Source organism: Phyllostomus hastatus, unplaced genomic scaffold (assembly GCF_019186645.2).
Source record: "Phyllostomus hastatus isolate PE091 unplaced genomic scaffold, TTU_PhHast_1.1 phas_scaffold_501, whole genome shotgun sequence".
Lineage (NCBI taxonomy): Eukaryota > Metazoa > Chordata > Mammalia > Chiroptera > Phyllostomidae > Phyllostomus > Phyllostomus hastatus.
In genome coordinates this window covers 206,888-458,988 of record NW_025334033.1, presented here as the reverse complement: position 1 = coordinate 458,988, position 252,101 = coordinate 206,888, and the positions used below count along the sequence as shown (strand labels likewise).

The following is a 252,101-nucleotide window of genomic DNA, read 5'->3' as shown; positions in this document are numbered from 1 at the left end:
CTGGCCATTGCAGCTCAGTTGGTTGAAGCATTGTCCCACAGACTGAAAGGTCAGGGGTTCGAGTCCCAGTCGGGGCTCCAACCTAGGTTGCAGGTTTGATCCCCAGTCAGTCAGTGTGCACTTATCAGAGGGCAAACAATCAATGCCTCTCTCTCACATCGATGTTTGTGTCTCTCTCTTTCTTTCTTCCTTTCTCTCTAAAAACAATGAAAAAAAATATCCTTGGATGAAAATAAAAAAGAATAACAATAATGTAAGAAAAAAAGAAATAAAAAGCTAAAGAAATTTAAAAATTAAAATAATAAATACCAATCCTCCGTGGTTGTTTTTAGATTTTCACTATTGTCTTTTATTTTTAAGATTTTATTTATTTGTTTTCAGAGAGAGTAAGAAAAGGACAAAGAGAGGGAGAGAAACATCAATGTGTGTTTGCCACTCACGTGCCCCACGCCGGGGATCCAGCCTGCAACCCAGGTATGTTCCCTGACTGGTAATCAAACCAGTGACCCTTTGATTCATAGGCCCACACTCAATCCACTGAGCTACACCAGCCAGGGTTTCACTATTGTCTTATTAAAGAGAAAACCACAGCCATTTCACAAACAACACATACATTTTGTACAACACCTAAGAACACTTTTCTGATTACTAGATGGGATGTTTCCCAATTAATGAAAACATTCAATAAAACCAATTGGATCTTTAAAAATAAAACAAAATATAATAAAAATAAAATAATAAAATAAAATAGAAAACCACAAAGACCCAAAATGATGTCACTTGTGCTAAAAGCCCATGATACTAAAACTAGAATTAATACTTGATCTAAATGCAATTTCAACCTCTCCAAGAAACATAATCTTACTCATCCAGTATGGACTATCCTGTTGACGTACGAGTAAAGTAATCTGTCACAGGGTTCCTCTCCATCCCCATAAAAAGAAGAGGCTATCTGCATGATAAAAAGCCTTCTGGGTTTCTTTTCCCAAAGAAAAGATGTCCCAGCTCACATATTATCCGTTCTTTTCTTTTGGTTAATAGCTTCCTTGCCCCAGCCTTTCTCCTATAAAAACTTCCATTTTGTACACCCCTTCCATAAGCCCTTCTAGTTGATAGGTGGGAGGCACTGCCTCATTTGTGAATTGTTTAACAAAGCCAATTAGATATTACTCAGTTGAATTTTGCTTTTTAATCTCAGTGACTTTTAAGTGAAAATGCAAACTCCTATCTGGGAGTATTAAATATTTCTATCAATTGATATTTTGGAAGACAGTGATTTATACAGGGCCTCTATAACTGTACCTATGAATGCTAAAAATTAACTACATGTTATCAGAATTTCTCTGAAAATTGATATCCTTCAATGAGACAGAAGAACTGTGAACAATATTAGCATTCATCTCTTTTTCTTAATGACCAGAACTCTGAGCTTAAAAACAAAAGCTTGCCCTGACAGCTATGGCTCAGTGGGTTGGACATTGCACCCCAAACCAAAAGGTCATAGGTTCAATTCCCAGTTTGGGCACATACCTGGGTTTCAGACCAGGTCCCTGGTTGGGGGGCAACAGATCAATGTTTCTCTCCTGTATAAATATGTCTTTCCTTCCCTTCCCTTTTCTCTAAAAATAAATATGTAAAATATTTTTTACAAAGAACTAAAAATTAAACAAACAAACAAGTCTTTATTTATGAAGCTTAAAAAATTAGAATGTTTAAAAAAATCTGAATCAGGACATCCATTTAGTGGTTTTGAGGTTGAGTAGTATTTGATTATAAGTATTACTGACCACCTCATATTAATAATAATAAAGATAATGGATACCTTTCATTGAGGAAATATCATGTGTTAAGCACTTTTCTAAGTATTTGACATAAATTAGTTTATTTGGTAATTTTATCATCCCCATTTTATTAAAAAAAATTTTATTGTTGTTCAATTAAAATTGTCCCATTTTTCCCTCATTGTTCTCCCTTGCCCCATCCAGTCCCCATCCCACATTGAATTCTTCTTTTCTTCACCTCACTGGTCCCCTCCCCGTTGTCCTTCTTCATGGGTCCTTTATACATGTTCTTTGACTTGACCCTTCCCCTTCTTCCCCCCCCCCCCCCCGCTCCCTTCTGGTCACTGTCTGTTTGTTCTTTATTTCTGATCCTCTGGTTCTATTTTGCTTGCTTGTTTGTTTTGATGATTAGGTTACACTTATAGGTGAGATCATAAGGTATTTATTTGTCTTTTACCACCTGGCTTATTTCACTTAGCACAATGCTCTCCAGTTCCATACATGCTGCTGCAAAACATAGGAGCTCCTTGTTTCTTTCTGCTGTGTAGTATTCCATTGTGTAAATGTACCACATTTTTTGATCCACTCATTTACTTAATGGGCACTAAGGCTATTTCCAGCACTTTCCTATTGTAAATAACACTACTATGAACATTGGGGTGCATAGGTTCTTTTGAATTGGTGTTTCGGGATTTTTAGGGTGTAATCCCAGCAGTGGAATTGTTGGGTCCAAAGGCAGTTCCATTTTTAGTTTTCTGAGGAAATTCCATACTGTTTTCCATAATGGCTGCACCAGTCTACATTCCCACCAACAGTGCACTAGGGTTCCCTCTTCTCCACAACTTTGCCAGCAGGTGTCGTTTGTTGATTTATTAATGATGGCCATTTTGGCAAGTATGTGGTAATATCTCATCATGGTTTTAATTTGCATTTTTCTGATGGCTAGTAATGTTGAACATTTTTTTATATGTCTATGGGCCCTCTGTATGTCATCCTTGGAGAGGTGTCTATTCAGGTCCTTTGCCCATTTTTTAATTGTTTTTTTTTTGTCTTCCTGGTGTGGAGTTATAGGAGTTCTTTATATATTTTGAAGATCAAATCCTTGTCTGAGGCATCATTGGCAAATATATTTCCCATATAGTTGGTTCTCTTTTTATTTTGCTAATGTTTTCTTTATCTGTGCAGAGCTTTTTAATTTGATGAAGTCCCATTTATTTATTTATTTATTTTATATCCCTTGCTTTAGGGGACATACCAGTGAAAATATTGTTGCATGGAATACCTGAAATTTTACTGCCTATGTTCTCCTCCAGGACTTTTATGGTGTCATGACTTATTTTTTTAATTTTATTTATTTATTTATGTATTTATTTACTTATTTATTAAGAAGGAGAAAGAGAGAGAGAGAAATATCAATGTGTGGTTTCCCCTCACATGTCCCCAACTGGGGCCTGGCCTGCAACCCAGGCATGTGCCCTGATTGGGAATTGAACCGGCAACCCTTTGGTTCACAGGCCCGTGCTCAATCCACTAAGCTACACCAGCCAGGGTGTCATGAGTTATAATTAATTCTTATTATCCCCATTTTAAAGATGAGGAAACTAAAGCACAGTGAACTAATTTGCATAAGGTCAGTGCATCTAGTGGGGCTAAATAGTCTAACACTAGGAGGTCTAATTTTAGAGTGCATACATGTAACCATTACACAGTTATTAATAAATATAAGGTTTTCCTAAGTGGAAAATCCTAATTATTTTTCTTCCCGTGGTTAAAAATCTTTTCTTATTTCACAATCATTTACATATACAATGTTTTCTGGCACAAGCAAATAGGTGTATTCAGGATAGATAACAACAAAATGTTTTCAATTGCTTAGTTAAAAACTAATGGAAAAATCAAGTGTATTTTTTACTTATGTGTTTGACTGGGTCAGAGTTTCACCAGCAGCAAAATGTATGTGAAACAAACTATTGTAAAAAATGCCCTCCAACCTGGCTGGTTTGGTTCAGTGCTGAGTGTCAGCCTATGAACCAAAAGGTTGCCAGTTTGATTCCTGGTCAGGGCAGATGCCTGGATTGTGGGCCAGGTCCCCAGTTGGGGGTATGCGAGAGGCAACTGATAGATGTTTTGCTTGCACTTCTACGTTTCCTTCCCTCTTCTTTCCTCCCTTCCCCTCTCTGTAAAAAATAAATAAATAAAGCCCTGGCTAGTGTGGCTCAGTGGATTGAGTGCAACCTGCGGACCAGATGGGCACTGGTTCAATTTCTAGTCAGGGCACATGCCTGGGTTGTGGGTTGGGTCCCTGGTTGGAGACATGCGAGAGGTGACTACATATTGATGTTTCTCTCCCTTTCTCCCTCCCTTCCCCATCTCTAAAAATAAATAAATAAAATCTTTTTAAAAAATGTGTTCCTTAATCAGCAGTGAAGCAACTATAATGTAACATCCATATTACATTATGTTCAGTGTTACATAGTATACATATGTATGTATTAAATTTACATGTATATGTATTAACTTTAGCTATTGGCTCTTGCTAATCTTCCTCCTGTCTATTTGATTATTAGACCAGCCAGAAGAACCTTGAGGGTAGATGAAATTTTGTTCCTCCCTCGGTGCCTTGAGACATGTAATATAGGCCCCTGTCCCTTCAAAGAGATATTATAAAAATAAGTCACTTAAAAAGACTTTCTATTTCTTTATTTCCTCAATTTCTTTTTACCCCTTCCTACTGTGGATGAAAAAGGGGCCACATACTAAATCTGACAAGCTCAGAAGAGGCCTGCATGGCAGGCCTTACAAACTCAGGGACCGAAAGTAGCAACAGAGAATGGTCTGAAATTGAAACTTCTTAATAAAAGCAGGTCCTGTCAGGTAGTTAGTCCTAGGTATCTATCTTTTTTGTTGACAATGGTTAATCTTTACCTTAACTGAGCTTGTCTATTGTCTTTTGCATCTAACATAGCATACCTTTAGACTGTCAAAGTAATCCCCTTTTCCAGATCCCTCAAGGCACAATCTCCCACCAGAACCAGAGACCACAGAACCCCTTCCTGTTATCTTGTTCTCCCTCATCCTATTTTATGTGTGGTAAATTTTCAAAAATATTTTTTACTTATTGATTTGAGAGAGAGAGGAAGGGAGAAACATCCATTGGTTGTTTCACTTATTTATGCATTCAGTGGTTGATTCTTTTTTAAAAAAAGATTTTATTTTATTTTTTAGAGAGAGGGGAAGGGAAGGAGAAAGAGAGGGAGAGAAACATTGATCATTTGTCCTGACCAGGAATTGAACTGGCAACCTTTCAGTTTACAGGCCAGCACTCAGTACACTGAACCACACCAGCGAGAGCTCACTGGTTGATTTTTATATATGACTAACCAGAGATTGAACCTGCAACCCTGGCATATCAGGACCACACTCTAACCAACTGAGCTACCTGGTGAAGGCTATGTGCTATAAATATTCATTGTTACCTGTCCTATATCCACCATTGTAAAAAGGGTACGTGTCTATTAACTTTTTATCCAATCTTATAAATTTCCCTGCTCTGCTTTCTCCTGCCTCTCTGATGTATCATCAATGAATTTCATCTAACCCCCTTACAGACTACCATCTGATTCTGATGTATAAAATAAATGGTAAAACTGCCATTTTCAAAATCTGTTAAGATATTGCTTCCCAGAAAATGTTGTCAGTTGGGCTCAAAGAAACTCATGAAAATTCTTACAGGTTTGGACGTTCTTATGTCAACACTACTAGTGTTTTTCTCCATTTTTTCCTTTGTCTCTTTGTTCACCTTTTAATTTTCATCCTAGTAATGACCTAAATCTGGTTTCTTATAGGTTAAGCCTTCTTAAACACACTTGCCATCTGGTCTCCTCCTGGCTTTGAAGCATAAGATTTTATCCTGGGGTCATTTTTCATTATGCTAATCTTTCTACAGGCTACAAACTGCTTTTCAGTTGATAAGTCTTACATTTCATAATTAGTGCTTATTTTACTATTATGGAATAAATTGATCTTTTGAGTAAATATCTAAATGTTATAAAAATAATATATAAATTATCTGGCCCGGATTCTTTCTACTACAAAATTACATTTCATATAGTAATTATCTTTCACATGACCGATCATTATACAATTTACACAGGGACTTTTATATACATTGTTTTGGAGACCCATCTTAATATTTGAGAAATATTTCCAATAGAATAACTTATCTTTTGTTACTACCTATTCCACAATTCCACCCAGAATACTGCCTTTTTGTCATCTCAGTGTGTATACAGATGCCTAAAACCTCAGAACTTACTCTCTTGCTCACTACCTCAGGTCCAAAGAACCCTGACTACCATTCCCTTCTGGTATAGCAAAAGGTCAAAGGGTGGTAAACTTTGGGAATGTATAGAAATGCAGAATTTGGGACAATAATATCACAAAGAAAGGTAAACCACATGGTAGCCTGCATTTCAACTGGCAGATTCAAACAATAAGAAGAGACCATTAAGTCCCTTTCCTTCTAACAAATGCTAAAGAGCAAAAGAAAGCCTTATTAAGCTTCTGTGAGTAAAGGTTTCCAATAACTGAATCAAGTATTAGTATTAAAATTTAAATTTTTAAAATAATGCAATGGTAGAAAGGTTTTATTCTTTAACATTTTTATTGAATTTATTGGGGTGACATTGATTAATAAAATTATATAGGTTTCAAGTGTACCATTCTATAATACATCATCTGCGTATTGTATTGTGCGTTTACCACCTAAAGTCAAGACTCCTTCAGTCACTATTTATCCTCCTTTTACCCTCTCCTATCACCCCACCCCCCTCCTTTAAAATTTAAGTTTAAAGCAAATAAAATTGGGGATGAAAATGTCTGAAAACTGAATTATGGTGATGGTTGCATTAGCCAGTGAGGTTACTAAAAAAAATCATTGTATTTTACACTTGAAATGGGTATGTGTAAAATATACCTCAGTAAAGTTGTCTTTTAAAACTGCAAGAAAAAATGAAAAGGAAATAATATGAAGAATGCAGTCCCTTAGTCACACTAGCTACATATTGAGAGTCTAAAAACCACATGTGGCTAATGGCTACTGTGTTGAACAGCATAGATTTATGATATAAAATTTTCCATGCTGTTTTAAAATACTTACAATATATAGCCCTGGACAGTGTGGTACAGTTGGTTGGAGCATTGTCCCCTAACTGAAAGGTTGCAGGTTTGATCCCCAGTCAGGGCAAATAGCTAAGTTGCAGGTTCAATCCCTAGTCTAGGCATGGGCAGGAGGCAACCAATTGATGCTTCCCTCTCAGTGTTTCTTGCTCTCCCTTCTTTAATCCCTTCCTTTCTCTCTAAAAGCAATGAAAAAAAAAGGTCTTCAGGTGAGGAAATAAATAAATAAATAAAATACAACATATATAAAAACTGAAATAGAAATCATGCAGGGCATCTGGCCAAGACGGAGGCATAGGTAGATGCACTTTGCCTCCTTGCACAACCAAAACAAGGACAACAACAAATTTAAAAACAAAAAATAACTAGAACTGTCAGAAAATTGAACTATATGGAAGTCTGACAACCAAGGAGTTAAAGAAGAAATATTCATCCAGACCAGTAGGAGGGGTCGAGAGGGGCAGCTGGGGCAGAGAGTATGCACAGCAAGGTAGCTGCTAGAGGCCCAGGGCAGGTGAGGCAGTGGCTGGCAGACTGGGTGGTCCCACATTTGTGTGTGGATAAACTGGGAGGAAAAACTGGGGAGTGAGACAGACCACACAACCCAGGGTTCCAGCATGGGAAACTAAAGCCTCAGAACCTCTGCCTGCAAAACCTGTGGGGGTTGTGACAGTGGGAGAAACTCCCAGTCTCACAGGAGAGTCCTTTGGATGGACCCATGGTGTCTTAGAATGTACACAAAACCCAACAATCCCGATCTGGTGCTGATCGGGGAATCCGTACCAGAAGGGCCCAATTCGCTTGTGGAGGTGACTAAAATCGAGACAAGAACCAAGCAAGTGGTATTGTTCCCTCTCTGACCCCTTTCCCACATATGACAGCACAACACTGCACAGTGGGTTGCCCTGCCCTGGCTCATACCTAAGGCTCCACCCCTTACAACATAACAGTCGTACCAAGACAAAGAAATATGGCCCAAATGAGAGAACAGGTTAAAACTCCTATAAAAGAACTAAGCAATAAGGAGATAGCCAACCTATCAGATGCAAAGTTCAAAACGCTGGTAATCAGGATGCTCATAGAAGTGATTGAGTATGGAAGTCAAGGCTATATAAAGCAAAATAAGAAAAAAATATATAGGGAACCAATAGTGAAGGGAAGGAAACCAGAACTCAGATCAATAATTTGGAACAGAAGGAAGAAATAAACATTCAACTGGAACAGAAGAAAGAAACATGAATTCAAAAAGATGAGGAGAGGCTTAGGAACCTCTGGGACAACTTTAAGCATTCCAACATACAAATCATAGAAGTGCCAGAAGGAGAAAAGGAAGGGCAAGAATTTGAATACTTATTTGAACAAATAATGAAGGAGAACTTCCCTAATCTGGCAAAGGAAATAGACTTCCAGGAAGTCCGGGAAGCTCAGAGAGTATCAAAGAAGTTGGATCCAAGGAGGAACACACCAAGACACATCATAATTACATTACCCAAGATTAAAGATAAGGAGAGAATCTTAAAAGCAGCAAGAGAAAAGGGGACAGTTACCTACAAAGGAGTTCCCATAAGGCTACCAGCTGATTTCTCAAAAGAAACCTTACAGGCAAGAAGGGGTTAGAAACAAGTATTCCAAGTGATGAAAGACAAGGACCTACATCCAAGATTACTCTATCCGGCAAAGCTATCATTTAGAATGGAAGGGCAGATAAAGTGCTTCTCAGATAAGGTCAAGTTAAAGAGTTCATCATCACAAAGCCCTTATTGCATGAAATGTTAAAGGGATTTACCTAAGAAAAAAAAGATCAAAAGTATGAACAATAAAATGACAACAAACTCACAGTTATTAACAACCACACCAAAAACAAAAACAAAAACAAATTAAGCAAACAAATAGAATAGGAACAGTGTTGCGTGGGTCACCGGCCAGCAGTGACCACAGAACGCTGCAGATGGCTCGCCGAAAAACACGTGAGAAAAAACACATGCACAGAGACAGACTAGTTTCTGTGGGGAACTAGGGACGAAATGGCCACCCCCCCTAGTGGGGAGCATGCTGATTTACCATCCATACCTGCTTTTATTGGGCTCATTTTGCATAATAATTCAGGTAAAGTACAGTACTCATTAGGGGGGAGTAAGGAACTATAGAAAACAAAGAACTCTGCCGGTCTATTTTGAGTTGGGGTCAAAGAGCTGTAAGACTTTGAGGAACAAACTAACTTCCTCCTAAGACCCTTCTCATTCAACTGAGAGCATTCTAAACAAAGAAGGTTTCACAGTAATTTACATGTTCTTTCTTAGGCCTGATAACCTGGGGAATCCGCCCTTTTCAGCACAGAGCTGCACCACCCTGTCATTGTTTTAGGCTTAGGTGGAGCACGGGAACTAAGGCAACCAAAAGATAAGGGGATTTTCTCCCAGACGATGAGAACTCAGGCTATGTCAAAGCCGAGGAGCGAGGGTCCATCACCCCCTTTTGCTGCAGCGCCCCAAGTCCTTCTTTTGGGGGGCCTCCCAAAGTGATCATGCCTGTCCTAGGTCGTTCCCCCCTTGGGGTATCTTACCCGTCTTTGGCTAACCGACCAAGCTTTTTGGGGTTCAGTTATGAATAAAGCAGCAGAAGCAACATTCCTGCCAGGGAGATAAGCTTTTGTCTCCTTGCTGGTTTACGGTTCCAAGGGCGTTCCCTTAGCCTTAGCCTAGGCAGGGGTTTCAGCTTCTGATACCAGTCAGGGCGGTTCCCAACAGAACAGAATCACAGAAATGGAGATCATGTGGAGGGTTATCAGTGGGGAGGAGGAGTAGAGAGAATGGTGGAAAACGTACATGGAATAAGAAGCATAAATAGTAGGTACAAAATAGACAGGGAGAAGTTAAGAATAGTATAGGAAATGTAGAAGCCAAAGAACTTGTATGTACAACCCATGGACATGAACCAAAACAGGGGGATGCTGGAAGGAGGGTGGTGCATGGCAGAAGGGGATGAAGGGGAGAAAAAAATAGGAAAACTGTAATAGCATAATCAATGAAATATACTAAAAACATAACAGAAAAGTTAATAAAATTTAAAAAATTGAACATAAAATAAAAAATAAAATAAAATAATTCTCATTCCAGAGAGATACATTTCAATGTGGCAAATTTTGCTTCTCTATAAAGTACATTAAGCCCAGTGGAAAAAATATGAAATATTCTCCACTCACTCTAAGATGTAATGACAAAGTCAAGGATAAAATAGGAAGTAACTGGTTGCCTGTAAGGGGTAAAAGGAAATGTTTAAAAAATAAACAAAAATCATAGATTCAGAAAAGAAAGAGCAAGATTACCAAGCACAAACTTGGCCTACTTCATAATTTTGGGCAGCACTATTATAATGGTGTTCAGAGAATATTCCCCATAAACCTGGTTTAGGGGATGGGAGAAGTGGACCACAGGGATTGGGAGATTTTGCATATCTATGGCAACCTGGCTAGCTTCATAGTTATGTTAAATAGTGGTGCTGGGGGCCAGGGAGATGGGCATGACTTTAATCTATGATGTAGCTAGGGACTTGCTGCACCTGCACCAGAGCTTGGAGGCAGTTTGCTCTGCTTTATGGGGCCATGCCAGTGAAGACTAATAATGGCAGCCAGAAAAAGGCAGAAGATATAGGGTATGGGCAGATGTAGCCCATTGTGGAAGGAGTTGGAAATGGGGTTGTGTTTGAAGCTCGGGGCTGGGATTTGAACTAGGCAGGGCAGCCATTTGCTCTGTTGACCACAAGAAGAATAGTAGTGAGGGAGGAGGCATGCTATCTATAGTAAGGGATATATGCCATGTGGCTTGAAGGGGAGTAGAAGAGCCATGAAGGAGGGATGATATAACAGCCATGAAGCTTTCTCCCTCTCTCACTTTCTTTTGCTCTGTCACATGGCTTGGGAAGGAGAAGGGGAGTTAACCATGCCATTTGAAAGAGAGAAGTGAGAAGGGGCTTGCTTAAACTATGTAAGCAAGCAGCTATATAGTTCATAGTGAGGAAGGAAGCCATGTGGCCTGGACTAATAAGAAAAGTGATGCTGCTGCTGTGATCATTCTTGCTTTAGCTGACTCTGAAGCTCCGAAGGGCTTCCTTGCAAGATCTTGACCTGTTACACCTGGATTTTACCTGGACTCTTGGGACTTGTGCCTTTTGTGGACTATTACATGGAGGCTGATGACCACATACCTCAGATCCTGAAGGAGAGAGCTACTCTATGAGGATGGTGATTTTGGTTTCTCCCAGAAGGACTGGAGAACTGTTTGTGCAGCTAGATTAAGATCAGATAAGAACATGGTACACTTTTGGGGATGTTTTCGGTTAGTAGGCTGGTGGAGATCTTGGGAAGTGCTGGGTCTAGTGGGAAAGGAGGGCTCCAAGCTGAGGTGCTCTAAGCTCTCCCAAGGTTGGAATATTGTAAATGAAGATTTGCTCCTTCCAGCATTAATTGTTCGGCCTTACACCAAGGCAGCCTATGAATGGGCCCCAGTCTGCTCCATAACATTATCTCTGCTTAGATCATCCAATAAACCTTATTGGAAAGAAGACCCAAGACTCATTGTAAAGTAGCTTGGGCAAGAGGCAATCTTGGGTGCAAAAAAGGCCAGTTTTGCCCTAACTGGTGTGGCTCAGTGGGTTGGGCATTGTTTCACAAACCAATAGTTTGCTAATTGAATTCCCAGTCAGGGCACATGCCTGGGTTGTGAGCGAGGTCCCCGGTTGTGGGTGTGCAAATGACAACTGATCAATGTTTCTCTCACACATCGATGTTTCACTCCCTCTCTCTCCCTCCCTTCCCTTCTTTCTAAAAATAAATAAATAATTTTTTTTTTAAATGCCAGTTTTTATAACTCTGTCACTTTGACTTGGGAAAATAGTATGTTGAGTTTTCATGCTTTCTCTGGGAAATTTGTATTCTGGATGATTTCTATACTTTCTAATAATCTCCTCCATTTAAAAAAAATGTTTTATTTATTTTTAGAGAGAGGGGAAGGGAGAGAGAAAGAGGGGGAGAGAAACCTCAATGTGTGGTTGCCTCTCACGCTCTCCCTACTGGAGACCTGACTCCAATACCCAGGCATGTGCCCTGACTGGGAATCCATCAGGCAATGCTCAATCCAGTGAGCTATACCAGCCAGGGTGGTGTCCTTCACTTAAAATAAAAGGTTTTATTTACTTATTTTTAGACAGAGGGAAAGGAGGGAGAAAGAGAGGGAGAGAAACACCTATGTGCAATTGGTTGCCTCTCACATGCCCCCAGCTGGGGACCTGGCCCATAACCCTGGCATGTGCCCTGACTGGAAATGGAACTGGTGACATTTTGGTTCATAGGCTGGCACTGAGTTCACTGAGCCACACCAGCCATGGCATTTCCTCCACTTCTATTTTATTTCATTATTTGACATGGTGTAGGGAAGTCAAACAAGGACCATTAAATAATTTTTCACTCTCCTGGGAAACCCTGGATCTCATGTCAGTAAGCAGAATGGGAACTTTCCCTATGCACACAACGAATCCATGAAAGAGAGAATTTCATATAACAGTTGAGAGCATTTTCCACTTAATGTATAATATGAATTCAGTGACTAGCCATGCAGGATTTTAAAGGACATCTAATTTTCAAATATCAAGTCCTGTTGTGGTATATAATTACACCCCAATGTTGGGTTTAGAAACTATAGTTGCAGTAAAATGGGACATACACATTCTTTTACTTGAGAGGGTTCTGGCACATGTGGATTCAAACAAACCAATGGGTTTGTTCCCTCCAGGGAGATCTCAGGGCTCCAGAAAATTTCCTCCTGTTGTTACCCTTCAGGGATTGATTTAAAGATCATTCTCCTGCCTTGCCCAGGTTGCTCAGTTGGTTGAAGCATCCTCCCACATGCCAAACGGTTGTGGGTTTGATTCCCTGTCAGGGCACATCCCCAGGTCATGGAGTCCCCAGGTCATGGAGTCCCCAGGTCGTGGAGTCCCAGTCAGGATGCATGCGGGAGGCAACTGATCAATGTTTCTCTCTTTCTCTCCCTTCATCTCTCTCTAAAATCAATAAACATATCCTTAGGTGAGGTTAAAAAATAGTAAAGATCATTTGTCCAATACCAACAAATTTTTATTAATCTCAAATGAACCAAATCTATTTTCAGCTTTAGTTTTAGTTGAGAAGTTGGTATGTTAAGGAATCTTTTAGCTGTTTTCTCCAACAACAACATGCGTGGAGAAAAAGCAGAGCCTTCAAGCCCTGATCTATAAAGAGTTAACATCTTAAGAGCTAAAGAGAACTGTATTAACCTCTCTCTTAACAAGCCAGGCAGACAAGAGGATTCTATAGTACTAGAGGACACCACAAAAGTCAGAGAAAAGAATTACAGAGAGCTCTCTGGGAGCAGCAAAAAACTGTAAGTCTATATCTAATACATATTTATGGTCTCTCATTTCTTTCCATGGTGTGCTTTTGAGAACAGTGAAATAAGTGTATTCATTTTGTATTGCACCACCAGTAACCCAGGCATCAGGCACATTACTAGGTCATCTTTAATCCTGTCACTGTCTTTACTCCATTCTACATCCAACTAACTGTAAAGTCTTTTGATTTTCCTTCCTCAGGGTCTCTGTGATCCATCCCACTCTGCCATCCCCCAGCCACTATCCTTTCTAGTTCAAAGACTCTGGCCTGAATCATGGCAATATCCCCTGAATACTCCTCCTCTGTGCCAGTATTTCTAACTCATTAATCACAGATGAATCTTCCTGAAGCTCTTCCAAAGCTCTAATTTTAGTGTTCTTGTGCTCAAAATGTATACATTTGCTGGCCATTTGACAGAATAAATAAAACATCTCAAATATAAATGCAAGGTCTTCCAAAACATGCACTTAAATTTTCACAACTCTTTCTCAAACTCATCATGCCTACTTGCTATTATGCAAGACCACCCTGCTTTTCACCCATCCTTGACTCTGTTCCAACTGTCCTCTTTGTACAGAACACTTGGTATCTCCATATGCCACAGTCTTTCCCGGACTACAACAACCGTCCCTCCATAATGTTTCATTTGATCCTTCAAGTGAATATGAACCTCAGTCTTCCTGACCACTCACACTTCGTTTTGTTCTTTTCTGATTGACTTTATATATATTTACCTTACAGTTAAACATGTGCTTTTCTCGTTTTTTCTCTTAATTATTCACTTCCTAGAACAAGGCCTCTATTTTTCTTCCTGCAGCAACTGAACAAAATAGACACACAGTAATATTTGTCAAATTAAGTTCAATCCAAATTCCAGGAGTTCTTATCATCCTTCTGGAGCATTCATACAATGCATGCTGCAATTACAGAGCCTACTCTACTCTCCAAAGCTTCTCTTCAGCTCTACTCTAAGTTTCTTCCTCAGTGCTTACCTCTTATTTGACTCTAAACTCTTATGTAAGGTCAGCTTTGCCTGAGTTCCCTAGCTCACTGGAAAACCATGTTCTTTAAGGGTCTCTTCCTAATCTCTTTCTTCCCCCAGAACTTTGACTAGGAAGACCCCAACTGCAGTCTCCCTTTCAGAGACTTGAGTATTTATTGGGACTTTTAGCATTAATTCCTTATACAAGAAGACTTGATTTCCTAGTTCACAGTAAACTGAAATGCTAAAAGTGTACTTCTATATTTTGTCACACAGGCCAACTTAGTCCTCAAATTTTTAAAGGATAGAAATATTTTTGGCAGCATTATTTCCTATACTCTAAAATGCTACTGACATTTCTTTAATCAGATTTATCACCTGATTTTTTTTCTTCTCCTCTCTCCTACTTAAATCTGCGTTCTTGTGGGGTGGAGGGATTGCTTAAAAACTTTGTAAAGTAATTAAAACTAGTTGTAAAAAGAAAAATAATTTCTATCACAATTCAATGTTACTATATCTGCTGAAAATTATTATATACCTACAAGTGTGAGGTACTGTACTGGGTACTATCTATACAAAGATATCCTCAAAGGGGCTTATAGACTAGTAAAGAGACCACATGATGTGTCAGCACTATAAGGAACTGACTCATATTTAACCAATGCACACAAAAAACATATAGTATATAATAATACACACCATTAACTTATACTGATACATACAACATAGAATTATCAATTCACCAGAGACTAATTCAATGGAAACAACAAAATTAGCTAGCATTTAGCTAGTATGGAGCCTCTATGAAGTGCCAAGCATTATGCTCAGCTTTTTATAGGCATTATCTCAGTTGATCCTCCTCATGATTATATAAAGGGAGTATTTTCCCTATTTAATAGCTAAAAAACTAAACAGGTGGTTAAGTAACTTGTCCATTGTCACACAGCAAAGAAAGGATATGAATCCATGTCTTTCTTACTCCTAGGCTCTTGGTCACAGTCACTATTTACAATTCATCCTCTTCACATTTAAATAGAAGTGAGTATAAAATCAGAGTAAGGCTATATAATTTTAATTGCTGGTGTCATCAAGCTGGCTTTATGCCTGTATCAATAGTAAAGGGTTACTCTCCACCCTCACTCACCTACCCTTGTCCCAGGGCACTGCAATTTTGAGTATCAATTCTGCAAGGGAATTCTTTTAGCCTTTCATTCCACTGAGTTAACATAACTGATGAATCCTTCTTTCTTACATCTACTATCCACTCCTTTTTTTCCTGAGAGACTAAATCTGGCTGTTGATGGATTTTGGATGTTTCTTCAACACACCTTCATGGACAGTCTCTCCTGGGCTTCCTTTTATGATATTCTTCTAACCTCCATCTACTTCATTCTTAGAACTTATTTGACTTCAGTGTTAGTGGTATGCTTCAGCTTCTCCACAGTGGTATACAGATTTGGTGGTATATTTTGGAAGGGCTATAACTAAAACAGTCTTCTCTGGGCCTGGATATTAAAGAACTACAGCATCTCTTCTCCCACTAACACTCCATTTTTTAAAACAGCTTCAGATCCAGAGAGCCACACCTGCAGTGCAGTTACCTCTCCTTTCTCCTTCATGATACTTCTCTACAGAAGGAGGCTGGGAAGACAAGAGTAACTTAGCAAAATTGCAAAAGCTACCTTAAATGTGAGATTTCCTTGAAAATAAAATGGTTTCCTTGGTTGCTTCCATTCCATTTTAATTCTAGGATTATTGTCTAACATGTGAAAGTACATCAACTTTTGGATAATTGTTCAGCTTCCTTAAAATAGACATGCTATGAAATCTGTATAGACCCATTTAAAATCACATCACTGGAAAGATGTTCTCCACTTACTGGGATTTTAAAAAATGAAACATTACAGAACAGAATATGAATGACCCAATTCAAGTTAAATTATTTGGAAAGTAGATCAACAAAATGTTAATGTTTTCTCCCTGTGATAGAATATCATGTTTTTTACTTTCTTTTTTATATTTCTCTGTTTGTTTAAAACAAGCTTGTGAACAATCTTCTCAGTTCACAAGTCAAGCTAGTTTCAGAAAAAAAAAGGGGGAATTGGTTGCATAGGATACAGGACCCTCCTATAGAACCTAAGGACAGGAGCAGAGACAGGTTACGGGAAAAACTGAAATCCAAAACAGAAAGCTTTCAACACTTTTGGACTCATCTCGGGCACTCAATGTCATTATTTCTTGATTTGTTTATTTATTAATTTATTCATGTATTCAATATATATTTGCTGGGTGCCTAATATGTTCTAGGAGCTGTTTAGGTACTGGGAAATAGAGGTAAACAGTGTAAACCAATTTTCTCCTCCAAAGTCCTTATGTTTTAGTGAGAGCAGACAGACAATAAACGTGTAAAAAATGAAGATAGTTTCTGAGTATGGTAAATGTTACAAGGGAAATAAATAAGGCAACATGAGAGTAGGACTGAGGAAAATCTCACTTTAGTCATGAAGGTCAGAGAAAGTCCTTTTGTTCGCAGTCCACACTCAATCTGCTGAGCCACACAAGCCAGGGCCTAGATTGTATTTTAAATGTAAAGAAAAGCTGCTGGACAATTTTAAGCAGGAAGTACAGTGACTTAGTTGTTTTATAAAGATCAATCTGTTATTTCAGGGAGAATCAATGGGAAAGGTACAGAGAGCGGAAAATGGGAAGAGCATTAGGAAAACATGGTATTGAAGTTGAAGTAAGAGATAGAGATGGCTTGAATTATAGTGATAGCTGTGGAGACAAGGTGATATTTTTTAGAAAGTACCTGGAGGATTTGGTAACAAATGACAGAAGGGAGAAATCAAGGCTTTGGTAACTGGTAGGATAGTAATGCCATTTATAAAGATAATGAAAGACTGGGAGGTCATGTTTGAGAGAGAAAGCAAAATTCCTGTGTGAAACAGGTAAGTTTGAAATACCTAGTGGTCATGCAAGAGGAAATATTTAAAAGAGAGGAAAACCAACAAATTTGAAAGACAGGGCTGGAGATAAAAAGTTTGGAAACAACAGCATACACACAGCATTTAAAGCCAGGAAATTAGACACTGTAATCCAGAAAAAAAGAGTGTTGACCAAGGTGTAAGGTGACTCTACAAATAGGATATCCCTGGTAAGTCAGGCTATAAAGCTGAATATTACCATCCTAGATCTCCCAATTTTACATAATAGTTCTAGTCATCTGCTGAGGCCCCATTCTAACCAACTGAGAAATAGAATCTGATTGGCCTAGCTTGGGTCACTTGTCTACCTCTGGTCCAATGAACAATGACTGTGGGGACTGGATTATAGAGTATAAACTGGAGATTTAGTCCCTGTAAATAGAGTGTGGATGAGAGGGCAGAGGCTTATTTCCCAGAGAAAGGGGATGGTCATTGGCTTCCAGGCTGAGCAGACATTTAACGAATGATCCAAATTGAAATACATCAATTCTATAATCAGAAAAAAACTGATTTCATTTTAAAAAGTGATGTCATTATTACTATAGGCTTGGTCTTGCCCTTTGGTATAGAGTGTAGTCTCATACCACCACTGAAATATTATGAGTGTCATATACTATCATGAAAGTGTTGAGAAATTTCTGCTACAACTTAAGTATAGCCTTAAGTATAGCAGAAGGTATATGAAAATTGCATGTAATTGGCTGGACTTTTGTTTTTTTATTTCAGTGTCCTCTGGGATCTCTTACAGATTGTGAACAGAGATGACATCACATCTCTTGATGAACAATACAGTAAAGAACCTGTTAAGGGCATAGATTCAATACCTCCCAATGGTACTACCATCAAAAGGTAAATAGAATGCCTCAAGGTGGATGCCTTTTAAAATTAAAACAGCTCACACTCTGTTGCTGTGAGACATATTGAACATGCAACTTTACTTCTGGGAATAAAATCTGCAGAAATTTAAAGACTATTTATTTTTAGAAAGAGGAGAAGGGAGGGAACAGAGAGGGAGAGAAACACCCTTGTGAGAGAGAAACAATGATTGATTGCCTCTTGCACACACCCTGACTGCTGGACAGAACCTGCAACCCAGGCATGTGCTCTGACCAGGAATCTAACTGGCAATTTTTCGCTTTGCAGGATGATGCCCAATCAACTGAGTCATACCAGTCAGGACAAAACTTGTAGAAATTTAAAAAAAAATTTAATTGATTTTAGAGAGACAGAGGAAGGAGGGAGGGAGGGAGAGAGAGAGGGAGGGAGGGAGGGAGAGAGAGAGAGAGAGAGAAACATTGATTTGTAGTTCTACTAATTTATGTATTCATTGGTTAATCCTTGTATGTTCCCTGACTGGCGTGTGAACCCACAACTTTGGCTTATGAAGGGAATGACATTCTAACCAACTGAGCTACCTGTCCAGGGCAGAAATTTTTGCATATGTGTACCAGGAGACATATACCAGAATGTTCACAGCAGCATCATTTATAGTAGTAAAAGATAAAAATAACATATATGTCCATTGATCAGAAACAGAATATACATTGATATATATTCATAAAATATAATAAATTTACTTTCTTTATAATAATTTTAATTTTTTACTAAGTTATAAACAGTACAAAGCAGTTATTAATACAACATTCAAAATGGTGGTCACCTCTGGGGGGAAAAGGGAATATGTGGGTGAAGAACTTAGAGAGTTCTTAGTGTACTAGCAATGTTCTTGTTTCTTAAGCTGGCATTTGTTTGTGTACATTTTATTCTTTCTTTAAAATATTTTATTTATTTTTACAAAGGGAAGGGAGGGAGAAAGAGAGAGAGAGAGAGAGAAACATCAATGTGCGGTTGCTGGGGGCAGTGGCCTGCAACCCAGGCATGTGCCCTGACTGGGAATCGAACCTGCAACACTTTGATTCGCAGCCCGAGCTCAATCCACTGAGCTACACCAGCCAGGGCTTACGTTTTATTCTTCATATATTTTATTTCCTCATCTATATGTGTGAAATAAATATAATAACATATAAAGGAGTATGATTATATTAAACATATATAATTTATGTTGTACGTAATACAGAAAATATCCAGCCATGTAATAAGAAAAATAGGAACATTTATTGAAAAAGATACAAGATACAAGAAACATTGTACATGGGATGATAACAACTCAGTCCCCTTCAAAGTAAACATCATGAGACCTCACACAGTTCTCCTATCTTTGTTGATTGCAGCCCCGTACATGTTCAACATTCTCAGGTGTCCTGCTTGTTGCAGGTCTTCCAGAATGTGGGTCACTTTTAACAGATTCTCCACCATCTTTGCAGCATTTGTGCCACACTTTCATTTGCGCTGTAGTCATTGCATCATCCCTGAAAGATTTCTGAATCATCTGAATAGTTTCCATGGAGAAATGTTCAAGCTTAACACAAAATTTAATGCAGATTCGTTGCTCTACTCATTCAGTCATTCTGAATGTGACAGCCACACAGTACACAAGCTCACTCAATGATGCGTACTGCCCACATTGACTAGTACAGTGTAATCATCATTGCTCATGCATGTGCATTCCAGTCCACTCTCCTTGCCTGCCAGGTTACATCGATGTCACCTGAATTCTTCATGTTATATTAACAATGGCTGGACTTTTCTGGACATACCTCATATATTATAAATAACTGTTTTGTTAGGAATAATTTACATACCATAATATTCACTCATTAAATGTATAAAATTCAGTGTTTTTTACTATATTACAGAGTTGTGCACTTATCCCTCCTAATTTTAGATCATTTAATTACCCCAGAAAGAAACTCTATAGCAGACATTCACAGTGTCTCCATGCCCTGCCTCTGATAATTTCTAGTCTGCTTGCACTCTCTATAGACTTGCTTATTCTGGATATTTCATGTAAGTAAAATCATATAATATATAGTCTTTTTTTGGTCTGGCTTCTTTCATTTAGCATACTGTTTTCAAAGTTCATCCGTGTTGTAGCATTTACCTTCCATTTCATTGCTGAATAAAATATCATTGTATGGTCATGCCACATTTTGTCCATACACTGATCAATTGATGGACATTTGGGTTGTTTTCAATTTTTTAATAATGCTGCTACAAACATCTATGTATAAGTATTTGTATGGACATGATTTCATTTCTCTTAGATGTATACCTACAAGTGAAATTCCTGAGTCATATGGTAGCTCTATGTTTATATTTTTTTTATTTTTTAATTATATATTTTTGATTATGCTGTTACAGTTGTCCCAATTTTCCCCCCTTTGCTCCCCTCCACTGAGCACCTTCTTCCACCTCAGGCAATTCCCTCACCATTGTTCATGTCCATAGGTCATGCGTAGTTTCTTTGGCTTCTTCATTTCTTATACTGTATTTTATATCCCCATGACTATTCTGTAACTACCTGGTCTGCAACCCAGGCAAGTACCCTGACTGGGAATTGAACTGACAGCCTTTTAGTTTGAGGGCTAGTGCTTAATCCACTGAGCCATTCGAGCCAGGGCATTATTTGTAATTCTTTCTTTTTCTTTGTTTTTTTTTAAAGATTTTTATTTATTTATTTTTAGAGAGGGGAAGGGAGGGAGAAAGAGAGGGAAAGGAGCATCAATGTGTGGTTGCCTCTCCACCACTCCCCACAACTCAAACATGTGCCATGACTGGGAATCCAACAGGCAATGCTTTGGTTCTCAGGCCAGTGCTCAATCCACTGAGCTACACCAGCCAAGACCCTATTTGTACTTCTTAATACCTTCACCTCTTCACCCATTCCTCCATAGCCCCCTCACATCTGGCAATCACCAAAATGCTCTCAGTATCCATGATTCTGTTCATGTTCTTCTTGTTTGCTTAGTTTGATTTTAAAATTCAATTGTTGATAGATATGTATTTGTTGCCATTTTATGTTCAAAATTTTGATCTTCTTTTTCTTAAATAAGTTCCTTTAACATTTCATACAATAATGATTTGGTGATGGTGAACTCCTTTAGATTTTTCTTGTCTGGGAAGCTCTTTATCTGCCCTTCATTTCTAAATGATATGTTTGCTGGATAGGGCAACATTGGCTGTAGATAACTCTTCCAAAAAATAAAAGACAGAACACTTCCCAATTTATTACATGAGGTCAAAACCAAAGACATCACAAGAAAACAAACTACAGATCAATGTTCTTCATTAGCTTAGGCACAAAATCTTCAACAAAATAATAGCAAACTGAATCCAACAACATATAAAAGAATTATGTACCATAACCAAATGAAACTTACTCCAAGAATGCAAGTTTGGTTTAACATATGAAAATCAATCAATGTAATATACCATACTGATAGAATAAAGGACAAAAAACGCATGATCATATCAATGTGCTCAGAAAAATACATTTGATATACCCTATATTCTTTCGTGATAAAATTACTCAACCAACTACTAATAGAAGAAATTTTACTCAATCTGATAAGTGTTACCTACAAAAGCTGTAGCTAAAATTATGCTTAATAGTAAAAGACTGAAAGCTTTCCCTCCAAGATCCAGAAAAAGACAAGGGTGTCCACTCTTGCCACTGCTATTGGCAAGATTATTTTTCATATAGGGTCCCTTTAAAATGTTGATTTTAAAGAGGGTTCTATCCTTGGAAGTTAGGCATGAAAAAGAAATAAAAGGATCCAAATTAGTAGGCAAAAAAGTAGAACTATCTCTATTCACAGATTACATGATTTTGTATACAGAAAATCCTAAGGAATGCATTAAAAATTATTAGAACTAATAAATAAATTCAGTAAGGTTTAAGAAGCAAAGGTATTCCTATATGTTATCAATAAATGAACTAAAAATAAAATTAAGATAATTCCACTTACAGTATCATCAAAAAGAATAAAATGCATAGAAATAAATTTAACAAAGAAGTATACAACTTATACACTGAAAACTATAAAATATCATGGAAAGATTTTAAAGAATATTTAAATATATACAGTGGATTGAGCGCGGGCTGGGAACCAAAGTGTCCCAGGTTCGATTCCCAGCCAGGATACATTCCTGGGTTGCAAGCCAGAACCCCCAGCAACCGCACATTGATGTTTCTCTCTCTCTCTCTCTCTCTCTCTCTCTCTCTCTCTCTCTATCTATCTATCTTTATCTCTATCTCCCTCCCTTCCCTCTCTAAAAAAAATAAATAGATAAAAAATAAAGTCTTTAAAAAAATACTCCCTTTAAAAAAAAAAGAATATTTAAATATATAGAAAGACATCACATGCTCATGGATTTGAAGACTTAACATTGATAAAATACCAATACTGACAAAATTCATGTACGGATTCAATGTAAACCCTATCAAAATTTCAGTTGGCTTTTTTTGCAGACATTGACAAGATGATTCTAAGTTTATATGTAAACACATGGGACCCTATATGAAAAATAATCTTGAAAAAGAACAAAGTTGGAGGACTCACACATCCTGATTTCAAAACATACTACAGAGTTATAGTAATCAAGACAGCATGGTAGTGGCATAGGATAGACATGCAGATCAACAGAATAGAACTGAAAGTCCAGAAATGAACCCTTACATTTACGGCTAATTTATGTTTGACAAACATGCCAAGAAAACTCAATGGAAAAAGACTAGTATTTTCAACAAATGGTGCTGGGACAACTGATTGGATAGATACATGCAAAATAATGATGCTGGATCCTTACCTCACACCATATTAAAAATTAACTAAAAATGAATCATAGATCAAATACAATAACTTAAAACTATTAAATTATTATTACACTATAAGATTAGACATGAAATCAAAAGTACAAGTGATGACAAAAAACAGGTAAACTGGATTTCATCAAAATTTTTTTAAAATTTTGTGCATCAAAGGACAAAATGAATAAAGGGAAAAGACAAGCCACAAACTGGAAAAAATATTTGCAGAGTATGTATCTGATAAAAGATTTGCATTCAAAATACATTAAAAAACTCTTACAACGAACAATATAGAAACAAATAACCCAATTTGAAAATGGGTAAAGGAGCTGAGAAGATGTTTTCCCAAGGAAGATATACAAATGGATGACAAATACATGAAAGGTGGTCATTGTGATTATTCATTAGGGAAGTGCAAATCAAAACCACAAAGAGAAAGAATAAATTTTAAAAACCCCCACAAGATACCACTTCAATAACAATAACAAATATGGGTGAGAATATGAAGAAACTAGAACTTTTATACATTTCTGGTAAGAATGTAAAAGGGTGCACCTGCATTAAAAAATAGTTTGACAGTTCCTTATAATGTTAAACACAGAGCTACCATTCATCGGGCAAAACACAGATAGGGACTGACCTTGGCCTGTACCACCTGGGAAACTCCAGAGCCTACATATCCAGGGAACAGCTGCAGACCACCTTGCCCTTGCAAAGCTGATCCTCCACAGAGGACGGAGGCTGGTGGTCAGTAGTCACAGCCAGTCCTTGAAGCTGACTGACCTGGGTAAATATCCCCCAGTTGACCTGCCAACAGCAATTAAAGGGTCACTACAAGTGGAAGTTTACTCAGCCCACACAAATGGCATGACTCGATTATCCAGCTTGTGTGATAGGGGAGGCTGTGCCACTTGATCCTACAGGACACCTACTACATTAGGCCACACTAAAAGACATGCAGTCAAAGCAGATCTACCTAATAGATAGAAATAAACCGAGGGAGGCTGCCAAAGCAAAGAGATAAACAAGGCCCAAATGAAAGAACAGATCAAAACTCCAGAAAAAAAAAGCTAAATGAAATGGAGATAAGCAAGCTATCAGACGAAGAGTTCAAAACAATGGTTATAAAGATGTTCAGAGAAGTCAGTGAGGGTTTAAAAATGTTCAGAAAACTCAGTGAGGACCTCAACAGCATAAAAAATGATCCAGTCGGAAATGGGGGATATGCTAACTGAAATAAAGAACAATTTATAGGGAAACCAGTAGAGTAGACAAAGCCAAGAATCAAATTAATGCTTTGGAAGATAAGGAAGCAAAAAACAACCATTCACATCATAGGGGTACCAGAAGGAGAAGAGAAAGAGCAAGAAATTGGAAATCTATGTGAAAAAATAGTGAAAGAAAACTTCCCTAATTTTGTGAAGGAAATAAACAAGCAAGTTCAGGAAGCACAGAGTCCCAAACAAGATGGATACAAAGAGGCCCACTCCAAGGCACATCATAATTAAAATGCCAAAGGTTAAAGATAGATACTCGGCCCTGGCTGGCATGGCTCAGTGGACTGAGCGCCAGCCTCTGAACCAAAGTGTCACCTGTTGGATTCCCTGTCAGGGCACATGCCTGGGTTGCAGGCCAGGTCCCCAGTAGGAGGCACAGAAGAAGCAGCCACACATTGATGTTTCTCTCACTCTTTCTCCCTTCCCTTCCTCTGTCTCTAAAAATAAATAAATAACATATATTTTTTAAAAAGATAAAGAGATAATCTTAAGAACAGCAAGAGAAAAAGCAGTTAGTTACCTATAGAGGAATTCCCATAAGATTGTCAAATGATTTCTCAAAAGAAACTGCAGACTAGAAGGGATTGACAAGAAATATTCAAAGTCACAAGAAGCAGGGACCTACAACCAAGACTGCTCTACCCAGCAAACATATCATTTAGAATTGAAGGGCAGATAAAGAGCTTCCCAGACAAGAAAAAGCTAAAGGAGTTCATCATCACCAAATCATTATTACATAAAATGTTAAAGGGACTTATTTAAGAAAAAGAAGGTCAAAACTATAAAGAATAAAATGGCAATAAATGTGTATCTATCAACAATTGAATCCAAAAATCAAACTAAGCAAACGAGAAGAACAGAGACAGAATCATGGATATGGAGAGCATTTTGACGGTTCCGCAATGGGAAGGGGGTGTGGGGGAATGGGGGAAGAAGTGAGGGGATTAAGAAGTACAAATAGATAATCTCAGAATGATCATGGTGATGTAAAGTACAGTATTCGAAATGGAGTAGCCAAAGAACATATATGCATGATGCATGGACATGAACAATGGTGGGGGGATTGCCTAAGAGAGTGGGAGGTGCTGGGTGAAGGGGGCTCAAGGGGGGAAAATCAGGACAACTGTAATAGCATAACCAATAAAAAAATATTAAACAAAAACAGAACCCATGGAAGGACCTAGTCAAGCTGAGAGGTATAACCAAATCCATGTAATGTCTAGAGCTTATTCAATTTCTGATGCTAATGAGTTAATAATATTTTAATAGTGAAAAACCTATACTGTCTTTGATGCTTTTTAGCAAAGCAGATTTGGGAATTTTAGATTTCTCAAAGTTTTAACTCTTTCACAAAGCACATGAAAATAAATTGGCTGAGATAATTTTCAAAGTTGTGAAAGTCATAGAACTGACCTAATTGTACAGAACCTAACCACCTAGAGAATTTACTTAGTTTGGAAGGCATCCAAACAACCACAAATGTAAGAGACTCAATATTTCTTCAGCACAATTAAAGAGTTGTAGGACATGGTAGCAAAGTGAAGGATTTACACATTTACTCTGTGAAAAAGAAAACTTTTGTAGGTTTTATTACAAACTGTGTCCAATTTCCCTTCTGTTAATTATGAAATAGCTAAAAGTAAATGAAGAAAAGTGCTTGTAAATAAAGACTTTTATAAATGTCGATGGTCATGTTACAAATTTTCTTCTTAGTGACCAATCTTTCTTGTTAAGCTAAGTGTGTCTAGCAATTAGCTACATCATTTTGTAAGTTGATTGGTTTAAAAGTTGTATCTTTTTTGTTTATCTTCTAAGTAATCTTAAATTTATCTTAGAAACTTTATTTAAGAGAAGAAAATCTTTTGATGCCATAAAGAGATATGACCACATTAAGGGAATATTTTTGGCACATTTTCAAAAATTACATCTTTTTTAATTTCACCAATTCCAAAGGGAAATAATCATGTTTGTAGTAACAATTTTATTAGATTTATCTGTACTACTAAAAATGTTGCCATTATGAAGTTAAAAAAACAAAGAAAGAGAAAGAACATAACACAATATAATGTGGAAAAAAAAGAGCCTTTGGCAGTTGCACTACCAGGGCTTCTGGGGTACTTCTCTGCCATTGGAGACAAGTGTGACTCAGTAGGCCACTTGGTTGGGGGCTGGGGGTGGGGGCAGTGTGTAACTTATTTTATACAGGCCAGAGTGACTCAACAGTGTCCTAGATAAGAAGATAGTTCACATAGCTGAGAGACTAGTTTCATTCAAAGAGATTGAACAAATAAGTAAATATATTGAGGATGGTGGAATCTGGCTTCTCACTGAGGAAAGAGATGCAATTATGGAAAGGGAAAAGGCTAGAATAAACCATATGACTTTGGATGTTAAATGGAGGTATCACAGTGAACTTGTGATTTCCCCACGTGGCAATAGATATAGAGGCATGTGTGTCTTTATGTTAATTGTAATGGTTTCGCAGTTATATACATATGCAAAAACTAATCAAATTTTAATATGTTCAGTATATTACTTGTCAAGTATATCTCAATAAAATTGTTTAGAAAAAACTTAATAGTCATCATTTCCAAAGTACAGATTAGAGAGGTCGTAGTGGTGGCTGAAGTGGTTCTGAGATTGAAGTTCTAAGCTCTCTTTCTTCTAGAGAAGGAGCTGTATTTTGAGTTCTGTGGTTTCAGAATGGTTCCCATGAGATCAGAGCTGACCCTGGGCCAATGAAAACTCACACACTGAAAAGTATGTTCTAGTTTCCTTTGCTTAGAGCAAAAAGAGGCTCTATTCCAAGGAGGCAGTTAATGGGAACAGTTTCTCCAGATCACAGAAACAAATGAGATTACTCTTGGTAATTAAAAAACTGTTTCTCCATTGATCTAGAACAAATACTCCAAAAATTTATACAGAACCGGAAACAATCCAAATAGCCATAGCAATCTTGAGAAAAAAGAATAAAGTTGGAGGGATCACAATACCTGATATAAAACTATACTACTACAAGGCCACTGTAATCAAAATAGCCTGGTACTGGCATAAGAACAGATACATAGATCAGTGAAACAGAAGAGAGAGCCCAGAAGTAAACCCATGTCTCCATGGGCAATTAATATTTGACAAGAGGGCATGAACATATAATGGAGTAAAAATAGCCTCTTTAATAAATGCTGTTGGGAGAACTAGACAGGTAAAGGCAAAAAAAAAAAAAAAATGAAGCTAGACCACCAACTGACACCATATACCAGAACAAACTCAAAATGTAGAAAAGACTTAAATGTAAGTCATGACACTATAAAAGTCCTAGTGGAAAACATAGGCAGTAAAATTTCAGATATCCCACGCAGCAATATTTTTGCTGATATATCTCCTAGGGCAAGGGAAATAAAAGAAAAATAGACAAATGGGGCTACATCAAATTAAAAAGCTTCTGCACAGCTAAAGAAAACATCAGCAAAATGAAAGGGGAACCAAACATATCAGAGAACATATTTACCAATAATACATTGAACAAGGGTTTAATCTCCAAAAGAACTCATATGTAAAGAACTCATATGACTTAATACTAGGAAGATAAAAAATCCAATTAAAAAATGGGCAAAGGTTCTGAATAGATACTTCTCCAAGGACGACATACAGACGGCCCAGAGACATATGAAAGGCTTCTCAGCATCTCTAGGCATCAGAGACATGCAAATTAAAACCACAATCAGATACCACCTCACTCTTGTCAAAATAGCTGTCATTAATAAACCAACAAATAAGTGCTGGTGAGGAGAAAAGGGAACCTTAGTGCACTGTTGATGAGAAAGTAAACTGGTGCAGCCACTGTGGAAAACAGTATGGAATTTCTTCAAAAATTGAAAATGGATCTACTTTTGACCCAATGATTCCACTGCTGGGAATATACCATTAGGATCCTAAAACACCAATTCAAAAGAACTCATGCACGCCTGTGTTCCTAAAAGCACTATTTATAATTGCCAAGAGTTGGAAACAGCTTAAGTGCCTATCAGTAAATGATTGGATAAAAAACTGGTACATTTTCACACTGCAATACTACCTAACAGAAAGAAAGAAATCCTACTTTGTGTGACAGCATGGATGACACTGGAGAATATTGTGCTAAGTGAAATAAGCCAGTCAGTGAAAGACAAATGCCATGTGATCTCACTTACAAGAGGAATCTAATGAACAAAATAAACTAACAAGCAAAATAGAACCAGAGACATGGAAACATGGACAGAATGATAGAAACCAGAGGGGAGGGAAGAGGGAGATAATGGTGGAAAGAAAGGGAAAGGACTAGTCAAAAAACATATATGAATGACCCATGGACATAAACAATGGTGTGGGGATTGACTGTGGGAGCAGGGTGTGGGCTGGGCAGAGGAGGGCAAAGGGGGAAAATTGGGACAACTGTAATAGAATAACAATAAAAAAAGAAATGTTTCTATGCTTTTTCTTATGGGAGATTTAAAGACAACTGTGGTCACAATCCTTGTCTAGGTCCAAATTACCTAATAAAGAGAAAAAAAGAAGTTAAATTAAAAACACAAATTAGGTACACTAAGAGCTGTATTTGATATTTTTTGAGAATGTTCTTTCTAGACAGGAAGTTGAGTCATACCTCATGTTAGAATGATATGGAATGATATTCCTCATCTAAGAGTGACATGGAATGATAAAGAGGTCCATTAGTACACATTTCATATAGTTCTTCATTTCTTCTTAAATACTTTCCTCAAGAAAAACTTAAGCACTCTGGGCAAAATGTGATAAGGGACCTGATGGGTTTTTTAAATTACATGTAGAATTAATCTCCATTTACTCTTGCCTGGGACTTTAGGTAAGAAGATTAAAATTCAACCAACTTTGAGCAAGATGAGCCAGAAAGAATTAGAGGACAATTTGTTTCGTCTTCGTGAAGAGCACATGCTGCTGAAGAAGCTTTCTTGGAAGCAACAGGATGAGATCAAAAGGTACCTCGAGTTCCTACATCTTTAAAAGCTGTATCTACATCAGGCCTCTACCACACTAAACCAAAAAGAATACATTTTCCTGAGTTGTCTTCACCAGAAAATAATTCAAATGTCAAAAATGGTTAACTTCAAAAATATTTTTTGAAAGCTATATCACTTTATTTGGCTTTCTTGCCAAACAGGTCAAGAGACTGTGACCATAGGCCACAAAGCATCATCAAGAGCTATTTTAACTCAGAGAGCAAGATCCTGGACAGGATCCTGCCCTAGCCACCAAAGAGGGGGTAGGGACAGGGGGAATAGCCAAAAATCTCAGGGAACAAAGACTGTAGGATTAAGTAAGAGAAGGGTTTTTTTTTAATTTATAAAACAAACCAAAAATTAAATTGATCATGTATTATACGGAGGTATGTTGTAAGTGCTTTATATCTATTAACTAACCAAGAGGCTAAGTAACTTGCCCAAAGTCACAGCCAGTGAGTGGCAGAGCTGAAAGCTCTTAACTCAGAAATCTATATACAGTGACCTTGTAGTGCTGGCTTTCAAAAATGCACCAGGGACCTGGAGAGGAATCTGAGATGGAGAATGAGTAGATAAACTGATGGAAAGAGTGAAACTTCCAGGATTATCTCTAGGACATATTTTGAAGATACTGGTGTCAGTGCTTTCCAGGCAAAGACCGACAGGAGCACACCTATAGTTGAACAAGTTGAGTTTGTCACTCATTGCAGCTAGAAAAAATGCATACCATGGGGAACTAAAGGCATCTCAGTAGGAATGTTTTAGAAAGAGCCTATTATAGGATTTGAGCTTCAGTTGAATGATTTGGAGAAGAGTCCAAGGTAACAGGAGTTTGCTCCAGATTTGGAAATTTCAGAAAGCAGAGACAATTTTGTGTTTGCATATCTTAAAAATCTCATCTACACGAAGGTAAGGCTACAGGGAGGTAAGGCTACGGGGAGGTAAGAGAGTGAGGCTATATCTCTAATAGGTAAAGAAGTAGTGGTCACTCATATTAGCCAGGAAAGAGGGATGATGCAGATACCGGCCAGCAGTATCCATGACTCTGTGGATGGACGAGACTCAAGAGAAATTCACACGGACTACCGAGTCCTGTGGAGGAAAAGGGACAACATGGCTACCCTCTCAAGTGGAGAGTGCCTTGGAGTGGCCTGGCAACTCTCTCAAGAGGAGAGTGCCCCGCTGCCCTGCCTGAACAGGTTTTTATTAGTTTTTGGGGGTAGGAATACAGATACAGCTTATTAATCATTGTCTGGCAGTGAGGATCAAACGAATAGATAACGTTCAAAGAACTAATAGGGCTCACTCTGAGTTGGGGTCTTATCACCTAAAAAGGCTACAGAATTTAAGGGACTAAACTCATTTCCTGCCCGGGCCTTTATAATCTAATTAAGAGCATCCTCAGCAAAGCAGGCTTCACAGGATTTTACATATCCTTCCTCAGGGCCTGATTACCCAGGGATCCCACCGTTTCCAGCACAGGGTTGCACCACCTCTTGTCATTGTTACAGGCTTAAGTCAAGCAGAGGAGAGGAGGCAGCTGAGAGATAGGAGACTTCTCACAGGCAGAGTGAGGACTCAGGCTTTGTCAAAGCCGAGGGGCAAGGGTCAATCACCCCACAGCCCCCCAAGTCCTTCCCTGAGGGCCTTCCCACGTGATTGTGCCTGGCTTAGGTGGCCCCTCCCATGAGGGCCAGGCAATGGGGGCCAGGCAAGGAGCAGAAACAGGGCTCCTGCCAGAGAGATAATCTTGGCTCCTTAGTGGCTTTTGGTCCAGAAGTCTCTCACTCAGCCTTAGCCATGGGGGGTTACAGCTCTTGAAACCAGGCAGGGTGGATCCCAACAGAGGGATGTTGGGTATTTTGTGGTGGCACAGTGACCTTGCTTTTTGTCTGTGCTTAGACAAGATTATACAGTGGACTTATTTTGTATCATTCTTCCTTGGTCTCAAATGGCCTTGTCTGATATTCATATTCTGTGAGGTTGTGTCCAACAGGACAATAACAGGGCCTAGTTTTAAGCACCAGGAAAACTTCAAACAACACTGAGGACTAGCTATGTCAGACCAATTCCCCAATGTCAAGAGTAGCTTTTTGCTTTTTTATGGTAACGCCCAACGGTAGTTTGGAACTTCATTTAGAATCTACAAGATTGCAGGCTTTCACTGTAAACCAGTGCTATTCAGAGCTGGAGATTCTTTTATATTGTGGAGAACTCAAGAATCTGAAGCCAGAATGTTGCATGGGTCAAAAAATCTTGCTTCTTGGATGATAACCAAAAAGTATTTGAGATTATAGATATTAAGTGGCTAAATTGGGTTCTATCCTCCCTCCCTGGCTTTAGGCAAGTTACCTAGCTATTCTATGCCTTGATTTCTTTATCTGAATATAAACATATGTAATAATAGCTAACTCATACAGTGCTTACAGTGCACCATCACTATCCTAAGCACTCCACATATATTAACTTATTTAATCCTCCTGACAATCTAATGGAGCAGGTAGTGTTTTTATCTGTATTCATAGATTAGGAAATTGAGCACAAAATTTAATGACATGCCCAAGGACACATGGGCAATAAATGTCAGGACTGCTAGGCAGTGGGACCATGGAATCTGATGGTAATGGTAAAAAGTATGATTTTAGGTCAAGACAATAAAGAGTGATGACTATCTGCTATCCATAAGGCCCTGTGTATGCCAGGGGCTGTAGAAGACTAATCCTCAGAGTTGGGCACATATGCACGGGAGTGCAGACAATCGGGATGGGAGAAGTAAATGTTAAAATTTCTACTTATATTTAATTATCCCCCTTTAAAAATTAGTATGTTGTTTATGTTGTACAACAGCCATAATTTATTAGTACAGAAGTAAACGCATATAATTTAAAAACAAATATACACACAAGTATATTGTGATTGCTGCAACAGAATGGGCAAAATGAAACGGAACCCTATGTCCCTGCCCTCAAAGTGTTACAGTGTACTGGGGACAGAATTCTTTTTTTAGAAAATAAAATTTTTAAGTGTAAATAGTGGAAAACAGTAGATAAATTTATATCACAGATCAATTCAGATTATTTGCCACCAAATAAACTGTAGAAATAACCGTTATAGAGATCACATACATCAATTCTATTTTTGTGCATAGGATGAGGACAGCCTTGCTACGATTGACGACTGTGGGCCACGACCGGAGGGCAGAGGTGGTGACCCTGGAGCAGCCCTCAGAGCCCGCTAGGCGGCGGCGGAGCACGGGGTGGCGGCAGCGTCCTCTGACGCTTGGGTTGCAGCAGCAGTTCCAGCGCGAGGGCCCCTCTGTTTCCCGCCGCACCCAGCCTCGATCCCACGTGGGACAGAGACAGCTCCACAGCGCCGGCGCACCAGTGATGCAGAAACCCAAGAGGGGTGAGGCGTAGGCAGGACCGTGTCCCCGACAGGGCTGGAACACTGGGGAAAGGTTGATTTGCCAGCCACATTTTCCTCCTCACTGCTTCATTCCGCCCGCCACCCATTTGGTTATTTGTTCTCTTATTTGCATTCCTTTCTTCTTCCCTGAAAGGTTGGGGTTTTATTTTCCACCCTGAGTGGGATGTCAGGTTCAAAATTCTCAGTTCACCCTGAAATACTGCTCAGAGGACAATCAGACAACTGGAGGGGCAATTCGCTAGTGAAGTCCTGCAGTAGGGCTAGAAAACAGCCATAGCGATAACGTTGATGTCCCTCCCACTCAGGTGTAAGCCACAGTGATCTTAAGATAGATCCGTCTACTGGGACTCTGGAACTCTGGGACTGTGCTTCTAAAACTGGAGTTCTTAGCCTTTTGGGGGGAAGTGGACTCCTTTGAAAACATAATCGATCAAAGCGAGGCCTCCTCCCAAGAAAAATGCACCACAAGTAAACAAAACTTTGCATACAATTCCGTGGGTTCAGAGATTCCCAAAGCCTATTCCTGAAGTCCAGGCCAAAAGTCAGGCTGTGAGTGAGGAGCTGCAATTTCTCCTCTTCCTGTATTCCAAGCCGCTAAGAGTCTCTGGCTGCTGTGAAACACAACATTGGATTAAGTAAAATTTTGTGTGTAAATTTCCTCTTCCTAGCCTACTCAGCTCTGAGTTAGACCCATAGGAATGGAGTGTCTTTACCTTGGGATCCAGTGTTAGGTTTTGTTTAGCATGCCCCTCTATTTCTAAGCTCCCTACTTGAGCTAACCAAATCTTTGCAAAAAACAGCTAAGAGTAGAAAAACTAAGTAAATTTAAATTTCAGTTCCATTTAACTTCAGCAATATTGAGTGCCAATTATACACCAGGCACTAGAAATAAATATGCATTTGAGTTAGACATACAGTCTCTGCCCTGGACAAGCTTGTACTTTCTTGCCTTTTGTATTCACTTACTTGAGAGTCTGTAGTCCTGTTGACTGAAAAACCTGTAGTTGCATGTGTGTGCAGGGGTAAGGACTGAGAACCTGTCCTCTGGTTTCAGTGGTCTTATAAAGATTTCTCCAGTCTCATGGCTCCCTGCTTCCAGCATTTGAGGTTCCAGTGCTAGCATTTGGTATTCTAGAGAAATCTGTTGCCAGAGTCTGCATCTTCTGTCTAAACTTTCAGAGCCAAGGGACAGGCTGAGCTACACAGCCCCTCCCGCCTTCAAGGAGCACATGACAAATGAAAAAACCAGAGGTGAAATATCCAGTGAACCCAGAAAGCTGTGAGTTCTTTTCATTTATCCCATGTGGTTATTCTTTCATCTTTAAATGAAAATACATCATTTAGGAAGCAAGCAAATGTTGGTATTTTCAAGTCTTTTCAGCATACTCAGGATGAAAGTCAACCATAGGTCAAATTCTAACTTCATTGTTTAAAAATGGAAAGTAAGCATCTCTCTTCTTCCAAGGAAAGAAAAATAAAAGCTTTTCCTTAACTGAAGGTACTGCCTCTTTTTCTCTTTACATTCTTGTCCCTTAGGTCATAATTCATTTATATTTGTTTGACACTTAAAAGCTATATTTAGTCAGATTATCTTCCACACACACCAAGATTACTAACTACTCTTTTTTTAGTCTATGTGAGAGCCTAATTCTCATTCTTTGTACAGCAAATTCTTTCTTCTTTTTGTGTTTAATGTTCCTAATTCTAAAAGTATAATTTATTTCAGCAAAGTCATAACTATGATTAAACTCATTGGTTTATGCATGCCCAACAGTGCCCACATTATGACCAGCAATGCTATGCAAGTGGAAGAAACACCCAAGTCTCCTGAGAAAATATGGTCCAAAGATGAAGATTTTGAACAAAGAGGCTCTTTGGAGTGTGCTCAGAAGGCCACAGAGCTTAGGTACAAGTATAGCCTTCCATGTCTCAAGCCATAATGAACTGAAAAAGCAAGAGATTCTTTTTTATTTATTTATTTTTAGAGAGAGGGAAAGGGAGGAAGAAAAGTGGGGAAATAAACATCAGTTGCTTCTCACACATGCCCCAGCCATTTGTTTTGTGGGACTATGCCCAACCAACTGAGTCACAATGGTCAGGGCAAGAGATTCTTATTTGCATTTTCCCTCAGTCTCAGAGGAAAAGACAATACTTGAGATTAAAATCAATTTTAAAAGTAGATGTGGACTCCCAAGTGGGTTAAGAAATGGATTAACCTCAAAAGGATGCTTAGGTACAATAGAAGATTTGCGGCTCCACTTCACTGAAGAAAAGTTTTTCATTCTCATCACTGTGCATCAATTACTGGATAACTTTTTTTTTAAATAAATAGACTTAAAAAAACATTTTATTTATTTTTAAAGAGAGGGGAAGGGAGGGAGAAAGAGAGGGAAAGAAACATCAATGTGTGGTTGTCTCTCATGTGCCCCCTACAGGGGACCTGGCCTGCAACCCAGACTTGTGCTCTGACTGGAAATGGAACCTGTGGCCTATTGGTTCGCAGGCCAGGGCTCAATCCACTGAACTACACCAGCCAAAACTAGACTTTATTTTTTAGAGTAGTTTAGGTTCACAACAAAATTGAGCAGAAAGTACAGATATTTCCCATTAACGCCCCTGTCACCTACACACAGCCTCCCCCACTGTCAACATCCACACCAGCACAGTACATTTGATATAATGGATGAACTTACACTGACATATCACTATTACTGAAAGGCCACAGTTTACCTTAGGGTTCACTCTTCATGTTGCACATTCTTTGTAACAAATTCATAATGACATATATCTGCCATTATAGTATACAGACTAGTTTCACTGCCCTAAAAATCCTCTATGCTCTGCCTGTTCATTCCTTCCTACCACCTTACACCTGGCACCACAGATCTTTTTACTGTCTATGATTTTGTCATTGTCAGAATGTCACATAGTTGGAAACATATAGCATGTAGTGTTTTCAGATTGGCTCCTTCCATTTAGCAATATGCATTTAAGTTTCCTTCATGTCTTTTCATGGCTTGATAGCTCATTTCTTTATTTTTATTATTATTTTCATTACATGTATTGGGGTGACATTGGTTGATAATTCATTTCTATTTAGCACCAAGTAACACTCCATTGTCTGGATGTACCACAATTTATTTACTCATTCACTTTCTGAAGTACAAGTTGGTTATTTCCAAGTTTTTGGCAATTATGAATGAAATTGCCGTAAACATCTATGTGCGGGTTTTTGTGTGGCCATAAATTTTCAACTAGAGACTTTTTAAGGTGCCTAGGCCCCATCTCAGAGACTCCCTTTCAGTTATTTGGGGGTGGATTACCAGCGGTCCCCAGCCTTTTTGACACGGGGGACCAGTTTCGTGGAAGACAATTTTTCCACAGACTGGGGTCAGTGTTGGGAGGAGACAGGAGGTGGAGCTCAGGCGGTAATACATCTCCCTCTGTTGACAGAAAGGAGGGAGGTGGGGGCTCCTGGCTATAGGCAGTGTAATTTAAAAATTTTTCCAAATGATTCTAATAAGCAGCTAGAACTGCAAATCACTGAGATGGAGTCTAGTGAGCCCAAATCCTCCCAATACTTTCCAAATGGTCAACAAAACATGATCTCTTAGGTTCAGAAAGTATAATCTTTTCTTGTGTCTCCCATCTATAACCACACTTTTTGAGTTTCTCCAAGGAAACACAGCTCAGACTTGGTAGCTCTTTGCAAAGTTTATGGGAAACTGTGAGCACCATAATTTTTAAAAACAGCTGTTATGTTTTCTCAGAACATAGAATTTAAGGTTGGTGGTCTCTCAAGTCTCAGCTGCCATGAGGGGAAATGAGAGAGGAGATTATTACAGGAGTGTGTACACACTTCCTATTTCTGGTGCATTGTGGGGGAAATAGGCACGAAGCAAGAGGAAGGGATTCTTATTGGTGCAAAATCAGGAGGAAAGATGCTTAATTTCATCCATTCTTAGACAGAATAGTTTAGCACTATCTTCTTTCTCTAGAACTTCCATTAAGGAGAACATAGAGCTGATTCGGCTTAAGAAGCTCTTACATGAAAGGAATATCACATTGGTAGCAACAAAAGCACAATTAACAGAAGTTCAGAAGGTGAGTTGCCATCATCATCTCTGCTTTCTGAGGGGAAAAACAGTTAGTTAAATGGTGAGTATTGTCCTGGCCAGCTGGCTCAGTTGGTTGGATCATCGTCCTGTACACCATAAGGTCAAGGGTTTGATTACTGGTCAGGGCACATACCTGAGTTTTGGGTTCAATCCCCAGTTTTGGTGTATAAGGGAAACAACCGATAGATGTTTCTGTCTCTCCATTTCTCTCTCTCTAAAATCAATTTTAAAAAATACATATCCTTGGCTGAGGGTTAAGAGAGAGAGATGAATATTGTTGTCTCCATTTTATACACAGGAGACCACAACTGAGAGAAACCAAATCACTCGTCTAAGCTCACAAAACTTATAGGTGATACTCAAACCCAAGACTTGCAACTCAGAGTCCATTCTTTTTCCACTACTTCCCATTATCTCTCTATTAGGAAGAAGGTCCAAGCCCTACCCAATAAGGTGCAATTAAATGGTGTTAATTTGTTTCAGGGTTAAGGTTGCAGCCAAGAGCCACAAGCAGAATGTAATTAAGTTAGGAAGCCAAGAACAGTGACAGAGGAAGAGAAGGAGAGCAGCTTTAACTGAGCACTCTATATGCGGGACTCTGTACTAGATACTTATAGGCATAATCTCATTTAAGCCTGGCAATCCTTAAGGTAAATACATTTACTGAATGAAGGAACTGATGAAAGAACTGAGCCTAAAAGAAGTTAAGTAACTTGCTCAATTCATGTAGATGGTAAGGGACAGAACAGACTTTGAGTCCAGGTTTATCTGGCACAATCGCTTTATACTCTTTTCTCATTACCATGCAATAGAAACTCCTATCTGAATGGGTGGAAGTCGGGCATTGAGGGTCTAAGTGATAGATTGGCACCATTCTTTAATTGAAAAATATTGAGTACCAGGATCTGTGCAAAGTACTGGGATACAAAGATTACAAAGATAAGTGACACCTCTGGCCTTCAAGAAACTTACAGGAGCCAGAGAACAAGAAGTAAATGAGTATAATTATCCACATCCAGGGGATGGAGGGAGATGCAAAAGAAAGAGTAGTCAGATTTATCAGAAGATGGGGTGCGGGATCTGAAAAGGATTCATAAAGCAGTATATTCGTGAGTCAAACACCGGGATACTGAAAGATTAGCAGGTGTTAATGAGTGTGCAAGAGAGGGGAGGGCTTTCCAGAGCAGGAGAGGGGGAGGCCAAGGCATGGAGGTGAGAGGTGTCAGGCACTGGGTCTTGGAGGCTCTATAAGGAATGTAGACTTTGGAAAGCTGCAGAAAGGTTTTAAGCAAGTTGATAACATGACCAATATTTTTCTCCAAAGAAATCACTTTACCTTTTTTATAATGTCTGAAATATCTTTGAAATAAATTTTAATAAAGAAATAATACTTTTGAAAAATAGAAAAATAATACCTTTGAAAAACTACTACAAAGCACTAATAATTATTAATTCTGGGTAGTAAGATTATAGATGACTGTTTTTATAGTCTTTATACTGTTCTGAAATTTTCAACTTCTCAAAAATTACAGAACTACAGGAAAAGATAATCTGATAGCACCATGAATGATAGGCTGGCTGGTATTAAGATGGGAAGTGAAGAAATCAGGTAAAACAGGAGTGCAATGGTCCAAGGAAGAAAAGAAAAGGGTCCCAACCAAGGTGGTGACAGAGGCTTGCAGAAAATGGACTGTATTGGGAGAAGTCCAGGAAGTAGAATAATGGGCTTTATCACCCAAGGGGAGTGGATAAGGAAACAGGATAAAAGAAATGTGATGCCTGGGTGTCTGGCTTGGGTGATTAGACGATGGTGGTGTCCTTGATCAAGAGTGATGGCAGTTAGGACTGCCCTGGTATGTCTGTTCTGGTGGAGACGAAAAGCATCTTTACAAGGCCAGCCTCCAAACCTATGTTTGTAGAGAATAATACAGACATATGTTTGTATTCTTTTGATTTGGTTAATTTTGGTAGCACTCAAAGGATGAGGAAATATGGGAGGGAAGGTCATTTAGAATTGTATGGGTAAATAGCTGTGTAGGCTCCCTGGCTGTCTGAAAGTAGAGCGTTCTTATAAGGCTTTTATAAGCTGAAATGGCCTAAAGCAAAGAGGCAATTACCATAAATTTATATAGAAAAATTTGTGAGAGTTCCAAGACCCCCAAAATAACCTACCACTTCATACCCAATAACACTAACAGCCCAGCTTGCATTAGTATAGTCCCCGAAATCCAAGATGAATTGTATTAATACAAGGCATCTGTATGCTGAATCTATACACTACTCATTGTTGCTTTCTGGGATTTGTGCCCTTCAAATAAATATTGATACCTTGTACAAAAATAAAGTAAAATAAAATAACATTAACATGTAAATGCAAGAATGATATGATATACACCACATTTTACACACCTATCAATCGACTCAAGCAAGTCTTCCCATTTTATCTTTAACTGGATACTGACTAAAAGACCACTCTACTACTGGCAGAGCAAATAGTAACTTTTGCAGCTTTCAAGATTTTTCCTCTCTGTCTGTAAATAGTATGAATGCAGGTACGTTCAAAGCACGCACAGTATCTTTATTTTATTCACCACCATTGAAATGTTTAAATTACACCCAGTTTTATGCTGTGTAACACCCTGATGAGCTACCTTGGGCCTTTCTGATACCTTAGGACACATCTTGCTGATGGAAGCACAAAATAAATCAAGGTAAAGTACAGATGCTCACAGACACAGTTCAGACTCTGGCAGCTGGTGCTGAGATGCTGAGCACCGTTCTGGGGAAGGAGCCTGGACGTGCCACTCCTGCTGCTGTGCTCCGGCATGCACTGCTTCTGTAAAGGCTCATCCAAAACAAACACTGAATGCCATTTTTACTTTTCACTTTTCTTTGTAAAAGCAAAAATCCTCTTTGGATCTCTATCAGTTAGTGAAAACAGGTACGGGTATATAATAGCTCTTTTGTAAGAGCTAAGTGGCAGAATGAGAACATTCAAAAAGCAGGGGATACCTGTATTTGTGAGCTTAGGTTTTAATAACATCTAAGCATTCCTCCATCACATTAAAGGAGAAGAGGAAGAAAGCCATTCTAAACTGAACGAACTTACCTATGTCAGTGGTAGTAGTAGAAGTGACCTAAATGGTGAATAATCATCCACAATTTTTAAAATGTAGGTCTTATAATTTGTTTTTCTTTAGCAATTTTCCTTTTAATGACGCCTTCATACACATGTACTAAAACAAGTTTGCATTCTCTTAATCACTTACCAGTGAAATATGATCATCAATAGCATAGACCCTGGAGTCTGCACAAAGTGATTTGGCTCTCTGAACTTGGGTTTCTCATTTTTCAAGTTTAGGCAATACCACCTACCTCTCAGATTTGCTGTAAGGATTAAATGAGATAATATATGTGAAACAATTATAATGATCATAATGTAACATATAATGAAGCACATAGTAACATGCTCAACCAATAGGAGCTGTTAGTTTGGTTATTATTGTTCTTTTCTACTTCTAAAACTGGAAAGAGACCTGAGGCATGCTAAGTAATAGCGCCTAGTTTGAAAATAAATATTTTTCTTGGATAACCCACCAAGTGCAAGACAAATTTGAATAAAAGACCCTTCATTTTTAAAAAGGAAGTGGTGTGGTCTATTACATTCACAGACTGTCTGGCAAGCTGGCACAAAGGAATAGCAGCAGCAATTAATTAGTAAATAGGTATTCAGATTGAGTTGATTTGTGGGTATTTTTAATAATGTGTTTTAAAATAAATATTTAGCCCTTGCCAGGTTGCTCAGTTGGTTGGAATATCATCCCATATACCCAAAAGTTGTGGGTTTGATTCCCAGTCAGGGTCTGTATGGGAGGCAACTGATCAATATTTCTCTCTCACATCAATGTTTCTCTCTCTCTCCCTGACTCTCTCTATAAAACCAATAAACATATTTTTGGGTGAGGATTATGAAAAAAATAAAGTAAATATTTAAACATTTGTATTATAAACATCAAAATAATATTCAAGTTGCTATATCAATACAGTAATGTTTATTTTTTTCTTTCAGGCATATGAAACTCTGCTCCAGAAGGTACTTAATAAAGAATCTCTCTTTTTGATTAATTAGAGTAATGAAATCCCCAAAATTCAGGTTCATCTTAATGTAATATGACACCAGAACTTAGCCAACTAAATCCAAGTTATTGTGTCATGTAATTTCTATTAAGACAAATGATACTACTACTGTTATCAGAAGCTACTTGTTATGGTGTTTTCATAAAAATTGAAATATTAGATCTGAGTTGTGAAATATTTAGTATAGTATTTTTCAACCCATTGCTAGAGAGAATTACAGCATTGGCTCAAAATTCCTAAGAACGTTCTTCTAGCATGTGTGAGATGATGAGATATAATGATGTCATTGCAGATCTTCTCTGGTGTCGTTAAATATTTGGCCCTATTCACCCCTGCAAGTGGGGTGCTGGTGAAGCTGGATGAATGTCTGTGATTAAGAGTCGCTATGGCAGAGTTCAGTCACTATAGTTCCTCACCATAGGTGTCCTCCAGAAAAGTGCCACTTAACTTCTACAGTTAACATGTCATTTTGCTGGGTGCAAAGAGAGGAGGATGTCATCATAAAAAGCATTCAAATAAAGACAACTGTGAAAGGTGGCACTTCCCCTAGAGCCACGGTTTAATTTGAACCTTGGGAAAATTGAGACTCCGATTATAAATTAGAGTTTCTCAGAGTGGGAAATCCTCACTAGCAGGGAAGCAATGCACTCTGAGAAATTCTAGGGTGAAAAACAAGGTCAATTTATAATGCAAATGCAACTTACTATTAATCAAGGCCATTCTTTGTAACATCGACCAGCGAATGCAAGTGTGGCTGGTATCTTGAGTCCACTCCTGGTAATATGTGACCATTCCCAGAACAATTTCCTTTTGCCTCAGAAACAGGGAATCCAGAGTGCAGCCCATGATGACCTCCTCAGCCAAGTGAATGAACTCAGGGCAGAGCTGAAAAAGGAGAGCAAGAAGGCTGTGAGCTTGAAGAGCCAGCTGGAGGATGTGTCCATTCTGCAGACAATGCTGAAGGAGGTAAATAATAATAACTAAAAGATGCCATCAATTGTAAGTTACTTTCTAATTTTAGGGTTGTTAAAAAAAAAGTATATCTTAGCAACACTATGGGTGTTTTATTTTTTTCAAGTGAGAAAAATGAGGCTCCAGGTCGTTAAGTAATTTGCTCAAGATTATACTATTATGAGAAAAACTGAGATTTATACTTACATCTGTTCTCCAAAGTCTTTGCTCCTCATTAATTCCAAGAAAAGTTTCTATCCCACCTTTAACTGGTTTAAGTCTTTAGAGTTGAGCGACTCCTTGCAGACATGGGAGATGGATGTAGAAAACCCCCACCCAAGCCCCACCCTCCAACAGAAAAGGGAAATCTTGTGCAAGACAATAGATTTTAAAATTTTATCTTAGTCACTCTCTTATTCCTAGTTTCAGGAAAGAGTTGAAGATTTGGAAAAAGAACGAAAATTGCTCAGTGACAATTATGACAAACTCTTAGAAAAGTGAGTACCAAGTTTGCATCCCAGAGTACTGTTTGTTATAAAGGGTGATTAGAGAAAAACGCCTTTCCATTTTTTAAAATAATATATATTGTTGATAAGGATGTGAGGAAATTGCTATTCAACACTGCTATATAGAATATAAATTAGCACAGTCTTTTTGGAAGAGAATTTGACACTATCTATCAAAATGTTAAACCTTTGTGTATCTTTTGTGCCAGCAATTCCGTTTCTTGGAATAAAAACTAAAGAAATCTTACTTATATATATATGCAAAGATATTATAAATTAAGAATGTTAATTGCTGCATTGTTAGTAATAGTAGAAAGTAGTTAGCATCCACATTTTTTTTGGTAGAGATTGACTAAATAGATCATGTTGTGTTCCCACAATAAAATATGATGAAGCTGTTGAAAATGAGATAGATCTGTATGCCCATTGTTAAACAAAAAATGAAGTTGCAACAGAATTTATTAACTCTGACTTAAAAGGATTTACTCTAATCCTTTTAAAGAGGCACCTTTAGTTTTATTTTACATACTTCCATATCATTTTACTTTTTATAACATACATATATTCATGTATTAACTTTGAAATTAAAAATACCCAGAATTTAAATAAAAATTGAATGTGCCTTCTTACGCAGTTGAAGGCAGCAGAGGGTAGATTGAGGAGGTTGCATGGGAGCATCCTAGAAGCAGCTGATGTCTTTCAACTCAATGAAATGAACTAGTCTGGGGGTTACCCACCCCAAAGCTTCCCTGTTACAAACACTATTATTGGCCTCTTGCCTCTATCATTCAGAACATTATCTTCTTGGATCATCATGGAATGTATGACCCAGGTGTGCCAAGAAATCTTGATATTAGCCTAAGCAAATTGTTTTTAGACCGTATTTCTTAAAATGATGAAAAAAAAGACATAAGCAGAAATAATAGTTGGATTATCAATATCACTTCACTTGTGTGAACAATCAAGGGCTGCCTTTGTGTGTTTTAACTCTCAAAATGGGTCTGCCCTGATAGCTAGGTATAGTGTGTGCAGGATACAGCCACTGAAAAGTTGAAACTTTTGCTTCCTGCCCTTTCGTGTAGTGATCTAGAATGTAGTTCAAAGGCGAGTATTCTCTAAACCAGCCATTGGTGATGGTAGGTAGAGGAATGAAGTAAGGAAAAGAGGAACATTGCCTTCCCAATGTCTAACCTAGCAGACCTGAGAATGTCTTGGTATGCAGTTCCCTGACTGAAGAAAGCCACCATGCTGGAGAAAGTCCTTGGGAATAGATGTGACTTGGTTGTTTGCACAGTGGGATATTTGAGACCTAAATAGAAGTGATGCTAAAGAACTTAATGGGACCCCAAAATTCCAAGGCAGTTGGTAAATGACAGTTAGAGTTAAAGAAGGGGCAGAAAAACATGTAGGGGAATGAATGATGAACTAGGCCCAAGAGATGCAGAAACTGTATAATAAAGACATTTTATCAAACACCTTTGAGTGTCCATCTGACAAGACCACCTCCCTCACCTGCTTCCCATGGTCAGCATGCTGGACAGCAGTAATCAGCCTCACTGGAGCAACGAGCTTGTAGGAGAACAGCTACAGCAGAAAGTCTCCCAGTTGCAGGATCAGCTGGATGCTGAGCTGGATGAGAAGAGAAAAGTCTTACTTCAGCTGTCCAGAGAGAAAGGTAGGTCGGGTCTTGAAGAGCTGTCTCTAATGAGGCATCCCCTACATCTGGTGTGGGAGAAGGGAACGTGGACCAGCATTTCTCCAGTCCCCCACTTGGTCATGGATAACTAAAATACACACATTGGCAACCAGATCAGGTTTACAGTCTAGAAAGCATAATTTCATACCTCACATGCACACTTGTTTTACATAAGGACTTTCTGTTTTAAAAGGATGCCAATTGTTAATTTACTATGTTTTTAAACATTTACTTTATTGAAAGTATGGAAAATGAAGCTCTCTGCCTTTTATTCTTATTTTAGAGGTGACTGACAGCCTTTTTTTTTTTAAAGCATCTGATACCTGAAATTGAGAAGCAAATTACTGCTCTTTGTTACCACTACCATTTCTCCCTATCCTAACTCTTGGATCACAGTAGATAGTTATGCCACAGATTTTTAGGGGCTTACCACACTGAGAACAGCAAGTTCTGTGTTTGCTGGCTGAGAACGCATTTGGCAGGCAGGGTAGTGGCTCAGCATCCTGTCCTCTTGGCTGAGTTGCTTTAGTTGCTTAGTTTGTATAAGCTGCATCAGAGGCCACATGTCAAAATATTAGAGCCAAAAAACCAAAGCTGATTAATCCCCAAGACTCGCATGGAAAAGAACCTCTTGATCCATATTGGACTTCTGGAGCACACACTTTAATTTTGTTGTGGTAAGCCATGGAGATGTAGCACATACTTGTTACTGCAGCATGCACATATCATTTTCTCTTAAAAGTGAAACAAACATAAAGTTTGAAAAAAAGACCCAATGATTTTCGAATACTATCAAAAAGACTTTTGCTTCATTTCTTTTTGCTAACCTATACCTTGATAGTTAGTCTTATCAAACTTCTTTTTCATCATATCCTAGTATATTCACATAGAAGAGTGAAGGAAGAGAACTACGATATCAAAAAAATAGAGACAGTGATGGGGATTTAAAGTACATCATAGGGAATTAGCCAATAATACTGTAATAGCTGTATATGGTGCCATTTGGTTACTGGAAATATCAAGGGGATCACTTTGTAAAGTGTACAATTGTCTAACCACTATGCTGTACACCTGAAACTAATACAAAATAATATTGAATGTAAACTGTGACTGAAAAAAAATTGAAAAAAAATCGAGACAGGAACCATAAAAGGATAAAGTTAGGAGAATGTGTTGAGGATCTTGTAGTAGGTAGGTATGAAGTACAAGTGAAGTCTTGTAAAGACGTTAGAGTAATCTAATCTAACTCCCTGTTTAATGCATGCATGATAATGGAATGATCACACTAAACAAGGAAGACCTTTCTTCCCTAAAGCACACCCCCCCACACACACACAGATGCCGGAATGCCCACTCTTCCTCTAGATTAGGGAGGGTGTAGAGTGGGTGCCACAGAGAGTCAATAACACGGAACTCAGAATGGATTCAGAGAGAAGTTGTTGCAATACTGAGTTGGATGGTGCTGTCAGAAAAGTTTGGACTGTCGCAGTCAGTCAAGTGGTTTTGTTTTTGTTTGTTGTAGTTCTCCCTTTCACCCTACAGTTCTGCAGGTGTTTTTTATTTTGTTTTTGGAGCCCAAAGGTCAACTCCGTGTACTGGGTTAATGAGCTAGAAAACTCCTTTGTAGAAATAGAAGAGAACTGCTTCTCTAAGGGCAAATTTATAAAATAAATTAAACATTAGAGGGAAAATTTTATTTATACCGGTCCAGCTTTAACCATGGTTACTGATAACTACAGTTTCAACTTTCTGGATTGCCTTTCCTCCAGCTCAAAACAAGGATCTGAAGCTTGAAGTCACCAACCTGCTTCAGAAACATAAACAGGAAGTAGAGAGCCTCCAAAATGAAGACACAATTTCCCAGTCTCCTGACAGGCCATCTGAACCCACCACACACTCAGCTCCATTCCAAGAGGCCACTCAGGCAGAGGTATGTGCATTTTAAATCAAGCAAGCCACCTCTACAGAGGGATCTCTGGAAAATATCCCTAGAAAAGATAAAGGGATCAGAACACTGAGTAGTATTTTGTCCTAATTGAGGACAGTATTTGGAAGAATATGAGAAGATCGGAAATGGAGATAGCTTCATGAACCCCACACATTTTCCCCTACACTTTACAGCTTAAATGTTTTTAATCTTTTCCAGATGAGGACTTGAAATCAGATGCTGAAGAGCAAACAGCCATTAGAGACCGTATACCTTCCTCACTGCTGCTACTGAGCGTGAGGAACTAGGAGAGAGAGCACTTGTGAACTTACACAAGTCCTCTTTTACATTTCGGAGTAGATTCTGCTGCTAGTATTTTACTATTACCAACAACTGCTTTATGGAGAATAGTTATTGTTGTACCTATTATATTTATGTTGTTTTTCCCTCTATAGCTCTGTGAACCAAAAAACCAAGAAGAAAAGAAACTGTCCCAGATGTTAAGTGAACTGCAAGTATCGCATGCAGAAACCACATTGGAATTAGAAAAGACCAGAGAAATGCTTATTCTGCAGCACAAAATCAACATGTGTTATCAGGTACAAGAAAAGATGGTGCAGGACGGGGATAGATAAATAGGCACATGGGAACCACTTACAGATTGGGGATGAAGCAAGACCTGAGTTTCCAGGGCTAATGCAAGGTGATACATTGTCCTGTGCAGACACAGAAAGTGCTGTCCTTTGAAAAACTTGAGGTCTCACACATGCCTATGGTACCTGGCAACAGAAGCCAGTGAAGGGGCCAGCTCATGAAAATGGCAGGTATGAACCTCCTGGATTTAAATTTTGCCAGTTCCAGGAAAATGCTACCCTATGGTACTAAGAGCACTACTGGTCCTGGAGGGGTCTGTGAGCCATCCAAGTTTTTTCCTAATGAATGAATTTGCTCTGCTAAGGAGACAGTGGAGTCTCCTCTACTCAGCAAGTACCAGCTTTTATCTAGATTCCTTAGGTCTGGGCCACTGAGACAGAAAATTTCAGACATTATTTTGTTTCAGGAAGAACTGGAGGCAATGATGACAAAAGTTGATAATGACAACAAAGATCACAAAGAAAAACTGGGGAGGTTGAATCAACTGCTAGATCTCAAGAACAATCGTATCAAGCAGCTGGAAGGTATTTTAAGAAGCCATGGCCTCCCACTCACCGGCAAGTCTTAGTATTTTGTTTTCCTCACCCTGGGACCTGTCACACCGCTAATGCCTGTGCTCGCCTCTGTGTATCTGTCTAGAAGGCCACTTCTTAAGTCCTTGATGTATAACTTACCCTTCCTGTTCTTTGTCCTACCGTCTTTGTTGTTTTAATACATGGTTAGCAGCTCCTTTTGCTCCATCACATCAGCCTCTTTCTGATTCCTCTGGAGAGTTTCCACAGGGCCCAGCAATTGCTGAATCCATTTTGAGAATGAGAGCAGATTACCGTTGGCCCTCAGGGAGGCATAAACACTACCTCTGTCCAGGCTGTTCCCTCACCCCAGGCCTGTGAAGCAGTTCTTGTCAGATTATAGAGCTTCATCACTCATCTCTCATCATCCTTTCACATGATTTCTCTCTGAAAGCCTCTAAAATTGTTGTTGTAGCTTGAGGATGTCGGCGTAACAGGGCAGCAGGCTGGCACTTACGCAAATCTCATAATGTGAAACTTCCTATATTCAGTACAGCCACTACTGACCAGGATCTGGTCTCAGCATCCCATGTCAAGAAAATTGGTTTTGTTATTATATCCAGTGGTGAAAGACCTGACTAAGGAAAATTCAGCAAAGACTGATATTGAAGCCAGAACGTTCATTTGCTGTCTTAGGGACGGTGGCTGTGCCATTGATGCCATGAGCATATTTGGAACCACTGTTCAGGGCAGCCCTCTCCCTGGCACGCAGAGTTCGTGAGCAGGTTACTTAGTGAGGCTAGAACTAGAGGAAAGGGAGGTGGGACATACTGGGGCATGATTTATCCATACTGGGGTAAGTCTGTTACAAGGCCATTGTCACATAACAAAGGAAATCCTGCCTTGGATTGAAATTCTCGTGTCTTTCAGATTCAGGGTCTTTCTCCTGGGACAGGGCAGGATAAATACCCTTATCTACTTGTGAAGATTAATTTGCTTTAACTTTATAGTTCTTTCATTATTGGTAAGGCTTAAAGAGTTTTTCACATGTTTACCAGTTATTTGTATTATTTCTTTTTAAAATTTTAAAACATTTTTACATTATTTTTATTGTATTTTTTGTATTTCTTTTGAGAATTGCCTGTTTCTGTCCTTTATCTGTTTCTTAATAGTATTTTATTGATTTGTAGAATTTCTTTATTATGCTAAGATTATTAACCCTCTTTCATGTAATGTAAAATTTAAAACGTATTTTATTGAATTGCATTAATCTTATCAATTGAGAAACCAGTGTCAATTTCTGTATTCCACTTATTTGGTACTGGAAGAAATCCTAATGTATCCAAAATATTTTTATTTTACCACTTTAACTCTTTAAATAGAAACTGCACCATCGACACACTAAAGACTCAAATACTCCCCAATATAAGAGTTTCTGATTGGTTGAACATGGGAGGTAATGCCCTGATTTGGTGGACTGTCTCACATATCTTTGCATTCCATTGCCAATATTTTCAACCCCTTTCCAATGTGTCCTCCCCCACATTTTAACTCCGTTGCCCTTTAACTTAAAGCGATTTTTTTTTGTCTTTTATAATGAAACCGAATTCTTAACAGAATAAAGACTCTCAGGACTGACCTGGCTGAAGAAGGGGAATCATTCCTTGGTGGGGTCCAATGTAATGTAATAGCCACTGTGACTGTAAATTCTATTCTTTCCATGGCCAGTATCCCAAACCTTTGGAAATATATTTTCTGCTTCTCTGATGGAATTAGCAATTAATCCATAGGACCTTTCTGTAAGCCAAAATCTCATTTATAGAAGAAATCGTGCCTCCAGTGTTTTCCTGAGCTTAGTGGTTACTTTCCAGTTGCTCACTTTGAATCATATCTCTAAAGGAGACAGTGGATTATTTAGCAATCAGAATTGAAAGCTCCTGGTTGTCATTCTGCTGCTTTTGCTTTTGAATCACATGGTTTCTTAAATAATTACAACTTGGACTTCCAGCATGGTTCCTATTCTCCTTCTGTCCACCTTCCTTTATTCTGGGAGAGCTCCCTGCCCTTTAATGGAAAGGCAGTTTTCTTTCCCTTCTAGAACAGCTCAAAGATGTGGCTTATGGTACCCGACAGATGCCACTATGTCTGGAAACACTGCCAGCCCATAGAGATGAGGATAAAGTGGACATTCCTCTGCGGCATCAGAGTGAGAATCTTTTTGAGCTGCACATCCACCAGGCCTTCCTGACATCTGCCGCTTTGGCTCAGGCTGAAGACCCTCAACCTACCACTTTCTGCACCTATTCCTTCTATGACTTTGAAACCCACTGTACCCCACTAGCTGTGGGGCCACAGCCACTCTATGACTTCACCTCCCAGTATGTGGTAGAGACAGATTCCTTTTTCTTGCACTACCTTCAAGGGGCTTCAGCCCAGCTTGATCTTTACCAGGCGCTAGCCAGTGAGCACCACACCCTTGCAGCTGGATGGATTTGCTTTGACAGGGTGCTGGAGACTGTGGAGAGAGTCCATGGCTCTGCCACACTTACTGGTAAGTGCTGTCGGCTTCCCACAGCTCCTGGGACTAATGCAGAATTTCCCAAAGTTTATAGTTGCTTTTCTAGTGCTTTCCCATTTCCTCTGCCTTTATTCTTGATCTTCGCCACACCATCTGTATCTTCCATGCCTTTCATACTTTCTGCTACCCAGGAGCTGGTGGAGAAGACTTTGGGGTGCTAGAATACTGGATGAGGCTGCACTTCCCCATAAGATCCAGCCTACAGGCATGCACTAAGCGAAAGAAAGCCCAGGCCTACCTGTCAGCCAATGTGTGTGGAGCCTGGAGGGCCCAGGAGGATGAGGTGAGAAAAGGGATGAGCCCATGCATCTCAAAGGAGCCTCAGCCATGCAGCTCATAAGAATGCTCATTCTCCCATTCTCACATTGAATGTGAATGAAAGAGAAAAACTTTCACATCACAACTAGTTCAGATTCTTTCCTTGGTCAAGCCTGAGTTTGAAATAAAACCATGCCCTTGAAGCTAGCTACCTCTCCCTGCTGTGAACAAAATAGCTTCTCTGTTCCATTCTCCAAGATAAGGCCTGAGTGCCAGCATCTCCCTCAGATAACCATCTGCCAGGGCCAGTTCCCAGGCAGGTGAAAGTCATTAGGTTTCACTGTGACCCAGTCAGGACTGACAGTTCTCTAGGTCATAGCTCTTGCTCGTCGGGGTACTGGGTTTCACCTACAACAACTCTCCCAGGCTGCCCTTTTCCTCTATCCAAGACCCCCATCTCTCCAGTCCAGATCAGAGACTCAGAAGCATCAGAATGAGCTGCGGGTGGAAATCACCAGATGCTGTGGCCTCCAGAGTAGATGGCTGGGAAGCCAACCCAGTCCGTACGCCATGTACCGCTTTTTCACCTTTTCTGACCATGACACTGCCATCATTCCAGCCAGTAACAATCCCTACTTCCGAGACCAGGCTCAATTTCCAGTGCTTGTGACCTCTGACCTGGATCAGTATCTGAGGTGGGAGGCCCTGTCTATTTACGTTTTTGATGATGAAGACTCAGAGCCTGGCTCGTACCTTGGCAAAGTTCAAGTGCCCTTGCTGCCTCTTGCACAAAACAAATCCATTAAAGGTGGGAGTTCAGGATTGCTGCATTTTTATGGTCTCTGCCCACTATTATCTTCCTGTCCTAATTCTACTTTTCTTTGATTACTTGCTTGGAACAGTCTCTCTTAAAACCTGCTGAAAGGATTTTAGCATATTGTCAAGAGCAACAGAGCAGACCTAGAACCTCCCTAATCACATGAAAACATTGGCTTCTTCTGCTTCTTTTCAAAAACTGAAGTAAGATTCCCGAGTGGGTAGAATCTCAACCTGAAGTCTATACCTTTATCTCTGAACAAACATTTTCAAATTGTGTAGTGCTTCCTAATGTTGGTCTTTACTTAAGGCCTATTGTTTCTTAGCACACAACTAGATATCAGATTATGAACTGTGTCCCTAACACTCCCCCATCATTCTCTTGCATCCTTTATATTAGACACAAGTTAGCAAGATTTCCATGCCATACCATGAAAATTTCTTGAAAATTTTTCCCCCAGCATGAAGCTTAACTTCCTACAACCTTAATTTACTTTCATACCCAGGGTTGTGAGGTGCACCTAGGAAGGGTAAACTCTCTAGAAGGGTGATGCAAGGGTATCCAGTGGCTGGGGACAGCCAGTATACCAACCATGTTTAACAAGCATCTGGATGTTCCAGGAAGTGTGTGAGGCCTCTCCTCACAATACCACAGTGCTTAAAAAAAAAAAAAAGCTGACACTTCTGCTCACAACTCATCTTTTGCCAAAGAGGAGAGACGATGTGAGTCATCTGTTATATTAATCGGAGTTACAAATCAAAAGTCTGGCATTTGGGGAAAGCCATTTGCTTAAGTTTTCCTGGCTTTTGTTATTTCAGAAATAGGGACCACTTGAGTGAAGACAATGGTTTTCTTGGTATGCCTAAGGCATAGCAAGTATTGGTAATAGTAATAATAATGTGATCTTGCTTATTGACTGGGTGACTGATGACAAGCAAGCTGTACCTCTCCATATATCCTTCGACTATCCCTTCCTGAAACCTGGAGATACACATCTTTTCTTACAAATATTTTACAGGAATAATAGAAGTAAATATTCTATGGGGTTATAAATATGCAAGGCCATTCTATGTTAATTCTGAATGTATTATCATCATGATTATTTGACAAAGGTTAATTACAAACAAAATATGGTTAATTACAAACAAAATATGGTGAAATTCAAAAACGGGAATAGATAAGGTGCTAATAAATGCTCATTTGCCTATTTTATTTGATCAGATCTTATTAATGTCTGTGTGTCTCTCAGGTGATTTTAACCTCACTGACCCTGTGGGGAAACCCAATGGATCTATTCAGTTACAACTGGATTGGAAATCTTGCTACCTATCTCCAGAAAACTTCCTGAAACCAGAAGCTCAGACTGAGGAGAATGGCGTGGACAAGAGTTTAGATATCTCGTCTGATGAGGAAAAGGCTTCCTTTCCTACCCAGGTAGCAGACCTTCCCCAATCCTGTGGAACATATTTGAAGAAAACAGCATTAAAACTGGAGGAAAAGAAATTCCTTCTGTGAAAGTGTCATGTTGTGAAGACTTAATCAGCATCCCTCATAATGCTGAGAGGCTTTTGATGGAACCAATCTCTGGGGGCGGGGGGGGGGTTGTGGGCAGAAGAGAGAGATGGCATCTCTCAGCTCTATGGTAGGAGAGAAATGAAGTGGAATGCTAGCCTACAAATTCCTTTCTGAAGTATCAAGGCTGTTAAACTGTCATCTTACAAGACTGTCTCTAATCCTTGTATTTAGGACCAGGTGGCATCTGCTGAGATTCCCATTGAAGCTGACCAGTATCCAGCTAAGAGAAAACTTCCTCATGTGGGAGAAAGAAAAGAAAGGGAACACCAGGTTGCAAGCTACTCAAGAAGAAAACATGGCAGAAGAACAGATCTCCAAGGAAAAAATAGGATGGAGTATCTCAGTCGTAACATCTTAAATGGAAATACACTACAGGTAAGACCTTAGAAACCCTGGGGAACTAAAATGCAGGTTGTAGTATCCCCAAATATTTACTCTCAGAAGAAGAAGCAGAAGCAGACACAGAAGATAAGCAATAATCATGGCTTTCTGTGACTACTGCATGTTTCCACAAACACAAGTAGTTAAATAAACCTCTGGACTGTTCATTTCAATGTAATTTAATTCAAGAGATTATGTAATATGCAACTTATCCTTAGAACTTTAGTGCCACAGTTTTAACCAGTCCACTTCAACTGTAATCAAAATAAACAAAAGAATGAGTATTTATTGAACACCTACTACACACTTGAGACCGCTTTTTCTTCATAGGAAATTGGAGTAAAGTTACTATGTAGCACCTAGAAGTATGTATGTATGATATTATAAACATGTACTATATGATTATATAATTATATATTACATTATTGTGTTATCATCATTTATATTATATTAATTATATATTGATGTGTAATTTTATGTTATTAGTAATTTTATTAAATTATTATACACCATAATTACATGTAATTTTATTTGTTGTTTTTATTCTGAAGCAGGTGAGCTACACTGAATGGAAGTTCTCAGGGCTTATGATCTCCACAGATGATGATTTAAAAAGCCAGCAAAAGGAAGAGGAAATGACATCATCCCCTTCAGCACTGATACAAAATGAAGCCCTACATCCCATAAATGGTATTGTCTTTTTAAAATCTTATTTAATCATTGAATTATTTTATCAAGACATTTACTTTATTAATTCATCTTCATTGCTAAACTTTTAATGGAAAATTAGTGCCGAAGACCCTAGACTCAGTGTGCTGATTAGGCCAATTAAAGCTGGAATTCTCAAAAAAAAAAGTAGATTTTTATGTATATAAAGCTAGCTATAGTAAGTTTAGTTACCTAGCAATTATAAGATGTGAATTCACTCCAGGGTCTTTGTGAATTATGACTACAAAGAAATAGGAGTGTGATTGACTCATTTGTGATGTTCTTGCAAATTAAGGCAAGATTTTTGTGTTACAATGAGAAGTAGACATGACTTCAGGTTATAGTATTACAGACTAGGTCATTCAGACCAACTCTCCCTCTGAAGACAACTAAAAAGCTAAAGTTAGTATATTTTTTACAAATCTTAATATTTCTTAAAAGCATTAAAGAGCCAATAAGAGAGGGAAGAATTACCAAACCTAGATCAAGGAATGATTGGAACTCAGAGAGGGTGAGCTGGAACTGCTTCAGCCCTGGGACATTGCTGGTGTGGAAGAAGTTAGGGAGAGAGAAAACCATGCTTTTGGTGGACTTAGGGTTAGGGAAATGGGATGTAGATTGACTCTGGTGTCTTCTCCAGGCAGAATTTCCCACCCTGGTCTAGGACCTCAGGAGGCAGCCCCCTTCTGAGCTGCTTCTGCTCTGACAAGCAGAACTGTGCTAGGGACACTTGCATGATGAGAGGGACAAGGACTGACTCAGTGTGACTGGGACACCAGATACAGGATTGTCAGACAAACCTGCATAACAACTGTGTTTATCAGCTTCATGGAGACAAAACTGAGCTTTAAAATTTCAGCAAGGAACTGGAACTATGAAAATTGACATTGTAAGTTTTAAAAAACATTTTGGTTTAAAAGAATTTAAACCAATTGAATAGGATAGAAAATATCTGTATTCAGAAAACTATAAAACAGTGAAGAAAGAAACTGAGGAAGATACAAATAAATAGAAGCATATACCATGTTCATGGACTGGAAGAATTAACATTATTAAAATGTCCATACTACCCAAAGCAATCTATAGATTCAACATAATTCCTATTAAAATACCAATGGCATTTTTCAGAGATCTAGAACAAATACTACAAAAATTTATATGGAATTCCCCCAAAATAATAAAACCCCAAATAGCCTCAGCAATCTTGAGAAAGAAGAACAAAGTTGGAGGGATCACAATACCTGATATAAAACTATGCTACAAGGCCACTGTAATCAAAACGGTCTAGTACTGGCATAAGAACAGACATGCAGATCAATGGGACAGAATAAAGAGCACAGAAATAAACCCATGTCTCTATGGTCAATTAATATTTGACAAAAAAAAGTACAAACACACAATGGAGTAAAGATAGTCTCTTCAATAAATGGTGTTGAGAGAACTGGACTGGTACATGTAAAAAAAGAAAAGAAACTAGACCACCAACTCATATCATACAGCAGAATAAACTCAAAATGGGAAAGGACTTTATAAATATAGTCATGATACCATAAAAAACCTAGCAGAAAACATAGACTATAAAAATCTCAGATATCTACATAGCAATATTTTTGCTGATATATCTCCTAGGGCAAGGGAATTAAAGGGAAAAAAACTGGGACTAACAAATGGGACTACATCAATTAAAAAGTTTCTGCATAGCTAAAGAAACCTCATCAAAAGGAAAAGGGAACTGACCGTGTAGGAGAACATATTTGCCAATGATACATTGGACAAGAGTTTAATCTTCAAGGCTTATAAAGAACTCATATGACTCAACACCAGGAAGACAAACAATACAATTAAAAAATAGGCAAAGGACCTGAATACATACTTCTACAAGGACATATCAATGGCCCATAGACATATGAAAAAATGCTCAATATCACTAGCCATCAGAAAAATGCAAATTAAAACCACAATGAGATACCACTTCACACCAGTCAGAATGGCCATCATAAACAAATCAACAAACAAGTACTGGTGAAGTTGTGGAGAAAAGGGAACCCTAGTGTATTGTTGGTGGGAATGCAGACTGGTGCAGCCACTGTGGAAAATGGTATGGAATTTCCTCAAAAAATGAAAAACAGAACTACCTTTTGACCCAAAGATTCCACTGCTGGGAATATACCCTAAGAATCCTGAAACACCAGTTCAAAAGGACTTATGCACCCCAACGTTCATAGCAGCACTATTTATAATAGCCAAGAGTTGGGAACAGTGTAAGTGCCCATCAGTACATGAGTGGATCAAAAAACTGATACATTTAAACACTGGAATACTACACAGCAGAAAGAAAGAAGGAACTCCTACCTTGTGTGCCAGCATGGATGGAACTGGAGACTATCATGCTAAGTGAAATAAGCCAGTCAGTGAAAGACAAATACCATATGATCTCATTAATAAGAAGACTCTAATGAACAAAACAAACTAATCATCAATATACTATCAGAGGCATAGAATCACAGAATAGACTGACAGTCCTAAGAGGGGAGGAAGGAGGAAGGATTGTTTGAAAGAAGGTGAAGGGCCCCTGGCTGGTGTGGCTCAGTGAATTGAGTGCTGGCCTTCAAACAGAAATGTCATTGATTTGACATTGGTTTGATTCCTGGTCAGGGCATATTCCTGAGTTGTGGGCCAGGTCCCTAGTTGGGGACTTGCGAGAGGCAACTGGTTGATGTTTCTCTCACACATATATGTTTCTTTCCCTCTCTTTCTCCGTCCCTTCCCCTTTCTCTGAAAATAAATATGTAAAATTTAAAAAATAAAAATAAAAGGGCTTTTTCCTGTATCTTCCACCCTCTTCCATTTCCATTAAAATAAGGCCTTTAAGCCAATAATTCATGTATGCACGGTTAAGTTGGTAATGTCAACAGCTCTCACAAAAATGAGGAGCAACCCTACCGAAACCTGGGCTCAAACCAGGAACGCTTAGATCTCCTGTCTAACACTCTTTCAACTAAGCTGTTTCAGTCAGGGCCACTGCTGATGTCCTTGTCAATTACTTTTAAATAGTCTTTTTTAGCTTCTTAGTTTCCCTTTTGGAAGTCATATCTCAGATTAAAAATTAAGATTATTTTTGTCTTGTTTCCTGAAAAAATATCACCTTTCCTATTTAAAAAATAAGTGTATCAATGTAACATCAAGCTGGGGAAACCCAGTCAAAGTTTCCTGAGTGTGATGGGAAGAATGAAAAAACAGAGTAATAAAAGGACACTGCATTATGGTTCCGCAGGGTACCTACTGGCTGGCTGCAGGGCTGTGGAGGTTCAGAGATTTCTGCTGGAGTGGATGCCCCTTAGAATTGAAAACACCACCATTTGGGATCATGTCTATTTCTGCTCTCAAATATATTTTATTCTTTTAAATGTTTCCATCCCTTTCCTTTCTGTTCTGTTAAGATATAAGTCACATCTGGTAAAGTACCCAAGCTGTAAGTATACAGCTTGGTGAACTTTACAAGTTTATTCCTGTGTAACCACCACCAGCTCCCAGCTGATACCCTCCAAAATGAGCCATTGTTTCAAGCTTGTTTGCTAGTTGGAATGTCACTTGTTTTAACTTCACATACAAGTGAAGTTAACTTACACTGAATCAACTAGAATCTGCACTGCGACGTCTGGTTTCTTTCACTCAATATTGTCTTTGAGATACATCTATGTTTTTATGTGTAAAAGTAGTTTATTCCTGTTCACCGACTTCCATTTAACAGACATACCACAGTGGACTTATTCATTCCATGTTGATGGGCATTTGGATAGTGTTCAATTTGGGGTTATTATAAAAAAACACTGAGCTGCTCTGGCTGGTGTGGCTCAGTAGCTCGAATGCCGGCCTGAGACCCGAAGGGTCACCGGTTAGATTCCCAGTCAGGGCACATGCTAGTTGTGGTTTGCGGGCCAGGTCCCCAGTTTGGGACACACAAAAGGCAACCACACATTGATGTTTTCCTCCCTTTCTCTCTCCCTCCCTTTCCCTTCTCTAAAAATAAATAAATGAAACCTTTAAAAAAAACCACTGAGCTTTCTTGTGCATGGCTTTAGGTGAACATAAACACTCATTTATCAGATACATAGATGATAGATAGATAGACAGACAGACAGATAGATAGATAGATAGATAGACAGACAGATAGATGGAATTGCTAGGTCATGTTTAACAGTATTAGATGCTGCTAAACAGTTTTCAGAAATAAATGTACCAGTTTATACCACTAACAACAATGTATGGGGCTGCTGATGGCTTCACAGCCTAGTCAATACTGGGTATTGTCAATCGTTTTAATTTAGGTATTTGACTAGGATGTAGTGATATTGCTTTAGGATTTTAAATTGTATTTTTTTGATGACTAATAATATTTTATACATTTTCATATGCTTTTTTCCATTAAAATTTAGGCTGGTTGCCAGGTTTTTAAAAATATAGATTTATATTTCATTAAATATTGTGAATAGAGTCCTTTGTCAAATATATGTATTACAAATATCTCCTCCCAGTCTGTGGCATGTTTTCAGTGCTCTTAATTTTGTATTTTGAAGTTTTAAATTTTAATAAGTCCAATTTATCAATCTTAATGGTCACTGATTTTGTTCTATTTCACAAAAAGTTGCCTACACAAATGTTGTGAAGCTATTTTTCTGTTTTCTTCTAGTTTTACTTTTAATCAAGTTTAATTTCATCTTGAATTTATATATGGAGTAAGGATTGAATTTGTTTTTTCCTAAATGATTTCAGTTGATCCAAAATTATTTATTGAACAGTCAATCCTGTACCCATTGAACTGCAATGTCTCCTAGTTGTAAAACAGGGAACTGTAAAAAAAAATTCAGACTGGTTGATTTTGGGGGAGGAGGAGAGATCAGCTCACTGATGACTTGTGGCAGAACAATATACCTACCTGAGATAGTGCTGATTACATTTTGGGTGTCTGAAGACCTCATACAGTGGAGAAAGTATATAATTTTGATAGTCTTCTTGAAGAGCCAGACGTGTTGGAGTCTCATGGCCACCAAAAATGAGGCAGAAATTCTGATAAGCATCAGCTGGAGAAATATTTTTGAGGACTATTTTCTGTAGATTACAGGTAGCAGAGCCCATTTTTTCCACAAAGAATCCTCATTGATGAGGTACTAAGGAAGCTCTGACCAGTTTCCAGAAATATTAGATTGTTGTTTGAGCCAAACATGGAACAAAGATCCACCCAGAAAGGAAGCAATTTTTGGGACCTGTTACCCTGAGCAACTGATTCTGATGCAGTATCACTCTCCAGGAGTATCCCCTTTTCTACTTGCAGCAACATTTTCTGCAAGTTTTGACAATGTATGAGGCAGAACAAGTGCATGATATTCATTCCATTTTTCAAATGGGAAATTTCTTTGACCTAGGCCACTGCATCTTGCACAAGCTGCTCTTTCTGTGATTTGTAAAGACAGTGAAAAACCACATTCATGTCCATCACCGAGTAGAATTGTTTATGCTCATTGGACTGTGCTTTGTTTGAATTTGAGTAAGTCCCTTTTGATCTCCATTGACATTTGGCAGTCACAACCTCTTGGCTTTTTTTTCCATTTGAGAGACTGAAGAAGAAATACCCAACTTTAGTCTTTCTTCCTTGGATAGCAGTTTCTGCACATCACCAATGTTCCACTGGAGGCTGTCTCTGCTTTTTTGCTCCTCGTTCTCCAAAGCAGAGAACATAATACCAATAAAGTGCTAAACTCCGAAGTGGATAAAGGAATAGCAGCCCTCACAGTCTTTGCCCTTCTGGAGGATATTTTCATCCAGGAAAGGAGGGAGATCAGATTCCTTTGACCCAAGTCTCCTCAGGTCTTCTCCATCAAACACAGATGTCTGTGTCCTCATGCCCTCAGCAGCTAGGTGACACAGAGCCCTCACTGGATGTTGGAGGTATTGATTAAGACAGCTGCTGGGTGCCTGCGTGAACTGGCTGCAGAGGAAACATAGGGAGAGCAATGTGGTGGTTTGGCAAGTCAGGGCAGGATCCTTCCCACTTCTCCACGTGCAGCTTTAGACGGGTGCTTTAGATGGGTGATCCAGCATGTGGAGGGAGTCAGACCTATACGGAACAAGGATGCACTGCTCCTCATCATGTTGAAAACTCAGAGTGCTTGATCCTCATCTTTAAAGTATTTCAAGAAATATGACTGCCTGTCCAAGCCTAAGAACCCCTTCATTTCTATGAAGAGGAGCTGTTTAACCAAGAGTCGGGGATCTCTGACTCATGGTCACATGGCGATCAGTAAAATGGTGTTGGGTAACAATTGTGTCTTCAGAAAACTATGCAAGAGAATAGGCACCAGCTTCTGCTTCTTCTGTTCACCACATATATCATGGATAAGTGTCCCCAAGGGGACTCTCAGCCCATTGAAACCATCAATAATGAATGGGATTTTCTGTACTTGGGCTAGGATCTCTGGAATAACATCCTGAAATTCAGGCTAGTTCTTAGAGAACCACTCTACAAAAGTGCATGACCCACTGAGGCCAAGTTCTTTGCAGCTGAGATAGAAGGCAGAATTGAATGTCTTTATGAGATTGTCCTGTAGCCAGTCCAGCACCAACTTCTTGGCCAGGGTGATTTTCTCAGTGCCTGCAGGACTGTACAACACCACCATGTGTGGAAATTGCCCTGCAAACATTTTAGGATTTTATAGAGTGGGATCCTGGGTGACAGTATTCCTGGGTGACAGTATGGACATTTTCACTGGCTCCAGGGCAAAAATTTCTTGTAAATTTCTATTGTTTTAACCCACCAAATTTGTGGTATTTTGTAATAGCAGCCATGGAAAAGTAATTCAGGAAATAAGTAATATTTCATAATTAACCAATATGCTTCTAAATAACACTTGCACCAAAGAAGAACTGCTAAGGAAAATTAGAAGATATATTAACTGAATAAAAATGAAAACACAATGTAGCACAACTTATGAAATGCAGCCAAAAGAGTGCTTGTGAGGCGATTTTTATAGCTTGAAATGTTTATAAAAATAGAAAAGAATGAAGATCTAAAGTCAATAACCTAGCTTCTACTTCAAGAAACTAGGGGTAAAAATAAAGTCAAACCCAAAGAAGAAAACAATGAAGATCAGAACAGAGATCAGTGAAATAGAAAACAGAAAAAAAAGAGACAGAAAATCAATGAAGCCAAAGTTGTTTGGGAACATCAACAAACTTGACATGTCTTTATCTAGAATGACCACACTAATTTTGATCCAACCATGAGACAGAAACTACATAGTAATTTGAACAAGAGTTTAATATAAAGAATTTTAAACCACAACAGGGGATTGAACTGGAAGGATGAGGACTGACTAATAAGAAGTAAAGAGAACTCTAAAGAATACCCAAACAGCCAATGTAAAGAGCATCCACAAATCCCTGATTCTCCTTGGGAGCTGAAATAGAGCATCAAATAACATATGAATCTGGTAGAAAACCTCCTTCAGGGCTGAAATCCAAATCTTGCGGGAGGGAATGAAGTCATGGGAAGTTTGCTGTGGCTACACATCAGAACTCAGAAGAACTGTCAAGTTCCCTCTGGAAAGTTGGCAGTAAACCACTCACAGATGGGTGCCAAGCCAGTGGCATCTCACTGTGAACCCCATGTGCTACTGGCCACTGGGAACTGCTGGAACTGGATATTGCAGAAGCTATGTGCTACTAGAATTGCGTTCTCCAGGAAACCATGTGTGCTGCTGGAGCCAGGCCCTAAGTTGCAGGAGCCTGGTCTGCTGAGTCCACACCTGCTGCAGGAACCTGCCTAAGTGAGCACAATAGAACCAGGAAGAGAAATCTTTCTCTTCTTCAGTGATCTTCCAATGCCCTCTACTGACAAAACTTAACACAGTGCCAGCTGGCAAAGAAGAAATATTTACAGGGTTCACCTCCATTATTGCAGAGCAGACAGTGAAGTTTTTATTTTGAGCTGAAAAGCAACAAATTGATAACTGGTGTGTTCATCAAGAAAAAAAGAGGTAAGACAGTAGTTAGCAAAGTCAGGAATGAATGTACAGTTGCTAAAGATCCTACAACTAAAAGGATTGTAAAATTATATTATGAACACCTTTTTGCAATTTAGATGGAAAAGAAAAATTCATAGAAAGATGCAAATTACCAAAATTGAATCGAGAAGAAATAGAAGATCAATATTGACCTATAAAAAAATAAGGATTATGGCCTGGCTGGTGTGGCTCACTCGGTTGGGTACTGTTGCTGGTTTGGTTCCTGCAACCTTTTGATATATGGCATGACGCTCCAATTAACTGAGCCACACCAGCCATGGCCAACTCCCAATCTTGATAAGAGCTCTCAGCAAACTAGGAATAGAAGGAAATTGCTTTAGACTAATAAAGGACAAAAAAGGCTGTAGCTAACCTCCTACGTAGTGGTAAAAGACTGAATGTTTTTCCCTTGAGACTGAGAACAAAGAAAGGGTGTCTCCTTTCACTGCTCCTGTTGAACACTGTAATGAAAGTTTTAATCATTGCAATAAGGTTGCAATGACTAATCGTACAGATTGGAAATAAAGTAGTGCTGTCTTTATTTGCAATTGACATCATCCTATATTTAGAAAATCATAAGAAATCTACAAAAATTGGAAAAAAAATCCTTGAACCAAAAGCAAGTGAACGAGATGCAGGTTGTAAATCAATTATTTCAAGATCAATTGTTTTTCCATATGCTGTCAATGAACAATCTAAAAATGAAATCAAGAAAACAATTTTATTCACAATATTATCCAAAAGAATAAAATATTTAATAGGAATAAATTTAATAAAAGGCCTATATACTGAACACTGCAACAGAAAAATTAAGAAAGATTCAAACAAATGGAGAAATATACCATGTGTATGAATTGGAAAACTCAGAATTTATATAGAAATGCAAAGTACCTGGAATAGCCAAAACAATTGTGTAAAAGAAGAACAAAGTTGATGTTTTTGTATTAACTGATTTTATTTTATTTTTAAAACATTTATTTATTTAGTTTTAGAGAAAGGGAAAGGGAGGGAGAAAGAGAGGGAGAGAAACACCAAAATGTGAGAGAAATACCTGGCCCACAACCCAGGTATGTGCCTTGATTGGGAATTGAGCCAGTGACCTTTTGCTTTGTGGAATGACACCCAGCCCACTGAGCCACACTGATGAAGGCCATACTAACTGATTTAAAACTTACTATAAAGCTACAGTAATTCAGACAGTGTGGTATTAACATAAATCAAGACATAGATCAGTGAAACAGAATTGCAATACTAGAAATAAACCCTTATATTTATTTTTTAAAATATTTTACTTACTTATTTTTTAGAGAGAGCAGAAGGGAAGGAGAAAGACAGGAAGAGAAACATCAGTGTGTGATTGCCTTTCATGAGACCACCAACTGGGACCTGGCCTGCAACCCAGGCATGTGGCCTGACTGGGAATCAAACCTGCAACCTTTTGGTTTGCAAGCCCTCACTCAATCCATTGAGCTACACCAGCCAGGGTAAACCCTTATATTTATGGTCAAATTATTTTCCACGAAGATTCCAAGGCAATTCAATGAGGAAATCTATTCTTTCCAATAAATGATACTGAAATCATATATCCACATATAGAAAGAAAACAAAAACTTAGACTCTTACCTCACATTATACACAAAATTAACAAAAATAAATCATAAGTCTAAATATTAGAACCAAAACTATAATGTTACTAAAAGAAAACACAGGATAGAATATTTGACCTTAGATTAGATAAAGATTTCTTAGACATGACAGCACAATCATGATCCACAAGATAAAAATTGATAGACTGGACTTCAGCAAAGTAAAAATGTATGTTTGATCTTCAATGGACACCTTTAATAAAATGAAAAGATAAGTTACAGACAAGGAATATATATTTGCAAATCACATTTCTGATAAAGAACTTAAATTTATCATCTATAAAGCACTCTTACAACTCAATAATAAGATAATATAATTTTAAATGGTCAACAGATTTGAATAGACTCTCACTAGAGAAGATAGATGAATCACTAATAAGCATACAAAAAGATGCTCAGCAACATTAGTCATTAGGAAAAATATAAAATAATACCACAACAAGACACGAGTACAAACCAACCAGAACTGATATGTTCCAGAAGCTGATTGTACAAGTGTTAGTGAAGATGTGAAAAAATTGGAATCTCACATTACTGGTGGGAATAGTACTGGTAAAATAGTACAACCACTTTAAAAAATATTTGGCTGTTCCTTGAAAAGTTAAACAGAGTTTTTTGGAGGGGAAGATTTTTAAAGAACTTTTACCAGCTTGGGCTATTTGGGAGATTAAAGAAGACCACACTCCACAGTGGGCTATATCACTAAACATATAGTTCACTACTATTTTGTAGCCTAGATTACCTAGAAAACAGAAAAAGAAAAAAATGTGAACGAAGAGTTTGCAACCCAGCAGCTCTACTCTTAGGTATCTACTCAAGAGAAATGAAAACATTTCTGCACTCAAAGACTTGTACATAAATACTCTTAATAGCATTATTCATCATTCAGAATAAGGAAAGTTTAAATTAGAAACAAAATAGACGAATCATAAAGAAAAACATTGAGCCCTGGCTGGTGTGGCTCGGCGGATTGAGCACTGGCCTGCAAACCAAAGGGTCACCAGTTCAATTCCCAGTCAGGGCACATACCTGGGCTGCGGCAGGTCAGGTTGCCCAGCTGGGGGCATGTGAGAGGCAATGAACTGATGTATATCTTGCACATTGATGTGTCTTTCCCTCTCTTTCTCCCTCCCTTCCTCTCTCTCTAATAAAAAGTAAATAAATAAAATCTTCTAAAAAAAGAAAAGGAAAATATTGATAAGGTTGACTACTTTAAGAGTAAGAATTTGTGGGACTTCTGGCCAAGATGGAGGCATAGCTAAATACATTGTGCCTCCTCACACAACCAAAAGAATGACAATAACAAATTTAAAAACAAAAAAATAAACAAAACTGCCAGAAAAATGGAGCTGTATGGAAGTTCGACAACCAAGGAGTTAAAGAAGAAACATTCATCCAGATCGGTAGGAAGGGTGGAGATGGGCAGCAGGGACAGAGAGGCCTCATGGCAAGGCAGTGGCTGGAGGACCTAGAAGACCTAGGGAGGTGAAGTGGTGGCTGGCAGAGTGGGTGGTCCCATATTTGCATGCAGATAAACTGAGGGGAACAACTGGGGAGCGAGACAGACCACACAACCCAGGCTTTCAGTGCAGGGAAATAAAGCCTCAAACCTCTGACTGAAAAAACCTGTGGTGGTTACCACAGCAGAAGAAACTATCAGCCTCACAGGAGAGTTCTTTGGAGAGAACCACAGGGTCTTGGAATGTAAACAAACCCACTTACCCAGGAATCAGCACCAGAAGGGCCCAATTTGCTTGTGGGTAGTGGCAGAAGTGACTGAAAGCCAGCTGAGAGCCAAGCAAGTGGAATTGTTCCCTCTCAGATCCCTCTCCCACTGACAGCATCATGATACAGCCAAGTGGGTTGCTCCACCCTGGCAAATATCTAAGGCTCCGCCCCTTACTATGTAACAGGCACACTGAGACAAAGAAATATGGCTCAAAAGAAAGAATAGATCAGAGCTCCAGAAAAAAATATAACTAAGTGATAGCCAGCCTATCAGATGCAGAGTTCAAAACACTGGTAATCAGGATGCTCACAGAAATGGCTGGGTATGGTAGGAAAATAGAGGAAAAAGTGAAGGCTATGCAAAGTGAAATAAAGGAAAATGTACAGGAAACCAACAGTGATGGAAAGGAAATCTTGACTCAAATCAATGATTTTGAGCAGAAGTAAGAAATAAACATTCAACCAGAACAGAAGGAAGAAATAAGAATCCAAAAAAATGAGGAGAGGCTTAGGAACCTCTGGGACAACTTTAAATGTTCCAACATCTGAATCTTAGGGATGCCAAAAGAAGAGGAAGAGCAAGAAATTGAAAACTTATTTGAACAAATAATGAAGGAGAACTTCCCTTATATGGCAAAGGAAATAGACTTCCAGGAAATCCAGGAAGCTCAGAGAGTCCCAAAGAAGTTGGACCCAAGTAAGCACACACCAAGGTACATCATAATTACATTACTCAAGATAAAAGAGGAGAGAATCTTAAAAACAGCAAGAAGAAAGGAGAGAGTTATCTACAAAGGAGTTCCAATAAGACTATCAGCTGATTTCTCAAAACAGACCTTACAGGCAAGAAGGGGCTGGAAAGAAGTATTCCAAGTCATGAAAAGCAAGGACCTACATCCAAGATTACTCTATCCAGCAAAGCTATCATTTAGAAGGAAGGGCAGATAAAATGCTTCCCAGATAAGGTCAAGTTAAAGGAGTTCATCATCACCAAGCCCTTATTATATGAAATGTTAAAGGGACTTATCTAAGAAAAAGAAGATCAAAAATATGAACAGTAAAATGACAACAAAGTCACAACTATAAATAACTGAACCTAAAAAAACAAAAATGAAAGCAAAAACAAACTAAGCAAACAACGAGAACAGGAACAGAATCACAGAAATGGAGATCACATGGAGGGTTATCAGTGGGGAGGGGACAGGAGAAGGATGGGGAAAAGGTGCAAGGAAGAAGAAGCATAATTGGTAGGTATAAAATAGACAGAGGGAGGTTAAGAATAGTATAGGAAATGGAGAAGCCAAAGTACTTATATATATCACCATGGACATGAACTAAAGTGGGGGAAGTGCTGGAGAGGGGGTGTGCAGGGCAGAGGGGAATAAGGGGGAGAAAAAAATGGGACAACTGTAATAGCATTCTCAATAAAATATATTTAAAAATTAAAAAAAGAATTTTCATTCAGTGAGCGATTAAATAGGCAAGCTACAGAGTGAAAAAGACATTTGCAACACATGTAACTATCGAAGCGCTCCAATTCAGAAAATATACAGAACTCCTACAAATCAATGAGAAAAAAGACAAGCTACTAGAAAAATGAGCAAAAGATTTGAAATGCTCTCTACAAAGAGAAAATTCAAATGTCCCACCAAATATATCAAGAGTCACATTGTAAAGAGACCATGTGGGACAGGAGGTATTGTTTGAAGCTGTCTTTAGAAAAATGCAATCTTCCACACCCTGATTGCTCTTCTTTACCTTGGCTTGGTCATTTTCTTCAGTTTCTACAAAAGGATGCATTAACTTCCTTCTCCCTTCCTTTTTCCCTTCCTTTTTTTCCTTCCGTCCTTCCTTCCTTCTATTCTTTCTTCCTTCTTTCCTTCCTTCTATCCTTCCTTCCTTCTTTCCACTCTTCCTTCTTTCCCTTTTTTTCAAGTGAACACTGAGTTTTCAGCAAGCTTTAGAATAAGTGAATCTTTGAAAAGGAGAGTTTGATTCTTGATAAATGCAGCCAAAATCTAAGTACTCAGAACTAGTGACCAGACAGTAGATTGAGGATGTAGGTCCTGGGTTTTTTCTTGGACTAGACAAACCCAGGTGCTCTGAAACAGTTCTGTAACTCCAGCCTCTTCTTGAGCAGATAAAGAATCCTGTGAACAGGCTTCTGAAGTCAGTGAAGCACAAACCACAGACAGTGACGACATAGTGATACCAGCATCTCAGAAATGTCCTAAGGCAGTAAGTACACCGGAGTGATTATTAAGCTTGTGACAAGATTGTAAAAAATAACAGTGTGCTTAATGACCGTGTATGTGAAGTTCAAATCCAAATTTAATGAACCTGATGGGAAATTCAAACTAATTTAGTTAAATATACATTGAGAGTGAATAGAACTCTGTTGATGCAGTCAGATGAAAGGATCATTTTTCTTGATGTGGTGTAAGTGAGGACTTGCTTCAACACTTCTCTCTCCTGTTTTAATTCCTTACTTGCCTACTTCATTGTGTAAGGAGAGGTTTACTTGAAGAGGTAGAGGCTGGAAGAGAGGAAAGGATTCTTTCTGGGAAGGCTCAGAGGAAGCATTCAGTTTCTGAAGTTTTTGACCCAACATTTAAAACATGCCTTTACAATTATTTATTAAACATTTCACCCTCAGCTCTTTTTTGAAACTAATAGGGGATACATACACAAATATATATGAATAAGTATCCACAGGTATATTCAACAATCATTGTATTAGATCTTGTGCGGTTATAAATGCTGTAGAAAACCATCACTCTCTCAAGCCACTAAAATGCTCTCTGCCTGTTTGTAGGTGCTCAGTAAATATTTGTTGAGTGAGCAACTGAATGGAAGGTTAAAATATAATTGAGAATTATGAACTTTATTAGAAACAATAAAGAAATGCATAGGTGACCTAGAATCACGTGGATAGGTTATGTGATATAAACTCTAAGATTTTTAATAATTCAGAAAAGGAAAATTACTATTGCTTTTGTAGAGGTCAGAAAATTCTTTGAAAGTCAGAATCTGTACTGAGGATTTGCAGGAAAATGAAGGATATTGGAGTGGGAAACAACTTGAAATCAGTAGACTTATACAGTTAATATGGCAAATAGTTAATTTGATCATTTTTTGAAATTTTACCTGTCATATCTTTTTTAGACATTATATAAGTAATGTCAAGAAATGTTTATAAGACAGAGCAGAACCACTGAATGTAAGAACTAGACAATAACACCTTAGATATCATAAAGGTTATAAAGATTAAATGATGCATCCAGGATTACAGAGCTAGTTAGTGAAGGAGCCGGAACTCTAATCAAAGTTTTTAAACCATGCTACCTCAGACCAACCCAAAAAGCAGCTAGCTGGTCAGCAAATTTTTCAACTAGAAGGTAGACAGATTATATTAAAAATATTACTCTAAATTAAAGGCAGCTAACTAAGATCTCATTTTAGAAAACCTATGTGTACCCAAAAATGTTACTTGAGAAACTAAATATGAAAACTAAGCCTACTTAGCAAAAAATTAGTGTTATTATTACCAAATTAAACGTATAAGACAGACATGTTAAAATGGAGACAACTGTATTCAAACATCAATAAAAAAAGTAAAAAAAAAAGAAAAAGACAGACATGTACATACTCAATCATGATTGTATTTCAAAATAGCTAGGCATAAAAGGTTGAAGGAGTTGATGGCCCAGATACAACATTTGAGCTCTGTTACTCTTCTGCCTGGAGTCAGCCTGGATAACAGAGGAGGCAAAGAAGGGTAGTGTTTAAGAGCATGGAGATTTGGTTCAGGCAGAAGTGGTTTTGATCCAGCTCTGCTACTTACTATCTCTTAGGCTTTGTTTCCTCATCTGTGAAGCACTAAAGTTAAGTATGCCTATCTTACAGTGATGAGGCAAGATTTAAATAAGGTAATGCTTGGTAAGGGTTCAGTACAATGCCAGAGACAAAGTAAGCCCTAAATGATAGTGATGACAATGTTGATGACGGCAATATTCTATCCTCTCTGAAATATTCTAGTTCTCAAGGTCAAGCTTTTATAATCTGGTGGTGATCCCTACAAAGAAGGACCAGGCCCTAAGGGGAGGGGATTGAAACCCAGGGGTGCTTCATTTCTTTTTTGCCTACCAGGCCAGTTGAATATGTTGAACAGTACATATGTTGAAAAGACCCTTCAAAAATGCTTTTCTCTTATACTGATAGTAAAGTTACCCAATGACAATACATATCAATCTTTAACAGTCTTTCTTTGAGTCCTTATTTAGGACAGTTCCTGTGTTCATAGGATGTGTGTAGGACCATTCTGGAGGCCCTGTTCATCAGCACAGGGTTCCTAAAGACCCTGTGTACTTATCTTCCCTCTAAGAATCTCCAAGAAATTCTCTCAGTCCAAACATGGTTTCCTCCAGATGAAGTCCCATTCCTGGTCCCAGGAATCAATCTCCCATTCTGAGTGGGCCATAGAAAATATTTCCCTCCCCTTATTAACAGCTACTAATAATAAGGGAGCAATCATTTCCATTTGCTCTACAGTCTCAGGTTACTGTCTTTTAGCTATAGTATGTATCAAGCACCTTGAAGTTTATTCTCTTTTCTTATACTCTTAATTTCACATATGAAGGATGTCCTGACCCCATATATATGCTAGTTAATTAATTTTAGCAACTCCACCCCCCCAGGCAAATTAGCTAGCATCCTGAACTAATAAGCTGAAGGGAGCTGTCTGTCTGGCAGTAATGCTGCATAACTAACTGCTGTTAGAGTTTCTGCCATCAAGTTCAAATTAGTTAGTATATACAGTAGTTAGTGTGATTTAATATTACTAATTGTATACTTTTTTTTTGCTGTTCAGTTCCAATAAAATTACATAATGGAACTAGCTCATGCAAAGGATTCTGGATCAAACTGAAACATCAGACTAGATCTTAGCTAACTTGTGCTGTTACAGTGAAGTGCTAGAGTCTGGGTTGCTTATTTTAAAAAAAAAACACAGTAATTTATTTCTCGTAGTTCTCAAGGTTTGAAGTCCAAAACCTGGGTGCCAGCATGGTCAGATTCTGGTGAGAACCCTCTTCCAGGCTGCAGACTGTCAACTTTTCACTGTACCTTCACATGGCAGAAAGAGAACAAGCCAGCTTTGACCTCTTCTTGTAAGGGCACTGATCTCATTCATGGGGGCTCTACTCTCATGATCTAGTTACTTCCCAAAGGCTCCACCTCCAAATAGTCTACAAAGTGCTTTCCAACAGAATTATGAGAGCTGCAAAATGTAATTAAAATTTTTCTAGTGGCCACATTAAAAGTGTAAAAAGAAATAAAAATTTTAAATATATAAAGTTAAAAACATATTTTATATAACCTAAATATCTAAGGTATTGTCATTTCAACATAAAATCAATAGGAAAAATTATTGATATATCTCACATTAGTTTTTTTTTCATGCAAAGTCTTCAAAATCCTGAGTGAATTTCACACTGACAGCCAATCGCAATTCAGATTAGCTACATTTCAAGTGCTCAATAGCCACATGTGGCAAATGACTATAGTGTTATATCCCATAACTCTGGTGCAATGTTTTTCAACTGTGAACCGGCATCTATTAACAGGAAATGTAATCAAAACAAGGGGGATCCTAGCCAGCACTAAAGAAAAACAAAACCCAGATATATAGATTAGAATACAGAAGAACAGTTTGCATCACACACAGTAAGGTTAAGAATTATTTCAGGATACTTTTATTTCAGTGATTTTTATACACACACATGCAGATACATGTACACTGAAACTTAAAGTCTGGTGGTTGTTCATAATTAGCTAGAGGGAAAATGTTCATCCCTATTAATTATGGAAGGGGCATTTTTTTTGTAAGATAGAGATCACAGAACGATTCATTTGTAAAATACCTATTCCTGTATTCCAAGGTATTCCGAGACACACCTTGAGAAATTCTGCTTAACTTTTCTTGAGACTACAGCACAAGATTCACATCTTAAAAATAATTGCAACACTTAACAAATGGGAGAAATTTGACCCTGAGTCCCTCAAGAAAAAAAAAAGGCTAATCTTTTGCAACACAGCCTGGCCCCAGTATAAATTGGGCAATGGGGGAACTAAAAAGTAGATTTGGAGCTCTTAATGAATGTCATAGTTCATTAGAAGTGTGTCTTTTGAAAGTGTGACAAGCCCTACTCGTACTCTGGAAATACTGCCTGTTGCCCACTTTAGACATCCTGGTGACTTCCTTTTGTGTCCAGGCCTCATTGTCCCTGTGACAGAGAGCAAGGATCACTGGCTCTGAAGGAAATCTCTGACTCTCTTCAGCAGGAAGCAGGCACAGAAGAGACCCTACGCCCCTCTCCCTTAAAGAATTCAGAGCCAAAAATCCTAGGTGCAACACTGTAGGAGGAGAGGATTTACATTGGCCACAGCTTACTTCCTGAAACTAGAGAGATGTCAGCCCTCCTCCTGGCATCTCTAATGTGAAAATAGACACAGGGATCATTAAAAGAGAGGATAGGACGGTGGTGGTGGTTGTGACTCTGAAGTGGAACTGAAAGTACTAGAGTTGCTGTGGGAGGGCAGTGTGGTCTGATATCCTCCTCTGTGGCCTGCACTTTGGTGGGTGCAGGAAGCACTGGGCAGCACTTTGCTATAGTGGCTAAAACAGCTATTAAATCTCTAGTATCAGCCAGCAGGTCTCGTAGGAGCTAATCTCGGGAGAATGCTGGATTGGTCTTCATTAGGACCAATGAAGGAAATGAAGGAAAGCTATCTGCTTAGAAAGTTTCTTGATTCTATCTGTGGAGATGGCTGAGAAAGGCTGGTCTGAGGACATGAGTCACTGGACTAGGAGATAGAATGACACATTAGGGGACAATTCAGTCAAGTTTGTCTTGGTTCAAGTTTTACCTATAAATTAATTCTCAAAGAGTAATAGAGTAGATGGAGTATGCCTGTGATTGATAGAGAGTAATGTGTTAATTAAGTTGAATATATATCCCTGGAGCATCACTAACCTATGGGAAATAAATGTCTTCTTATCAGGGTTCAGAGAAAATGTGCATTGAAATTGTCAGCCTGGCCTTCTACTCAGAAGCTGAGGTGATGTCTGATGAGAATGTAAAACAGGTGTATGTGGAGTACAAGTTCTACGATCTACCCTTGTCAGAGACAGAGACTCCAGTATCCCTGAGGAAACCAAGGGCAGGAGAAGAGATCTACTTCCACTTTAGCAAGGGTGAGGCATCCCCTGTGGTCTTCAGAAAGTGGGGGTTGATAGACATTGAGATCAAGGGGTCAGAACTATTTTGGACTTCTGATGGGGTAGATCCAACCCTTTTTTGTTAATCAAAATAGTATTTGCATATATTTAAACATATCAAGTGGATTTAAAAATATTTTAAATTAAAAGTAAACAGGTCTAGCTGGTGTGGCTCAGTGGACTGAGTATGTCCTGTGAACAGAAAGGTTGCTGGTTCAATTCCCGGTCAGGGCACCTGGCTGGGATGTAGGCCAGGTCCCCACTTGGGTGAGTGCAAAAGGCAACCTATTGATGTTTCTCTCTTTCTCCCTTCCTTCTCCTGTCTCTAAAAATAAATAAATAAATAAATCTTTTTAAAAAAAGTAAACAGTCCATTGCCACACTCCTTCTCTAAAAATAACTACTTTGCCCTTCCCCTCAGCCCTCAGTCCACCATACCACTTTTCACTTTTTCTGTTATTTCTTCTGTTATTTAACTCCATATTTCTGAATAATGTTTCCATTTTAATTTCCTGATTCACCAACTTTAGAGATTATTTCCTGGCTTCCTATCTTGGAACATAACATTTCTCTCATATCACACCTATGTCCCCTCCCTCCCATATAATTGGATCATATTTTTTATTTAATTAAATCTTAAGTGTCTCCATTGTTACAGATATGTAAATATTAGTTCTTGCAGAGCCAAGGAGTACACCATGATTATATTTCCTTTCTTGTTTATTGTTTTTACTTGCCTCCACTTTTCATTTGCTTTGTTTTTATTATAACTATTATAATTCTTTTTATACCCTCCATCAGCCTTTCCAAATGTTGCAATAATTAAACCTGTCAAATAATTTATCTATTTTTTTTCCAGAAGACTTCTCTTCACTCTCCTATTCCTTTCTAGGCTACAGTTTAGCTACTATCACTGCTGCCATTTAGAACATTTATTCAGTTCTCTCCTATGTTGGATTTCCTATGCCCTGTCTCCTTTGTCATCTTATCTGATTTAATTTCTTTTTTAAAGGATCATACTTTCCAGTAAATATTCTGAGACAGTCATGCTTGAAATCTCTTTATTTTACCTATATATTCAGTTGATAATTAGACCAATATAAATATCTATATTGAAAACATTTTTATTAAGAATTTCAAAGCAGCTGGTCCATGGTTTTCTAGCCATGCAATCTTTATATGAAAACTATCCCATTCCTCCCCAAAAGATTTTAACATTTTATCTTTATTGCAAGTGTTCTTAAATTTCAGAGTAATGTGCATATATTTTTTTAATTGTTCTGGCCATTCTGTGCACTCTTTTAATCTGGAAGCTCACGGTTTTTAGTTCTGGGAAGTATTATTGCATTTCTTTGATAATTTTGTCTCTAACATTTTCTCATTTTCTTAGAATTTGGATCTTCCAAATCGATCCTCTAATTTTATCATTTTCATCCTATAATTCTACCTCTGTTTTTCCTTTCTTTCAATTTTTGAGAAATTTCCTTAATTTTATCTTCTAGTCATTGACTGGATATTTTAAATTTATAACAGCTGTTTCTTGTTCTCTACACCTTTTTTTTTTTTAAAGTATATCCTCTCCTTAATACCAGATAGAAGTTTATTTCACACTTGTGTCAAATGAGTTCAGATGTGGGCAGTTCAGGGCTGAGCCTCTGTGCTACCATCAGGGGTCCAAACTTCTCTCTTGCCTTCCTACCGTCCAGGTGCCTGTCCTCCATCCTTTTAGTTACTCAGTTTCTCCATGGTCCTTAATGGCTGCTATTGAAAGGAAGAATGCCTCCCAGCTGAACCTATTAGGCAGTTTTCACACAACATAATGGCTGAACTTAATCATGCGGCCAAACCTAGCTGAAGAAGAGGCTGGAATACATATGCCAGTTTATTGGAGGCTGTAACATTCCCATATAAAAATGAGGAGGAAAGGGAGGAATGGATGTTCAGACAAGCACCTTAAGTTGAACTGCTGCAAAACCCAGATCTCTAGGTGGTTTAAAGAAAATGTCTCCCAGAATAATTCTGCCAGTGAGGTGGTGGGGGCACATCTGTCTTGGTTTTCAATGCAGATTGTATGGCTTCTTTATATCAAAGGTTGACAAACTATTTCTTAAAAGGACAGATAGTAAACACTTTAGGCTTTGTAGGCCAAACTGTCTCTGTCACAACTATTCAACTCTATCATTGCAGTTAGAAAGCAGCCACAGATAATATATAAATAAATAGGCATGGCTGTGTTCAATGAAACTGCATTTATGAAAATGGGTGGCCCTAGTTTTCCAACTTTTGTTTTACATATATTAATTATGAAAGTCTTAGTGCCTAAATAGCAAAAGTGTGCGATTCTTTGCTTTTTTTCCTCTTACACTAACACAGTGATAGATCTGGACCCAGTGGAGCAAAAAGGCCGAAGGCAGTTTCTGTTTGCCATGCTGAATAGAAAAGGTCCTCAGCAAGGACGGTGAGCATTTACTTTCCACTTTGAAAGGAGATATTCTCGTGGGAATCCAAGTGTTTGCTTGGTTTTGTGCTGATACTGAATATTTTAAACAACTTTTTATGTTAATTTGCTCTTAGTGAATTTCTCATCTACTTGAGTCTAATTTGTGTTTGTGGCTAACTATTTGATGAAGTATAAAATCTCATAGGTTTAGTTCATTTCTTTCCTGTACCAGAGCCTAAGTACTTTTTTTTAAATTTAAAGATTTTTATTTATTTATATTTAGAGAGGGGAAGAGGGAGAAAGAAAGGGAGAGAAACATCAATGTGTGGTTGCCTCTCACGTGGCCCCACTGGAGACATGGCTGGCAACCCAGGCATGTGCCCTGACTGGGAATTGAACCTGCGACCTTTTGGTGAGCAGCCCACGCTCAATCCACTGAGCTATGCCAGCCAGGGTTAAGTACTTTTTTTTGAGGCAGCAATTTACTTAAACACTGACAGTGTACTATATGGAGTGGACAAACTGCTTCAGCATTTTAAGATAATTTGATTCATTTCTCACAAACACAGAACCATTGCCAGCTTATCAAATATTATGCATTTATAATATTAATTTTGTATTTTGGTTTTAAATATTATTTCTTTACAGGAAATATTTTGGTATAACTGAAGGAAATTCTAGGTCTACTATAAATTTTAGGAAGTCAGTTGTCATTATTCCTGTAATCTGAAGAGGCCTCCTTTGAGAGATTGCAACTGAAACACATGGGATATACTTATACCTAAAAAATTATTCATTGCTTAGCTAAAATTTGAAGTTAAAATTTAAGTAAGCATCTGTTTTGGGTTTCTTCCACCTTCCCTCCTTCCTTCCTTCCTTTCCAAAATCTGGCAAACCTGCCTCCTTTCCATGTGTGTGTCTTGAGTCTTACAGTCCCTTCTTCTCAAGCCAGTTGTTACTTTAAATTAGACCAAGTCCTCCCTCTTTGCTGTGGTATTTTGTAAAATGCAGGCAAAGAAAAAATGATTCAAGGAAGACATTGTCTAAGTTTTTATTACTTTTAGCTTTACTTTTCTTTAGGCCTAAAGGTATCAGCTGTGCTAAGTTAAATGTAATTTCTGTTCCCCTGCTCCTTAGTTTAAAGTTTACAGTGGTAAGTGATCCTATGGATGACGAGAAGAAAGAATGTCAAGAAGTAGGATATGCATATCTGGAACTGTGGCAGATCATGGAATCAGGAAGAGACAGTCTAGAGCAAGAGCTAGACAGTGAGTAATACATTTTTTGTGTGTTCCTCAGTTCCATTTATTTCTAAGGAAATCATCCTAATGAATACTTCTCATGTTTTTCTTCCATCCTATTTCCATCTACTACAGTGTTTCTATACATTTGATCACCACATGCTTCTCAAATGTTTTTAAGACTGTTTGCTATAAGACCAACATGTTTTAAAAATATTTGCATTTGAATGCCTTTAGGTGGGCCTGCTCTGTCCAGTCCTCACTGCTCCATTACCTTATACACCTGGTACTTCACACACTTACCTTAGCTGCTAGGCTGTAGGAGGCATGCATTTAAGACTATCCACTAGATCAGTGATTTTCAAACTGCCAGTCATTAACCCTTTAGTGGATAGTTTAATTAAATTAAGTCAGTCAGAATTTGAAGGGAAAAAAAACAAACCCAAATATCAAAGTACATTAAATATTCTGTGAAACTTATGTACATGCTTGAGACATAAAATTATTACTAATTATACTGAATATCAAGGGCAACTCTTCTTAGTCTAAGGGCTACAAAGTTCAAGCTTTCACCAATACACAAGATTCTTCATTAAATCTCCCTAGTTAACTGTGATATTGGGCCAGTTACCTACCCACTCTGTGCCTGTTTCCTCAACTATGAGAATAATAGTGGCTCCTGTCTCAAAACAGGTGCCATGAGGATTAAGGGACCACTTCAGTGAGGGGTTAAGGAAAGAAAAAATGAAGTGCTTATGAACATGCTTGGCACATGGCAGGTCTGTTAGTTTTCCAACTCTTACTCCCAATTTCTATTCCTGTCCCCATTTCCTAAATGTGCCATGCTCTTCCTGGTCTCCATGCCCTTTGTACACAAGGGAAATATTCTTAAGCCTTCCCTAGTGACCTCACAATCCCTAGAGCCAATGAATGCTGCTCAATTTTCCTTTTAATCAAAAGAAAATTTTATAGTAATTTCCTTGTTATGGCTTCCCTTCCCTTCAGGCTTCCACTCTTCTAGCTCTGCAACTAGATTTTCTTATCCCTTCAAAACTCAGCTACTTGAAATGCTTGTCAACTTGTCAGTCCACAATACTATTTTGGTATCTCCTATGTTCTTCAATTAAGATTAAGTTTCCATCCAAACATTTTGGACTCCGTTCTTACCAATTTACCTTACTGCCAAATCCAATTGGCTTTCTAGTCATCCTACTTGAAATTTCGCATTCTTTAAACTCTTCTCCCTTGGTTTTTAGAACATTTTAATGGTTCCTATCACTCCCTGGAGATATTGCCCTTGCAGGGTCTTCCTGGGTTTGTACATTCGATTCCCCTGGGTCAAGTCTTGGCTTTTTATTCTCCATATACCCTTTTCCTAGGTGTTCGTATCCACTCTCAGGATTTTAATTTCAACCTAGAAATGATCTCGATACTACGTTTGTAGACCAGGTTTTTAATACAATTTAGACTTAACAGCAAGTAGTCACTACTTAAAATGCCCTTAGGACTTCCCCACCCCCCACTACAACCCTGTCCCTTAATGTTCCCTCTTACCCACCATTCACCTTGTTACCCTAACTCTAATTAAAATGTCATTGATTCCAACCTTCCCCTCACTCCCCAACATTCAATCACAAAATTCTATATGTTACCTCTTTAAATATTCTGAATCCATCCCTACCTCACTACCGTTATACTTCAGACCCCTTAATTCTCTCCTGAATTACCACAACAGCATCCTAACTACCCTTCCTGATCTATTTGTGCTCTTTTGAATATACTACCCAAATAATGGAGCCATTTTTCTAGAACTGAAAATAAAACTCATTACTAATACCTTCAGTTAAAACCAAATTCCTTGGAAGATAAACCAGACCCTTTATAATCTGGCCCTTGCTTATCTGCGTAGCTTCATTGATGTCACTACTTGCAATTTTCAACTTGCCATATTCTCATGTCTTGGCACGTTTAAAATCTTTCACATTTTAAAGACTGTTCAGGGGTTTTCTCTACAAAGCCTTTTCAAATCCCTCCATTCTGGGTTACGTGCTGCTTCTGAGTTCCCAAAGCACCTTGAGTTTTCATCACAGCACTTACCATACTGTAATAACTATGTTTTCCTCTGTCTTCCACTAGACTGAGTCCCCCTAAAAAATGAAGTAAACTCTTAAGTGTTCCTAGCATGTAACATGTGACTTTCATTGAATGATGGTGCGGCCTGCCTGACAGTTCTTTTTCCTTTCCCAACAGTTGTTAGTCCTGCAGACCAGGCTACCCCAATAGGAAGTCTGAAGGTGTCCCTTCAAGCTGCTGCTGCATTCCATGCTATTTATGAAGAGATGACTGCAGATCTGTTTTCGCAATAGAATGAGTGCTATTCCATTCTAAATTCTGTGAGGGAACCACAGTAAAGAGTCTCTTATAAAGTAACTTGTTATACCATGAATTTGGTTTACTGTGATCTCTCAATCTAATCATGAAAGCTTAGATATGCAAGTTTGTTTTTGTGACACTAGATGAATAAAGGCATTATCTTCTAATGCCTTAGCAGGAACTACAAAAGAACTGTCACAAAAGTTTAATTTACAAAAACAAAACAACAACAACAAAAAAAACCACAGTTTATTTATCTTTTAGTTTTTCCAAAATTGAAAATATCAAGTCCTACTGCTAAGGAGAAAAAAACAAACAAACAAACAAACAAAATCTGAGTCCCCTCCTCCCTCCTCTCTTAAAGTCACAGAACACAGAATGAACTGCAGCGGAACAGGTGGATGCAGAGAACCAGGAGGGGGAGGATGGCAAGATAAACTCCCCAAATACTTAAAAAGCTGTTCAACAGAAACTGTGATAAATACAGGACAATGCAAGAAAATAAAATAAGAAGCAGCAGTGAAGAGAGGTCATGTTGTGGGTGTGGCCTCCCTTCTTTTTTTTCTTTTCTCATTAGGGTGTTCTAGGCCCAAGGCATGACTCTTGCCCCTTCCAGATCTGCATGTTGACTCTTTGGAGCCTCCTTCTATATTTTACTAGAAGCAGTATACACCATCTTACTCAGGTATATCAGAAAACAAAAAATAATTTTGTTTCTACCAATGTACCATGTGGGAATTTGAAAGGAGGATGAAATCAATCCAGAAGTGTCACTGCTTCTTATGTCTTCCAAGGCAGCAGAAATACCCCAGAATCTGCATGTGACAAGAAAGCAGGAAAACCCAGAGGTACCACCTGACCTCCCTCACTAACTCAAGTTGATGGTTTATCACAATCATTAGCAAATTCTAAGAACCTGCTCTTGAGTACTGAAAAGATGGAACTTAAAGAGATGTGAGGAAGGTCATAGCAGTATCGTAGGATGGAGGATGGAATCTGCTGGTCAAGAACCATGGTACAATTAGTTAAGAGTCACCTTGTACCAACATCTTGGAAATATAGCTTTGAGACATCAAGGAATAAGATGTCAGAAGCCACTGATGTCCTGACAGAAGGTGACAGGAAGAGAGAGGAATGAAATGGTATTTATTAACAGCGGAAGCCTCTGCCCTTCTTCAAGAACATCTCCTGCCTTGCCAGCTGGATGGGGCCATTGGCACGTGTCCTGGTGGGCCTGGAATTCCCCGAGTAAATTGGTCCACACAAATGGCCCCTAAACCCATAAACACAAATGGCAAAACTTCAAAAGAAAATAAAGGAAAAATACAGTTTCTGTCATGTAAAATTTTCAGGGATTGGCTGGAGGAAGAATGGAACTGAGGGCCAAAGTTCAGAAGTTACTTCCTCTTTTTCTTGGGGGGTGCAGAGCTGTGTCTGGAACCACGGTTAGAGCCACGGCCTGAACTATGCACAGATGCCTTCCTCTTCCGGCTCATACTTCGACTCTGTTCTTCTTCTTCCTCATAACGACTTTCACGGTCCGCTAAACAGAAGAGGTATTCCTAGTTAGATATGTTAGCTTTAGGTAGCTAAATGCTACTAGATAGCATGGAATAGAACACGGTTTGGAGTCAGACCAAGGTTTTAATCTTTACTTAGTCACTCACCAGTTGTGTGACCTTGGGTGAGTACTTAACATTTCCGAGCCTTGTTTTTTTTTTTTTTTTATAAAATGGAAAATCGTTTTAGGATTAAATAAGGTAATCTATGCAAAGTACTTATTTTAATGCTTAGAATACAGTAGACAGTATTTCCTTTCATCCTTACCTTATATTTGGCATTTGGTTTCTGAGTAATTAAACTAGTGCTATAAAAACTTTCCTAACTTTGAAGAGGCCTAGAAAGTTAGACTATTATAGGACTTCGATTTAGAAACTGAGTGGCCTAATTCTGGAGCCTTATAAGACTTGTGGCAATCATGGCGATGGGCCCACTGGGGGCTTGAGGAGATTAAAAAAGCATTCAATTAGGCAGTCATGCCTCTTGGACAATATACATACATTCCAGACCTTGTTTTTTCTGATGGGTAAGGACTAAAATGTTAGAAATTTGTGCCTCAAAAATTTAAAATGAATGAATGAATGAATGAATGAGTAAATAAATAATTTACCTTTTCGGGCTTCTTCCTCTAGTTCATCCCAATCCTTTCCACTCTCTTCTTCACTGCCCAATGATTCCTTGGAATAGTCTGGAATAAAATTTATTAAGCATTAGTCACTAGACTAAAATGGAATGAAATGATAGAATACTTCCCTTCTAAAAAAGTAGTTTCTAGAAATGACATTAGATTAGGAAGCCATGGAAACTTTTCTCTGTGAAGACGAACCTGATTCTTCAGCTTCTGATGAATAATCTTCATCACTGTCCTCTTCTTCTTCTTCATAGTCATCCTCTGAAGGATTAAAAGTCTCATCTTCGATTTCAGACTCTGAATCCCCTTCCTCAGCATCACTACCCTGGTGAATTAGAAAAATAATATTATTTCCTGTTTTATCAGATACCCTAAATATCTAATTCATAATTAGTATTTTTTTTTTTAAGATTTTACTTATTTACTTTTAGAGAAAGGGGAAGGGAGAGAAACATCAATGTGCAAAAGATACATGGATTGACTGTCTACTCTCACCCCCAATTGGGAACCCAGCCAGCAACCCAGGAATGTGCCCCTGGGAATTGAACTCGCAACCTCTTGGTTCACAGGCCCGCAACTCAAATCTACTGAGCCACACCAGCCGGGGCTAATTCATAATTAATATTTCTTAGAGATTCACTTCATTCTTCATAGCCCAGGAATATTAACTGCAGGGATACTCTTAGTAATAATGCATTACACAGAGGTGGGAGGAACATTTTTTGGAAAACAATATTCATAAAATTTTCTTAAGGATTTTTCTCCAAATACTAAGAAATTCACTGAAAGAACAGTTTTTGTAATTTCAAGGAAATCTTGTCAATGGCTACTGATACCCAATTAATTTATCATTTACATGTAAATCTAATTTGGATAAACAATAATACCAAGATGTGTTCAGAGATTTTCCCACTTGTTCTGGTCCCTTAGGTATTACTTATATGGCATTATTCTAACTGCCCAAATAATAATGGGCAACTATACAGCAGAAGAGAAACCCCACACTCACGCACCTCACCCTCAGGTTCCAGGAAAGACCAGCCACCTTGTTCGAAGAAGCCCTCAGGGTCATCAACAATAGTCTTCATGATTTTAGTCCAGTTGAGGGACTGTACGCCTTCTGTGTACTTTATGTCACAAGAACTGGGAGTAATGACATTACAAAGTCAAAATCAATCCTCTATATTTTCTGAGAAGGATCAGTGTCAAACTGGTAGTTAGATCTCTGAAGAGCAAATAACCTTGTCTTAAATGTATGGGAACAGGTATTCTTTGCACTGTGCCACCAGACTATGCCCCAGAAAGCTGATATTTGGACTCCCAGAGCACTAGACCCCACATCAAAGCAGCATTCCAACTGAAGCAAGCTCTGTCTCTCAAGTAAGTAAGTCTGAGTTCATCTCCCTCTTTTCCATTTTCTTCAGGGAGGAAGAACCCAACTAGAACCTGGTAAGCTACTGGAGTTGAGAGAGAGACAGGAGGGTTTGGGGAAGCTGACAGCTAGAATTTGTGGGACAGAGTACTAGAGTTCAGAGTGATAGGGAAAGCTCTGGAGATTTGCTGAGGGATTCCCTCAATTCTATAGCTGAGGAGTGATGTACACAAGCATGAGAGGAAACTAATCAGAACTAGGCAAAGAAGCACTGGAAAGCAGTAGGCCATACAATTCCCAGATCTCACACAGAGGTGGAGAGAAGATGGAGGAATAGGTGGACGCACCGTACCTCCTCGCACAACCAAGATTAGAACAACAATAAAATACAGTCAGCATAACACCCAGAACCGACAGGGGATTCATTTGAATGGAAGTCAGACAGCCAAGAAGTTGAAGTAGACCCGTACATCCAGACTGGTAGGAGACAAGGAGCCGAGCGGGCGCGGGGCTGGCGCGGGTCGGCAGCGCACGGAGGTCGGGGGAAATTTGGCGCGAAATCAGCGCGACAGCCATCGGGGCGCAGGAACGCAGCGGTGGACCCTGAGTATGCAAGCTGCGGCTGCCGGACCCAGTGGGGCAGCGATTGTGGACCAGGGCAGAGCTCGCAGCCCAGGAGCCCCGGGAAAGGTCTGGGCCCAGGAGAATTGAACTGCTGCCATTGATTCCCTCCTGCCCCCGCCCCCACATATAACGTCACAATCTAGCGACTGGGGCGCCCAGCCCCGGTGAACACCTAAGGCTCCGCCCCCCACCTTAACAAGAGCGACCAGTCCGAAAAAGGAGAGAGACAGGGAAAGACATAAGACGTGTGCAACAGAGCAGATCAGTCCCCCAGGACTCATCCTTTTGAGCGACCAAGAAATAGCCAATCTATCAGATGCACAGTTCAAAACGCTGGTGATTAGAAAGCTCACGGAATTGGTTGATTTTGGGTGCAATTTAGATGAAAGGATGCAGGTTACCATAAAAGAGATGCAGGAAGATACGCGGAGGAGAGCCAATAGAGAAAGGAAGGAATCTGAGTCTCAAAACAATACAGTGGACCAGAAGGAAGATAGAATCAACCAAGCAGGAAAGCATGATGAAATAAGAATTAAAAAAAATCGAGGAGAGCCTTGGGAACATCCAGGACACCTTTAAACGTTCCAACATTCGAATTATAGGGGGTACCAGAAGGGGAGGAGCAACAAGTGGAAAAGTTATTTGAACAAATAATAAAGGAGAACTTCCCCAATCTGGCAAAGGAAACAGTCTTCCAAGAAATCCAAGAAGCTCAGAGATCCCCAAAGAAGTTGGACCCAAGAAGAAACACACCAAGGCACATCATAATTACATTAGCCAAGGTAAAAACGAAGGAGAGAATCCTAGAAGCAGCAAGAGATAAGGGGACAGTAACCTACAAAGGAGTTCCCATCAGACTGTCAGCTGATTTCTCCAAAGAGACCTTACAGGCAAGAAGGGGCTGGAAAGAAATATTCCAAGTCATGAAAGACAAGGACCTACATCTCAGATTGCTCTATCCAGCAAAGCTGTCGTTTAGAATGGAAGGGAAGATAAAGTGCTTTTCAGATAAGGTCAAATTAAAGGAGTTCATCATCACCAAGCCTTTATTTTATGAAATGCTAAAGGGACTTATCTAAGAAAAGAAGATAAAGAAAAAGACATGTATAGTAAAAGGACAGCAAACTCACAATTATTAACAATTACACCTAAAGCAAAACCAAAAGAAACTAAGTAAACAACTAGAACAGGAACAGAACCACAGAAATGGAGGGCACATGGAGGGCTAGCAACAGGGGGGGGTGGGAGGAGGGGAGGGGGGAAAGGTATAGAGAATAAGTAGCATAGAATGTAGGTTGAAAATAGATAGGGGGAGGGCAAGAATAGTACGGGAAAGGTAGAAGCTAAAGAACTCATAAGAATTGCACATGGAAGTGAACTAAAGGGGGGGGAACGTGGGTGGGAGAGGGGGGTACAGGGTGGAGGGGAGGGAAGGGGGGAAAGGGACAAATGTAATAGCATAATCAATAAATTAAAAAAAAAAAAAAAAAAGAGGTGGAGAAAATTCTTGCTCCCATCAGCTTCAGTGCAAAGACCTCAGAACACACCGGGAACCCAGTCAAGTCCTCACAAGACATGTTACCTCAGCGATGGGACCAATTAGCCCCAGACTCAAGGCTGTTCTGGTCTAGCAATCATGATATTTGAGAACAACTCTTGAAAGAGCAAATGGAATCCAAGTAACAACTGTACCTTAGAATAGAGTGTAAAAAAAAATTGAAATAACAAAATTTAGCACCCCAAAACATAGTCACAATGTCTGGCAACCAATCACAAAGTACCAGGCATAAAAAGGAGCAGGAGAAAATCCAACTAACAAAAACAGATCCAAAAAGCACAAAGATGATGGATGAAGTAGCAAATAAAGATGTTAAAAAGCAATTATAAATATATTCCATATGTTCAAGAAAGAAGAGGGAAATTGAAGATAAGTTAAAAATGTGTGTACTTACTCTCTGAAAAAAAAAAAAAAAAAAGAGGGGGGACTGAAGAAAGCAAAAATATTTGAGCCAGAACATTTCCAAATATGATGAAAACAATAAAGCCCACAGACCTAAAAAGCCCAATGCACACCAAGCAGAGTAATCATAAAGAAAACCACGCAAAAAAAAACCCCCTACTCATCAAACTGCTGAAAATCAATGACAAAGAAAATCTTAAAGCTGCCTGAGAAAAAAAGACAGAAGGACAAAGAATGACAGCAAGTATCTCCTCAGAAATCCCGAAAGCTGAAAGACAAGAAGCAACATTTTAAATATTCAAAGAAAAGACGGCCAACTTAGAATTCTGTATCCAGTTGAAAATACCTTCGGAATGAAAGCAAAATACTTTCAAGAAATAAGCTGAGGCAATTTGCACAGAAAACCTAGGCCTCAAATGCTAAAGGTTTATGAGGCAAAGGAAAATTATAGAAGGCTACGGATAGAAGGTTGGAACTACACAATGGAATGGAGGCCACCAGGAATGATAAGTATGAGTCACACAAAAGACTCACCCTTATTTTGTAAATTACAAGATAACTGTTTTAAAGCTAAAACAATGACAACAAATTGTGGCATTCATAGAACATTAGATGTATAATGTATGACAATAGTGGAAATGACAGAAGAAAGGAAACAAGCATAAGAACTTTCCAACAGCAGTGATGTATTATTTGAAAGCAGATTGTAATAAGACATATATGTAAACCTAGAACAAATATTATAAAAGTAAAACAAAGAGGTGTAGTTAATCACCAACTATGAAGATAATACAGTCATAAAATGAATCCAAAACAAATCATAAAGAGGAGAAAAGCAACATAACACAGACAAGAAAACAAATAGCAAAATGGTAGATTTAAACCCACCCATATTGATAATTACATTAAATATAAACATTTTCAGAATGGATTTAAAAAAGTGAGACCCAAATGTATGCTCTCTACAAGTAAGCCACTTTGATATAAAGTAATGTAAGTTAAAAGTAAAAGGACAGAAAAAAGACAGGCCATGCTAACCAAAGCTAGAAGTCTATAGTAATATCACACCAAGCTGGTTGCAAAATAAGGAATATTTCTAGGATAAGGAAGGACATTTCATAATGATAAAAACGATCAATAAAATCCACACTCCTCTAGTCAGACTGACCAATACAAAAAGAAAACAAACGATCAATACTAGGAATGAAAGGGGACATCATTACAGATTATACAGATACTAAATTTGGTAAACTCAGATTACTAACAGACCAACAATGAAAGACACAATTCTAAAATTTATATGGAACAGCTAAAATAGTAATAGCCAACTTTGAAATGAACAAAACTGGAGGACTGCCTACTTAATTTCAACACCCACCTGTAAAGCTACAATAAACAAGCCAGTAATGGTATCAGTATAAGGACACACACACATCAGAGGAACAGAATACAGTTCAGAAATAGACCCTCTCCTACATGGTCATTTTTAAAAATATTTTGGACAAGGATGTCAAGGTAATTCAATGGGTAAGGGATAATTTCAACAATTCACACTGAAATTGGAGAGATATGTTCCATATGTTCACACACACAAAGTAATAAATGCTTATACCACATTAAAATATTAACGTGGATCACAAACCTAAATATAAGGTCTAAACCTATAAAACTCTAGAAGAAAACATAGAAAAAATTTTTATGGTCTTAGGTTAGGAAAATGTATTAGATAAGATTTAAAGGCACAGTTACAATAAAAAAGTTGACAACATTTCATGAAAATTTTACACTTTTAGTTTTTACAAGATACGTAAGAAAATGAAAAGGCAAAGAAACTACTGGAAGAAAATATATGCAAAATCTGTATTTGATGAAGGACTTCTATCCAGCCTAAAGAATTCTTCCAACTCAAGATGATGTACATGCTTCGCCTCCATGTACAACTATAGCAAAAATTACAACTAGACTACAAAACAAATTAACACCCAGATTCATCAGAAAACTGAGCTGTATGGAAGTCCAACAGCCAAGGATTTAGAGAGCCACATTCAAGACAGGTAGGAGGGGCAGAGATGCAGAGGCGTGGAGAGGCGGCGCAATGGGTGGTGGATAAAAACTGGGAGAAATACCTTGGGAGCAAGAGATCCAAGCCCTAGCCCAGACCACACAGCCCAGGATTACAGTGCCAGGAAGATAAATCCCCATAACTTCTGGCTATAAAAAACAGTTGAGGTTGGGGCAGAAGAAACTGCCAGATTTTCAGGAGATTCCTCTTAAAGGGCCCACACAGATTTAGAACTTATACAGACTCTCTCTCTCTGAGATTTGGCACTAGGGCAACAGCTGGAAGGGCACGAGCAGCATATGGGGGAGAAAGTAAAATGACTGGCAAGTAGGTAAGTGCCACGAGAACTTCCTCTAAGGCAATCTTCAGAGGTGAGGAAGTGGCACTGTCTCCTCTCTGAGCCCTCCTCTACATAGATCCACAAAGTGGTGAAATGGGAAATTACCTAAGGCTCCGCCCCACACAATTTACAGGTGCCTTTTCTACAATAGGCCACACTACTAAAGATGGAGTCAAAGCAGCTGTACCTAACACAGGAAAAAACAGGAAGGCTGCCAAATTAAGGAGACAAAGAAATATGTCCCAAATTCAAGAACAGAACAAAATTCCAGGAAAAGAACGAAATGAAATGGAGATAAGCAGAGTTCAAAACACTGGTTATCAGGATGCTCCAGGAACTCATTGGGTACTGCAATAGCATAAAAGGACCTGGGCAGAAATGAAGGTTGCAGTAAGTAAAATAAAAATCTACAAGGAACCAACAATAGAGGGGATGAAGCCAAGATTCAAATCAACAATTTGGAACATAAGGAAGAAAAAAGCATTAAATGAGAACAGCATGAAGAAAAAGAATTTAAAATACTGAGAACAGAATAAGCAGCTTCTGGGACATCTACAAACGTACCAACATCAGAATCATAGGTGTGCCAGAAGCAGCTCCTTCTTGGGAGGGAGGGAGGGAGGGAGGGAGGGAGGGAGGGAGGGAGGGAGGGAGGGAGGCTTCCCTAATTTGGTAAAGGAAATAGACACACAAGCCCAGGAAGCACAGAGTATCCCAAACAAGCCCGTTCTAAGGCACATCATAATTAATATGCTAAAGGTTAAAGATAAAGAGAGAATCTTTTTTTTTTTTAAATATTTTATTTATTTATTTTTAGAGAGGGAAGGGAGGGAGATAGAGAGAGAGAAACATCAATGTTCGGTTGCTGGGGGTTATGGCCTGCAACCCAGGAATGTACCCTGGCTGGGAATCAAAGAGAGAATCTTAAAAGCATCAAGAAAAAAGCAGAGAGTTACCTACAAAGGAGTTCCCCTAAGGCCTTCAGCTGATTTCTCAAAAGATACTTTGCAGACTAGAAGGAACAGACAAGCAGCATTCAAAGTGATGAAAAACAAGGTCCTATAACTTAGATTACTCTATCCAGCAAAGCTATCATTTAGAAAGGAAGGGCAGATAAAGTGCTTCCCAGGCAAGGTAAAACTAAAGGAGTTTATCATCACCAAGCCATTATTGTATGAAATGTTAAAGGGAACTATACAAAAAAAAAGAAGACCAGAACTATGAACATTAAAATGGCAACAAATGCAGAACTAACAATGAATCTGATACAAAATAGACAGGGGGGTGTTAAGAACAATATAGGAAATGGAATAGCCAAAAAACTTACATGCATGACCCATGGACGTGAACTAAGGAAGGGACTGCTGGAGGGAATGGAGGTGTCAAGTGGAGGGGGACAAAGAGGAGAAAATTGTGACAACTGTAATAGCATAATCAATAAAATATATTTAAAAATAAACAAAAAAAGACTTAAGTATCCAATTTGTTTCAGGATCTCGTATTCTTATGGAGCCCTGTATATACATACACGTATATACAGAATCAATTTGGCAATTTTCTCCTGTTAATCTGTCTCAGGTCAATTTGATTTAGACCAGCCAAAAAAACTTAGAAGGGTAGAAGGAAATTTATTTTTCCTTCCTCACAGATGCATCTACAAGCCAAAGAATGCCAAGAATTTCCTATAACCACCAGAAGTTAGGACAACATCATGGAACAGATTCTCTTTCAAATCCTCTAGAAGGAACACACCCTGATGACACCATGACTTTAGACTTCCAGTCTCCAGAACTGTGAAATAATACATTTCTATTGTTTTGAAGCCCCCACCCTGCCCCCAAAATCTTCCAACTCAGTAACTGATTTTCAACAGGGGCAAAAAATATGAAGATACTCCATCAAAGGTATAGAATGACACATAAGCATATGAAAAGTGCTCAACATCATTAGTCATGGAAATGCAAAGTGAAACCACAATGAGAGAAAGCACTACACACACACTGTAATAGCTAATATTAGAAAGACTGTCAACAAGTGCTGGTGAGGATGTGGAACAATTACAGTCCTCACACACTGCAGGATTTCTAGCACTCTAAAAAATTATTTTATAATTTTTATAAAATTAAACATACATTTAAACTGTATTACCAGCAATCCCAATCTTAGGTGATTTACCCAAGAGAAATGAAACATATGTCTACACAAAGACATATTATTACAGTAGCTATTCGTAACAGTCCCCAAATGGAAACAACCCAAATGTCTATTAACTGGTAATGGGTTAAATACGGAATATGCACAGTGAAATACTCCTTAGTAATAAAATAGGAATATAGTAGTGTTGCACAATAACTTGGATAAATTTAAAAGCATTATGCTAAGAGAAGAATGCAAGATACAAAAGATTACATACTGTGTATTTTCATTTACGTAGAATTATAGATTCTTCTACAAAATGTATAGTAACAGAAACCAGGAATGGGGTTAATGGACTGACTATAACAATGTATGAACACTTTTTAGGAGTGAAGGAAATGTTCTGTATCCTGATTATGATGGCAGATATGAGACTGTATATGTTTATTAGAATTCATCAAATCAGCCCTGGCTTGTGTGGCTCAGTGGATTGAGAGCCTGCCTGCGAACCAAAAGGTTGCCAGTCATGGCATGTGCCATGACTGGGTTGTGGGTCAGGTCTCTAGTTAGGGGTGTGAGAGAGGCAACAGATCAATGTCTCTCTCATGCACAACGATGTTTCTCTCCCTCTTCCTCCCTCCCTACCCTGTCTCTAAAAAAATAATAAAATCTTAAAAACCATCAAGTCATATACTTATATTGCTAAATTTTATTACAACTTATACCTCAATAAAGCCAATTTGAAAAAGTCATATACACTTGCACATAATATTTGTGATCCTGTATCACCTACCTCCACATGTTTCTCAGGAAAATCCTTTTGAAATCATAAACCCCTATTTTTCTCAGTTTATTTCTAAGCTCTCAACATATTTCTTAAGAGGAAACTACATTTATGGCACCTCCCTTTCCAGGAGAATAAGGGGGGGGCAAGTTTGGGGGCAGAGTAAACTATATTCATGGCTACTCAAGTCTCACCCTTTACCTAGGGAGTGACAGACATCTCATTTATCAGAGTTCTGGTACTTCCATTAGAAATACTTTTAGCTAATGTGTGAGTACATGGTGTCACCAGCTAAAATTTCATTTTATTTTTATTTTAAAGATGTTATTTATTTTTAGGCAGAGGGGAAGGGAGAGAGTAAGAGAGGGAGAGAAACATTAATGTGTGAGAGATACATCGATCAGTTGCCTCCCGCATGCCCCAAATGGGGACCTGGCCTACAACCCAGGTATGTGCCCTGATTGAGAATCAAACCAGCAACCTTTGGGTTCAGAGACCGGCACTCTATCCTTTGAGCAACACCAGTCAGGGCATTAGCTAAAATTTTTTAAAAAAATTTTATCTGTCATCTCAGTAAAAAGAGAGAAGAAACACTCCCCACTTTTTATAAATATTATTATAAATGTGTATAGATCGTTGTATGTATGCATGCATGCATGCATGTGTGTATATCTCACACAGGGTCAGAAAGGATCTGAAAGTCCGTAGCTCTGATCCCAAATTTTTCAAGTTCCAGTCTATAACCCAACCCAATGACAGTGTCATCTTTAGTATATCAGATTCTTATGTATAAGAAACCGTACTTATAAAGGGCTCATGGGGTAAATGGGACGTTGCTGGCAGATTTACTTACTTCAACCATTCTTTGATGGGGTCAAGAGAGGCTACAGGAATGGCGTTGATCATTGTCACTTTCTTGCTATAGTCCTTGTAGACAATTACCATATCAAAGTTCTTCAGGTGAAACTGAACCCGCTCAAAGTGAATCAGCTCCACTTCATCCAGTGTCACCACAAATGGTGGCTGTCAAGGAAGAACTGGATCATTATCATATAAATACTTTTTCTAAATATTAGCATTTTCAAATACTTTCAGACTCCAAATCACTACATAAAAAATAATTAAACTGTTTTTTTGGAAAGACCAATAGCAGTAAAACATACAATAAATTCCAGTAAAAGAATATGCAAGATCAAAACCTGCTCTTAAGAGCATAAATTTAAGGAAACATGTAAAGAAACTATGAAAAAAAAACTATTTAAAAAGGCTTTTAAAGAATCGTTTGTTCATTAAGTTTTATATCTAAGATAAGTGAGTATCAAAAGTGAAAATCATAAGAAATAACAAGGATCTAGTTCTCAGAATATCCACCTCCCTTTTTCTCTAATAATTTTCTCACTAAAAGGAGGTAAGAAATGCTTACCCATTCTGTAGTATTTACTAGTGCACTACTAGTGGGCTGAAGGAGGCAGGTACTCCTATAGGGAGCGCCATTAAATCTGAAAGAGAGAAGAAAAGAAACTCAAGACTAAATTCAATGCAAGAGAAACTGCTACTGTCACAATAAACATACTTCCTTTTCCCACTCCCAACAACTCCAGCATACTCTATAGACTTATTTCTAGAGGATGCCCCTCAGTCTTAGCCACCCACCCCAGCTCTTAAAGTTTTAAGAGGAAACAAATGTTATCAGTTACATGAAAAAGGAAGAATAACCATTCTTCTAAAAGTGAAACTTCAGGCAAAAAAAAAAAAAAGTTGGAATATGTTACCCCAAGTCCCTAAAAGGCACTTCAAATTCCAGTTCTTCCTTAGTTAGAGCCTCTACTTTCTCAATGAAATTTTTAAAGGCAGTTTTTAGTTTGTGCCTCATTTCTCGTTCCATCTGCAGAAGAAAAGAATTCCAGTTAATTACAGCCATCACTTTACTTGTTAACAGTATATCCTTTCAAAAAATCTGAAGTGCTTTGGTAGTGATACCTGTGATACTAATGGGTACACCTAATTAAAGGCCACCATACCATTAACTGTAGAGCTGAGTCTGCAACCTAGTCTAATCCATAGATCACTGGACCACACCAGCTCAGCAGATATCTGAGTTATTCTGTAGACAGATTCAGGGATTGCTTACAAAATAAAACAACTACTGAGCTCAGATTTGGACCACATCCTACCTCACTACCCCACAAATAAAATACTAAATTTCACTGACCTGCTCAGCATAGAGGTCATCTCGGTCATGCATATGCTGATGTTTCCCCAAGTCCGTGGTGATCTCTCCCACTTCTGTGTAAAACTGTACATCTGTGTGCCGCTTCTTCCCAAACATGATGGCATTCTGAGAGTATAAGGTAGAAAGAACAAGGAAAAAGTCAGAAGACTTAGTCTACACTACAGACAAGGCGGCCAGATAACAACAAACAAAATGTGAAAATATATAAACAGCATTTATGTAAAAATAGTTAAACCATTCCTGCAACCACTATAAATTAATGACATTTGGGAATGTGAAAGAGATAAGTTACAAAAAGTACCCCTACATATTAGAATGACCTTTGGAGTTTATGTTGGTAAAAAATTGTCTGTAAAGCAAAAACTTTCTATTTCAGAAAGAGGAATTTGGAGACCTTATTTTTTTGTGGTCTTTATATATCACACCATGCTTAGCACCTTCTAGGTATTAGGCACCATGAACTTTATAAACATTATTTTATTCAATCTTCTTAATGACCTTATGTGATCAGTGACAATTTCATCACTACTTTACAGGACAGAGGCTGACAGAAAGACCCTGCCCAGGATCACACATCTGGTAAGTAGAAAAGTATACCTTGAGGTGAAAGTGCAAGACAATAATCATTTCTCCATCACAGGGCTGAAACAAAGCATGCTTGATGTTATTGTACAAAATATCCACTTTGTCTCCTCGAACAGATGTGAAGCGGAAGCCTGGGGGGAGGAGTGGAGGAAGCAGCTAATTACCAAGCAGCACCAACAGTTTGGCCAAAAGTCACTGAACCTTTCCTGACTAATTTGAACAGGGTCAAAGGAAATACCAACAACTGTACAGAGAGAGCTTTCCTTTCATTTTGCCCATACAGCAATGTAAGTAGATTCCTCCCAGCCTCTCATACTGGATTGTCTGATCTGTCATTCTTACAAATGTGTCCCTGATGCCCCAGGCATGTGAGAGATCATCCGTACCATTGACATGGGCCTCCAGTGAACCTTGCATCCTTTTCTGGGCAATGTTAGGACGAATGTATAAATCTTTCAGTTTGGGGTTACTCCGATTTAGATTGATCACGAGGGAGTCTTGTTTCACAATGCCCTAAGCAGAATGAAAATCAATGCGAATATTCAGTATCTTTACATGTCCCCTAAATCTAAATCAGCACCCTTTTGCAGAAAGGTGCTTATTCTACGTCCAGGCTCACCTCCTTCTCTTTCTCTTCTGCTTCCCGTGTCTTATAACGCTTCTGTACTTCTTTTATAATTCGGAAAGCATTCTGAAGGTTCAAGGCTGGTACTGTCTGTTCTCCAGGTGCCTTCATATTTGAAGCTCGGTATGTACTGTAGACAGGGGGAAGCATTTATGTAAGTTTCTTCACTGGGCTAGGTAACCTGCACTCATTATGTATTTTATAATTGGCTTAATGTTTTTATAGAAGAAAACAGTACTACTGAATGGTGGGTGGGACAATGTCTGGGAAGCTAAATACATAACAACTCTCCCTTTCTTCTCATTTTTCAGTATTTTTCAATATACAATATTAAATTACTTTCAGGTGTATACCCTAGTGATTAGCCATTAAATAACTTACTAAGTGATCATCTAGATAAATCTTGTACCCATCTCAAGAGGATTCTAAATTATGTACCATTCTCAAAATAGTACAAAGCAAGGTGATCCTAAACAAGTGCCACTGAGGGACGCTTTGCCATTTAGTAGAAGGGGAGGACACGGCACAGAGAATGAAATGTTTCTGAGAGAGCCACCCCAGCCAGGAGGAATTTAGGGATGGTTGTTTTCCTGGGGACTCACATTTCCTTGACAAAAGTGGCTTCTGGGTTAGGAAAAATGTTGCCCTCATTCCTGCCCAGAGCACTGCCTGGGCAATAGAAGTTAATTCGCAAGTAAGTATAATCTCCCTCCACCGACATACTTATATTCTGTTGAAGAAAAGAGAAAGCATTGAAATAAACAAACAGGATTATTTTCTTGATAAAAATTAGATGCTAAAATTAAGTTAGGAGTTACAAGCTGACTGCTAAACCTAGCCTGTAAACCTTAACCTAAATGTAATAAACACGTGAAACCTATGTGGTTTTGTGAACCAGTGTTACCCCAATAAATTCAATCAATCAATCAAATAAACTACATATTTAGCATATCTTCTCACATGACAAAATGTGCTTCCAAAAGAACAACAAGTTCTCCAAGTATCTTATGCTATGTGTAAAACCACAGGTTAAAAAATGCTTTAATAATGTTCAAGGAAAGAGAAAAATTATGTTTCTAGAATACATCATTTAACTTTCTACAAAGATGAAAACTGGAAAGGAAGGAAAGTGAGAGCAAGAGATAAGTGAGAAGGGCAAAGTCTGTAGGAGAAGAGTGGAACAGGTCATTTAGACAGAACAATAATCTACTTTAAGGAGCAGGGTGTAGAAAACCTATTTCAATGTTAGTACCTTGATTGTGGCAATGTGAAAAGGTGTTGCTATGCCAAACACAGGCATTATTACAGTCTCATACTTCTTATCAATATAGATCTTCATTTCCCGAATATGTGGTTCCTTAGGCATCAAAGATGGGTTTTTATAGGACACGTTAGATTTGCGAGCTCTAGAGTAGAGATAAAATTTTATGAGAAATTTCAATCACATATAATCCTGAGACAACCTCACTGCTCAATGCAAACTCTTACTTCTGAATCTGCTGTTCTCCTTTCTGTTCAGTCAATCGCCTCTTTGCTTCCTCATTGAGTTGAGCTGCTAGTTCTTTCTGATGTGCTCTTCGCTTCTCTTCTGCAGTCATCTCATTCTAGAGAAGAAAACCCCAAACTGTCAGAACATGTGAACCACATGACAGACATAAGATCAATGTAGTTTAAAACAGTAAACTCACTCGCGTTCTTTCTGTAAGTAATGCTGCCCGAGAACCTCTTCCCAACAGGTCTTCAGCCTCGTCTTTCTCCTCTTCCTCTTCTTCTTCATCCTCATTCTATGGGGGAAAAGTCATAATCAGAAATTTGGGTTTTCATTTTTCAGCCATTATTGTTTATCTTCATCAGTGTACCCAAACTTCCTATGCCACCTACCTTTAGAAAAATGCCCACATTCTTTACTTTTTTCTTCACAGAAGTGAGAACAGTGGCTGGGCCATCCTAGAGTAATAGGGAGAAGTCAGATATCTATAAGAACTCTTAAATGAAACACTTCCAGCTTTTAACCGAGTATGTACCTGGGCAATGCTTTGGACCTCTGGATACTATTATCTTTGATTAAGGATAAATCCAGTTCTTGGCTGGATACACTTCCAGCCAAGATGGAGGCATAGGTAGACACACTGTGCCTCCTTGCACAAACAAAATAAGGACGACAATGAAGAAACAAAAAACAACCACTATTGATAGAAAATTGAACTGTATGGAAGTCTGACAACCAAGGAGTTAAAGTAGACACATTCATCCAGACTGGTAGGAGAGGCAGAGTCAGGCGGCTGAGACAGAGAGGGCTCAAGGCAAAGCAGCGGCTGGCCTGGACCGCAGGCTTGTAAAGCAGTGGCTAGCTGACTCAGCGAGGCAGCAGATTGTGGAGCGGGATGCAGTGCGCATGGCGGCTGGTGGACTGGGTGGTCCCACATTCACTTGCAGATAAACCAGGTGAAACTGGGGAATGAGACAGACCACACTACCCAGGGTCTCAGCGCAGGGAAATAAAGCCTCAAAGCTCCGACTAAAAACACCTGTGCAGGATGAGGTGCCTAGAGAAACTCCCAGCCTCACAGGAGAGTTCGTTGGAGACCCACAGGGTCCTAGAATGTACACAAACCCACCCACATGGGAATCAGCACCACAGGGGCCCAATTTGCTGGTGGGAAGTAGGGGAAGTGACTGAAATCCGGCCGAGAGCAGAGCAAATGCCACTGTTCCCTCTCAGACCACTGCCCCACATACAGCGTCACAACCTGGTAACTGTGTTGCCCCGCCCCAGTGAACACCTAAGGCTCTGCCCCTCACTACCTAACAGGCACATCAAGACCAAAAAAAATGGCCCAAACGAAAGAACAGATCAAAGCTCCAGAAAAAAATACAACTAAGCGATGAAGAGATAGCCAACCTATCAGATGCACAATTTAAAACACTAGTAATCAGGATGCTCACAGAATTGGTTGAATATGGTTGTAAATTAGATGAAAAAATGAGGGCTACGCTAAATGAAATAAAGGAAAATGTACAGGGAACCAATAGTGATGGAAAGGAAACTGGGACTCAAATCAATGGTTTGGAGCCGAAGGAAGAAAGAAACAACTAAACAGAAAGAATGAAGAAACAAGAATTCAAAAAAAAAAATGAGGAAAGGCTTAGGAATCTCCAGGATATCTTTAAATGTTCCAACATCCGAATCATAGGGGTGCCAGAAGGAGAAGAGTAAGAGTAAGAAATGGACAACTTATTTAAACAAATAACGAAGGAGAACTTCCCCAAATCTGGCAAAGGAAGTAGACTTCCAGGAAGTCCAGGAAGCTCCGAGAGTTGCAAAGAAGTTGGACCTGAGGAAGCGCACACCAAGGCTCATCATAATTACATTACCCAAGATTAAGGAGAAGGAGAGAATCTTAAAAGCAGCAAGAGAAGAGAATTACCTACAAAGGAGTTCTGATAAGACTGTCAGCTGATTTCTTAAAAGAAAACTTGCAGGCAAGAAGGGGCTGGAAAGAAGTATTCCAAGTCATGAAAGGCAAGGACCTACATCCAAGATTGCTCTATCCAGCAAAGCTATCATTTAGAATGGCAGGACAGATGAAGTGCTTCTCAGATAAGGTCAAGTTAAAGGGGTTTATCATCACCAAGCCCTTATTATATGAAATGTTAAAGGGACTTATCTAAGAAAAAGAAGATAAAAAACATGTACAGTAAAATGACAGCAAACTCACAATAATTAACAACCACACCTAAAACAAAAACAAACTAAGCAATCAACTAGAACCAGAACAGAACCACAGAAATGGAGATTACATGGAGGGTTAGCAACAGGGCAATCGGAGGAGAGGGCGAGAAAGGTACAGAAAATAAGTAGCATAGATGGTAGGTAGAAAACAGACAGGGGGAGGGTAAGAATAGTATGGGAAATAGTAGAAGCCAAAGAACTTACATGTATGACACAAGGACATGAACTTAAAGTGGGGGAATGTGGGTGGGAGGAGGTGTGGAGGGGAGTGAAGGGGGGAAAATGGAACACCTGTAATAGAATAATCAATAATATATATATTTAAAAAAAAAAGAATAAATACAGTTCTTAGGTCCCAACCTTTCAATAGGAACTATAATTTGGGAGGCAACATTGGAATGATTAAGAATACAGGATTGATTTGAAACCTGGCACCATCACTATCTAGCAGTGTTAACATCTGGCAAGTTACTTAAACTTCTCTCTGCCTCAGTTTACTGTTCTGTATGTGAGGATAAGAATATCTACTTAATAGGGTTACTGTCAGGATAACCCTATTAATGCACCAATAAATTAATGCATCAAAGTGCTTAGCTTATAAGAAAAACGAAATTTTTGTTATCATCATCATCACCATTACCACCACCATCATCAAGAATCACTTCCAGCTAAGTAAAAAACAAACAAACAAACAAAAACAGTCACAGAAGACCACAAATATTCAGAACAGGGAAATCCTTCAAGGCAGAAATTAGTTTAGTCATTGTCTAGGCCTAGAGGACTTGGGAGGGAATATAGGGAATGACTGCTAATGGGTACAGAGTTTCTTTCTGAGGTGAAAATGTTCTTAAATTAGATTGTGGTGATGACTGAACAACTGTGTCCTGTGTCCTGAATATAACAAAAATCACTAGATTGTACACTTAAAAAAAAAAAAGATTTTATTTATTTATTTTTAGACAGAAGAGAAGGGAAGGAGAAAGAGAGGGAGAGAAACATTAATGTGTAGTTGCCTCTCACACGCTCCTCATTGGGGACTGGCCCACAACCCAGGCATGTGCCCTGACTGGGAATCGAACCAGTGACCCTTTGGTTCACAGGCTGGCACTCAATCCACTCAGTCAAACCAGCCAGGGCTAGACTGTACACTTTAAGTGGGTGGATTACATGGCACATAGATTGAAACTCAGTAAAGCCATTATTTAAAAAAAAAAAAAAAATCAGTTCCATTATTAGAATTAGCTGATACTGTCAAGGTTCAAGCCACAATGTGTAAATTAGGTTAAATCATTCCCTGTACTTGAAGTACAATCTCTGTGTCTTTATTCCTAGCTGTGTTAGGTCATGCTATCCCATGGATTTGTTCCCTTGGCTAGGTCATCTCCCCTCAAAGACCTTTAAGAAGTACAAAATGTCCCTGAAAAGTCAATTCACAAGCACTCAAAAGTTTAAGAAGCATACATACCTCATCCACAAGCACTGTGTCACCAATGAACAGGGCATAGGTTTTCTCTTCTGGTTTCTTCCCTTCCTTGTTAGTCAGGTCTGAGAATCCCAAATTGATGCTGAAAACCATCCCTAAAATAGCAAAACAGGAATCAGACCATGGTTGAAAAAGGACAGAGAAATGCAGATTTTATGTAGAGAAGAGGGAGAGACAAAGCTAAAGGAAATTATTCAAAACAGTATTTTCCTGCCCTGGCTCGCGTGGCTAAGAGGATTGAGTGCAGGCCTGTGAACCAGAGGGTCACTGGTTCGATTCCCAGTCGGGGCACATGCCTCAGTTGCAGGCTGGGTCCCCACTAGGGGGCACATGGGAGGCAACTACACATTGATGTTCTTCTCCCTCTCTCCTTCCCTTCCCCTGTCTAAAAATAAAATAAATAAAATTTTAAAAATTAAAACAAAACAGTATTTTCCTATTGCATGAATGTAAAACTTACCTTTCTTCAGTTTGTACTGATTCTTACTATTAATTACTAAAGAGCCTTCACGGAATTCAATTCCCATTCCAAACCTAAAAAAGAAGAGACACTTCAGCAATAGGCTATAACATCTTGCACAGAGGTCACGTGCAATATATGCTATTTCTTTCTGAGTTTAAAGTGAAAGCGTTTACTAGTGAAGCAGTAGGACAAGGAAGAGGCTACTCCATAGACAGAGCAACCTATTTTTTTTTCCAGTAAGAGTTTACTTGAGCCAAACTGACAACAAATGCCAGGGAGCAAGATCTCAAATGCTCCCACAATATATCCTATTTTAAGTTCAAAGATAAGGCAGGCAAACATGTTGAGTGATTTCTGCTGCTCATTAGTCAGTTAAGGAAGATTACAGAAGTCTCTGCACTTTTGGTAAGTTGAAAATAATATCCTAATAAGTACTCCACTTAACATTTATTATATCAAGTGTTATTTATTTTAGCTTATACACCCACATTTAAATTTTTATCTCTACCCTGAAATCAAGTTAGGAATTTTTTTTCCTATAAGCTTAGCAGAGACTATTAAGGGGCACATTATTAAGACAGTTATAACTGGATAACGAGAGGTGATTTTTAGTGGAATGCTGGTAACTAGACTCCTTAAGTCGCCTGGGCCAAGACTTGGTATCAAATCTATATATTTCCTCTTGCCCATTAGAGAAATCCAGAAAGTAACCATATACTCCACACTAATTTTCATCTAAGGAGACTGCTTAGAGCTTTTGTTTCCCAAAATGTCTTTGGTTCTGTAAGATGTTATCAGTTATCTCTAGGTATTTAATGGTCAAATACATTTGCAAAACATTGGATTAAACAAAAATTCAAACATGTACAGCACAGTAGTTAGACAATCACATACTTTACAAAGTGTTCCCTCTATTTCCAGTACCTGACACTATACACAGTTATTACAACATTACTAATTATATTTCATATTTCCTATGCTGTACTTTATATCCCCATGATTATTTTTTAACTATCACCTGCACTTTTCAATTCCTTCACTGCCCCTCCACTCTGGCAACCATTAGTCTATTCTCTGTATCTATGAGTCTGTTTCTGTTTTGTTTGTTCATTAGATTCCATATATGAGTAAAATTACATGGTATTTGTCTTTCTCTAACTCACTCATTTCACTTAGCATAATACCCTCCAGGTCCATCCATGCCATGGCAAATGGTAAGATTTTCTTCTTTTATATGAACAAGTAATATTCCATTATATGTATTGACCATAGCTTTTTAATCCACTTGTACAGTGATGGGCACTTGGGCTGCTTTCATAGCTTGGCTATTGTAACTAACGCTTCAGTGAACATAGGGGTACGTATATTCCTTCAAACTAGTGTTTTGGGTTTCTTCAGATATATACCCAGAAGAGCAATCATGGGGTTATAAGGCTCACAGTATTTAATCTTCAAATGTGAGATGAGGTGCTCCAAGAGAAAATATAGCATGTAATGTTTCCTAACATTTGTAATTTAAGCCGAAAACACCTACTGGCATCTACTGTATCAGTCTAGAAAAATCTTCACCCTATTCTTCGGAGCAGAACTTAAATCTTTCTCACATTTTCAGGTAACACTGTGTGCCTGGCACACAGTGAAGTTTACTAGTCCATAATGGTCCATAAATGTTGGTTGAATCAATCTAAGAATATTCTGCCTGACCACGACCAGTCATGAAAAATGACTCAGAGCAACAATGTACATCCGTAGCATCTTACCCTAGGTTTTTGGTAATTTTGTTCAGCAGTTCGGGCTTCTGCTTTTTAACCACATCCATGACAGCATTATACACATCACATATCTTCACACCTAATGACAAGCCAGAAAAAGAACATGAAGTATCTTCCAGAAAATTAAAAAACAAAACTGTATTTTTAAATCAACATTTCCGCTGTAGTTATTCTATTTCCTAAAGCAGTCTCTCAAGGTGTAAACTAAGGAATACAGTTCCTTTCAGAAATGTGAAGGCTTAGAAATTAGTATTCTTTAAAACAATCCACCGTGTATTCTTAACTACAGTATTTGAGAATCACTGACCTGGAAGACTATGGAACACCAGGTGGTCTCAGTGAAAGCTTTTATGGGAGAATGGTGAAAATGTACAGGGAATAAGAAGCATAAATTATAGGTACAAAATAGATGGGGGAGGTTAAGAATAGTGTAGGAAATGGAGAAGCCAAAGAAGTTGTATGTATGACCCATGGACATAAAATAAGGGGGGAGGGGGAATGCTGTTGGGAGTGGGGTTGCAGGGTGGAGGGGAATAAAGGGGAGGAAAAAAGTGGGACAATATAATAGCATAGTCAATAAAATATATTTTTTAAAAAAGAAAGCTTTTAGCCTTGGCTGGCGTAGCTCAGTGGAATGAGCGTGGGTTGCGATCCAAAGTGTCGCAGGTTCGATTCCCAGTCAGGGCACATGCCTGGGTTGCAGGCCATAGCCCCCAGCAACCGCACATTGATGTTTCTCCCTCTCCTACCCTTCCCTCTCTAAAAATAAATAAATAAAATCTTAAAAAAAGAGAGAAGTTATAACTAAGTTCCTTAATCTTAAAAAAAAAAAAAAAAAAGAAAGCTTTTATAAGTGTTGATAAATGGCAACACATTCAAGTTACTATACATTTTAAAAAACAGGACTACAGAAGGACTGTGGCCTTGATTTTTCAGAATTTAGGTATAAACAGATATTTCAAGTCAGAGTAGCCCAGATATTATAGCCTCAGAGGTATCTTTATCCTCATTAAACAACCTATGACCATGATTTCCAGTAGGATTTCTCAAAACTGACTTGAGATATCATGGAGAAATGATGTCTGGAAGCTCTGGGCAACATGAGTGGGCCTACAAAGTGGGTTAATGGTGGTAAATATAAAGTTCTATGTAGCCAGTTACCAAGAGGTGGATCCTTGTTTAACAGGGTTGCTCTTATACTAATATTATTTCTATCCATTCAATGTAGAATTAACACCATACATTTTTTGTTGGTAGAGATACTATTTCTCAGAACATTCTAAGATTCTTCCAAATTGAAAACTACATTAAAAGGATCATACACTAAAGTTAAGCTGGATTTATTCCAGGAATGCGAGGATAATTCAACACACATAATTCAATCAATGATACACCACATTAACAAAATAAAAGACAAAAATCATATAATCACCTCAATAGATGTAGGAAAAGTATTTGACAAAATTGAACACCTACCCTGGCTGGGTGGCTCAGTTGGTTGGACCATCATCCAGTACATCAAAAGGCTGTGGGTTTGAGCCCCAGTCAGAGCACATAGCTAGATTGTGAGTAGTCGAGGCACATAGGGGAGGCAACAGATTGATGTTTCTCTTTCACATCCATGTTTCTCTCACTCTCCCCACTCCCCAAAATCAATAACATATCCTCAGGTGAGGATTTAAAAAAAATCAACACTCATTTACCAAAACCTCTAAGAAAGTGGGTATAGAAGAAATGTACCTCAATATAATAAAGGTCATATATGACAAGCCCACACCTAACATCATATTTAGTGGTGAAAAGCTGAAAGCTTTTCCTCTAAGATCAGGAAGAAGATGAGGATACCCTCTCTCCCACTTTCATTCAACATACTATTGGAAGTCTTAGCCAAAGCAATTAGGCAAGAAAAAGAAATAAAAGGCATCCAAACTGGAAAGAAAAAAGTAAAACTACCACTATTTGAAGATGGCATATTATATATAGAAAATCCAAAAACCTGTTAGAATAAATAAAGTCAGTAAAGTTGCAGGATATAAAATTAATATACAGAATACTAATAACAAACTATCAGAATTAAGAAAACAGTCCCATCTTACAACTGCATCAAGAAGAGTAAAATATCCAGGAAGAAATTTAACCAAGGACGTGAAAGATCTGTACACTGAAAACGATAAGACACTGATGAAGAAATTGAAGACACAAAGAAATGGAAAGATATTCCATGCTCATAGATTGCAAGAATATCCATACAACCAAAGCAATCTACAAATTCAACGTAATCCCTATCAAAGTTCCAATACTCTTACAGAGAATTAGAACAAACAATTGTAAAATTTGTATGTAACTACAAAAGAACAGCTAAAGCAATCTTGAGAAAAAAGAACAAACCTGAAGATGTCATGCTCCTTGATTTCAAACTGTATTACAAAGCTACAGTAATCAAAACAGCAAGGCATTTTCATTAAAAACAGACACAAAGATCAATGTAACAGAAAGCTGAGAAATTCACACATATATGATCAATTATTTTCTGATAATTGAGCCAAAAATAGAAAATGGAGACAGAACCTCTGTTTAATAAATGGTGATGGGAAAACTGGGCTATAACATTCAGAAAAATAAACCTGGACCACTATCTTACACCACACACAAAAAATTAATTCAAAATGGATTACAGACTTGAATGTAAAACCTGAAACCACAGAACCCTGGTGTACCAGGATGACACTCTCACCAACCAAGCACCCCAGCCAGGGATGGCGGTGAGCTTCTTGGCATCAGACTTGGCAGTGACTATTTAGATTTGACACTAAGAGCAGAAATCAGTAAGTGGGACTATGTCACAATAAAAAGCTTCTGCATATATAAGGAAACCACTGACAAAATGAAGAGGTGACCAACCAAATAGGAGAAAATATTTGCATATCATGTATCTAATAAGAGTTAATATTGCAAATACACAAAGAACTCACAAAACTCAATAGTAATAAAACAATCCTATTAAAAAATGAGAAGAAAATCTGAACATTTTCCCAATGAAAACATACAGATGGCCAACAGGTGCATGAAAAGATGCTCAGCATCCCTAATCATCAAGGAAATGCAAACTAAAACCATAATAAGGTATCATCCCATACCTGTGAGAATAGCCATTAACAAAAAGACAAGAAATAACAAGTGTTGGCAAAGATATGGGGAAAAGGAAGCCCTTGAGTATTGTTGGTGGGACTGTAAGTTGGTGCAGCCACTATGAAAAACAATATGGATGGTCCACAAAAAATTAAAAATATAGCTGCCATATGATTCAGCAAGTCCACTTCTGGGTATTTACTAAAACCAACCAAACAACCAACCATGAAAACACTAAGGGGAAAAGATATATGCACTCCCAGGTTCACTGCAGCATTATTTACAATAGTCAAGATGTGGAAACAGCCTAAGTGTCCACCAGCAGATGAGTGGATAAAAAAGTAAATGCGGTCAGTTGACCTTTGAACAACACCAGTTTGAACTGTATGGGTCCACTTGTATGTGAATTTTTCAATAAATACTACTACAAATGTACTTTCATTATGATTTTCTACATAACACTCTCCTTTCTCTAGCTTTAATTTATTGTAAAAATACAGTATATAACATATAAAATGTGTTTATGTTATTGGTAAGGTTTCTGGTCAACAGTAATCTATCAGTAAAATTTTGGGGAGCCCAAAGTTATATGCGGATTTTTGACTTTGAATGAAGTCAATGTACCTAAAACCTGAGTTGTTCAAGGGTCAAAAGGATAAAAGAACAAAATCTTGCCATCTGCAACAACATGGATGGACCTTAGGGCATTATACTAAGTGACACAGAGAGACAAATACTATATAATCCCTCTTATATGTGAAATCTATTTTTAAAAAAGATTTTATTTATTTACTTTTTTAGAGGAAGAGAGGAGAGAGAGGAAGGGAGGGGCAGGGGATAAAGAGAGGGAAGGAAACATCAATTGTTTGCCTCTCGAACACCCTCAATTAGGGCCCTGGCCTGCAACCGAGGCATGTACCCTAACTGGGAATTGAACTGGTGACCTTTCAGTTCTCAGGCCAGAGCTCAATCCACTGAGCCATCCCTAGCAAATCAATCAACTAGCCAAGCTCACAGAGAAAACAGATTGGAGGATGACACAGGCAGGGGTGGGAGGTGGGTGAAATGGGTGAAGGGAGTCAAAAGGCACAAACTTCTAGTTATAAAGGAAATCAGTTATAGAGATGTAATATACAGTGTGGCAACCATAGTTAATAATACTGTATTGCATATTTGAAAGTTGCTGAGAATAATCCTTAGAAGTTTGCCCTTATCACAAGAAAAAAAACTCTTTGTATGGTAACAAACGTTAACTAAACTTGCTGTGATGAGCACTTGCAATATACACGAATATTAAATCATTATGTTGTCACCTGAAACTAATATAATTTTGTATGTCAATTATACCTCAATTAAAAAAAACTTCCTAAAGTTCTAAAGAGTAATAAGGCCACAATATTTTATGAAGATCTGGACACAGAGGTATAACCAGTTAAAGGGTATTTTGTAAACATCAGTGTAAAAACATAATAACCACTCATGTCTAAAAGAAAAGTAGATTCAAGAACTAAATGCTAGGATAATTAGATGTTAGTGAAATCTAATTCTATTTTTAGTATGAGAGCCTCAGGGATATAAGCTCACATAAACCTAATAACATTCTTATTACATGATTTCTAACCTTCTTTTATAAGGTACCTCACCATGTCTTAATTCCTTCAGCAGCTCCTCCTGAAGCTGGAGCAAAAAGTTGTAATTTTCTTGAACTTCCTGAGAAGGGTCAACCATCAAAGTGCGAACAAGGTTGGAGCAGTAAGATTTGAAACGAATACCCATGGCACAGGTGATGGCGCCAAAATGCATGTGATTCTTGTCGCTAGAGACCAAGGGAAGAAAACATTTCATTCATTATCTAAACTAGGAAAGTCCTTAGCATCACTGACACAGAACATTTGTAATCACTGACTTTCCCTGCTATATCCCAAAGCTGAACCAGAAGGACAAACTTTAAAATAATAAATAAATTGGTTTATAAAGGCTCTGAAGTAAAATTAGACACTCAAATTTTTAGCATAAAAATTCAGTGAAAAGTTGAGTTGTGTCCTAAATATGCAAAGGATATACTAAATTTTATTGATATTCTAACAGTAAGGTAGTGAGAAGTCACTTATCCACCAGTGCACTATGAACTGCAGTATTCACTCTGAATTAGTCCCTTCAGACTAACTAAGAAAAAAAAGCCTTTTTTACAGTATTTTTAAAAATTAGAAGGGGAATTAGATTTTAAAACACCTACTAAGATTTTTATTTTTTGGACGGTGGTGTGTTTTACAATTTTCTGCCAGGCCCTTTTAATCACCTGGAAAATGCTTACTATCAGATACTCAAATAAGTACTATGTGAAATAAAATAGAAATATGCATGGAGTAAGACAAGAAGACAATGCACAAGGAAGACTAATAGTTATTGTTTCCTCCAACTTTTCTGAATTCCAGGATGAGTCAAAGGAAAAATAAGATAAAGGCTGAAATACGCTGGCTGTTGTTTTGAGGTTCTCATACTTACCTCACCACACTGAACTTGAGATTATAGTTGCCTCCACTCTGAATGATAGGAGGATAACACATTTCCACAGTAGAGGGGTCTGCCCCAGCTAGGTATTTTTTCTCTTCGATGGCCTTTTCCACAGACTCAGCCAGTTTACTGTGTCGAACTTTCTGTAAGTATACCCAGAAATGAAACAACACTTACTAGAGAGTGGCAAAAAGGGGTGCTTCGATTCATCCTAGTATCATTTAAGATGCTATAAACGTCTTATGAAATGACTTATGCACCAGAGAATATACTGGTATACATCTAAAGCAAATTTAGAGAATAGCATGTGGAATTCACAGCTATTTAAGCAATTAATTCTCAAGTAAAATACCAGGCAACCTCAAGAGATTGTAGCACTGGCTTATAGTTATTTTAAAAGAGAAGCTGTGGTACAATGACACACTACCAACTTAATTGTCAAAGGCTTAATTAATTTCAAAGGAAGCTGAACACATACCAAAACACTGCGTGGTAGGGACTCATTTCTGCTTCATTAAAATAGTAAACTTTTCCCTCTCCATTTACCTCATCTGCATCAACTATTTCCATGACTCTTTCCTTGAAGAATTTGTTGAAGACCTCAGAGGTGATGCTGGCTGCTTTCTTCATTAGGTTGAGCTCCCCGTCTTCCTTCACAGCAATGGTATAGGCCACCACTGCACTGATATCTATCTGCAAAGTGATAAGAGCTTCTAACATGCAAATATAGACTTGAGAAAGAAATGCCTCTCCCAGTGTGAATGTTGTAAGTAATATTAAGTTACTTAGCAAACAATTAATCAGTAGTTTGCAGAACAACTAAATATTCTTTTCCTGGATTGAATAAACATCAGATGTAGCTCTTTACCAGGTCATTGTGAATATTTTAAGAGGCATTAAACTAATGTACCATCTTTAATGTAAATATTCCTCTCTAGAGGTTTTTATAAAGGCCGAAGAAAGGCAGGAGATTGAGGAAAAAATAACATTTTTCGGGACAAAAGACTTTTCCAAGTAGCTGAACCATCTCCTGAATGCCTCACTCCTGACTGAGAAGTACAACTGGCTTACTGCTCAGCTAAAAGGAGTGAAAAATGGAAATGTGAATGGATGTAGTTTTCCCATATTCTCTGCACTATCTGTTAATGGAAGCCCATCACGCTTTCGCCTTCTCAACTGTCAATTTGCTTGTTTCCAGGAGTGTTCTTACTTTGTCAAAGCCCTCTTTGTTGAGGCAGTCATTCCAGCTCTTCATGAACTCTCCAGGGAATTTGTCTTTGCTGAACACTCCAATCTTCTTGCCATTCTTGCTTTCTTTAATGGCTTCAATCATTTTGTCAAAGCTGCTCTTATTGCTTTCATTCTATCAATGTCAGGGGGAAGAAGAGGGGTTTGTCAATTGGTTTTAGAATTAGACATCTATGTTCTGCCAATAACAAACAGGCAAAAACACATATTCTAACCCTATAAAGAATAAATTCTACCCATATGCCCTACCTACTTTTTCGGGGTAGACGGTAACAAACAAAATGTCTTTGGATATTTTAATATGCTTAAGGCAGTGCCACAAGCCGACAACATTCCGTGCCCCCAAGAGCAGCTAAGAAACCCAAACACATAGATAAACAATATTCTGAGAAAATAATCTTCTGTCAGGTGAGCAGTATGACAAAAAAAAAAAAAAAAAGATCACATTTAGTAAAAACTGGGACTGAGTTATGTCTAAATTTCCTTACAGACATTTAGTTATTTGTTCCAATTAAGGTACTCAAATGGAAACAAATATTACGCTGACAGTGTCCTTGATAATGGACAGATTAAGTTAGTATGCACCAGAATTTCATAATCTATTTGTTTCGCCACAAAATTGATAGGGTTATTGAACTGTTTTCTTCCTAACAATGAAGATGCAACAAAACTTTGTAATTACAGCCACCATCAGCTAAAATCTTCCCCTCAGATTCTTTTAAATTCCTAGAAGGCACTTCTGTTTATCACTTTTAAACATTTCTTCACATTTACAACATTCTTTATCAGTTCTAACCTTTTCTCGAATCAGCAGTGTGATGGCAGGGGCTCCGTTAGCATTCTCATTGCCCTTGGTGTTGGCAATCTGTTTTAAGAACTCCACTTTTTTCTTGCTGGCCATAAAAATGATTTTGTCATCACAGAAGACCATGATAGTATCTGTTAGTTCATAACCAAAGAGCCATGTCTATGGGGAAAGACAATGACAACAGTATTTACAGAAAAAAATATAATGTACTCATACAGAAATATTTCTAAGACTATGTGGAATTAACTTCAAAATAATTTGGGGTGGGGGCACCTGGATGTGGACGAGATTACCCAGCTAACAATTTATTGAAATTAAATGATGGGTAAATGGGAGTTAAATATTATTGTTTTATCAACTTTCATGTGTTTGAATTATTTCATAACATAGACCATCAAATCACTTAGACAATGTGTTTACAGAAACTGTCTTGCTGTCCAGAACAGAATAGCAGCCTAGAGAACTGTGCATTCTACCTCTGCCAAAAATTGTAGTTGTGCACTAGTTATTCATTTCTTCTCTCTCAGAAAGATGGGATTTTTAGCTGGATATATTGCTCAGCATGAAGACTTATTTCCCATCCTTTCTTATGACTAAGTATGGTCGACAGATAAAATTTTGACCAGTAAAGTTATAAGCGGAAGTATTCTGTGGCTCTTTTCAAGCAAGTCTCCTTAAAAAGGGAATGATTCTAATTTTCTTCCCTTTCTCCATTCTTTTTGCTGGGAATGCAAATGTAATGACTGGAGCTCTAGCAATTTTTGTACCATGAGCACAATGGCTAAACTCTATGAATATTAGAGAGACATGGAAAATATAATTAGATCCCTGAAGATTATCAAAGAGAAAAAGAAAAAATTTGTGTAACCCACTGTTTAGATTCTTTTGGTATTCAGTTAAATCCATCCCAGTTTATGTACTACTTTTCCTTATGTTCTAAATCAGTACTGTCTACTGAACTTTTTGTGAAGATGAAAATATCCTGTATCTGCTCTAATATGGTAACCAATACAGAGTACTTGAAACTTGGGACTGAGAAATTAACTTTTGAATATGGTTAGCAGCTACTCTACTGAACAGTGCAATTGAGGATTCAAAGGCTGTCAGGGCTAAGAATTGTTGTAACCCCTCACCTGTAAGGCAGTTGACTTGGCATAAACAATTTCTTCATCAACACCCACAGATACAACAATGGCATCAACATTAGCATACTCATCTTCTCCTTTCTGAAAAATAAAGAGTTAGGTAATTTGATCACTTTCTTTTTACACTAGCAAAATAGGAAGAGACTTCAGTTTTCCTAAAAGAAATTCCAAGTTTAAGGTACATGTTTACTTGATAACCTCACAATCATTAATTACTCTATGCAACTATCGCCACAACCTAGAACATTTTCCCCCTCCCCAAACAAACAAATTGAAATCATTATCCATCTCCCCTAGCCCTAGGCAACAACTAATTTGTCTCTATGGTCCTGTCTATTCTGGACACTTCATATAAATGGAATAAAAAAACATGCTGCCTTTGTGTCTGGATTCTTTTACTTAACATGCTCTCACGGTTCATTCATGTTGTAGCAAGTTTCAGCACTTCCTATTTATTACCAAAACATTTTATTTTATGTACATACCACATTGTATCCATTCATCAACAGCTGCACATTTAGGTTATTTCCATTTTTTGGCGATTATAAATAATGCTTCTGTGAACACTCATGTAAGTTTCTATATGGACTTATTTCTCATGAGTATATGCCTAAGTGAGGAATTGCTGGGTTTCATGGCAACTCTATGTTTAACTTTTTTGTAAATTTTTATTTATTTAGGGAGGGAGAGAAACATCTGTTGCCTCTCACATGCCCCCAACCAAGGACCTGGCCTGAAGTCCAGGCATGTGCCCTGACTGGGAATCAAACTGACGAATTTTTACTTGCAGGACAATGCCCAACCAACTGAGCTACACCAGTCAGGGTTCTATGTTTAACTTTTTAAGGAATCACCAGATTGTTTTCCAAACTGACTACACCATTTTGCATTCCCAACAGCAACCTTTGATATTTCCAGCTTCTCCACATGCTAACATTATTGCCTTTTTTATTATTGCTATCCAATAGGGTGAAGTATTATAGTATCTCACTGTAGTTTTGAGCTGCATTTCCCTGATGGATAATGATGTTTGGCACCTTTTCACGTGCTTACTGATCACTGTATACTTTTTTGGAAAGGTGCCTATTCAGATCTTTTGCCCATTCTGTAACTTGGTTATTACTTTATTATTCAGTTGCAAGAGTTCTTCTTATATTCTAAATACATCTCTTATCAGATAGTTTTCACTTTCTTAATGATGTCCTTTGAAGCAAAAGTTTTAATTTTGAAGAAATCCAAATTACTTTCTTAAGCTTTTGCTGTCACATCTAGGGCTTTACCCAACCCAAAGACATAAAGATTTACATATATTATACTTTATTCTATAATAGTTTTACAGTTTTAACTCTTATACTCAGATTTATGATTCATCTTGAGTTAATTTTGTGTATGATGTGAGGAGGGGGCTTAACTTCATTCTGTTGCATGTGGATAAGTAGTTTTTTCAGCACCTTAAGTTGAATAGACTATTCTCTCCCCACTGAACTGTCTTGGCACCACAATCAAAAATCAAATGATGTAAAATGTGAGGGTTTATTTCTGGATTCTCATTCTGTTCTAGAGATCTACATGTCTATTCTTATAGTAGTACCATGTTGTTCTGCTGACTGCAGCTTTGTATAAGTTTTGAAATTGGAGTTTAAATGTGAGTCCTCTAACCATTAACTACTTTTGAACAGCAATATAAGACCAAAGGACTAGTCATCATTTGTTGGTTATAAAGTCAAATCTCCGACCTCTATGAAGTCAAGAAAAACATTTCCATAAGACTCCTCTCCACATTTAAAAATTCTCATATATATTTATTTTTTAGAGAGAAGGGGAGGAAGGAGAAAAAGGAGAGAAACATCAATGTGTAGTTGCCTCTTGAGTGCTTCCTATTGGGGACCTGGCCTGCAACCCAAGCATGTGCCCTAAGTGGGAATCAAACTGGCGACCCTTTGGTTCTCAGGCTGGCACTCAATCCACTGAGCCACACCAACCAGGGCTCCTCTCCACATATTGAGTTCTGGTTGCCAAAGAATCCAAATAATAGCAACTAAGGGTTCCACTGAATTTCTCTACATTGTAACATATAACCCAAAGAAGTTACTACATAGAAACTGTATGTATCTCACCATTACCAGTGAGAAAATGTCTTTCTTCATGTAGGTAAAATTTTATCATCTGTTTAAATATTACTAGTAGTTTAGTACTATTTAGTTATTAACTAGTAGTTAAAACTGGTAGTTCCTTATCATGAATCAAGGCAGTGGCACCAAAGTAATTTTTCACTAAAACATGCTCATGGAAAGAAAGGGAAAAAAGCCAATTTCACTAAAGAACATCCTTGATGCAGTAAAAATGATTAATATCCTGAAATTCCAACTGTTGAGTATATGCATTTTTTTTTTTTTTTTTTTTTTACAAATGTTCTGTATAAAGATGTGGAAAGTACAAAGCACTGCTCTATGCACACTGAAGTACGACAGTTTCTCAAGGAAGAGCACTTATACAATTATTTGAGTAAAAAGCTGAACTAGCCATTTAATAGACCTGGGTATCTGGCATACATTTTCTTGAAAGTAAACCAAGTGAGCCTGTTACTTCAAGGAAAATAAATGACATATGTGTCTGTCAATGATAAAATTTGAGCTTTCAAGCAAATATTAAAAATTTGTACCCACCACTGTGAACTTGACAGCTTCCTTACTTGACTTTTCTGATGAGACCAGTAGTGATATTAACATGTGTGATTCTTCTATACTATAAATGAGATGTATAACATTTAGAAGATCTGTACAACTAAGGAAACCAATACTTTCCAAATAAGCACTACCTGATGTCACAAAGTCATCATCCTTGGGTAAAGAATCCAAGGTGCAATACAGACCAAAAACTTAAGTATGAAAAAAGCATTGCTGTGGTTTCAGATTCCACACTACAACTATCTTTTAAGAGGTTACCACTTCGTGAGTTTTAGTGGAGTAATAAAGAATACTGATAATCATTTCAAAGGCTATTAAATATCCCTCCCTTTCTAATTGCATGTATATAAGAGCAGACTTTCTCTACATACTTGATATAACCTATGCAAAGAAAGGCTCTTTGGGGTCTTGAATTTAAGAATAACAATGTAAAGGGTCCAGATATCCAAGAGTTTGAGAACCACTGTGCTATATGATTCCCATGACATATTTTTATCCACATTAACTTTGGCATCAAAATTCTCTCCTCCCCCAATTTTTGCTATGTACACTCCAATGCTTTAATAAACATGGATTTTATGTCAGTAGTATTATTGTTACCTTGATAATGTCTCAAAATTAATAACAGACACTCCCTAATATTTAATGCTTGTGTGTTCTAGATATAAAAATATATCTATGCTTATGTGTTCTAGATACCAACTCTAACCAAAAGGTCTCTTTTACTATTTTTTGACACTTATAATCTTGGTTGGGTCAAAATTTTTCAACAAAGTCAAAATACACAGTAATACATTTTTGAAAAATACACAGAGTACAATCATGTAACTTAATCATTAATAATATGGGACAATCATCCAAAGTAATCTTAAAGCAATTAAAAATAGGGAGAGAAAAAAAAAAGACACACATATTCAGCTTTTTTATGACAGGGAAAACAAACCCAGTAAGTCTCAATGATTTCAACTCAAAAAATTCCTAGTTTTTCAATGCTGGTCAAAAAGGTAAGAGGATGAATTCTAATTCCTCTTGAAACCCAGCTGCTCCGACCATTTCATAGAATATTTTTGGTTGATTCTTTACAAAAACTGATGTACTCTAACCCTAAAATAAAGAAATATAATAACACCAGAATTTAGGGTATCTAAAGATAATGATTAGATACATTTTTTCTTAAAATATAAGTCAATGTAAAAGATTACAATAAAACCAAATATTTTGACAACAAAATCAGGAATAGTATTGTCTTTTTTTAAAATTTTTTATTTATTGAGTTGAGAGAGAAGAAACAGGGAAAGACAGAAACACTGATTTGTTGTTCTGTTCATATATGCACTGGTAATATTTTGTATTTTCAAACCTTCTGCAGTGTATAAATGCCTTATACAGATTACATTTAAAAAGTCTTCTTAAACTCTGGAAGATTTTAAATAATCTGTTTATGAAACTTACATATTACTACCATATTGTGATTAAATATCTACAATTTGTTTTGAAATGCTGGAGTGGAGGGGACCAGTTTAAAAAATGAAGTGCCAAGGCTAGCACAGCAGCCTTTTGTCCCAGGACCAGCTCTACAGCCATCTTCAAATGCCAGCCTGGCTCTTCAAAGAGGTTGGGGCTTAACTCTGATGCCCCAGATTCCTATCTGACCTCTTCCGCTTAGGCTGGTCTTTAGGACTCAGACTGGAGCCCTTATCAAATCTGGACTTGCAGCTCCTGTAATCCCCTCTCTAGATGAGTTACCTTATAGTAGTGACCCCTGGTATGCACAGACTCTCAACATCCACCAATTCCTTTCTGTCTCCAAATTCTGCCACCTTCCAGGCTGTCCAGCCCACCTGACACTCAAGTCTGACTGAAACAGGTGTTTCAGATGGGAATAACAGTATTAACTGAGCAGCTATTTTCTGTATGTACCTTCTTGCAATGATGATGTTATTCTCACAATAAAACTTTAGGTGTAGTATGCATCATCATATTCAAAACACCAAAATACCAAAAGTCCCACAAAAATATATAGGCGGACCTCTCACTGATTTAGGCTGAAAAAAACAAAAGGTGCTCTAATTAAAATGAACATATTACATTTAAAATAGGTATTTTTCATTAGACTACAATTATAGAATAACAGGTAAAGTTATACTTTTTCTATCATTTCTAAGTCTATCAGTTAACAAATCAGACAAGGGAATGCTTTCATTAACGTCCTAAAGATAAAAGTAAATTCCTTTGGAAGGTTGATTTTTATCTGTAAGGAGACTTAGGGTCATTTGACAAACTTTTTAGGTAAGATATTAGTATGGATGACTTCTTAAATTTACCAGAATTTTTTTTCAGCAACTGTAAGCAAAAGGTATCAAGACATTCTGTATTTAGAGACAGTAATACCTATCAAGTAAGGGCTCACTCTGAAGCCAGACTGCCTGGTTTTGAATCCTTGCCCCACCACGAACCTCTCTGTGTTTGTCTCCTTGACCATAAGTGTGTATAAAGTGCTAATGTGTAAACAGTGCTCAGGACAGTGCTAATTTCATAGTAACTGCTGCGTTTGCCAATATTACTGAAGACTGAAATGGCCACTTGTTAAAAATTTACTGTGTAGCACACCACTGTTACGTCAAAGATTAGCTATTGATTATACGTAATCAGTACAGAATATGTACAGTAGAACAGACTTTCTGAAAGTGTACAACCCACACAGGAGATGATTTTAGGTGATTCCAGATATGGCTTTAAATATTCAATCACAGAGCAAAAAAGTTACATACTTTTTAATTCTCTTTTGTCACACTTGATTACGTGAAGAATGTAATGTAATGATAATCCTTAACACCTGCTACAATTTAATGATGCAGTTGTGCTTACATTATTTCTTAACAGCTATGTTTTATTTTTGAAAAGTGACAAAATTTTCCATTTACAGTGAAGTATCCTCTCTGAATATATTTAGGTTTAAAGAGTTGAACAGTTTTGGAAAAGGAAAAGGAGAGAGTGGTAAGTAACTAAGCAGAGTTGGGGTAGCAACATCCTAAGTGCTTGACAAGTCTTCTCACTGGCAAGGTACAATGGGCTCAGAATCCAGGAAGCACCAAGTAACAAGGAAGGGGGATGGGGTTTACTGTACATGAATGAGTTCAGGGATAAAAAGAGAAGATCTGGTCGGAAAGCTTAAGAGATGGATCCTGCCAATTCTTGGAAAACGAAAGACAACTAATCTCGTCACAAAGGACTTGCTTTATTCTCTGGAGAACAGAACTCAGAAAGGCTCTAGGTTCAGATATTAGGCTCAGCAAAAGGCAATTGCTAAATGTTGGGGAATTAAATAAAAGTCTGTATTTTGAATGACATTTGGGAACAAAAGACCCAAAGAAAAGAATTAGAGGATTTTTCTCTGTGTACCTTCGCTGAATTCAGAGAAAAACACTTCAGATACTGACACTCAGGGGTCCTCAATAGAGTAAGCCAGCCTATTCACTCTAGACTGAACCCTACTAGTTGAGGTCCCATTCATGCAGAGCTTCCAACCAGCTTCTTAATGCCTTTTTCTTTATGAGTATAAGGAAGCTTCATTTTGAATTGTTAGGTATCCAACAGGTAAGAAAGAAAGCTAATAAACCCAAGGAAACAGACACAGCAGAGGAAAATAAAAATTACACAAATAACCCCATGAGACAAATAAATGAAGTACACCCATGAAACAAGAAAACAGGGAGTAAGAAAGAAGTCTTAGAAATTTAAAATAGTTGATATACATTTCCAGCCAAGATGGAGGCGTAGGTAGATACACTTTGTCTCTTTGCACAACCAAAAGAAAAAGGAAGGACAACAAATTTAAAAACAAAAAACAACCAGAACTGCCAAAAAATTGAACTGTATGGAAGTCCAACCAAGGAGTTAAAGAAAGATTCATCCAGACTGGCAGGAGAGGCAGAGACCAGCAGTGAGGGTGCAGGGGATGCTTGGCAAGGTGGTGGCTGGTGGAGCAGGCAGTCCCACATTTGAGTGCAGATAAACTGGGAGGGACAACTGGGGAGCAAGACAAACTGTGCCACCCAGGTTTCCAGCATGGAGAAATAAAGCCTCAAAGCCTCTGACTGAAAAAATCTGTGGGGGCTGTGGCAGCAGGAGAAACTCTCACCATCACAGTAGAGTTCATTGGAGAGATCCACAGGGTCCTAGAACAGGGGTGTCAAACTCATTTTCACCAGGGGCCACATAAGCCTCATGGGTGCATTCAAAGGGCCGAATGTAATTTTAAGACTATATAAATATAACTACTCTTTAACCAGGGGCAAGGAGCTCAGCGGCCGGGTAGAAACAAGGTCTTAGGCTGAAAAAAACAAGGTGGAGGACCAGATTGGGCCTGTGGGCCTTGTGTTTTCCACCTGTGTCTTAAAACTTACAAAGCCCACGCACCTGGGAATCAGCACCAGAAGAAACCAATTTGCTTGTGGGTAGCAGAGGAAGTGACTGAGTGAAAACCTGCAGAGAGCTGAGCAGGCGGCATTTTTCCCTCTCAGACCCCTACAGTGACATATGAGTTGTCCTGCCCTGGCCAATAACTAAGGCTCTGCCCCCTACTATGTAACAGGACAAGACAAAAAAATATGGCTCAAATGAAAGAACAGATAGATCAAAGCTCCAGAAAAAATACAACAAAGCGATGAAGAGATAGTCAACAGATGCAAAGTTCCAAACATTGGTCACAGAAATGGTTGAATATGGTAACAAAATAAGAGGAAAAAGTGAAGGCTATGCAAAGTGAAATGAAGAGAAATGTACAGGGAACCAACAGTGAAGGGAAGGAAACTGGGACTCAAATCAACAATTTGGAACCAAAGAAAGAAATAAACATTCAACCGGAACAGAATGAAGAAACAAGAATTCAAAAAAAATGAGGAGAGGCTTAGGAACCTCCAGGACAACTCTAAACATTCCAACATCCAAATCAAAGGGGTGCCAGAAAGAGAAGAGGAAGAGCAAGAAACTGAAGTTATTTGAAAACATAAATAAGTAGAACTTCCCTAACCTTCAAAGGAAATAGACTTCCAGCAAGTCCAGGAAGCTCAGAGTCCAAAAACAGTTGGACCCAAGGAAGTACACACCAAGGCACATCATAATACATCGCTCAAGATTAAAGATAAGGAGAGAATCTTAAAAGCAGCAAGAGAAAAGGAGACAGTTACCTACAAGACTATCAGCTGATTTCTCAAAAGAAACCTTGCAGGCAGGAAGGAGCTGGAAAGAAGTATTCAAAGTCATGAAAGACAAGGACCTACATCCAGGATTACTCTATCCAGCAAAGCTCTCATTTAGAATAGAAGGGCAGATAAAGTGCTTCCCAGATAAAATCAAGTTAAAGTTCATCATCACCAAGCCCTTACTGTATGAGATGTTAAAGGGACTTACCTAAGAAAAAGATCAAAACTACAAACAGTAAAATGACAACAAACTCACAACTATCAACAACCAAACCTAAAAAAACAAAAACGAACTAAGCAAACAACCAGAACAGGAACAGATTCATAGAAATGGAGATCACATGGAGGGTTAGCAGTCAGGAGGGGGGAGAACGGGAGAAAAGGTAGAGGGAATAAGAAGCATAATTGGTAGGTACAAAATAGAGGGAGGTTAAGAGAAGTATAGGAAATCGAGAAGCCAAAGAACTTATATGTACTACTCATGGACATATACAAAGGGTGAAGGAATGATAGTGGGGGGGGGGGTGGGTAGTATGGGGTGGAGGGAAATGAAAGAGAAAAAAAATGGGACAACTGTAATAGCATAATCAATAAGATATATTTAAAAAATAAAACAGTTGATACACTAAAAATCAACAAAAAGTTGTAAAATAAAGCTAAGTAACAGTAACTGAAGTTAAAGACAAAAGGCTAGAAAATAAAAGCAAAAATATAACAAATTTAAGCCAAGAGGTTTAAACTTTGCTAAACAGGCATTTCAGATTTAGAGAGAGAGAGAGAGAGAACACACTCAGGAAATGAAGGGGAAAAATCATCCAAGAAAGATTCCAGCACCACAGGATCCAAGTCAAGAGTAAAAGGACCCTCTACTTCTAAACTCAATCTAGTGAAATTTCAAAATATAAAGAAATAAAGAGATGATTCTAAATGTATCAGAGAGAACAGGCCATATACAGTAGAACAGGAAATAGAATCTTATCAGCCTTCACAAGAGTAATACTGTAAGCTTGAAGACTGACAAACAGCTTCAATTCTGAGCAGAATTCTGAGTGATTTTCACCCTGGAATTTCATACTTACTGAACTGTATTATTAACTAAAAGCAATGATGAATAAAAGTTTCCAAGAAACACAAGGGATCAAGAAATACATATCTGTATCCCTCCTTAAGAATCTCTTAAAAGAAAATGCTCTAACAAAACAAAAAAATCAAGACATGGGCTGTAGTATGTAGGGGACTCAACATTGGAAAATCCCAAGGTTCAAGGGACCTGGAGTACAACCTATACAGATAGAGCAATATAATGTAAAGTTGAGAGGGTGGAGGAGGTGGTGGTGGTGCTTTTTAAAAAACAAACACATAATCAATAAAATATAGGGAGATGTGAGAATTTCAGAATAAAAGATTGATGAGATTATGACAAACCTACAGAAAAAAAAATGGGGCTAGCAGTGTTTAAAAAGGGAGAAAAATTGAGGCAATTATTAATGCCAGGAAAAATAAAAACTACAGAAGGAAAAAAGTCATTGTTCTGTTACTTTACCCACCAGTGAAACTATTTACATGAGTATTAATAATGTAAACTGACTACTGATTTTACTAAAAATTGTGAAAAAAATCTTATCAAGAGGGGTAGATGTGTGATAAAGCAAGTATAATAAAATACTAATTGTATAATCTAAGTGGTAGGTACATGGGTATTCACTGTAAAATTCTTTCACCTTTCTGTATGTTTGAAATCTTTCATAACAATGTGTCGACAAGAAATTTTAAAAGTATCAGGAGATAAGAAAGTTAAAATAGGTGTGATGGCATAAAAAAGTTCAATTTAAATCCTCATTTACCAAAAACAGTTAACATAATAAACCAACAAATTAAGAACTAGCAGTATATACAGTAGATATTACTTCAAAATATGAAAGAGAAGAACTAAAAGTGGTTGTTTCTGGGGGAGGTGACTTTTTCTTTAAGGCGTTCAAAACTATTTGGTTTTTTAAAACTTATGTATTACTTGATAAAAATAATTTTTTAAGTGCAAGGTAAATTATATAGGTGGTTAAGGAATCAGCAAAAATTTTGAAGGTAATATATGAGTGATAAAAGTTGGGGAAATACTGTAGCACACATTTTCCCTTGAAGTACCCAACTGGGTACTGCATTAAAAGAAGAAACATTCTGAAGTCTGGTTATAGCTAGAATACCCACATAGCTTATCAGCCAAACTGAGGCAATTCTGAGAATAAAAGGGTGTGCCATTAATAATTACATAAGGACAAAAGGTGAAGTTTCAGGAAAGGGAATATTTATGGTCATCATAAATACAGCCTGGGTAAAAATCCTTTCAATCCAAGAAAGGGGGCATGAAAGCTCAGAAATCATCACCATCATTCACTAGATGCCTACAACATGCCAGGCACTGACTATACTTGGTAATAGGGATACAAAATAAATATAAAAAAGTTGGTAACTAGACTGTAAAAGGTGAGTAAGCAAGAATAAATGAATCCCAACCTGTCAAAGCATTTTACTTCCATCTTTACTCCTCTGTACTCAAGAGACCAAAGCATTCTTTAAACCTTTCCCTATCTCCCTCCAAAGATAAAGGAGCTGCAAAGAACTGAGATGAACATTATCTTGCTGAAAGTAGTATGGGAATTGCCTGTATTTCCTAATCCACCAGAGGTAACTGTCTAGTTTTGGAAATCAATCCAGAGCAAAAAATTTGTCCCTGACAAAAATCAGCAAACAGCCAGAGAGTGGCGCTCAAGGAAAGCACTGACACTATAGCTTAGTTTTCTCCAAGGACATACGTTTTTTTAAAGGTTGCAGCCACCTACTACCTCGGTCCTGACAGGTAGAGCTACATGAATGAATGCACTGGATCAGCATTCCTTTTGAAAACAGCAGATGACAGAAGTCAAAATTCACTCATAGCTGGATATCCTAATAGGTACTTGTAGATCTCAAAAGAGTTATAGTTGTGCCCGGATATTGTATCCCTCAGCTTTCAAAGTGACTAAGACCCCAGAATGGTGGAACCTCCCTACTGGTACCCCATGCAGTACCAATCCCATTACTTGGTTAAAAGTAATCACAGCCCTGGCCAGGTAGCTTAGCTGGTTACAGTGTCATCCCTTACACCAAAAGGTTGCAGGTTCTGTTGGATTCCAGGGCACATACCTAGGTTGTGGGTTCAATGCCTAGGTCGGGACACACATGAGAGGCAACTGATTGATGTCTCTCTCTCTCCTCTTCCCTCTCTAAAATCAATAAACACATCTCCAGGTGAGGATTTGAAAGAAAAAGATCAAAAAGGCCATGAAAAGGTTTGGAAGCCCTGAATTAAGAACCAGTAAGTGTAAGAGGACAGCAGAGAAGCCCATAGCCCCTCTCATGACCCACCACTACCACCTAGGGTTTCCTGATGCAGAAATAAAGATGCTGCAAACACTTTCTGCTCACAGCAGTTCTAATTTAAAAATAAGAGGCAGGACTGGACTAGACTCAAACATCCAGGAAGAGTCATAAAACAATAAATTCTAGTTACTATGAGGTCTCCTGTTTGATTTTTTGTTGAGTCTATTTTCTCAGGTATGAGATTTGTTTTAGAAATTTCTACTCAAACAATTGAAACTGTGTGATAATGCAATTGTTTTTAGGCTATGTTATGAAAATTTTATGAGATAATATATCTTATTTGCAGTAGCCCCACAAAAATATGTACCTAACCCAAACTCAATTAGCAGACAGGATGAGATTAGGAGCCGCATTAGCTTCCAGTCTTATTTTTAAAAGATGGAGAGAATGGTAGTAGCTTTTTGGTTTTCTACAATTCTATGTAGATGAAGAGTATGACCTACCTTGTGTTAGCCTGTGCAACTACAGAGTTCTGAAACACTTACGCTTAAAGGTATCTAAGACTATAAAGTGATGTAAAGCCCAAACAAATTTTTTAGTTAGTCAACTTTTGTCCTAACAGAGACTTATATAGTTAACTTCAAGTTCTCTTCAATGCTACTTTTCTTATTAAAGGAAAAAGTGTAAAAAACAAAACAAAACAGTATAGCACATACTTATATATATCACTCTCTTTCTAAACAGTTAAGAGGACAATCAACCAGAAATTACCCCAGAAAACTACAATCTCTACTTAAGCGGATCAGAATGAAAGTACTCTACTGGAAAGATGGTACATACAGAAAGTAATTCTACAGATCAGTTCTGGGCATAGTTATTAAAATTTAATTATTAAAAGAAGTCCATTCAAGTAAGATTTTTGTAATTAGACACAACTTTTGCTAATTTTATGACTTGGCTCAATTTTATAATGCCAGGGTCTTAACCAACATCTAATATACCCCCTTCAAATGTCATTAATTAAATGGGAGAGCCAACATAAATTTTAATGATTTTTGAGAAATAAAATATGAGGGCTAATAAATGAGTTTTCATGCATTTAAAGACTTATTTGAGATTAAGTTTGCCAATTTGTCTTCAGGCCCCTAAGTTTTCCCTAGTTTCACGCTTTATATTTAATTATCACGTAGGGGAACACTGAGCTCTAAATCTTAGCTTTCATTAATAGTTTCAAGAGGATGAATAATTTGATAAACTCTGAATCACCGAAACTAGAAGTAACCTCCACATCAAAGGTATATAATTGCAGGGTCTATGGGTGGAAGAGAAGACTTCTGATTATTTCCCGTACATCAGCATGAATTACTCTTTAAAAAATGTCAGAACTTTTAACATGGATCATGTTTAAACTTTAAAATGTGATAGTAAAAGAAACTATACAAACATTTGGTAAAAATTAACCAGTAAAATTTTTTGAAAATAAAACTTATGTTCAGCACTTGTGTAGCATAGAGTCCTTATTTTTGCTTTTCATGAAACAGTACTTAGAATCCACTTTATTTTCAATTATCTAATGCATTTACACTCAAAAGAAGAAACATGCACAGGTAACTTTAATGTAAATGGCAGGGAAATGACCAATTTTAATAGCTTGGTTTTTAGTAGATCAATTTGAAGGGCAACTTACAATGCTGAAATCAGAATTGAACATTTTTGTCGGGACGTTTTTCAGGTTTTAAAGAGTCTTTATTCGCTTATCTTCCCTAGATGACAGAGTTCAGAGGCCAGACTTAAGCCAGACAGCTCTCAGGCTGCATCGCAAAATGCAACCAAATGTCTCAACCGACAAATTATTATCCTAAGAAATTTTAACAGCGGACATTTTTCAAGCAACAAAACTGCCCAATCTTTAAAAGACTGGCAACTGCAACAGCTTTTTTTGTACTCGCGCCCCAGACACTACCACGCAGGAAAACTAATCACGTTTCATGCATCACATCGTTTTTTTGCACTATTAATGCCTGCAGGTTTTCAGCGTTAGGTTTCTGTTACCCAAGGCAGGGCCTAGAACATGAGGCAGTTGCGCGTGAACAGTATTCTTTAAATCTAGCAAAAGCCCCGCAAGGAATTAATGCGAAGAGCCCAATTTACAGTCTCCAAGCCCCTCCGTCCATCCTTTACGAAGATGGTTGTAATTTTGGCGGGACCTGGTTGGAATACTCAGGTCCTGGAAGGGGACAGCGAGTGCGTGGGTGTGTGCGAACTGCAGGAGCGGGCAGCAAGACGTGATCACGAAGTGGGAGGGAATGATGATGCCTCTTCTAGGGCGGGAAGAGACTACGAAAGGTGGCTGCGATGCATGACGGCGGCCGGCACGCGGGTAAGATGGTGGTGGCCGCAGGGCAGGGGGACTCCCTGTTACAGGCAGCACTCCGGGCCGCCTGCGGTGAGTGATCCTGGAGCAACTAAAGGGGCGCGACACTGAAACCGGGAATTCTCGAAGGAAAAGGAATGTGGGGCGCCGAGAAACGAGGTTATTATGGGATGTAAGAGAGAGGCTCCCTTGGGAAAATTACGGGATCTGTCTCACCCGCCAGTTGCTGTACAGTCTCTTCACTCTCCGGTAATAAGCATCTTTATCCAGAGTCACAGCCATAGCCACAGACGCCGCTCCGCCTCGGGTCCCGAGAATCACGCGAGGTCCCGGCTCCACCACCCGCTCTGGGCCCCGGAATCCCGCACTCGCTCAGTGACCCGGAAGTATCGACCTCAAAGGCGCCCTTTCCGCTTCCGGGTCCCGACAGCGCTGGGTTTTGCTATTTTTTTTTTTAACTCCTCCCTCGGAAGGTTAGGAGGAAGAAAAAGCGGGGAAATCAACAAAACGTGCAGTCTATATTTTCGCGGGGTTTTCTTGTTAACTTAGTAACAACCGCACGCAAGTCGACGTCATCACGTGACGCTCTGCCTCCGCCCATACTCGCCACAGGGCTGCAGTTTCCAGCTCAGTTTTTACCCAGGCTGCAGGGGCCAGGCAATCTTCAGGCGGGAGTCCCGACGTGCCGGCTCCGCCCCTCACAAGCTACCGTACGCGGGTGTAACGGCCCCACCCACTGGCAAAGGAAAAGGAAGCCCAAAGAGCAGGATCTGGCGTAGGATGGAAGTGGGAAGACAACAGCGTAAGTGGGCACGTTCCCCTCCTCGAGAAAGTTAAGCAAAAGAGCCGAAAGAGCCCTCCAGGGGCTCTGCGCAGCGTGTTCAAACCAGGGAGAGGGAACCCATCCTCCCGATAAACCTACCACCCAAACCATGGGGGAAGGACTTCGCCTTGGAAAGGTAGATAAAATGCCCAGGCTTCATCTGATCGCTGGAATGTTAGGGGAAGGGTCATAAGAAACAAATGGCTTAAAATGATTCACTGGACCCCGCTTCCGGGGCCCAAGTCGACATCGTCGTCAGTCCCCTTGCCACAGTTCATTAAGTAACACCAGTAAAGCATGGTTACTTCAGTTAATCCGGAACAAAATGTTCGTGGTCCCTGCCGACATTCTTCCTTCTCATCTAAGAACCTGGAGTCTGAACGGAGCATTTTGCCTATTTGGCTTAAATCCCTAGCTTTTAGCAAACTGGACACCCTGTACTTAATAGTGTGCAAATGACTTGCCTGCCCTATCCAAGTTAACTTTGCATGAACAGTAATGAACTTTAGGAGAGTGATGTTGAAATTACCCATCTTGAATAGCAACTCTTAAAATTAATACTTATATTGGGTTTGAGCAAATGTAGAACAGGTAAGAATGGAAAAGGATTAACTTAAATTTATTAATGCCAAGGGAAGGAAAGTAACAGTTCCTGACCCTCCCGCTGTATCCACAGTTCGGCCAGGAACAGGCTCTGCCAGAGGCTAGGGCCAGCGCTATGTAGTCTGTGGTTAGTGGAGGTGTCTAGGGAGGGGTGAGCGCCTCAGTTGCTCTAGTCTCCTTTCCTTCCCCAGAAATGAGGAAGTGGTCATGTATTATTTTAGGAGTTCCCCTGCCCACCCAATCCACTCAAATTTGGAAGCAGTCAGGTGCAAGATTTCTTTTTCCTTTTCACCTCCTGGAGTGGGAGTACTGGGTCTCCCCACATCTCCCCTGCCCCTCCCACTTTTCCATAGTCCAAGGGCCAGAGTAAATGAAAATATAGCAGCCACCCAAGCAATGGGGACCAAGCTGAGGCTTCAGTCATCCGCATCTTCACTGGAGTCTGAGTTGGCTGGCATCATAGGATCATCAATGAGTGAGAAGTCCCTTTCTGAGCTATCATAGCCCTGAGATAAATCATCATCATCATCTTCATCCTCATCGTCCTCGTCCTCCTCAGGTTGCAGTTGTGGCAACCTCAAGGCAGTACCAGAGGTGGTAGTGGCTGGTGAAGAAGGGTAACCAGTGGCTCTCAGGCCTGGATGGTGATGGTGATGATGGTGGGGGTGGGGGTGGTGGTGGTGGTGATGAAGCATGGTGCTGGAGTCTACATGAGGGGATGATGCTGCACCACCCATCATAAATGGCATAAAAGGCAAAGATGCAGAAGTGGCGCTGCTATGACCCAGAGATGACACAGACTGCAGGGCACTATTGCTGTGCTGGAAGCTATTATGCAGAGATAGGGACCCAGTGCCTCCACCCTGCATCAGGGCCATCATCTTAGAAAGGTCTGGTCGCATCCTACGGGCTCGCTTCTTACTGTTGTCTGGTGCAATAGGCCCTGGCAAAACCCGGTTGAACACAGTTTCAGCAGGGTGACCCTGGGAGGAAGGAACAGAAAAAAAACAATAAAAAGAAAGGAAAAAAATGAAACAAGTAAACAGAGTCCTAGCTTGCAAAAGCTTTTTCATTGAAACTATCTTTAGGAGGGGCAAAATGAGGAGAGTCACAGCAGGCTTAATGGTAATGGGGAGATGCTGGACATAGCTGGTTGGAGAATTCTGAGCTAAGATCAGGGAGTTGATAGTGATACTCATATGAACCAGAGTTTTGCTTTTTCCATGACTACATTATACTTTTACTCTAGCCAAGCACTTCACAAATGCTTACCTTTGTTAATGAGGTGCCTAAGTAAGACACTGAATGAATCGGTACTTGCACAGTAAACTTTACTGACAGCAGGTTGTTCACATGATCTTATCATGTGAAAGTGCCTCACAACTGTATTGATATTCACGATACTGTCCTTCATTATCGAGTCATAGTGGGTAAACTGAAGAGAGGTCAGATTACACTTTTGGATGTCTGGAACACCAAAAAGATTGTGGCTAGCTCCTCACCAAATTTAACAGAATTAAGTTTTCACAATGATAAAAACCTTATATATCTGCTGAATTTTTAATTGCTTCTTCTGGATGTTCTGACTGTAAATTTTGGTTAAGTTCACTGATGCTAGAAATTACTACTTTTAGTGCCTCTGCTTTGCTAGACATAAGTTTATAATGCTGAGTAAGTTGGCATTAAACTCAGATAATTGGTTCCTGTGTTTCTGGACATTGCCCAATCTAAGCCTAGCACCTAACATGAGAATGTACCTTTATATCTTGCAAAAACGAAACATCTTGAAACTCTATTTGTAAAGACTTATAAAATATTATAATAGCACTTAAACTCCTGTAGGTCTCAGTAATAAAGTATGTAGTGCTAGATACAATATCAATTCTGCATTAAGAATTTTGTACTAGTCATAATTTTCTGTGATTTCCTGACTCTTTCTTAGAATTATCAACTGACTATAAAGTAGCAGCAAAAGTACTTGAGGTAAAAGCAGGTAATACTAGTTTTAGGATTAAAAGTAGTTATAGAGCAGCCTTTTTTACAGGCTGCTCTATAATGACAAATTCAAGACAGAGAAGGTACCAGCCTTCTAGTCATCAGCTTCCCATATCAGTCACTCTGCTTATTACCCATTTGGTCCCATAGAAGCTAAGAGGGGAAATTAAAACATTTTTCTATGGTAACAAAATTTACATGAAAACACTTTCACCAATATAAAATAAACCTCATAGATTCATGTCACAAATAAACACATATTATGTGCAAAATATTGTTCTCAGAATTTAAGTACAAAAGATAGTTATTATTCATTTGGAAATCAATTTTGTTAGAAGAGAAATCATGTAAAAAGATGGATATAAAAGATCAAATGAGGAATGATTAGATAAAATAAGTATACAAAAGTGCTAATCCATTACAAATGATTGCTTACCAAACCAAACCATGATTTATATGTTTAAAAATACAACTATTGCTTGAAGTGAGGCAAACATAACTAAGAGAAACTTCTGCATTGTATTTTGGTGGAAAGGATTATGAATACTTAACCTACCAGATTATCTATGACCATGATAAAACATAGGTATGCCTGCAAATAATAAAGTAACTTACTGACCAAAATTGTTATGATTAACTGTAAAACATGATTTCCTGCCTTTTTCCATTACTGGCGTATTATCAGTGATTCTCAACCTCATATGCTGTGAAATGCCATGACTGTTTTCCATAGTAGGCCTCCAAATCACTTCTAAAATAGAGAATCACGGAACTTTTAGCTCTGGGTGGTGTGGCTCAGTAGATTGGGTGCCAGCCTGTGAACCAAGAGGTTGCTGGTTTGTTTCCTAGTCAGGGCACATGCCTGGGTTGCAGGCTAGGTCTCTGGGGGCATGTGAGAGGCAACTGATGGATGTGTCTCAAACACATCGATGTTTCTCTCCCTCTCTTCCTTCCTCCCTTGCCCTCTCTCTAAAAATAAATAAATAAAATCTTTAAAAACACAAAAAGACTTTTAGACATTATCTGCTCCAAACCCCTCACTTTTCAGGATTTGTAAACTGAGGGTAAAGGATTTGCTAAAAAAACCTCAGTCAGTAGAAGAGTAGGCAAAGCCTTGAATGTTCTAACACATCATACAAATTCTTACATTTCTTACATTTTAATGTTTCAAGTGCTAAAATTAATTTTTAGAATTTAATTCTCTTCAGATGATGATGCTATAAAATATAAAAATACTACAAAAATACCAATAAAAGTACTCTGGCTTCCTTATTTGTTTGTGAACTGATACATTTTCTCAAACATACATTGGAAAAAAGATAAATACATTAAATAATTTCTTCGGTCACATCAAGTGTGGGAACAGAGCGGTAATACCTCAGTTTCACTCACCTTTTTTCCATTCCTAGAGTTGGCAGTCTGTACTGGTTCCATTCCCAAACAGTTCAATTCTACCTTGTTATTTTTTTTACATCTCTGCCATTTCTGTTTTCTACGATCCTCCATGTACTGCAATAGAAAAGTATCAATTATCCCAGAGGAATAAAAATGTTCTATGGAATAATTACCAAGGTATTTGTGTCTAGTTTAATAAGCACTTATTTCATTGGTAAACAAAAGATTAGTCCTAGTGAAAAACTGCCATTAAGCGTATCTCTCCAAAATTTTGGGTGGTTGTATAATAGTTTAGTAGTAAATATCTGCCTAGCAATTTAACAAGTGCTTTAACATTATTTTACTCTGATCCTCACAATTCTGTGAGGTAGGATGACTGGAGGTACTACTACTACCATTTTGCAGATGTAGAAACAATGACATAATATGGCATGCTTCCTCCCTCTCACACAGCTCAAAAATTAAAGGGAATGACTTTTAAATTTTGCTGGGTTGAACTGCCACTCACCGCTAGAAATCGGGGATCAACAGCAAACTCTGGATGACCCTGTAACCACATCTCCAGTTCAGCCCGGCGAGGAGCATCCTCACCCACCAGCAAAGTACCATCCACCTTATTGATGACAGGGATCCGAGTCTCCAGGTCCACATCAAGGTGATTAGGCTCTTCCATGCATTCCTCCTCCAGCTGCAAACCCAGAATCCACCCCCATGAGCAGATACTCTTCTTTGGGGCAGGAAGGGAGGGGGAGCAGAGCCAATGGTAGCCATAAAGTAACTATAAAACCTTCTAGACCCTCAATCCCAACTGCCGTCATCAATTACTGAGAATAAAAAGCTCTTACCTAATCATTACATTAAAGACTTTCTCTACCACTCACCTCGACTAGCTTCTTTCTGTTCCCCTTCTTCTTATGAAACAGAGGATGTCCATCTCCCATTACTCCATTAGCCATCAACTTGTGCTTCTGGAATGTTAGTTTCAATCCTTCCTCCTAGGAAGACAACCCACCCACCCAAGATGTCATATGGCACAACATAGCACATGTTTTTAAAGTAAAAATTAAGCTTTGGGGGACCTGGGGTAAGAATTATCTTCTGGCTCAATGATGGTGAGAAGGCCACTGAACTAAAGGGTAGAAATTAGAAACATAACAAAAGATATACACTTTCTCTTTAGAATTGGTTCACTTCTTGACCTAGTGTCCCTTAGGTGGCTTTAAGAGAAGCAGAATGTATCTCAGCAACACTGGATGCAGGGTAAAATCCCGCTACCTGGTATTTCAGTATTAGCATGGAAACTCATTACAGGGGCAAAATCCTGTTATTCCTGTCACATACTACTGGGTTGACCAAAAGTCTGTTACATTTTTCCTGTAAAATAAAAGACACATTTTTTTCATTTTAACCAGTAACTTTATTGATTTGGATTTCTTAAGTATGCCAGCTATATCCTGCTATTGGCTTCTAGTAGGTAGTGGCCAGGAGTGCTGCTAAACATCTTCTAATACATTAAGAGCTCCACAGCAAAGCATTATTTGGCCAAAATGTCAATAGTACCAAGAAAGTTTGCAAACCACTTTTGACAAGTCTGATCAGTCACAGCACCTTCTGCATATACTGCACAAATCTTTTTTTTTGCATTTCAGCTGCATTTTTACCTTTCTTGAAATAATAAAGCATAATACACCAAAAATATTGCACATTTTCTTTCATCTTCAATATTAAACTGGCTGCACAAAAATTCACCAATTTTGATGTTTTTTAAAAAAATGTATGCGGATATGACAGCTGTCATAATATAATCTAACAAAATTATTTCATATGAAGTTAAAGACACCTAACCACTACTAGAACCATTATACAGAAAAAAAATGTAACAGACTTTTTGACCAACCCGATAATTAAAGAAATTTTTCTTGTTGCATACTTAAAAACCAGCTAAGAGTTCAGTAATGGAAGAGGATCAGGAAAAATAAAAATTTCCATCTACAGAGTAACACTTTTAATTTCAGTACAGATGAGTCCTTTTTAACTTAGTAGGCCCATAATACTTAAGTGTCATTTTATCAGCTTTCCCACAATTTAAATTGTTAAAATTTAAAAATTTTACTAGGTTTCTAAGATCTAGAAACAAGCCACTCAATAGAAGCCTCTGCCAATTAAACTTCTTTAAAAAGTACAGTTTCTTTTAATCTAGTCCTCAGGACTAGGAGATACAAGCCATAAAGGGAGATCCCTTCCTTTACTGCAATGACTTTTCCTACATGGATCTTTGAGAACTCTTATTTTTTTCTCTCCTCTCATTTTTAAAAATAGGTAACCAAATGAGTTTAGTGAAACTAGTTAGCAAGAACTGTAGCCTCCTTTCCCACTTCCCAATACCTAAATGCTAAGCTTACATCTTTGATCTGAACTGTAAACTCCTTCTCATCCATGCCTCGGCGCAGTTTGGTGAACTGAGCTGCAGCTGTGGTGGTAACTGCAGACACTTCCTCCTCTGCCATGGAAGCTGCACTGCTACTTCGTGGTGTGGGGACTGGAGAATCACCATATTCTCCTGGAGTCAATAAGGGACTGTCTAGCAAGTGGTTGCCTGGCTCCAAAATTCCTCCTGTCATCATTTCCTGGCTCCGGCGGCTAGAAGGCCACTTCCCTGAGAGTACAGCCTGGCAGACGAGGTCAATGCGGTTTATCAGGACACGATCCTGAGTGGGAAAAAGAAATCAATACCAGTGTTAGGGCCCAAGTGCTAGCTATGTAATTCTGTGACAGACAATAATGCCATCATTATCAGGATGGGTAAAATCATAAGGCAGAAAGGAGGGAGGTTAACAGTATCAGATTCCTAAATCAACTGGAAAGAATTTCATAAAAAAAACTTGTAGCACTAAAACACAACCAGAGAAACCAGAGACAGCTGTTCCTTGTTCCCTGTGAGTTACACGGTATTTCTAAACTCTACATTTCAAGGAATGAGGTTGTTACCTTGGGCCACTCAGAGGCTCTTTGTCTTTCTTGTAGCAGCAGAAGCTCAGGGGTCATTTGTTCTCCGTCTTCATTTGGGAATCCATCTTGGGACATAGTAAGGGACAGGAGACTCTCTTCATCATAAAGCTTTGAGTGGGACCGGTCAGCAGCTAGAGATCACACAGAATATGTGAGCAAACATAAAAAAACAGTTATATAGGAATGGTACTATATAGGCTTTAAATAAACACCCAAAGAATTTTGATATTCTATCAAATCAAAATCCAAATCTCCCTCAGAGGATGCATTTAGAAAAGAAGGGAAAAAGTGGAGAGGAATAATAGGGAAGAACTCCCAAAAGACTGTCACATATACTCACTTAGCTTTTCTTCCTTCTCATCCTCACTCTCATCAGTGCTGGAGCTGGAGCTGGATGAAGATGAGGAAGAAGAGGATGATGGTGAGAGCTTACTCAAGTCTAGCTCAGAGTCTGAATCATCCTCATCCTCCAGTTTGACTGGTGGGACACTCCGGGAAACCAGAGGGGTAGTATCAGAGGGGGATACTCGCATCTCATAGACTTGAGGGGTTGCTCGGTTCCTGGCCACCACTTCATGCTCTAGCTTTAAAGTTAGACTGTCCAGACTAGGGTCCTGTGCAGCCATCTCCTCGGGTGGCTTTTCAGCAGGAGCTTCTGGGCGCAGGGGCAATGGTGAGGCAGTACGCGAAGTATACTGCTGGTGTAGCAGTGGCGTAGAGCAGCGTGATAGGGAGGGAGCTGGTGCTCCTGCCTGATGGTTCTGCATGTAATTCATTCGGGCAGCCAGAAAAGAGAAGTCTGGGTCCTGCATAATGTTGCAGTCTGTTTGGCTCACCCCATGGCGGGCTGCCCCTCTTAGAAGCTCCCCATCATGTCGAACAGGCTCCCACCACTTGGGCAATTCAGGACCTGGAGGCTGACATAACGCCAACCGGTCTTCTAAAAGGGGGTGGCATAAAACTTGTTCCCGTAGGCGCCGAAGCAATTCAATACGGTAGAGAGTCCGTGAAGCCCTCTCCTCAGTGATGGGCTCAATAAACAGATTAGGGTCCGGAGGCTCTGTAAGAGATAGCAGGGGAAGGAGAAGTGAACCAAGAGCTGGTTCTGTCACCATCCATCACCATTTGTCCCCAAATCACTAATCTTGCTTACCATCTCCAGCTGCTGGGGGAAGGCGGCACACTTGGCGGCACATGGCCACAAAGCCATGGAAATACTTGGTAAGGCTTTCATCTGTCTTTTTGTCCAGTCGAGCAAAAGTGCGGAAGCGATCCCAATGGAACTGCATGGTGTCAGGGTCATACTCCACACCAAAGGTAGACACTACTCGATAGAAATCAGTCTGTTCACGCCTTGTCCATCTACAAAGGGAAGAGGAATCAGACAATAGTGATTAGAAGAACACATGGAAACTGGTTACTCCTTAGTGCAATTTAAAGTATTTTGCTGTGTATAATACACACCCACATTTTTGGTACAAACTTTCAGGAAAAAGTATCTTTCATTTTAATTTTTAAATTCAATTATTTTATACTTAGATACCTGGGTTTTTTTGTATTATAAAGGAATTTCAGCATTTATTTTTGAACATATTATGGTACAAGAGATTTTATGTAACAATTACAAAATAAGAACATACAAGGTATTTTGGGTACTACCCATGTATAAATGCACATCCTTATTTTTCCCTCAAAAATTTCAGCAAAAAAGTGTGCACTATATACAGCAAATTATGGTATTTGAACACACAAAAATTGAAAGTAGAGGCCCAGGAGACAGCAGAAGAGGTAGTGAGAGGTACTATGTAACATGGAAGCATAAGCAAGCAAAGGGGAAAAATGATGTGGGCAAATAATGAGAATGACTATACAGGAGATCTTCCTGGGAGTTACGATTATGCAGAAAGTGAAGTTTTTGTCACAGAGGTGTAACAATTATGGGGAAAGAAGATGGTCCCTCTTAGTCAATTCCAAATAGTTTCTTCCTAAGATAGTTTTCAATATAGGGCTTATAGTTGAAGACAAGCTTACAGTTCAGCCCAAATTCCCAGCCATATTTTACCGCTGCTGTTTTTCCCGCCGTGCAATTTCTTTCAGCTTGAATGCTGCCTCACAACGCCTCCTTCTCCGGTCCCCACGTTCTGCAGCCTCTATCTTCATCTGTTCTCTCTTGTAGCTACGCTGATAGGCTGTAACTAGGCGCCGAAGCCTAGCTGTCAGAGCAGAGCCTGGAGGCCAGAATAGATGGCCTGGCTGTTGGGTTACCTGGGCTGTGGGAACCAAAGTTAAATGAACAAGAAGTACAGGAAAAATAGTAGAGATAATGGTTATACTTCAACCCACCCAAAGGCAAAGCTCTTACAAATCCCAGGATAGGACAGAATTTAATCAATAATACCCCAAACCCACCACCCCACACAAATTGTACTAGTTCATCTAGAAGTTTACCTTCATCTCCATCAATCACTGAGATCTCCTCATCCATCATCATCAAGGGATCACCCTAGAGAAGGAGATCCACCCCACAGGATGGAGGGGGAGGGGAAGGGGGGGAAGTTGGTACTCTGAAATCACTCTCTCATGTGCATCCTTCTATGGTACCAAGGGATCAAGAAAAATCTGAGGAACCCTCACAAAAAATTGGAAGCAACCAAGTCAAAGAATAAGAAAGTCCTTATTAATGGCTTAAAGAAAACAGGACTAAGGAATTTATTTAAAAAATATCTTCCAATGACCAGCTTGAGTCCCACCTCTTCCACAAAGTCATCCCTGATCTCCCCTAGTTGGCATTATAATCCTCTCCATTAATATTTTATACTCTCAAATGACAATTATATTTTGTACTATAAATTAATAAGCATACTTCAAGGGTTTAAAGAATGGGAGAATGTTTAACTATTTAGTCATAGAGAAAATAGACTTAAATGAGAATCCTCACCTCATCATCTTGGTCCTTAGGGGGACCCTGGAGTGGTTTATATTCAGGATCTTCACAATCCTTATCAAAGTCAACCCTAAAATTATCCAGAGGCATTAGCAAATGTTAGCAATGTATCTTCTTTCACTAAGAGGAACCTAGGATGAAGAGCTAGACAAATATACACTCCACCATGGAACAGTTTTTTCTTTTGTGCTGGAAGGAATGGCAGGTCAGATCCTAAGGTCGGAGTAAGTTGGGTATAGCATCAACAGAATAAAGACTAGGAAAAATTGATGAAGTGCACTCTAACTTGCTTTAATTTGAAACGAGACACTGACCAACACACTTGCTGTCTTTTCATAGCCCTTTTTATTACTTAACCCATTTCCCACCTCCTTCTCAACTTTTTATTTTTATTTCACTTGAATGGCCCACACTTATTTCTATTACTTTGCTCTACTGAGCAGAAGGGTGATATGATAAATGATTTGCAATGAATAAATGGCCCACTTTCCTTTGCAGGTCCTTCATTAAGCAAACTGAGTTTGTGATCATCAAAGAGAAAGCTCTCAATCATGAAGGTGTGTGGGTTTTAAGCCAAGTCTTTCACATGCCCCTCAGGTCTCCATATGAGAAGTTTTGTTAAACTCACTGGCACCCAAACCAGGGCAAGAATGCCCTACCTGGTGGCTCAGTATTAGCATGGCAACTCATCACTGAGGCATGTACAGGCAGAGTATTGCTTTATGGGTCAACCCTTGATAGACGATGAACCAGAGCTAAAATTTCCTGAATCTTTACCACATAAGAGTCACGAAAGAAGACCTGCTATCCTCTCAACTACTCTGGCTTTACAGAAAAGCATTGCAAAGAAAAATGGACAGAACAACTAATAAGCCATTTATGAGTAACATTAATTTTCACCTTAGTTTCATCTTATGGCAATGCATGGTTTTAGACCAGTTTATGGAGTCCTTTCTGCTGGTCTCACTCTTTGTTAAGAATTTATCATTCATAAGTATAACCACCACTAAGAATCCCAATGGGTTCAGTCAAGGCTAGTGTCATCTCTTAGCACAAGCAACCAATAGCCTTTATAGGGCAGACTCAGCACTTTAAGAGAACGGAACACCAGTGCTCACCCTTCTACTATGTCAGAGAAATTATCCAACACTCGATGTTCTGCTGCAATAGCTTTGTCATCTGGTCGGCCAGCCTTTTCCAGGAAGCATAAAGCTGGGTCTGCCCTCATGGTGTTATATTTTTCATAGCCTAGAAGAAAAAAGGCCATAAACTGAAGAAAATTATAGATTTGTTTTGCCTTTATGCTTATTTTATATGCAGCTGGAATAAGTAAGAGCATATGGGCTACTTTGCTCACAATGCAAAATACAATTTAAGTGTTAACTTGGACAGCTGGTGGGTTATATTACTATATTTAACGTTTCTATATGAATTTAGAGTTATAAAGTGCTTGAATACCAATTATTGAAGATAGGAATTTAATGACTGTGTAAAATGGTAATAGATTTACAAGCCATTTAACTGATAGTCTTTCTACTATTCTTACTACATAGATGAAAAACTAAAAAACAAACAATTTAAGGAATAGCCATGAACTGTCAAATAAAGGATAAAAAACTTGTACTTACAGACACTGAACTTTTGATTAATGGTAAATGAATGAACACACTTCAGGATGTTTGTACTCTTCTAAACTTCTGTGTCTCATAAGTAAATCTAAGACCACAAATGCTAATGCTTTTTCTTATCCCATTAAATTTTTCAAAAACACGTGGATCAGTGCCATTACTTTTACCTTACAGAGGTAAACAGAAAACTATCTTTTTTTAGAAATCCTCACCCAATGACACTTTTAATTGCTTTTAGAGAGGAAGGGGGAGAGAGAGAAATATTGATATGAGAGAGAGAGAGAAGCCATCAACTGATTGCCTCCCGTACATGCCCAGACCAGAGATTGAACCTGCAGCCTGTTGTCTGCACCTACATCAAAGTGACTGCTACACATTTAAACAAATGAGATGTTATACAAATAGAACACCTTCAGCAAGCCGCAGCAAAGTCATATAAATTAACCACAGTCAATGACAGTGAGCGCATTATTACCTCCCCTGATTTGTGGAGCCTTAACCTAGATGCTACAATATACAGATTGGTAATACTTATTAGAGAACAGATGGAAGACTCCCTGAATGTGGATTTAACTATCCATCTGGTCTTTCTTGAACATCTATTTATAGAGATGAATTGCTCTGCTCTGGATATTTAAGAAGTAGATTCCCACTCAAATATAAGTTTATTGAAGATCAATCACAGAACTCAATTAGTGGTCATGAGCATTTTTCTAAATATTCCATCTGTGGACATAAATCTACAACAGGAAAGAAATACTCAGAGAAGGAACCTACCATGCTTAAACACGCCAATGAGCAGGGACTTGTCAGCCTCACTGTCCCACCACGTTGTTGGAACCTCCAGCTGATCCACTACTGGGAACCATATGTCAATCTCACTAAAGGTATAAGAGGGTAACACCAAAAAAATCAAAAAGGAAACTGAAAAATAAAATGCCACATTTCTATCCAAGAAGACAGACAACTAACATTATACTTGGGGGAAGGAAGATTATAAATATTACCTAGATGTTGGTAAAGTTAAAGGGTGTATTAAAAATGTTAACGATAATAATCCTAACTTGGAGGGAATCTATTAATGTTACCATAGGCAAGAAAAGGGATGGAAGGTGTAAATAAAAAGCCTAGAAAACAAGATGGCAGAATTAAATAGAAAAAAATGCAAAAGTTGAACTCTTATCAAGAGAAGGATATTTAATTTTATCATTAATCATCATGTGAATCTTGAATTTGTAATTAAACATTTTTCCTTTAGAGGGAAAAAAGGTATAACAGGGCAGAGTGAGCACAGCAATATAGGAAATTAAAATGATAATCCTTGGAGAGATTACTACAAGTATCATCTTTTATTGTTAATTTAAATGCTCATGCAGCCATTTCCTTCTACTGGTATCAGGTACAGAATTAAAGACCCAGTATATAAATTTTAATTATCAGGTAATCCCAAGATATTGGGTTGGACAAAAAGTCCATTACATTTTTTCCATATGATGGCTCTAGTAGTGCTTAGCTGTCTTTAACTTCATTTGAAACAATTTTGCTAGACTGTATTTTGACAGCTGTCATATCAGCATATAGTTTAAAAAACGTATCAAAATTAGTAAATTGTTCTGCCTTTTTAATATTGAAGATGGAAGAAAATGTGCAACATTTTTGGCATATTATGCTTTATTACTTCAAGAAAGGTAAAAATGCAACTGAAATGCAAAAAAAAGATTTGTGTAGTATATAGAGAAGGTGCTGTGACTGCTTGAACTTTTCAAAAGTGTTTTTGCAAACTTTCTTGGTACTAATGACATTTGGCCAAATAATGCTTTGCTATGAAGCTGTCTTATGCATTAGAAGATATTTACCAGCACCCTGGCCTCTACCCACTAGAAGCCAACAGCAGGAGATAGCCAGTATACTCAAAATATCCAAATCAATAAGGTTACTGGTTAAAATGAAAAAATGTGTCTTTTATTTTATAGAAAAAATGTAATGGGCTTTTTGGCCAACCCAACAGTAGAAAAATATAAGCAAAGCAATCTTTTCTTCAATAAGGCATGGCATGAAGAAAAATATACCAGAACTTTACCTTGCAATGGCACCCCCTAACACCTTCTCTGCCTGGTCTCCAATCACCTCCTGCCTCAGATAATATAGCATTCGTACCCGTAATAGCACCCTATAAAGGAGAAACGAAGAGCTGGCTCAATAAGGGTGGAGAAAATTCGAGGTGAAAAATGCTTTAGTCTTTGCTAAATTCTATTCTTACTTATTACACTGATGTTTCAAGTGCTTCTTATAACTTTCATCTTGGAACAGAGTATCAGGGTTATATTTCCGGATCCAATCTGCCTTATGGATATCAAAAGTGCTTTGTGACTTTACTTTTTTCCCCTTGCGTCCACGGGGCACAGGGATAGATAGACCTGGGGAAGGGGAGACATTGAAGACTTGGATTGAGAAAACCCTTTGGACCTGAAAAGGATTAGATAACCTACAGAAAAATTAAAAGTAAAGAATTGATAATTACCTGAATGATTCTGCAATTCTTTTGTCTTGCCATTTTCAGCAGGGCTAATCAAGTCCCAAATGAAGCCTTTGATATTTTCATCACCACGGTAGTGTAGAAGACAGTACACTAGGATGGCTCGGCAAATTGTCTCCACATCTCGTTCAGTCATACGTCGCTTGAAGCGTCCATGAGACAAGATATCTCGCCATCGTCCCCAACTAGAAAAACAGAAAGGAAATTGTATCAATATATTCCATGAGACTCTAATTCAATGACGTTCCCCAGTCACCCAGAATCACATCTCCCCAAAGGTGGAAGACAAAAAGATCTTGGGAAAATATGGTAACAAAATAATGGAATAAAGTTTTTCCATTATCCCCCTCTTTGAAAGCTCCAATCTGAAAGGCCAACAGTGTGTCTATCAGAGAGGATGAAGATGCACAACCTCTAATGGCAAGGTGGGTTCTTACCCATATACCAGTAGGTGTTTTTCCACCCGAAAGCAGTCAGTTCGCCCATAGGTATGATGACGGTCATGCCGGCGAGAGCGTGGCCGTTCATCGTCATCACTTTCCAAATCAGAGAATTCCACCAAGTCGTCATCTTTCAGAGTGCTGAAGTGGCGAGTCTGTTTTCGTACTCTAGGTGTGTCAATCACCAAGTTATTCTATGCAAAGAACAGAAGAAGTAACTCTATGATATGATCATGCGAAAAGCATGAAGACAATCATAGATTGAAATAGCCTTGCATATAATATTTGTAGATACTCAAAGAGATATATATATTTTTAGGACATACAAATTAATATAAGAACTCAGGAAGCAAAATTAAGTAGTAGGTATCTAAGCAGTTTTCTGGGGCCTACTAGGTAAAGTTTTTACAATGGCCCTTACATATAATACACCATCATAAATCAAGGTCAGCATCTAAGAATCAGGGCAGCTATAAAGGTTCCTGAGAGTACTGTGCCTTCTGCATTATTTCCTCCCTATAGGAAAAGGAAGCTCACCTTGCTATTGAGTAGGTCCATATCAAGGTCAGCCTTTTTGGCCCACTTTTGCCAAAAGTTGGGGTCATCCAGAGAAATATCTGTCCTATTTTCAGAAGCAACAAAGCTTGCCTAGTGAAGAACAAAGGAACAGAGTAAAGTTGACTATATTACTGTTTTGAACAAGGGAAAACAATTATTACTTAAAAAAAAAGAAACCTATTTAGCTCTTCCCAAAAGCAGTGTGTGGTGACCTCTTGAAAATGGTTCACTCGACCCAGAAAACCCCACAAAATCATGCAAATCCAGAGGTTCAAATCTTCACATTCACTTTAAAGACCACTCATCAAACTGCCAAGGATATGCATATCTGAAAAGCCACCAGGTATCTGGTAGATGTCACTTTACAGAAGCAATGTCTGCCATGCCTTTGTTACAATGGTGGAGTTGGTAGGCGTGCCCAGGCAAAACAAAAGGGCTGGACACAGGGTTGGGGGCCCAAAAGGAGTGCTGAATTTTTGCTGCGCATGCTTAAAAATGCAGAGTAATGTCGAACTTAAGGGTCTACATACAGATTAGCTGGTCATTAGCACATGCAGGTGAACAGCGGCGCAGAACTTAAAGAGAGCTCATGGGTGGACTAACCCATACACAAGCTCTCTCTGTCATATTATGATGATCCTTACTGAAGAAGAGCAGATTGTTCCTAAACCAGAAGAGGAGGTTGTACAGAAGAAAAAGATATCCCAGAAGAAACAAAAACTTGTTGCTCAGGGCTAAGTTCAGCATAAAATAAATGCTAATAAAAGTTTTTTTTTAAATTTATGTATATATAAATGTTTTAGAGATTCCTGTGTGTGTCTCTGCTTCTCTAGCCTCTGACAGACACACAGAGAGAACATACCTTGGCAAAAGTAGAACCCTTTCCTTCAGACTCAATGGTGATAGTTGTGGTTCGTCTTAACAAGATCTGGTCAATGTCTTCTTCACAAAATTTGGACCCCTCATCATCTTCCTCCATTATGGCTGCATATGCTCCTTTTCGTAAGAGATCTTCAATTTCCTTCTTGGAGAACTGCTGGATCTACAAAATCCAATAGCAAGATGAAAAGACTACCAAAATAATATAATCTAACCATATCACATTTTAGTTTCTTGTATTTTAAGAGGTAAAAATCGAGACTCAAAATATGGCAGTCAGATTCTAGTACAAAAATAGGTTTTGTCTCCATCTGTCTCTGACCTGCTACAAACATTAGCAACAGACTAAGAGGACTCACTCCAGTAATGTTGCCATCCCGACCACTCATGGACTGAAGCACGGCTTTATCCAATCCCAGCTTGAGGCTAGCTTTATCAAACATCTCTCTCTCATAAGAATTCCGAGTAATGAGACGGTAAACTTTCACAGCTTTGCTCTGCCCAATTCGATGACAACGTGCCTGGGCCTGGTTATAAAACAATGGAAGGAAAGGACAAAAATAACATAAAATTGGGGTGATGAGGAGGGAGGGGGGAATCTCAAAATACCAATTTCACATCTATAAAGCTTCCATGAGATCAACTCAAAAGTGAAAATCAATTTCAAGATAAAATTATTACCCCATCACGTAAACCGGGGTTAGCGAACTATGGTCTTCATGACCACCCATTTCTGTAAGTAAAGTTTTAGTGCAGCATAGCCTTACCCATTCATTTGTATTCATTTATATATTGTCTATGGCTGCTTTTGTGCTTTAAGAGCAGAGATGAGTAGTGACAACAGACAATGTATGTTCCATAAAGCCTAAAACATTTAGTATCCGGTCCTTGCAAGAAAGCTTGCTGACCTCGGACCTAGACTGCCACCTTTAACTAAGTAAACTCTCTAAAGGACAAGTCTTTTCAAAGATATCCTGATCCTGTTGAAAAACCTCCCAAGTTAGGTAGTTAGTCCCTAAGACAATGATTTCTTTTACCTGCAGGTCATTTTGTGGATTCCAGTCTGAATCAAAGATGATGCAGGTATCAGCAGCTGTGAGATTAATGCCAAGTCCACCAGCTCGGGTGCACAGCAAGAAGACAAAGCGGTCTGAGTCAGGCTTGCTGAAGCGGTCAATAGCTGCCTGTCGAAGGTTACCTCTAACTCGACCATCAATACGCTCATATAAGTACCTATATGAGAGTCACAGAAAAAAATTTTAACTAAGCAGAAACATAGAGCAGAGTAGGATCAACACCAGTACCTCCCTATCTTTATTTGACCAAAACATTAACAGAAAGTTGACAATGAGAGTCTTAAATACTTCTCTTGTTCCAGTATTGATCAAAATTAAATGTTCCTACTTTTTTGCAGCCTTGTGTGGATACAGTAAACAGAAAGCAAGGGATGACTCTTTGCTTACCTCCTCTGGATTAGATAATCCTCTAGAATATCTAGGCAGCGTACCATCTGAGAGAAGATCAGAACCTTATGGCCACCAGCTTTAAGTTTTGGAAGTAACTTGTCAATAAGAACCAATTTGCCAGCTGAACGAACCATGGCCTGCAAGTGGAAGTCATGAGGTATAATATGGCAAGCTTCTCGAAATTCTGTTAGGATTTTTTCTTCTGCACCTGTCAAAAGAAAAATCAAACTTGATGGTGAGATCCAGAAAAACATACTAAGGCTATATGTTATTTAACTAGGATAAGGAAGCAAAGCAAAGAGAAATCTGACTTGAGATCAACATACCACACATAGAATTCAGCACCCAAAAAATCCTAAATCATCTTCAATTGTGTTATACAAAATATTTCAAATAAGTAAGGATTAAAATTATTAATAGGGTAAAAAAATGTAAATGTGTGGATGAAGACATGCAAACCACTATTACTACCCCACTGTCATCCAAAACAGAAACAGCAAAATGGGAGTACCAGTAAGGACATTTATCCAGAGAACAAAATGACTTGAGTGGTTATTCATGAAATTCCAAACAGCAAATCCTATTTAATTTTGGAGATTATGCAGGATCAAGAGGGTAGAAAGAACTAGAGAAAAATATTTCACATAAGAGTTGTTTCAAATGGAAAACTCCCCTCTACTCCCAAATTAGACTGAATCCATCAATGCATCCATTGTTCCTGGGAAATATAATTTAGAAAGTAAAGAGCTAATATAGAAATGGGAGGTATTTTCCAGAAATTTCCTTACCATTGATGAGATATGGGTGGTTGCAGCATTTCCGCAACTCCATCATTGTATTGAGTAGATTAGGCATGTTAGTATGACCTGCCCCTTTGGAAAGAAAGGAGAAATTCTTCTCCAAAATAGCCCGGTAGTATTTCTTCTGGATGTTGGTCAGTTCTACTTCAATAATAGTTTCCTGTTTGGGTGCCAGGTTTTTTTCAACATCCTCTTTCAGTCTTCTCAGCATCATTGGCTTGAGAATGGCCTGTAGCTTCTGAACCTAAAACAGGAAGAAAAGAAATCAATAACACGAGGATAAACATTCTAACGTTATGTGGAAACACTGAGAAATACGAGTTTTCCACTGTCTGAAAAATACAGATTTTGGACAATGCCACAAATGATGTAGGCAGGTTATAAGAAGATCAGAAAAGCCCTTGATGCCTACGACAACAGACACCCATCTTGTACAAAAGTACCTTTTTTGTCTGGGGTTAGCACTTCATCAGATACAGGTTTTCCTACCTGTTCCTCTGTCTTGAGATCCCCAAAGTCCTTGAGGAACTCTGATTCTGAGGGAAACTGTGATGGTTCCAAGAAATGAAGCAAACTGAACAGCTCCTCCACAGTATTTTGCAGTGGTGTTCCTGTGAGTAGCACTTTGTGTTCCTAGAAATGGAGAAAATAGAAGACCGTGAAGACTCAAAAATCACAAAGGACTTTTCGGGTTTTCTTTACCGGTAAAATTATGGGAATGGACCAAATTATTGTCTTAACTTTTCTTTAGCTTGCTTTTTCTTTCAATAAACATAAAACATTCAAGAGAACCTTTGATGTTATTTAACATACTGACTTAACTTAAATATTATAAATTATAAACAAATAAAGACATATTCAGAATATGAGGCTATGTCTTTTTTCAACTACATATGCCTCTCCACACTCAACTCCTCACAGATATACTAATGTTCCCCTCTAGGAAAGGTACCTGTGCTGGATTAAATACGCCATTAATTCTTGTAGCTCCTCCTATCAAGGTTCCCCCTCGAATCTGGGCTTGCCTTGTAACTTGCTCTGTGTAGCAGAGTGATGGATGATACTGTGTAAGTTTTAGAGCCTACACCTCAAAGGCACTGCAGCTTCTGCCTTTGCCCTCTTGGAACATTACCCTGATTCTACCATTTAAAACAGTAAAGCCTGGCCAACTGGGTGATAACAGGCCATGTGGAAAATCACCCAGGCACTCCAGCCAACAACCAGCACCAACTGCTAGCTGCAGCTGCATTACTGACTCCAGGCAAGACTACCAAAATGATGACCTAGTTGAGCCCAGCCCAGGTTGCTGAGCTACAGTATCATGAAAAACATTGTTGTTGTTGTAATAGTAACTAAAACAGTATCCCACCTTTCCACCTGCTTGAGAACCACTAACCTACAGTTGCCTTCCAATCCTAAAATTGTCGTGACTTTCAGGCTACCATTCCCATAAACCATACCCACCACCCAATATCAATTTCTCATTCCTTTCTATTTTCTGCTGAATTAGGGGAAATAGTAATTTCACAGAAAATTAGGCTTATTTTCATTCCAGGCATTTCTACCCACAAGCCAGTCTGAGGAACTCACCAGGTCCATGTGCTTGAGACTATCAAGCAGCTTGCAATTGCGGTTCTTTAGTCGATGGGCTTCATCAATGATAACACAGCGCCATTCAATCTCACGAAGTTCCGGACAGTCTGACAATATCATCTCAAAAGTGGTGATCAGAGCATCAAACTTGTATGCGCCTGGGATGAGGCGCCCCTATGCATGAAGGTAGTAAAGTCAGAAAATGACTAAAATGTACCTAAATAAGCAGCTTTTCTGTTTCTATTAAACTTGAACTAAACATTAAAAAAAGAAAAGAAAAAAAGAAGCTCTTCTGAATTATATATTCCCTATAAACTCAGGAAGGTTTACTAGGAAATACAAATTGCACCACCACCCTCTTCTGCTGCTGTTTATTTTCCTGAAAACAGTGCCAAATCACTCAATGTAAGACATATTGACTCACTCAATGTAAGACATATTCAGCTTATTGGAAAAATGATAGAACTCAATGAATGAAGTTGGTTGGACATTTTCAACTATGGCATGTCCAGCTCTTGTACCTCAGCCCTAGATCTTTTGTTGTTTAACTGTGAATTCCACAAATGCTAGGGATCGATAAAACATCAAGGCAAAACTCAAAGTGAAAAATCACTGACATAGTATGTGATAGCACTGATTACAGTCTAAAAGTAGACAGAAGAATTTAATCATCTCAACAAAATGAAGGGCTGCAAAATATAACTTGAATAAATTCAGATCAGCAGAACCAAAAATCACAGAAAACTAATGGCAGAAAAACAATTTGTAAAATCTGATGTTAAAAAGGATGATTAAAAATTATTTTCAGATTTACATAAAAAAGGAACTGATCTTGATAAAAAATATTATTAAACTTTCAAAAAAAAAGAAAGGAAAGGGTTTAAGTTCATCACTGTATGAATCAAGGAATTAAAGTGGCTAAATAAATTTCATTCTGGAAAATACTTTTTGATGAAATTGTATCAATTCCGGTAAAATTCTACTTAAAATGTATATATTCATAAAGTCAAAACTTCCACTGATTCAAAATGTCCACTGGATCAAAATAGCGAAGTAAAAAAAAAAATGCCCTGCAGAATCTAGACAAAAATGCCTTATATGAGAGAGCCACAACAAGTCTTTTTTTTATATTAAAGCCTCTACAATACTAGGTACTTTGGCCTGCTATCTCTAAACTGTAACATTTCTATGAAGTACAACTCACCCGTGAATCTTTGCAGTACATTTCATATTGTTGAATCATCTGCCGGCTGGCCAGACTGCCATGGTACACAATAGTGTTCATCTCTGTCCATGTATTGAATTCCCGCTCCCAGTTAGTAATTGTGGACAGTGGGGCAATGACAAGGAAGGGACCATGAATGCCTACATTATATACCTCCTGCAAGAAGGCAATGGACTGAATAGTTTTGCCCAATCCCATCTCATCAGCCAGGATGCAATTCTGCCTGCAAATTCAATGTGAAAAATGAAAAGCATGTCAAAAGCTATCTTTTTAAAAGTATGATTAAAAAAAAAAAACCCAACCTATTTAAAGAGAAACTAAAATAACCCCAGACTAAGCCTCCATCTATAGGCCCACTCTTTTCTTTACCTGTTATACCAATTAAAGAGCAGCCAATTGACCCCTTCCAACTGATATTCCCGTAACTGGTTTCTGTTTTTATATTCATGTGACAGCTCCAACTTCTTCCAGGCACTTGCCTGCGGACGATTCTTAAAAATAGGAAATTTGAATAAATGGGGTGGAGACGTTAACAAAATTACACAAACTTACTAGGTAGTTCTAGTAGTTGAATTCAAAATCATTATTTCTTGGACTACATGTTAAATATATTCAAATTCATGAGTTCATAATGCACTTTTTTAAAAAAAGGAAAAGCCCACTGGTCACTTTTGGAAGATACTAGGAAAATACTTCATTATTTTGAAAACTAGGAAAAAAGAGAAGAATGAAATATTTTTCTCCTTTCCTATACAATCTATACCTTAGGATAACCAACAGTAGCTGCAACATCTTTCTTTTTATAGAAGATTTTGGCTAATAAATGAAGGATGATAGAATTAAAATATCACCATTTAAAAGCCCTCACATAGATCTAGGCAATGATGATAAATGGCTGATAATATCACAAAAGACAACTTAGAAGATGAAGCAGATTTAGTGGCTTCCCTCTCCCATCTGATCAAGCCTGTAGAACAGTGATATCTAATGGAATTGTCTACAATAAATGTTTTACTACTAGCCACATGTAACTGTTGTGCATTTGAAATGTAGCTAGTGGCAGATGTAGCTCGTCACTACAATGGACAGCAGAGCTCTACGATGTTCTAAAGAACAGGGCTGCCCTACATGTAACCATCATATGAAATACAAGGAACAGAGAATGTGTTAAGTGGTTCCAAGAGGAATGCAAATTGGCAAACTTCAGACTACGGAAAACCCTAGAAAACAAATGACCTGGTTTCTTCCAAAGAAAAATGGTAAAGGAGAGAAAGGAAACCAGAGAAAACTATAATTAAAAGAAATTTGAGACATATTAACAAACAATATATGGGTCTGATCTAGAATCCAACTCAAACACTATACCTTCAGGGACCATTTCTATAGCTTGTTACTAGAATCCAACTCAAATAATTTAAGGAAAATTAGAAAAGAATCATGGAAATATATACAGTAAATTGTTTTTTTATGATATTTAGGAATGCCAAGTTTTTTTCAGGTATAATAATGGTATTAATAATCTTTAGGTATAAACACCGAAATATTTATCAATAAAATAAAGAAAGCTGGTATTTGTTTTAAAATAATTACGGAAATAAAAGTGAGTGGGTAGAGAAATACATAAAACAAGATTGGCTATGTACACAGACAAAAATGCGGTAATAGCAGGGGGAGGGAGTGGGTGGAAGTTCCAGAGGGTATAGTGGGAATAAATGGTAATGGAAAAAATACAATTAAAAAAAAGACTGGCTATTTGTTATTACTGAGGTTAGGTGATGGGTACATTATACTATTTTTTCAACTTTTGTATATGTTTGAAAATTCCATAATAAAAAGCTAAAACAACATAAACTTCTATAGGGGAAAAATTAAGTCACTGCCTACATGGACTTTACACTCTAAATGCAAATGTACTTACCACTCTTTTGAGTTCTGGGTGCCTCGACTGGATCCGTTTAAATTCTCGAATCTTGCCCTCATCAACATCCTCTTTCAGTTCCCATGTACTATCCTCATACGGCAGAGAGCACCATTTCACCAGGTAGTAAATTACAGGCTAGGAGAGAAGAAGCCAAAGCCTTTACACACTGATTCTGTGTTATCTCCTGTTCTAAAAGGATAAGAATTTGACTCCAGAATCAGATCACAAAATGTCAACACCTAATAAAAAAGGTGCATAAAAGTCAGGCTGAAAACACCAACCATAGGCTTACCTGCTGATGCAATATGGCTTTTATCATTCTTCCAGGCAATTTATTAAATTTGTTCTAAAAGTAAAATTTCTGCCCAGTAGTTTCTAGAATAGTAAGCACTGAAACATGCTCATCAATCAAACATATGAGAAAATAATTATTTTCCTAATTGTGTTGAATTAAGTTGAAATTAAAAGGTATTACTCTGTTCCATTCTATTCCTCTAGCACTAAATTTGTAGAAACCACACTACTTTTAGAAGCAGGGAACAAGTTAAACTCGTAGGATCAGAGAAGGGTGCAATCACTGAGCTTCTGGGTTCTTAGAGCTCTAAGTGCAGATGCTACTTTAAAGAGCAGTCATAGGGATGGCAGATTTCCTTGAGAGCCTCAGAAAGCCAGGAGATAACTATGAGAGGTTTAACTGAAGAGAGATAATAAGAGTGAAGAAAAAGGAGAAATGCTGAAGCTCCAACTACAGTATTATGCTCTACATAAGCAAGCCACTGCAAGGGAGAGGGCAGTGACCATGGTAAATGGCTCCTATTCTTACTACTCATAGTGACCACTTCATAAGCTGCATTTCCATTTTTGGCTGATATGAATCAAGAGGGATTAGATTGAGCCTAGTGTAATCAACAGAAGCCTCTGATTATAAATTTATAGAACAGCCAGCAGGAAGTTGTCACAATCAGATCAAGGATCCCTAGGATTAATTGAACTGCACCTGCACATTTTTCTTTATTGTAGTAACACGTCATTTTCTATGTAAAGCCATTTATCTAGGTCACACATTTCCAACATCATAACTTACTTTTCCATGACCTTTAATATTTATTATAATAATTATTTCCACTATCAGATGTTAAAAAGGATGATAAATTAAATTTGGAGGAGAAAGGGCACACACATGTTATTATTCAATGTTGGGAGCATAAATTTCAGTGTCTGCATATTAAAACATTTTTATGTCATGCCCATTGCAATACTTTACTCAGGGACCTAATCAAAAGCCCATGGTGGCAGAGAACAAGGCCAAGAAGGCTGAAATCCTTAAAATAATAACACTAACTAACCTGTTCTGACTGATAACTGGTCCATTGCCCACTGACCTCTGACAAATAAAAATAAACGATAACTCCCAAACCCCTAACCCAAAAAGTAGAATATATGATATCTGAGGCATGCTCATTAGTATCTGAAGACATGCTGAATTGTAACAGGCTTTGGACATCTAAGGTTCTGAGTGATCCTGCAGGCTTTTAAATAAACTTTGGATTTTACAGAGGGAAGACTTTGACTCTTAAGTCCTATCAGGATGGTGTATGTGGGCAACTCACTTAGCTCTTGAGTGAGCCCAGTTCACCACTTAGCACTGACATCTTAAGATTCTGTTGTTTTCTGCTCGTCACTGTTTAAGTAGTAAATGTCAGAACTGACTAAAAATTTTTATGAAATATGACCCTGCAAAGCTAAACCAACAACTACTTAAAGTGAAAAGAATACAAAGAGCTATAAAAAATGGTTAGTCTAACCATTTCTTTAACTCACAGCCTAAGTGAATTTGAAGTAAATTTACCAAAGGAGAGAATATTGAATTCACTGGTGGCTTAGATCTATATCATGGCTGCTACTTGGAAAGCAAAAAAAGTGATTTAAGAAACTATATTAACAAGTGTTTTAGAATATTTAAAATCTGCTCCACAATCTAAGAAAGCTTTAATGCAGTGATTCCCAAATCAAGCTATATTTAAGAACCCATTGGCAAACCAACTTAAAAATACAGATCTCTACATCCCATGCTAGACCTAGTGACTCTGAAATCTATGGTACTGAGACCTCACTATCTGTTTAAAAGAACAGATTTAAATGCAGTAGATCTATTTTAATAATAAATGAAAATGCTTTTAACTGATATTAAGTTCAGGAAATAAATAACTCTCAACATAGAGAAAGCTATGTGTTGGTACAAGTATTTTTATATTCATAAATTTAGATATTTGTGAAGTACTGCCCCCCACCCCATTTCTCACCTCCAAGTGAATGTCAAGGTTTCCCATATAAAATCTGAGAGAAAATGAGACCAAGATGAATGAGTGCTTGCAAATATAACTCCCAATGCTCATAAACATATAGCTCCCATACATTTAATTTTATGGGAATCTTTCTGTTTGACACTCTCCTTACTCCTTTACCTTCCCAGTGTCACTCTAAGAATAACCTCAGAAAAATTTAAAAATACCTTTTCCATCCTAGGGATTTTTCAGCCATATCTGAAAAATAAAGGAAGGGCAAGCAGACCAAGAGAAATCTATAAAGGCCTTTCATGTTTCTCCACGACCCAACTCACCTCCCCATTGTCCTTGTCAATACTGTGTGACTCATCCAATATCCTATCCACCTCTACGTAGTCTGGGTTGAAGGGCTCTTCATCCTACAGGAGTTATGAAACCCAACAATAAGATCAAAAGACCACTGTTTGATGACCCTATCTATCAAGAAATCAGAAACCATCAGAAGAAAGCTCCACATTTTCATAATATCAAATCCTACAAACTAGCTGCATCTGCAGACATCTTGCCTGTTACCAGAGAAAGTGTCCCTTCTCCCTAACATAGACCATTATCTCCATATATGCTCTGGATACCATCCCCTCTCACCTTTTAGGAATCCCTTTCTACCGTATCATTCCCATAAATGTACAAATATGCTCTATTTCACCTTTTAAAAAGACTACTCTTGATTCTATACCCCACCTCCCACAACTATTTTTTGTTCTGTTTCACACTCAAACTTTCCTAAGAGTTGTAAATACACACTATCTCCATTTCATTGCCTCCTTCATTTCCTGGCAATTATCACAATTTGAATTATTTTTTAATCACCCTCTGTAGACAGTAAGGTACATGCAAACACAGACCTTACCTAGTTTGTCAACCACAGTGACTAGCACATAATACATAATGAGTAAATGAATAATTTAGTTAAATGTCTATTTATAAAGGCAGATTTAAATGACATGAGAGTCCCTGGTCAGCTGGCTCAGTTGCTTGGAACATTATCACATACACCAAAACACTGTGGAACAGATTCCCAGTCAGGCTATATGCTTAGGTTGCGGATTCAATCCCCTGTGGGAGCAGGTACAAGAAGCAACTTATCAATGTTTCCATTTCTCTCTCTGTCTCTGCCCACCCCCCCAGCCCCCCGCTAAGATCAACAAACATACCCTCAGGTGAGGATTAAAAATAAATTAATTTAAAAGGTAGTGGTTTCCCCAGTCTTTTAAAAAAATAGATGACATATGAGTTAGTAGAGATTAGTTCAATGATCACAAATTGTACACCTAACAACAGCAGGAATGTAATTACAGTTTCATGGTGCATTTCACAAATTAGGCATTAAAAGAACATGGATGAAAAAATGCAACCCAACTGTCATTACTTTCATAGGAATGAAATTATAAAGTCTACATGGTCCTACTTGCTTTCTCCAGGAAATGTGGAAAATAATTTATTTATGGGCAAACCTGGTAGTATAAAGGTAACTTTATCAGGTGTTTTCAGCCAGAACTGTTATTTTGCAGAAGTTACACATTATATCTCTCATTTTTTACTAGACCTTTTCCCTTTGCCTCTAAGAAGCCTTGAAAAATAATCCTTATTCTCTAGGCACATAGTACTCATAAAGTACATGAAGGTGAAAGCTTTCAAAGCAAAATGGAGCGCTAAACATGACTCAAGAGACCATTATGCATGCACTAGTGTTTAATAGTAACACTAGATATAAGAAATAAAAGTTCCTTTAACACCATTTCTAGTTATGCTGGGTTAGAAATTTGAGAAAATAAATGCTGTCTCTTAATGATATGGTTGCTTATGGTTATAGATACCATCACAACTGCTAAAAAACGGCATTACAAGAAGAATGCCCCAAGTGGACCAGAGGCTGGGTTGTCATCCATTGTGAAAACACTTCATGAATACTGAGCAAGTCAGTATCAAAATACACTATAATTTACTGTAAAAAGACTGTATTTAGACCCGGCAAAACTAAGCATAGGGCAATTAAGAAAAGTCCAATGTCCAATGTATATACCCATGTATACAAACAACTGTAAGTCTTTTGAAGAATCAGACAAGGCTGATAACTCCAGTAATTTATGTTTTTATGAAATATGACAGGCAATAGCTATTCCTAATTACCTCATGGAAGAAGTGTCTCATCTGAGCCATTTTAGTTTTGAAGCGCTTTAGTTTTTGATGGATCCTCTTATCTTTCTCTAGTTGGGAGATGGTAGCCCATTCACAGTGCAGATAGGAGCTGAAAGGGATGAAAACAGTCAACCATGGTGTACGGAAGGGGACTGGGGGGCTAGTGTTTGAGGTATGGGGATTAGCCAGAAGCAGACACAATCACTACATGCTTAAATGGGGACATAATCTTTTCAATTAGTGATTCTTAAACTTGAATTTGCACATACAACACCTGGTCTAGGGTGGGCTTAAGGCCACTATTTCATTTCTGGGTCAGAGTACAGGCCTGGGTCACCAGAGAGGTCCTCAGCTGGAGGTGTGCAAGAGGCAACCCAACCAATATTTCTCTAGCACATTGGTGTTTCTCTCCCTCTGTCTCCCTCCTTTCCCCTCTCTCTCTAAAAAAATAATAAAATCTTTTTTTTTTAAGTTCACATTAGCACCCAAATGATGTTAATTCTGCTGGCCCATTGATAACACTTTGAGTATCAAGTTCTTAATGTTAGGCTAATAATGTATAGAGGATCACAAGGGATGTTAACAGAAACCACCCTCATCCCACTTTCCTGCAGGAAACAGTAATGGCCATGTCAATTCCTGAACCTCTCTGAATAGACATTTTCCTCACTGAAAACAACAATTTAGGCTTAAACTATAAAAAGGACACATTCCCACCCAGGATAAACTATACAGGAGAACTTTTTACAACCCTGTGGAGTTTGGGGTGAAAAGCTTTTTGCACAGATCACATACTAGTTCTTGTACTTGACAAAGAATTCTTCTGCTTCAGTATATTGTCCAGATGGAAGCTAAGAAGAAAAGAATTATAGTTACTAACAATTTATTTGTCAAAGAAAGAATCTTTCATTTTAACCACACACAGAGTTTCATACCAATGCTCCCAGAATATATTATTGACTGAGGGATTAAAAAACTAACCTGACACTTCAATAATAAAGACCTGAAAGGAGAAAATAAATCTTTACCCATTTTTAATAGATAAGCAAAATAAGAGGAAATGAGACAGTCCCTATTTTCTAGTTAGCCTTCCTCCATCATCTCTCGTAACTTCTGTAGCAATTATCCTGATATCCAAAGGTGCTCATTAAATAAAGCCAGTGAATGTAGCATTATGGGCTGACATAAAGATAGAGGCTTCCATATGCAACAACATGGACGGATCTTGAGGATATCACACAAAGCAAAATAAGTCAGATGGAAAAGGGCAAAAAGCACATAATTTCCCTCGTATGTGGGATATGAAACAGAAAGCAACAAACAAAGTCATAGACACAGTATGGTAGTTATCAGAGAAGAGGTGGGGGGAGGTTGAAGAGGGTGAAGGGGATCAAATACATGGTGACAGAAGGCGACTAGACTTTGGGTAGAGTATAAAATGCAATATACAAATGATATAGAACTCCACACCTGAAATTTACACAATGTCATTAACCAACATCATTCTAATAAATTTAATTTTTAAAAAAGAAGATAAAGGTCTTACCTCCTTCTTCACAATCCGCATAGAAAGCACTTTGTCCACAATGGCTGCATCTTCTTCACTGGGATTCTCCTGTAGCAGGAGATGCAGTCAATCAATAGAGATTGTGAGCAGATTGTGAGCAAAACCTATCAAACTGTTTAAGTTCTCAGCTTACCACAAAGAACTGCATGGAAGGCAAAGTTTCGCCATCTGGTTCCTGCACTGGTTCAGGAAGGATAGGCTCAGTTTTTATTGGACCAGTTACATCCACTTCTTCTTCTTCCTCATCATCTGTGATTTTTATATCCAAATCCTCTGTATATTTTTTTCGTTTAACTTGACGGTTTGAGCGTCTCTTCTGTAAGGGCAGAAACTGTTAAAATAACTGCCTACTTTATAACTATTTGCCTATTCCAGGTCCCCACTTAGGGGCATGCAAAAGCCAACTGATCAATGTTTCTCTTGTCCCTTCTCCTTTCTAAAAATAAGTAAATAAAATCATTAAAAAAAGAACTATTTGCCTATTGTCATATACTTAATTTTACTTTAAAATCCCTATGAAAAAAAAAATCAAACCAAACCAGGATAAAAAGCTCACTTATCACCCTGACTGGTGTGGCTCAGTGGATTGAGCACAAGACTGCAAACTGAAAGGTTACCAATTCAATTCCCGGTCAGAACACATGCCTGGATTTCAGGCCAAGTTCATAGTTGGGGTCCTGCAAAAGGCAACCAATCTATATGTCTCTCAACATTGATGCTTTTCTCTCTCTCTACCTCCCTTCCCCTCTCTAAAAGTAAATAAATAAAATCTTGTAAAAAAAGCTTGGAATAAAAAAAAGCTTATGTATCAACTACATCATGTCAAACCATGTAATTTATTCTATGTATTGAATATACAGGGTGGGGCAAAAGTAGGCTTATAGTTTTGAGCATGTGAAGCACAGCTTATTCTTATATTATTATTTATTTGTTATGGTATTCTTTTCCATATAAATAACTGTAAACCTACTTTTGTCCCAACCTGTATATTATTTTGCTGAATTGTTTTATCAAAGAACTATAATCCATCTGAAAGAAACCTGGATACTACTGGCAAGAAGCTATGGGAAATGAAACAAGACTGTTGGCCTGCAGGGTATGTGATTACTTCACACCAGGAGCAACCCTAAAGTGCAAAGGTGCAAGAAGAATATTTTGTTTCTATGTTTTAGTTTTAAAGTTTTTTTGTTTTAGCAAATAGAATCAGACTATATGTATTGTTCTTCTGCTTATTTTTTTTAGTTAATATTTCTTGGATATGTTTTCCATATTGATATATTTTAGGATCTACAGCATTCTTTTATGTAGTGGATATAATTTTTTAATTTAAGTAACATTTGGAGATCATAAGAAATTAGAAAGGATGGAGAAATAAAATTATTATTTTTAATCATTATTTTATCACTGGAAAAAATGAAGTGAGTTATTATAAGCAGAACTACTAAAATCAAGCAAAGTTGCATGGGATAAAATAAATTTTAATAAATTAAGAGTATTGCTATATAGACTCAACCAGAAAATATGAGTCTATGAAAACAGATTATCTAAAGGATTAAATTTAGTAAAAAAAATATATATATACATATATAAAATCTATGTGATGAAAACTTTAAAACACTATCCACAGACACAGAGAAGACTTGAATAAATAGTAATACATACTGTTCTGGAATAAGCAGACTTAATTTTCCCTAGTTACGTACATTTAATAAGACAAGATTAATAAAATTTTTATTTAAAAAAGCTGTTTCTGAAATTTAAATGGAGAAATAAACATCTAAGGATAACCAGGAAAAATATGAGAAAAAAATATGAGCCTTAGCAGATATTAAAAACAATATAAAGCTATACTTACTAATTAACACAGCTTGTTACCTCTCCAAAGAGAGAGAAACAGGTCAATAAAATAGTGCCCAAATATAGACTAAAATATTTATGTGGATTTAAAACATGATAAAAAATAGCACCTCTAATCAGTGAGAAAAAAGTAGACATTCTATAAACAGGATTGAAAACAAATGGTTAGTCATCTAGAGGATGAAAGAAAAAAATTACAAAAGGATCAAAGATTTAAAAGTAAAACAGAGACATAGGACATAGGACACAACCCTTCTTTCTTTTTTTTTTTTAAATCTTCACCTGAGGATATGCTTATTGATTTTTTTTGGAGAGAGAAATATCAATCAGTTGTCTGCTGTACACACCCAGACCCAGGATTGAACCCACAATCTAGGTATGTGCCCGACTGGGAATCAAACCCACAACCTTTTGATGTGCAGGGCAATACTCCAACAAACTGAGCAACCCAGCCAGGAACAAAGACATATTTCTAAAGGAAAACGTGGAAGCATTTTTTATAATCCTGGAGTAGAAAATGTGTTTCTAATAAACTGATCAACTTCACCTTTAAAAAAATTAAGGTAGCTGTATAATCCATTATGAACAAGGTTGAGACAAATAATAAAATTGATGCAGAAAATGCTATCAATACATTTCCTACAAATAAAGAATTCTTTTGACTAAGAAAAAGATCAATAATACCATAGAAGTATGGGCAAATAACATGAATAGATAGAGCACAGAAAAAAACACAAATGGCTTTTAAATGTAAAATGATGCTCATAATAAAACAGCTGCACTCATAATAAAATAATTACAACTGCACACTAAACTGAAACCAACTGTTTTACACTTAACAGACTAGCAATAATTAGAAAGTTTTGATCAAATATTTGAACAGGAACTCATACACAACTGGTGAGAGTATACATGAGCATGACCTTTATAGAAGAAAATTTTACATCACCCTTTGATCCAGCAATTCCACTTCAAAAATATTATCCTACAGATAAATATGTACAAGTATACAAGTCTCTGTAACATTACTTGTAGAAGACCAGAGAAAATCTAAATGTCCAGAAACAGAGAATTGTTTAAACAAATTATGATATAGTCAAAATTGGAATACTATCAAACTATTAAAAAAAGAATGGAGTATGCCCTGGCTGGTGTGGCTCAGTGGATTAAGTGCCTGCCTGAGAACCAAAGGGTCACCAGTTCGATTCCCAGTATAGGGCACATGAATGGGCTGCAGGTCAGGTCCCTGGTAGGGAGCACATGAGAGGCAACCACACATTGATGTTTCTCTCCCTCTTTCCTTCCCTTCCCCTCTAAAAATAAATAAATAAAATACTAAAAAAAAAAGAGAGAGAAGAATGGAGTAACCCTAAGTGGGCTCAGTGGGTTGGGCATCATCCCGCACACTGAAACACTGGAGGTTCAATTCCATGTCAGGGCACATGCCTGAGTTACGGGTCACATCCCTGGTTGGGAACATACAAGAGGCAACCAACTGATGTATCTCTCCCTATCTTCCTCTCTAAAAATAATCAATCAAATCTTTTAAAAAATAAAAATAAAAAGAATGGGGTATGTTGACACCAAATGTTGATGTGGAACTGGAACTCGTACCATTATTGGCAGAAGTTTAAAACTACATAAGCTTTGGAGGGTGGCAGATTCTTATAAAGTCTTATGTTCATATATTTAACTACCCTACAATCTACCAATTCCATTCCTGGGTATTTAACTATGGATATGTAAACCTATATCCACAAAATACTTACACTAAGACTGTTCATGGAAGCCTTATTTGTAATACCTCCAAACTGGAAACAACCCAAATGTCCATCAGTAGGAGAATGGATAAACACTGTGGTATATTCATAAACTAAAATATTTCTCAAGGAAAAAAAACACTGACACATTCAACAACATTAATGGATCTCGAAAACATTATGCTGAAACAAGTGACTCAGTGGCAAATACTATAGATTCCATTTACATAAAGTTAAAAAACAGGTTGTTAATTTATGTTAATAGAAATCAGAACACTGGTTGCCTATGGCGGGAGGTATGGACTGACTGCAAGCGTGTACTAGGGAACTTTCTGGGGTGATGGAACACAAAGCTTCATTAAATAACCTCTCCATTTTTGTGTATGTTTCAAAAGTTACATTATAAAATGATGGTGGAGGGAAGAATAGGCTAGATCTACTTTTTCTAATAAAGATCAACCTCTAAGATGCATTGTTGGGGAAAAAATCCCAGTACAGCAAAGTAGGTACAGAATATTCATATTGAGTGGAAGTAGAAGTAGAGTGCTCATGAAAGTGAAGAATATTTCTGAAAGTACACAAACACAAAATGGTAAAAGAAACTACCTCTAGCCCTGGCTGGTGTAGCTCAGTGGATTGAGCGCGGGCTGCGAACCAAAGTGTCACAGGTTCGATTCCCAGTCAGGGTACATGCCTGGGTTGCAGGTCATGATCCCCAGCAACCGCACACTGATGTTCCTCTCTTTCTCCCTCCTTTCCCTCTCTAAAAATAAATTAAAAATCTTAAAAAAAAAAAAAAAAAAAAAGAAACTACCTCTGGGGAAGAGAATTGTGAGGTTGGTATCTAGATGGGGAGACTTTTCAGTGTCTGCTTTTTTACACTGTTGTCATTTTTCTCACATGTATGTATATATTTTTTAACCTAAAGAACAAAATGATAAATGGTCAAGGAGTTTACAAAAACCCTCATGATTCCAAAAAACAAAAATGAAACTACAGCCCTGGCTGTGTGGGTCAGTTGCCTGGAGTGCTGTCCCATAAAAAGGTTGCGAGTTTGATTCCCAGACAGGATACATAACTACGTTGTGGCTCCATTTGCCACTAGGGCGCATTTGGGAAGTAATCGATGTTTCTCTCACACTGATGTTTCTTTGTCTCTCTTAATTCAATAAGCATATCCTTGGGTAAGGATTAAAATTAAATTGAAAAAGAAACTACAGTAATCATGACCCACTTACTCTTTAACCCTTCCCCTCAAAGATAGGCACTCTTGTGTATCCTCCCAGGAAAAAAATATGGATGTATATATGTACACAGTCTAACTGCAATAGCATTATGTCTTAAAACAAAAACAAAAACAAAGTAGACTTCCTTAATTTAAAATAATGCCTTATTGCTAAAAAACCTAACTATCACCCAAGCTTTCAGTAAGTCATGATCTTTTTGCTGGTGGAGGGACTTAGCTCCAATTTGTAAAATACGCAATATATGTGGAGTACAAAAGAGCAAGGTGCATTAAAACTAGGTATGCTGCCCTGACTGGTTTGGCTCAGGGGACTGAGCGCTGGCCTGAGTCAGGGCACATGCCTAGGGTGCACAGGCCAGGTCCCCAGTAGGGGGCATGTCAGAGGCAACCAGATTGATGTTTCTCTCCCTCTCTTTCTCCCTCTTAAAAATAAATAAAATCTTCAAAAAACAAAACAAAACAAGGTATGCCTATATTACACACACTATTCTACTATACCTAGCTTTTTTCATTTAATGTGGAGTGTTTTCCAGATTAGCATACTTAACTCTACTTCACTGTTTTTAATTGTCATGTAGTTGTCTATTACAAGGATTTTCACAATTTTATTTAACTATTTCTCCACAAATGGACATTTATTTTTTGCATATTTTTGTTACTGCAAATATTGCTGGAATACACACATCACTGCATACTTTTGAGAATATATTCATAAAGTAGTTTCCTAGGTTTAGACTTAATGAGTCGAAGGGTAATATTTTAAATTTTGATACATACTGATTTGCCAAAAATATTGTGTCAACACTTCCAATAACTATATAAAGTGTCTGTTCCTTAAAACCATTGCCAACACTGGCAATACCATTTGTTATGGCTGAAGTGTATCCCCCTCCCCAGAATCTTATACTGAAGCCCTAACCCCTAGCATCTTAGAAGGCAACTGTATTTGGAGACAGGGCTTTTGTTTATTTTTTATTTTTTTGCTGAATAGCTTTAATTTCTTTCACTAAAAATTTTAATACTAGCTTTTTATAAAAAATTATTTTTCATTTACAGTTTTAAATTATTATTATTCAGTATTTAGTTTCGGGTATACTGCATACCAGTTAGACCATCATATATATTGTTCTTTACAAAGTGATTCCCCTCCATATTTCCAGTACCCATCTGGCACCATACAGAGTCAATATTTCTATTCATAATCAATATTATTCATAGTCAATATTATTGACTATGTTCCCTATGCTGTGATTTATGACCCCGTTGAGTATTCTATAGTGACCAATTTGTACTTATTAATCCTGTCACCTTTTCTACCCAGTCCCCCAACCTCCCTCCCCTCTGGTAACGATCAGTCTATTCTCTGTATCTATGAGTGTTTCAAACTTTATTTATTTTTTGCTTTTGATTCCACATATAATGAAACCATATAGTATTTGTCTTTACCTGACTTATTTCACTTAGCATAATACCCTCTATGCTCTAGGTCCATCCACACTGTTGCAAATGGTAATATTTCATTCTTTTTTTTAAGTCCTCACTGGAGGATATCCAGAGAGAAGACAGGACAGGAAGGGGAGGAGGGAGAAGGAGGGAGAGAAAGAGAAACACAGAGAGACATGGGTGTGAGAGAAACATGGCTTGTTTGCTTCCAGAAAGTGTCCCAACAAGGGACCAAAGCCTCAACCTAGCCCTGACCAGCAACTGAACCCATGACTTTTCAGACCAACTGAGACACAAAGGCCAGGACAGATGTCAATCTTTTTTAAGGCTGAAGACAGAGAGGGCTTTAAAAATGCAATTAAGCCCTGGCTGGGTGGCTCAAGTTAGTTGGAGCAATGACCCATGCACCAAAAGGTCGCAGGTTTGATTCACAGTCAGGGCACATACCTAACTTGGGGTTCGGTCTCCAGTTGGGGCATATACGGGAGGCAACCAATCGATGTTTCTGTCTTTCTCCCTCTCTCAACTTCTGAAATCAATAAACATATCCTTGGGTGAGAATTAAATAATAATAATAAAAATAAAGAGGTAATTAAAATGAGGCTGTTAGAGTAGGCCCTAATTCAATTTGATTGGTGTCATTATAAGAGGAAATTTGGGCACACAGAAAGACACCGGGATATATACACTGAGGAAAGACCATCTGGGGACAGAGCAAGAAGGTGGCCACCTGCAACTTAAGGAAAGAAGTCTCAGAGGTAACTCAACTGCTGACTTCTTGATCTTTTTTCACAGTTCTTGATCAGAACTGTGAAAAAAATAATTTGTTTAAGCCACCCAATCTGCAGTATTTTGCTATGGCAGTCTTAATAAACATACACCATTTAAAAATGTTACTAATCTTTGTATTTCCTATATTACAAAGATTTGCCTTCAATTTTGTTGTGATAATTTAACACTTCATTTAATCTTGTATTTATTTACTTACTCTCTTGGCATGAGCTAAATATTGTTCTATCTATGTGCTTTATAAATTTTTACATTTAATATTCCTAATAACCCTACTGGATAGGTATTACGATCTGCTTTTCAGAGATGAGGAAATTGTGGCACCAAAAAGGTTAAGTAAATTTGCCTGAAGTGACAATGTTAGCAAACAGCAGAGTTAAGATGAGAACCTAAGGAATCTTGATCTAGAGCCTGGGCTTTGAACCACTATTCTGTTTATGAATTTTTTGTTATACATGCCTAATTTTTATAGCCAAATGAATCGTTTCCCTTTATGACTTCTAAATTTAAATCCTTTCTTATAAGGATCTACCCCACTTGATAATTTTTAAAGAAATTTGTCCATGTCTTATTTCAATTTTTATTTTTAAATCTTTAAACAAAAACATTATAGTTTTTATGGAAGAAAAAATCTAGTTTTATTTATTTTTCCTAAATGGTAGCCAGCTTTTCTGAGATAATTTATTAATCATCTTTGTCTCCATTACTTTAAAATTATACCTTAATTCACAAACTAAATTCTTATAACTATATGTGTATTTCTAGACTCTATTACCTTTTATTACTGTTATATTTTCTCTAATTACAAACTCTCAGTAATTATTATTTCATAATATAATCTCTATTTAATCTAGTTTTTGCCTCATTTTCCTTTTAAAAAATGTCTTGGCTATTCTTACATGTTAATTTCCCTCAGAAGAACTCAACCATCAGTTTTGTCAATATACTGAATGCATATTAAGAAAGAGGGGAAGCATTTATATTAATAGCTGAAGAGGTACTTAAGGTTTTAGTCCAAACCTCCATTTATAGGTGAGCAATTCAGACACAGCAAAGTTAAGTAAATGGACTAGGCCCATGGAGCTACTTAGAAGTACCACGAGTCTCTTGAATCTTTATACCAGGTTGTACCTATAGTTGGAAACTGGAGCCAAAGATGGTATCCTAAGGCAACAATCTGAGACAGAGAACTGAAGTTGTTCTGGTCTGGCTTCTTTTATTCTCTTCCAGTGTCTCTCATCTTCAAAAGGTAAGAAAAAACACTGTGCTTAAGTACCCCAATTCAGAATCAGAACCCTGAAGTGTAGGCCAAAGGGACAGCTGGATAGTTCTAAGGGAAACCAAAGTACTAACATTGCCATGACAATAATCGTGCAGCATAATTTCACTTTTGTTTAGTGTTTGAATCACTAGAACTTAGGAAAATGAATACTGCTGTTTTTACAGTAATACGCTTTTTGCCTAAAAAGGCAAAGATTTAAAAGACATGGCCATGACCAGGTCCTACCTCTTTTACCTTTTAGGCCGACCTCTAAATTCGAAAAACTGCTGAAATATGCATCAGCTTATAGCCTTCTTAGTCTCTCCTCCTGGTTTGTCTCTCAGAATTTAACATGATTTTTCTATTAAATTCTTTACAGGTTCTTTTACCTGAATGCTGCTTTCTTCATCTTCCCGGGGTGATTGTGCAGGCATGATTTCCACATCTGAATTATCAGATGAGGTATTACGCTTTCTCTTCTTACCCACCACAGGAGTGATGGTGCTAAAATGGAAAAAAAACAAAATCATTTTCAATGAATGAAAGGAAAATTTAGGAGTAAGAAAATGTAATTAATCTAAAGCATTATAGATGAAGCTTCCAGGCAGACAGAAGTATCTAGACTTCAGCCTGTAGAACATACAGCTATTGAGGAGGATGTTTGAAAAAAAGTTACTGAGGTTTCTAAACCACTGGGTGACCTTGACATCAGATTTGTCGAAATCTTACTACCACTGGATTCACAAGGACCTGCAAGAAGGTAACTTAAAAAAGCAGAATGAACACTAGACTAAGAATTACTAGAACTTATCTTAGTCCCAGTTCTGTCACTAGCTGGGCAGTAGTTTCTTTTTTTATAAACACTGAAGATACTTGGCCTGACAGTTGTTAAGGATCAAATAAGATAACTGATATGAAATTTGTTTTTAGAAAGCTAAAAAATCCTGTACCAATATAAAGCATTATTATAATTATACCACAAATGCTGAGAAGTCCTAGGGAACAAAAGCTAGAGAGAAAGGAGTGAAGCTGTAAGACATGAAAGGGAAAGAGAGAACACTCAGTTGTGACAAGAATTACATGGCAAGCCATGGTTCTGTCAGCCCTGCTTAAGACTGACAGTGGTTGCTGAAATCTCTAGTTCACAGATGAGATGCAAGAACAGGGCAGCGATGTCTCCAGCAGCTCTTTTACTAGGGTGGGTGGTAGGAAGTAATGAGAAACCCTTCACACTACAGTGATGCCAAATTAGGAAGAATATATAAAAACACAGTCATAGCTTTTAAATTTAACCCCCAACACAATGATCTTTTCCTGTGCCTTAGGAATTCTTTCAAAATATGCAATGTTGCAAATTTTTATTTAACAAATAAAGTAAGCACTGACACAGAAAGGCCTTATCATCATCTCCGACAGATCACTTTGAACTATATTGCTGCTGAGTACAAGTATTTCCTCTCAACACTAATTTAAAAATGAATACACTACCCTCTAATGTCCCATCAGAACAGCAAAGGGTAGTACTTACTTCAGCTTACTCTTCCCCTTGGTTTTGGAGGTACCTGATGTTTTGCTCTTCTTTGGCTTTTCTTCCTTGAGCCTCTCCCCGCTGCTCTTTTTCCTGCGTTTCTTTTCACCTTCCTCCTCAGGCCGAACACTGGGCAACTCATCCTCATTCAGGACTCGAGGTATGTTCTGCTCACCCCGAGCACGGGCTCTAGCAATGGCCTCTGCTACAATCCGATTTGCTTTCTCTTGTTTCTTCTGGTGCTCCAGCCTGCGGTTTTCCTCCATTCCTGTCTTGCCCCCCGTATGAGGAGCAGAGCTTGCTGGTGAGGACAGAGCTGCCACTTCACTGGCACTTAGGACCTTAACTACGGAAAGTCCAGAAGAGGCCCCTTGGGAAGAGCCAGCCTATAGAAATGAAAACACTAACTTGTCAATATGTGATAGGTAACTGGCCTAAATAAAACCCAGCTCTGAAGCAGGTTGGCTTGAAACTTTATTTCATTAATTCCTTAAGAATCAGGCCCAAATCTCACTAAACATGGACACATTTTTTTTAAAGCAAGATTTTAAGGGGTATTTTTGGTGGGAAGGGGTAAAAAAAGGCAGTTATTGTGCCAAATTAAACTTCAATATTCTTTAACCATGCTCCTAATGTCAATACCCATCCTCATCACTCCAGAAAAATTCCAAATATAATGAATACAATGCTGCTCTCTGGACTGAAAATAAAAAAAACTCACATTCTCCTCTTAGCTTACCTTTACCTCCCTGGGGATGGGGGGGTGGGGGTGGGAGGAGTGATAATCACTTGACTTCTTTAAGACTAGTTATCTTGCAAATGAAGATATTTAGAACCATTTTTATTTCACAAGATTATAAATGAGATAGTTCAAAGACAAATACCAGATAAATTACCTCTTATTTCAAACCAATAAAAACCCTTACTTAAATCTTTTCATGATATAATTAAAACAAGATTTCCATAGGGGAAACAGTAAGTTTATATCCCAGTTGAGAGGTATAAATCTAAACAGGCCCCACATTCAACGATGAGTGGTTGCTGAGGGCAGTAACAGGGAACCGAGGTCTATTTTCCCTCCTGTGTAGGTCTCACCTGTGGCTGTAGTACCACCTTGAGTGGTACCGAAAGTCTTTGTCCTGGGCTCTGCCCTGGCCCCATTATCTGAGCCTGCTGCACGGAGGAGAGTGTCACTGGCTGTGTTGAGGGTGACTGCTGGGGTTGCGGCTGTGATGACGGAGGCTGTGGTACAATCTGGATTTTCTGCTGTGGCTGCTGCACCTGCAGCTGGATAGTTACTACTTTGGCAGGCTGCCCCTGGGCATTCTTGGCTTGAGTAAGGGCTGCTAGTTGGTTGCCCTGTAACACTATCTTCCCTGGTAGACTTCCTAGCACAACACGATGTCCTTGGGGACCTCCAGACTGTGGCTGCTGGAGGACCAGGGTGATGCGTTTTGATTCACCCTAAAGAAAGGAAATTGCAAGAGGTACATTAAAGGGTGGTATACACCTTAAATATTTACACCAGTTTTCCTCATCCTTGAAAAATAAAAACTGAGGGGGATAATTCGTTTTGTTCATCCTTCTCTCTGTCTTGATAGAATCTTTTCTGCAACACCTCTGCCCCATGGGTATCAAGCCTACTCTGAAAAAATTCCTAATGGGAAGGTACCTTCTAAGACAGTCATTCCATTTTTTGTAATTCTATTAGAACAAAAGTATTTTTACTAAACTGAAATCCACCTCTTTATTTCTACTAATTCTACTTATCTTGATACTGCTGTCATCACTCCCAAACTCTTTATTCAGAGGTGAGTACCTCTATTTTCTTAAAATAGAAACTGGCCTTTTCATTGAGCAAAGCAGGACAATAATCTCAGTAATAAGAACAGGGGAAAGGTACACATAGCTTCTCTTAGTCTTATAAATATTTTTTTTCCAAAAATGATTCTTTGTTCCCATAACATCCTATGTTTCTCATAAAACTTTGTAGCATACATTATTGTGAATTCTTGTCTATCCTGCCTGGCAGACTGAAGCTCTATAAGTAGAGGGGCTGTGGCTGTCCAGATCAGCATCAGCAAGAATTCAAAAAACTATGTTAACACTAACTGCTTCCACCTGGTAAGCAGTAGGTATGTGGCTGTCAACATCAACTGTTAAATAGCAAAGATAGAATTTAAACAGGATTTCCTAGAGCTAGCGCTCATATGTTCTCTCTCAGAGTTGCTAGGTCCTCTACTAAACCAAAATTCACCTCCCCCTTTCACTCAAGTCACCTGAGTAGGTGTAGAGGTCAGTGTAACTGCAGGCTTCAGTGGGGGCCCTGTGGCCCCAGGGTTTCCAGCAGGAGCTGAACCCTTAACTGGCTGTAGGACCAGCTGCTTTACTGGTCGGCTGGGCTGGACAATGCGCTGAACAGTAGTAGCCTGGTTCCCAGGGACCTTGGCGGCCAACACTGTATTACCAGAGACAATGGAAACACCTGGTCGAAGGGGAGTGCCGGTCAGCACTTTGGTAAAAGTGACTTTTCCACCATTGGCTGTGCCAGCCACCAAGGGCTGAGCTGTGCTGGTGATACCTTGGGCCTGAATTTGTGCCACATGGGCGCCAGTGACTGAGGAGCTTGGTGGGGCTTTAAGGATAACAATCTTAGGGGCTGACTGAGGTGGTTGCCCTCCAGCACTACTGGAAGACACAGCTGTGGCAGAGACACCCATGAAAGGATTCCCTTGGCTCAGAATCTCCTGGTTCTTGGAGACCTGCAAAAGTCCTGACGTTGGCGTTGGTGTCTGTAAGACAGGTTGGGCTGGCTGCTCCTGGCTGATAGGCTGAGTGGTATAATCATGCAAAGTTAAAGATTCTGGAGCTGGAGCTGTTGATTCCTTGGGGAGTTCTGTGGAGGCTGTTTCCTCCGGTGGGGGGACCAGGTCACTTGCTGATGTATTCCCCACATCACCACCTCCACCATCTTGGTTCATCTGATCCAAGGAGTCCAGAGAGCTTGGCAGTCCAAGGGCTTCCTCAATGGGGTCTTGTGTGACCTGGTTGAAGCTGTCATCAGTCAGAGAGTCCAGGCCAAATAAATTTGGGTCATCAAACAGATCCATGATGGGGTCTGCCATCTTGGGACAGCAATGGAGGGTACTTCCCCAAGGTCTGGGAAGGGAAGGGGAGGGGGGGTACTGGCTCTCCCCTCCCCTCCCCTATTAAGAAAAAATGTACACAATGGAAGACTACTCTTCAGGTAAAGAGGCAAGAAACAAGTGCATGTCAGATTGTCCTGACCTTCATGGAGCAAGATGGCTAGGTCTTCAGAGGAAGATGGTGGAACTCCTGTTGTGGGAAGACAAATGAAAAATAAGCAAAGTAGGTGAGCTCAGGAAAAATTCCTCCTTCTTAGGTGCTACCCTTATTATCAAGTCATGTCAAAATAATAAAAGAAGAGGAAAATATGAAGTAATCTGAGGACAGAGACAAAGAAGAAAATACCCACATTTCTGCTTCAAAACTGAAACTAAAAGAGTAGTAATAAAATAAACCAACCCCCTTTTGGGATTCTTACACCTCTACACTTTGAAGCTTCTATCTGTCAACATCATTCAGCTCTCTTTGTCCATTTCTTTTTACAGTTATCATTCTTAGGTAGAGATCAGGTAATTTTATGGTCATTCACCTTCTATTCTATTTCGATTTCTTAAGCTGGCAGAACTAAGTTTGTCAGCAGCATTTCAGTGACTGTAGATAAAGGTTTCTGAATATATTGTATTTTATAAATTTCCCTTGTATCTTTAATCAAGGTCATAGTACAATCTTCCTAAGCTTATAATATAACTACCCAGGAAGTTTTTGTAAATTTTATTCTAGTTAACATATTAATCTATATATAGTATTTCTGTTTTGAATCTCGTCCCCACTCTCATATTTAAGATGAAAAAACTTCCTTTGCAAGGGATCCAAAGAATTCTATATTTTAGTTCCAGTTTAAAGTTGGGAATATAAACTTTTTATTAAGACTTTATTTATTTTTAGAGAGGGAAGGGAGGGAGGGGGAGAGAGAGATAGAGAAACATCAATGTGCGGTTGCTGGGGGTCATGGCCTGCAACCCAGGCATGTACCCTGACTGGGAATTGAACCTGTAACACTTTGGTTCACAGCCCGTGCTCAATCCACTGAGCTACGCCAGCCACGGCGGAATATAAACTTTCTCATCACTTCCTACATATACACTCTGTATTTCAGTCTAACTAAACAACACAGTTCCCTTAACATGATTGTTATCTGTATGTCTTTCCCTTTTATGCTATGGCTTCTGTCTGAACACCTCCACCATACCCCAACATCTCTCCCAGGTGAATTCTTTCCCACCCTCAAAGGTCTTCTCCTCTACAAGGTGAGGCCCTTTAACAGTGCAATTTGTGATGACTTGGTCCCTTCACCTTCTTTAAATAGCACAGCACTGTTTGCACCTTATCAAGAGCACTTGTATTTATATTATACTAACATAAGTGTCTTGTCCATAACCTCTGAAGGCCCTAATGGTTCCTTCATGCAAATTTTAAAAAGCTCATTAAGATGCTTGTCTGCCCTCTGCTGGAAATTTGTCATATTATCGATGATGATAATGAATATGTTCAATGCACATACTGCACAATCCTATATGGTGGCCCAGCTCCTCCTTCCCAAAGAGACAAAAAAAGTTCCTGATCATAGGGGACAATGTATTATTTATCTGTGGATCCCTAAAGAACCAGGATATCATATATAGTAGCTGCTTAAAAAAATACTTAATGAGTTAATATATTTGCTTGCAGTATCTGGATTGAACCATGCAGGCCTTACCCACACACTAATTAGGGGTGTCTAACCTGCAGCCCACATATGGCCCAGGAAGGCTGTGAATGTGACCCAACACAAAATTATAAATTTACTTAAAACCTTTTTTTTTCTTTTTGCTCATCAGTTTTTGTTAGTGTTCACATACTTAATGTGTGGCCCAAGACAACTCTTCTTCTTCCAGTGTGGCCCAGAGATGTCAAAAGGTTAGACACCCCTGCATGGTATTCCCTGATTCTAAGATGAGACAGTAGAAAGCTTCCCATCTTGAAAACCTGTTCTACAATAATTGCAAGCATGTTTACTAAATCCACATCTGGGGTTTCAAGTTCATGAAAATGTTGGAAAAAGGAAAAACCAATAAAAGGAATTATAATAGCAATAAACTATATAAAAACGGTTTATCTGTTCTTTGTAATATGTCAGAATGACAATCCATGAAAGCCTTGCTTGATAAAACCACTTCTCCTAACTTTTAGAAGAAACTTGTAAGTGACACAGTACAAACTTGACTCAAGAAAGTTTTCCACACAACCCCCAAACTTCTTTTCTTCCTTAACCCACTCCAGTTATCCTTATAAAACAATATAGCAATGTGGACAAATATCTTGGAAACTCAGAAATAGATAAAAAGAACAGACTCATCAGTAGCTGGCACATCAGTCAAAATTACAAAGCATGCATGTTATCTCCACCAGTGTTAAACAAGATCTCCCTTGCTTCAGTAATTGTGTTCCCTTCACATGTTATGCCAGATCCCTATCACTTCCCTCTCCTGGGTAAACTATTCCACCAGCTCATTTCAGCCTCTCCTATCTAATTCCCTGCCCCAGCTACTCAAAATGATCATCAGAAAAGTTATCAATGTTTCTTCATTAAGTAACAATTGACTCAATAATTTTATAAACTTCCTCAACACTACCATCAACTGTTTTCTAGTTATGCCCTTGCTCTGCTACTTAGTATCTTTCACCTCCTATTCAGTGCCAGAGAAGCTACACTATCCGAAAGAAGCTACACTAAATATCCAAGTTAGGTGTCATATAAAAACTACAATGCAAGTTTCCACTAACTAGAAGTTTATGCTGACAATAGTGTATAACTTGCTTTTTCTTCCATGGGGTATTTTGCCCTTTCCATGGATATTTATTCATCCAAATGCTCTTTCTTTCCTCAACAGCCCGATCGCAGTCAGAGAAAGAACTTTTTTTTAATCCTCACCAGAGGACTTTAGAGATGGGGGGGGGGGGATGAGAGGATGAGAGAAACATCAATGTGAAAGAGAACCATCATCCATCAATTGCCTCCTGCACAGACCAGGGATCAACTGGGGATGAAACCCACAATCTTTTGATGTACGGGATGACACCAACCAACCAACCGAGCCACCCAGCCAGGTTGAAAGAGCTGTGTTTCTCCACTAAAAAGTGAGATAACAGTTTCTGAAATATTTCCTTATTTCCCCCCTACTCCCAATGTGACTAAAGCACTATACGTTTCTAAAGATCAATGCAATTATCATTTTTCTCCCTTTCCAGTTTTTGGGTCAAATTTCTGCTTCTCCTGGTTCAGTCTGGGCCCAATAATCTAAAAAACCTCACCACTGACTTAAAGCCCCACCACCAAGTTTTACAGCTTTTCAATCTCACCCCATCAACACACTTCTACTGACCTAATTCATCTTGTACATGTTTTTCAAATTGTAGTCTCCTGCTCCTTTCTAACTCCCACCTTGAAATTGTCCTTGCCTCTCTAAAGATTAAATCTCTCCCAACATACCTCCAATTTTCTTCATTCCTCCTCCTATTCTTACTTATGGGTCACCTTAGCTGTATCCATCCACATCTGACCTATCCTACCATACTCTTCTATCCCATGCTTCAAACCTTCGTAGTAAAAATAGAGTTTAAGCATTCAAATATATGAAGCACTTAGATACCCCAAAGTGCCTAGGTAAAGAAGTCATATCACTGCCCAAAAGAGAAACACATGTATATGCTCAAAAGGAAAAGGAGTTAATGATTGCAATTAATCACTTTCACTAATTCTAAACTAATGACAGAAACCTTGAGGGTTAGGAGTTAGGGAGAAGTGGAACAAACTAGTCAGTTAAGGTTAAAATTCAAAACCTTACCTATATTCTCCAAATAACAAGCAAGCTAAAACTAAGAAATACTTTATATAATCGCCCCTCATCTCACCTCCTTCTTAAAGGGGTAATTACTCTTTCCCTTCCATGTAAGTCTAAACTGCTATTCTAGTTTATTCACCTTTATATAGTTCTTGGTTTTTTTTTTTAATCTAGAGTTCCAATTCTCCCTTTCTTATTTTACATGTCTCCTCACCCTTCCTGATTTCAATAACTTTTCTGTCTAATCATGAAAGACTTTATTATACTCTATATACTTTTCCATCTCAATCTTCCCATACTTGTCAACAAAGCAATGACTCTCAACTGGAGGATGAGAGGAATGGCAGTTTGAAATGTGTATTCAGTATCATAATTTTATATTTATCAAATGGAAAGGGAAAACATACCTCCTTGTTTAGGTTATTTATAGTCAGTAAAACTGGACAAAATTTTCTTGGCTAGTGAGGATGTATAAAAGACAAGGGGCATGGGGGGAGCAGAGAAAGAAGCAGCATGCCTGGCTTGGAAGGATTATCAACAGCTCTGTGGTGGGATACGACTTCTTATGGGCTCTCAGAAGGGAATGTAGCAGTTATTGTTTATGATGGATGAGAAGCACTGCAACAGAGATTAATCCAGTTGTCTAATAGGTAAATCTATATAAACTGAACTACAGACATCCATCCTCCACTTAGAGATTTCTCTGTACTGCCCACCCTGTTAGAAGATAAAGAACAAATGCCATATTGACAAATGCAGGCCTTTTTTGGTAATATGTACTTTTTCAAAGTACCACCCATGACCATTTAACCTCTATCTGCTCAAAGATTCAGAAAATAACAAACTATTTTACTTCAAAGTATAAATCATTACTGGAAACTGTATCCTTTCAAGAGAATCAGCTGCAGATAGACATAAACACGTTACTGAAACACAAGATGCTCAGAAGCAGCTTAAATAAGAAATCCCTTAAAAATAATCAAAAAGTCTAAAATGAAAATCACCAACATATTTTCAAAAGAGGATTTAAAAACTGTACTGTGGAGACATTTGAGACCCAAAGGGTCCCATATCTTATAAAGAAATGGAAACAAACACCCAAGGAGAATGTAATCACAATTTAGGGTCAGGTAGGGATCAGGATGGAAGGACACATATCATTAGAGATGGAGCTTTTAACTTGGAGCCACTCAGAAGATTTTCCCCAAGACTGAGCTCTCAGGCTATTTTCTCTATCTTCACCATTCTCACGCTAAATGTGGCTACTCTGTTTTTGTTTTCCCAAATACTTATGGAAAAAATGCACCTCAATCAGGGGTATGGACATTTGGGGGCAAACATGGCTGATAAAGTAAACCCTTCTGAATAAACAAGAAAAGCAAAATAGGCAATTATGAAAACTAAAAGCATGTACGTATGTTCAGGGGGTAAAGAAGAAACTACAGAAATTATGTACTTATGTGAAATAAGGGAAGGGGCAAGGTAAGGAAGTCAGGGGTTTTGAACAGAGAAACGCGACTGGGGGGTGGGGGTGGCGGGGACCTGGGTACATTACCTGCTCATACTGCCGGGGTTGGTGCCAGTAAGGCCCATACAGCAGAGATGGATAATTTCTGGCAACTGGCGCCCCAAAATGGAGATGAGGTACATGCACTTGAAGGAGGGAGCTAGAGGGGTGCCCTCCACAGTGGGGATGGCCAAGACGGGAAGATGCGGGGGGGGGGGGGGGGGTGTGGATGCCCGGGTGGGAGCAATGTTAGGGCGGAAGCTACAGACTGGAAGGCCAACAAGCCCAGAAGGAGAAAAGGAGCTGTGCCTCACCCCCATGGGGGAAGAGAGGTGCCTTTACCTGCAGCGGCGTGGGGGGGGGGGGGCCCGGTTCGCCCCTCTCGCTGTCTCTCCAGCACCAGTTCCCCCTCCTCCTGCGCAACCTACCATGCTGCGCCAGCCCGCCCCGCACCCTGATTGGCTAAACTACACTGCCAATCACCAGAAAAGCACAAACGCAAAACAGCGCAAAGGGTGGGACTTGAGAAAGCTTCCCCCTCCCCCGCCACCGCGAGTTAGTTTGAGAGCGCACGGAGAGGCCTATCCGGTTTCTAGGGCCGAGGCAAGCCTGCAGCTTGCTTGAAGGAAAAAAAAAAAAAAGGGGGGGGGCCTGGCCAGAGGAACGGTCTCTTGCTGTAAGAAACTAGTCCTAGGGATTAAATCCCCTACAACCTACACTGTATTCTGCACACCGAAGAGTATAAACTCAGGAAGGAGGGTTGCACACTAGGCCAACTCTGCCTCCCCCTGAATTCCGTGCCTTCTAGCAGCCCTGTCAAACCCTCTGCTGTAGTGACTACACCTTAGCCCATCCATTGAAAGGGGCCACATCTTCCCTTCATCATGGGAGTGAGGCTGCCCAGTTGACGAACACAGGGCCTTTTTACTCTTAAAACATAAAACACTCCTTCTGCCACAACTCCAAATACTGGTTTGCATTCTTGACACTCCAAGCCGGGGGGGGCGGGCAGCAGTTACCTCTTTCCAGGAGCCCTCTAACAATTCCCAGCCACCACCCCTCCAAAACGCACACCCAACTCTTCACCTCAAAACCTGGTGGTCTACCCCCACCTCATTTCCATTGAAACTCAGCTTCTTTGACATACTAGCTAGTGTCCACTTTGCAATGCCACTTGACACCACTCATTCCCAATGAGACTAGTCAACTCCAGAATGATGCATGCTTAAATCCCCCAAAGTAAACTGTTATTAAAAACAGTTGCTGACTTCCCCACCATGTTTCCCCTGAAATGTAACCATTCTCAACATTGAAATCCTATATTCTGTACTCTGGAACACCAATGAGGAAGTGGATCAACTTGGCTGTAAATCTATTTTTAAACATCCTAGCATTACCACTATTGCTAGGAACACTCCATTACCATGCCTGTAAACAGCAATATTGTTTTCCTATTCTCTCAGGCTCAAAACGTCAAAGGTGTCTCTGAAACCTTCTCCTATATCCACCATCCAGTCATCTGTCAAGTCCCATTGATGCCTGCAATATATCAGGGCCAAACTCTGGAGCTGGCACAGACTTCAGCAATCATAAGAAGTATGCCCTCTTGTACAGATGAGAAAACTGATGCTTAGAGAGTAGAATGATTCAACTATGAAATTAAGTGGCAAAGTTAGGATTCATATATTCTGACTCTTCTGTTTCTGCTGCCTCCTCATTTATTTAGTTCCTCGTGTAAGCGCCTCATAACTAATCCATTCTGTTACCAGATTAATTCCCTAAAATACAGTAGGGCCAAATCAGTTTCTGGCTTAAAAACTTTCAAAGGTTCCCTGTCACTTAACACATAAATCTTAAGAACACCTTTTGCCTTTCTAGTCTTATTTTCCACTATTCTTCCAGATATATACTTATAAACTAGGAAAAAAGACAACTTATTCTTTATTATTTTATCACGTACTGAGCATATGATATACCAAGTAATGAGGTAGTATTAGAAAACCAAAGATGAACAGACATGATCTCTACCCTCAAAGAACTCACAATATGTAGTTTATTTGAGTATATGTGGGGAGAGGGTAAAGCTCCCTCTCCCCCACATATTAGGGATTATGACAGTAGTGACAAATGTAAACAATTACAATACATGGTGATACATGATGCAATGTAATAAGCAGGGGCTATTACAGAAACAGATGAAAGGAACTTAATAACTTAATAAGATAAGGTATCAAGGAAGTAGTTTCTTAATGGACGAGGAGTTAACTAGGGAAGGTAAGCCAGCTACAGGAAAGGGTATTCAGGCAGCAAAAATGGTAAAAGGAAAGACAAAACAAAGCACAGCAATGAGAATCAACATGAAACATGTAGCAGACACTCTAATATAGTTCAGTCTTGCAAAATATAGATCACAAAGAAGAAATTAGAGAGAGATGAGACTGAAAGGATGGGTGATGGCCAGACTCTGCAATGAGGGTCTTGAATACCATGTTAAAGCATTTTTTTCTGCCCTGGCTGGTGTAGCTCAGTGGATTGAGCACGGGCTGTGAACCAAAGCATCGCAGGTTCGATTCCCAGTCAGGGTACATGCCTTGGTTGCAGGTCATGGCCCCCAGCAAGTGCACATTGATGTTTCTCTCTCTCTCTTTCTCCCTCCCTTCTCTCTCTAAAAATAAATAAAATCTTAAAAAAAGCATTTTTTCTTAAAAAAAACTTTATTTATTTTAGACAGAGGGGAAGGGAGGGAGGAAGTGCAGGAGATAAACAGTGATTGGCCCCCAACTGGAGACTGGCCAGCAACCCAAGCATGTGCCATGACTTGGGACTTGACTTGCAACCATTCAACAACCATCCTGTTTGCAGGACGATGCCCAACCCACTGAGCCACACCAGTCAGGGCAAAGGATTTTCTTAAAAGTAGATGAGGAGCCACTGAAACAGGGAATGATGTGATTGGAAATGCATTTTGGTTAGCTAACTCTGACTGTTAGATACAGAATAGATTTGGAGGATGAGGGGACAGAGGACACAGAAGTAGTTAGGAGGCTGCTATGGTAGTCCCAAGAAGGGTTATACACTAGATATTTGCTGATTTTCTTTCTGCCCAGCAACCAAAAACACCCTTCCTATACTGGGGGAATAGGCTCGTTAAGAGTCTTCAATGGGAGGCCAGATATTACCTCCCACTGTACAGCCAGGGGGTTGGGGGATGGGAAGTCCCACCTTCTCTTCCTGGCAGAGACAAAGTATACACGAGACCTAGGCTACTTAAACTGGACACTTCTTAGGGGAATTTTGACTTTGAAGAGGTAATGCAAAGACCCAGAACCAAGGAGTTAGACAACATTCAGCTTCTTAAACAGAATGTTCAGTGGTGTGACCTTGACTATGTTCTTCGTTTCTCTAATCTCTCTTGGTTTTAGATCATTTTCTAAACCAGGTGCTCTAGCATTCCTGTTGATTTTGTGAACCATACAATATCCTTCTAATAAATTCCCTTTCTGCTTGAGTTAGCCAAAAGATGATTTTTGAGGTTTGCAAACAAGGATCCTAACAAGATGATTAGGGCCTGAATCATAGCAATGTGGTTCAAAAAAGTATTGATGGGAAGGAAGGGACAGAGCCAAGTATATTTATGGGATAAAAATTAGTAGAATTTGGAGTGTAGAGGCAAAGATGACTTCAACCATGTCGAGTTTGAGTTACCTATATTATGCCAAGTAGTGATATTCAATAGGAGGTTGGATGTACAACTGTAATCGTTGGCTTGATGACAGGTTTAGAGTCACCAGTATCTAAATGGTAGTTTTGAGAGTAAAGATCACTCACCCAGGGAGTGTGAAGACCAAAGAAAGTATACAAAAAACTGCATGAATACTGTTGGGGAGACAACAGAGAATGCTGGGGTCTGTGAAGAACTGGAGAACCCATGTCCATTCCAAGAAGTTGCTGCTGTCAGCTAGAGTTAAGTGCTGCCATATGGAAATACACATCCAAGGTTGAGCAAGAACTTCAGATTTTTCAAAAGCCAGAAATAAGAGTTTTATGTAAATATTCTACGTTTTAAATGTACACTGCACAATAAAAAAATGAAAAAAATGTTTTAAATGCTATAAAGACTACACAAAACACTTAGCTGGAACCCCAATTCTTGAGATTTTTTTCATGTGGAGTGAGAAAAGCTAAGGAAGAACCCAGGAGAAGATCAGGATTTAAGAATCAGAATAAGATACACCTACCAAGCAGCTAGAGAAGGAAAAGCTAGGGAAACAGAGAGGGCAATGTCACAGAGGCAGAGAGCAGAGCTTTGCAGGGGGAAAGAGTGATCAATTATAATGAACAAAGCAAAATGTCCAATAATATAAGAACTTTAAATATCTACTGGATTTATTTTTTTCCTTTTTTTCATTGTATTTAATGGTTGAAAACCTTCTTAATCCTACTTTTCATTGTCAAGCCAAACGTTATCAGTCTGATATGAGCTTTCATAGCATTTTAAAGAACTTTTTAAGAATAATTAGACTTCCAGCCAAGATGGCAGCATAGATGGATATACTTTGCCTCCTCGTACAATGAAAAGGACAACAACAAATTTAAAAACAAAAAATAACCATAACTGCTAGAAAATTGAACTGTATGGAAGTCCAACAACGAAAGCTTTAAAAAAGAAACATTCATCCAGACCGGTAGGAGGGTCAGAGACTGGCAGCCAGGTAGAGAGGACTTGAGGCAAGGTGGTGACTGGAGGACCGAGCAGGTGAGGCAGCAGGTGGCAGACCAGATGAGGCTGCAGTTAGCAGACCTGGCTGTCCCACACTTGCATGCGGACGAACCAGGAGGAGCAACTGGGGAGTGAGACAGACCACGAAAACCAGGGTTCCAGTGCCGGGAAATATAGCCTCAAAACCTCTGACTAAAAAAACCTGTGGGGGTTGCAGCAGCGGGAGAGAAACTGCTCAGGAAAGCGGCACTGGTTTCTCTCGGACCCCTCCCCCACATACAGTGCCACAGCACAGCCTCAGAGGTTGCCCCAACCTGACAAATACCTAAGGCTCTGCCTCTTACTATGTAACAGGACTGCCAAGACAAAAAAAAATATGGCCCAAATGAAAGAACAGATCAAAGCAACAAAAATAGAACTAAGTGATGAAGAGAGAGCCAACATGTCAGACGCACAGTTCAAAACACTGGTAATCACAATGTTCACAGAAATGGCTGAGTATGGTAGCAAAATAGAGGAAAAAGTGAAGGCTATGAAAAGTGAAATAAAGGAAAATGTACAGGGAACCAACAGTGATGGGAAGGAAACTGGGACTCAAATCAACAGTTCAAAGCAGAAGGAAGAAAGAACATTTAACCAGAACGGAATGAAGAAACAAGAATTTAAAAAAATGAGGAGAGGCTTAGGAACTTCTGGGACAACTTCAAACATCCCAACATCCGAATCATAGGGGTGTCAGAAGGAGAAGAGTTAGAGCAAGAAATTGAAAACTTATTTAAAAAAATAATGAAGGAGACTTTCCCAATCTGGTAAAGGAAATAGATTTCCAGAAAGTTCAGGAAGCTGAGAGAGTCCCAAAAAAGTTGGACCCAAGGAAGCACACACCAAGGCACATCATAATTACATTACTCAAGATTATAGATAAGGAAGAATCTTAAAAGCAGTAAGAGAAAAGGAGACAGTTACCTACAAAGGAGTTCCCCAAAGACTGTCAGCTGATTTCTCAAAAGAAACCTTACAGCCAAGAAAGGGGTGGAAAGAAGTATTCAAAGTTATGAAAAGCAAGGACTTATACCCAAGATTACTCTATCCAGCACAGCTATCACTTAGAATGGGAGGGCAGATAAAGTGCTTCCCATATAAGGTCAATTCAAAGGAGTTCATCGTCACCAAGCCCTTACTGTATGAAATGTTAAAGGGACTTATCTAAGAAAAAGATGATCAAAACTATGAACAATAAAATGACAACAAACTCACAACTATCAACAACTGAACCTAAATAAACAAACTAAGCAAACAACTAGAACAGGAACAGAATCACAGAAATGGAGATCACATGGAGGGTTATCAGTGGGGAGAGGGAAGGGGGAGAGTGAGGGAAATGGTACAGGGAATAAGAAGCATAAATGGTAGGTACAAAATAGAGAGTGGAGGTTAAGAATAGTATAGGAAACGGAGAAGTCAAAGAACTTATATGTACAACCCACGAACATGAACTAAGGTGGGGAGCACGGGTGGGAGTGGAGGGAGGGGAATAAAGGGGAGGAAAAAATGGGACAACCATAATAGTACAATTAACAAAAGATATTAAAAATAAAAAATATGAAAAGGCAAAAAGAAATTGTAATATTCTGGGTATATTGGGTTAAATAAACAATAGTTATCTTTGCCCTGACTGGTGTGGCTCAGTGGGCTGGGCATCGTGCTTATAAACTAAAAGGTTGCTGGTCCGATTCCTGGTCAGGGCATGTGCCTGGGTTACAGGCTGGGCCCCCAACTGGGGGCTTACAAGAGGCAACCATATCAATGTGTCCCTTTTATGTCCATGTTTCTCTCCCTCTCTCCATCCCTCCTTCTCTCTCTAAAAATAAATAAATAAAACCTTTGTTTAAAAAATTAATTATCTTCTATTTTGTATTTTATATATATTTGCATATGGAGGTACTAAGGACTTTCAAGTCAGAGGGATGTATGTTCAGATCTTTATCCCACCAAGTATACTAACTTTTTTGATTCCTGTTCAATCCCCTCAACAAAGGAGGGTTATGTTACAGGGCCACTAATTAGTATTAACGAAACACCTAACACAGTATTTGGCATATAATTACTATGCACTAGGAAGTACTCAACAAATGTTGCTAGATAGACAGTTGGGGAAAAATTTTTGCCAGTGTGTCTGCCTAATCAGTTTTATTGGGGATCACCTCTCAGATTAATGGTCTCCAAAATAATCTGTTAATTTCATCAGGCTAATTCCTACAAGCTTGAATATATACTCTATCTCTTCCTTTATATTAAATCTAACTTAAGGCACACAGGAAAACTACACTTTAGATTCTAGAGTCTAAAGATCATGTTCAATAATTGGCTTTGATCAGTCTAAACCTGCTATAGATGTTCTAAATCACTAGTATACAACTTTGAATGGTAAGAGACCTAAATTAAGACTCTCAGGGGTCCAAGGAAGGGCTATAAAGATTTTAGAAAAAGCAGCCACACCCTCAAATACTTTTTCTGGGTGGCTTCCAGGACATGATACTTTTCTGGTTTCTACCTCTGTGGTCACTTCTCCTTTGCTATTCTTTTCCTCTACCAGCCTTTAACTGTTGAAATTCACAAAGCTTTCCTCCTAGAGCCCTCTTTATTTCTCATTCTATACTTTTCAAGAATGTCTAATTCAGACTCATGACCTCAATTATTATTATTTTTTCCACCAAAGTATCTATATACTTATATCTCTCATTTCTATCTCTAGACCTGTATATCCATTTACTTACTCAACAGCTCTTCTTGGTAGTCTGTCCAATCTCCTCAGCTGACCTACTTGTCCAGCTTTCCCCTGTATAAGGGACCTATGACCTTAGGAAGTTTGGTTCCTTGGTAGTCTCTCTCGCTTCCTCCATCCCCACTACCATGCACACACATACACAAAGATGGTAATCACCCTCCAGCATCTCCTATTCAGTCATGGCTGCAGGGACCAGAGACCCTCTTCCTTACCACCTATATCTAACACCTGTAAATCCTACCTTTACTTCCTAAATATCCCTCCAATCTATCCACTTCTGCCTCTATTGCCATTCTGGATCAATTTACCATCCTCATTTCCCTGAACTAGTGCAACTACCTTCTAACTGGTTCCCTTCCATTCCTGCCTATTTAATTTTTGCTTATCCTTCAAAGCTCATTTCAACATTTCAAAAAAAGCTTTCCCTGATTTCCCATACAAAATAAAACCAAATTTATGCAGTCTGCATTACATATCAGGTATTCTTCTACTCTTCTAAACAATACAAATAACAGAGTCCAGCAGAAGTAATGCCTGCTTGAGTGTGGGTTGGTAGGGTAATGAAATGGGTGTCATAATTTACAGTTTTAATTTGACCACTTCACCTAAAATGCCAAATGGTGTACTGGTGATATTGTTATGTGACAGAAGTACATGCTTATGATTTTGTAATGAAAGATTTTGTGCCCTGGCTGGTGTGGTTCAGTGGACTGAGTGCTGGCCTGTGAACTGGGGGGTCACTGGATTGATTCCTAGTCAGGGCACATGCCTGGGTTGCATTCCAGGTCTCCAGTTGCAGGCATGCAAGAGGCAACCACACATTGATGTTTCTCTCTCTCCCTTCTCCTCTCTCTAAAAATAAATAAAATTTAAAAATAAAAATATAAAAGATTTTATAATTAAAAAGGGCGTTATTTGTGACAGACTCTGTAGATAAACCTATTTCATTTTCTTAAGCCTGAAATAACTATGTTATTTTATTGATGAGGAAACTGAGGCATAGAAAGATAAGTAATTTGCCCAACATCCCACAGCTAGTGAAAAGTGGTGCCAGATTCAAATTTAGGCAGTGTGGCTTCAGAAGTCACAATCTTAACCTCTCTACTATACTATGCTATAGGTTACATGCCCCTATTATAAATTGTCTTGCACATCCATAACTTTTTTGTAGTAGAGATTGATTATGGAGTAATTAATTGTTTGATGCCCCCCCCGCACAGTATAACAGAATGCAAGTTCCACATGAGCAAGAGCTGTGTGTGACTGGTTCATTACAACATGCCCTTTGTTTATGAGGTGGTAATGGACTTTCAGTGTACATTTGTTGAAGGGATGCATTTTCAACTTCCAACCAAAGGTTTGTGGGAGTGAGGCTGTGGAGAGATAATGGGGAGGTTTCTGAGCAAAAGTAAGGGCTTCCCCCAGACTGCAGAGATAGTAACAAAGGGCAGTGGCACATTTCCCACCAGGGACACTGAGAAGAGGCATTAAAAAATTATCAGCATCTTCACATTTTAGAACCTGCAGCAGACACAGCTTTTACATTTAGCAAAAGGGGCTACAGGTAACACACTTAAACAACTATTTTCTATAGTGTGATAATCACTGTTGGAAGCAATGAAATTTCAGTCATCTCCTTTAGGCTTGGGCCCATAAAGCCTCAGTGGTGGCCAATTTAAAGCTGTGGCAAGAAGCAAATGGATTACACTATATCCACATGACTTGAAAATAGAGCATGCATTTATTTTTAAGTCAGACTCGTTATTGATTTTTTTCCCCCCAGTAAAACCTCAGAGTTTTGGTCTAAGTCTGAAACAGAAAATAAGAGCTAATCCTTATACCCTTAGGCCACGTTACACTGGATCTGGAGAGGTTCCTCTTCTCTGCCCGTGGTCACCAAGGTGATGCTAATACTCTGGGTTCTGGATGAGGAACATCTAACTGGATCAATATATCCTTGTATTTGATGATGCTTTTGGTCATCCAACACAAGTCCTGGTCCTCGTTATGCTCTCACACACCACTCTCACAAGCTCTCCTTTAACTGGGCCATTACATACATTTGTTCAGTCTAACAGAAAAATATAAATATTTTATTCAGGAGGGATTGTTTTCCTTGCAACATTTATGTTACAAAGGTGTGTGTGGCTGCAGAAGGAGAAACATTATAAAGCACTGTTACCACACCTGTGCCTCAAGGCACAAAAATGACCCTAGTGACTTGGGACTAATGAAAATTTAGTGTGCCAGTTTGATGTGCATTGGTTAAAAAATAGTTATTTGCAAGACTGACCAAGTGATTTTCCTCTGTGGAGCTTAAAGTATTTCACATAATCTTGTCTTCAAGATAACTAAGTTAAGAGAAACAAATTATTATTTTTGCCTTTTAACAGAGATACAAAGACAAAAAGAAATTTTACATTCTCAAGGTTCTACAACTGCCACAGGTACGGCCTTTAACAGGCTACTCGATGCCTACTTGTCTCATGTTGTGGACAAAGACACTTCTGCACAGGAGTCAGCACTGAACTTTTAAATAGGGGGAGGATGGATAATGGATGGAGCTTAGAGTCCAACAGACCAGAGTCCTATTCCTAGTTAAGTTACCTGCCCTCACTGTCTTATTTTCTTCTCTTCCATAAAATGAAGCTAATATCACATACATTTCAGGATTATTCTGAAGATTAAAAGATAATGTACAATGTTTGGCACACAGTAGGCAAATAAAAAGGAGTTTATTCTCCAATAATTTAAAAGTTTACCAATAAAGTTTTCTCTCAAAGCAAAATTACTCCCTCGAGACTTGGCTGAGCTGATCTGCTAAACAGAATGGTGAGATACTGAAACAGATGTAAAAGTTGCACAATTACAAGTGCAGCACTGCTGGGCAGGATGAAAGGACTCCAGCAATACTGTGTTGAGTAGTACAGCCCTTTAGCCTCAAAACCATGGAAAAGATTTCAACCAACACGGGTGTCTAGGGCAACATCCAGGTAATTCAGTTAGTCATTTTTCATCTTTGCAGGAATGATGCTGGTGTCTAGCTCACACTACTCCAATTACTTCACAATACCTACTTGTGGGAACCTAGTTTCCCAACTAACCAGGCTGCCCCTTGGTAGTTCGATTCGGCTGCCTCAACTTTCGGCTCCCATGGCTTTCAGGAGAACAGTGAGTGGAAGTGACCATTACCTACATGTAAGGCCTCATGAAAAAGATTGCCCCTATAGGAGACATACCAGAAAAACAGGCAAAAGCACTACATTTTACAGGAGAATTGACGCGTTAATAAACAGCAGTCTCATGTGCCCCACTCCCCAGACAAGGGGTAAAAAAAGAGAATAACTGAGTACTGAGTAGAAGCAATGAAGAAGAAAACACTGAGTAAAAAGTTCAGTATTCATGTAACTTGGTAGCCCCTATTCAAAAATCCAGAAAAATGTTCCCAGTCATTCAGTTTATTTAGGCAGATATATATCTGATAAAAACATTCTATTATAAAATCTTGCTATGATTTGGGCTCTCAATAGGCAACCCAACTACTGAAATCACTGGTTTCTTCTAGAACTTACCAAAAAGAAATTCCCGTATCATTAAGGGGACAATGTAGTTCTGAAAACTATGTCCCAAAGGAATAATTCCCAAAGAGGTAGTGGACTCCCAAAGTATGTAATGGGGGAAAAAAAAAAACCTTTGGATATCCCAAAGGTTTCTATAATGACAGTGAAAGACAATTTAAGAAACCTGAGACTTTATAGCTCTTGAAATTCTTTCTCTCACATAAAATTAAGAATTAAGCCCTAGCTGGTGTGGCTCAGTGGGTTGAGTGCTGACCTGAGAACCAAAGGGTCACCAGTTTGATTCCCAGTCACCACACATGCCTGAGGTGAGGGCCAGGCCCCCAGTAGGGGGCACCAAGAGGCAACCACACATCGATGTTTCTCTCTCTTTCTCCCTTTCCCTCTCTCTAAAAATAAATTAAAAGAAAAAAATCTGCCCTGGCTGGTATGGCTTAGTGAATTGAGCACTAGCCTGTGAACCAAAGGTTCAATTCCCAGTCAGGGCACATGCCTGGGTTGTGGGCCAGGTCCCCAGTAGGGGGTGTGTGAGAGGCAACCACACATTGATGTTTCTCTCCCTCTCTTTCTCCCTCACTTCCCCTCTCTATAAGTAAATAAAATCGTAAAATAAAAAGAATTACGTTAATATACTTCCTTTCTCAGAAAAGTACTGACATAGTTTTAGGAGAATTACAGACTCTCAAAACAAAAAGTGTTATTACAGAATTGCTAATTAATGGCATACTGGGACATTATCAAAAGAATTAGAACTATCACACTTACTGTACTGACATACAGGGGAGAAAAGAAGCACAGTCCTATTATTACCTAGTAATTTGAGTAGCATGCCACTTAATTACCTTTTTTAAATGAAATAATGTTGGAAAATGCCAAATAAAATGAAGGCATACACAATGAACTTCTCTGGAAATATACAGAGGAAATAAAACCAGGGATGTTTCATTCTTTCAATGACAAACCCAGTAATTTCTTAATAATTATGCTCAAGAGTAAACACTTTTAGAAAAATCCTTGATTTTCTTTGAAAATTTTTTGTGTATTTTTATTTGAATAGGAGTGAGTATGATGTTCTGGGAACTCTTTGAAAACAAACTAAGAATATATTTAGATAGTCTGACATTAAAGAGGCTAGTGTGGTTGCACTCTTTAGAAGATATTCTTGGATGCATCCCTGCTGAAAGTGAATGTACAGCAATTATCTATGCCAGTCTAGTTTCTGTTTATGCCTGCTGGATTTTGATTATCATGTAACATACATTAGGGGTAGAAAATTAAGTATTTTATTTTTAAAAGTCACCTGCTGTAATGTGAAGGCAAGAATTAAGATATTTTAAAATTGACCATTTCGTTTAATTAAACAACCAAGAATGTGGTGAAGGACAGAAAGTAATGGATAATAAAAGGGATACACACACACACACACACACACACACTACAGAATAGTGTAAATGAGAAATCTCAGAGACTAACATACTTTGTGGTTTGAATTTAAAACATCCAGTAACTATAGAGGCAGACTTATTGTGCAATATAAATACAACAAACATCTTAAAGACAATAGAAACAAGTTATAAAACACAAAAGAAGAGCTAAATTACAACTTCATACATATGCACACATAACAAAACTGAGAGGTTAAAAGAGGAAAAGATTTATTCAGGATAAAATTTAGAATGTAATAACTACTTAAATAAATGCTTCGGCAACAGTAAACAGTTCATTCAACAGCTTTATATAGAAATACAACCATCACTTGAGTACTAAGTACCAAAGGAACATAGTATTTCTTAATATCAGTATTTCTTTTTTTTTTTTAAGATTATTTATTTATTTATTTTTAGAGAGGGAAGGGAGGGAGATAGAGAGAAACATCAATGTGCGGTTGCTGGGGGTTATGGCCTGCAACCCAGGCATGTACCCTGGTGGGAATCAAACCTGTGACACTTTGGTTCACAGCCCACGCTCAATCCACTGAGCTACGCCAGCCAGGTATTTCTTTACATTCCTTAAAAGGCCTCATCAAGACAGAAGCAAAAAGGCACAAAGTCAGTGCATAGAAATAAGTGAAGTGAGCAAAATCATAATGGGAGGATGAAAGAAAGACCACCAACTCTGTGAGGAAAAGAATATAAAATTAATTAAAGAGGAGACCTATAAAGTTAAAATGAGTAAGATATGAAACATTAGCCTGTCAAAGAATCCAATGTTAGAGGTAAAATAGCAAGTACAGTACTTACAGGTAGGTCACAGTAGTGTAAGGGTACGCTATGCAAAGGCCTGCAGACCAGGGATTTGCTCAAATGCAACTCCAGAAGAGGACTGACTTCTAGGGGTGAGGGTGAAAGGTCCAGAAATATACTTGTATTCTGTTTATCCCTGACGTATTAGGCTCCATGTAAGCTCAGAAGATAGCTTAACTCTTGCAGGGCTTTGGACAAACTGTACCTTCAAAACATCTGGCATCTATCTGAAAGCTCTGAAAATGTTACTCTTTAAGGAGATGAGAATATCAAATCTTACTCTTTCAGTAAGCAAGCACAGTTCTTGGCAACTACAAATTAATCTTAAGTGATAGTTTTGCTTAGAAAAATCTCACCTTTAAAAAAATTATTGATTTGGGAGAGAGAGACAGACAGATATGTGGATTTGTTGTTTCACTTATTTCTGCATTCGTTGGTTGATTCTATGTGCCCTGCCAGGGGATCAAACACACAGCCTTGGCATATGGAGATAATGCTCTAACCATTAGAGCTAAACAGCCAAGGCAAAAATCTCACCCTTTTGAAAGGAAATGGGCAATGGTTTCCTTTAAACACTGATCCCCCTCACCATCCTACTTTACCTATTAGAAGCTCACCTTTCATGTAAAATGTGAAAATTTCCTTTAACAACTAAAACTCTGCAGTGGTGGTTAATACCATGCCAAGATTCTTCCACCCTAACATCCAGCGGTGCTGCAGAGAAGGCTGTCTTAAGAAATATAAGATGTTTTCCAGTGATTCACAACCAACTCAGAAGGTTTCTATCATTTTCTATCCATGTCTAAATGAATTGTCAATTTGAGAACTGACAAAAGACCAGATGTACAGGATAGATCAAACACCAGGGAAGTGTGAATTGTGTAAGTTGCTTCATCAAATCCATTATCCCAAACTATTACTGCTTTGCTAGTTCAGTTTTAAACTTCCCATCAAGCCTGTCTCTTCACACACGCCTACCCTGTTGTTGACCAGTGTCCTTCATCCTGCCTTGCAGACACACTGGGATGCCTCTCTTGCAACCCAGGTCTTCTTAAATGGAAAATGTTGTTTTCCTTATCATAACTCTTCTTTTCTTTTACAGGGTGGGACAATTCCAAAATACTTGGAAGAGAAGCTTCTCATGTTCTGGTCCTAAGAGATTGACAATTTGTTCTGAAACCTATTCGGTGACCAATACAAAAGAAATTCTTCAGTAGAAGGCATTATCTAATTAACTAACAGAGGACATTATTCACACCACAAACTCATCTCCTAGTATCGAAAGTGTCCCACACCAGATGGGCCCTCAGCTGGTAAGAAGAATAACCCAGTCTGAGAATCCGACTGAACTGACAGGCTGAGAACAGAAAACTAAATAATCTGTGCTGTTGTTGTGATGGTAGGATGCAGTAGTCACCAATTATGCAGCTCCTCTGACTTGGGTTTGAGACATTCTTTAAAAGAAAAACACATCGAGTTCTAAGTCTTTCACTTTTAACCCAGCTATGCTCAGTTATTGAAAAGAATGGTCCACTAAACATTTGTACACCTATATACCTCCACTACACACCTTTTCTTTGAAGACTCACTTCAGGGCTGCCACTTGAAGGGTAGGAGCTGCTGCATTTGCACAGCTGCTGCAATGACAGGAAAATTCCCTGCGACACTAGAGACAGGTAAATAAATTGTATTCGCTCCGAGATAGAAGGAAAGGGTTCTTCTACCAGTGAAGAGTTTACATAATGCAACTGAAAACCAGAAAGCTCTGCAGGCCTGCCAATGGAGATGCAGGGCTTGAGCTCCTCTTTTCCCACCACCTCTAAATACTCTCCAAAAGCCTTCTCTACCTTCCCAAAAATCAACACCTAATCACAGAAATCAACACCTAATGATGTATAACAGTCTACACACGGTTACCCCAAACGTTCCTACTCAACTTTATTATTAAAATACAAAAACACGGGCCAAAAATGAAAAAAAAAAAAAAACAAAAACCAAAAAACCCTAACCTCCCGCTTCTGAGTCCAAAGTACGGAGTAACCAAAAGGAGCCGGGGAGTTTTCCCTCCTTGGAAGGAACTAGGAGAACAAGGAGCTGCCCCCAAACCTACGCCACGCCCAGGAATGCAGTGACAAGCCCTAAAACTCCACAGCCGTCGGGGCAGATCCCTTCGCGGCTCGGCGTAGCTCGGGCCCCGCGGCCAGCGGCCGGCCTCTTCCCCCAGCCTCTCACAAAGGAGAGTGGTTCAGTCCAGAGCATCACCCTGCACCTGATCCCTCAACAACTGGCGGACGGGCAGGGGACGGTGGATCGGGGAGGAGGAGGAGTTACTGAGACCAAAAACTAAGAGGCTTAGTTTTATGCAAACACCCTTGAACTAGCACTGCGGAAGAGGCAGGAAGGGGAAACCTACCTGAACTAGTCCCAATGCTTCCTTTCCAGCCAGCGTTTCCCAATGCCTCCCTTCCAGCCAGCGTTTCCACTCACCCTTTTGGAGAACAAGGGGCCTTCCGGCGGAGCATGGCCAGCCCTCACCTCAATCAAGCTTGCTAGTAGTCCGTTCTTGCTAGGCTCCGCCCATCGACTCTCCCACCCACCAATAGCAGGGCCGACGCCTGGTCTCTTCCAACAGGGTTGTGTGAGTGCCATCCAGGAAGTCTCTCGAGGGTGGGAGGTCCTAAAAGGCTCGGAAGTATACGTAGGTAACCTCAGATATGCCTGATTGAAAATAAAATCTGGCGGTACCTCGCCTCTGAAGGCTCAGTTCACAGGCGTTCAGGCTTCTTGGCATTTCTTTTAACCCCCGCCCTTGGGGGCGCTCTAAGTTAAATCATTTAGTTACCTGTTTCTGGGAAGCCATCTTGGATTGAGCTGGTGCCTTGGGGACAGGGAGGAGGGAATGCTTTAAGAAATTGGAGCTGTTTTTGGCGTTCTGTCGACCTGCTTAGGCCCAGCTCCAACATAATCTTCTTTATATAAGCAGATGGAGAGAAACTCTAGATAATGCTGAATGCGGTTACCAGCAACCATCACCCCCTCTCATAGGAGTGAAGTGATCTTACCAAATAAAAGCAAAAGTGAGTTCTTAGAAAGATAGTAGGTTTTCCCAGTTCCTGGAATAATCCGTTGTAGTAACCTTACTCCTCAGGATATCAGCATAAGATGAACATAAGTTATTCATCTATTCTGCATACTTCTAACCCAGTGTTCTGACTTAGTACAGAGGACTGGGAATCAATAGGAAGTGAACAAACAGGATTCAGGATAGAATTTCATTTTTCTTTAAAGGCCTAAGTTCATCAATAGACACAAACTATCTGTATGGTGAATACAGATAGAGCAAATGATGGAAGCCAATTATGAGGCAGCCTTAAAAATATTGGCTGCAGAGTAATTTTCTAATAACTGCATTTAAATTGGAAAGGAAATAATTTTATAGTGGCTGAAATCTTCTTGTGCTCAATGAGATTTTCCTTTGTTTCCTAGTCTAAACTACTTGCTACAAGTTTTTGTTTTTTGAACTGGGGAGTGAAAGTAGTTGTTCCAAATCATGAGTGGGATTTCTCAAGGAATAATGTATTTGCATTGTCACACACAGACTTTAAAAAGTCAGTCAATATTTCATCACAGGAGTGGTAAGACATGGCTGCATACATTTCCCTGTATATTGAACAAAGTCTGTTGGCAAATGTTTCCCCTATCATTATATCCAATTTGGGGTATTAGGATTTACCGGAACAATGTGATTGTCTGTAAGGCAGATATAATCTTAATTATTACTAGTTTTTAGAATGAGAACCCATTTTATTTCTGCTTATTTAATGCAAAATAAACTTGCTGTCCTGACTGGTATGGCTCAGTGCATTGGGCATCATCCCAGAACCTGAAAGGGAGCTGTTACGATTCTGGTCAGAGCACATGCCTGGGTTGCCCGCCAGGTCCTCAGTAGCGGGTGTGCCAGAAGCAACCACACACTGATATTTCTCTTCCTCTCTTTCTCCCTCAATTCCACCCTCTCTCTAAAAATAAATAAAATCTCTTTAAAAAGTAAATGAATTTGCTATCAAAGGAACAGGTTATAGGCATTATAGAAAGAAGTATGGATGTGTCTGATCTAATAATTTCTGCTGTCTGCAATGATCTATAATAGTATGATTTAGACTGCTTTCAATTATATGATTTCCAACAGTCTTGGCCTTCAACAACAAACCAACATTCATATTATCTCATAACTACTATACTTCATCAAGGGTGAGAGATCCATTTTCTATAATTTGTGACCATTTCATTCAGAATATCAGCAATAATCAACACAGATCATGAATTTGTCCAGATACTTTTGTTTCTCATGTTTATCTTACAGTTGGTCAAATATTCAAGTATAGAAGGTTATGAATGGTTTGGAGAATAGAACTGGATGTAGGAATTCTTGAATTAAAGAGAGAGGCCCCAAAATACCAAAATGATATACTTTAATAGCTCTGAAAGCAGCAGCTCTAAATAGAATGTTCTTTGATCAATGCTGTGATGCCTATAATCACTCAAGATTTTTTTTGGTTGGTAAAGAAAAACTGTACAGAAACTGTAGGGTTATATTTACTGTTGTCCCAGCTGTGAGGGTATACACTAACCCCAAATTCAACAGTTTCAAATAAATCCCTTTTGGAATGAAGTAGTATTTTAAAAAAAAATAAAACATAATCAAAGCAATACTCAAAATATCTTCCAACTTCCTGTGGTGCAGGGTTAACTGTTACTACTACTAGTGGGGGCAGAATCCAGTACAGAATGGATGTATCTCAAGGAGTACTTCTTCCAATACCTTTGATATAATTCCCTACAAGGAAAGTATCTACTTATGTTTGGGATACAATCAGAAATGACACATGAAATATGAGCGGCTTGGATACATGCATATATTTAATAATGAAACAATTCTCCACCACCAACAAAAAAATTAGAAAAATTCATGAGACCTCAGTACTGTGTAGTAGAATGGGACATCACAGCAAAAAGATTCAGCAATTGACCCAGAAGACTGAATGATGAGGGAAGCCAAGGCAAATTTGGCTAGGATAGTATTATATATGCTCTTGAAAAGGAGAATGGCTGGAGAAGTACCCACTCACTAGACTGCTTAGAAGCAGGCAGCTTTACTGTACACTGCATGAAATGGAAGCAAAGAGCTAGGGAAGGGAAAGAGAGGAGAGGGAAAAGAGCAATATAGAATAACCCAGGGTATGCAGATGGAAGATAGAGAGACTGAGATAGAGTTACAAATAGATGACTTCTGTTTCCTCTGAAGTTTAAAATAGACTTGTCCAAGTCTTTAAGTATGTCAGTTAAATTCAATGACCACATAAATAGCACTAGGCACTGTGAAGGAATGGTGGAGGGAGTGGTTTACAAAAGTATAGGGATAACATGGTCCCTTCTCTCAAGGAGCTTACAACTTACGTGAGGAGACAAATTCCACACACAAAACAACTATAAAACATATTTACAAAGCAACATAAATACAAATAAATATACATATGAATAAACAACATATGAAAGCTAAGGGGTGCTGTGTCAATAATTGTTTAGAAGTTCTTAGGTCAAAGACTTTGAAGGAAAAAGGTTTGGACTTTGAGTATAATGTTAGCAGAGAGTAAGGCATGTGCAAGGACAGAGAAGTGGAAGTAAATATGATGTCCAGTATGTAAGCAGATTAGCTTGATTGGAATAAAAAGTCTCAACAAGTCCCATTAAGAAGTGAGTGTGATGAGACAATAGGGGTCTATTCAGTGAGAGACACTACAACGTTAGGTCTGGACCCTAAAACCAAATAAACAGGGAAAGATGTTTTCTTTAGGTAATGATCGTAAGTGGCCACAGGTTCAGGAGCAACTCCACTGTTCTCAAAAGTTTCATAGTTACTCTTAGACAGGGCAACTAGTAATAGAATGGCAGAGAAGTATTCAGCATCCTTGAGCAGTTCAAGTAGAAGGAATTGCCCTCTGCAAGAACTCTTACAAAATGGCATGTGGAAAAAGTAAGATTTCTAGACTGAGGAGCTAGCCAGATCCCAGTTATCTCAAGTGCTCACGCAGAATGTCCCAGACTCTTGTTACTAAGTCCTGGTGGGGAGCAAATTATGTATACTTCTAAAGTAATTTATTTTGAATTGCCATGACAATCAACTTTTATCCTAAAATTTTAGAAATTAAAACAGGAGGCTAAGAAGAGCCCTAATCTATAGGTAATGCTCACGTCCCTGAAGAAGGGACAGTTCAGTAAGGGCCCAAATTCTCCCCTGGTCGTTAAGTGGAAAGGCAAAACATCACACCTTGAAAAAGGCTTTTCTCAGCCAAAGTAAGACCTCTTTCTTTAAGCCTATTGATCTGAAGCTCTTCCAGGAAGGAAAAAAAAAGAGTCCAGGCCAGGTGTTCAGCAGCAGCCAGAGTTGGACTCTATGTCACCAGAGTTCCGCTGGGCGGTGCTGGGTCCCACTGATGTTGAAATACACTGTTGAGGACCGATCTTGATGCCATTTGCCTGTAAAAGAAAAGAAGCAACAGTTCCCACCTCAAGTGCTAAAGTAAATGGGAGAAAGAAGGGAGATAAAAGGAATAAGCATTAATTACACTTTCTAAAAGCAGATGTGACCTTGGCAAGCACCCATGTGCCCTAATCACACTTGTGGAACAAGAGTCTGTGACGGTGAAGATCAGATGACTGGCTGTAGTATAAGTATTATAGATGACTAGAAATGGGTTTTGTGCCCTTTTTAAGATGACTATTGTAATTAACGTTCATAGCTATGTACGGAATCAGGATGTGATTAAGAAAGGGGAGGAGCAGGCAAAAAAGTAGAAGTCGTATATTAGCATACAATTCTTTTTTGTTTTGCCCCAGAATTTGCCCTGCTAAGCAATTAAGAATTACACCTCTCCCAAGCTCTGGAATGGTAAAGAACTGAAATTGAGAAGAAAACCTCCCATACTGTATAAGCCTTTTAGATCACCAAGTAATAATCACGTTAAGCATTCCAGGTATCAGACTTGAGAAAAAAAAAACAGAAAATAAGGGCAGGTTTCTGTGCACCCACATGAAAAAACCAACTCTGAACCTACATGGTCTCAAATAGTATACTGTTAGGGGATGCTTACATTCTAGGGAGCTTCCCATCCTCTTTAAGACAAAGCAAAGTTAATTGCCAGCCCCACCCTTTCTCACCTCATTGTGGACATCAAATAAACCCTGCTGGATCTTCCTATATATTTCTTTTGCTGTATTAATGAAAGCCTAAAGGAGACATAAATTAGACTCAAGTTTAGGTACATAAATTAGGAAAAGAGAATACAAATGTTATCCCTATTTGAATTTTTAAAGTGAATTGGGAACAATTAGGAGAACTAAGTGAAAATGCAAAAGGTCCCACAAAGTCCTTGTAAAAGCCATGAAGCGTAGGTTCAAAAAGGAAAAAGGAATTACATGGCATTTTAATTCTGCCCAGTATGTTCCTAGATGGGCACCCTCTACATATAAAACAGACAGGCTTTCTTCTTAATCAGTTACTGAAGATACAGTCAACACCAGGCTAAGGAATGACTACAGCAGAACCCATTAGACTCTCCAACCAAAGTAATTTACAAATAACAGTGGTATCTAATCAAAACTTACAATTAATGTTACCCAAAACAAAAGTATAACCTTAGAAATCAAAGTAGAAAAATGGGACAATTCCTTTAAAGGCAGACATATGGTCACTCTGACCGTAAGACGTCCTTTGCTTACCCACGTCTCTGAATAAAAGAACAAAGATAAATGATGTAACCTCTGAAAAGCTTTCCCTACTTTTTTTTTTTTCCAAATAGTACCTCTTCAACATTGCAGGCTGTTTTCGCTGAAGTTTCCATGAATATAAGTCCATGTTCACGAGCAAAGGCCTCTCCTTCTTCTCTCTTCACATCCCTGCGGGACTCTAAGTCACTGCAAGAGATTAATTGGAGAGAAAACTAAAGTAAGATTCAAGTGAAAGAAGAAACTCTTCTAAAAGAGTCCCATTGCTATTTCAACTGTCAGTTAATCCATACAGAATGTAGATACTACATGATATTCTCTTATGTAAGGTTACTGATTTCTATAGTCTCTTGGAAAGTATCCTTCAGATCCTTGAAAGATGCTGCAGGGTTGAGGATAACACCTTATTCTATTACATAGAACAAGATTTATAAAGGGTTAGGCAATCCCCATAGTGGCTCAAGGCTTATGCCCTGTGATTTTTTTTCAAATGAGATACAGTGAGAGCAAAGGAAAGAAGATTAAAGGGAAATTCCAGTTGTTAGAAAAGGAAAAAAGTCGCAGATGTCCCATCCCATTGTGATGAGTCTTCCTCCTCTACTGGAATTAGTCCACAAGGAGAGAAGGGCAGTTGCCTTCACTTTCACTAGTTTCATTTATAGTATGTATAATACTATAATACTATATTATACTATATTATACTATATATTATTATATATTATTATTATATATTATTATATTATTATATTATATATTATATTAAATATATATTATTATTATATATTATATTATATTATATTATATATATATTATTATATATATTACTATAATATTATACTATAATACTATAATAGCAGCTTGCCATCAGGTAAATGAAGGATTCAGAAAAAAAATATAAAGTCAGGTGATACGGGATGGGAGAACAGAGCCAAGGACCGAGGAAGGGAATAAAGAGGGGCATGGGAAAATTATCCTTGTCTCTCTCTCTCCAGCATCATCAGTGTAGTCCAAGCCACCGTTCTCTCCCTTGCAGTACTGCAACTGGGACCCCACTTCAACCTTTACTCCCCTCCAGAAACACCTTTTAAAATCTGATCAAGCCACTGCTCTGCTTGACTTTTAAATGCTTCCCACTGTGCTTAGAATATCCAAACTCCTTACTAAGACCTGTAAGTGCTAAGCGATCTGGCTCCTGTCTACTCGGCAACCCCACCTAGCACCATCCCCCCTTGATTCACTCCAACCATACCAGGTTTCTCTCTGTACCATAACTTCCTTAGCTTCTTCCAGTTGGAGGCTTTCACAGTTTGTTCTCCATATCTAATATCTGGGTGTTGTTGTTTTTTTAAGCCTTTGCCCACCAAACTGTTATCCATCCTTCAGATTCCAGCTTAAATATCACTCTTAATCAAAAATGGGTATCTTGTTACTCTTTCATGGCAGTCTTTTTCCTTTCACTGCATTTACCATAATTTATAATTAGATACAAATAATGTATACTTAATATCTGTTGTCCTCACTAAACTCCATAGGAGCAGGGACATGAATTATTTTTGTTTCACCTTGTACACTTGAGGTCTGGCATAGTGTCTAGGACACAGGTTTTGCATAAAACTGACTAACCCAACACATGAGTACAGTTAGTCTGTGGCCACTTCTCAAATGGTACAACCTAGGGACTACTATGAACTCCCAACGGTTCCACAGGACACTTCAAATTTTCCAGGGAAACACAGCAACATTCAACATTAGAACATGACATTAACTACAAGCTTAAGATACTTCACAGTATCAACATTAGATCACAACAGATGCCATTTCCTATCTTCATATCTTTGGAAGCTAAGTTTTTGGCAGCTGCTGTGATAAAAAGCAAGTACCATGCAAAATCAATTTGGAACAAGAAGTGAGAGTGACAGTGTCCAATCTTGATTCCAAGGTCTGAGAAGCTATGCAGTGCCCAACAGACACATACAGGTTATCAATAAATAATTATGGCTATTTAAGAATGAAAATTTTATTAAACATTGTTTTCTTTTAGCCCTGGTCCAGAAGCTTCAGTTGGTTAGAGCACCATTACACACCACAGTTGCACCCCTGGTCAGGCCTCATACAAGGAGCAACCAATAAATGCACAAATGGGTGGAACAAGTTGATGTTTCTCTGTTCCTCGCTTTCCCTCCCACTCTAAAGTCAATAAATTAAAAATGTTTTATAAATTGTTTTAGCTTGGCTGGGGTAGCTTAGTGGATTGAGCATGGGCTACAAACCAAGGGATTGCCAGTTTGATTCCGTCAGGGCATGTGCCTGGGTTGTGTGCCTGATCCCCAATTTGGGGGTGCGTGACAGGCAACCACACATTGGTGTTTCTCTCTTTCTCTCTGTCTCTCCCTTCCCCTCTCTCTAAAAATAACTAAAATCTTTTAAAAATTGTTTTAGTTTATATTTTTCTTTATTTTTATGTTTTTGTTTAGCTGTGACTCCAGATAGGATCCAAAAAGGATTTTTACCATCTCTTCTCTGGGTTTTATGGAGACTTACTCAACCCTTCTATGTTGGCCTCTTTAGGTACCATGTATGTTTTTCATTCCTCAGTTACTAGGTTATAACAAAAACACTTACATTGTTTAGATCCAAGTATTTAATAACAAAATAGGCCTTTCTTTTGGCTTATGGGTACCATAGAAAATTTACTGAGAGTAACAAGTTTTGGGGAAGATGTGGAGAAATCAGAACACTTGTACATTGCTGGTAGAAATGTAAAATGGTATAGCCATTATGGAACAAAGTATGGAAGTACCTCAAAAAATTAAACACAGAATTACCATGAGATCCAGCAATTCCACTTCCGAGTATGCCCAAAAGAATCAAAAGCAGGGACCCACACAGATATTTGTATGCCCATGCTGACAGCAGTATTATTCGCAAGAACCAAAAGGTGGAAACAACCCAAGGATCCATCAGTGGATGGATAAACAAATGTAGTAAATACATCCAATGGAAAACTATTCAGCCTTAAAAAGGAATGAAATTCTGACACATGCTACAATATGGATGCACCTGGAGGACACTATGTTAAATGAAATAAGCCACCATCACAAAAGGACAAACACTGTAGATTTCACTTATACGAGGTGCCTAGAGTAGTCAGACTCACAGAGACAGAAAGCAGAACAGCAGTTGCTGGGGCTGGTGGGATGGAGAATGTGGAGTTAGTGTTTTATGGGAACAGAGCTTCAGTTTGGGAAGATAAAAAGTTCTGGAGATGGATGGTGGTGATGGTTGCAGAACAATATAAACATACTTAATGCCACAGAACTGTACATTTAAGAATAATTAAAAGCATAAAATTTATGTTATACATATTTCACCACAATAATTTTTTTACTGAGATATTAAGAGCAGCATAAACTAAAAAAGTCTGGGGACCAAGTGATTCGATGTCCACAGAGTACCCAGATGACTGTTAGTACTTATTATTTATTCAAATAAAATTTTACCTCTTATTCCCAATCAGCATGATAACCATGTTGGAGCTAGAGTGTTGCCTGGCATCCTCTAACCATGAGGTCAGGTGGTTGAAGGTTTCACGCCTACAGCAGAAAAATTTAGAAAGTGGGTCTGAGGCCCATTTCAAAATGCCAAAGAAATTGCAAATGTATGGGAAAAGGAGAAAAGCTACACGTGCAAATCAAAAATAAGACGCCATTCTTCTTTAGCTTTCTGATTTTGAGAACACAGAGAAGAGTCTCCCTCCCACCCACTAGCTCTGACTCACCTTGTGATGTCGTACACCAGCAGGGCTCCAGCTGCTCCCCTGTAGTAGGAACGGGTGATAGAACGGAAGGATTCTTGCCCAGCCTTTCCCACCAACATGGCAACAAAAAATATCCCAACAAAACCAGGTTATTTTCAGAGAACTGACTTGATCACATGCCATAATTTTTTTTCTTAATTTCTATAAGAAAAAGGAATTATCGAAAGGAAACATGACGGCCCAGGGAGAAACCCAGGAGGGAAATCAATAGGACTTAATTTTTTAAATAATTTCTATTAAGAAAAGAGAATTTGGAAAGGAAGTATGATTGCCCAGGGAGAAACCCAGGTGGGAAATCAATACTTTTTAAAGGGAATGCAATTGATATTTTGGGTGGGTCAACTCTTCCTGTGAGACCACCTATTAAATTGCTGACTGTCATCCCTGGTCAATGTGACACATTTCCATACATTTCCCAGTATCTCCTAGGAGAGAACTAGACATAGGAGTAGAAACTCAGTGCATGTTGTACGGTCAGTGCAAAAGTGATGTCAAACACATCACTTTAACCTTTCTGGTTTCCATTCCTTTATCTGTAAAAAGGAAAATTATCTTAGAATGCCAATACCCTGTCTAATGGATGTTTAATTTCAATGAATCAATGCAGAAAATTAGTCAGATACAAAGCACTTAAATTGGGCATATGCTGATGACCTTTAGTATTTTACTAACAAAGGCAGGATTACCAAAATGTCCCTTGCTGGGTGGGATCTTGTCATGGCAAATAGGAATAAGGCACAGGGAAAGAAGCCCAGGGTCCAGAACAGAGTTTTCCTTAAAAAAAAAAATTCAACTGTTCGCACTCTAATCTCATTTCCAGTTGAGGTCAAGATATTAAGTTTTATTTATAACTAAGTAAATTACCAATGCCCCCACACAATGGGTACTTTTGCTTTCTTGATGGAGCAGTTCTCCCCACCTCTCTGTACCTTAGGGGAAGCAAAAGCATCTTTTAAATAATAGTATTCTGAATATGTGAATACCCTGGACATTGAATCTATCCTATTAGGAAAGTTTCCACCTTCTTGAAATCAACTAATCTCATATCCCTACATTTGGATTGGGAAGGAAGGTTGTTATTTATATTTTAAAGATGGCAAAACTAAAATGTGAATGTGGGAAAATGGCTTTCTCATAGTATAATAACAATAATAGTTATTACACTAATACCACAAATGGAAAAAATGAGGTTCAAACCAGTAAGTTCAGTAACTGGCCAAAAGTTACGAAGTTTATGAATTCTAGATCTATATCTTAAACTTAGGATCCTCACACAAAAGTTTGTTTTCTTGGTCATTATGTCATATACTCTAAACCTGGGTTTGAAGATGAGAATTCGAGTACCCAATTCTAAGGTTACTCTTCCAACACAAGAATCTCTTCCCAAAAGAATCATGCAAATGTTCTGAGTTGCCTACCTGTTAGAACATCAGAGTCCAAAGATAATTCTAAAGAACTTGTTGGTAATACTAGTAATACTTTAAGATTTAAAATGTATGTTTTCCCTCCAAGAACTCACTTAAAGTTTTATTTATTCCCTAATAGTTTTATGTCTTAAATTGATACATTTTGCTTTTATCTCTTATTTACTTTTTTCTATTGTTTTTTTAATGTATGGAGTTTTCCATTTTTAATAATTTGGTTAAACAAAATACACCTTTTGTAAACAATAGCCAACAAAGCACAAAGCCAACACAAAAAGAGGTGGTGGGAAACAAAAGCAAGAAAAACAAAAAGCTTAGAGTCATCCCTTACTAGGCATCAGGGTCAGACCTGCCCCCTTCCTGAAAGAAAATGGGGCTTTTTGCCCTTGGGCATCAGCATGAGTCATCGTTCCTAACCACCAGAATTGGACATGAACAGAGAAACCAGGCCTGAAATTGTTTAAGTGTCTTTGCATATCCCATTGGCTTATGGACTCCAAGTACACATGGGGACTCCTTTGAACTGCCATTTGCACAGGCCCAACCAGATTAGAGAAGAGTTTCCTCCTCTTCCCAAGAGATGGCTTACTATCTATCACTAGCAGTGCCAATGGGCCCAAAGTACTTGTGACAATCAGCAAGGATGGCTGTAACTTCTGACTGGTAGTAGTTGGAATGACATTTTGCAGGGATAAGGTAAAGAGCTCTCTGTGGTGCCAAGGAGGTCTGATGTAGAAAATAGTGCAAAAGAGACTGCAGTCAGTTGCTTAGATGGTGTAATGCAGTAGCCGCTTGGTGGCCTCTGTTACTCAGTATAAAAAATGGCCTTGTTGGATTGAAGATACATGTGCAGAAAAAAGTGCTGAAGTAAACATGTGCTCCAGTCACAGTGGGGAGGAGAAAGCCTCAGCTTCATCCATTTAGCTTGCCTAAGTTTGACATGCAAACCCCAAACTGACTTTGCTGCTGAAGAGAAGTCTGGCCAGCCGGGCAGCTCTCAGGCCTGCCATGACCACTGACCTATAAGGGCTAAACAGGCCATTTGTGCCTACCTGCCTTCAGGCAACTACAATGACTTAGGTAACACACAGTGTGGTATAACACATACTTCCCCCACTTCTCTCTGTATTCTAAAGCTAGAGGAGAAAAGTGGCCTACAACTATTTAAAGAGGAATAGGGTAGTCAATTACCAATTGATTTGAAAAAGAAACTACAAAAAGATAACAATCCTAGTCCCTCTAACATAATGCACATAACCACCCAACTCGAGGACTCTGCTTGTCACTATAGTGACTCCAAGCCTAGAGCTTCTGATTCTACCTATTCTTTTCACAATACTTTCCTCCCCCAACTCTGTCTTAAACTAGTGGAATCTGATGTCGAAGGCAGGCTTAATTTTTTCTTGACTTTGTCAGAGGGGGTCAACTGGGAAAACTGCCCTTTGCTTATCTTGTGCCCCAGAGAATCCTAAATTAATGTAAGTTGGCAGGGACAATGCTGGAGTAAGACAGCACTGACTGTTGCCTGTGGCTTTGGCCATATCTTCTTAGGTATCTAGCTCACCCTGTCATGCTGGAATGTTACAGGATTCAACCATTTGGTATGAAATATCAGAGAACATGTCATTATAAAACTCCAAGGATGGCCATAAACTTCCCTTAAAAATAGGGTGAGGGGTGGCATTCAGCATTGGAGATGGCATGCTGTACTGCTGCTGGAGTTTTGGAGACAGTATCCTGAGAGGCCCTTTTTACTCTGGGTCCTTCAAACCAGTCACATGGGCTTTGCATGTACTATGTCTTCAGACCACTAGTTGCCAGGAAAGGGGAAATGGAGGCAGCATCTCCAGGTAAATCAGAGCAGCAGTGAAATCCAGAACCTCTGTCAAGTCCTCAGAGGAAAGGGAGAAATAAGCTAGGACCCACCTTTTTTCCCCTTCTCTTCAAATGAAACAAGGGTCTTCCACTGCTTGCCCTAAGCACAGAGCTCCTACCTTCCTTCCCCAGGAACAAGTAACCCTGGTTGGTTCTTTTAACATTTCACATATATATCCTATTGACCTGTCAAAGCTGAGAAGAAAAACCCCATGAGATATCTAGGGAAGTGACAAGGGCATACCCACTGTACAGGGCACAGGACATCACAGAGGATTTAGGAGATGGAGCTGAGGGAAGGTTGGGCCGAACTGCTACACATCAGCCCTCCAGCTCTGATGGGTCTCCACCTCTTCTGGTACCACCAGCAGGAGTTCACAGTTCTTTCCTTGCAAATGATGTTTTAGAAATTTCCTGAGCTCACTCTCACCTCCAATCCACTTGGTCATCTTCAGTTTGGAGTCAAGGTTGTAGCAGGCACTGCCAACTTCTTAAACACAGATCCAGTGCTGCCTTTTGAGAGGCAGCTTCAATAGACCCCAGCAAAGGCTGGAGGACAGATTCATGATGAAGCTCATGACATTAGTGAGAGCAATGGTACTAACATGCCTGCATTTGTCCCACCAAACAGCTTCACAGCCTTTGGTCTGAAGTGCTGCCATAGTGGCATTCATGTCATAGTTCCCATTTCCCAGCATGCTCTTCTTGTGAGGAGTAACCATGGCGTTTAGAGACAATCTCTGGAAAATCTCTTGCAGCATTTCCCAGGTGAATGCATTGCTCTATTGGAAGATGTTATTGAGGGCATGCAGGGCACAAAGTTCCTTATGTGGTTTTTCATGGTAGATTTGTAGGAGTGCAGCCTGGGGCAGCTCCAATGCAGATTTGGCCTTGTCGCCTTTCCATGGCACGCCAACTCATGTTTTTCATTTTAGTTTTCCAGAGAGGGCTAAAAATACCCCACCTTTCCCTTCTAAGGGAAAATGTAAGCTTCTTAGTCTGTTCAGGATTCCTGAGGTCCACCTTATTTTCTGGTGTCCATGATTTATGCTTTGTCAAGGAAAGATTGGAATCAAAAGGGAAAAAATCCACCTCTTCTCAATAGAAAAATAACCTTTGGATTAGTGTATTTCACTACACTGTGAAAATGTAGAATTTGGAAAACCTAATAAAACCAAAGACCATGTTCCCTTTTACCACCCTCCAAAAAAGCCCCACGATTTTCTTGCTGCATTTTCCTCTCTGGAAAAGCCAATCAGGCCTCAATGCAGGAGAACCAAACAGAATTGGCCACATTGCTCCTTTTCTTTCATTTCTTTCAAACCACAACACCACTGGCTCAGAAGACAAGGCCTAGGTGGTGGATAAAAATGCAAAATTTGAGCAGCTAGCTAGGGCTGGCAGCGTGGGATTGCAGGCAGTGCTGGAGCCTCCAATGCAGCTCTACATTCATTCTGTTGCGGTGGGGCCTGGCAGGGCATGGACACAGGCCACAGGTGCAGCTCCTTCAGAAAGCATGGACTCTCACCTCCTTGCTGTGGCCTACTGCAGGCTGCCACCTGGAGCTGTGGGCCACCATCTTGGTGGCACTTCTCCACTCTATCATTTAAAGACCTTCCTTTCCTGTGACCCAGTGAGAACAGGGAAAGTTTGAGGAAGACCCACATGATGGTTGAATTACATGGTAGCATTTAACTTTAGCAGCTGAAAATACTTCCAGTGGGTCATCAGAAAAGGCCTTTTTTAAAAAGATTTTTTAAAATATTTTATTTATTTATTTTCAGACAGAGGGGAAGGGAGGGAGAAAGAGAGGGAGAGAAACATTAATGTGTGGCTGCCTCTCGCATACCTCCTACTGGGGACCTGGCCCACAACCCAGGCATGTGCCCTGACTGGGAATTGAACTGATGACCCTTTGGTTCACAGGCTGGCACTCAATCCACTGTGTCACATCAGTCAGAGTGCCTTTTAAAATCAAATCACTTTACCTATTCATCTCAGTCCATTTCATGAACCACAGTTTGTGAGCCAATATGCTAGAAAGAGTGACTGGTTGGATTTGGGCTAGTCTGTCATCGGTGAGAGGTACCTCTGTGCATCCCCAATAAAAAAAATCTGAAGCAGCAAAGACTAAGATGGAGGCGTGATAAGGAGAATTAATAGTTTTCTAATTTCTCCCAAGTGGAAGGATCATACTGTAATTTCAAAATATAAACTTAGAAGTATTAATCCCTAAAAAGTCTGATACACTCATTTTCTAAGAGTCAAAATGCATTCCAAAATAAAATACAAATGAATTTGAGATTACTTAATCAATATTTTATATTAGCTACAGTACAATGCCTCTTCAGTTAGCGCAGTTATTTGGGGAACTATAGATACAGAATGAAGAAAGATAAAAAGTAATATGGCTCTCTAAATCCTTATCAATAACCAGAACAGTGACAACAAATCACTTTGGATAACTTGTTCTCTTTAAAAATACCTTCCTGGTAATCCCTAAACTGTTTGCATGTAGGATGGCTTTGGGAGTGAAGGAATGGGGTCAACAAAGTGGGAAGCCAAGGGAGGGGATGAACAATGGACAGGAAATCAGGGGCAACAGGGGAGAAATATCAGGCTTACCTGGAGAGTGGCAGAGGAGACAGATACCACATTAGAAGTAGGAACATTCTTTTAAATTATACATATAACTATATATATATAATTGTACACACACACACACATGGTCCAGCAGAAGTAATGCCTGCTTGAGTGTGGTTAGTAGAGTAATAATATGGTTAATAATTTATAGTTTTAATTTGAACATTTCACTTAAAATGTCATATGGTGTGCTTGAGTGTGATATTGTTATGTTACAGAATTACATGCTTATGATTCTGTAATAAAAGATTTTGCGATAAAAAGCAGGTGTTATTTGTGTTGGACCCTGTGTGTGTGTGTATTCATTTATTATTTTTTATTTTTATTTATAGGGGAAGGGAGGGAGAAAAAAAAAGAGAGAAACTTTGATGTAAAAGAGAAACATTGATTGGTTGCCTCTCATATGGGCCTCAACCAGGGGCTAAACCTGTGACTCAGACATGTGCCCTGACTGGGAATCAAACTGGAGACTTCGCTTTGTAGGACCATGTCCAACCAACTGAGCCATACTGGTGAGGGTAGTAGGAATCTCTTAAAAATTTCAAAATAAATAGGAAACTCCAGTATTCTGAAACCTAGTATCTTTTAATAATTCAACAAAGATTAGTCTAATCTCAAAACAATTACTAAAAGGAAGCAGAGCCTTGGCTGGGTGTCTTGGTTGAAGCATCATCCTATACACCAAAAGGCTGCAAGTTTGATCCCCTGTCAGAGCACATACCTAAGTCTCAAGTTCAATCCCTTGTTGGGGGTGCATGTGGGAGACAACCAATTGACGTTCCTCTCTCACTCTCTCTCTCCCTTCCTCTCTCTCTAAAATCAATAAACATGTCCTTGGGTAAGGATTTAAAAAAGGGGGTGGGAGGGGAGCAGACAAGAACTTGGCCAGCTGCATCACAAGTGACTATCAGGCCATGTAGTTCTGAGGATCCTGTCAACAGAGCAGTGGCTCTCAACTTTCTAAGGAAAAAAGGAAAATGCCAGCAAGCCAACACTAAGACATTCTTGCGACCACAACCATGACACTAACTGGCAGCTATTGGGTGTTTTGGCATCAAAAGACCCAGTTTTGGAAATTATAGAGGTTTAAGTTGAAAATGTAGAGTCTAGCTAATACCAGTCCTGACACCTATAGATTTTTCATTCTTTGTCACCTCCACAGAACTTTTCCGGTGTACTCTTTAGGTGGGCAACTCTATCTTTGTGGGAAATACAAAAACCAGGAATAATAACAGGGAAGTTGCAATACTTACTTGGATTAATAGTGAAAAAGAGCCCCTACAATAAAAAGAGAAGGGAACAACTGGCAGCTGTCTAAGAAATATATGAACTTAAATTTGACAGCAGATATAGAGTAACACCTTTCAGACTTTATTGAGAGAAAAGGGCTAGAGACAAAACTGTTCAAAGAAGCTGGAAGTTTTAGAGGTTATCTAGCTAGTGCTACCACTATCACAGATGTGAAGTGATTCTTATTCCTACAATAAGGGCAAGCCAATAGAGTAAAATGAAAAATCTAATCAGAAGGGCAAAAGGTTAATAAAATGTTTGCGAATACAACCATCAACTGTAACAGAAGAGTATCATCACAGTTTTGGATGCACATTAATCAGTGTATCCAAAAAGTGGTAACAACCTTGGAAACCACCAGAGAAGGGCTCAGGGCAAAAAGGGCCCAGAGCATCAAGTAACTATTTTTAAGACAGACATCTGCCCTGTCCAGGTAGCTCAGCTGGTTAGAGCATCATCCCAATATACCAAGGCCACAGGTTTGATCTCCGGCCAGGGCACATACAAGAATCAACCAGTGAATACGCAACTAAGTGGAACAACAGTTTTTTTCTCTTTCTCTCTCCCTTCTCCTCTCTCTTTCTTAAAAAAATCATCAATTAAAAAGAAAAAAAAAGACATCTGTTGGGGGATGTTGGGTAGAGAAAAAGGAGAAAAAAGGAACAGACTTGTGAACTGCTTCAGCCCTCAGTTCTGAAAAAATATAGAATCAGATAATAAGTAAATAAAAACAAAAATTTTAGCTGAATGTTAGGAACTATGTGCCTGTTCCCTTTAACTTAAAAAGAGAGACTAGAATATTATTTTTCTTAGGGAAAACAAAAGTACAAACCAAATGAGATAATGCACATGAAAGCAATTTTATCGAGATAAAATCACACTAAGTCAAGCTAAATTTTGGCAGTACTACATTTGTCAAATTTCAAAATATGTATAACCCTTGACCCAGAATTCCACTTCTGGGCAGGCATTCCACAGAAATCTTCAAACATCTGCATAAAGATGTGGTAAATAAGAAAGATCAGACCTGGCTAGTGTGGCTCAGTGGATTGAGCACCAGACTGCAAAGCAGGGGGTCACCAGTTCGATTCCCAGTCAGGGCACATGCCTGGGTTGCCAGCCAAGTCCCTGGTGGGGGGCACATGAGAGGCAATCACTCAACTGATGTTTCTCTCCCTCTCTTTCTCCCTCCCTTCCCCTCTCTCTAAACATAAATAAAATTAATCAGAATAAAAAACTTTTTAAAAAGGAAGAATAATCAATGAAACTGCAGTGGTAAAAAACTGGAAACCACCTAAATTTCCATCAACAGGCAGATGGTTAAATTATTATGGTACAGACATTATATGATTCTATGCAGTGGCTGAAACAGATGAGGCAGATCTATTTGTATTGACATTGAAGTCTGCACAACATAGAGATTGTTAAAAACACCTAAGTCACAAAGCTAGGTCTACTTTGTTCCAACTCTAAAAACAAAAAACAAAACCACTACCATACATTTGCTTATGTTTTTATTTCTGAATCTAAATACAGAGCAAAAGTCTGAATTATTAATAGTGGTTTACTCTGGCAAAGTAGAAACCAACATTGGGAGGGACAGAGGTTTATGGGTATAAAAAGTAACAATCACTTTTTATTCTACACACATTGTTGGCTTTCATTTACTAGAACAAATTACGTGAGTTATTTAAAACAAAAATTTGAAAATATGGCATTCTGAACTTGTAACTGTGACAGAAGGAAATGAAAGCTCCCTATCTCTTTGATTTCACTCTTCCCCTAGTTTCATCTCCACCATCAGCCCCACCCAAAGAGCCCTTTTCTCCTGCATCAGCCTTTAGTGTTATATTTGGATCTTAGTTATGGAGTAAACTATTTTGTCCTCTCTCACCGTATCCCAGATTTGCAGTTTGATTTGTTTTCCATCAATGTTGACCATACGAGCCCCAAACTCCACACCTGTCAGTGAAGACCAAGAGAAAGAATGTGATTCTCATGAACAGCCATGCTGAGTGATAGGTTCCTGTTTTTCTTCACTATGCTAATGACTTACCCTCCATCTGCCCTCAGTGCCACTAAGTCCATTATCACTGCCTATTTGCTACAATTAATTTTGTGTTCCTTGAAGTTTCATTTCTTTTCTAAAATTAAAAGCTGTGTGCTAGGTGATAATAATATCAGGAATGTAACCAAAAAGCAGATATGGGGATAAAACAAATTATGTCAGTTAGAAAAGGTGAATAAATTTTTACCAATGTTAGTTAATGCTTAAATTTGATTATGTGGTATTTAATTTCATAGCTTTTTAAAAAACTTCTAAAATTTTTGAAAATATTTCCTAGTATTTTCTTAAAGTCACTCTTTAGTCCTCTACATAAAACAATATTTCTGTTTTTACAATCCTAGAATTTGAGAAAAAAAAACAACATATCTAAGACATAGGTTTTCAAGAATGATATACTTCACACCTCTTCACACCTCCAATAATTCTCATACTTCTCAGAGGAGTATGGAAACTGACAGTATGAATAAAGGTTTTGGTTTACCTGGCATTCATCTTCTTTCAAGGTAATGTCAAGACAAAACTTAGAAACCGAAAGTCATTTACATTAAAACACTTGATCATAAGTCAAACAATTTGTCCTATTTTCTACTTTTATATAGTACTTTCCTGGAGGAGTTGATTTCCAAGTAAAAAAAGAACACTAATTTAGCTTCTATTAATAGGTCTATTCAGTATTCCACAATATGCATATACTTGGAATCTCTCTCTCACCTCTAAGGTGCTACAGTCAATAAGATTAAAAAATTGTTTCTTACTGCTGTTTACCGCTTCATCAAGAATAGTGATAGCTACTGAAAAAAGTCCCTAATGTTTTTTTCCCCCTTCTGGAAAATAGGAATGGAATTCAATGGGGAAGAATTAAAAACCAAAACTTCATCTCTTTTTATGCAACTTTTTCTAGTTATGCCCTCAGAGACTCTTATATTTTGCACATATTTTCTATCCAACTGCCTTGTTTATCTTGGCACAGAGGGAAAACATGATTTGATCACATCGTGTCTCTGACTTAAAACTTGTCATTTACTATTTCCTTCAGGTGTTTCAAAACTTGGTCCCTAATTTATTCTCTAGCTTTACCTTTTTACCACTCTCCACTTTAATATGGCTCCAGACATATTAAACTACTTTGTTTTCCAAAGGTAGCCTGATCTGTCATTCCTGAGCCTTTGCACGTTATTTCCTCTTCCCCAATCACTTTTCCTTTGTCTCTACAACCCCTTTGCCTAGTTAACTCCTGTTCATTCTTCAATTTCCAGGCTTTCCTGATAGAGGTGGCAGTCTCTCCTCCCCTTTTTCAATGGAAAGTTGTCACTACACTATATCTACTCCCAGCTCCACCTCCTATGTTGGAAGTTAGTATTTAAGGGCAGGTAATATTTGCCTTGTTAATGAAGTGCTGTATCATTGGCACCTATCACAGTGTGGGTGTCCACTTAATGTTCATTTCCGAAAATATTTTCCTGGTGATGCTATCCTCTAATCCTTTTGTAACCACATTAGTTACTTGGTTCTGAGTAAGTCCTTTAGAAGCAGTAGTAGCTCCAGATTTTCATAATGTGGGGCTTGGAGGTGGTGATATGGTAAGAATGGGAGTCAGAGACTTTATTCAGACACTGCATTTGCATGACAAGAAGGCTAGTTTTATGTAGTATTTCTTTGAGCTGAAGTTATGGAGATTATGGGGAAGGGCTGCTAAGGCCCTAGCAGGCCATGCCCTACCACATATGTGAGGGAGATGTTCATACTTTCCAGGATCACCAGTGTGTTTTTAGAACTCTAACATATTCTTTTCCTTGTAAGTTACTAATTTAATCTACCTTTTAATTTTAAATCTGGGATGGCTCTTCAATTTGCTTCTTCCTCCCCGCCACTCAAAAAAAAACTATATATTGATGATTACCTTTGCAAATATATGTGAGGCTGGCCCTAATTTACCGTAAAGTGAGTTCTAAAGTAAGTAATTATGTTTTCCGGGATCTTTCATAAACATTCAAACTGCATTTGGAAAAAAACCCCTAGAGCAACTAATTCATATCTCACCACGTTTCTAAAGTAACCTTTTAATTATTTACTCCCCATCACACTACACCCCATTTACAGCATTTGACTGGTCACTTTTCTTTTAACATAACTTTGGACTAGTTTAAAAGAAGGGAGAGCTAACTTTTTACTTCAAACCCTGAAGGCTGATAACTTTACACTTTAGCCAATCAGGTTTCATTACTGTTCTCAGAAGGGTAGATGCAATTACCTATTGTGAGGTCGTGGACAGGCTGGAACCGCTTGTCTGTAAACTGCAGGAGGAGACATGACTTCCCCACACCTAAAAGAGGACGCACGTTCTAGCATTCAAACGGCTTGGGAGCTGTACAGAGTCTGGGCGTCCGAGACTAAGAAGGGGAACCCCTGAGCCCCGCCCCCGGCCGCCCCGCCCCCGGCCACACAACACATAACCGCCCAGCCTACTAAATGACCCCGCCCCCAAAACCTGCTTTGGGATCCCCGCCCCAGCAGTGAGGGCAGTCATCCGCGGGTTACCTGTGTCCCCGATGATAATGTATTTGAAGAGATAAGCATAAGTCATGGTCCTGTTTCCTCTGGATTCCGGGTCCGCCCGACTTCAACAGCCACTTACCTCCGGCCTCTCTAGCCACTCAACCCGCCCATCTCCGGCCGCTCTAGCCCAGATCACGTCTCTATTGCTCTCCCCAGATTTCCTCTCTGGGTCGGAGCGACCGTAATACCCAGACACCACCTCCAGGGACGCCTCTAGCACAACTACGTGCCATTACTCCACCAAGCTCCAGGGGGCGATAGCTAGTCTTTCCATTCACTGGACCATCCCTAGCCTGACTCACACCAGCCCCTTCCAATCAGCGGAGAGCGACGCACGTCCTTGCGGAAGTGACGGCAGTGCCGAGTCCTTTGGGGGCGGTGGGAACGATGAGGTGACTGAGGCGGTGATAGTCCTTGTGTGAAGATGGAGGTAGGAACCTGAACGCTGAGAAGGCTGGCAAGAGATCGCAGCTGACCGGTTGAAGCAGAGGCGGGAAGCTGGGCGGAGAAGCAGTTGACGGGACGGCAAAAAGCGGGGTTTGGGGAGTGTTTGAATGTCGGGGTGAATACGTCGCTCCTAGCTAACTCCCTTCTCGCCCTAACTTATCCCCGTGGCTTTCTTTTGGTTTCCAGTTTCCCGGAGGAAATGACAATTACCTGACGATCACAGGGCCCTCGCACCCTTTCCTGTCAGGGGCCGAGGTGAGCACGAGCTGCTGATGCTGGGGGGAGGGGGGCGCGTGAGGCATCGGTGGGATGCGGTGGTGGGGAGGAGAGGACCTCTGAGACCGGGGGCTGGGAACCAGAGGCCGCTATTGGCATTTAGAGAAAAGTGGCAGCTGCTTCTGGAGCCTTTGAGGTCTAAGGGGAGGCCGGGGAAGCTTCTGTCATCAGTAAAGCGGGACGTTGGAAAAGGCTATTCTAATTCAGAGTGATTCTGGATTGGATGACAGGGGAATTGTCTCCTTTCGTTGGAGAGAAATAACTGCAACAATCTTAGGGGATCGCAGAGGGAAGCGAATATTTCAGCTAAAAAATTGGGGTGAGGGAAGGAGTACAGCTAATCAGGGGTTAACCATGGGCATGTGTTTATTCTTGAAAAGAAACTCTGTTGAAGGGGCCTTTGTTTCATTTAAACTTGCTATTTGGTGATAAAAATTAAAAAGTTAATAGTTATTTTTACATATATGGTGTTAGTTTGTTTTGCTAGTGATGGGATGAAAGGAAATAGATGCCAGAAAACATGAAGGGAATTGAGTACAACATATGTTTGTTTGCCAGTGACTTAGTTTGAGCAGGTTACTTCACCTTTGTATGTCACAGTTTCTCCAGCTGACAAATGGCTGTAATAATCGTTTCTTGTGATGTTGAAAAGTAGAAGTAATGGTTATGGTGAGGTCTTTTAGTATTCGTGGAAAAGCTTTGGTTGAAATATTGTCATAATATAGAGAAGTATCACTTAAGTAAGCCAAAGAGAAAGATGAAACAGACAAGAATAAATTTCCTGGTCTTTGGGAAACTGAAGTCTTGAGCTTTCTACTGTCTTTTGAGGCTTTAATTTTTTTTTCAAAAGTGTTGTGAACCATTTGCATCAGATTTTTTTTTTGTACCAAGAAAGTTTTGTACTTGTTGAATAGGCTTATCCTATAATAAATCTTAATGTTTTTATGGGTGAGAATGAGATTGACATGGGGTACTTGCTACTTTTCAACTTGTTTATAGTTATTATTTATTATTTTCCTAAGCAGAGGAAAGTGTGAATCAAATGAGCAGCAGGATTTACAAATGATATAAAGCTAAAATCCGTTCAGTGCTCTGCAGTCTTATTGCCAGTTTCTCCTAAGTAATATCTCCATGGTTTAATTTCATCATTGCAAGTGACGTAAATCTCGTATTGACCTCATCCACATGAAAGTGCATCATTGCCAATTTCTTCTAAATCAGGTTTCCACAATTTTGCCTTTATGACTTTAAGACATTTTTTTAAAGTACTTTGCCAAGAAGCTGTTAACTACATTTCAATGGCTTCTTTAGCCCAAGACTCTCATTGTTAAAAGTTCTCCTCATAAAATGTCACCTTCCCTTCCCCTGTTTTTTTTAAGCTTTATTTTAATCTGTTTGTGGTTTTTGTTGTTAATGTAAGCCACTTAGAAAAGTAAAGGTAAAATTTAAAAATTTTCTTTTAGAAGGAGAGTAATTTTTAGAATTTTCTTGCAATAAAAATATGTCCACAAAAGTATTAACCATAAAACATTGAAAAATTGGACTTTGTTGAAATTGGACATCATCAAAACACATCTTTAAGAAATTAAACAGGCATTCTATATAGAGTCTGAGAAGATATCTTAAGTACACATAGCTGACTTATATTAAGAATATATCAAATGCTTTTGTAAAATAAAAGAATCCAATTTAAAAATAGGCAAGTTTTTTTTTTTTTGGTTGATGTTAAGGATTTTTTTAGTACTTTCTAGGTGCTGAATTCTCTGCAAATATGTTATGATGGGAGGCAGTACACAGTGATGGAGTGATCTCTGTTCCTTTTTATTAGTATCAAGTGTACAACACAGTGATTACACTTCCCTATGTAACTTAGGAAATGATGGCTCTGGTAAATCTAGTATGGGCAAAAGATTTGAACACATACTTCATAAAAGAAGGTATCCAAATTGCCATTAAGCATATGAAAAAGGGTCATCATCACTCATCGGGGAAATAACTATTAAAATCATAAGGAGATACCATTATACATTCAGCAGAATGGTTAAAAAGACCGACAATTCTAAGAGTTAACAAGGATATAAATAATTCTTAATCATTGCTGGTAAGAGTATAAATTGATTCAACCACTTTGGAAAACGGGCAACATCTACTAAGGATACCCTGTTGTTCCATCCTTTGATAATATACATGAGAGAAATGAGTGCATATATAATCACCAAAAACATGTATGTGCACAATAACTTTATTCATAGCAGTTAAACTGGAAACGACCCAAGTGTCTATAAACTGGTACATTGGTTAAAAAAAGAAATACACAGCGGTAAACAAAGAACAAACACTAACAAATGCAACTTTGATGATCTCAAAAATAGATTATTGCATAACAGAAGCCAGATATAAAAGAACAGACACAATACGAGTTTTGGGCTTTTTTGACAATTTTATTTATTTAGTTTTAGAGGGGAAGGGAAGGAGAAAGAGAGAGAAGCATCAATGTGTAGACAGATGCCTTTCGCACACCCCCTACTGGGGACCTGTCCCACAACCCAGGCATGTGCCCTGTCTGGGAATCGAACCAGTGACCCCCAAGTTCGCAGGCCGGCACTCAATCCAGTGAGCCACGCCAGCAAGGGCCAAGATGAGTTTATTTTTAAATGAAGATCTAGAGTGTACAATACTAAACTGTAGTGATAGAAATCAGAATAGTGATACCTGTTGTGGAAGGGAGGGATCATTGACTAGGAAGGAGCATGAGAAAATCTTTTGGAGTGATGGAAAAGTTCCGTGTCTTTGATTTTATTGGTGGTTCATTGGATGTTGACATACATAAAAAAATATTGAACTATACACTTAGAATTTGTGTACGTAAGTTATATCTAAGTAAAGTAAGAAATAATTTTAAAGAGTAGGTGTCTAGAGAGGCAGGCTTAGCATTTATTATAACATTGATTTAAATAGGAAAGTTCTGTAATATAAAAGGAAGTTTAATCTTTGTTTCATTGAGGGTTTCTCTTATGTAATGATATTATGCTTTTAGCACTTTGGGAGAATTATAATTCGTAAATATACCTATGCTTAATTAGAAAAAGTATTTGTAACATTAGAACCAGTTAATGATTTCAGGCCGAATAGTTAAAAATTTTATTATTATATCAGTTTCTAAGAATGATAAGTTATCTTAATAACTCAAAGTACCAATGTACTGTTGAATAAATAGATGTTGGATTACATATTTTTAATGAATAATTTACACAAGAAACTGAAGAAATACTGGGTTGTGTGTTTTGGCAAGGGGGAGAATGTGAAATGGGAGAGAAATGGTATTTTAAATTTTTTGGGTCTCAGTAGGTAAGCATCCTTCGTTTATAAACTAATTCCCAAACTGCTTCTTCCCCTAAGAGACTCAGGAATTTAACAGAGAAGGAAAAGAAAGCTGAGTGAGAAGGTAGCTGCATTATGTTTGTGTTTTCTCCTTCTGTGTCTACATCATATATATTTAATATTTGCCAATTTTATCTTTGTTTTATATTTGACAGTCTAGGGTATGATCTGGTTATGTAGTAGATTGACTAAAAAAATAAATTTAGATTTTTATTATTGTATTTTGACCATAATCGAACAGATCGCTTGTAGTAGTAAAAGGGATTTAGACTGAATCTGTTTACATTCTAGCATGTACCTTATTTATCCTTTTGTATTTTTAACCATTGCCATTATTTTACTCTTCATACTTAAAGGAAAAAAAAAAACAAATAAAACAACTACCTTCCTCCACACCAAAAAAAGCAAAACAAAACACCCTACCATTAAAGCCACAGATAGTGACTAACAAAGCTGTTTCCAGGGGGTGGTACTTAGAAAGAATGCCTTGTTAATTCGGTACAGTGGAATCTCTGCATGTCTGGTTTTTTAGTGCAGTACGTGAGAGCACTCCAGTTGGTTTGTGAGGTCTGGTCCTTTGTAGAACAACGGTTTCTTGTTTGTAGTATGAATTTTTATTCTTTTTCAGTTCTCACTAACAAATAGTATCATTTTCATATCTCAGCAGAGTTGCTTTTTTATTTGTGTAGTAAATATCTTTTGTTATGAATAGGCATCTTTTACTTTGCCAAAGCAATCTGTATCTTTAAAAAAAAATTGAAAAACCACTATCATGTAACAATTGATCTAGCACATTAAATACTTCCCCAATCCTTTTTCCTATCCTTGCAGCTTGTTTGCATGAGAATTTGGCAAAAAAAATCTTTGTACCCACTTCCTGAAAAGTGCTCACATGAATCTAAACTGAAATTTCAGTGTCATGGACCTAAAATTAAGAACTTCCACATAAAGCCCTGGCTGGTGTGGTTCAGTGGATTGAGTGCCAGCCTGCAAACCAAAGGGCTGCTGATTTGATTCAGGCTGGGTCCTCCTGAGCGGGCACACGAGAGGCAACCACACAGTGATGTTTCTCTCCCTAACTTTCTCCCTCCCTTCCCCACTATCTAAAATAAATAAATAAAATCTTAAAAAAAAAACAAAACCTCCCACATCATAACAAAAATTTTGAGTTGCGTACTGACAAAAGTTCAGTTCTTGGGGGAGAGTTTTAGTTTTTCTATCAAGAACTGCCTGCCCCTATGCTCCTTATATTACAGTCATGACATAGCCCAGATAACTACCAAATTTTTACCATGCTAAGTAAAATAGTAAAGATCTTAGAGGGGAAAAATTTAGAAATAAAACTATATACATGTCTTTTTGTCTTCCAGGAAACTTATTTCTATTTGCCAATGTGATTCACAGAGTTTGGGTATTTTAGAGATATACCTTTCCCCTACTAGTTTCTACTAGCTGGAAGTATTCTAGCAATGTCTTCATTAAAATAAAAATGATATTAGTGAGACCCTTTCTGGGTCTAGTAAAACCTTGAGGTCCTCGTAGAATGCATTGTTTAATCGTGAAAAAATGGGAGTGTCTATTGAATTTGATTTGAATCAGTTGACATTAACTCTGCCATGTGACAGGTTAATAGAATTTAAAGTTTCCAAAATTTCAACTACTTATGATAATTGGTTGGGGCAGTTGACAAGTTACTAATAGGATCAGGTATTGATATTATCATTAATAACAGCCAGTTAACAGTTCTTTAGCAAGTGTGTGTATGTGTGTATATATATCAAGCAGTGTGATTATAACCTTTTGTGTATTAAATCCCAGTAATCCTCATAAAAGGCATATAAGGAGATTACCATTACAACTCCCCTTTTATAGATGAGGAAAGGTCATTTAAGGTCATGTAGTAAGGGGTAGAGCTGGGGCTTAAACCCAAGACCTCTCATGATGCTGTCTCTCTTGGTATTATTTACAGGTTTGGGCAAAAGTGGGTTTACAGTTCATATGTAAAATAATACAATAATAAATAATAATACAAGAATAAACCCTGTTTCGCATACTCACAACTGTAAACCTACTTGCAGATGCTATTTTAGTTTTTTAGTGTCAAAAAGAAATCATAGCATTTAATGTATCTTATGTCAGCCATTAGTCTGTTAGCTCCATGAACGGTGGCCCCATTCAAAATAGAAAGAGTATTATTTTTGTAGTTGGATTCAGAGAAAGGAGTTGAGTCTTTAGTCAGCTGGGGTAATCTTTTTCTTTCTCGCCTGCAGAAAGGCTTGGTCAGAGCAAGACCAGGAATATGTTCGGCAACTGTTAGAAAACCATTTTGCCATTATTTTTTTAAATATGGAATGCTTCACGAAGTTGCCTGTCATCCGTGCTCAGGGGCCGTGCTAATCTCTGTATAGTTCCAGTTTTAGCATATGTGCTGCTGAAGCAAGCACCAGTTTGCCTTTTGACTGTAGCTGTTACATTTTTCTTCTCACTATTATTCTTATTTGGTATTGTGAGTTTTCCAAAAATACTGTGCAAATGGGAATCTTATTTGTTGTTAACATCATGATTTTTAAAATGGAAAAGAGGTAGGAAACTTTTAAGTGCATACACTTTAGAGGGGGATAAGGTACCCATGATAGGATGAGCTTTGAAGGAACCTAAGACAACAAAGTATAATTTTGTGGTTGACAATGAATTTTTGTGGTCTAACAGCTCAGGTGTGGTAGGCATGAAATAATTGCTATCAGAATCTTTAGAGAGACTTTAAATATCATAGCTAAACAGGTTATAAAGTCTGGATCCTTACTAATGGTGCTGAAAGAATCACTCAAGAATAATAGGAATAATAGTTTAGAATAACTGAGATGGTAAAGGTAGAAAAGAGATTAAAGAATTAAGAACTGTGATTTATGTTGGCTGCCTATATGTGCCATATGACCAAGGATATGAAAAGAGGTTTATTTGTAAAATTAAATACACCCTAAGAAATTGATAACAAAAATAGGATTCAAGTTGGAAAGAGGTACACTTTCCTCTTTCCATAGAATCTCCAGTACCCAGCATGTTCTTCCCTTAGCAGCATGCAGTGCCTTCTCTTCCCACTAATTATCTGTCCTCTTTTTTTCCCCATACAGACATTCCATACACCAAGCTTGGGTGATGAGGAATTTGAAATCCCACCTATCTCCTTGGATTCTGATCCTTCACTGGCTGTCTCAGATGTGGTTGGCCACTTTGATGACCTGGCGGACCCTTCCTCCTCTCAGGATGGCAGCTTTTCAGCCCAATATGGGGTCCAGACATTGGACATGCCTGTGGGCATGACCCATGGCTTGATGGAGCAGGGCGGGGGGCTCCTGAGTGGGGGCTTGACCATGGTAAGGGGGAAGACATTTTCAAGCTTACCCAATACTCATGGGCATGGTATTAGGGAAAACAGAAGTGACTCTCCATTCCCTACTGTACTTGGGTATTACTTGTTTCTCATTCTTGTCGATGAAGGCTCATGATCAAAGACTTAATTTCCCCTGAATAAATGGAATTTATCATCTGAATCAATTTTACTTGAAAAATGGTTTCAAATTATAAAATGTCCAATGTTAACACTGAATTGAAAATGATTTATTGTGATTTTTGAAAAAAGAAAAGGGTTTTTACCCCCTCTTCTAACATGGACTTCGCATCCTAGGATTCAAATGTGAGTGTGATAGCGGGCACATTGAGAGGTTTATTCCAAAACGGTCTGAACCAAATGTACTAATTGTGGGTTAGTATGTGTTATAAGTCAGTATATTGAGCTTTCAGTACATCTCATCAGTGGTACATCTCTACACCTTATAGTTGACGTCAAACATCTCAAGTTCGGACTAATTTACTCTGATTGCCTATGTACTGCAACTTTAAAAGCCATTATTTTAGGAGGGTGTAGGGAGAAAGTTTTTCTTTACCCCTTGGGTCATCACTACCTCTGGATTACCAAATAATTTATTTGCTCTTTAACTTGTCCAAAAGTAAGACTTCTCTCATTGTTTTTAGTTGTTTTAGAATAGGCCTTTGGATACAAAGAAGTGACTTTACTAGTTTCTGTACTTTACTAAAAAGCTTAATATATTTTATATGTAGACAAACTATTTGATGTTTAACGTTTAAACAGTGATACAATGTGGATGAGTAGAGGGTTTATACGCTGTCCTGTCAGGGTTGGGGGGGAAGAGTGGTGTTCTTTATATTTAGTGTTTAATTAGTCCTTCTGCTTCTCTCAGGACTTGGACCATTCTATAGGAACTCAGTATAGCGCCAACCCACCTGTTACAATTGATGTACCAATGACAGACATGACATCTGGCTTGATGGGGCATAGCCAGTTGACCACCATTGATCAGTCAGAACTGAGTTCTCAACTTGGTTTGAGCTTAGGGGGTGGCACCATCCTGCCACCTGCCCAGTCACCTGAGGATCGTCTTTCAACCACCCCTTCACCTACTAGTTCACTTCATGAGGATGGTGTTGAGGATTTCCGGAGGGTGAGGCATTCCCTGCCAAAAGTCAAATCTGCCATGATATTCTGGAATAAAACTCTTGGCATAGAGAACTACTCAGTATCTTTACTCCTGTCCTGCCATCTCCTCTGCTCTTTTCTGGGTATGGGGTCCTGCCTCTCAGTTTACAGTTTATAATGCTCCTCCCAATCTCCATTTTTGTTGGTTCTCACATACTTTACTAATTAATGCCTTAATCCTGTTGCCTCTATTTTTAGCATTTCTGAAAATTCCATTCATGTAGCTAGTTTCCCCCATATAAAAGTCCTTTTCTTGCAGTTCTTCAGACATGATACTTCCCTTCTTCCTTCTTGTAATTCTCTTTTCTCCCATACAGCAACTCCCCAGCCAGAAGACAGTTGTGGTGGAACCAGGGAAAAAGCAGAAGACCCCAAAGAAGAGAAAAAAGAAAGATCCTAACGAACCACAGAAACCAGTTTCAGCATATGCTTTGTTCTTCCGTGACACACAGGCTGCCATCAAGGGACAGAATCCCAATGCCACTTTTGGGGAAGTTTCAAAAATTGTGGCCTCCATGTGGGACAGTCTTGGAGAGGAGCAAAAACAGGTGAGCAAATAATGAAAAACTAGTAGATAATGAATGTTCTAGAAGTTTTTAAGTAAGGGGGTGAAAACTTAAGTTTTCTTTTAACTTTCTTACATGGTCTTATGTAACACCAGCTTTGTCAGTGGCATTCACAGATTATCCTTTGTCTAAGAAGCTGCACCCGTACACCAAGTCCAGAATACTCATCTAAAAATTATTAATAATTATTATAAAATCACTAATTTTCCTAAGCCTAATTTTTTTAAACTGTAAAATCAGGTTATTCCTTGATAAATTGCATGTTGTGGCTAACTGTAAAATCTGTTACCAAGTTTAGATTTAGAATATAGTTTAGGATTTTCTTATTGGCCTACTTTAAACTTCAAAACTATAGTTAATCTCCCTAAATTTAATTTGGATTTAAAAAAATGAAAATTGTGATAGTATATAATAAAATGTAGAATTAAAATGGCTATCATTATCATATACTATCCAGGTCTTGTATCAAAATGAGTCTGCTACCTACTTAATAATTTGAAAAAGGTAATTTTATTATAGATTACTTGTATCAGTTACCTATTGCTACTCAACAAAGCATCACAAATTTGGTGGCTTAAAACCGTGGCAATTTATTATTTCTCATGATTCTGTAAAGTGGTTGGGTGGTTTTCCTAGTGTTCTTGCCTGGGCTCATTCCTGTGGTTGTAGTCAGATGACAGTTGGTATGATTGGCCAAGGGGACTTCACTCCCATGTCTGGCAGTCGGTGTTACTTGTTGGTTAAGATGCCTTGGCTCTCTTTCACATGGCTCCTGCCCTCCACATGGACTAGACTGGCTTCTTTACAGTATGGCAAACACAGACCAGTATTCCCAAAGGACAAAAACAGATGCTCCAAGGTCTCTTTGTGTTACTTGAGCCACATTTTAACAGTCAAAGCACTTTATAGAGATAGCCCAGATTCAGGGAAAGGGGAAATAGGTTTCAGCACTTGATGGAAGAAGTATGCAAAATGGAAAGAGTTCTTGTGGCCATCATTGCAAATAATTTTACATTTTTTTTTTTTTAAACACATTCTTTAAGGGAGAGTATACTGGTTAGGCACTATCCCAGGCTAAGCAAACTACCGATCTTAAAAAGTTTTGGGGTCAGGATTTGTTTTGCTAATGGAAGTAGGCATGGGTTGGTGTCAGCTTTAGAAGTGGGGTTATTCTGGCAATATTCTTGTTGACTGGCTGGCTTTCAGATTCTTAGAAGTCTGACATAAAGGCTGTCTTGATTGCTAGCTTTCAGAAATATATTCACTAAAGGAGTTGTCAATATTCAGATTGTCATTCATTGATGAATAATAGAATTATCAGTCTTTTCTAGAAGTATGGGGACTTCTTAAACAGCTTCTCTTTCCTGCAGGTATATAAGAGAAAAACTGAGGCTGCTAAGAAAGAGTATCTGAAAGCTCTGGCTGCTTATAAAGACAATCAAGAATGTCAGGTAAGAGGGTTAGGGTAGGTGGGTATTAAACCAAAAAAAAAAGATTTTTTGAGCCCGGGCTGGTATAGCTCAATGGATTGAGCACGGGCTGCGAACCAAAATGTTGCAGTTCAATTCCCAGTCAGGGAACATGCCTGGGTTGTGGGCTAGGTCCCCAGTAGGGGACATTCCAGAGACAGCCACACATTGATGTTTCTCTGCCTGTCTTTCTCCTTCCCCTCTCTCTAAAAATAAAAAAACAAAATCCTAAAAAAAAAAGATTGTTTGAGCTGTTTATTAGCAGTTAGAAAGATGCCACAAAGAATCTATGGAGCCTCTTTATGTTGTATATAATATTAAAAGCTTAGAAATACGAGGTCTGTCCAGAAAAAGTCCAGCCATTGTTAATATAATGAGAACAGTTTGCATGACATCGATGTAACCTGGCAGCAAAGGAGAATGGGCTGGAATGCACATGCCTGAACAATGACTTCACTGTACTAGTCAGTGGGGGTGGTGGGCGCTGTTGAGTGAGCATGTGTACTGTGTGGCCATGGTGTTCAAAATGCCTGAGTAGAGCAACAAATCTACACATTTTGCATAAAACTTGAACATTCCTCTGTGGAAACTATTAGGATAATTCAGAAGGCTGTAGCTATGGGCAACGGGTGATTAGCAGGCAGCTTCATCACAACAATGCACCTGCTCATGCATCATGTGGAGAGTTTTTTGCGAAACATCAAATCACCCAGGTGACTCAGCCCCTCTACAGCCCAGATTTGGTGTCCTGAGACTTCTGGCTTTTCCCAAAACTACAATCACCTTTGAAACGAAGGAGATTTCAGACCATAGATGAGATTCAGGAAAATACAACAGGGCAGCTGATAGCAATTGGGAGAACTGTGTGAGGTCCCAAGGTGCCTACTTTGAAGGGGACTGATGTGAGATTGTCCTGTGTACAATGTTTCCTGTATTTGTATCTTCAATAAATGTCTAATTTTCATATTACATGACTGGGTACCTTTTGGACAAACCTCGTATATAACATGGTTTCCTGTTTCCATCACGAACCTTGCTAAACAATCCGAGTTTATTTTGTTGTTTGCTTTAGCCAGGGTAGGACCTATAGCTGCTATTCCCCCCTCCCTTTTTTTATCTCCAATCTATAATGTGTGTTGTATCTTTGGGGAGGTGATTAAAGTGAATGTAGCCTGCAGAAAAGAGTAAATTTCCCAATGACTTTTTGTTTTCTTTTAGGCCACTGTAGAAACAGTGGAGTTGGATCCAGTGCCATCATCACAGACTCCTTCTCCACCTCCTGTGGCTACTGTTGACCCAGCATCTCCAGCACCAACTTCAGCAGAGCCCCCAGCCCTGTCCCCTTCCATTGTTGTTAACTCCACTCTTTCATCCTATGTGGCAAACCAGGCATCTTCTGGTGCTGGGGGTCAGCCTAATATCACCAAGTTGATTATTACCAAACAGATGTTGCCCTCATCTATTACCATGTCTCAAGGAGGGATGGTTACTGTTATCCCAGCCACAGTGGTGACCTCCCGAGGGATACAACTAGGCCAGACCAGCACAGCTACTATCCAGCCCAGTCAACAAGCCCAGATTGTCACTCGGTCAGTGTTGCAGGCAGCGGCAGCTGCTGCTGCTTCCATGCAATTGCCTCCACCCCGACTACAACCCCCTCCTTTGCAACAGATGCCTCAGCCCCCTACTCAGCAGCAAGTGACCATTCTGCAGCAACCTCCCCCACTCCAGGCTATGCAACAGCCTCCACCTCAGAAAGCTCGAATCAATTTACAGCAGCAACCACCTCCTCTGCAGATCAAGATTGTGCCTGGACCCACTCTGAAAATGCAGACCACCTTAGTCCCACCAGCTGTGGAAAGTAGCCCTGAGCGGCCTATGAATACCAGCCCTGAGGCCCATACAGTGGAGGAAACCTCTCCTGATACAATCTGTGAGATGATCACAGACGTAGTTCCTGAGGTGAGCCTGTTTTCAATTCTTTCCTGTAGACAAGTAGAAACCAGTAAGAACATTTTTGGCCCTGGCTGGTGTGGGTCAGTGGATTGAGTGCCAGCCTGCAAACCAAAAGGTTGCCAGTTCAATTCCCAGTCAGGGCACATGCCTGGGTTGTGGGCCAGGTGCCCAGTTGGGGGCATGTGAGAGGCAACCAATCTCTCATCACATCAGGCACATCAGTGTGTCTCCCGCTCTCTTTCTCTCTCCCTCCCCCTCTCTCTAAAAATAAAATCTTTTAAAAAATCTTAAAAATTTTTTTGGTTGATATATTCAAGTAAGGGTTGCTACTAGCACTTAATGCCTGGCAGCTAAAAGCAGGGATCCCCAACCTCTGGGCCTATTAGGAACCAGGCTGCACAGCAGGAAGTGAGCTTGAATATAATGTGTTTGAATCATCCAGAAACCATCCTCCCAACCCCAGTCCATGGAAAAATTGTCTTCCACGAAACTGGTTTCTGGTGCCAAAAAGGTTGGGGACTGCTGCTATAAAGGACAGTTCCCTGCAACTGTGACTTGTCCCATCCATGATACTCTAGTGTTCTTGGTGAGAAGCATCTTCTAGAGGGCCTGGTATCCCAGAGGATTCAACCTAAGACTAGAGTTATTTTTGGGGAGTTATCTATACAAGAATCTTAAACTTTGGAGATTTAAGTGTTTCTATTTCTCCTGTATCTGGACTGCCTGGCTTGATGTTTTTAATGTGTAGATAGATAAGGGACCTAGCTGGAAAAATTCAGTTGGTTCATATCATTGAGTCCAAAGCAACATAAACAGATGCCCATTACCATAGTTTTAACTTATACATGACCAGTGGTCATTTTAAAATATGGATCTATTTGAGACTAGCTCAACAACCAACAAAGTAGTAGCTGTAAAGAAAAATAACTGAATCTCCAAGTTCTTTCCCTCTTTATAATGGCACATTGTCTTTTTTGTTAGCTCTCACAATCTTAGTTGAGGTGAGGTGACTCAACCTCTATTTACATGTTACTTTTGATTTGATATTTTCAGAGGGATATTATTCAAATGTGGAATAAAGTCAGTGATGGCTGAGATTAAAATTAAAGAGTACCTGACCCACCATGCACATGTGAAACTACTAGTTGGCCCTCCACATACACAGATTCCCAACTAGGCATCAAAAATAATGGCACTTTATAGGCAAATCTGCATATGCTTGAGTGGACCCATGCAGTTCAAACCTGAGGTGTTAAAGGGTCAACTATACTGGCATATAGCTGGTATTCTCCTGATGGGAAGAATTTTCGTGTCAGTCTGCTTGACAAAGTTCTAAAACTGGATGAGGAGGAGAACAAAAACTCTTCTTCTTTCTGAATGTTAACCCATATGTGAGGGATTTTAACACCTGTTGCTCCATTGGGTCCCAGAGTTAAATTGACCAGTGGCTGGCAACATAGGTAGCAAATCTAATCCATCTTTGGTGCTCTCTTCCTCTCATAGGTTGAGTCTCCTTCTCAAATGGATGTTGAATTGGTGAGTGGGTCTCCTGTGACACTCTCGCCCCAGCCTCGGTGTGTGAGGTCTGGTTGTGAGAACCCTCCCGTTGCAAGTAAGGACTGGGACAATGAGTACTGCAGCAATGAGTGTGTGGTGAAGCACTGCAGGTGAGATAGTTTCTCTTCTTACAATTCAGGTATTGCTAAATTAACTCTTGAAAAAACATGGTAACCTTGAGCATATTAGTGTTACCTTAGATAGGGTATACCTTGCCCTAAGTAGGATAGGTTGCTATACCTATGTATGATCGTAGAGGCTATCAGAAAAGTTCCCCTGCTTAAATAGAGCTTACTTTGCCACAAAGAGCACATAATTAGCAGTTCATGCTTTTCAGCTGCTACATTTACATTTATATATGCTCTTTAAACGTTTGATGACACATTAAGCAGTTAGTGACTTAGAATATTAGCTTCACTTACCTCCTTAATGCAAATCTCACCACTTAGGGAGTTAGAATTTGAGAAGGAATGGATAAGTGATAAGTAGCACAATAAGGTGCTAAGTATGGCAAGGGTTGGGGGATCCTGAAGATTTTGCTCATCTCCCTAAATTTTCTGGGATTTATCTACATCTGTGAAACAAGGCATTGGTATTTCCTGTCTCAAGTCCACTTTAGTATACTAGGATTGCCTGTATTGCTGACTTTCAGGCCTATTGCCTATTATTTCTACTGAGTGATACCATCTCACTTTGAAGCTATAGGACATTAACTGGGAACCTGTTTGTTTAAGACAGTTAAACAAGATTACATCTAAATTATAATTCTTTGTGTGTCTTTTTCTCTCTTAGGGATGTCTTCTTGGCCTGGCTAGCCTCTAGAAATTCAAACACAGTGGTGTTTGTAAAATAGTCCTTCCTGTCCTCCAAGCCAGTGAAGATTTCTCTGCCAGGAACATGTTCAAGACTCTGCTTTTAGAACTCAAGCTGTGCTTCTGATAGTGCCTGATTTCAACCCACGATGGTCCCCTCATGCTTCTCCCCTTTTCTCTCTTCAGCAAGGGACCAGGCTATGGAGCAGGGCCATTGAGTTTGCTATAATCTGGAATTGCTTTTTACTTTTAAGTACAAGCAGAAATGCCAGTAATAATAGCAGAGGAAAAGGTGAAGGGAATATGGACAAGCAGAACATAGGGGTGGTGGAGGGGGGTTGTTTGAGGAAACTTCTTGGTATAATTGTCATACCAAGTCCGTCTAAAAGACTATTAAAATTATGATACACATCCTCTTTAAGCCTACGACTGCATCCATTTTAAAGGGGATAAAAGGTTGATTAAACAGATACATTGCTTTTAGAACAAAGGTTTTCAACACAGGCACACTAGGCTATGGGGAAAATAACATCACCTAGGAGTTTCTTATTTATTCCTCTTTACAAATATTACTTATGTAGTCAGTGTCCTTTCTTATCTCAATTATCACAGTTTCTGAATGTAAAAGGCAGAACTCTACAAAGTCTGAAGTTGTGTTCACTTGTGTTTGATGAAATAGCTTTTAAAAGACAGGTCAAAGGTGTTTTCACTTACATAATATATAGAAGCTAATTCTCTGCACACCCTAGACAATTACTTAAAATTTAATCTAAAATGTACTTATTTCACAGTTCTTGAAAATAACCCAGGGAATAGACTAGCAAAGCCACATAGCTGTAATGGAATAAGCAAATGTTTAGAGATTGGTAGCCCTAGTGATGATAATCTGAAGTCAAGCTCAGAGTTTACCTTGAGAAGTGCTGTCCCAGAGACTCCATCCCCTTCATTACTATGTTCATGTAGTTCTAATTGCTAATCACTTTCATCCTGTATTGTATAATCAATGTTTTAATGTGTCCCACGCATTCATTTAGTTTGAACCCTTACAAACCCAATGAAGTAGGTAGTATTTCCTGTTCACATATCAGGAATCATACTGAGATTACAAGAGATTACACACTGTTAAGTGGCAAAGCCAAAATTTGATCTCAAAGTCTACAATACAAACTTTTATTTAAATAAGGAAAACAGCTATTGTATAAAATATGACTCTTTAGATGCAGCCTGCAGAGCCACAACTATGGATGCTTAGTTCTGTAAGGAAGTGATTCTATAGATTTTTAGGTTTGGAGATGATACCATCTGGATACCTCTGCTTGAACCGGGCAACCACATCAGGGTCTAGTAGGTGGATCCCATCCAGTTGGTTTCCAAGGGTGATCCTGAAGCAAGGGGAAAGATAAAACAAGCCAAAATTTCTGGAATTAAAAGGCCTTAGTATTGTCAAAAGATACATACCTTTTATTAAGACTGCCCATCATTTCATCAAATATTCGTGCCAATTCTTTTAAAATAACTTAATATTAGAATAGTATATGGGGCAGCATGACTAGTTAGGAATTGGGCACAGATTTTGGTGTTAAAACAGGCAGAATCTATTACTTAAGGGTTAATAACTGATGGCTAACCAGGTCTACTTCACAAAGTTGTTGCTGCCCATGAATATTTATTGGATAAGTAAAATCCTAGCAGCACAGACTGTTAAGGCTCTAGTAACAGGATGAAAGATGTTAAAATTGTTGACAGATTAGATCCTTAGTCACCACGAGGGGACAGACTGAAAACATCCATAGAGTAACTGAGGAGTATCTTTAGCTTCTAAGAGAGTGGAACTGAGAGAACATTGATTTGAATCCTAAAACCTGTGGGGTTTCCAATGAATGTTACAGAATTCTATGAAACAGTCTAAAATACAAGCTTAGATGATTTATGAACCCTCCAAAGCCCATTTGCAGAATACTGCAATATGATGTGAAGCTCTATGAACTTAATGTCCTTGACTATTAACAGTTTTGCCCTTGGGGGCTAGCAAGTTCTTTGGTCACCTTACCAGTTGGGTTGCACATTGTGAGGTCGTCCAAATAATTCAATCTTGCGAGTGCCAGGGGACAGTCTTTCAATCATGCCATAGATTTCATCTGGTTTATGACTGGTGGAACGAACCTAGGAAATAAAGGGTCCAGCTACTTCTAAGTTACCCAAGAGTGCAGTTCTAGCCTTTTCCATTTATGTTTAAGATCCAAATGACAAAATGTGGGACAAGAATTCCTCTGACCTCAATAACTAATACTAATTAAAATGTAGAAGCTTGGGATGCTCCAGGAAGCACATACCTCAGCTACAATCACGTCACAATCCAGACCTTGGTTGAAGCCTTGGGGATTTCCTTTGACACCAACCTGCTCACCACAGAGAAGAGATTACCTTAGGAAACCCAACATTTGAACTTTTTCTCAATAAAAAATCAAAACAATTTCTCTTTTTGGTCCACCTAATGAATTGAACCCCACTGCTGCTCACCAAGCAGTGTTCCTTCCCATGGTTTAACCAGTGACCTGTGCGGCCTGTCCGAATGATGCGTTGCAGCTGATTTGTCTTCACCCAGATAATTTCATCTACCCGTTCATAACTGTGGGACATAAAGAACTAGAGCTTTAATCACACTTCCACAGTTTAGGGGTAGTATCTACTCTACAGAGGCAGGGAATCATAGGAGAAATAAACATGTATCTCAACTATAGCAGGTATGTATTTCCCTCAAAAGAAAGCAACACTATTGCTACTTACCCCCAGAGGTTCAGACATTCTCTGCCCAACTCCATGGCCCTAGAAAGAAAGAAGGGTTAAACAGCTACTTGCATGCCCATATTTTCTCTCTCCAAGATATATGTTAAATACTGTTTGCGGTAGGCCTTCAGTGAACATTTACATGCGTGACACCATTTGGGCAACAGGATGGACCTAAGAATATAAAGATAAAACAGTAACTATTCTTAATGGCCTTACCTTTCACAATGAACAAATGAAGAGTTAAATAGAACTCAAGTTATGATTTGTTATAAATAGCATTAGTTCTCAGGAGGAAAAAAGGCTGACCCAGTCATATATTTAGTAGCATGTATAGGAAAACCCAGGATTTTATCCCCACCCAGTACTCACTCTGTACTATATCTGCCCATAACTATGTATCTTTGAACTGTATTACCTGCCTGTGACCCAGAGGAAGAGAAAGCCATCATCCTGCAGTACTGGTATGTTGAGCCTGCGCATCTCATCATCTGTCAGGGTCCCATAGGGCAGCTCCATGTGAATATCCCAGGGTGGGTCAGCCATCACAACTGCAAACTTGCCCAAGATACTGACGTCCAGGTAGCGGATATCACAACAGATCCACTGCATGAGGTGGCATTTGGTCATCTTCCCTTCCTCCACTCTCAGATTCATGGCCCCAGTCCCTCTTTTCCATTTGATTTTCCTACTCCCTTATAAGCATATCTGTCCCACTCCATTCCCAATCAGCAAGATAAGATTACTAATTATGCCCTGCTTTCCTACATGCTTGGCTGCCCTATTAGATTAAGTTCATAAATTGAGATAAGGTTCTGAGCTGACAGATACCTGAGGTGGGAAGAGTCGATCTGCACTGGAGTCACCTCCAACACTCTGTGTAAGAGCAAGCTCCTGGCTTGGTGTATGGTCTTTGCTCCCAGGAGCCTCAGGATCCATGCAAGCATCAATTTCATAGTGAACATATTTGCAGGTATCCATGTGGAAACATGTGTTAAGGAAAGAGCAATCACCTAATGATTCATCAGTGTGTTTATTGATGATTCGTCTGGGGAAATAAAAATGGAGAATCAGGATCGAGATGATGTTCCAGAGTAGAGCCCACAGTTCAAGTCCAAATTGGTTCAAAGTTCCCTATCTCTTCCCCTCTCCTAATTTTCTATCTTTAGAGCTTCCTCCAAGAGTTTTCAGAGAAGGGGGAGGTAGGTGACATGGAAATCCATAATTCATACTGAACAAGAGTTTTAATCATTCTCTGAGCAAAGACATAACTCACTTATGGAAGGAAGGGCTTGCTGGTTATAGTAGTATAACACTGACCTAAGAATCCAGAGTCCTGTTACTCCTAAGATTATCTTCCTTCCAAAGAGCTTTAACTTCCATTGGGGCTCAGAGACAGAGATGCCTTGCTATTGTAAGAAAGGGGCATTAAAAAAGACAACTGGCATTTATTTGGAAGTCCATTCATTTATTTATTTGTACTCCCTCCCACAGAACACTACTTCTAGAAGTATACTGCAGAGTCCAGAGGTCTTATACAAACCATGTTAAAACCATTTAATAACAGGGTTAAACCCTAGGGCATAACCCCAATGACTGGAAACAATGTGCTGAAAAGGAACGACTGCTCCCAGGGACCCACCCCACCCATTTCCCTCCCAAAAGACCTGAAGTGAAGCTTGCGACAAGGCCGATCAGCATCACTGGCTTTCATGCACTCCTCCTTGGTTCCATAATCACAGAATTCTTGCACTTGGGCTCGACCTCGTGACCGAAACTTTTCAACAATGGATTGTTCCTTGGCTGTTGTAGTATTTAATAGCTCTAGGATCTCCTGGCTGACCTGTGACAAGAAGCCTTAGACTTAACAGGGTTTGTAGGTAAAATTAGCCTTAAATCACCTCTGTAAATTCTACTTGACAATAATGCCTACGAAAACCACTCACATTAGGTACTGAACCAAGGCACAATGTGAAGCACTTTACTGTTTAGGATGATACTCTGGTTATCCTCACATTACAGATAAGAAGACTAAGGCTCAAAAGAAGTTAACTTGTTAAAGTCACCCAGTTAGAAGTAGCAAATGGACGAGAACTTATATGGGTCCAATATTTACACTGAGAACCACTATACAGTTAAGTTGTCAACACCATCGATAGGTTCTTTGACTAAGTGAAATAGTGTGTAACAAAACCAATTTCACTACAGGATAATTGATATATACAAAAGTTAAGTTCCTAAGGTCTCTCATCAGTGCTATGACAAAATAGCATTACAGGAAAGGACTGTATTTGAGGACCTGCTGTACGGTCAATTCACATTGTTTAATCAATGTCCATAATTATTGGTCCATATGACTACCTTTCAGTATTCATTGCCATTCATCTCCTTCTATTATTACTTTTGTATTTGGATTTCTCTTCTTTTTCAATTTTATTGATTTTTAGAGAGAATGGAAGGGGTGGGTAGAGAGAGAAAAAAAATAGCAATTTGTTATTCCATTTATTTATGCATTCATTGGCTGACTCTTCTATGTGCCCTGACTGAGGATCGAATCTGAAACCTTGGCGTATTAGAACAATGTTCTAACTAACTGAGCTACCCAGCCAGGGCTGGATTCCTCTTCTTTTTATTTCATGATTTTTCCAAACAGATCCAATGACAAAGACTCTCTAAATCAGAGTTTCTCAACATTGGCATTACTGACATTTTGGGCTTGATAATTCTTTGTTGTGTGGGAGTTGTCCTACTACAACTGTAGGATGTTCAGCAGCATCCCTTGTTTCTCACCCACTAGATGCCTACATCACTCCCCTGTGTTGTGACAACTAAAAAATGTCTCCAGACATTGCCACATCCTCTTCAAGGAGGGAGGACAAAATCATCCCCAGTTGAGAACCGCTGCTCTAAGCCTTCAGCTCTAAGAATTGTTCCTTGTCCTAGAGGTAAATTCCTTTCAACCAAAGCTATAATTGAAAGTATATGTGTGAAAGCATTTCCATCTGCCCCTACCTTCTTGCTCTGTTGTTCCTTAGTAGACTGTTGGTTCAGAAGGCTTTCTATCTCCAGATCAACATCTGAGGCAGCATGTTTCCTTGATTTTTTCGTTGGCTCCTTGGCTGCTTCTGACGCTGAAGAGGCCAGACCAGAGGCTAAGGAGCTAGCAAAGGCAGCTACTGTGGTCGAATCCTGTTCTGCACGCCGCTTCTGCCCTGTGCTAGTCCCTGTTACCTCCCCAGGGCCTTTCTTTTCTGCCACAGCACCCATCATGGCAGAGAGCTTGGAATGATCAGCATAGGTCACAAGAGTAGGATGTGCATCATCTTGTAGGAGACCTCGCTTTACCTCAATCAACTCCTGAGCTGCAAACTTCTGTAGGAGGCTTTCCACCCCATCTTGAGTAGCAGGTGCATCTGGCTAGGGAAGGAGGAGAGGGCAATAAGACACTGACCATGAACTAGAGAAAAGAAATGGTAGATCCCAATCCTGTCTTATCAGGTCATTACCGTGGATATGGCAAGACAGATGGACACAGCATCGGTGGGCAATGTTAGGGCTAGATCAGAGAGGTGGTGTAGCAACTTCTTCTCCAATTCAGGGTCTGTAGCTAATTCAGGAACTGCTGAAGCTGTGCTGGGCTTAGAGCCACCAGAAGTGGGTACAATAGGCACTGGGCTGTCACTGCGAAAAGTCGGAGACAGTGCTGCCTCTGGATTCCGTAGATCTAGTAACAAAGAGAATGTAAACTGAAAAAGGGCAATCACTGTCAGTCTATATATTCCTCAGGAATCAAGTTCTCCAGCATTCACAGCATACAGTTCTTTAATTTCATGCAGGAAATCCTCTAACCAAATTTAACACTACATAACTTTTCCTCAATCATGTTTAAGCATTCACTGCTTTGCCAGGATAATCCTCGATTTTCTGGGAACAGCTTGCCTTTTTTTTTTATTGGATCAGAGTTTTCCTAATTCCTTGTCCCTGCTGTGCTTCAAAGGAAATAAATTAGAAGCATGGTAGATTTAAATATCCATACCACCCGCATTCAAGTCACTCTAAATGACAACTGATATAATCAACCTGAATTTATAAGCCAGAAATATTTTCATAAGCTGTGATTAAATCTTTTTGAGGAATGGAGTTTGAATTTTTATGAATTAAGGCCACTGGTCATCAGAAGGTACATCAAATGACAGTGTTAGAGGTTAGAATGATGTGACCTTTAACAACAAACACAAAAATCTTAAAAAACTTTGCTGAAGCCTAGTCACAAAATGATATTTCCTGACTGCATTTGTATCACCTTCTCTTCTAATTCATAAGGTGGGTAGCCATCATAACCTTAATAAGACTTAAGAAACTAAAATTAAGACAAAAAATTGCCTTTGGGAAAGCCTAGTATCTGTGCTTATTTAGTTAAAATATAAATAAAATATTAAACTCACAACCTATCCTGGAATTCTGTTAAATTAAATATCATAAGATAAAAATGAGCCATTAGTTTACATTTAGAAATATTCTGGTTACTTGGAAATTTCTACTCTAATGGAACTGACTTGAGTAAATTTTTTTAAAGATTTCATTTATTTATTTTTAGAGGAAGAGGAAGAGAGTGAGAAACATCAATGTATGGTTGCCCCACATACCCTCTACTGGGGACCCAGCCTGCAATCCAGGCATGTGCCCTGACTGGAAATCAAACTGGCAACCCTTTGGTTCACAAGCTGACACTCAATCCACTGAGCCACATCAGCCAGGGCTGACTTTAGTAAAAATTGACTCAGAAATTCCAAGGACAATGGAGCTGAATGAACTACACCAAACACCTTGCTGGAATAGTTACATTTTATGAAAATAAGTTACACCCTATTTGGAAAATAGACTTCATGATTCCGTATTACCTGGAATGTTAAGTAAGTGACATAACTTTCTTCACCTTGCCTATGATTCTTCTACATTCTGCTGAATCTTAAAGAGACCAGAACTCAGACGAACTCATAAAAATTCCCTGGTTTTGACAAAGAGATGTTACAAACACAGAAGGGTCATGGAAGCACTCTGAAGGTCAGGGTGAGAGTTTGAGAGCAACTGACTTAAGCAAAAAATGTGTATTAAATATATTGACAACATTTAGGTTGTTTCACATCTTGGCTACTGGAAATAATCCTGCAGTGAACATGACTGTGCAGGTATCTCTCCAAGATCCAGGATCCTGATTTCAATTATTTTGATTACCCAGAAGTGGAATTGCTGGAGCTTATGGCAATTGTACTTTTTTTTTTGAGGAACCTCTATATTGTCTTCCATAATAGCTATCTCAATTTACATTCCCACCAGTAGTGAATCAGGGTCCCCTTTTCTCTTTACCAACATTTGTTATCTTTTCATTTTTTAATAATAGTCACCCTAAGAATTATGGGGTAATATCTCATTATGGTTTTGATTTGCATTTCCCTAGTGATTAGTAATGGTGAATATCTTTTCATATACCTGCTGATCATCTATATGTCTTTTGTGAAGACCTATTACAAACTGATTTTGCTTGTTTCTTGCCCATGTAACTTAAAAGAAAATAATGAAAGTGTCATTGATTAAAATAAATGCCAAGTTATTCCAAGATTTCAAATTTTCAGCATTTCAAAAACATTCCTATTTATATAGTTTAATCAGAATTCTGTTTGGGAACATACTTATTCACTACCATATTATTTTTCATTACTGCCACACACACACACACACACACACACACACACAGAGTTCTTGAGCTACTTGGCTTAAATATGCAATGATACCACAGTATTTTTTTATAAATGTTTTCTCCATTAACTTTATTTTAAATGAAGCCAGGAGTGAATAGTTCAAGGGAAAAAAGCAATCCATTTAACATGGTTATATCTGTTATTATGATATTTAAAATAACTATATAAATTTGGTTAGATGTCAATGCTCTCAATTTCTTTCATAAAGATTTCTATCAACTTTTCATATAAGTTATTTGCTATTTCTAAAACAAACTACACTTTTTAATCTAAACTTTATACACCTTATCAAAAATTATTTCATTGAGAAAAATAGTGATTTTACTCCAGGTTTAGGGTCAATAAACTGAAAATGTGCTTTTTTAAGAAATCAAATTTATTAAAGTAACATAGGTTAATAACATTATATGTCTCAGGTACACAACTTTATAATACAAGATAGATCTGTATAGTTCATTGTGTGTTCAAGAAAATGTGTTTTTATAATTAACCTACTCATACTATTAAGGATGTAATCACATAAACATTATACTTTCTCCAATTAGTGACCAAATTTAGATGTTCTTTGAGTAATGTATAATTTTTCTTAAAATGAGCAAGAAGTCTATAAAATAAACCACTTTAATATATATTTTCAATCTCTATAAACAGATATTGACTTTTTTTCTCTTTTGTAATTTGACTAATCACTTGTTTTAATACAGCTCTTTAAAATATCTCTTTTAAGGTTAGTGGAAGGAGAGGGATCTTGTTCAATGTTGTGAACAAAATTTAACAGCTAATTAATGCAACTGCAATTTATGAATGGGCTTTAGCAACTCTGTGAATTCCATGAGGTCACATGCAAATTTTTGTATGTTTGCATGTACATGAATAATAATACGTATGTATATATACATTTGGGGAAATCATTCTAATGTTTTATCATTCTTAAAGTAGGGTAATATCTAGCCCTGGCTGGTGTAGCTCAATGGATTGAGTGTGAGCCTGTGAAGCAAAGGGTCACCGGTTTAATTCCCAGTCAGGGCACTTGCTTGGGCTGCAGGCCAGATCCCCAGTAGGGGGTGCGCAAGAGGCAATCGTACACTGATGTTTCTCTCCCTCTCTTTCTCCCTTCCTTCCTCTCTCTCTAAAAATAAATAAATAAAACCTTAAAAAAAAGTGGGGTAATGTCCAGAACATGAACAAGAACAGCTGGGTTCCAACTCCAAAAAGGATTTGTTCATTATTAATTCAGTGTATTTACTGACTATTTCTACTGTGCCGACACTCTGCTTCTAATGAAAACTGTATGTGTTGTGTTCAGCAAAGTAATACATAATACTTGATTCCATGCTTTGGTTACAAGCTCCACTGCATATAAACAAAGCATTAGCTTGAAGATATAAAACCAAAGTCAGTCTACTAATTTGCTGACTCCTATAATATATCAACATCTACATGCAATCTTCAATCTCATTAATGAAGTAAGTATATTGAGCAGTTCACATATTTACCATGTGCTAAGCTTTGCCAAATCTATTTTGTTTAAATTAAAATAAAGATTATCAAAAATTATTTCATTGAGAAAAATAGTGAGCAGTTCAAATATTTACCATGTGCTAAGCTTTGCCAAGTCTATTTTGTTTCAATTAAAATAAAGATTTATTAAAAGTAATAATCTTCATTTCAAAAAGCTATACTTGATCTCTATGAAAAATAGTATAGTGGTTCCTCAAAAAATTGAAAATAGAATTACAGTTATGCCCCATTTTTTAAAAAAATCCTCCCCCAAGGATATGTTTATTGATTTGATAGAGAGAGAAACATCATGTGAGAGAGACATATTGACTGCTGCCTCCCCCATATACTCCAACCAAGGATCAAACCCACAACCTCGGTATGTGCCCTACTGGGGGATTGAACCCTCAACCTTTTGGTGTAAGGGAGGATACTCCAATCAGCTGAGCCACCTGACCAGGGCTGCCCTGCTATTTGAAAGTTTGCTTTACGCCACTTGGTTTTTAGGAAAGACCTACATTAGTACTTATTTTTGCTAACTAAAAGAAATCCAGAGATTTTTGCTTTTATGAAAAAAGACAAAAAGTGAAAGTGGCCTGATATGTTTTAAGCTAACTGCTTCTTCACTTTAAGCCATTTTGTCTTAGAAAAGGTTTCATAGGAACACTCTACTTTCAGATAATGGAGAAACTTGTACGATATGATCCAGCATTTCCAATTCTGGGTATATACCTCCAAGATTTGAAAAATGTCTCAAAAACATACTTGTACACCCATTTTGACAGCAGTATTATTCACAATCACTAAAAGGCAGAAGCAACCTAGTGTTTACCGATGACTAAATGGATAAATAAATGTGGTATAAACATGCAGTAGAGTATTATTTAGCCTTAAAAAAGAAATTCTGGCATATGCTACAACACAGATGAACCTTGATGACATTTTGCTAAGTGAAATAAGCCAGTCATAAAAAGACAAATACTTTACAATTCTACTCATAGCTATCTAGAGTAGTCAAACTCATAGAAACAGAATGTAGAATGGTGGGTTGCCACAAACTAGCAGGCAGGAAGAATAGGGAGTTATTGCTGAACAGGTACAGAGTTTCGGTTTACAAGATAAAAAAATTCTGAACATTGGTTGCCCAACAATGTGACTGTACTTCAAACTACAGAACTGTATAATTAAAAATGGTTAAGATGATAAATTGCATATTATGCATATTTTGACAAAATTTTAAAAAGTTGCGCTTTAAAATGACAAGTTAACAAAGGTCTCCCAATGATTCTTTGGCTGTACTATTTTGCATTCATTAATGACATGGATACATTTTAGTCATTTAATATCCTTGTCTTTTAACATTGAGCTCAGTAGTAAACAATTTCAAGTATGACATTTCAGTAATGCTATAAAAACCAGAGTGGTAGGAAAATTTTTATTTCCTGTGAGAAAAAAAAAACCCTGATTGATGTGAACTTTAACCATGTATTTTGAATTATCTTACATAACAACTTGATTAGTAAACTAATAAAGTATATTTCACAACATTTTCCTAAGGTTCCTAATGAAAGAAATATATTCTTTGGAATAATCAAAATAATTGAAAGAAAGAGCAGTGACAGGCTGGATTAATTTGTGTTTCACTTCCACCTATTCTCATAGTACAAAATGGGCCAGCCAAGGCTCTGGGACAGAAGACAACATATATTTAATCACAATCTCAAAATACTTTCATAGGAGTTTTAACCATATTATTAGGTAGATGTATTAGGATTCTTAACCACATATAATCAAGATGGACACATAACCCAAGAGGTACTTATATCCAAAAAAAGAAAATTACATTCAAGGGAGAATACAATCTCATTAAAATTATTAAACATGCTTAGCAGGGATCTGGATGAAATTAAGGCTCCAGTGGTTAAGTCTCCACATGGCACAAAGTTTGGTTAATACTAAAGTATGGTTAGTAACCACGAAAAAGTGAAGTGGAAGTTAAAATGACCAAGAGTAATTAGAATCATCCACATAAAGAATAGGAATTTAGAAATGAAGAAGTGTAAAGAAGTATCGTGAGGAACAATTATATCCAAAAACAAACAAAACTACAGATGTCATTTGTCACAAAAATGATAAAGATAAAGCTGAACACAAAGTAGTCAAAGATGCAATACACTGGTGTTATGATTTTTTAAAAATTTTGTAGATCACTTTGTTAAAGGAAACAACTACTTGAATCCTCAGGTCTCCCTTTACAGATTGCTGCTGATGTAAAGAAAACAAATTTTTCTATACTGAAATTAAAAAACTATCCCTACAAGAAATGTGCTTACGGCTGTCACATCTTTCTACATGCAAACGAGGCCCAGAGGACTTAAAATAGAATGATAGACTATCCATGTGTAGGGGCAGGGGCGGGGGAAGTGACAGAACAAACTACATACATTACCTCTTACTGAAATATGTACACTGAAAACTCAATAATCTAGTGTCCAAAAGTATCAACTGACAAGTTTCTAGTTATAAAATAGAACCATTAGCCCCTCTACTTTTTTGCTGATTAAGCAACTCACTAGGATGGCCCACATCCCACTGCTGCTTTCCTAATGACCACTTGAAGGACATGTGCAACAGGCTCCATAGAACAGATGTTTCTCCCACATCTCTCAAATATTACCCAAGTATGATCTGTTTTGCTACAATGTACTTATTCAATGCAAAACAGCTCATATGCAATGGGTAAATAAGGGAATGTCAGAATAACATGAAAAACTCATTGGTTCAGCCCTGACCCATGTGGCTCATTTGGTTGGACATTGTTCCCTAAAGTGAGGGGTCCCTGGATTTCCAGTCAGGACACATGCCTGGGTTGCGGGTTTGATCCCCCGTCTAGGTGCATTAAGAGAGGTAACAGATCAATGTTTCTTTCCCTCTCTTTCTCCTTCCCTTCCCCTCTCTCTAAAAATAAATAAGTAAAATCTTTAAAAAACACTTGTTGGTTCACACATGATTTTTCTCATCATATTTATGTTTTGAAGAGGTCAGGAGCAAATATTCTAATAGTTAAAGAAAAAATTGGCAAAATATGAACACCTTAAGGAATAAAGGTCTCAAAACCTACAGAATGCCTTTTTAAAAAAATTAAGTGGTTGATTTGATGGTTTCCAGAAATGCTACACTTGCCCTGGCTGGTGTGGCTCAATGGGTGTGGGACAGGCAACCACACACTGATATTTCTCTCCCTCTCTTTTTCCCTTCTTTCCACTCTCTAAAATAAATAAATAAAATCTTTAAAAAATAAGTGCTACACTTTGCACTGTGTTAAGCTATCTGGGAAGCTACCTATTGCCAGTCTAGAGGAAGAAACAGCAAAGGCATTTCCCTTGACTAAACAAAAAGATTCATGAATAAAAGCAAAAGTAGGAGCCCCATAGTATAGGCTATGGGGATGGGATGACTTTAATTATAAGTCAAAACACCAAGGGAAATTTAACTATGCTAAAGCATTTGTAGTAATATATTATAAGGGCTCTAAACCTATTTTTTCTACAAGCTCTATTTTTATTTTTTAATTTTGTTACTTATTTTTTCTTTCAGAAACATTAACTTGTTGTTCCACTTATTCATAAATTCATTGGTTGATTCTTGTACATGCCCTGACCAGGGATTGAACCCAGAACCTTGGCGTATCAGGATAATGCTCTAAGCTACTGAACTAACTGGCCATTGTTTATTTTTTTTTTTACTTTTTATTGAATTTATTGTGGTGATATTGGTTAATAAAATTACATCAGTTTCAGGTGTACAATTCTACAATACATCATCTGTATATTGTTTTGTGTTCACCACCCAAGCCCAGCAATTTTTAATGCAGGCTTTTGCAGAAAACAAAGTTTTTCAGGAACACACACCAATATATAGTAGAAATGCCTCTAATCGTATCCTTTCAGAATGCTGTTCTTGAAAAAGCTGATGAAATACTTAAGCCCAGTAAGATGAGTCTACGATAAATTAAGAAGTAATTGGGGGTCCTGGCCCACTAGCTCAGTAGGTTAGAGTATTGTCCCCATACACTAAGGTTGCGGATTTCATCCCCAGTCAGGGCACAGACAAGGCATGTACAAGAATCAACCAATGAATGTATGAATACGTGAAACAACAAATTGACATTTCTCTCTCTCTCTTTTCCTCCCCCTTCTAACATCAATAAATTTTTTAAAAAAATCAATTAGGTCATTTGTCTATGACAGTGGTATAATTGTTATATTTTTCATCTAAAATTGATATGCATAAATAAAACACTCTGAAACAGAGGATACCAAAAAATAAGAAAAATAGAGAAAACTGGATCTACAAGAGGTCAAAGAAACTGAAGTTTATATATAGAGAAAAAGATTCTTGGTTAATTCAGTAACTTCTCCAATGCTTGCTTGCCTACTAATTAATCCTTGATTATAGGACTTGCATGTACTTCTTCCTGCCCTTCTTTTTAATTATCTAAGTCCTAGATAGCCCTCAAAACCAAATTCCAAATGCCAAGTCCTCCATAATGCTTTCACTGACTAAACCAACTTTGTTACTACTCCTTTCCTTGTACTCATTGTGTACTCATACATTTGGCATTTTACATGCATCATATTGTATTTAAGTTTTTTATAAGCATCAATACTTTATCCCCAACTAAATTTCAAATTCCTTGAGGGTAGGCTCAATGTCATGCTTATTTTCGTCTAACTAGACTCATGTACACTGTAAAAATGCAGTAGGTATTTGTTTGGTTATAATGGTATGAGAGTTATGCCAGGACGTCTTCTAGTTCCACAGGCCAGAATATGGGCATGGACATTATATGTATCAAGACAAGACTTAGTGATGGATTCAAATATATGGAGAAACACATAGCTTGGACCCAAGCTACTACAATAGTAGTACAGAGGTTCACTATTCTTATAGATCTTTTTAATTGCTTTGCCTTAAATAATTCAAGGATTGTGCTGGGAATGGGTGGTGGGTAGGACTTGAAAATCTTTTGAGGTTTCTTGTTTAAGACTGTGACACAGGTGGTAAGGACCAGTAATTTAAAAACAAAAAACAAATGTTTTCAGATTCTTACTCAGTACGTAAATGACTGAAACAATGTCAGTTCCTCAACTCTTTTAGCAACAATGAGTGCCAACTCCGTTTGGGCCACTGAGATTGGCACTGTGGATGGTAAGGTTCAGGGCTTGCTCTTACGGTGCCCACAGTCGCAAAGAAAAGCCCACTTACAAACCAGCACCAGAACCTTGGGAATAACAAAACGCCATGGGAGCAACAACAAAACAGGGTTTTCAGATCAAGGAACGAGGCTGAGAAACCTAACAAACGCGACGTTCCTGGAGACTTAAGAGGAATTGGCCAGGGGACGGGGTGGTGCCCAGGCGTTAGTCCCGGGAAAGCGAACTGACAGAACCAAGGCCCGGGGTGAGAAGGAACCTCTACTACTTGCAGGAAGGCGAAGCGTCTGAGCTGCTGCGAGAAATCAAGTACCAATGCACTAGCCGTTAAAAAAAAAAAAAAAGGCTACCTCGAGGAGGGCGTACACTTGGGAGCTTTTTCTCCGGGGTTCCCTCCCACCAACCCTAGGAACGGACCGTGACCCGCGCCTCACCCAAGTGCCCCGAGTCCTGCTTCCGCCTTCGCTGCAGCCTCTCCCGCAGCGAGTCCAGTTGTTTTTTGTGGGCCTGAATAGAGCTCCACGTGTCCGACATCCTAGTCTTCCAGGCTGGACAAGTCTCGAATCAGGCGCGGCTGACTAGCACCTCCCAGCTGCAGCTCCAGGAAAAACAAAACAAAACAAAACAAAAAAAAAACAAAAGAAACAATTTCACACGGGCACCCAAAGGCTAACCGGAAAGTGATCGGCAGATGCGCTAGGATGGAAAGTCACTTCCGGTTTAGCGCTAGCTTTGAAGCTAAAACAGGAACCATCTTAGGAGTTGGCAGGATGGGGGATTGTTTTGTTGTTGTTTGGCGCTCTCTAGTGCTTTCGGGTGCAATGAGACTGTGGTTGCCATGTTGGTGTCTGGCAGAGCGGCCATGTTGCTTATAGGCGCGCATGCGGCCATGTTGAATATAAGATGAGTCTCCAGAGATGATGGGAAGACAGTGCTGTAGAACAGCACGTGTAGTACAGATGTTTAAAGTGAAAGATCACTGCGCTAACCAGTGTGGCTTGGTGGGTTGGGCGTCCTCCAGAAAGGTTGCTGGTTCAACTCCTGGTCAAGGCACACGCCTAGGTTGTGAGTTCCATTCCTGGGTGGGGGATTGGGGTAAATAGAAGGGCGATAGCTATTTTCTCCCTCTTCCTCCCTCCCCCTTTATCTAAAAAAAAAAATGTATTTTGTTTTGGTTTTTAATGAAGGATCACTAATTCTCGTGATAGTTTGATAGCGTTTCCACTGAAGGTGATGTAAGTGATGTGAGACAGGATAGTAAGAAGCTAGGTAAATTCCTTGGCAAGTGGAATAGGGAAAGTGAGACAGACAGCTGAATTGGCCAAGCACTATCTAGGCCTCAGTTGTATATCCACTCCAGGCCCAGAAAAGTAGCAAAAACCAGGTGGGTGATGCCAGGACCAGCTGCAATGACCAAGGACCCCCTGCCTTGGCACTGGCCAATCAGTAGGAATCGTGACCCTGAAAGAGTACACCTGGAAAACTGAACAATATTCTGCTGAAACCCTCCCCTAATACCTTCCCTAAGGTTCTTACTTGTAAGAGAGAGCTAAAGTCTCAGACAAAGGGCCCAGGGCCCTCTGGGGAGCAGCCTACTCCATTCCCTTCCCTATTGGTTAGTAGCCTATTGTAACTAAGTGTTTGATGATAGGAATTTCAATTAGCTGACAACCTAGTTATGGATAGCAATCAAAAGGAAGGGGTGAATATGAACAGGGGCTATTGAGAAAAAACATGTATGTGTGTGGAATGTGGCAGTTACACCCATTCGGTAAATATTCACTGAGTGACTAATATGTGCTAGGTACTGTAGAGATTTAGTAGTGATTAAAATATTCATTTCCATCTCATTTTCTGAATTTAAGTTACTTAGTATGTAATTTACACTGAGATCTGTCTTTTGAGATGTGTAGCTTTGTATGAACCTAGAAGTAGAGGATACAGAAGTGAATATGCACACACATGAGCATCTCTGGACATTTAGTTCTCAGGATTATACTTAATGAGAAGCAAAAATGCTATCTTCCTAGTTGAAAAACTCTTGAGAAAGCTGGCTAATGTGAGATCATGAAAGACTGCTCAAGGACACTACTCTACCAAAGAGGTTTTGCTTCCTTAATAACCTTGGTCTAGCAACTACCTTCAAAAAATTTAACCAGGAATGCTTTTGTACTTTTATTCAGAATGTATTCTGGGTGGCCCTATGTTTAGACAAACATTATTACTAAAGTAAAATAGCCCCATTATTGCTACATTATAGAACTATTAAATTAACATTTCATTGTTCACAAATCTGAATTTCTCATTTGTTACAGCTTTCTTTCAAGGTCCTGAACATATAGAAGTGAAATATAAATTTATATAGCAGTAAATCTAATAGTCTTGGGAGAGGAAGAGAGTAATGGATATATCCTTCCAGAAGATGAAGGGGGTTGATTCACCTTCAAGTCAGAATTCTGCAGGTCAACCCCTAAACAGTATAAGCATTTTTGTCTAGGAAAGGAAAAGTTTTCTAGTAGGAGAAATTTAGTATCTGGTAGAATTTGAGATTTCTAAGTCCTGGATTGCCTTCTCTCACCTACAGATGAAGCCGAAGAAATAACACAGGAACTTCTGAAAAACAACCAGATGAAGGGCAGGTCCCAGAAGTCTTTGCTTTCACATCCACTTTGGGTAAATTATTACAGTAGTAAATTAGGAAAGTTTAGGAGCACAGGAGAGCCACTTATTTTTTGACATAGATTCATTCTAGACTCCTCATGACCAGTTTTCTACTCAAAAGAAAGCTGCTCCTTTCTTATTCAGTCTTAGTCTGCATACAGCCCTAAGCACTGCAGAGAGGAAGGAAACTCACCTAGACCTCTTCTAGTCAAAACAGAGTGTAAGCCTAGTTATGAGCAGATGAGTGCTGCAAATACTCCATTGCTTAACTTTTCTTCGTATCTGCTGTGGTAGACTTTCCCGAGTTAGCCACAACAATGCCTCCAATTCCACATGCCTTTATGCAGTGTAACTTTATCACTCTTCCTGTTAACAGGTAAAACTCATCTCCTCTCTTCTTGAATCTGAGCTGGCCTTCTGGACCAGCTTTGGCCAACAGAATGTGACAGAAGATTCTGAGTTTCAGAGCTTAGGCCTTAAGAGGCCTTGCAGCTTTTGCTTTTGTCTTTTTAGAGACATGGGTCTTCATGGATGTCCTGTTATCCTGATAAACCACTTGAAGAGAGGAGAGAGGGCGGGGGGATCCTTGAGATTGAAAGACCTTGAAGGGAAGGACATGATGGAGGATGAATCTATGAAGAAGGCTCCACCCTGGCTGGTGTAGCTCAGTGGATTGAGCTCAGGCCTGCAAACCAAAGGGTTGCTGGTTCGATTCCCAGTCAGGGCACATGCCTGGGTTGCAGGCCAGGTCCCCAGTTGGGGGCCTTGTGAGAGGCAACCGATGTCTCTCACACTGATGTTTCCCTCTTCCTCCCTTCCCCTCTTAAAAAAAAAAATCTGTAAAAAAATGGGTCAGTAGATTCTACACCATGTTGGGAGTGAAAAGTTGAAATCTCTGAGAAGCAGATGCCAAGACAGAATTAGGAGTACACGTTTTACTGGGGAATAACAGTTGTAAAAAGGGGGTAGAGAGTAAAATTGGATAGAGATAGCTATCAAACTATAAAGACCTGACAAAGCCTCTGCCAGCCCGATGGGGAGTTGCTGAGAAAAAATTGCTCATTAGAGTCCCATGTTCTATGGGAATGGCTAGGCCCCTGTACACTTACCACCTTGTTCTGACATTGGCCAGAGACTGGTGAGGAGTGGGACAGCCAGAAGCTGTCAGCTAACCAGGCTTTTCACAGGCAGGTAGCCATTTTATTCTTAAAGGGATGCCTCTGAAGCAGCACATCACCATATCTGCCAAAGGAGACTCAGCTCAGTGTACCAAAGGGTCACTGGTTCAATTCCCAGTCAAGGCACAAGCCTAGGTTTCGGGGCCAGGTCCCCAGTAGGGGGTGTGTGAAAGGCAACCACACACTGATGTTTCTCTCCCCCTTTCTCTTTCCCTTCCTCACTCTCTAAAAATAAATAAAATCTTTAAGAGAAACATCAATGTTGCCTCTTATACACCCCCTACTGGGGACCTGGACCACAACCTAGGCATGTGCCCTGAGAATAGTACCAGCAACCTTTTGGTTCACAGGGTGGCACGCAGTCCACTGAGCCACACCAACTAGGGTGCTTGTAGAGGTTCTTAAATGGTCACTGCATCGGTCCTTAGGTTGTTGTATGGGTTGAGTTAGTATATTATAAAGTGGTTATTGTGAAAGCTAAATTTAAGAGAATTGTATGCCCCCTCACCCTTCTCTATCTTTGCACCGAGTTGGTTATTTCCCTCTGGGAACCCACAGGCCATTGTTTGTCTATTATAGTATTTACTACCAATATGTAAAAATGTTTACATTTCTCCTCTTCCTATCCTCAGCTCCCATAGGTGTCTCATTTATGACTTTTGTACTTATTCAACACTTGGTCTCTGAAAGAAAATAAATTCTCATAAATAACTGAATGAATAAGCAAAGAAACTCTCTCTCGCTTGTAACAATGATGTTTTTTATCCAACCAGTTTGAATTTTACCCACTGTTTATTTCATGTAGTATTTTGTGAGCTGACCTACGCACTTATTCCAGCAGGTTAGAATTAATTTGCCTTCCAAAAAGATGACCAAATGAAGTGATTTAGAGTGAGAAATGCCCTGGCTGGTGTGGCTCATTTGGTTGGAGTGTCATCCTGTAGACCGAAAGGTCACAGGTTTGATCCCCCATTGGGGCACATGCCTAGGTTGTAGGCTCACCTCCCAGTCATGGCACATATGGGAGGCAACCAATTGTTTCCCTTTCTAAAAGCAATGAAAAGATGTCCTTGGCTGAGGATAAAAAAAAAGTGATAAGGGAAAATGCAATAAGGGAGACTAAAGGTAAAGAAAGATGGAAAAGAAAGGGAAGGGAAGGAATTTAAAGTGAAGAGAGAAAAGAAAAATAAAAGCTGTCCAGTAAGAGAGGTCTATGAAAGAAGAAAAAGCAGGATAGGTAGGAAAAATAATGAAAAGGAGGCAGAAAGAGGGGGGTGGAAAGTCAGACTCAGTGCTGACCTGCCTAAGGAAGTAAGCGCACAGCAGCTGAAGCCTCACTGACAGCAGTTACCATAATGGGAACTGGCGTTTAAAGAGAGGGCAAGTATAGTTTATTTAGTTAAATGGCATTATCTATGTCCAATAGGAGTAAGGAAGGTAAAGAAAATTACAAGGATTGGTGACCCATCTCCTTCCACAGGCTGACAAGAAAAACAGATTTATGAAGCTTTGCCAGGAATTAAAGAGACAGGAGCTATTTCTTTAACAAATCGAGTCCCCAAGATTCCCATGTGTTCCTATTCATCAGGGGGTTTTTTTGGTTTATTTTTTAAATCCTCACCTGAGGACATTTTATCATTGCTTTTTAGAGACAGAGGGAGAGAAAAAAGGAGAGAGAAACATCAATTGGCTGCCTCCTGAAACGGGGTTGTACACACCCAGATGGGGATTGAACCCGCAACTTACACAGCACACTGATAGGAATCAAGCCTGTAACCCTTGTTACAGGACAAAGCTCCAACAGAGCCACACCAGCCAGGGCTCATCAGTACCTTTTAAAAGGACCTGTACTGTTCTGGTGGGGGGCAACTAGAATCAAACATCATTCTTTACCTTGAATCAAGCCAAGAATAGGTTTACTTACCTCCTCCCTTGTCTTCCAGCCAGCCTTATGTCAGGAGTCCTTACTGATGTGGTAGGAAGCCAGCACCATCCCTGATCACTGGTGGTAACACTAAGACTGTGATTCTGTCAACTTGAGTTCATCCAACTCTGCCACTAATTGGTCAAGTGACTTTGGGCAAATCATTTTATGAATTCCATCTCTTTAGCACTAAAATTCAGTGATTTTGTAGTCTTACAAAAAAATTCTGGAGCATCTTCTCTTTATGGAATTAAGGTCTGAGTCAAATCTGAACCTTACCATTTTGTGCTTCCACCCTCAATGTACTTCCTCTACTAAGAATCCTCCTTTATTGTTTAAAAATTATTACGGTTCAATTACTTTATGTTTACTATATCAGATCTCAAGGATCATACAGATTAATTCATCTTGATTTTGCAGATTAGCTGATGTCAGCCAGGCTGTCCTGGAGTTCAGGAAAGACTGATAAACAGCTTCCAACCTTTAAACAAAACAAAACAAGACACCCCAAAAAATAAAACACAAAAGCCTGGTGGTGGAAAATTCTAGGCAAAGAGAAAACCTAAGTAATAACTGTACATAGTGGGCAAATTCCCTACCTTGTGAGAATACAACATCCATTTCCATAGGGAAATTACATCACTGGAGGTTGTTTTAAAACAAGGCTGACTAAATTAAATATTTTAACACCATATGTTCAGTTTTTGGCAGGACATGTAGGTGGAAAGGGAATTTCAATGTTAGGGAGTGCTGTATCACACCCCAGCTGGCTATTTAGTCATAAAATAAGAAGAAACACACAAATATTTGGTTAAAACACCTTTAATGAAAATGAAATGACACTAACATCTCCCTTGTCTGCTCTTCACATTTTACTATGTTAGGAAGCTCTGAAACCTACACTTCGGAGAAGAAGCCATCATTCAAGTCAGTTACTAGCAAAACCAATACTTTCTCCTCAGAACTGTTCCAAATGGTCCTATGTTAAGAGTAAATACTACATCTCATTATAAGACAGAGAGGCAGGGAGGACATCACCTGGAGCTCATCTCCTGAAGTCTGAGACTCTAAGGCCCAGACAGTAACAAAGACATAAGCCCCGGTCCATGGACAAGCAAAATGGGGAGGAAATGGGCCTTGAGAGAGAAAGATGAGAAAAATACAAGGGGCCGGGGAATAAAGGAGGGAGTTATCTAAAACTAAAAGCACACTAGTGCTAGGAAATCTCTCATGATCTGTGGTGCAGTGCTGCACACTAAGTCACTATTAGTCCAAAAGAACATTTATGTGATCCACTCAATCAAGAATTCAAGGTCCGCTCCCTTATATCATGTCCCTTTCTTAATCACACAGGTTCTCACACTTTAGCAACACTCAACTGTCCATCATTACTTCAACTACCCTCACCAACAGTGTTTGTTAAAGATATGAACTAACTTTACATTTCCCAAAACATTCCATAGGAGAACTCTTGGCAAGAGATACACTTGTTTCCTAACTTTGAGAGGCAATGAAGAAATATGGGAAGCTGGAGATGTCTTGGCATATCCACCTTTGCCTTAATATGATTATCAAGGAGCTTACTGGCAAGAGTCTGCCCTTCACTTTTCCCTACCCTATAGGACTGAGTTACAGATACAGATATTGCTGCAGCATCATTGCTAGCACCTTCTGGAGAAGAGGGAAGGAGAAGGAACATACAGTTTGCTACTTCTATGATAAGCTGTTCAAGCACTGCCTTGGATGCAGGAGACTGCAATAAGAGGGCTCTTTTTCCCTTAGCCCCTCTGGATTCCATTGCTGGAGGCACATTCCCAGCCACAGTTCTTAGGCCAAACAGCCCTGTTGTGCCAGGCCTGAAGTGGTAGCGGAGGTGGAGCTGGAACTACCAGGCTTGGTGGGAAAAGCCCAGCACCATATGTTCAATTTTGACAGGAAAGCCGTGCACTGGTTCCAGAATAACAAGGCACCCACACTCACCACCTGGGCAGGAACGTCTTGGGACAAGAACTCACCAGAGGAGTGGCATTGGGCCCTCCAGGCACAGCAGCCAGCCCCTTTGGACTGTGCTGCAATTCCAAATGTGGGTGTTCAGATGCACTTGCCAGAGGGAAAGGATGAGGAAGGGAAGAGAGGGGAGAAGTCACCCCAGGGGTGCTGAAGGGGGTTTCCCTTGGGAATGTGAAAGCTGTAGAGAATCTATTTTCCTCAGGAACAATGAATGGAGAAGAAAAATTCCTCAGGGGGCCAAGCCCTCTCCCCGCTTGAGCACAACAATGTCTAAGCTCAGGGACTAAAGAAAAACCACTTGGGACATATCATATAAGAACTCAAAGACAAATAAGGGCTCATAAATCTTGGAGGTTCTTCTACAAAGCTCTCTGTTTCTGCAACCTAGGTCAAAGGGCAGCAAGTATAAAAAAAAAAACAGGCCTATGGGATGGTAGGGTCATCTTTTCGGGGAAAAGGGGAGAGCCCTGGGGAAGTGATGGAGGGTGAACATCCTGGGACCAATGAAAGAGCAGCAATATTCTGAGGGCCATGAGGGGCAAAGGGCTGTACCTGGTGGTGAGCCAGCAACATATGCTTCTTGAGTGTAGCCCGCTCGAGAAAGCCCTGCCTACAGAAAACGCAAGTGAGGAGTGGCCCCTCCTTGGGGTGTGTTTTCTGATGCTCCTCCAGAGTTGCCTGGGTGGGAAAGGTCTGGCCACACACGTCACAGGTCTTTCTGCTACTGCTCTCTCCTGGCTCCTTTCTCATCACTTCCTGCATGCTCAATTCCTCCACCAAGGTGGTGCTGCTGCCTTCTTCAAGGGTGAATGCTGATGGGCTCGAGCTCCTCTCTGGTTTGGTCCCCTCTTCAGTGCCTCCTGCAACATCACTAACTCCCTGCTCCACTGGCTGTGTTTGATCCAGGCTGCCTGATGGTGGTGGTGGTGGTGGTGGTAGTGGTGGGGGGGGTGGCAGAGAAGGAGGTTGAATCACTTTCTCATTATTGTCCAGCTCCTTCCCAGCTGTGGCTGCTGCCACTACTATCCCCACTTCCTCTTCTGCCCCAGATGCCTCTTCAGAATCACCTCGCACTGATATTGCTTTCTCACCTCCACTTTCTGAGCCTCTCCCTGCCAGAGAATCTTCATCAGTTACATCTTCCTCTTCTTCCTCATCTTCCTCATCCTCCTCAGACAACTCCTCTTCTGGGGACGGCTGCTGGGATGGCTGCTGGGGGAAGCTCCCTGCCCCAGAGACTGTAGGTTGCTCAGAGACATTCTCCTGGGCAGCTCCCCCACCTTCAGGGAGTGTGGTACTGCCGTTGGGGATTTGGCCCCCCAGGTGCATCCGAACATGTTGCTGCAGAGAAACTGCATTGGTGAACTTCTTCTGGCAGATGGGGCAGGAGTTCTGGGCCCGAGCAGCTGGACTGGCCTTGTGGCCCACAAAATGTGCACGCAGATTGCCCCGGGTGGAAAAAGCTCTGCCACACACTTTGCATTTGAAGGGCCGCTCCCCTCCATGTTGGCCATAATGCAGGCGCAGCGCTCGAGGACAGCTCAGTACCCGGAGGCAGATGACACACTGGTTAGGTCCAGATGAGGCTGAAGCTGAAGCTGCAGGGGCAGAGGTGGTGGCGACTCCTGAGGAAGTAGAGGCCACTGCTACAGTTCCCTGTCGGTCAATCTTTTCTACTAGTTGCTGCAGCTTTGAAGTCTCAGAGGGTGAAGCCCCCAAGGGCTCTAACACACAGGGGAAGGGGAAGCTCCCTGTGGACTTAAAGTGGTTAGTAAGCAGTGCCCAGCTGGGAAGTGAAGTCACCAACTTACTTAGCTGCATGCGAGTTGCTGTGCCACTCTCTGTCACCCCTGCGATGGCAGAGGCCTCAGTTCCTGGAGGAGTATTTTCATCAGCTTTACTCTTTGGCTCTACTGCTTTCATGAGCACAAACTTATTGAAAGCAGGGAGGGCAGGAGCTGCAGCCGTGCCTGCACCAGTGGAGAGCAGTGTCAGGCTCTCTGTGGCACTGAGTGCTGTGGTGGAGGCCACCAGAGGCTTACGTTCCACACCCCCACCTGGCATGGCTGCCTCCTCCTCAGCCTTCTCTGGTGGCACGGACATACCATAGGGCAGGCCGCTGCTGGTGATGACGTAGTCTAGGTGCTCTGGCACTGGGTGAGGGTTCATCTGCACGTGCGGGTACTTCTCACGATGCCGGTGAAAATGCACTTTGAGGTTGCCTCGGGTGGTAAAGCGGTTGCCACAGACATTACACTTATAGGGCCTCTCACCTGTGTGTGAACGCAGGTGGATCTGTAGGGCACTGTCACTGCCAAATACTTTGGCACAAAAGCGGCATTTATGCCGTCCACCGGGTTTCTCCAAGGGACCCATCACTTCCCCATAACCCAGTTCACCACTTCCATTCTTTGGCTTTAAGAGCCCTGGGGAGGCAGTGGCCTCTAGGCCTCGGGCTGCCCCAAGACACTGTGCTGCCAGCAGTCCTGTGGTGCCTGGGAATGCCAGATGAGGTGAGGAAATCAGCTGATCTGTGTTGCCTGGCAGGGCTGGGGAAGGGGCAGGTGTGGGTTTGTGGCTTCTCGCAACCCCTCCAGCAGAAAAAGGGTGCTGTGACCCTAGTGGATGATAAAGGTGGAAGAAAGCTTGCTTGGGTGTTTCTGCCCCTGCTGAGGATGAGGTGGAGGAGGAAGAAGGTGCCAATGTCTTCCCAGTTTGGACAGGCTTGATGGGGCTGAAGAGGGGAAGCAGGGGCTTGGTGGAAGAGGCAGTCCCTGTTCCAGGTAATTCTGAGGGACTGGCAGGGGGGCCCACCGTTTGGCCTAAGGAGCCAAGCAGTAGTACCTGCCTGCAAATTTGCTCAGTCATCTGCATCTGATGGATCTGGCGCTGCTGCAGCACCCGGAGCTCTTCCAAGATCAGAGGGATGTTCAAGTGGCCGCTGCCTACACCTGGGGGTGGAGGTGGAGGAGGAGGAGGCGGGGGTGCAGGGGTGGATTCTGGAGGTAATGGGGTTGCTCCCAGCTTGGGACTGGCCAAGATCAGGCCCCCACCACCCCCAGCTGCTGTACCTGTGGCAGTGACTAGGAAATGCCCTGCAGACTCCTCTCCTCTCCGCTCTGCACCCCAGGTGGGATCTGTGGGCACTGAGGACCCAGAATCCGAAGGGTTGCTGTGCTCTGCCTCCATGACCTGGGGACTACTGTGGCCCTCAGGCCGGGGCTCAGAAGAGGTCGACGAGTTGTTGGGATTCTCCTGGCCCGCAATTATCACCATTACAGGGGGTTCGGTAGAACATGCATTCTGGTGAGCGAGGAATTCAGTTGGGTCAGTGAATTGTGCGCAGCACTTGGCACAGACTTGGGGGTGGTCCTCCTCACTAGCATCACCTGAGGACAAGAAGAGGAAAGAGCGTGGGTGGTGTGGCTGGAATGGGTATGGAGGCTCTAATTAACTATGAGCCCAACAACTGCTAGTTGGGGGTGGGGAGATGAGCTCACCATCAGGCCATGCAAAAGGCTAGAAGTCGGTCTTGACCCTCCTGGACACGAGAACCCCAGCATGGGGGTGTGGGGGGGGCACGTGCAAGCTTATGCCCTCCCCTGTCCTCTCCCCCCTTTACCCCCCTCGACCAACCCGGCGCGGGCCACCTGCGAGCGCAAGGAATGGGTTGTGAGGACAGAAGAAGGGTCTATGCAGAGAAACGTGCATTTGATCGCGTCCACCGAAAGTCTCCCCTCCCCCCGCGTGTCCCTTTCACCCCATCGCTGCCCAGGCCGGGCCCTACCGCACCTCCAAGCTCCGCTGGCTCCCCGCAGGGACCCCTGAGAAGAGAGCTTCTCCCAGCTTCCTGCGCCATGGTGTTGGGGGAGGTGGAGGGCCGGGTGGAGTGGGAGACAATAGGGATGTGGGGTGGGGGAGGTGGCGGTGGCCGCTGGGGCTGCGGCAGCCACTGCACCCAGCGGCCCAGACTGCAGAGATGGAGATCGGTGAAGGCAGCGGGGGCAGGGAGCAGGGGAGAAGGGGGAGGGGAGGGAGGCAGTGCAGAGGTGGGAGGAGCAGGAGCAAGAGAACTGGGAGAGGGGAGATGGGGTGGAGCTGCCAGGCAGGGGAGTTTGTGGGGAGGGACTGCTGGGGAGGCTGGCGGGAGCTGGCAGAGGAGCGGGCGGGAGCGGAGGTGGGTGTGTGGGGGCGGGAACCAGAGCCCTGGAGGGTTTCCGGAGGCCCAGGAACAGGTGCTGTGGGTCGTGGTGGGGGTCCACCTTTCCTCGCCCTCTGCCAGCTCCCCCCATCTCCAGATGTCTTTGCCCAGGCCTGCCCCCTCCCCCAAGCAAGCTCAAGGGGGCACAGTGGGAAACACAACCCTGTTCAATAGAGCAAAGCGATAGGCTTCTCCTATTTTTCTTTGCATAAAGTATCCGCTGAGCCTGGAAAACGTGGACTCCAGAGAGGGTGGTCTGGTCTCAGAGGAGCATCCGAGGCCAAAGCGCAGGGGGAACCTACGACATCCTCTCATCAACAACACACCCACCCCCAAACACCCCAAGTTTTGCCCTGCCTTCCTCACCTCCACTACCACCCTACCCTCGCCTCCCTCCACAAAAGAAATGTCTCGGGGTGGGAGGCTGCGGGTAGAATTTTCAAGGGAGTCATTCCAGGACTCCTGTCTTACAACACTAAGCCTCTTTACACCCTGCCCCTCCTACTGCAGAATAGTAGCTGAATGCAAGTTTCTCCACAGATCACCCACCTTACACATAACTCACAAAGTTCGTGCTCATTGAAGGAGCCATCTCCTCAATGAGCCATCTTCTCTACCCTTCTTCCTTCACCGTCCTTCTCCTGCAACCACACTGTCACTATTAAGGACAGCTGGTGTTGGAGAGATGCTGGCCTACCAAGGCCCACCTAGCTCTAACTTCCGGGGCGGGGGTGGAGCTCCTCCTGAAACCAGGCAGCCTCTCAGTGTTTAAAGCCCCTTTCAGCTCCACCCAGGTTTCAATGCCCTAGAAATGACTACACCTGTTCCCTGCCACAGAGGCCACCTCCTGGCCTCCTACTTAGAGAAACATAAGTAGGGATAAGATACCCCCTTGATCCCGTACTCTGCATTTTCTTTCTACCTTGAGTCTTAATGGATTTCCCACTTCCTAAAATAATTTATGGCACTTACAAGAGGTGACCACAAGTTTTTAGTTTTGTGATTGCCTAGGCACCAGTAAATCCATGTTGTTCTAATGCCAGTTCTATTCTTGCCTGAGTGGTAAATTGAGGCATGGTGCTCAGTCACACCACACTGCCCTCATTTCCCTTTTTGTCAAGTGGTAATATTTTGTACCTGTGCTGTCTTCCTCAGGAAAGCATTGTGGGGACAACAACTTGAGATTACCCTTAGTATTTACATAAGGACTTTAGGTTTGGGGGGAAGTCCCAAATATTATGGATTAGAGGATGTATATTGTCAGTGGCAAAACAATCTAGCTGAAATATACGTATACTAAAATTAGATCTGTTTGTCATGTTGCTTATTAATCATTAGTTTCAGAGGTAAGCTATTGGCTAATATCATTGGCATATGTCAAGGGTAGGGAGTCTTTTTTGGAAGGAGCTGAAACAATCTAATAGTAATATCCACTTTTCAACAGAAATTTTGCTATTTTTTTTAAGAGGGGAGAAGGGAGGGCAAAAGAGAGGGAGAGAAACATCAGTGTGTGATTGCCACTTGCACGCCCCCTACTGGGGACCTGGACCCACAACCCAAGCATGCCCTGACTGGGAATTGAACCAGCAATCCTTTGGTTCACAGGCCAGCACTCACTCCATTGAGCCATACCAGCCAGGGATGCT

The 252,101-nt window shown here is 39.1% G+C and overlaps 7 protein-coding genes, 5 non-coding genes and 1 pseudogene across 24 annotated transcripts in view; 3 read left to right on the top strand and 10 right to left on the bottom strand.

Moving 5' to 3' along the window:
* Positions 1 to 13,307: 13,307 nt before the first annotated feature.
* On the top strand, positions 13,308 to 78,529 carry RPGRIP1 (RPGR interacting protein 1). Of its 5 annotated transcripts, XR_006783760.1 has the most exons (26): positions 13,308 to 13,372; positions 18,073 to 18,195; positions 29,195 to 29,327; positions 32,497 to 32,753; positions 33,954 to 34,053; positions 34,549 to 34,680; positions 36,773 to 36,878; positions 40,962 to 40,985; positions 41,849 to 41,995; positions 42,404 to 42,477; positions 44,016 to 44,161; positions 45,952 to 46,112; positions 46,565 to 46,708; positions 47,170 to 47,287; positions 49,374 to 49,826; positions 49,985 to 50,136; positions 50,577 to 50,919; positions 52,178 to 52,362; positions 52,675 to 52,878; positions 53,436 to 53,574; positions 67,167 to 67,264; positions 72,089 to 72,281; positions 74,679 to 74,763; positions 75,883 to 76,013; positions 76,680 to 76,765; positions 78,237 to 78,285. XR_006783760.1 is itself a non-coding variant. In XM_045822378.1 (25 exons), exons 2-25 carry the CDS (start codon positions 18,177 to 18,179, stop codon positions 78,350 to 78,352), a joined length of 3,657 nt encoding a protein of 1,218 aa, XP_045678334.1. In that variant the 5' UTR covers positions 13,308 to 13,372; positions 18,073 to 18,176; the 3' UTR covers positions 78,353 to 78,529. The 5 variants fall into 5 exon arrangements, 4 of the variants coding, with proteins under 4 accessions (XP_045678334.1, XP_045678332.1, XP_045678335.1 ...); XM_045822378.1 differs by lacking the exon at positions 76,680 to 76,765 and having other exon boundaries at positions 53,439 to 53,574; positions 78,237 to 78,529; XM_045822376.1 differs by lacking the exon at positions 76,680 to 76,765 and having other exon boundaries at positions 78,237 to 78,529.
* On the top strand, positions 63,896 to 64,038 carry LOC123809032. Its single transcript, XR_006783908.1, has one exon. It is a non-coding gene; the product is annotated as a small nucleolar RNA SNORA4 (small nucleolar RNA).
* Positions 78,530 to 78,590: 61 nt separating the features above from the next.
* SUPT16H (SPT16 homolog, facilitates chromatin remodeling subunit) lies at positions 78,591 to 123,878 on the bottom strand. Its single transcript, XM_045822380.1, has 26 exons — positions 123,405 to 123,878; positions 109,555 to 109,647; positions 108,410 to 108,580; positions 107,576 to 107,728; positions 106,912 to 107,058; positions 106,357 to 106,508; positions 105,495 to 105,667; positions 100,711 to 100,801; positions 98,948 to 99,021; positions 98,470 to 98,582; positions 95,153 to 95,218; positions 94,960 to 95,055; positions 94,760 to 94,875; positions 94,524 to 94,677; positions 93,874 to 94,001; positions 93,266 to 93,401; positions 93,033 to 93,159; positions 92,659 to 92,777; positions 92,041 to 92,166; positions 91,601 to 91,713; positions 91,252 to 91,327; positions 90,682 to 90,851; positions 81,564 to 81,693; positions 80,746 to 80,875; positions 80,530 to 80,607; positions 78,591 to 79,902 (listed from the first exon to the last, which is right to left on the bottom strand). The coding sequence occupies exons 1-26, from the start codon at positions 123,468 to 123,470 to the stop codon at positions 79,757 to 79,759; spliced, it is 3,144 nt and encodes a 1,047-aa protein (XP_045678336.1). The 5' UTR covers positions 123,471 to 123,878; the 3' UTR covers positions 78,591 to 79,756.
* Positions 123,879 to 124,609: 731 nt separating this feature from the next.
* CHD8 (chromodomain helicase DNA binding protein 8) lies at positions 124,610 to 187,288 on the bottom strand. Of its 7 annotated transcripts, none has more exons than XM_045822370.1 (38): positions 187,230 to 187,288; positions 165,218 to 166,274; positions 164,034 to 164,402; positions 162,939 to 163,324; positions 161,800 to 161,914; positions 153,188 to 153,370; positions 153,034 to 153,102; positions 152,283 to 152,338; positions 151,479 to 151,596; positions 149,624 to 149,707; positions 147,001 to 147,138; positions 145,452 to 145,573; positions 145,062 to 145,305; positions 143,855 to 144,031; positions 142,754 to 142,897; positions 142,253 to 142,508; positions 141,462 to 141,672; positions 141,036 to 141,231; positions 140,358 to 140,525; positions 139,982 to 140,161; positions 139,099 to 139,209; positions 138,559 to 138,755; positions 138,107 to 138,306; positions 137,846 to 138,026; positions 137,666 to 137,755; positions 136,363 to 136,466; positions 135,076 to 135,205; positions 133,952 to 134,027; positions 133,462 to 133,516; positions 133,076 to 133,283; positions 132,167 to 132,375; positions 131,354 to 132,073; positions 130,993 to 131,144; positions 130,407 to 130,712; positions 128,886 to 128,999; positions 128,513 to 128,692; positions 128,002 to 128,118; positions 124,610 to 125,597 (listed from the first exon to the last, which is right to left on the bottom strand). In XM_045822370.1, the coding sequence occupies exons 2-38, from the start codon at positions 166,061 to 166,063 to the stop codon at positions 125,031 to 125,033; spliced, it is 7,779 nt and encodes a 2,592-aa protein (XP_045678326.1). In that variant the 5' UTR covers positions 166,064 to 166,274; positions 187,230 to 187,288; the 3' UTR covers positions 124,610 to 125,030. The 7 variants fall into 7 exon arrangements, with proteins under 7 accessions (XP_045678326.1, XP_045678325.1, XP_045678331.1 ...); XM_045822369.1 differs by having other exon boundaries at positions 187,156 to 187,256; XM_045822375.1 differs by lacking the exon at positions 187,230 to 187,288 and adding an exon at positions 187,156 to 187,229 and having other exon boundaries at positions 166,227 to 166,274.
* LOC123809029 lies at positions 129,209 to 129,318 on the bottom strand. Its single transcript, XR_006783905.1, has one exon. It is a non-coding gene; the product is annotated as a small nucleolar RNA U6-53/MBII-28 (small nucleolar RNA).
* LOC123809028 lies at positions 134,546 to 134,655 on the bottom strand. The gene has a single exon (XR_006783904.1). It is a non-coding gene; the product is annotated as a small nucleolar RNA U6-53/MBII-28 (small nucleolar RNA).
* Positions 187,289 to 189,197: 1,909 nt separating the features above from the next.
* RAB2B (RAB2B, member RAS oncogene family) lies at positions 189,198 to 208,308 on the bottom strand. The gene is made up of 8 exons (XM_045823598.1): positions 208,183 to 208,308; positions 207,896 to 207,967; positions 205,471 to 205,538; positions 196,306 to 196,388; positions 196,028 to 196,120; positions 192,605 to 192,716; positions 191,961 to 192,029; positions 189,198 to 191,279 (listed from the first exon to the last, which is right to left on the bottom strand). Exons 1-8 carry the CDS (start codon positions 208,226 to 208,228, stop codon positions 191,172 to 191,174), a joined length of 651 nt encoding a protein of 216 aa, XP_045679554.1. The 5' UTR covers positions 208,229 to 208,308; the 3' UTR covers positions 189,198 to 191,171.
* LOC123809056 lies at positions 195,000 to 195,117 on the bottom strand. The gene has a single exon (XR_006783931.1). It is a non-coding gene; the product is annotated as a small nucleolar RNA SNORA26 (small nucleolar RNA).
* Positions 198,956 to 201,310, bottom strand: LOC123808031 (annotated as a pseudogene).
* A 183-nt stretch (positions 208,309 to 208,491) lies between the features above and the next one.
* Positions 208,492 to 223,635, top strand: TOX4 (TOX high mobility group box family member 4). Its single transcript, XM_045822806.1, has 9 exons — positions 208,492 to 208,630; positions 208,834 to 208,902; positions 215,436 to 215,678; positions 216,564 to 216,824; positions 217,177 to 217,407; positions 218,796 to 218,876; positions 220,113 to 220,856; positions 222,354 to 222,517; positions 223,200 to 223,635. The coding sequence occupies exons 1-9, from the start codon at positions 208,625 to 208,627 to the stop codon at positions 223,258 to 223,260; spliced, it is 1,860 nt and encodes a 619-aa protein (XP_045678762.1). The 5' UTR covers positions 208,492 to 208,624; the 3' UTR covers positions 223,261 to 223,635.
* LOC123808989 lies at positions 214,645 to 214,748 on the bottom strand. Its single transcript, XR_006783874.1, has one exon. It is a non-coding gene; the product is annotated as a U6 spliceosomal RNA (small nuclear RNA).
* Positions 223,636 to 224,375: 740 nt separating the features above from the next.
* On the bottom strand, positions 224,376 to 239,162 carry METTL3 (methyltransferase 3, N6-adenosine-methyltransferase complex catalytic subunit). The gene is made up of 11 exons (XM_045822808.1): positions 238,916 to 239,162; positions 229,513 to 229,730; positions 229,019 to 229,423; positions 227,674 to 227,849; positions 226,838 to 227,054; positions 226,425 to 226,612; positions 226,007 to 226,045; positions 225,740 to 225,848; positions 225,553 to 225,618; positions 225,270 to 225,382; positions 224,376 to 224,601 (listed from the first exon to the last, which is right to left on the bottom strand). The coding sequence occupies exons 1-11, from the start codon at positions 239,013 to 239,015 to the stop codon at positions 224,490 to 224,492; spliced, it is 1,743 nt and encodes a 580-aa protein (XP_045678764.1). The 5' UTR covers positions 239,016 to 239,162; the 3' UTR covers positions 224,376 to 224,489.
* A 6,780-nt stretch (positions 239,163 to 245,942) lies between these two features.
* Positions 245,943 to 252,101, bottom strand: part of SALL2 (spalt like transcription factor 2) — a 12,601-nt gene continuing 6,442 nt past the window's right edge. Inside the window, exons 1-2 of one of the 3 annotated variants that reach the window (XM_045823623.1) lie at positions 251,005 to 251,097; positions 245,943 to 249,643 (exon numbers count right to left, since the gene is read on the bottom strand). In XM_045823623.1, the coding sequence (XP_045679579.1) occupies positions 246,678 to 249,530 (2,853 nt within the window). In that variant the 5' untranslated portion in view covers positions 249,531 to 249,643; positions 251,005 to 251,097 and the 3' untranslated portion in view covers positions 245,943 to 246,677. Of the gene's footprint in view, positions 249,644 to 250,046; positions 250,250 to 251,004; positions 251,098 to 252,101 lie in introns of those variants that run through there. The other 2 variants (XM_045823622.1, XM_045823621.1) reach the window with 2 other exon arrangements.

Excerpts from the sequence above, each read along its gene's own strand:
- RPGRIP1 (XM_045822376.1), top strand. Across the intron at positions 52,363-52,674 it reads AGGCTTCCTTTCCTACCCAG|GACCAGGTGGCATCTGCTGA; the intron begins GTAGCAGACCTT and ends CCTTGTATTTAG. Across the intron at positions 74,764-75,882 it reads AAAGGTCCTCAGCAAGGACG|TTTAAAGTTTACAGTGGTAA; the intron begins GTGAGCATTTAC and ends CCTGCTCCTTAG.
- SUPT16H (XM_045822380.1), bottom strand. The coding sequence starts at position 123,470 with ATGGCTGTGACTCTGGATAAAGATGCTTATTACCGGAGAGTGAAGAGA. Across the intron at positions 107,059-107,575 it reads ACAAAGAGGGCTTTGACAAA|ATAGATATCAGTGCAGTGGT; the intron begins GTAAGAACACTC and ends ATCACTTTGCAG. Across the intron at positions 106,509-106,911 it reads AAATAGTTGATGCAGATGAG|AAAGTTCGACACAGTAAACT; the intron begins GTAAATGGAGAG and ends GTATACTTACAG.
- CHD8 (XM_045822370.1), bottom strand. The coding sequence starts at position 166,063 with ATGGCAGACCCCATCATGGATCTGTTTGATGACCCAAATTTATTTGGC. Across the intron at positions 139,210-139,981 it reads AGGGTTCTACTTTTGCCAAG|GCAAGCTTTGTTGCTTCTGA; the intron begins GTATGTTCTCTC and ends GTTCTTCACTAG. Across the intron at positions 138,307-138,558 it reads AAACACCTACTGGTATATGG|TTGGGGACGATGGCGAGATA; the intron begins GTAAGAACCCAC and ends CTGTTTTTCTAG.
- RAB2B (XM_045823598.1), bottom strand. The coding sequence starts at position 208,228 with ATGACTTATGCTTATCTCTTCAAATACATTATCATCGGGGACACAG. Across the intron at positions 196,389-205,470 it reads AACTGCAAATCTGGGATACG|GCTGGGCAAGAATCCTTCCG; the intron begins GTGAGAGAGGAC and ends TTGGTGGGAAAG. Across the intron at positions 192,717-196,027 it reads ATGCTGATTGGGAATAAGAG|TGACTTAGAGTCCCGCAGGG; the intron begins GTAAAATTTTAT and ends AATCTCTTGCAG.
- TOX4 (XM_045822806.1), top strand. Across the intron at positions 208,903-215,435 it reads CTTTCCTGTCAGGGGCCGAG|ACATTCCATACACCAAGCTT; the intron begins GTGAGCACGAGC and ends TTCCCCATACAG. Across the intron at positions 222,518-223,199 it reads TGTGTGGTGAAGCACTGCAG|GGATGTCTTCTTGGCCTGGC; the intron begins GTGAGATAGTTT and ends TTTCTCTCTTAG.
- METTL3 (XM_045822808.1), bottom strand. The coding sequence starts at position 239,015 with ATGTCGGACACGTGGAGCTCTATTCAGGCCCACAAAAAACAACTGGAC. Across the intron at positions 229,731-238,915 it reads GCAGGACTCGGGGCACTTGG|ATCTACGGAATCCAGAGGCA; the intron begins GTGAGGCGCGGG and ends CTTTGTTACTAG. Across the intron at positions 227,850-229,018 it reads AGGAACAACAGAGCAAGAAG|GTCAGCCAGGAGATCCTAGA; the intron begins GTAGGGGCAGAT and ends TTCTTGTCACAG.